The sequence below is a fragment of the Denticeps clupeoides genome, chromosome 20 (genome assembly GCF_900700375.1).
Source record: "Denticeps clupeoides chromosome 20, fDenClu1.1, whole genome shotgun sequence".
NCBI lineage: Eukaryota > Metazoa > Chordata > Actinopteri > Clupeiformes > Denticipitidae > Denticeps > Denticeps clupeoides.
Genome location: NC_041726.1, coordinates 7,585,392 through 7,873,749, shown reverse-complemented (window position 1 = coordinate 7,873,749; position 288,358 = coordinate 7,585,392). Strand labels below are relative to the sequence as shown.

Here is a 288,358-nt window from a genome sequence, read left to right as displayed (position 1 = left end):
AAACCCAAAATAATGAGGCTCTTCCTCATGGTCCAGACTGGCTGGCTCAGCAGGAGACAAGAGGCCGAGGGGTATGGCGACCCCCCCCCGTAAACCACACCCTGAACACCCACCCCGCCATCCAGGGACAAGAGACTTTACCGAACATTTGATTGCAAAACGCAGGGAAGATAAAAACACCCTCAGTAATACAGCAGGGTTCAAAGGTCAACTGATGTCATCACCAGATCACTGTTCCTGTGAACAGTGATTTTTGGATTTTGGTTGCAATCGCTTCAGCTGCATGGACACAGTATCCCAGGCTGCCTTGAGAGCGTTCCGGAGACGGCAAGTCCGAGCTTTTGTGCAAGGTTTGTGCACAAACTCATATCCTTGAAATCCAAATGATTCTCTCTTCTAATATACATTTCAAATTTGATTGATTTTATTATCATTCCAGCTAAAAAGAACACAGAGGCTCTTCAATGGCTCCGCGACACCATACACACTGCAACCATTAGCAGTGCCACAATAAAGGACACACATACACACAAAAGGCGCTCCTCTCGAGTACCACAACAGAGCAAGAAGTCACGATCTGGGATGACAGGGCGGGATGTGACTTGTTGGAACTGATCTTGCGGCGCAAATGAGAAGCTAGATGCCTCGGCCGGACCAGTCAAAGTTCGACTTGAAGGGCCCGGGTTCAGAATCTACCGCGTTCCCACAGCATTCACTCACATGTCAGCTACACAGGAAATGCCTCGGGTTCGCCTGAGCTGAGGCAGGAGCTCCGGTGGCGGTGTTTCATTTCACAGGATTGCACACAAGCCTCTGCACGTCACCGCGATTAGCTTATTATTCTTAAAAAAAAAAAAAAAAAAGACAAGCATATACGGCTAGGAGAAGAAAAAAAATCTGTGAAACATAAATGTCATTATGGAATATTTATTGATTATTTGCAGTTTGTGACATATCTGCATCAATAACATGGTATTCATTTGCATTTACATTTACATTTGCAGCATTTATCAGACGCCCTTATCCAGAGCGACTTACAATCAGTAGTTACAGGGACAGTCTCCCTGGAGCAACTTAGGGTTAAGTGTCTTGCTCAGGGACACAATGGAGGTAAGTGGGATTTGAACCTGGGTCTCCTGGTTCATAGGCGAGTGTGTTACCCACTAGGCTTTCACCATGAAAGCCAAAAATGGGTCATAAAACAAATAACAAGTAAATTTTTCAATTGTTTATTATAAAATGTACGAAATGTCTGACCTACTTCGGAGATGCAAACTGCTCTATTGTCAACCAATCAGAACAGTCCTAATTTGCATATCAGAGTCCCTCAATCCCCTCAATCTAATCTTTACTTATCAAGAAATCTCTCCATAAATCAACCCCTAATTGTGTCAATAAATAATTGAATACGAAATCTAAAATGAAATAAATGAATAATTACACACAAACATTTGTGATATAATTTTAAAAAGCCTGGACTAATCTGCAGCATTTTAATGAATAAGAATGGTTTTATTTAACAAGCATCACACTGATCCATGGAAATAAATGAAATCATTGGTAGCTTAGAGTGAAACGTCAACTCAACCCAACCCGCCTCATCGTGTATAATAGTTAACTGGGGATCTGGGTCGTGTCCCCCACCCCCCACCCCCCACCCCACCTCGCACTGAGTCTTAACTTTAAGCCCGGGATCACACACTTCGCAGTTGGAGATTACAGCCGGAGGTTTTAACTGAGGTCCAGGCATTAGCAGGAATTCCCATGCAAGCGCTGCCTGACAAAGCTCCACTGTTCACACACCACGCCCGATTCTGAGGGAACCAAATCCCTCCGACAACAGCGGGATCTTCCCCTTTCAGGAGCTCTGGGTCCCTCCCAGGAACACCTGGACGCCTCCACTTAGGATGCTGAGTTTATGTGTGGGTTTGGGTGACATCACTGAGGGACGGCCAGCAGCCTTGGCCTCCCGGGTTCGAACTGGCGGTGAATGGGTGAAAGTTTCCGCGCGTGATCTGCACGTCTGTCGAACGGGCGCCGTTAAGTCTGTGGTTTAGAGGGGAATACCTGTGATTAGGGTCTCCGCCAAATGGGTGTCAGGACGGATATAAGGGAAATTAGGTTTAGAAAGCTTTTTCGGCACATGGAGTCCAAAGATGTGATGACAGAAAACAAAAGCAGCGTGGAGCCATGTAGAGTAGGACGACGTGAAAAAAAACCGACAAAATACAAAAATAAACACCAGAGGAACTGTAGTCAATGTACAGTCACATTCAGAATCCACACTACAACACTCTGGCGCTGTGTGGAGCTTAAGCCTTTTAGGGAAAATTCAAGTCATTTCAAGACCTATGACAGGATTTGCATTCAATTGGACAAAAGGGGAACTCTGGAACATTCTCCCATTAACTGCATAAGCTGCCATCGGGTTCGAGTTTGGAGTAGTCCGCTCTTTCGGATGGCTATAGACTGGCAGATTTATCCAGAAGACTGACCAATCAGCACTTTATTAGCATTAGCAACAACGTACCAGATCCTTGATGCCAATTGCAATTTTTGAGGGGGAAAAGGTCTGTAATTTTAATACATATATTTAATACCTTACAGGCTACAAATAATATGTGAGAAAAAGAGGTAAATGCATTGGAAAGAAATGCAGAAAAAATGATGCACGAGCAAAACGTCCGTCAGTGTACAGTAGCGTTTCGTGTCTGGATTTGAAAATTGTCTGAGATCTGAGATCAGATTCCAGTTGATTCTGACGGTGCCTGCCATGTTTAGCTCTAGATTGTTCAGCTGTTGTTCAACCACCTCAAGGAATGTTTTCTCATTTCAGTTCCGCTGTTAAGATGCCTGTCCCGTTGTTCATTTCACTAGCCACTGTCCCTCTCTGTCCTAATACCCAGCATGTTTTCGCTCTTGGGGACAGCCGCACACAGGCAGCCCTTGTGGACCGAGCAACTGTCCCTGCCACAGGACCCCGTGACCCTGGTGACATGGGAAAGTGCACTGCTCAGCTGTTGGCCGCCATCCACGGACTGGCATCACCCTTTGGCGACCTCTTTGGTCATCATGGTTGCCTTACAGTAGCCTTACAGTAACGTGCAGCCATTGCAGGCAAAGTCGCGACCTTTGGGTGGCTTTTGAAAAGATCATTTCCCAGGTGCTAATGTGTTGTGACAGGGAACCAGGCTGATTCGGGATGTTCTGATCCAGCTTTCTCATTTGTGATACCGATATATTGCCTGAGCCTACTGTTGGGAAGAGACTGAGATTAATGTGTTACGTTTAAGGAAACATTTAACTGAAATATTTAAATATTACTTAAATATACTTAAAATTTAAATTAATTGAGGTTTTCTTCACTTATAAAGATTGCATAAATATACTGTATGCTGCTTGGAACTGCTTGGGTTTCGTAGATCGGCACACTGTGATTTTTTCCAATACTCGGATCGGATTGGTGCATCACTAGGCCCGATCCTGTAATTAACGAATTAAGAACTGATTAACCTCTGAAACAGAAGGCCATCAACAGTTTTTTCAAAGTAAAATAGTTCTGATCATACTCTCTGTTTGTTTTTCCCGTTCATTTTTAAGCATAGACCTAGAGTAATGGGTGGTCTGCCTAATCATCTCAACCCCTTAAAACGTCTGGGATCAGCACCATAGACAGCACCTATCACGCAGTCATTTATTTATGCAGTAACTATGCTGTAAAGAAAACCAGACATTTCCAGGCAGAATGGGCAAATATTTGTCAATATATGTAAACCGGACAACTTTAAACTGGACAACTGCATCACAGAATACAATGAATGACAGACAAGAGAGCAAGTGTTCGTCCTATTCATTGATCAGGATGTTTGTACAGAGCCTAATATGAAGTGTGCCAGCAAAACGAAGACCTGTAGGAAGAGGAAGAGCAGGGCTAAGAACAGGCACGCTACAAATATCCGAGAGGTACAGAGAGACAGGAGGACGGGAGCAGGAAACAGCTGCAGGTGGCCGGTCAGGGTGATTCAGCACAGGTCAGTCTGAGGGTCCAGAGGAAGACCAAGGGTCAGGAGAGTCCGGCAGGCTTGTGTCTTTAGGTGCGTCTGTCTGGAGATCGGTCAGTCAGGGTGGAGGGGTGACACGTGGCACCATAGGAGGTGCTGTTGGGGTGAAGAAGGGGCTGTGGGAAAGAGGTATGTGGGGAAAAAAGGTCCTGATAAGCACCAAGGCAGTATGTGCATCCTTTTGAAAAAAATGAACATTTTTGAAATGCCATCAGTCTACAAACTAAATAATCCTGTCCTTTTCATGAAATTAATGCTCTTAAAAAAAAAAAAAAGGAATTTAATTGAAGATGAATTCATCTGCATGCTGTATTGACTAATGGACTTAAATATGTGGAACAAATACGTGTCATGTGTCCAAATGGATCTTGGATGTGGTTTATGGACGCCTGCTTCAGCAATTTTAAACATCCCAGTCTTCATGTCTCGCTTTTCGTTCTCATAGTAATTCACCCTGCAGGAATTCAGGGCATGCAGGAGCAACTCCTGCAGGAGCGTCAAGGGACGTGATGGAGCACAGGCCTGCGGGTTGCCATGTTGCAGTCGTGGCAGAAACATGGGGAGGTACACACGCGGCTGTTTCGTAGAACCTGTTCTCCATTTGCGCCGCTGAATTGTATGAATTGTACTGGATTGGATGGGCAGTGGTGGCCTAGCAGGAAAGGAAACGGACCTGTAATCGTACGGTTGTTGGTTTGAATTCCCTAACCGCCAAGGTGCCACTGAGGTGCCACCGAGCAAAGCACCATCCCCACACACTGCTCTCCGGGCGCGTTGCTCACCAAGGTGATGGTTAAATGCAGAAGACGTATTTCACAGTGTGCACTGGGTGCTGTGCTATTGTGTGTCACATGTGACAAAAAAGAGAAGACACATGTGGAAGGTACTTTTCAAGGCAAAAAGCCACAGACAACCGAATATTAGGCACTTTCATGAGAAATATGATAAAATCACTTTAATTAAAGTGGCTTTGATAAAATAGTTTAAAAAATTGTTTAAAATGATAAAATAGTTGCTCCCCCCTAGAGCAACTCAGGGTTAAGAGTTTTGCTCAGGGACACAATGGTAGTAAGTGGGATTTGAACCTGGGTCTTCTGGTTCATAGGCAAGTGTGTTAACCTCTAGGCATAAGTTGTTTTGCATACACAACAATACCGATCATGATCTTGACCATCCTGAGGAGGGTATGTGGACATTTTTTTGTTGGCATGGGGCACAGAGTGTATATATAAGGTGTGCCCGGGGGATAGTACAGATTGCATGTGTGTGTGCTATTACTAGAACGAATATACATATAGACGCCATAGACATGACAAAAAACCCAGCCGGACATGTTCGGGGAAAAGAGGAAATCTGGTCACCCTGACTCTACACAACTAACTTTTCAACTCATAGTGAACATATGCAAATCATTAAACACTAAATATTGCAAACAACTGTTTACGTACCCACCGATTTGGAAACAATACTCTAATTTAACAAACAGATTAACAGTTCTGGTTGGGGTGGCCAGTCAGTGTGGCCAATCAGATTTGTGTGTGGTAGTAGCCTAGTGGGTAACACACTTGCCTATGAACCAGAAGACCCAGGTTCAAACCTCACTTACTACCATTGTGTCCCAGAGTAAGACACTTAACCCTAAGTTGCTGCAGGGAGGGGACTGTCCCTGTAACTGTGATTGTAATTCGCTCTGGATAAGGGCATCTGATAAATGCTGTAAATGTAAATTTCACCCCCGGCCACCCCTGTGGACACGCCACTGAACATCTTACATGAGAAGATCCAATATCTTTGCACACACACACAGAATTATAAAGTGGAGGAATGAAGATGTAAATAAACTTGAAATTGAAGTTTCTTTGTATAAACGTGTACACAATAAAGTGAAAGTGAAGTGATTGTCATTGTGATACACAGCAGCACAGCACACAGTGACACAGTGAAATGTGGTCTCTGCTTTTAACATCACCCTGAGTGAGCAGTGGGCAGCCATGGCAGGGAGCAGTGTGTGGGGACGGTGCTTTGATCAGTGGCACCTCAGTGGCACCTTGGTGGTTTGGTATTTAAACTACTGGTAATGTAAAGTATAAAAAAAGACACAGAATGCTCCCTTATAATACATTCCAACAATAGTTCACTCCCCTTTGTTAAATCCCCCATTTCAGCTCTTGTAAAATATGGTACCCATATTAATATTAACCCATAAACTGTGAATTTTATCACTTATTAATTGTTATTAATAATAAATGAAATTATTAGAGGTGGCTTGTTATGATAAATTGTGGAACCGGCTTGTGCTGGACCTTGCATTCTTGCAATCGTAGGATTTGTAGGTAAATCTGACAAACAGCCCCCCTCTTTCCCTCCTCCCCCATCTCTGGCACGGTCAGAGATTGAGTGAGACACACAGATGCACAGGCAGAGAATGAGGGTGTCGGGTCGGGGGGGTTATTGTAGACTAATTGGAGAGAACCAAGCGCCTACCTTTCATCAGACATGTGTTGGAGGAGCCGATTTCGGGAGGGGGGACAGGCCTCGGCACCCGGTTCCCTCATGTCAGCAGCTGACTGCGGTTAATATTTCATTACAAACAACCCTCAGAACCAGTTGGGAGGTGGAAGTAGGCCATGGGGTTCGAAGGAGGGGGCAGTAATTACCCCAATTACGCTGCTGTCAGTATGGGGGTCAGACACGCACAGCGCTTTAAAGGGCCGGCCCGCTTGTGCACCTTTCCAGCCCCCCCCACACACCAGCGTGAGAGCCTGTCAAATCCCGCTTTAAACGTTTCAGAGGTCACGCCGCAGTCCGGCCTGCGCCGACCCCCGCTGACATCATCGCTGCCACAGATGATTCCATTTACGGGGTCTCCCCCAAGCCCGTCTACCTGGAATAATCGCAAGCGTTCTGGTGGAGAAGGGTCCTGGGGCGCCTGACGCTAACACGCCTCTAATGAGGGAGACGAGGAAATGGACTCGCCTAAGTGGGGCCAGCCTGGACTCTAATAGCTGTATGATAAAAAGCGTGCTCAGGATATAGATAAAACCATTGTGTGTGTGTGTGTGTGTGTGTGTGTCAGTGTCTAATTGCTGAGAACCGTGTGTGTGTGTATGCGTGTGTGCATGCAGGCCTGTTAGCACTGGGCAGAGGAGGGCAGAGTATAATGGGGTCAGCGAGTCATGTGGCATGTGTGTGTTTGTCTTTTGCTGTGTGTGTGTGTGGGTGTGTGTGCGTACAGCTGGGCAGTAGTCGCATGTCTGTTAACCTTCAAACTGCACATATTGAAATTGCAAATAAAAACGCAAATGCCAACGACACAAAAACTCCCAGTTAATGCATGAGAGGGCATTTTCGGCCTGTTTGAACTAGGCCTTTTTCATAACATTTACAGCAGGTCGCATGACATGCAACAAAGAGCCTCACAACACTTCAAAAAATCACGATAACTTTGTAAACCTCTACACTTCCTGTGTCCAACTTGTCCAACTGAGGATGGAAGATGGCGATTAATGAAGAAACTTTTACAAAAGTTTTTTTTTTTTTATTGATACTCTAATAATTAGAGAAATTGGGTTTGTGATTTTTCACGATTGCAACCTTGGATTGAATTAAATAACGGCATCACAAGACCTGGTTTCATTCCAGTGACATAAAAAAATTAATTAAAAGGGCGAATTAGAGAGCGACTCAGAAAGAGCGAAGGAGAGAGGGAGGGGGCAAGATGGAGGGCCGCTGCACCCGCTTGTGCTGCTGTCTGCAGCCGGTGGGCCGTCCGACTGTGTCGCGGACTAATGGAACTGGCAGGGCGGAATCAGTTACTGGCCAGTGCCGATTTTCCCACAGACCTGGGCTTGGGAAAGCCGGCAGGCCAAGACAGCTGGCACTGGGCACTACTGGGAAAGCAGCCTGTGGCCTTAAAAAAGAGACCTTTTCACGGATAAACTTGTGACAGGCCATAAATTATGTTGTCTCTTTCTCTTTTTAATCCTGTAACCCCTCTCTCTTCCTCAGAAAACATATCCCACCCAACCTAACAGCGCATTATGTGAGATGGTTAGAGAGTGAAGGTTTTATTCATTTTAACCAACAGGTCCAGAGATCAGATATTTTTGGGGGTGCTAAATAACATGTGGGGCGCTGGGAGAGTTTACTGATGCCACGTTCACAGGTTTACATAAGAATCGGAATGATCGGGATAATATCAGAAGCAAAGTGGAGAAAAGGGAGGAGCTGTAATGAGTTGACAGGACACGATTCAAATACAAAATTCTAATTTTATTTGTCACATACACTGTCATGCACAGTATAATATGCAGTGAAATGCTTTCGCGACTGCTATAGACCCCAGTATTGCAAATATTGCAAGTATACGATTTGTATAAGATTCATAAGATTCGTATAAGATTTGTAAGATTCATATAAGATTTGTCTTAGTTTCCCCCAGATAATCCTGTGGGGCAGTTTTCTGTGAAACTGAGAAAGCGGAGGTGACCTGTGGGTGTTTCATACAGCTTTTTGCCGCGCCACCTTGCTGCTCTGAGGGTCACGACAGACACTTTATGTTAACGCCCCCTGGTTGCCAGGTTTGGTGGCAGGCGTTACGTGTCACCGCAACCCGGCAGACAGGCAGCCAAGAGCTTTGGTGGCTCTGCAGCGTGCTAATAGAACAGGGTGAAAATGTGTGTGGAGGGAGAGAATGCGAACGAATATGTGTGAGAGAAACGAGGAACGACCAGTAGAACATGAAAATAAGCATACTCATAATTGGTCCCCTTGATCAAGGTACCATCCCCACACACTGCTCCCCGGGCACCTGTCATGGTTGCCCACTGCTCACCAAGGGTGATGGTTAAAAGCAGAGGATACATTTTCGTTGTGTCACCATGTTCTGTGCTTCACAATGACAATCAATTCACTCTCAAATAACACAACAGGTGTTGTCATGACACACGGTTAAGAAAGACAAAAAGAAGGAAGTGTGGGTTTTTTTTATTGTTCCACAATGGCATGCACACACACACCAAATACAATGCATAATGCGAACAACACTACTCTGGGATGTGCATCTCAACCTAAAATTCTATGAATAAATGAATTAAATGATATGATACTACATATGTGTTTGTGAAATCTTACGATGGACCGTGAATACACATGTGTACGTTGTATATTAAATCCTATAAATGTTTCTGATACAAGGGTGCATCACATCTTGTTTTGTGTGGGTCTGTGTATCTGTAGACCCTTGTCCACTTCCAAAAGCTGCTACAAAGGGTACATAACTTTTGTTTGTACGTTGCCTATATGGGGAAGGTGTGGCACCAGGATGCATCATGGGTAGAATGTAGTGGCAGTGGGAAATGGTATTTCCTGAAGGCAGCGTCCTGTTTCTGCAGGAAACGCGGCAGAAACGCTTCGAGAATGGAGCACAGTAAGAAGTTGGATCTCAGTCCAGTTGTGTGTCTGTGGGACGTGTTGGAAATAACAGGGCCTGCTGCTGACTGCTTTCGTCACTGTGATACACATTAAGCACAGCACATGGTGACACAATGAAATGTGTCCTCTGCTTTTAACCATCACCCTTGGTGAGCAGTGGGCAGCCATGACAGGCGCCCGGGGAGCAGTGTGTGGGGACGGTGCCTTGATCAAGGGGACCTCAGTGGCACCTTGGCGGTTTGGGGTTTGAACCTGCAACCTTCCGGTTATGAGTCTAGAAATGGGCTGTGAGCTCATGCACGGCGCAGAACGTGTTAGAACATGCCGGAAAGCACCTCTGGGACGATATATGCATATATTAGGCCAGTTATTTTTAACAGCGCTGAAACAGATACAGTCTGTTGTGGTTATTGTGTACGAACATTTATTACACTGTTTATTTAACAACTAATGGATTGTGTGTTTATTGTAACGAATTTCTTTTGAGTGTTCCGTTCACACACACATGCACACACACTTTAAATTAGCACTCAGAGTGCAGGGTAGCGCAGGGCTATGGTGTGAACGGTCACGACAAGCCACAAACCCTCTCAGCAGCGTCGACACACACAAAGTGGGTTAAGGGTCCCCGACGAAACGGGATGAGTAAACGGCGAGCGCGTGAACGCAGGGAGGCAAACAGGGGTCGTGTTTGTTTTGCCCGACTGGGTAAGAGGCGAGGACCTCGTGTTTATTTTCGAACGGAGGGGTTGTGACCTGGTGTGTGTGTGACTGTTTACAGTGAGGGAGTGTGGTATATGTGTGTGTGTGTGTGTGTGTGTGTGTGAGTGTTTTTTTGTGTGTGGTGTGGGGGGGATAAAAGACCCCACAACCTTCTCTTCTGTTCTTCTGTTGGCAGAATTAGAAAATCTTATTCAATTCCTCAAGGAGAATGTAACAAATGTGAAGACAGATAAAAGAGGCAAGTAGGTAAATCTCTGGTGTATCTGAAAAAAAAACAACAACACTATGTGTATAAATTGTATTATTATTATGAATAAAAGTAGCCTGTACAAGGCATTGACCTCCATTAATTACTCACGAGTCAACATATGGGTTTGGTAGCGGGTGCCACCGAGGTCCCCTTGATCAATGTTATTGCCATACAGTCATAGTTAATAAAAGTTGGATTTCACTGGAACAAATAGTCAGTTATTTCCCTGTATGTCATTGTGGTAGTAGCCTAGTAGGGTAACACACTCGCCTATGAACCAGAAGACCTGGGTTCAAGTCCCGCTTAATACCATTGTGTCCCTGAGCAAGACACTTAACCCTGAGTGTCTCCAGGGGGGGACTGTCCCTGTAACTACTGATTGTAAGTCGCTCTGGATAAGGGCGTCTGGTAAATGCTGTAAATGTAAATTGTGTATTTATTATTGTTTTCCCTCCTTTTTATTTTTTTTTTCTGATTTGGCCCGTGCATAGCTGTCACAAGTCTCAGTTAGAGCCAGTTCTTTTACCCAGGGTGCAACAGTGTGTTACATAACGATCCTCACATCGCTGAAACAGGGAGCACCACAGACAAACCAACGAACAAATCCCCCCAGATAATGGCCGGAGCAACGAGCCACCCCCTCCTGGGAGCTTAACTAGCATTCTTCAAGGCCTCCTGTTATTTCACTCAGTCAACCAGGCTTTTGTTTAACTCTTGCACACACACACACACACACACACACACACACACACACACACAAAAACAGGGTCTCCCACAGTCGTTCACATCTGTTTTTATTTCTTTTCCGTCTGCCAGCAGCCCCCACCTCCTCAACACACAACCACACACACCTCCGTCCTCCCCCTTTTCCTCCAGAGGTCTCAGGAGGCAAAATGTCATGAAACCCGACCACCCCACCCACAATGACCCCCCCTCTGCAGCTGCTGAATGGCAGGTATGGAGTGTCCGGTGTCAGGTGATTGTGTGTGTGCGCGTGTGTATGGGCATGTGAGTGTCGACTCCCAGAGTTGACACAGTAAACCAATCTAGTGGGGCTGCTGAGGGGCTGCGCGCGCGCACACACACACACACACACACGCACATACTAATACACTGAGACTGATGCACACAAATACACTCTCACATCGACACAAACTGAGTTCCTCAAACAAACATGCTTATATTTCCACTAACACACACGTATTCACATATGTATAAATACACACACACTTACACACACATGCGCGCGACTGAGTGAGCGGATGAGAGAGGGGGTTTGCCGGTGGGAGGGAGAACGTCGCCGGGGCGATGCTCACACGGAGATTGGGTTACAGCCGAATTAGATCAGAGCTGTGGGAACCAGCACCTCTTCAGCCACACACACACACTCACACACACACACACACACACACACACGTGTGCTTGGGGCAGCGCACACACACAGCTGTACACATAAACAGACTGACATCTCGTCACACACACGTACACATGTGTTACAAAATGCAGACACACACATGCACGGCTGTACACATAAAGGCATTGACCGGTTGTCCCCCCCCCACACACACACACAGACACAGACACACAGAGATATGCACAAATGTTATACACACAGCTGTACATATAAACATGATGCAAATATGCTCATGCAATCACACACTATTTAAGACATGTCCAGTAACCAACACACAACTCGCACATGGCCATATGCCCCCCTCCTGTCAAAGCCATAAACAGGCTGCCATAAATATATTAATGGGCACATGCGGTCAGGCACACTCTCTCACCTATGATGGTGAGATTCTGGGAGGGGCTGTGTGTGTGTGTGTGTGTGTGTGTGTGTGTGTGTTATGGCCGGTTGTCGGGCAACAAGTCGTCGCGTCCCTGATTTTCGCCACTGTCGTGAGGGGGGGTGGGAGGGCGATGAATGGAGGCCATCCCGACAACTTAATTTCCTTCCTGTTCACATGCAAATGGGGGCCGGCGTGCGTGCCAGAGCCGGGCCGGCGGAGGCCCGGAGCCGAGGGACCGCCAGGCCCGTGCGTCGCCACGCCAGTGTGGGAGCGGACCCCCCCTTTGTCTCTTGTGGGGCACCCCTGCCGGACATGACCCAACAGAAATCTCCCTTTCAGAAACGCCTGTTCCCAGTGCTGGGCTTTCTGCCGAAAGTGGCAACTCTGGACAAAGTGCCTCAGGCCGCGTTTCTGCTCACCTTATCAACAAACGGAGCCCCGGTGGCTCCAGGGCCCGTAGAAGTACTGTACCGTAGGCCACAGGACTGAAAAACACTTTACATGAAGGACAGAGCGTCAGACGCCCGGCCAAATTTCGTCTTCGATAAGAATGGAGGTGTTAGCCTGAAGTGAATCACCTTTGCATCTCCCCAGCCTAGATAACAGCGATGCGATGTAAAATCGCTCACTGTCCTTGTGAGTCACCATTGATACGTTCCTTTGACCTCAGAAGTCAGAGCTGGGAAAGTGTTCAGATGTGGACTTCAGGTGTGGAGAATAAATCCTAAACACCCATTTCCTAATTCTAGCAAATTTGCCGACATTTCCATCACCCGTGATGATGTGCTGAGCAGCCATCTTGGATCTTGAGGTTAGTGCAGACTTGGAAATTCCAAATCCCCAGTTCAGGTAGAACCCTCGTTTAGACGTGTCTAGAATAAGCGTTTTCGGTGGTCATTCGCTTATTTGTTCCACCGGTCTGCTGTCCAGGAAGAAGACCCTGTGCACTTCCTTCTGGACTCCTCACATCGTCCCAGTAACGTCTTAAATAAAGGTTTACAAGCGCCAGTCATGCAAAGAGTTCAGAGGTCATCGTGACTTGGGCCTCAATAGTGTCACTTTTATACCAGTTCATTAAACCCCAAGCACCTTGCACTCTGCCTCCTTCTAGGACGAGACGAACAAATCCACTCTGCACCGTGACCCAACGACGACCCCGGGTCGCTCCTACGAAACTATAGTCACGAAAGGAAACTCAATGCAGGCAGATCAATGGACTGAGCGCCCACAGCCAATCACAGGGTCTTGCGCTTGACCACCGCAGGTGTGACCACATTATTGCCTGCCTCGCTTTCACACGATGGGGTGGAATGCTGCAGGAGAGAAGTGGGAAAAACAAACCCGGCGCGGTGACGTTCAAAGGATCCGGTTCCAGTCGGTGCCGGGCCGGGTCAGGCCAGTGGGCCGGGCCCTGGGAACATGCAGCGAGTGGGTGCTGTGTCAATAAGGAACACTGGTCGGGCACAATGGGGCCGGCCTCGCACTACAGCACTGACAGACACCCACACAAAGGACGCTGAATGGAGCCCCTCTCCATTCTCACATGGAGAATGGACCAGTGTGTGGCTGCCCAAGGGCATGTTTAAACAGCACACACTCTGCACATGCACACACACACACAATATGTAAACAAACACGATGGCACACATTGAACAACACGAACACAGAGTATTAAGACACTTCAGAATTTCCAAACAGAAATGGAATATATATATATATATATATATATATTTATCTCAGCCTTATCGATCAGCTGCACTCCATTCTGAGGCTGAAGCACTGACTACAAATCATATGATCTGCTGCCACCCAGTGGCAGGAAATAGTACAACATCGTTTTGTACATGGTCATGTGGGTATGTTAGCTACATAATTATATAATTAACTCTCCTAAACACATAATTATTCTTACAATTATTATTATTATTGATAATAATAATAATAGCAATAATTTCCTGCTTGTCCATGGACCAAAAAGCCATAAAAGTCATGAATAAACCAGTCTTAAATGGATAAAACTTGAATAACTGCTACAGTCTGACCACTAGATGACAGCACTGGAGGCTTACTCACTATAAATGACTAAATATTAATTGTAGGTAAAAAAAAAAAAAAAGTGTATGTGTGTTTTTATTAAAAGCACATAGCACAAAACAAATGCAGAGACGTTTGAGCAATATCAAAGTTTTATTTTAAAATTTATAGTAGAAGGAACAGTAGCACAATTGAAACAGAAGAAAAGGAAATCAACTGTATCTTTAAAATCTTGAAAAAACATAAAAAGAGTAACCTGACTTGTTTTGTGTTTGGAGTGGGCCGGTGGCCCAGTTTGCATCACTGTTGAGAATTGAAAAATACATCTTTGAACAGCTTAAAAAAATACAGCTGGAAAAAAACCCTTCATCTGTAGTGTTTTTTTTTTTTTTTTTTTTTTTTTGCCTGTTTTCAGCATAGAACATACAAAGTAAGTCATTTTGAAAAGCATCAGGTATACAAAAGGAACGGGATGGTACTTTGGACGAGCACAGGTGTGTGGTCAGACATGAAGGGCGATTGTGTGGCGACCCAAAGTCCAGGGTGGGTTAACTGTAGCTGTGTTCCATAACATAAAATCCACTAGTCAATATTTAATTATAATATAGATATATAAACGTCTTTATCTATATTTATATATAGATATATTCTTTTTTAAATGTATATATCCCTCCCCGATGTAATCTGAACGTAAATAAAATGTGATATCCTCTACACAACTTTTAAAATACAGTTTCTTAGCATAAAGGGAAAGTAGTTTTTTTTTTTCAGTTTCATTATAGCACTTCAATAGGTCCACTGCATATGAATAGAAACTGCTGTTCCTAGATTTCAACCCACAAACAATATTTCTTACAAAATATGTGCTTAATGAAAATGGAAGGGGGGAAAAAAAAACAAACAAAAAAAAAACATAAAAAGGACAGATAAAACATATATGTATCTATGGTAAAGTGATTTTTAGAATAAAAACATTTACATCCAACAATTACATACACAATCTACACTAAATATTTTACCTGGCTTTCTCATACATTATTATTTTTGACAATAATTAAAGACAACAGATTTTGGTAGGACACATACAAATTAACAGTGTCGATTGCATTTTGGAGCCAATATATAATATTAAATAAAGAAATGTCTCATAACATAAAAAGGTTCCGCATGGAATAAAAACACAACAGTTTTCATACATTTCCATCCAGACCAGCTTTGGGGAAATAAGAAGAACAAGAAAAAGAAAAAAAATGCAAAGAAGTAAGTGCGTGTCTGACTTCATACAACTTCTACTTCACATTAAGCAAAAGTGTTTCCTACCTGGCAGACGAAAAAAAAAGGACAAAAACAATTCAATCTAATTAAATAAACTGATTGCAAAACACATTTAATGATAATAAAAATAATAACAATAAATGGAACAAAATGGAATTTGGGAGTCTTTGAAAATAACTTCATACATCCTGATTGACTCGATGAGAGGAAAAAAAAAATCTTACACATGACGTTCAAGTGATTATCCATATGCTCAGTACCTAATCAACCATCTTCGGAGGGTCCAAAAGTTTAGGTCACTACATCATTTAACATGAACTGCCAGTAGTCAAAAGTGTGTGTGTGTGTGTGTGTGAGTGTGCATTAAATAAAACATATATCAATGGCAAAGCATACCTGATAGGCTCCTTAGCATAACAGTGTTATATAAAGAGCAGATTAGATTAACTGAGTCCAAAGAGGCTTTTTGATTAGAAATATATCATATACAGCTCATAGGTCCAGTATTTTCAGACAAAGCGTTACAGCACCAAACGTTTCCGTCATTTGGCAAAATTCAAGCTTTTAAGTGAATGTCAAAATGCTCTATAAAGTGTTACTGTGATGCTGTGATTCATACAAAGCTAGCAATAATATTCCCATTTATAGTTATATATATATTTATATATTCATATATATATATATTTCATTTTTAAATACACTTTTTTCTGCTATTTTTCTCTTGCTCAGCATTTTCAGTAGTTTGTGTCCTGCTAAATCTTGGTGTGCATTCTGCTTGGCACAACAGCACAGCCTATATAACTTAATCATAAATACAACTGTGCGAAATTTGTCACAAAACAGATTTTTGGTTCCAAGATTTATACAGGGATAAAAAAAAAAAAAAAAAAAAAAAGAATGAAAAATAAATCGTTGGATTTTTTTTTTTTTATAACAGCTAAATGAATCCAGATAGACATAAAATAAAAAGAAAAAACTTCCCGTCTCGATAAAGATCTCTTTAGAAATATTAATCTTAGCAACGCAGAATAGGACAGGAAGTGGTCAGAAATAAACGGAACGTCTGAAAGCAGACACATAAAACGAGAACAAATTATATATATATATCATTGAATAAGACAATAACAAATTTTCTTCATAAATTAAATAATTAACATTTCTTTTAAGATGATTGGCCTAATGTAACTTAAAATGCTGTACACAAATAAACCGCTTAAAAAAAAAAAAATTACATCACTAACAGCCTTATTAGATTTAATCAATCTTCCTGATGAGGCCCAGAACTGGTCGAATATCTTTTTTTTAAATTTTTTCTCAGTCCCTCTCTATCAAAGCTTTTTTCCTCAGGAATATTCGTGAGGTTTGATAGCACTTTGGAGGTGTTGATTGTTTCCCAGCTATTTTTTGTATGTATGTGTATGTATATGTGTGTTTATATATATTTATATATATATCTATCTTTTTTTTTTTTTTTTATTAGTCCTCACCCGTGTCACCCTCAAAGTTGTGTTGGTCATCGTTTGGTTCTTCCACGTCACCCTCGTCCACCATGTCCTCCTCGTTCTCGAAGTCGTCGTCGCGAGCGAACTCCAGGTCCTGCATGCCCTCCAGGCCCTCCTGCGGGGCCTGGTGGGAGTCGGCGCAGTCTACACAGACACCGTAGCGCCGGGAGCCATGCCGGATCCCTACGCTGGCAGCCAGCATGAAGATCTTCTTACAGACCATGCACTTGTATTTCTTATCCTTCTTGTGCACCTGCAGTGGGTGAAGAAACTCACATTAGCAAGGGCGAGTCAGGAGATGATTATAATTATGTGGTGTGGACACTGTTGCCAAATTAGGCCATTTCGAACTTTATTTGGGGTGGGAACTTTGGCGAACAACAAATATTGAGAAACCCATTTATCAGTAAGTAGTGGGAGCGGGTAAATACTGTTTTGGAGAATTTTGGAAGATCCTGGGTTGAAAAAGAAAAAAAATACATGCATTTGGCAACACCGAGTGCATGTGGGTGGCCTGCCTGACTCATGCTAAAGCAACAGTTCAAACCGAAAAAAGTTTTTTTTTTTTTTTTTTTTTTTTGTAAAAGGGGTGGTAGTAGCCTGGGGGGTAACATACTCGCCTATGAACCAGAAGACCCGGGTTCAAGTCCCGCTTACTACCATTGTGTCCCTGAGCAAGACACTTAACCCTAAGTTGCTCCAGGGGGGGACTGTCCCTGTAACTACTGATTGTAAGTCGCTCTGGATAAGGGCGTCTGGTAAATGCTGTAAATGTAAATGTAAAAGGGGACTTCTCGTGTTGGTGGGTGTGGGTGTTTCTGTGTATCTGTTTGTTGTCCCCGCCCTCACCAGGGAATGTCTCTTGACGTGCTCCCGGCGGGTGAACAGCTTCCCGCAGATGTCGCAGCTGAAGGAGCGCACGCCCGAGTGGATGATCAGGTGCCGCTTTAGCGTTCGCCGGTGCTTGGCAATGTAGTTACAGTGAGGACACTTGAGCTTATTCAGGGCAGTGTCAGACGACTCGCCTAAAAAAAAAATAATAATAAATATATATTTTATTGCAATACTTCTACATTTAATAAATAAACAAACAAACAAACAAAACTGTACAGAATCTTGTGCTGATGACCAAATAGTGTAACGATGATGAGGTTGATATGGAATTTGTGTAAAAGCTAAATAAAAATTGTGTTTAGGCTACATATGAGCGTTCATAAAAAAAGACAAAAAAAAAGACAAAATAAAATATAACCAACAAGACCTAATTACAAGATGATAAATATTTGCAAAAAAAAAAAAAAAAAAAAAAAAAACTCTTGGTTTTTCAATTTAACAATCCCAGGCATTCAGACAGAACAATACATCTACACACAACCAGGTCCAGTTATAAATCCAGCAAATTGTGCATACAAATGTAATGCGGTCTGTGCTAACAGCCTGTGGAGACCACAAGGGGGCGATATGACATGTACAGGAGATCCACCTGGTCAAACCCACAATGCCTGCAACCACTAAATCCTGCTGTCTTTATAAGGCTGTTAAGAAGAACCCGGGGCTAATTAAGGTGGGGGTGGGGGTTGGGGGTTCTGACACGTGCTGTAAAGCCTTTTGTACCAGGTTACCTTGATCACGTGACACAACTTGTTGCTGTGTTTACAGTCAGGCAACTCCTTTCACTGGATACTGAATGATGAAAAATTACACATGACTTGACTGTGTACACACAAACATAAGATTTTGGGCAATTCTTTGGAAAATTCTGTAATATTTGCTCTTTTATTCGTCCTAATATTTAAGACGAGTACTCAGACAATGTGGAACAGCTTTTAGACCAGTGACATTGTTGTCCCGTGCATCACACCTTCTTTGTCATTTTAGTTGCATTTATTGTTATTGCATATAACATTGTTTTATTGAAGGGTTGCACAAATTTGACACCCTTTACACATTTAAATATTTGGTGCAGTAGTTTTGTCTGAATGCTTATAGAGTTTACAGAATCTTACCGTGGAAGTTCTTTTTAACAAGTGAAACTAGTTTTCTGTGTCCTGTGCATCACATGGCAAGTTTTCAAACTGCTTGTATGGCTTTTGTCAATTTTATATTGAAGTACCCAGTAGTAAAAGCACGACTGCATGCATGTCACACTTCTTCATAGTTCTGACTACTAGTTATGGGCATAATGTAACTTGTGCTATCAAAATGCGAGAATCGTCCTCTTGCACTGATCGCATACACACCCAGATTTTACTGCATTTTATGGTCACAGGGAACGAAAAGGGAAAAAAAAAAAAAAAAAAGTTCCCCTTTTCTGAATGCCCCCATAACGAGAGACTAAAGCGGTTAAAGAAGTGAATCAGTTTCCATAGTGACGATGAGCCTGAGGCCATAACAATATTACCATAATTGAGTTGTCCAAATGAGAAGACATGCTTTAAAATGTACCAAAAAAATGCAAAAATACCCCTGAACCCTGCTTTACAGTTACCTTTATTAACAGATTTATATGCAAGTGTTTATAGAAATTGGATTAATTGAATTAATCAGAAGCCTCTCCTCTCACGGTGGGTTGGAGTGAAGTATGGTAGAGCGAAGACACCGTTTGAGTGCAGATGGCTCAACCAAAAGCGTAGTCAGGGAGGTGCTGACGAGAGACAGGTCCCCAATGGATGTAAAGCCATGTCAAAATGAGCGAGAGAAATAAATTGCACAAAAATGTACAAAAAGTGTCATTTTCCCACCAAGACCAGAGCCTGTGCGTGTCCTAGATCGCAAAGCTCACCGCTTTCACAAGACTCGCTTGGGCAGGCGGGATCGGATCGGGTTGGCCAGTGTTGTATGGGAAGACAGTTAAGATGACGACTGGCCTGGAGGCCCTAAACGACCATTAAAAAAAACGGAAAAAATAACTCCCAGCTAACTCCGTACAGCCCTCGCAACCTATTACCCTCCTTTACGCTGTGTGTATGGTGTGTGTGTGAACATGGGTGTAAAGCCAAACAGAGTATCATCTTACACTCGGCGGGTTAAATTAGGCGGTGGCCGCAGTCGTTAGATCCCATTGTATGCATCAGCCGCGGCTCCATTCTCTCTCTGGGTCAATATTTGGAATGGTGGGGACAGTCCCAGTGCTTAAGGGGGGGGATTAGGGTCCAACTGCCTCCGGACTGAGGGGCAGAGGGAGACTCGGGGTGTGTGTGTGTGTGTGACAAACTGTGAGAAGCAGTAGTCAGCCAGCCTCTTAAAGCAAACAGCTCAACAGTCTTGTTGGGGGGGGGGGGGGGGGGGGGGAACCATAAATTCAACCGCTCTGCATGGGTGTGCCGGCAGACTAAAGTCCCATGGCGAACACCTCCACTAGGAGAGGCGAATCACATTTCATTACGGCAACCGAATTTTGCATGTCTGTGTATCGAGCGACGGTCACCAAGCACTTTAAGTATTAAAAAGTTACCATTTAATTCGTTATGGATTAGGAAAAGAGGCCACATACCGCCACAAATACATATTTAAAAAAAGTTAACGACGCAAGCTGCCTTAATGCCTTACTTAAAGGAAAACTGTACCATCTCAATTATTCTCGAATAAAACCCTTTAGCTGAAGTGCTGCGCTGCTTTGCTGCAAGACTTTCGTTTGGTTTCCCAAACTTGCTTCTGGTGCGATGGATTCGCATCACGATTGCCCCTATAGTCTGTAAAGCAGGACACCTACAACGAGAATGACAGCCGTTGGTCGCCTGGAAAATAAAAGCGGCTTCGTTCCTCTGAATTAGCGGCCAAGTGAGAGGTGCAAAAGCAGTAGGAGAGGGAAGGAGGAGGAAAAAAAGAAAGAAGAAAAGAGAGAACAACAATGGCGCCCGCACACATGATATCATCCCCGCCTGCCCCGCTGTGGTTAATGGCGGAAGAGGTTCGGCCTTGACAGCTTCCAGCGCCGGAGATTACGCAGGTTTCTGCGCTACGAGGACCGCCGGCTTAATAAGGACACAGCCACGGATACTCTGCCTTCAATTAAAAAGATAGATGCGCGCCCCCCCCCCCGCCAGCCCCCGCGAGCCGTGGAAAATATCCAGAGCCAGCGCTCTGGCCTTCTGCCCCGACGCCCGTACCTCCTACCGTTACAATACGCCAAGCCCATAACAGGGTGGTGCAAAATAACCAATTTCATTTCGTTTTAAAAATGTTTTGATTTTGCAACGATTGGGAAATTTCACGCTCAAGGTTCCATTGCGCTACGTGACTGGTAGTCAAAATCCGGAATAATACGGAATAAAAGTAGAGAGTTCAGGGCAGATGCACGGGCGTAGCCCTCAAGTCTTTGACTCCAGTTTAGCCCAAGTGTGTACCGATCGTGAAATAATTATTCCACTAACGTTGAAACTCGTGATAATTTGAACTGGTTTAGCAGCTTGACTGCTCAAATAACTACTTTTACTTCCAACTGCTCGCGTTAGGGGTCGCCACAGCGGAACAGCGGCCCCTGGTTCTCCCCCAATCGTCTCCATTACTGTACAGCATTAGTTGCCTGGTGCCCAAACGATCCTAGTCCATCAAAACACAAGAAGTCAACGGGTGGAGAGTGACGCTCGCCGATTGTCCAATACGACATGGGGTGGCGGGGCCTATTTAAGATGGCGTCCATCTGAAGGCCACGTATTGTGCTGGTGACGGTCGTTAATGACATCACCAACGATAGCGGCTCTTACACCGAGATGTGTTATGAGTGAGCGACGAGTCAAGGACATCTGGGCGTCGTTCTTCATTCTGCACCAGAGCTTGAAATTGCAATTGTCTGTCAGTGTAAAGAATATTTTTTCCTTCTGTTTCCTCGAAGAAAAGCCCATATGGTTCGGGGGGGGGGGGACACAGGTCAAAAAAGCAGAAACGGTCACCTACCGGTGTTCTCAGAGAGGAAGGAGTAGTCCTCTCTGGTGTAGGAAGCAGATGGCTGGATGAACATGCCCTCGTCGAAGCCCTCCTCCGGCTCGGGCGGGATGTTGTAAACGAAGCGCCGCGTGGTCTGGCGTTTCCGCCGGCCGCTCCCTGGCTCGGGCCTGGCCTCCATCTTGGACGTGGCCCCGGCGCCGAGGCTCGGCTCGTTCCAGACGAACACCTGCCCTGGTCCCTGGGGCTCCGTCTCCGTGGATTCGGAGGAGTTGTCTCCGCCCATCAGGCAACTGTCCACGTCGCTGGGCTCCTCCTTCACCTGCTCCTGGGCTTTGATGGAGAGTTTGGACAGGATGCTGGTGGCCCAGAAGTTGCTGGGCTTCTTGTCGGAGCCATGGCAGTCCTTGGCCACCGTCCGCCTCTTGTTGTAGTCCACCACGACCGAATCGGGCGCCTCCTGCTTGATGCTGATGTTCAGGGCGTCTTTAATGAACGCCCGGCACGACTGGACCACCTCGGTCATCTGGAGGTAGCTGGCCACCGACATGACTTCAATGGCGTTTTGGCTGGTGAGCAGGAGGTTGCCGGAGTAGAGGAAGTCGAGGATGACCGAGAAGCCCTGCACGGCGGCCACGTCCAGGTGCGTGGTGGTGCTTTGGTCGCAGCTCTCGCTCTTGGTCAAACAGTAGAGAGTCTTAAAGTATCGGCTGCCGGCCACCAGGATGTTCTTGTGCGCGCGGAAAACCTGGCCGCTCACCACGATGTTCACGTCGCAGAGGATGCCGCCCTTCCTCTGCCTGTTGAGCTCCTGCAGCAGCTGGTAGCAGTACGAATTCTCATTTGGCTTGCTCCTGTAGTCCTCCACGTCCGCCTTGTCCCCGTCCTCTGGACGCTCCGTCTCCTGACACAGCGGACGAGAGAACAGGCAGACAGTTAGGCCCTCCACCGCGAACAGGACGCGCGGGACGGGAGCTAATGACCCGGCAGGCGCCGGGACGGAACAGGTCGAGCAGGTTCCCCGACTGTCTCGCTGCGGGTAAAACCCCACTCCTCAAACACGGGCGGCGTTATCACGCGACAGAAGCCCGCGCACGCTCACCAGCCCTCTCTTTATTCAATGGTGCGTTGTCAAAAACTGATTGTCAAACGTGACACACAGCAGCACAGCACACGATGCACACAGTGAAATTTGTCCTCTGCATTTAACCCATCACCCTGAGTGAGCAGTGGGCAGCCATGACAGGCGCCCGGGGAGCAGTGTTTGGGGACGTTGCTTTGCTCAGTGGCACCTCGGTGGATCGGAATTCGAACCGGCAACCTTCTGATTACGGGGCCGCTTCCTTAACCGCTAGGCCACCACTGCCCCACAATTGCTATTGTACTAAAAAAAAAAAAAAAAAAAAAAAAAAAAAACATTCCGTCCCTCAAACACGTCGCTCTCGCATACAATATGGCGCGATGAAAAATGGATGTGCCCGCCGTATGGCGTGCATCGCATCTGCGGGACATTATGTATTCAGCCCTGATGTTCGGTATTTACAGAGCCACAAAGGAGACAGGTAGCCGGGCGGCGAACGGGCGTCCAGCGAGCCACGTCTGGCTCCGGTTTCCGGGCTGGGCGGGCTGGGAACTGGGATCGGCCTCTCTCCTTTTCGCCTCGTCCCCTCTCCAGATGTGCCACGTGTTCAAGTCGGAGCGCAGATGCACAGATCCTGAGTCCCCCCTGCGCGCGGCCCGTCCAGAACTGAGCGTCCGCTCCCGACGTGGCCCGAACAAACCTAGCCCCCCCCGTGCCAGAAAGGCATTCCGTGCAAAGAGCGGAATCGGAATCATTATCAAGCTTCTTTTATGAAGTAGAAGGCAAAAAACGCGATTCGCCCTTCCGCCTTTTAAATGATGCAATCATCTCTCCTTCAGTCCTAAACATTTTCTGTACTGTGATGTCATGGTCACCGTGGACGTTTCACTGCATCGTGGTGATTCTGCGTGACTCCCACGATGCACCTGGGCGCGCCCGACGCTTTCATTTCAGAGTGGAACTGCAGCGCGGCGCCGCACCACTTCTGCTAAAAAAAACCCAACATGGGGAACAGTGACGCTCCGGAGTCCACAAACCCATGAAGTGGAAGGGAGGGACCCTGACAATGCCCACACCCCCAGCGGCCCCCGAGCCAAACAGGAACAGTAGTTTTGTTTTCCTTGTACACACCACTCCCCGTCCCATCCCACCCCTGGGGCCACCGCGGTCCCCTCACCCAGCCCGTCTCGCAGAGTCGCCGAACAATGCGGCAGTGTGCCCGGCCGAAGGTGTAGGAGGGGGACACCGGGCCGGGGGTCTCCGAACAATGAGGGGACCTCTCGCATCGGGAAATTCCACAGGCGCTCCCCTCCGCCGCGGCACCCCTCAATACACGTCCCTTTCAGCGCCGACAGACAGGCGGGAGACAAGCGGCGCGCTCAGCCCGGCCGGGAGCGGGCCACTTTATCAGGGAGCCACTGTGTTCAGGAACCAGCGCCGCCCGCGTTATCCCCCCCTCTTAGGGTAATCGAGTTAGGCCAGCCACGCAGCTGCGGCGGTCAGCCGGCCCGCCTTCCTCTTTCGGAAAAACGTTGGACCCAAGCGCCTCGACATGATACTTCACCTGTCCCATGCAAATTTTAACCACGCCGCTCTTTTGTTAGAACTGCGATTAGGCCGCGATGCTACGAGACCCTTCCAATTGCATCTTGGGGTGCACCGTTGCAACGTTTTTTTCCATTTTATATACATTAGTCGATATAGATCGTACGACGATGAGAGGAAATGTAATTAAGATGCCAAAGATGATTACAAAATTACACATCAAGCCCGGTGTCTCTGGAGAGAGTCGAAAGCGTGCCTGCGCAAATTTTACCTCTATTGATCTCCAATTCCCGCGGGGTTTCCAGGAAAGGGTTTGGGGTCACTGGGTCACAGGATAAATGCGTTTATACCGGCTATTGTCCTATGCACACGACCTCATGGCGGGGGACATGGGACAGTCGCTCCTGAGCGAGGGGCGCGGCCAACTCCGGCCCTAAACATCCAAGTGACATCCAAGCATGCGCGGATTTCGGGGAGTCATCTAACACAATGGTTCTAATTTAGGAGCCCTGAAGGGTACACTGACATGTGCCAGAGGTCACCGTTTTATTTTCTTCTTCTTTTTTTTTTTACAGCCAGGACCCATTCTGTGGTGACGGGGGGGTGGGGTTCGGCCCCCCTCCCCGCCCAAAGGCTATTAGGTCAAGCTCTTACCATTGTGTGACCTCCAGCAATCAGGTTAGTTGCCAGGACAACAAGCATGGGCTGATAATTACAGCGCAATACATGCATGTGCTGCAAAGACAATGGAGGCCATTGATAAGCCAATTCAATCAGCCGCATTTTAAAACACAATGGCACCTAAAGATGAGATGAGGGATGAGAATATAGCGACGTGCACGTACCCCCAAAATGGAACAGTGTTTAAAAGATGACATTTCATTCGCGAAGAAATTGTGACACCGCAGTTGTGCCCGTCGAGGGTCAGCAAACCAACTGTTTTGACAGCTATGCTCTCTGACATACAGCTATTTCTACGATATCGCGATATGTATCGACATCGGTGGCATCGGCCACCCCCTTTAACACCGCACGCACCTGAAAGCCCACCAACACCTCGGCGTGCGGCGCCCCTCGCCGCGTTCGGAGGCGGACGTTCGAGCCGCCGGCTAGCCAGCTAGCGCGCTAGCGGGACTCAAGTTGTCGCCACAAACGGTGGTCGTTTAAAGGGGACGCGAGTTAAGGACGCGACCAAAGTTGCGTACCTGTCTGGCCGGGTCGTTCCTCCCGTGCTCCGAGGACAGGTGGTGCCGGAGCAGCAGGGCCCGCTTGTAATTCCGGCTGCCTTTGACCAGCTCGTCGCCGGGGTCGCCGGCGATGTTGTGGCACCAGGAGCAGGACATGAGTCCCGTCTCCTGGCAGAACTTCAGCCACGGGAACTCCTGCAGCCAGGAGGCTTGGAACAGCGAGTGTTTCTGCAGCAGCGTCTGCGGCCGCATCTCCACCCAGGGCTTCCTGGCGCCGGTCCCCGCCGAGCGCAGCCCGCTCCCCGCGTCCCCGGATCCCGCCTCCGCGCTGCGCGCTAAGCCGACGGTCGGTCCGTTCCGGACCGTGAAACCTTCGCAGGAAGCGTCGTCTTGAGCCGCCTCGTCTCTCGTCCAGCCGACGCGGTCCGACTCCGCGTCCCCGGCAGCCCAGCCACCCCCTTCCGGGTCCTCTTCTTCCTCCGCCTCTGGTTCTGTGCTGTCGCTGACGGACCCCCCACCCTCCACCTTCCCGAGCGACGGTCCCTTCGCCCCCAGATCCCGGTCCTCTTCTTGATCCGGCCTATTACCGTTCAAATGTCGGTCCTGCCAAGCCGGGGCCTCCCAGCTGTTACTGTTGCCGCCTCCGACACCACTGGAAGCGGCTACGGCTAATCCACCTCCCCGGAAAGCCAGCGACCTGCGGTTCCTCTCCCCGGACATTTTCTTCGTAAACGAGCGACCGCACTTTCTCAATAAAATCCACCGATCAAATGTTCTTCCTGTCAATCTTCTTGGCGAATGTGCAAAAAAAAGCGACGTATTTCGAAATAAAAAAAAGAGAGACTCGCCGTGAGGTTTTTTTTCCGCCTCGGCCTCCTGGCGAGAGTATGTAGGTTATGCGGAAATAAATAAGGGCTTTAAACGCATAATGAATTTCAGGGTTCTCTCTGCGTCCGCGCAGGCCCCGCAGAGGTCGAATGGCAGCGACTTCCCCCACAATGCATCTCGGCCAGAGTAAAGGGGGGAGGGGGGGGTCGCGGGGGCTCGGTTAAAGGAAGATTTTTTTTGGGGGGGGGGTTCCGCCGACAGCCAGGAGTCTTTTTTTTTTTTTTTTTTTTTTTTTAATTCTGGCGACCCGGGGCTGCACCCTTTCTGTCCTGAAAGCTGCTCGTCTCCCTGCTTCTTTTTAACCCGTTTGGGCGCGGCGTCGCGCACAAAGCGAACGCACGAACACACGAATAAACCAACAAATTGCGAGCGGCGACGTGAAACAGGTGAAGTGCGTCACTCGGAACGGCGCGCTTCGCTCAACGCAAAACCGAACAACGCTACGAACGAATAAAACGAACTAAATAAATGAGTTAATAAACGCGAATATATTTAAGCCGAACAAGTGCAATACTTCGCGCAAGCGAACGTAAAAGTAATAAAACGTCGACTTTGATCGTCAGTAATTGTAGATTTGTGTATTTTTAAATACCAGGCGCTGCGTGACGCGCGGACCCTAAAATTAATTCGCTGTTTTAGACAGAAAGCGCGCTCGTATATACGTGAAGTGGGGATTAGCATGAAATGGTCACATCCCCAAACATTCTCGTGTGCTGGAATTTGCCCAATAGGTGGCGCTTCGTCTTTTCAACTCTTATTATCTCTTATTTATAAACGGAATGAATGAGTGTCATGAATGCAATGAGTCTTTATGTAAGGATATTATACCCTGTCTGTACCAATGTGGTCTATCTATCTATTGCCATCTAATACAAGCAACGATAGTGTTATGTTTGAGTAAGGGTTCCACACGTATGATTGCATCAAATTGATGCATTAAAACGTTATGGGTGTGCGTGCTATGTGGTCATATCGTTAATTCCTAAAAACGTGTAGTGACATGCACCTCGATCACCCAAATTACATTAGTATACAATACTATCAGAACAAGATAAGAAATAATCCAAAATGAAGATGCAAAAAAAACGTACTTACTAATAAAAAGAATTTTAAATGTGCCAGTGCTACGTGCACTTCAGACTAACTTTTTTCAAGTTTGTATATATTTATATTAAAATTATACATGCATTTTATACATACATTACCTAAGTAAAAAACGTAAATTTTTTACTTTTTTTTATTTGTTAAAATTTTATATGTATATCTTAAATTGCCTCGTTTCTAAAAAATCGAGGAAGCAACGCCATAGCCCGTCAACAGAACCACGTGTTTCCCTCTGTTTACATTTTTACGTGCTCTACGCGCTGACGTCACGCGGGGACCCCACCCCGCTCCGAGCTGCCGGGCGGCGCGTGGAGGCTGGAGAGCGCGAGAGGCGAGCGGGGGGGGCAGCAGAAGCGGCGCGACGCGGAGCGGGAGATTAAAAAAAAAAAAAAAATAATAATAGTAATAAATACAAGGAGTAAAAACACACAAAACAAAGTTGCTCGGACGGGCTGCGAGTCGCGGACAGGAGGATGGAGCACGGCGAACAAGGTAGCGTCTCTGGCTGTCCTGGGGGTGGGCGTCGCGGCGTTTGTGACTGGAAACTTGGCGGTCTGGTCAGCGTAGTTAGCGTCGAGCTAATTAGCCGGAGCTGTCAAACTCGGCGATTAGCTTCCCTTTCCGCAAAATTCCGTCTAGCCTGGAATCCTGCCTGTAAGTTTTTCGGGCAAGGCTTTGCTTTCAGACGCTAATTTTCTTCTGCTTCCAGCACCGTGTTGGCGATCTGCTCGTCTGTCACAAGCACAGAACCGTAAAGTTTCAGGGGAATAAAGTGGGAAATAATTTGGGGAAGTGCACAAAGTAGGCAATGGCCCTAACACTAAAAAGCCCGCACGCTATTTTGGCCCTGATTGGTCTTTCTCAGACATGGATCCACGTTTGTGTGACTCCATATGTGCCTTGATGTTGTTTTCCTGCGTGCAGAGTTACAGTAAATTTGTCCTGGACTTCCTGGACCACCACGCACGCCTCTCGTTATTTTGTTTAATTGGACTAGTTCCGCCCAGCACCAGGGTTTGTGCTTTTTGGCCGTGCCGGGCCGTGCAGGCTTCTTCGGACTTCCTGCCTCGCGCCTCTTGCACGGCCCCTGCAGACGCCTGTCGTGTCGCCGCACGAATCCGCCCCACGAAGAATGCTGCTGACATCACGTCTCCTCCATCCCAGCCCGGGCCCTGTACCTGCCCGTCCCTCCAGGCTGCAATAGAGCTGTGGCTGGCATGCTCGCGTTTGCTTGCCCTGTAGGTAATTCCAGGCCCGCCTTTTATCTTTCGTCCGCCCTTTTTATCAGGGGTTTCAGGCCCTGATACTGGAGCGTGCTGTGCAGCGTTAGGTGCGGCTTTCAACTCCGAAAAGACCAGACGTACGCTTTGTTGTGCAAGGTATTTGGTTTTATGCCGTGTTTCTTTTGGCAGCCCCCTGCTGCTCTGGTTTTTATAAACTACGTCTAACATAAAAAAAAACGGTATTCAGGTGAACATAAATGTGTTTTTTTTTTCTTTTCCCCTCAAGCGCTGTCATGGCAACAATAAAAAAATAAAAAGAAAACCCTGATCAGAGCGGCAGTCAGTCCACAGAAACCAACAGATTCCAGACCGGGAGAATTATGTGTTTGTAATAGAAGGGGGCCGTCTTGGGATTCAGTGTGTGCAGTTCCCTAAACTTTCACCCCCTTTTTATTGAGCTGCCTGTCTCTACTCGCTTAGGTTGAGAAATCTCCTCCGGGTTTGATGATGCCGCTGGTGCAGCGCTTTGTACTCTCTTTGATGCAGTGCACGGAGTACGGACAGGAAAGCCAACAAAAGGCATCTGATCAGAAGTGTGGAAGAACGCGGCGGGAATATCATACAATTTGCTGATCACACACACACACACCCGGCCATCATACACCCAACACATGATATTAGAAACCCCAATTTACGGGGGGGGTCACCTTCCTTAAATGCTCCATGGTTCAGTTGTGACACCCGTGTGCCCATTATAGGCGCAGGGGACACAAGTTCTAGGTACTAGATGTTAAATACCTAAATTATTGGTAGTTTTAAATCAAGTGTAAGACCGTTGGCCGTTTGACAGATGCTGCGTATTGGAACCATGTGCATTGGAGACGGGTGGATGATGGGCTTTGAGGCTCATTCAGAGTTTGAACTGGTTGCCATGGCGGCAGAGGAGGCTGTAGGGATGTCCCCAACAACTATATTTTAAACCATTAGTCTAACAATTATTTACATTCCAATACATGTTTATTGCTTAAACTCAAAATGACTAAATACAATTCAAATAAGAGTCAAATAAATGCAAAATAGTCATAATGTAGCATTCAATAAAAAATAAAAGGTCACCCAGAATACCTTCTTAGAGCAAATGAACAAATACAATAACCGAAGTAAACGTGGAGGCTTAAATAGAGTTTTATTGTTTTTATTAATGTAAACAGCAGCTATAGAAGCCAGGAGGCACATAATACAGTGACAAAAAAAAACTTATATTGCGATTTTACCACGGCTGGACAGCATCATGAAAAGAAGACAGGAAGATATTTTTTGCCGATACTTTTAGGAAGGTGATTTATATATAGTCACATATTGCACAGAGAACCAACGGCAGCCTGACGCATCAGCTGTGATTTTGGAGCTACACCACGCGCACTAAGGCGTCCTCTTATATCCTTCTCCAACTTCGAGTATAAAGTACAAATTACAGAATAACTTCTTTCTATGTTTAAGTTCTCCCACATCTTTGATGAACGATTGCTTTTCTTGCACTGTTATCTGTTATCCCAGAGACACTCGCCGGTGGTGCCATCTTTGTTTTGGATCCAACGTAATATTTCAACACGTCAACACGTGGGGACGGCTCTACTTCTATAGCTGTGATGTAGCTATGAGCCCCTGTGGTGAAAGGGATTGTTTCGTCATTTTTTTTATACGGTGACACAACGGAATGTGTCTTCTGCATTTATCACCCTTAGTGATCAAGGGGACCTCAGTGGCACCTTGTCAGTTCGAGAGTTGAACCCACAACCCTTCGGATACGAGTCCGCTACCTTACCAACCACGTGCCAGTTCAGGTGGACGGTCAGTCCACAGTGCTCGCGTTCCCTCAGTCTGGTTCAGATAGCTCTGTGTTGGTCGTGGGGAGGAATGGTGAGACCTTTCGGCGGCGTTTCGCCACCACTTCTGCCCTGGCACAATTTCATTTCCCAGCGCACGCTGCTGTCCTGCTAACCCCTAATACACACAATGTGCTAAACCTGTTGGGCTGCGATATTGATTGTTTAATAGCCATATATAAAACTTGTGATGCAGACAGCATCATTTATTAGGGAAAACAAGGGGCATGAATTTCATGGTGTTATTTGAGCCACCAGCCACCAAGTGTGATGAAAGCTAATTGAGTGAAATAACTTATATCTATTGTAGTCTCAGACTCTCTCCCATGATTACCATTATATTGCATTTAATAGCGTAAATTAATGTTATTAAATGGTTAAATAAGTGTTCACCTACCAGCCAAGCTAGACAGTTTTGTAGACCATGGCTCAACCGTGCCTTTTTGAAATGGTGGCTCTGTGAAATCGCCAGGTGGGCGCTTGCGAACCCACCTGTGTGTCCACAACGCCAAGGTGGTTAAAAAAAAAAAAAATAGATCATTTGAAAAGGGCCTCAAAGGAGCGACATAAATTAATACCGAGCTTTGTGACCCTATTGAACTAAGGGCAGCTCCTGGCCGGAGGTCGCACCGCCGCATCCCATGATTCTTGTTTTCGGGCCCCACCATGTGACGCGATGCGCTGGGAATCATCTTCTAATTGAGTGGCCGCTGTGGTCTATTAACCACTTTGAGGCTTCGTTCTGTGGGGGGTGTTGTTTGTGTCCGTCGGCTCACCAGGTTTAAATGGGATTCATACAGGCTGTTTCACAGGGGAAAAAACGGCAGCAGTTACCAATGGCGCTACTGGGCTCATAACGGAAGAGATGTGTAACGGCGACATAGGCCAAAGGTCCGGTGTTGGGTTATTGGACTGTGCAATTATTTCTGATGCCAATAAGATGAACTATAATGATGTTTTTATGAACAAAGTTTAAAGGGGGAGGAGTCTGTGGGCATGATTGACAGCTCTCACGCACCCTGCTTCCTCATTCTGGACTATTCAAACCACCCATCTGTCAGTATGTCACATGTCCAGGTTTAGTGCAGCGTCCATCTCTTCGTCCTTTCTCCTCCGTTTCTCTACGTTCTCTGCACTCCTAATACCCCTTGTACACAAACGTGACCACGCCCGCCACCAACATGCAGGTTATCAAGCACTCTTATTCTGACTGTGTGTTCTGACTGCCGATCTGGTGAATGTGACCTTGGTGAACATTTTTCATGCACTGTTTTATGTAGCACCCTGAAAAGATGAAGTCCAGTCAGATATGTTGTGTGACAAGTGTAGCTCTCACGATTTATAAACCCCTTCCTCGCAGTAGTAAACTTCTCTTATCTGGGTGTAGATTGTAAGGGCGCTGAAATGGAGAAGTGGTCATCTTCCTTCTTTGCAGCTTGTTCCTGTTTTTTTACAGCGGATTCTTCTGCACGTTGGGGTCAATCATTTGCTAGATGTTTTCTCATGACAAGACTGGGCAGGAGGGGACGAAGTCGGCCAGAGGCACTGTCCCTTCACTGGCCCTTCTTGCTCCTGCGTTACAGCTTTTTGCTGAATCCAGTGCTGGAGCATGATAATATTTTCAGTTGACAGGAATTAGTTTGACCTCTTTTTATTATTATTGTGGTCAATAAGACCCTTGAATAATACCCCATGGGTATGTTTTTTTAGAGCATCTGATTAGGGAATTATAGCTTTCATTATTACAGTGTTTGGTCTCTCTGAGAGTGGGGCGTACAGTTGATTTATTTCTTTAGATTTTTTTTTTACGTTTATCGACTAATCAAACGTCCATTAATCATAATGGAGTTTTGCAAGCAGTTTTATTTTTTTCCACTCATTTTGAACAAAAAAATGTTAATTATGACACAAATATGCAGGTCCTAGACAAATTAATTAATCAGTTGACTCTCATATTTTAATTTTCAAAATCCAATTGGGGTCTAAAGGCCCCCAAGAGCCTGTGAGGGTTAATTTGGTAAACGGCCGTATTTCCACTCGTGCCTTGTAAGGACTGAGCTTGCACCTTTTTGCCGCGCCGCGTGGGACGTTTTCAGGAAGGCGTGCGTGTAAACCGGGCAGCTGCGGCGGCGCAACGCGGCGTAAACACCATGTGAGGAAAGGGTTTGGCTGTCGACCAACAAGGACCTGAGTGCAGGGCAAATATCCGGGTGCTGGAAAATCGCGTCGGCCACACTGTCGCCAAGGTTCTTCCGTCCTTGAGACTCGCTCTGCGTGTGTGTGAGTCACATAAAACCATTTAGATTGCGCCAGTGGAGGAAAGTGCTACACTCTTTACTTGGTTTTTTTTTTTTATTATTATTCATTTTTTCATTATTTATAGGCAGTTCATGTGTCTTCGTGAATTCTGTGCTCCTTCGCATGTTGGTTAACAGAATAGTAGCAACGCAACTATACTATATTCACAATCAGGGGACGTCTCCTCAGTTGTTTATTCGTTACTCGCTTTTCAGCAATTAAATGGATTTATTTGGGGATGTTGGGATCATTGTATGTGATTATTTTGAAGTAAAAAAAAAAAAAAAAATATGCGTTAAAAACACTAACAATCGATAATATAGGTCATTATTATTATATCCCTAGTATTTTTTCATCCTCCATGCATGTGATGTTTAATACAGCGTGTAAGATTGTGTAAAACGCAGTGAAGACTCATGTAAAAAGAGTGTGATTTGACAGATTCCCCAATCCCTCGTCTGGAACAAGCCCATCTCTGTTGGCATGGAAATAGCACGGGCGACCCCCACCGCGTGGCTCGGGGCCGGGCGGTGACAGTGCGAGATGGATTATTGCTCTAATCTGGGCCACTGCAGATTATGTGCCCCTCTCCCGCTGGGTCACGTGACCGTCAGATAAATGGATCCTCCTTTTACCTCGGACTGGAAGACGGTTGGAGGGGGCAGGGCCGCTCGCATGACGTCATGATCTGGTTGCATCTGCTGGTGGGAGCCTGGATCCGTGTGTGGCCGGGACGTTCCACGACGACCTTTGACTCTACAGAGACGGGGAAACGGGACAGGTAACACATTAACGCTGCTTCAGACTGTGCCGACACCTCGGGCCCTGTGTCATGTGACCTCGCACAAAACCCCGGGGACTGGCGGCCCGGGCCGTTCCTGCAGCGTTGGCAATACACACACCCAAAAAAAAAACCACCCACACACACTTGCAGAGCAGGAGCGTTGGAGAAAAGGACAATCGGAGCTCTGAGTCTGGCGCCGAGGCACTCGCCCAATCACATGCAAGCAATAATCACTCAGGAGGACCGCGGAGCCCCGGCGACATGGACCCTGCGGACGAGTACAAGTCCCCGTTCAACTTCGAGGAGGGGGTCAACGCCAGCTATCTGTACCTGTCCCCCAGTGAGGTCGTGACTCCGCCCAGCTCACCTCTAGTGGCCGTGAGAGGTAACGATCCGTGTGTGTGTGTGCGAGAGCGAGAAAGCGAAAGGAAGAAAGACAAGTTCGAGAGCGTCGTTGTGTTTTTTTTTTTTTTTTATGCTAGTGCTGCTCGTGTCACTTCCTGACCTGTTGGAAACGCTCCTGTCAGCAGCAGGTGCTGGACAGGCGGCAGCGGCGGCGGTGCTCGTCTCTCATTAATGTCAAACACCACAAGTTTTCATTTCTAATTTCGCCGTGTGACAGCAACCCAAAAAGCTTTTGGTACCAAATTCTTATTTAGTTGCTGCGATTTATTACTATTATTATATATATATATTTTTTTTTTCATTCTTTTGTTTGTTTCATGTAATGTGATTATTCAGTCAAGCTTGGGTCACACAGCCGCATTAAGGCCTGAAATATGTAAGATTCAATAGGCTTCTGACAGCCGTCGAAAATCTAATTTGCCTGGCGAATGAACGGAGTTTATGAAGAGTTCAGCGTGGGAGGGTTTTTACTAACGTCATCAAATATTTAAGGATTTGTCTTTGTCTCTGGCGGGTTCATTTGTTGAGATTTGTGCATCACGGTGTTTTATGTGGGCTGTTATGTTCCATTAGTTCCATGGTTTGCTTGTACCAGTGTTAAAAGGGCTCAGCTGCTCCCTTCCTTTTTGGTAATGGACTGCAATAGCCAATAATATCATTTTGGGGACTAATCAAGAAATCAGCTTTTCTGGATCATAGGGTGTAAGATAGTCTTGATAAACATTGACTGACACACTTGCCATTGGTGTATAAATATTAGCAGTGCTCTTTTCATTCAGACAGACTTGTGTTTTGTGTAGTCTTGACCCCAAAATCAAATAGGATGTATATGTTTGATCACCTTATAACTTATTCACAGTGAGGCACTGCATATGACACTGAATAAATATTACGCTTTGCAACGGAGAGTTAGGGGTTAATCTATTCACACCTACTATTTGCACTGGTTGCACTTGAAAATTTGGTGCACCCAACGTTTGTTGGGTTTGCATTGTTGAGTCACATGCAGCATGTTAGGACTGGTCAGCTAAACTAATGAAACTGATGAATAATGTCTGGTGGGTTGAAGCATTGACGTTGGAGGTACGCTTTCCTCCTCCTGCATTCTGCAGAGCACAGCGAGAACCTCTAGACATTTACATTTATGGCATTTATCAGACGCCCTTATCCAGAGCGACTTACAATCAGTAGTTACAGGGACAGTCTCCCCCTGGAGACACTCAGGGTTAAGTGTCTTCCTCAGGGACACGATGGTAGTAAGTGGGGTTTGAACCTGGGTCTTCTGGTTCATAGGCGAGTGTGTTACCCACTAGGCTACTACCACCCGCTAGATCCAGTGTTGTTTAAAAAAGCCGAAAAACCTGCAAAACGGACAGAATTAAACCACCTCGCCTGCTGCACCATACGTAAAATGAAGAACTTGATAATAATTCTTGACAAAACGTTCATCCTGAAATATCTGATTCAAAGCTGCCCAACCTGGCCGCACCGTGTGGGTCACAGAACATGAGGGAAGAAGTACACAATGCAAGCAAGAATTGTCCTTCAGTCGACTTCACCCGTCTTCACACTTTAAGTTTTTGGTTTCTGGTCTCCAATCGTCTTCTAACATTAAGCTGTTGCTTGAAGAGTAGTTCTCTTTTAACCTCAGGATTTCAAAATGTTAAGATGACTTAATTCCATCTTGGGCAACATGGGGTGTGGAGGTGGAAACACCAGTTCTGTGAGTGTGGAGGAATAATAAAATAAAAAAAAAAATCATAAAAAGTTCATAATCTGCTCGTGATTAGATCTTCAGCCTGGCATTTATTCACCCTATGAAATGTGAATTTGTTCCGCCCCTAAATTGTATTACAGTGCACAATAGAAATAAACACAACGTTTAAAAGGCAACCATGCATTAGTAGATGTTCTGTTGAATTAGTTTATGTAACTAATAAAAAGGAAAACATGTTTTTCTGTTCTTATTCTACATTTGAGGTCTTTTTTTTTTTTTTTCAATATGCTGATGGAGACTAATTTGTTCTTGAATGTTTGTGTATGTTTGAGAACTGCTGATACAGAAGATGCTGGTGCCTTCAGGAATCTAATTGGGTTTGACCCTGTACTCCTCTCTGACTAACATAAATTCAAAGCCGGAGATAAACCCCGGTGAGAGGTGAAGGCCAGACTCCCAGGGAGGAGATGAGTGTGGAATGCTGGGGGAGTTCAGGGTGTGGGGGTTCTGTTGACGTGTGGAGACAAGCCTTGCACTCCTCGTCTGTCCCTTCAGCCCATTCGGTATCACCTCATACATAACGGGGCTGCTAGATTTAGCAGCTCCGTGGGGCTCAGCGCAAAGTAATAGGCGTGGTTTTCTAAATACACTTGCCGTTAACTGCGTACGTACAGCAGCGGTCCGTATCCTGCGTTCTTTGCACTGGTTTTTGTGCGCATGCTCAAAAATGAACCATCTGGATACGGATGCAATATTGGGACTCATGTTGCAAGATCTGCACTCAACAGATGACTATTTTAAGATGCAGGTATCCCTTAATTTATTTGGTTTGCAGCCTCGACACTGACCCCTGGTGGTAAGGAGTACATACTACCATTAACAGCACACAGTACGGACATAGGTATATCAGCACAAACTTTAACCACACAACTATGGACAGATATGCGCACATAGCTCACAGCCAGTATATATCGTCTTAAGACGATAATGTCATGTTGTAGATCTCTGCACACTCAGAGACTGATAAAATCAGCTTTTCCTCCATTTCTGTTTCGATTCTATTGGTCTCACGACACTGTAACGCTGTACACAGATCAGGCAGCCACAGTCGCTACCAGCACTACATTTTAACGAATAGAATAGCAGAATAGTCCATGTCCTCAGAAGTCCATGTCTTCATCGCGATGCATCGATTCTAAAATTAATTTCAACACCCCTGCTGTGTACTGTGTACCCCTACTGTGCTGCTGCACTGGGCACTTCACCTGGTCATAATGTAACACAATGATAGGTGTATAGTGTATTTGCCCTGTGTATGAAAGGCCCGATATGAATAAACATGCCCCGCCTAACTATATACTTGCAATATATGACATCTAGCTAAACAAGTGCAAAATCAGATAATGCAAAATGTAAAAATAACATATTTTCCACGATGAAAGATACATTTTTTTATTTTTCGTGAACAAATTGTGAATGTGAGCCATGGTGGCAGCTCCTCACTGTCCTGGGATCGTCTCACGGTCTCCCTGCTGTCAGACCTGATGGTGACTTTGTCTTGTAACACTATTATTCCTGTATGCCGCTTGTGGCAGCCGTAAGTGTTCTCTCAAGCGGTAGCAGTCGTCAGGGATGAAACGTCAACATCAAAGAGGTGTGTGTGTGTGTGTGAGTGTGTGTGTGTAAGAGTCCCTGGGCTTGTGTCTATCATCCAAGGCCATCTTTTAAATCTGTTACTGTTTTATTCATGCCTTTATGCCCTGTAGGCATTGTTAGTTGTCTCTCTTTTTGTTTTTTGGAATGTTTTCTTTTTCATCTTCATCATTGTAATCATCCATCAGAAAAACGTATTCGGTTGCAACGATTCGATCAAGTACTCGTTTAAACTCGCCGTGACCTTTTTTTTTTTGTCACATTCGCCCCCCCCCCTCCAAAATCGGTTTTGGGGTGCAGGGAGTTCCCATCAATCACACACTTTGAAACAGGACTCATTCCTGCAGTGCAGTGCACTGAATCATGGGAAATGTGGGTGGTAAACTTGCTGTGAACAAACGAGTCCATTAACCATTAACCCTGTGAGGCACTGAACCTGTAATCAGTGAATGATCACGGGAACGAAGTAATGAAATGATCCACGGAGGACAAGTATTTTCAAATATCCAGCTATAAAGACACTTATAGCTTGTTGAACGGTTGGTTTGAGATTTAAAAGGTGCGTACATGTGTTTCTTAGGAGCGCAGAGGCCAGACTCCCTCCCGGAGGTGGGAGAAGATGCTGTTACGACGGTCGACACAACTACCAGCTTGGGTCTCACTGAGGAGGAACAAGAGGAGCTCCAGAATGAACTGGCAAAGGTGAAATGCGTTTTTTTTTTCTTTCCTACTTTGTCTGTAGTCATTTGATTTTCTTTAATCAATTTCAGAACATTGTTCAATGTCCATGGACCCACATTGGCTGAAAAGTATGGATGTTCTTGTTACCTGCTTTCTAGCTGCTGTTCGGAGGCCACTGGTCACTGCGCACGAGTTTGTCCATTTTTGGACTTTTTGCTTAACCAAACTACTGCTAAATGTGTAGGAAGGAAGAGGAAGTCGCCGCTGCTTTTAGAGATGACCAACTCTAAATGTGTGGACATTAAAGTTAAAGGTGCAATGTTAACTCCTTAAAATAGAGGGCAGTATTTCACCTGAAAATTGTCCACCACTCTTTTAAAAAAATATGTAACAAACAATTGATAATTATTTTCTGTTCAAATTATTGATGCCTTGGCGAATGAGCCTGTATTTTTCCTACAAAGTTTCGGAATACGAAATAGACATATAAAGTCGTGGAAAAGTCATTGACATCTGTTTGACAGATGAATGTGTAACATGAAGTACGTTTACAACTACAATGTCTAAAACTAGTTCTTCCATATTCCAGCGCCTCCGCAGCCGCATGTCTCCTCGTAAAAGTCATGTAAATTACAGCTGATGGAGGCCATTTTACTCGGGCTCGGGCTGCGTGAACTTGGAAGAAGAAACACCGTTTCTTTAAGTTAAGCTTTTCAGGGTTTAGTTACAATTTAGTAAAATAAACTTTTTGCAATAATTCTTTTTTTTTTTTTTTTTCAAAAACAAAATTTGCTTTAGAGTCATTGAATTGTCATTTTTATAATGCTTTTGCAAAAATGTTAACCCTGGATTATGTTTTTTTACCATACATTGAACTTTTCAGGTTATGTTGGTGCAGTGTAGTTCAGTATCGTTGGTATCTATTGAAGTAGCTGCCAGGTAGCTGTATGCTCCTGTTGATAAAACTTGCGTATGTGTACATGTAGGTGGAGGAGGAGATTCAGACGCTGTCCCAGGTCCTGGCAGCAAAGGAAAAGCAGGTGGCGGAGCTGAAGCGGAAACTGGGCATCACCCCGCTCAACGAGCTGCGGCAGAACCTGAGCAAAGGCTGGCAGGAAGTCACCACCTCCACCGCGTAGGTGACCTCCACACTCCGCTGTCCGCCTGCGCCCCCTCAACACTCCCTCCCTTTCCCGCTGCGCCCGCTAGAAGAACTCCATCTGCCGTTCCGCTCGCCCCTCCCTCCCCGGTGCATGCGGCCTGACTCGGTCCGAGTCCAGAAACACGGCAGGATAGTGGCCTATGAACCGGATGATCAAGTTCCAGGTTCAGATTTCACTTACCACCATTGTATCCCTGAGCAAGACACTTAACCCTGAGTGTCTCCGGGGGGGGGCTGTCCCTGTAACTACTGTCTTATATTATTATTATTATTATATTTCTTTATAATTAATTATAGGTATAGGATTTACAATAATAGACAGAAACAAGGAAGCTCTTTTGCATTCATGCTACTTGAGTCATGAGTGGAGATTTTTCTGCTTTATTGCAGCTATAGGAGGACATCGGAGACCCTCTCACAGGCTGGACAGAAGGCGTCGGCCGCATTCTCCAGCGTGGGCTCTGCTATCACCAGGAAACTGGATGACGTCAGGTGAGGGACTGTAGTGAATGCCGCTTGCCTCGAGAACACAGACACGACGATGTTTCCCGTATGACGTCAAACGTGCAAAATCTCTCTAAAGCACAAATATACTGTCACCGTGACACACACAGCAAAGAGCAACCTCATCAGCTTTTTCCTTGTTCCTTGACTCAAAACATGGGCTCTCGCAGACTGCAGTCTTTGTCCAGCTCCTTTAGGTAAGCCCCACCCGGCCCCGCCCGTAGCCGTTTGAAGTGGACGTGGTGCTGCATAGATTATTAGATTATTAGTCAGGAGCGTGAAGTGTGTTGTTTTACTCTGCATGAGTTGCCGTTTTGCCTGAGCGCGATCACACCATTGAGCCTGTGGAAGGCATTGATCCCTCCCTGTTTGCTTTGTTTTTTGCTAATCATGTTCATCAGCGTCTTAATGACCTGCTTTTTGCATGTTCCAGCATGGCTCGTTTGTTAATGAGTGACGCACCCTCGTACCTCCTAATGTAGAGCCAGCGGCCTGCTAAGACGGAGATTCGCTGACTACAGAGAAAAGAGAGCGTCTTCCAGGGCTGGCTGTGTCTTCATTTGTTAAGATGTGGTAGAAATAACACAGCGGCTCATACGCGAATAAGCACTTAATATGATACAAATAAAAAAGATGCAAGGTTATTATATACAGGGTGGGCCATTTATATGGATACACCTTAATAAAATGGGAATGGACCTTGAACACATTTTATAAGTGGTCAGAATAATGTTACGTTAAAACCAAGCAAACCAAGTGAAATTACCAATAAATTTGATGTCACATGACCCTCTTCCTATTGAAAAAACAAAAGTTGGATCCAAGATGACCGACTTCAAAATGGCCACTATGGTCACCACCCATCTTGAAAAATTTGCCCCCTCACATATACTAATGTGCCACAAACACATTAGTATGGTTAATATCACCAACCATTCCCATTGTATTAAGGTTTATCCATATAAATGGCCCACCCTGTAGTTTATATTCACTTTCTTTGGCTCATGCGCCTCTTCCAGTCCTGGCGAATGGCTTTTATTAAAAACACTACTCGTGCATTTCTAAATGCATTATGGATTAGCGGATTACCTGGAGCAGTTAGATTTAATCAACCTCTGTGTGTTGAGGATATTCTGTTGATGTATAGGATTGTGTGCGTGCGTGCGTGTGATTTTTAACCCCTTTCTCCTCTCGTTTACTGCTTACGGATAGCATACGCTCTCTCCAGCATTCCGCTAGCATGCCTGTCATGAGGTAAGGTTCTAGAATCCCGGTTCCTCTCGATCCCAGATGGCCGGGCCCACCGCGCTCGCTACTGTTATGCTATTTATGTCTCACACTTAGGCACCCCCCCCAACATGAACTGTGAACACGCCCTTAGTGGAGGGTTAGAAATCTGAATAATCCATTGCCGGAGCGTGACATGGAAAATAATAGCGTACATATAATAGTGATAATAATTGGTAACCTCGATAGTTGATGCCTATCAATAGCGTGTCTAAGGAAGAGCTTCTGTTCTGTTCTGCTACCATCATCTTGGGTGGAACTAGATATCAGCGTTTTTCTCCGATCCTCGTGTTTTTCCTTTTTGCCGAGGATGTTTGTAAGGCTGGAGGATGGTGAAACGTGAAACTGGCCCAAGCCGAAAAGAAACCCCGTGGCGTTTTGAAAGTAGGCATGCCTTGTGGTTTTAACAACAATGACGTCTCACATGTCACCCACCCTGTCTACAGGAACACCCCAACCTTCAAGTCATTTGAGGAGAAAGTGGAAACTTTGAAGGTAATGTATGCATTAATGAAGTTTATGAAAGGATTATTACGTAGACACAGTTAATAAAGGTAGGAAACGTAACTATCAGCTCAGTTATTCAGTTGTTATTGCATTGTGAAATAATGAACTTAAACCATAAACCATGTTATTTCAAATGTAATTAAACTACTGTCCTGTCTGTTTTTTTTTTGTTTTTTTTTCGCTAAACTTAACTAAACTTAAATGATAAAGTGCCAGTGACATTTAATTAATCATCAGCTTCATCATTCATCAGACCAAGATGACCCCTACATCATCGACAGGCAACATCAATGAGGTCATTAACTCCACGGCCAACTCTGAGGCAGTGGAGAGCCAATCAGAGGGCACGGAAATGAAGAGGGAGGAGCCGCACTGAAGACGCACTCCTGTGACGTCTTTACCTTGCCCTCCGACTCTACACCAAAAATCTGCAGAACACTATGCCAAAACCAAAATTACAGCCAAACAAATCCACCCTTCATTCATATAAAACACCCATGCCTTTAGTAGCAGAGCTCAGAACACACGCTCTGCCCTTTTCCTGAACAATTGCAGCCCATGGTTTTGTTTTGACTTCACATTTTGCACAAATCTTAGATGTTGAATGGTAGTCCTAACACTGGAGTACCTGTCTGTCTGTCTGCTATGACTATATAGTCTAGGACGGGGTCCTACAGATCTCTGCTCACTGGTGTGTGTGTGTTTGTTGGTCAGCCAGTATTTACAGGGTTTCTGCAGATCCTTAAATTGGATTTAGGCCTTAAATATCATTAAAAATTACTAGTAATCCTAAAATCCAGAGTTCAAAGGTCTTAAAAATACTGCAGACCCAATAAATCAAGTGAAACAAGCCTTCAATCTGTCAGTAATTCGCAGTCACCGCTCGCTTCCGGGTTTACTAAGTGCATCGCGCGCATGGGGATGACGTAGCCTTTTTTAAACCCACACTTGCACGTGTGTCCGTCTCAAGGCAGCAGGTGAGCTATCTTGTTATACACAGCATCTCACCTGAGTTAAAAAAAAATGTCTGTCTGAGAAGCTAAAGAAAGCTTATTTGTTTTCTCTTTTGTATTTACATTCTATCATTTAATTAATAGAAAATTGTTTGGAATAACTTTAGTGTTTTAGTGTCCTTTAGTCAATGGCTACTAATCTATTACTAGTTTACTTTGGAGTACTGTAATTGCCACCTACTGCCCCTTCTTGGTATGGCTGTAGTATCTTAGTCTCGGTATGCTGTACCAGTAATAGGTGGGCAGACAGAGATGAATTACTGAACATGCCTAACAGACCTAGGATCTCAAGAGCTCTGGTGGTCTGCACACAGATGTTACTGAAAATATAGGCTTATACTTACTGGGTTTGTTCATCTCGTGTCTGAATGTTTATTTTTATTTCCAATAAAATCCTCCAGAATTTATCATTATAAAAAAAAAAATAAAAAAAAAAAATAGGATACCCACGATGCTGCCCTGGGCAGTAGCCCATGTCACCCCTATTAAAAAGTGCCCGAAATGACTCACAAATAACAAATGAAGTTGATGACCCAGATGCAAGGTCTTAGATTTTATGGAGGTGTCCTTAAAAAGTTTTAAATTTGGCTTCCTTTAACCTGCAGAAACCCGGCATATAGGCATTTTGCATGAATCAGATCTGAATGGGTATGTGTGATGGCACAAAATTAACTATCCTTGTGACTAAGGTATGCTTTGCCCCTTTGCACAGTCAAATCGCTTTAACATGTAAAGAACAAAATACTTGTATACAATATAGATGTCCGTTATTGGTGGTTTTCTGTGTTCTTTGTTTCCTGTAGGTTTCATTCGATTCTGAGAGAGATGACAGTTTGTTCATTTAAAGAACGGTCCCTCAGCACATTAAAAGAATGCAAAAGAACGGAGTGCACTTGTGGAACGTGTGGAACAGTCAGGCCTGTGTTCACATGGTCAAGCGTTTGATGGGAAATGGCTTTAGAGACCCGTGTCCAGCCCCGAGCCAATTTAACCCCGGAGGAGCCTGTAATTGGAACGGTGGTGTTTGCTATTTAAATGTTGGGGTGGCATGGCGGTCGCCACAAAGACAAGCCTTTGTTCCGATGCTTGTTTTCTCACCTGTAGTCATTCTAAGGTTAAAAAGCTGCAGAGATGCATGCCTATGTATTCCTGAGCTTAGGCCATGACTGTAAAGAATATAAAAAAAAATTAAAAAAAATTAGATGCATCATGGAAATAATTGAAGAAAGGCAGGAGCTGACATTTTGGTCTTCAGGTGATTGTGTTGGTGTGGGGTAGCAGCTTTTTCATGGACGGGGGATGTTTAGAGGCATATAGCACCCAGGAGGGTTTCTGGAGATGGACACGCGTGTTTTACGCAGAACAGGATGTAATATAAATATAAATTCATTGCAAGAAATTTGTATTTTTTGTGATTTTACAGGAATTTTCATACAGGGCGTCTTTTTGATGCATAATTATAAACACAGTAATCGCTAGATTGTGCATTGATCATTTTTAGGCAGTTTTTTTTTTCTCCTGGCTTTTGCTTAATGGCTAGTTCACACAGTTCATTTGATCAGCTGCAACATTCCAGATAAATAGGAGTAAAATGATCCTTGGGTATTTGGTTTTCACACTTCCTGTTTGTCCCTGTGATCATGTGTTACCTGCCAGAATCATGTTCACGCTGCTGTTTCTTTTTTTTTTTAATAAATAATACTCGAACCTGTTAGTTAAATAGCATTTAGCTTTGCCAAAGACTAAAATATTCCTTAAAGCCTCTGTTTGGAAAATGTAAAATTTGTTTGTCCTACTTTTTCCCCACCTCATGAAATCTAACACTATGCATTATCGTCTTGTTGCTACTTTTGTGGATGATTTCCCTGTCATGTTGATTAAATGTATCCGCAGTCTTATCAAAGGCATGTTTTACCAGCTAAGACCACTATAACAATGTAATGAGTTCAACTATCAGTGTTCTTTTTTTGTGTGTGTGTGTGTTTGCATTGTTCCTGCTGGCTGTGAGATATCAACACAACATTATTCACTTCATATAGTCTTCTCCTCCTCTGCTGCAGAGAACTTAGCCATGGAGTACAGCAGGGAGCATCCTGCAGCCCTCTGTCATAAGAGTGGCTCCTCTGCCAGTAGAGTCCGGGTACCGTGCTAGTTGCTAGTTTTCTGCCTTAATGTAAAGGTGCCAAGGAAATTACACACTATAAAATACAATAACTTTCCTACATTTCAGATGTTGGTGTTGCATTTGACTTTTGCAATTATTTTCACAAAATGGTACAACACACACATATCCAAAATGTATATGTAAATGTGTGTGTGAGTTCTGTGATGCCATGATAATATAACGGAGATTATCTCCATTATACTATCATGGCATCACAGAACTCCCAGAATCTGACTTTTTATTTGAACACAAGGCAAATTGCCCCCGCAGAAAACATTATCCAGCATCCAATACTGGGCCAGATGTTTTTAAAAGATAGTTTAAAAAGTTGAATTATATACATTCATATTTTATACATGTGCATTTTTTTCATATTTACATTTCATCTACAGTAATAAATAGTAATGGAGCATGAATGTTTACCATACAAATGGGTGTTTCCATGAAGAACAGCTATAAAAAAAAAAAAGAATAAAAATACCTAGATCACAAAATATATACACAAAATACACTCTAGAGAAATTTCATAAAATTGCATAATAAATTAAAGGAATTATAAAGTGATTTAAACCTGTTAAAATCAAAGAATAATCTCACCAATATGACTGTTGTTCAGACAGCAAAAACCTCCTCTGAGTGCGAATGTGTGCAATCAATGAAACACCAAAAGACACTGCATAGTAAACAGCTGCCAAAAGTCTTTTATTATTTCATTTTTTCATTTTTTTTTTCCTTTTTTCAGTGACCTTCCACTGGGATTTCTAACACAGGCGCCTTAAGAGGTTTTACATCAAAAGGAAACGACAAGAGCTGCACCAACAAGCACCATGACATTGTCACCGTAGCACAATTACAATGGCAGTTCATATATATTTACACACAGTTCAGAGTAAAAACGAGTACAGCCAGCGAGTGAAAAGTTAACAGTCACCAAAGTGCTGACCCTCTCAATAAGAGGTCAACGTTTTTTTTTTTCTCTTCTTAGCTTCATATAAGAAAAAAGAAAGTCAGGTGCAATAAGATCAACATTGTTAGACATTACTCGTAAATCTGACGTATTGCAATAATCGTTAAAAGTACCCAGATATTTGATAGAGCATCTCTGACACTGTCAACTGTCATCAGTCACCGCGTTCTCCGTTCTCTTTCAAACGTGTGTGAGGAAGAGAGGGACGTTAACGTACGTGAAATGATAAGCTTGAAAATTGCATAATTTCACTTCCGAGTGATAAAAATGTGGTTCTCATGAGACACCAATGTGAATCCTGTGTGGTGTGGTGCGACAAAGACTCGCCTCCCTTTACGAGGCCGTAAACAAAACTGCCCTCGGCGTGCTGAAACCATTTTACTCTCTTTTCGCTTTTACCGCCCCCATTTGACAAGTATTCGATCACCAACCCCGGAGAACCAGATGGGGCTCAACAATCTTCTGACTGGATCTAAACTGTTCCATTAAGCGTCTGGAGGAAATGGGGAAACCCCCCTCCCCAAATCCTGCTGGAGCTTAAAATTTCCCACCAGTCACTCTATGGTGGTTCCAAAGGGACTGGCGGGCACACTTGCAACAAGAACCTTCGCCTCATCCACCTTGGTTTCCAATTCCACTGACCCATTGGCCATCTTTGTTGGCTAAATATTTTTTTTATATATCAAGCTTGGGATTGCGTAGACAACAAAAGCAGAGGGCGGCAACTGGTAGATCTCAGATCTTTGGCATCTCTAGTCTCAGTGTTGCAGACATAAAACAACGTCCACGTTTCACGACCCAGAACACCTGAAGAAGGTGTTCGGCCAACGATGGCCCTGACAAAGGCCTGCTGGGGACCGCTTTGGAGCACAGATCACATGAAATGCAAACTACATGGTCGCCTCTGAGGGTGCAACATATGAGCGAAAGAGCATCTCTTGCAGCTTTTGTTGGCAAGACTAAAAATTACGAAAACGAAAAATTACATTTTGTGGAGTTGACCATGTTTGAGAAGCCACCCTTCTTCTCCTACTCCTCACTTTCCCCAATATAGATATATTGGAGGTGCATCACGCCAGTCCACAGATAACAACACCAGCCAAGACTCAGGAGTTTCACCACGTAGACTATTTCTGATTGCTTTGTATAAAACATGATCTTCCACCCATCTCACAGCTCACGGGACAAGTTTTAGACTAATGCCTGAGTCTTGACTACTGTAGATGGCCTCACACACCTCCTCACAGCTTTATCTTCTATGGCTTTAAATTCTATCTTCTCCCTGCCCTTAGAACCCCCATCAGTCCGTGCCCAACCCCCACCCCCCAACTCCCTGCAGTCGGTGGCTTGTAGTGATGAGACATCCTGAGTTTTCCCGTCTAGAGCTAATGGCCCCAGAGCGACCCCATCCGTCAGCCTCTCCCACTGGGTTGTGCGATAGATTATTATTATTTTATTTTATTTATTTTTTTTGCTTTTTTTTCTGCTCATAACCAGGAATGTGAGGTGGGTCAGTGTCTTGCACAAAGAGGACACGAAGGGAATGCAAAGAACGAAATGATAAAAACACTGAGAACGCACAGCATGGGCTTACTATGGACCAAGGGCAGGCAGTCGCCAAAGACTATTTGTACCACAGCTCAGGGAGAAACTCGTATTTCTCTTTATGTTCGGGTTAACCTAACTAACCCCAACAAACGGTGCTGTAAGGTAGTTATAAGCCTGGAAGCAGAAAAGCACAGATGGTTTTGTTGGAGGACTGAGATTGTCGTTTCTCCCCCCGTTTTCTCCCTTGCCATGGCAACCTGCCTGCCATTTGGTCATTTCATTTGGACACCACGTCACCATAAAGACATATATATATATATAAAGTCAATTTTTCATTATTTCATCCTTTAGCATGCACATGCAGGAATAAAAAATACAGTTAGATCAGAGTATAAGTGAAAAAAGCATGTAAAAATCCAGTGTGACAGTCTTGAGTTCTTGAGGTTAACATGGTCATCAAATAACAAGAGCAGTGAGATAATCCATTACAGAGAACAGCCCACACTGCAGTCATGGCTGAGCAGATTTTAGACAAAATCTTTTTTTTTTTTTTTCCCCCAAATGTAAACTTTCCATAAAATATTAACAAAAAGGAACACTTCCATAAGGTGGTACAAAAAAAGCCCCCCATCGGTGAGATGACTGAACTTGCACCTAAGTTTAAAGACTCAAACTATAGAGTGCCAGAGCCAGTTTTTGAAAGAGGCCGTGTGGACACTACGGAAAGCCATTTGGTGTAAAACCATCTCATCTTTTTTTTTTTTTTTCCCTCACACGATTATATTTCCAAAAATGATACAACTTTATGTGGTTATGGTGGTTAATAATTACATTTATACCTTGCGTTATACCACCAGACATGCTATATAATTTATAATGTGAGATAAGTTGATGCAACCATGCACCTGAAAGTTAAATTTGCCTGCTTAATCTGAAGGACATTTTTGTGGATGGCTTTCCATAGCTTGACACCAAAAAATACACTTATTTTGAATAACATAAAAATGCCTCATTCTTGAAGATGTCCCATCCACAGGTTTTGATGCAGACATGCTTGGGAATTAGTTAGTTCAAGGTTTTGAATGCAGCTGCTTCTGTAATGTGGGCATCTGTTATAAAGTCTCTGATCAGAATGGATGATCTCACTGGTGGAACAATTTTTTTTTATGTTTATATTTATTTTCTTTTTATTCTTATAAAAAAAAGTGTTTCCTGGCTCTCCAGTTCTAAGTGACGCCACCACTTCAACATTAATCATGTTGCTCAAGCTCAAATCTTAATCCCTAACAGACAAAAACAATATTGAAAAAGTTAGAAAAGAAAAAGACTACAGCTCTGTTGGAAATATTGAGTAGAAACGGGTAAAAGACACTTTTGATATTTAAATTTAGTCACATGACCCATCAATTTTGTACAAAACATTAATAATAACAACATCACTTGCTTCAGCCCGATAAAAGCAGGGGCACATGTAAATAAAGGGGAGACACATACAGGGGGGGAAATTGTAATTAAAACAAGGAGAACTCAGACATGCCGACACCAGAGACATTCCTTCGCGTCCTGCGCACCTCTGCGCACAGCATCAAACATCCTCAAGGCACAGTCAGACTCCTGTTCACCCCCATACAGTACATTCCTGGAAGCAGTCAGAGGGGCACCCCTCCTCTCGAAAGGACAACAGCACCGAACAATTCAGTCACGGAGTGGGAGGGACCAGGTGGCCACGCCCCAGCCCCCACTAAAAACCCAGCGTGCCTGTTGTCCGATTGCATTGCAAGAACTATAATCAGACCTCACAGTCGGCCCATGGGAAAGGCACACCTACGACTGTTGTGATTATAAATGCTCTCTCCTTTAAAAAAAAACGTTGCAGCTCAAGTTTGTTTCTGGTGACGTAAAAAATTTTGAAGGGAGAACAATAAACCTTTTCTTCATCAGTCTTTCATATCAGAATATTACGAGACCTATAAGACCATCCGCAGTGCTTCTATGAGCAGAACACCCCAGCGTCCTCTCTGGCCCATCTGCAATCAACAGACACAACAGTCCCGCAGTGCTCTGGCTTTGCAAGCCAATAACAAAACCACTCAAATTAATATGCAACGTAGATGGTGGTAGCCAACAAACTGTCCCGGATCAACACCAATCCAGGGGGACATAAATTAATATGCGGAATAGTAAATCCTTTTAGCAGCAAGATCTCACCTAATCATACGACACGTTCAGGGAAGTCCTACCTAGAATAAATCAGGGCTACTCAGGTGATAGGTAAACCACACACTTTTACAGGTAAACCTTTCCATCGGTCAGAACCAGTACAACTGCATTTTAGGGAGACAAGAATTTTGTGAGCACTACCAGCAATACACTCAAAACATAAAATCAACAGTATTATGAACAGTATGGCAATGTTAGCAAGAACATATGGAAGCTCCACACCACTGTTTGATCGAAGTAAGAATACCACGCCAAACTCCAGTAGCCTACTGAAGGACTGTTCAAAAAGCTTACATCAGGAAGATAACATGACTGCTATCAGGCCACTGAGATGGCGAGTGAATCCGTACACGTGTTGGTTTTAGGAAGCACACTGCAAAATGTCTTAATATGTGATAAAACAAGCCTGTCCCTACGATAATACAGATGGACCATTGTCATTTGTTACAGTTGTTAATAGTTGCTATACTGGTAATAGGTAACGTCTATATTCTATATACTGAGTATATAATGAGTATAGTGTAGGTTATGACAGCAGGGATAACGTTTTTGGCTGTAACAGAAATCACATTTACAGAACATTACACAGCAGTGAGTATATTTTTAGATTTATTACAGGCAGAGGCCATTTAACATTTACCACCACTTCCAGGAAACACCGGGGCCATGGACCGGGGGTAGGGCCTTCATTAAATCGTGTGTGTGTGTGTGTGTGTGTGTGTGTATATATATATATATAAGAATTATGTGTGTGTGTGTGTGTGTGTGTGTGTGTGTGTGTGTGTGTGTGTATATATATATATATATATATATATATATATATATATATATATATATATATATAAGAAGGGACATGTTTTGTTGATTTGTACTAGTTAATTGTGTGGTCAATGGCACACAGTGCTCAATTTTATAAGATCTGGAAGCAATAAAATATCATAAAACTGAGAATGAAATTCTGACATATGCGGAAGAACCATATCATAAACAGAGCACAAGGGATAAGTGTTGAAAAATATATTGTATATATGGTCCTAAGCCCAGCTTCTTCTTTATACTGTAGCAGATGCAGTATCTAAAAACCTGAATTACTAAAGCATGTCATTGATGCAAACCCTTCACATGCCTGCACTCCGAAGTCAAATGAACATGTTAATTGTCCTGGCAAAAATGGCTCAACAACCAACCAATTTTGTCTGATGGACATGGGAATGCTCAACATCTTTTTGGCTGATTGGAATTAAAAAAAAAAAAAAAAAACATTTTTCTCAAATTTAACAGTTCATTTGAGAAGTTCAACACTTTAGTGTTTTTGTCAAATAGTTTTTTTTCCTTCCAGAAACATCTAGAATATTTTTGATTGAATATCAAATTTTTTTTTTCTGGAATGTTCTTCACAAATTGAGAATAATATATGAATGTCATCTTTCAAGAAGAAAGGGAACACAAAACTCAAGATATATATTAATATCATTTTAATATAAAACAAATGATGGATCAGCTCCTTGGCAATGAAGCTGATAAATAAGGAAATTTCCAAAAGCTAAGAAACAATGTCTATTAGGGGAATCAAAACGATCAAGATGTATTTGATTGCCAGTTCATGAGATCTTTGAGCCAATTAAACCTGTTTTGCATTCAATGTGTTGATGAGCGCACCGTTTTCTCTAATTAAATTCAATGCATCCACCCCCCTGGGATTCTCAACTTTTTTTTTTTTGCATGTGATATATTAACGTGCGCATCTGCTCGACGCTTTAATAAGTCAGGTTTAAAAGGATCTCGTTTTCTTTGTTTGAACTGTGCTTTGGCACGCCGATGCAAAGCCAGCATGCTACCGTCTCCGGAGGCTTCGGGCGTTCATTCCTCCAAACCAATTTCTCCTCCAGCTGCAGAACAAAGCCCTGCAGCCTTGCAGCAAAAGCCATAGATTCCAAACAGCAGAACATGAAAACAAATTAATAAGAACATAAAAAGGCAGAAAAACCATCAAATGAAAGTCTTGTTTAGAGTATGTACATAAATGTGAATTCTGACGTGGTCTATATTTTATAATAAATTCGCATAATACAATGGCAGTTTTCTCCCCCTTGATCACTTTAGCAAAATTGTGTATTTGGTGGAAACATAACTGTAAAAAGAATAACTTAAAAGCATAATAACTTTTATTATAATAAATCTAAAAACCTGCCTCCTAAACTATATGAAGCAACTGTAATACTCTGCAGTGCTGTGGTGTTGAGAAGTTTGCAGCTTACTTTTGTTGAAATACATTTAGCTTAACAGTAGATGGGAGATAAATATCTATTATACATCCATTGGAACCAATCAGAAGTGTTCAGGAAATATCTACCCAGTGTCTACATGTACATATGGCAGGTTGTTGTTGGTCAGTATACTCAGGACACTTCCACATCAGAGCAAACAGGAATGCTGGATAGCTTATAGGTTAGCTTCTATGTAGTTAAACTGACACTTGTCTTAGGAACAGATTGATGGTCCGGGCCTACCAAGAGATGGAGGCCTGGACCAGACCTTTACCAAATCCCAGGTCACTGGGTGCAGCTGACGAAGTCCCATGGAGTTCATTGTCATTGCTTTGAGTCGTGGTCACGACGTTAGATGGACCACAGAGGAGCAGAAGAATGGACCAAAGTGCTTCCAAACCTCAGTGACGCACGCTGACCAAGTTAGTCCAAGTTGGAAGCGGTAAGTGCTTTTACATTTACTATTTCCTTTGAAACGTGAGAGAAGTCTGGAACATGGCGAGAAGGTAGTTTCCCCTCTCCATCACTCTCAAAGCTTTCAGACACATCATGAACAAAAACCAACTGAAGCATGTGTCTGTTTTGGTGTTCGGTTGATGCCTTTAGGGTTGCAGAAGAGCTTGATTCTCTGGCAAGCATGCTGTAAACACGCTGATAATTGCTTTGTGGATAAAGGCTGGTTTGGAGATTTACAGCCTGCCATTAGCTTTGATACAGGTTCTGGAATTTTTTTGTCTGTCATTGTCTTTTACAAGTAATCTTTATCCAATGAATTGCTTCATTGAAGATAAACAGAGAAAAAAAAAAAATCCAACGTATGAACCCTTTTTGGTTGCAAGAAGAAAATCTGTGACAAAAACCACTGACACAACTGCTGCAGTTAAGTGTAGTTGCTGGTTTCACTTTCTTTGATCACATCCCTGAAAGAAATTAGCTATTAGTAAAACACAGATATAAAACTGTGGTACAAAAACGTTCTCCCATGTTTCGTCAAATAGCCGATGACAGTGATTCGGCAGAAAGGGGGCAGTTGTGGCTTCCACTGTCCATTTTGTTCCCTTGTATCATAATTGTTTTGTTTGAGTATTGAGTATTTTTTGCATTGAGTATTGTCCACTAGGGGGAGCCCTTCTCCCCTCTCTCGCCCTGCAAATGGCCTCTCTGGCGGTACATTCTCATTTTGGAGCGATAGAGAGGGACAGGGTCACCAAGATTTCACACGGTTTCGACCTTCAACCCGGGATAAAGGACAAGTGGAGGAAAAATAAAAAGTTAATGGAAAGTGTGGACCTCTTCTCTGTTCCTTAAAGCAATAAACTGAAAAAAAAAAAAAAAAAAAACCTAAGGACGGCCCCTCTTTGAATCAGATCTATAACCACAGCAGGAAAAAAATATAAAACATAACAGATAGTTGCACTGTAAAGCTATGTGTTGGTCCACCCTCCACAGTCTTGAAAAAGCAGCAGTGCACGCTGGGAGGGGATAAATTGGGACGTCCTCACTCCTGGTCCAGGCAATCGACAGAGGGACATGGTGGCATGGATGGAGTGGGTGAAAGTTAGATCAGCTGAAGTGGAGACAAGGAGGTGAGAGGGTTGGGGTGTCCTTCTGAATGCGACAGATACCACCCACCATGCTTCCATGGCAGCAGCCTCAATCCTCCTCAGTCCACAAACCTCTGGCAGGCTTTCTTCCAGCGGCAGGCCGTGCACCACATGTCCCGGTTCTCCATGCCGTAGACCTTCCGACACTTCTTCCCTTCACCGCGAGACTTCCTGCTGTTCACACGAACAGAAATAAACCAGTATCATAGCAAATCTGTGATTAGCGGCTAACTGCGGCTAACTTGACTAAAACTCTCACACAAGGAATATCTAAGAAAATTAGGCATTTACTTTATATTGATATAAATATGCCATTTAAATATGAATATAATATTAGATGTTTAAATGTGATTAGCAAGTCAAAGCAAGTTATAACAAGTACATCTCAAAACAACTTTAACAAAGCTATCTGATAAAGTTTTAAGTCATTTGTTAGGATTTTATAACAAGGAGCTCAAAAAAGCAGCTTTGTATTTTAATAATTCATTTTAAATAGACAGCTACACCGATAGCTAACCTGTGACTAACATGTCTAACAAGGTATGACAGCTAAAGCAACTTTAACATAGCAATCTAACAGGAAACTTGAAACTTTCATGACCATTTACGATTCTCACTGAAGGCATCAAAACTATGAATGAACACATGTGGAGTTATGTACTTAACAAAAAGTGGAGACCTGACCTCCACAGTCACCGGACCTGAACCCAATCCAGATGGTTTGGGGTGAGCTGGACCAACAAGTGCTAAACACCTCTGGGAACTCCTTCAAGACTGTTGGAAAACCACCTTTTTTTGTTAAGTTTTCCTACTTTTGTTAAGTTTTCATTTTTTTGAATGAGAAGGTGCATCCAAACTTTTGGCCTGTACTGTATGACTAGCCAGGCCAAAACACAAGATATTGGAACGATATCTTAGTCCCACTCAAGGATGCGGCCGCTGGCACCCATCCTTAGACATTCCTTCACACACTTACACCTATAGTCAATTTTGCGAGTCGCCAGGCACCACGCTGTTATTTTACAAATGAGAAGAATGCTGAAGAAGTACCTGAGCGAGCTGCTCGCTCTGGGAGGGGAGGAGAGGACTGCAATGGTCTGGGACCGCTGCTCCCCGAAGCCTTGCGTCCGGGTATGGGTTGGAGAAGCCTGGAACCACAGCCGTAAACTCACATTGTAAGCGTTATACAGTCGGGCAGACATTAGAAACCAAAATTCAGCACGGCAACATACACTTCTTTTGGTGATACAGTAACTTTGATATCGTGTACCAGCAAATTGATGATGTATCAAACTTAAGTTGGACACTAACCTTACTTTCTTCTGTTTTGTTTGAAAAAAATGCATGTTTTTCTCATGAACAAATTGTAAATTGAAAGGAGGGCGGCATTTATGCGTTTCACATCCCTAATACACAAATGCACATGTTTTTTTTTTTTGGCACTCAATGATCTTGCTTTGGTAAAGTGTCACATGTTCATGTTCACGTGTACTGCTCATGCGAGTCCTTTTAGAAGGGGGGGTCTCTGAACTATCTGCCGACGTGACAGTGCGTGCATCCCCTGCACTGCGTGGGTGTTTGAGGCACGTGCTACTCACAGAGGTGGCAGTGAAAGTGACGGGTGGGGACTGCCAGGAGATGCTGAAGTTGCTGCTGCTGGTGGCGGTGGTGGTGGGCGTGAAGCTGCTGGAGCTGGCGGTGCAGGTGGAGGTGGAGGGGATGGAGACTGGGGCAGTGGCCTGTGGGGCAACAGCAGGCACCGCTGATATAGACGGGGTGAACACTGGGTCTCTGTTTTTACCTACTGTGCATGGTGTATACCTGTTTTTGCCGTTTTATAATTGTCGTTTGGTAGAACATCTTGCATGTGCTCTGCTAAAATAAGCTACCTAGGTTGTATATGGTGTTTGAATATTTGTGTCATCTATATGTATTAATATTTACTGAAACTGACAGCTTTTACTCACTTTTTACTCATTGTTTGAGGGACTATGCACGTATCCCAGAAATGTTAATAGGATAAATGCAACGAAATGGGTCCAGTTGCTGCCATGAGATTTGGTAAACACACACCAGACCATCTCAAAGGTTCCCAACCTCAAGCCCTGAGCCAAAGTGACAACTGTTTACATCACGACAGCACGTCACCTGGTAGGCGTGGTCTGTGTGCACGAGGTAGAGCGCACTGGGGGCGGAGCGGCTGAGCGGCGTGCTGCCACTCTCGCCCTTGTTGGCTGCGTTGTTGGTCCCGTCGGCGCGCCTCTGCTCGGGGACCGGTGGGGACGACAGCACCGATGGCGACGGCGACGACAGGCTGCTCAGTCCGTCCGCCACCGAGTCCGTGTTGAGCTTGATCTCGGTGTAGTAGAAGTCCTCCTCGCCATCGCTGCACTCCGAGTCACAGTTGCGCCTGCATGAGCAGAATTGTTGGACGATGGACATGTACAATTAGACAATTAGATCAGAATTTCTTTCAAGATGATCGCTATTGCGCCGATGTGTGAAATGAGATGCTAATCAGATATCCTCGTCGACACATGTCGAAAACAAGCTAATCCATCCGCGTATAATTGCGTGTTGAAGGTGCCGCTGCTCACTTGCTTATACCCTGTCTCGTGTGTTTATTCCCTCAAAGCGTAACCATGGCGATAATCCTCATGAAATGATGTCAGGTTATGGGAAAAAAGGCAGAGCTTTTCCTTATCTTCCACTACAGGGCATCCAGAGTTCAGCTCCTGGACTCCTGCGTGTTTGTGTACGCGAACGCAGACGTGTTTTATGTGTGTGTGTGTGTGTGTGTGTTGGTGCGTTGCTGAGTGGGTGTGCAACCCCAGTTGTCTGTGTATCCGGTACCTCGGGTGGATGGTGCTTGTGTATCTTTTGAGGGCACCCATAGTGCGCGTGTTAACTGAAGCAGCAGCTGTGTGTGTGTGTGTGTGTTTCATTTTACATTTACATTTGCAGCATTTATCAGACGCCCTTATCCAGAGCGACTTACAATCAGTAGTTACAGGGACAGTCCCCCCCTGGAGACACTCAGGGTTAAGTGTCTTGCTCAGGGACACAATGGAAGTAAGTGGGGTTTGAACCTGGGTCTTCTGGTTCACAGGCGAGTGTGTTACCCGCTAGGCTACTACCACCCATTTCTATTTCTATTGGCCAATGTGGATAATGCACAAGTGTGTGTCTGTGTTCGAGAGCGTGCTTTCATTACCCGAGGTGGACGGTGCGTATGTGCCTCTGGATTCCAGCCGCCGTGCTCAGCACTTTGCCGCAGTTCTTCCACAGACACTTGAACATCACCTTCATGGAGTTCTGCCAGACACACATGGGCCCAATCAGGTTGCTGCACCGGCATCATTAGGAGACCTTCACAGCGGTGCTAACGCGCGCTCGTCTCGACAAGACACCACAAAGACGGGGCGAGGCAGAGACGGATGAGAGGGCCGTTTCATCTCACCCCGCGCCAGCCAGCCGAAGCCCCCCCGCGACGCTGCGCTCGTCCCGAGGAGCGAGAGGCGTAATTGGAGGACAGCGAGAGTGACACGCGCGTGCGATACGTCCATGCTAATTGCAGCGCTCCCCAACTAGGGTGGATGCTTCCGATGCCATAATTGCACTCGACGATAAACATGTCCTGATGCCAGAATCCCGAGCCATATGCTATTACGATGGCCGTCATGCGTTCATCTGTTTACCGTTGTCAAGGCGGCCATTGTGCAAAGCCCCCCCCCCATTCGTCCCCCTGCCGCATGACAAAGACATGAATTTCCCATTGCCCAGGACTCGCAGTTAACTAATAGGATTGTGCCAAAGGGTGACGCACGTTCACAAAAACCAAACTCAATTGGTTGAGATGATGAGATGAAGCCTTGCAGTCCTTGTCGAGTTTGGGGACATGCCATCACAAGGACAACACTGAAAATGCCCGAACGTCGATGGTCACCAAAAAAAAAAAAATTTGATTAGAGCTTTTCATTTTTCCATTGTCAACGGAGCCAAGAATGATGCACCAGTCCCCCCCTCCCTCCTTTCTTTCTTCCTCATTTCCACTTTCTCGATTGTGATGTGGAACCTGTAGCATGCCAGGGAGACATTATTGATCTGCATCAACGGCCGGCTGAATTTTAATGTTTGTCTGGGACGTTATTAAAATCATTAATTCCACTGCCAGGTAGATGTATGTGTGTCTCCAGAGTAATTAGCAGGATAAACGACTGGATCGGGGTGGGAGAGGTGGAGAGCTGGTGTTACAGGCGGTAAGATGACAAAACACGACGCTGATCCCAGTCCACGCCACAGATAAGATGGAGGGACAGCAGCGGAGCATATTTATTCGCGATAACAAGACCAGAGTGACACGATGTGGGATCATCGGGGAGATGAATTAGCAGGAGGTTGGGGAGATGGCGGGCACCAGTGACCGATACCGTAGAGGCGTGGGAGACAAGGACCTTCATGCCTTCGTCTCCCACCCGCCTCCCTGATGGGGCAGGAACGAAGGACATCTTACGAATGACCTTCACACGCAGGACGTTTGAAATTGAACACTTTTTGCTGGTTTCAGTACCAGCCCTTCGGGTCCGTACTGCAACTACTACATTATTAGAATAATTAGTCCACTGTTGTGAATTCTGTTTTTATTTATTTTTAAAAAAATTTATAATAAAAAAAAAAAAAAAACTCACTTTCCGCTTTCTGGGGATTGGCTCATCAAAGAGCAGACTGCTGCCGTCCTGCTCGTCGATGGCATCGTCTGGTGGCCCGTTGAGGCTCGGCATGCGGAAGGGCTTGAAGCTGTCGGCGGACAGCGGCGGGGAAGGGGTGGAGGGGTTGGACTGGTCACTCGGAGCGCTCCAGCTCCAGTAGCCGCTGCTGCTGTAGCTGGACGGCGTGAAGCCGCCATCTTTCCACGAGCCGTTCAGGCCATCTGGAGAGAGGGTCAGAGAGAGAGAGAGAGAGAGAGAGAGAGAGAGAGCGCGAGCGAGTGAGGTCACACTGGGGACGCCGGATCGCCAAAAGATTTACAGACGCTGCGGCCTGCATCCGATTTAAGAGGATATTTGCACAGTTTTATAGGCACATTAACTCAGCTCATCAGTAGGAGGTGGGGGAAGAGCTACTTAAAATGTAGAACATCGTCAGAACATCGTTTTGAATTAAAACAGGACACAACTCGGTCATTTAAAAAAAAAAAAAAAAAAAGTAGATATTTTTATATATAATGGTAGATATTTTTATTGTATAACAAAAAGCTGAACCTGAGACCCTAATGAATCACAGAATTCACTTTTCAACTTGGCTTTAATAAAAGGTACATTACCATAAGGGCCAGTGAAAATAAGTGTGTGTTTGTCACTGAAAGATCATAAACGCAGTACGAGTTCAATTTAAACTCGATATTAAGCACAGTTAATAACATTTCCCGAAACGAAGATAAAGATGAGTTAGGCAGCCGTGCATCACGACAAACAGGCTACTAGCCAAAGTCAGTCCAACTTGTTTCATATGAATAATCAGATAAATTAACAGGTAAAACCTTAGCATAATGAGAATCCTCATTAGTATAATTTGTTCTTATGCTTGAAACCCAGTTCTTTCTCACTTGGATAAACATTGTGGGTGTGCAGTTTTTTTTTTTTTTTCATATAGTCTCCAATTTTATAGACACTGTATTTTGCAGTTATGGCATAAAATACAGGCCATTTTTACAAGTTCGTTTTTCTTGGTAATTTCAGTTATATTGTCATTTTGTGATACCTTGATGGGGTCAAATTCTGTTGTGATGTCTAATTTGAACTCGATCGTGTGAAAGATATGTGAGAACAAAGAATGGCAGCTTTTTATTTTTGTTGTCAAAAAGTAATGATAATGTTTCAGGTATTGTATGACCTTGCAGTTTTAGCGGATCTATTCCGATCCGTTCTGGAATAGAATTAATACGAATGCCGCCTTGAATCCAAATCCAGTTCAGCATTTTATTCTGCATATTTACATTAGTAATATTCAATGCTGCGCATAATGCAGAAAGATCGATACGTTTTCACAGGTACTCACCGCTAACTCTGACCGGTGGGCTCCGCACCAGTGGGCTGGTGGACAGGCTGGTCAGCACCATGGCCGCGGTCACTTTGTCCATGTCGACCTCCTCTTCCGATTTCCTGGGGAAAAACACATTGCCGGGCGATACGTTATGCGGCTTTCCCGAAACGGCGAGGGGGTACATGGTGCAACCCTCGCCCTCCGCGGGGAGTTGAAACGTCAGAGTGATTGGCAGCGGCTGCGCATCTGCCCTGACAGAACAGATGACACTCGTTAGAGCACAGCCGCAGAAGATAGTGACACATCACTATTCATCTCCCATAACTGGCGTTAAGGGACAGGGGGACTTCCAAAAAAACGACCAGCTGATAAATAACAGCACATCTGTGTGCATGTGTGCATTTATTACCATACTGTTTTCCATCATGACCTACAACAGCATACTGTCTAGTTTTTATACTTTCATATCCAGAAATGCAAGTCCTGCTCTTATCTATCTATAATAAATCACCTCAACCAATCAACACACTGTCCCCAGCTTCACCAGGGCCACCCCTTGCGCTACTGAAAACCATTTAAAATGTATGCTCTTGCACAGGAGGGCGAATAAAAAAAAAAGGGGGAAAGGCCGAGAAATTCCTCACCACCTGATAGGAAACTGTCTAATTTACGGGGCACCCGGGATGAAAATGATGTCATTGTAGCCCCCCTGAATAAATCACTACGTGGAACACCCCCCCACATCCCCACCCCCTTGCATTTCCCAGGAATCTCCTTTTTTGCGAAGATGGTCTTCCTGAGCACCTTTATTACAGCAAGGCGCTGGGTAACAGAGTGCAGAGGTACGGGGGCACCCAGGAGACGTCCTGAGACCGAGTCTAATTAGGTGCGCTAATATCTCAACATGGGTGAAATATTATAAATTTTGCCAAAAAGACATTAGAGCTTGTATAATTAGCACCTGATATATGGCCACGGTCAAGAAAGAAGGGGGAAAAAAAAACCCACATTTGTCATTAGTGACCTTATCGAGCTGGAGTCGACTGTGGATTTTGAGGCCTTAATTAAAAAGAAAAAAAAATGACTCTGAGTGAGACATTAGATTGAGCAGGATGCACTTGACAGGAAGCTAAGTACCGTCTTTAATGGATGGCTGGGCTAATTTCTGGAAAGTGCATCTGTAATGCATGGGTGTGTGTCAACAACACTTCTTGCCTTCTTCTGTAATGGCCCTCTCTACCTAGAGAGCAGGGACCAGGGCTGGGCAATATATCATAAAAGTATTGATATAATGGCATGAATACAGACACAATTTAAATTAGAGTAATTAAATGAAATTCAATACATTTAAATCATTCTTTTTCAGGATAAATTCACAATTTACCTCATTTGAGCTCATTATAACAACACTATATTTATATATTGTGAGATATATTTGCATAGTACAGATCATTAACAACCAGATCTATTTGTCTTTTGTTTCTAAAAGTTTTGGATTAATTAATCTATAAACAAAAAAAGAAAACACTGATTGCAAAAACAAGTGCATCAATATATATGGCACATGTAGTAAAGAACACATTCACACAAGTCATTTGCATGTTTTCCCTGGGTAGTTTTTGCCTAATTAGAAATAATTTACATTTTATGAAGGAATATTCAATCATAACCAGAAAAATGCATTTTCAGCTCAACCGTGTTGCCATTAATTTTACTAAAAAAATTCACTGCACTGTTGCGCTGTTTCCGGGCATTTCCTGTGTTTCATGTGTTGCGCCTCCGCACCTCCTAGATGTTGCATGTCAGTTTTTTTTTTTGTTTTTTCCCGGTGGGATTTTTCTCGCCCGAAAATCCCAGCGGGAGCACGCCTGTAGGACTTATTCTGTTATACACCCTAGGAGTAGGGGCCTTGTATGTTTTAGAGCGACGGGTGTCCTAATTACTGAAGTCTTTACTTTAGCGCTGGCCTGGGTCCTTGTCGCGCTTGTTTTCCACAATATCGGTAGCACTGGAAGTAATCGTCACTATACTAAATGGTTGTCACTTTTCTTTAAACTTGTGTTTCTATTTGTTTGCATTACATTTACATGTACGCCCTTATCCAGAGCAACTTACAATCAGTAGTTACAGGGACAGTCCCCCCCTGGAGCAACTCAGGGTTAAGTGTCCTGCTCAGGGACACAATGGTAGTAAGTGGGATTTGAACCCGGGTCTTCTGGTTCATAGGCGAGTGTGTTACCCACTAGGCTACTACCAGACCAGCCCCTGCCCTGCCCCACCACTCATGCCTTCTGCTTTTGGGTTCTTCAAAATCTATCATCTATTCTTCAAAGTCTATTCATCTGCAGTGACCTAATTACATCAGTCATAAAATTATGGATTATGAAATGATACCATTGGTATACACATTACAGGATGTTACATCATCTTGCTGAAGTCTTATTACCTGAATTACCTTGATTTCTACAAAGGATTCAATACAATCAAAACTTTGAAAGTAACTTGAGGCCTGGTCTCAATAACCAGAAGGTTATTAAAAATTTTTTCACAAGCAAGCAAACATGAGAAATGGATGACTGCATCGTCAGTGTTACAAGTCACCGGGTAGATGACAATAAAAGGACTGCCGCCAATGAAAGTGATACAAAGACCACACCAGAAAAGACATTCTTCGCCTCTATCTTTCATCTGCCATCTTCTCGTTTCAGTCAGCATGGACAAGAAACGCGTTTTCCATTTTCAAAATCCTACCATGGGGGTAGAAATTAACGACCCAATGGGGTGGAGGGGCTAAAAATAACCCTGGGTATAAATTACTCACCCCAAGGGTATACGGACACCCTGTAATCAGGTCCACGGCCTCCAACATTAGCAGCGGGGCTTAAACCCAGCGCCATTATTCTGTTTTACTGTTCTTTGCCCCCTTTGTTTTTCCTCAAGTATGGGGGTGAAGTGGGAGGCCGTCTGCTGACATCTGTTGCACTTTGTGCAGGCAGATGTGCCAACTTTCCGAGGCTGCCCGAACTTGGAAAGACAAGCGGGCCGCCGGGCGACGGGGAGAAAGGCAATCCCGCCGCCCGGGCCGCTTCACCTCCACCGACATCTGCGCCTTTGTCTTTAATGAGGCCGTCGAGGAGCCCGCACACAGTTCTGGGCGAAGAGCGGGGTGTTTCCAGTTTCAGGCACGGCACTTGCCGGGGGCAATTAAGAATAACAAATGGTTGGGGTTGCAGCTGCTACAGTGCCGGACATTGTGGTCAATAAGGATGCCTCGTGAACCAATGTGATCAGCCCTCCGATCAGAAAATTGGAAAACAAAGTGCCATTTCACATAGTGCACTGGGAAATCTCAATATTGTGATACGAATGTTCATATCGTAGCTAATGCTGGCTATTAGCTACGATAAGCTACTCAGGGTGATGGGATAAATGCAGAGGACAAATTTCACTGTGTGCACCGTGTGCAGTGCTGCTGTGTATCACATGTGACAATCACTTCACTTCTTCTATCGTTAGCATTACCGTCATTTATATATGCCGTTCAATGTGACAAATATATGTATTGGAAAAATGTTGATATATAGACGTGGAATAGAACCTTCATACACGGCTAATGGTCTGGACATTGATTGAACTCTGGATATTTACAGAAGGTCCGATGGCCTTTAATCTTAATTTACAGTGTGCAGTGTCTCAGTTTACGGCCCTGTACAGCAGGGTCCAGCAGAAAAGTCCTCTCTGTGAATCTTTCTGTGTCACCAAAAAGTAAATCAGTCAAAAATAACGAAGCCTTTAAAAGGAGAGCAGGGGAAATCCCCGAACCTGAGCCGTACCGCCAGCCCCTCCCACTCTTTCCTTCCTTTCGCTTTTTTTCCCCCCCTCCGTTCTGAGCAAAGTGTGCTGCTACAGAGTGAAAGAGGAGCGAAAGAAAACAGAAAGAAAAACGGCCTTTGATGTCGACTCAGGCTCTGGTCGCCGCTCGTTTATTACAGTCAGTGGTCTATGACATTCATTTCCTCCTGAATAATAGACAATAAATCAGACGCCTCCCCCCTGCCCGAGAGTTCTAGCCCGCTCGACGCCTTTATCAGCGCTGATGATGCTCCTCCGTCCACATTCCGGAGATCTGCACACGACGCGGGGCTCGGGCCCCCGGCCACCTTCAGAGGTACAAAACTCATGACCATCTCCATTTACTTCAACAAAGAAGCACCCAGGTTAAAATGTCCTTTGCCAATTTTCCTTTGCGAATAAACAGCGGCATCACCAGAACATTCACTAATTTCACGCATTTATTGCAATAAAGCAGATATAAGCAAGGAAGGACTGGTGGCTAGTTATTAGTATCTTGGTTTTCTCTGACATTCAGCAATAATGAAAAAACGAGATTCCAAAAACGTTGACACACCCCACTTCCACCCTACAACGTGGATTCCATGTCTTGATTGGGCTTGTTTTGGGGTTCCAGCAGAACACTCCAGAATTCTGAATCCGAGTTGAACGTCGCACATGTGTCGAGTTAACAGTGTCTTATTGAACGATATTGCAGCGAGCACAGGAACACGGCAGATTTCCAAAGGTGGGGGTCACAACAACGCTTCTCAGACAGGCCGTGGAAGCACATGGCTGAAATGCCTCCGTGTCACAACTCGGCAACTCCACTGAACCCAGCCGTCTGTTCCGCAGGGATCTTTTCGCCCACAGGAGCCCTTCGGGTGTCCAGTGATGGGAACATATGTATTCTCCATGAAATCGGATACTTTTACCATATGTGCTGTAAGGCTGCGAAAGACGGCACATGTCCGCCGACAGTTACAGTGGGTTCGGATGACCATTTCGTCTTGAGCTGAAGAAACCCGAGTACAACAATGGCACCACATTTTTGTGTTTATGGCAAAATACTACACAAGAGCTGAAAGCACCACTGTTTCCTGGCTCTCCAAAATCAAGGCAGGTATTGCACAATCCTGTAGATGGAATCTGTGAATCTAGAACCTGTGTCATTTGCAAGGAACAAGGAACAACCACGCTATGTTTTGAATATACCTCCCAGTATATTGTACCTCTTTTTTATATATATTATAATATACCTCCCAGTAAGACCCCCCATCACACTTCCAGTGTGTTCTGAGTCAGATTAGCCTGCAGATTTCACAGCCAAATTTAATTGAATTGGCAGAAGTAAAATATGAGAATGTGTAACATAAACACCGTATTTAGTAAAACCTTTATAACTCAATGTTTTAAAACATTAATAAGGCCTGTCGATCAATCATTTTTAATTAATTGCACATTTTGCATAGAATTAAACAATTAAAATTGTAAACATGTCATAAATATGCATATTTATGAAAATGGGAAGATGTGACAACGGCTTTAGACAATATGGAGATGTGTGGCAGTTTTACTGTCTTTTTGAGGTGGGCAGACTTGGCAAGTGTTGTTGAAAGGACAGAGAGAAGTATGGAAAAATCTCCCCTTCCAGCACTGTAGGTAGAAATGACCACAGCCCATCATCTGTATATCCCCGAGTCTAAGGGCAATACATTTCAGGGAAAAACAAGCAACTGAACCGCTCAAAAGTGGAAATGGTTCAACTTGGCCTCCGACATAATGAAATCAATCACTGTCGTTTCAGGGAACGGGGCTTTGCTTGCTTTCAGGAACTGTTTTCTGAGCCTGTAAAAGCACTGGTTCTTGATTCAAATCGAAAAAAAAAAAAAAAAAAAAAAAAAACCTCAAGCCCTGTTAATCCAGAAGAACCTCGGGCAACCGTCTTGTTAAAATACAAATGGATCCTTTCAGTACCTATTAACTCCGCATTATTCCTGACCTCCAAAGGCACATGCTCTCCAGCCCCGAGTTGTTGACATGGAGACCGGGACCACATGCCCGTTCTTTGTTCTTGGTGCCACGCTCTCCACCCGGTGCCCACCCCACCCCGCTCCACTTCCTCAGGCCTCCATTTCGCAGTCCGGGGAGGCTTCCTTTACCCGTGCGCGGTGCAATCTGCGCCGCCTGAGCACGCCGCAACGTGCCGGAGGACCCAGGGGTTACTGGCGGGCAGGCCGGATGCTGGAGGCAGCCCCAGCCTGGCAGGCAGCCATGAACACACACACACACAGAGAGGATCCCCTAGTCGGGATAAACCGAGGCTGGAGTGCCTGGCAGGCGTCCAGCTGCATGGGCCGACTGGAACAATCGTTCTGCTTTCTTACGCGATACCCTAGTTTACCTTCTAATCTGCCGACAGACAAAACCCCACGATGAGCGGTGATGACAACTCTCCACTCGCCCGCTATTTATAGCCTCTTCCTGCCCCGAAACCGGTCTCATATCACGGCGAGAACTGCCACGTTCTCAGGCTTTCGTTGTCGTTGAGGCCGTCGGACTCGGGGTTGAAGGGACTGCCGCTCCCCAGAAAAAGGATGCGGCGAGGGGGGAGGGTGGGTTGGGTTGGTGGTGACACCGCATAAAGAGTGTGTAAAAACGTAACATTTTTTTTTTTAAATCGAGGCATCTCACTGTAATACTGGGCTGAGACTTTTTTTTTTTTTTTAAAGGGGAAACAGCAAAAACCTGGACCACAGGCAATAGGGAGTAAATTCGGAAATAACCTTTGGTCAAACCGTAAAGACAGCCAATATGTTAAAATATAATAATTTTTGATATGAACACTGACATCATTATTACGATTACCATGATGCAGCCTGAATTCTAATTCTAATTCAATAGTTTCCCGGTGGTGATTTTTAATAATTACCCGGGTCACTTGCTCCATAATTATTACCATAGTCTTGTCATGCATATTCAGAGAATTAAAACCACCAGCCACGTCTCGCTGTTTCCTGCAAATGGATTTCATAAATAAGTGGATATCGGCGCAAACATTACCATGGAAATCCCTAATTCCATGTACGTGTTCCACACGAGATGTATGCTTTCCATATAAACAGCAGTCAGATGCAAATCTGGACAACAGACAAGATGGTTTTCAAGTCCTTCCTGTCAATCCCAATCATAAGGGTTATTAAAGTATCATTTATTTTACTGACCAGCCCATATGAGAACAGGGATCTGTGTGTGTTACAATATGCATATGTACGTTACTGTTTTTGTATAATAAATAAAGACCTCAAATAACCAAGGAAAATATGATTCGGAGCACAACTGCTGCAATGCAACAGGTAAACATTTGCAAATAGAATGTTGTTTGCAGAACAACCAGTGGCATTCAGCATGGACGACATCGAGCCTGAATATAACTGATCTATTTAAAACAACCGAGCAGTATTTCCTTGAAGTAACTGAGCAAAACGGGAAGACTGAATTATGGTGGCAATACCGATGTGGTCAGTGTGATTAAACGGTCTTCTGTTCTCATTTGTTGATACCCCTCAGGATTGAAGGCGGTGGAAACCCTCGCGGGTCACGCCCGTCTTCAACGCCGAGGCCAGAACGGGGAGGAAAACAATCCTCGCCAGCTGCAGCGCATGCTGCTAAAGGGTGGCGGAATGAAGGCGGGTCGCCTGGGGCCCCGCCCCCCCCCCCACCACCACTGCCCAGCAAAACAACCAAAAAAAAAAAAAAAAAAAATGGCAGGTGAGGAGCCCGCCAAGCACCTGAAGAGCATAAACAAGCTGCGCTCCGGGGACGTTTCCAGGATCGGAGGGGGTGGGGCCGTAAAAAGGGGAGGGTCTGGCAGCGGGTAGCGAGGCTGGTGACGGCTTTCCACTGAATTGATGTTTCTGCACGGCCTAATGAGCGGTGGGAATACGCTGCACGTTCCCGCTGTAAGCAATTCGTTTGGTCGCCCTGGTTTTTTTTTTTTTTTTTTTCGAGGACGGGGGAGTGTATGTGTGTCGTGTGCCTTACCGTGCGCGTCTGCGCCGACGGGAACAAAGGCAGCGGCTGAGCAAGTCATTACGACCATGCCAACCAGAGTTACACACACACCCACACACACACACACACACACACACAGTAGCCAGATCTGGTTGGTCGTTTGAGCCACCTTTCTTTGTGACCCCTCAATGGGTCAGAATATCAGACAATGGTTATGTGTGTGTGTGTGTGTGTGTGAGAGTCCTCCCCCAGAGACCCATTGCTGTAAGAATGGGCGACCACTATCCCCATTACATTACTCGAAGGGGTCCACGCATGGGGGCTGGTAGCGACTTACAGGCCCCCATAAAACACCCAGAGCCCCTCCCACCGTAATCCCCGAGACGGAGCCGGTGTAGGTTCGGGGGGTCTGGACGGGGGATTATGGCTGCCGTTTCCGAGCATCATCGCTGTGTCCCCCCCGGGGGCGAGACAAGGCGCTCGCCTGTTTAACGCTTCCCCGTCCACTGCAGGTGAATGTGTATTAACAGCCCCTTGCCCACGACCGAGAGCCCCTGGGGGGTAGAAAAGAGGGTAGAAACCCCTTTAGGAGAGTAGGGCGGGGCAACAGTCACCGTCGGCCACTGATTGATGCTGGCTCTACCTTCTACCTGAGCGTCACTTGACCGACCACCATTTGTCACTCTACAGATTTTCCTCACAAGGACTTCTCAACGATTACTTGAGCAGATTTACATCTTCGGGTAGCGGCAGCTCGTTTTTCCCCAGACCGCCGCGGCGCCATCGGCTGGAAGTGAGAAAACGAGCCTCTCAGGCTGCAGCTTGTGTGCGCGGCATCAAAACAACGTGTAAACACAGAGCAGGTGGCCGTCCCAAGCGGCCCAAACCGGGCTTTATAATGGAGGCCGGGGCCGGGCCGGGCCGGGGTTTGGGCGGGGCGCGGCCAAAATGCCTGTAAACAGGGGCGGGAGAGAGACGAAGACGCGGGAGCCGGGGGCGACGGCGGTGGCGGCAGAGCAACGCCTCTCGCCGAGCAGAAAAACATGTGAGAGCGGAGACAAAAGAAGAGAGGGAGGGAGGGAGGGAGGGAAAGAGGGAGTAAGAGAGAGATAGCATGTCACAGAGGGAGGGACAAAGCCCGGGGAAAAAAAAAAAAAAAAAGACAGCGAGAGGCATGGGGAGAACAGGGAGCATGTGACGGTGGCAAAGAAGCAGAAAGGCTAGTTGGCAGTTTCGAACAACACAAAGAACGAAAGTTAAACGAATGTAGAGCCAGGAGGGGGAAACGGCACACAGCTAGAGGCGGAGCCCAGCGTTTACCAGCACGACAGCTTGTTTACTATGGACGTCATAAACGAGCAATTATCGGCATTTCAATTATACACCAAATATGTGTGCAATAATAAATGCAGTCTAGAATAATAAGCATTAGAGAGTATATATTTGCATTTGAAGTAAGATGGAATAAGCACTTTTTTTTTTTAGTGAAGTGATTGTGAAACACTGCAGCTCAGCACACAGTGACACAACGTAATGTGTCCTCTGCTTTTAACCATCACCCTTGGTGAACAGTGGGCATCCATGACAGGCGCCCGGGGAGCAGTATGTGGGGACGGTGCTTTGCTCAGTGGCACCTTGGCGGATCGGGATTCGAATCGGCTACCTACTGATAACGGGGCCACTTCCTTTAGATGGACTCAAACATACCCGCACCGCACATTAACAGTAGTGAAAGCTGGGGGCAAAACATACTAATTATTAGATTTATGTCCCTTCTTGTGGATTGTGTGGACAGCGCGGTCAAAGTTTTACATCTGAACATACCGCCATAGCGTTTTTTTTGCAGGCAAAGTGTGGCATAATGAGTTATTTTTAATCGGTCCTGCTAGCAATGGTACATGGCGAACCCAGCTGGTTTTCAGCGTTTCCTAGCTCTGACAGTCAACTGGAATTCATGGAGCTCCATCTAGTTGCGCTTCCTTACGTGGAACTGAACAGAACGCTCTAGGCCAGGCATCACCAAATGGCAGGCCTCGGACCTCGGCCCGGATCCGGACCAGTCTGGTGAATTCACAAGATTAAGTCATTTTCATGGAGCATTAGTTTGGATGGTCTCACTTGTTCATTTATTTTATTCTGCTTTCTTTAATCTGAAATAAAGGCCTTAAATTTGTTTGCTAGACGGTAAAACGCAAATGGACTTCGGCTCTGACCTTCTAATTTAATAACTTGACCTCTGTGACTTTTAATTGAACACCCTTCCTCTAGACCTTTGCAACTTTGATAATTTTGGGTCCTTCTCGAATTATTGATGCAAAAAAAAGACACTGTTCCCAAGCCTAATCTTTACCAAACAGGATCTCCCCAAAAAAAGTCATTGGTGGAAATGCAATGCTAGCAGTCGGAGTCACCCCAGTGGAATACAGGACAGTGTGGGACAACCAGCTTCACCCTATTTAAACCATACAGGCTGCGTAGATTCTATAGGTGAATGCGTGTGTGAAGACGAGCCCAGATTCAAAGATGTCAGCCCACGAGAGTGAGAACGAAAGCGAGAGAATATATAGCCGAGGTGACAGTGACTGGCAGGCACAGCTGTCTGCAAAGTGGGTTGTGCGTGTGTGTGTGTGTGTGTGTGTGTGTGTGTGTGTGAGGGGAGGCAATGGAGGGAAATACAAGAAGATGCAAAAGATGAGGCACTACAATCCACATCCCGTGGCAGTGTGAGGTGAGGTAATGCCTATAAAAAATCTTTTAAAAAAAATCAAACCTTCCTCCCTTTCTCTCTCTCTCTCTCTCTCTCTCTCTGCTCCAGTTACACACATGCAGCCCCCCCCTCCAAAATCCAAAAGTCTGGCGGAGCTCTTCGCTTCCCACCTCCTTTCCAATGAGAGCAAAGTTCAGCGTGTAACTGAATCACTTTATTTCTCTCTCCCTCCCTCCTTCACACACACACACACACACACACACACACACACACACACACACACACACACTCGCTGGCTCCACAGCGGAGTGTCATGTGACCCCCTCCCCATTGTTTACTCCAGCAGTGCTGCCGCAGATCTGGCGTCCGGGACGCCGGGGGTCCGAAAAACACGCGGTGGCCTGGACGGGGTGAAGGTGCCAGCTGTCACGGACGGGTAGAAACACAACGACGCGACGCGACCTCTAACCCCGTCCACATCATGGAGCTCTTTCTTACTCTCTCTCCATCTTTCGGCTTAAATGCGCTTCCACTTAAAACATCTCGGACCACCACCGTCAGCAGACAATTTCTGGGATAATGAGTCTGTAAATTAAAAATACTGCAGGGCTAAATTTTTCCCCATTAACGTACTTTTAATCGCTTCCTTTATTCACAAAACTTTGGCTCAGTTCTTTTCTGCAGCTTCACCCATTTGCCCATCCTTTGCTGCTCAACTGTACTTAATACACCGAGAATATCACCGTCCTCAGTAAATCCTGGAATGTCACTGCCCATCTGAACAACATTCCATAGCATAACCGTGATGCCACATCACACACGGACGGGTTCTAATCGCTCCCCAGCCGCAGCTCGTTCAGTGTGGGTGATCGGAACCCTTCACTCGCCCTCGTCCTGCCTTGTGGAAGTTTCAGTTCTGTTTTTGTGCCTCAGGCCATCGCGCCGGTGTTTCTGTGAGTTGAAATCTTGCACATGTTGAGCGCTCGTGCCTCCATTTCACCACGCGGTATGACTATAATGGCAACAGTGACGCGATGGGTCTATGGATCCAGACATGTCAAGAAATACAATATTAAAACACCTCTAGATCACAGGACCAGAGACACGACTTCAAACCCAAACTTCCACAACGGTCCGCTTTATTCACACATACTTTACTTTACTTTATTTTGCAGACGCTTTTATCCAAAGCGACTTACAAGACGAAGACACCAGCAATTCTCGTTCGATTTCTATAGAATATTGAGTTTACAAACTAAGAGCCCTGATAAGGCTCAACTTGTCAGCGAGGAGCATGCTCAAAGATTGTTATGTGCTAGACGAAGAAAAATTCACATGCAACAGAAAACATGACTGCAGAGCATTCATTTAAAATACTAATTCTTCAGTATGGTTGTTGGATCTTCATGTGACATCTTGTCACATGTGCATCATTGCAACATAAGATACTGAATCCCAAAAACAAGCCTCCCACCTTCACACAATGCATGTCACACACATGTCAGACACGCGTGACTGAAAATGATGCATGAACATGCCGAAAATCTGAACTACAATGGTCGGTGAAAGCTATTCTCTCAGGAAATATGCACTCTTTCCAAATCCCGCCCTGTTTACATAAGTTCTTGTGAATATAGACGTACAGCTGGGATGAGAGGGATGGGCGCAGTTTCCCTTCAATCCCATTCCCAAAAGCGGTGAGGTAGCCTACGGTTCGGAGAAGAAAAAAAAAAAAAACAGAACAACGTTTTTTTACCTAAATTGACTGAACTATAGGCAGCCAATGGGGTCAGTTGAGTCACGTGACTTGAAGCTAAGCGGGAGGTCCTCAGATCAAACGTCTGCAGCCCACTCTCTGGACCCGTCCCAAACTCCAAACCCCATTCAGGCCACTAGGCTGCGCTATAAAATTGATGGGTGTTAGCCAAATCGAATCGGGACAATTATTACACTCAGGCGGTGAACTTAATTAGTACATCTCCATATTAATTACTAATCCCTGTCAGCACTCAGAGAGATCAATAATTTATGTAGCCAGCTACAGCCATGGAGCTGACTGGCATAATTAGAAATGATGAAAAAGGTCCGGGATTCCTTTTCTAATAGGACTCACTTGGCCACAAATTCCGTGGCTTCTGATGCCACTGCCATTCACCAGGAGCCCTCCTGCTCAAAATCCTGATTGAAATCGAAGGTGGGAAAAGGTACGGCTGAAGAAAAAAAAAAAAACATTTTTAAATCCCGACGGGCAACATGGTGCGGGAGGGGTCACCCGTGTACCATTCCTCGTTAATAGGCCTGTTGTGACAACGAGAGCCGAAGTCGATCCCGATCATTTGTCAATACAATCCATTTCCCCGGCAGCACGGCCCATTAGAAGTGCCGCACTCCTGAATGCCTGGCTTCCGGATCGCAGTTCTGCGTTGACTGCACAATTAACGGCGTTCTAAAAACGCGGCTAAAAACACGAACAAGTGCACGCGTGGTGCTAATTGAGAAAGCTCTTCGCGTTCTCACATACCGTAACGTTGGCACGCCGCTCATTGATTTAACCGCTGATTTGTGGCTTTGTGACTGTCAACCTGACACCCCGACCACGTGTTTCAGGCCCCCGGACAGTAATAAGAACACGCTAAACGTCACGGCGACGGCACAACAGCTTTATTTATTATATTAATAAATGCAAATAGATTTTTGTTGATGGCTTCTGAATGAACACACACAGCAATAAGTCACATCTACCGTCTCAGGAAGCACCATAACCCGCTCTAATGCACGAAATATATTATTCCGACGGCGATCGTCTATTATCTTTAAGTAACTGCGCTGCGCAAGAGACGTGACGCTTGATTCGGTCACACTGATGTGTTTACGGCCCTCATTATCCTGGCAGCTTCTAACCCACAGACCACCATTCGTGTGTTCAAATGACGCGCTAAGCCCCCACGCAAGCCACCGAGGTGACATGTAAATATGTTACGTGGCACGACACGATCCGGCTCTGGCCACTCCCCTTTCAGCAAGGGTCTTCTGTTTCGCCAAGAGTTTTGTGGGGACTTCATTTTTACAAAAGACAACGGCTGACATCCATTGCAGAATTGCACACGTTTCCGACACGCCGGAAATTTCTGCCGGAAATCCGTATTACTGCGCCATGATTAAAGAGAGAAATGATTCGGGGGAGATCTCTGGTGACCCCAGGTTTCAGTCCAGAGATAAGAAGGAGAACGCAGCATTGCTGACTGCTGTTTCATCAACCCTTTTATTCTGTAGGCCCACTTTTGGAGGTTACAGACAGTTTGTGTCGGCATGTGTCACATGTGATACACAGCAGCACAGCACACAGTGCACACAGTGAAATTTGTCCTCTGCATTTAACCCATCACCCTGAGTGAGCAGTGGGCAGCCATGACCGGCGCCTGGGGAGCAGTGTGGGGGGACGGTGCTTTGCTCAGTGGCACCTCAGTGGTACCTTGGCGGATCGGGATTCGAACCGGCAACCTTCTGATTACGGGGCCGCTTCCTTAACCGCTAGGCCACCACTGCCCCTGGCATCACCAGTGGTTGCTTGCTGACCCCAGGATGGCTGCGGTCTTGATTTGTTTGGGTGGTGGACCACTCTCCACACCACTATCCATCTACCAACACCTCAGCGTTGAGAATGATCCCAAACCCTGGTCACATCTGGCCAGCACTGTGGTACAGATGGACGTGCCTGCCGCTAAACACCTTTAAACGGGTTTAACAAGACGGATGGAACATGAATGATTAATCAAAGGTAAACGGTGTAAAATACAGCCATCTTGTTTGGCCTGCCACAGCCTTACCAAACAAGTCTCAACAAAAAGGGGATTCATTCACTGCTTTTTAACTTCATGTAACTCGCAGGGCCAATCAGATAAACTTTTCAAGATATTTCAATAATCGTGACTCAAGGAACCTTGCCAAATAGTTTGACAAAATGCTTTCCGTCTAATCAGACAACGGCTTCCGGACCATTGGGGTGTCAAGAAGTTAGCAGTTGGAGTCGGCTGAATACAGTCCAGAGCAGCGACTTCGGAGAGTGTGGAGAACAGTGAGCAGTGCTTTTCAAATGGTAATCACATGGTCTCCAGTGTCACAGCCGGCCTAACATTCCCTCCCTGGAACAAATTGTTTTCTTTGGCAGATACTGAGTGGCTCTGTTAAGAAACTGTAATGTCCAGACTCCCTTCACATGGTCCCCATAGTACCCCAAACCCCAAATTCACAGACTACATCGCTACTTATCTGCAAACCACATTAAAGAGAGAAGGGTGCGAAAAATACCAGAAAAAAAAAAGAGGTATTTTATATAAAGTACAGTAGTACATAATCAAATAAAGCTATGGAATTTTACCTGGGTGTCTTGGCAAAGGTACAGGAGCAACAACTTTATTATGATATTTTTTTTATATTATTTGCATATATGAGGAAAGTTGTGCACCATCAGCATTGTTCTTATAGGTACCTCTGTAGAACCGATGCGAATACAATAAGAGGAAAATCACTTTACACCCCGTGGGCCAGATCATTATTAATGCAATTTTTCTCCTCTGATCCACTCTTTACCTTGACTTTGCAGCTGTAAGTCCTTTACAGAAAGAAGATCACAAATACACAGAATTCAATGCACACTGGGAAAGTGTATTAGGCATTTGGTACTTTAAAAGGTCCCCTGTTATGAATTATTATTTTTTTGCTTTTATACAGGTCTTATACAGTAGTCTCCTAATACTGTATCTGAAATCACTTTCCAAAATTCAGCCCTTTTGCAGAATTACACCCACTTTTAACCGGTCCCATAATGAGATTAACATTCCAGTGTCTGTAGCTTTAAATGTTAATGAGGAGGAGAGAGGCGGGACAAGGAGGAGAGTGACCCTATGGAAGTTGAGAGGGCATTCACAGAAATGAATTGTGAGGCAGAATGACCAAAGCACTCTTTCCACCTATCGCCATTTCTAGCCACAGCAGGACCATATACCGGCCAGGGGAACTCGTATTAATGTTAAATAATCTCACAAAGTGACATTTTCATAATTGGGGACTTTTTGAAAGGCCCTGCACTTTGTTAATGTTGTTGGTAAATGCATTAGAAATATTATTACATTATTGCATTAGAAACATTATTGCAGATTCAGACATTTTTGTTTGTTAATCCAAGCTACAGACAGGCTGCAGTTTCATTAAACAGAAAAGCCTCTGATTGGATGTCATTTCAGACATGAGTGTTTTTAAAAGGAAATCGGCTGGCTGCTATTTTGAAGAAGTGAAACCTTGCTGTTCAAACTACGTTTTTTCAAAAACTTTTTAATACATTTACTGTCAAATGGTGAAATAGTTCTATATACCGAGGTGACATGTAAATATGTTACGTGGCACGACACGATCCGGCTCTGGCCAATCCCCTTTCAGCAAGGGTCTTCTGTTTTGCCAAGAGTTTTGTGGGGACTTAATTTTTACAAAACACAACGGCTGAATTGCACACGTTTCCGACACGCCAGAAATTTCTGCCGGAAATACGTATTACTGCGCCATGATTAAAGAGAGAAATGATTCGGGGGAGATCTCTGGTGACCCCAGGTTTCAGTCCAGAGATAAGAAGGAGAACGGTGAAATAGTTCTATATAAAGTTCTATCTAAAGTAACAAGGATCCTAGAGAAGTCATATCAGCAATCTCCACAGTACACAGTGAAACAACACATTTGTGCAACGCCAGACAATGCAAGACTGCCTGAAGTACCTACAGGACAACAGAAAAAAAAATTTGTTAAGATTATAAAGACCCAAGAGTTCAAGCAACTTGAAAATGAAGTTAAAATGACTGGTGCCTCTTGCCTCACTTTCCCTGTTCACAATTAGCATCCTGAAGGCCAAATTTCCATCCAAAACTCAGCTCTGTGTCTCTGGTTACAATTGGTAATTTCCTGTTGTATGGGTGGGGGGGGCCTTCATAGACCCTCGGATCCATTTTGAGAAAGAATACGGAATCTGACTGGAATCTGTGGGACGCACCTGAGGGGGAGAAACACAGAACCCAGTTGCATTCTGGGCTGGGAAGGCCATTAACCCTCTTCATACTTCATACCCGGCACACAGACTTATAAAACCGTCTCTCTGGGCGACGCCCTGGTCAGTCGTCATAAAGCACATATTGACTTTCCTTCGCGACAGGTCCAACCGAATGCTCGCGGTGGTAAACAAATAACGACGTCACAAGGCCCTTCAGACCAATAAGGGGAAAGAGTAAATGAAAATGTGCATGTGCGAGACCCCCCCCACGTCTGCCTGAAAGGTTTATGCCCCACACACTTCTCTATTTTACGGTAATTGAACACATCCCGAGTGGCTACCCGGCGAGGCTCGAGCTCTGTCGTATCTAGGTTACAGTCGACTGGTATGCCGCGGCGGCGACGGGGGTGAATTGTATATTTAATCACGCTCTGAGCGGCGAGCGAAACCCGCCGCCACGTCGCTGGGGATTTAGACATCCAGAAATGCTCGGGACGCCTCAGGATCGGGGAAGGCCCTGAAATTGTCGGGGGTTTTCTCGAAACCGGAGCTGCTGGGCCGCATCGGACACGTGATCTGTGGCCGTTGATTCAATTAATTATGCGTACCCGGTTACCCGACCAGGCGTTAGAGGACAGGTGGAGGGAAAATGGTGCAATGCTGCTGCAAGCGCCATCGCGTTTTGAGCTTCTGTTCGACCCCGTAGACTCTTCCATTCTTTCGTTAGTGGTCTGTTTCTGACCACAGGGCAGCGGCTCATACCAACACAACCAAGCCACATCAGTCCTGGTCAGAAATGGTCCGAGTAGCCTAGAGGGTAACACACTCGCCTATGAACCAGAAGACCCAGGTTCAAATCCCACTTACTTCCATTGTGTCCCTGAGCAAGACACTTAACCCTAAGTTGCTCCAGGGGGGGACTGTCCCTGTAACTACTGATTGTAAGTCGCTCTGGATAAGGGCGTCTCATAAATGCCGTAAATGTAAATGCAAACTAACCACTGATGAATGGGCTTGTGGGGTCAATGAGAATGCAATAATATTGATCATTATTCAGATTCTACTGGGGAGTGTGCGTTTTAAAACAGAATCTACTACAGACATTTCCTCACCACGACGTGCATTAAGAACGTCTGCAATTTAGCACTAATTGGAATCTCAGACCTGGGTGCACGCTCGGTATGCCTACAACACATCTCTCCCCCCAAAATATATCTGCTTCCAATTACAGCAGAAGAATTTGTTGGAGAAACAAACGTCATGCTCCAGCCACTAAGATTGCATCTGGTTGGGTCTGAACACAACGCCATTCCGAGCTGAAAGGAGATCAGGAATGAAAATTATTATTATTTTTTTTTTTTTAAATCACAACCTCTAAATCTCACAAAGCCCTTCCAATCTGGATCAAGAGTGTGAACCATGGCTTCTCCTCCATTAGCCGATTATCCACCACACAGTGAGATGTTTCCGTTACACAAGACAAATTATAATATTTGGAGGATATAGAGAATTATGAGATAAATCCTCAGAGTAGAAGTAACAAGTTCTATTTATACAAGCCCAACAGAGTTAATCAATGTCATCAGCTAATACTCATATTAAATCCAAACTCTGCACCCAATGAAGGGACCCAATTAACACGACATAGAATCATAAATATCCATAAAAAAACGACTTTTCTTTAGCTTGGAAATGGAAAAGCAAGGATGGAACAGTCAAAGGGCGATCAATAATTCATCTACAATAAATATTAAATCAATAAAGGGCCCGAGTGTAGTGATAAACTGCTTTTCTTAACAGCATTTCAAACTAATGAATTTATTTAACTGGATTATAAAATATTCTGCAGATTTCTTTTTCTTTTAATCTTTACTTGTCAGCACATCTAACATCGGCGGCTAATTTGCAGCCATCATGCAAAGTTAAAACCATGTTAGGCTTGAAACCTAGCCAAAAAGAGAGAAAGAAAAGGTGAGAGGGAGACATACATATACATGTCTCTCATATATGTATATATATATATACAGAACAGGCCAAAAGTTTGGACGCACCTTCTCATTCAATGTGTTTTCTTTATTTTCATGACCATTTACGTTGGTAGATTCTCACTGAAGGTATCAAAACTATGAATGAACACATGTGGAGTTATGTACTTAACAAAAAAAGGTGAAATAACTGAAAACACGTTTTATATTCTATATATATTCTAGTTTCTTCCAAATAGCCGCCCTTTGCTCTGATTACTGCTTTGCACACTCTTGGCATTCTCTCGATGAGCTTCAAGAGGTCATCACCTGAAATGCTTCTCCAACAGTCTTGAAGGAGTTCCCAGAGGTGTTTAGCACTTGTTGGGGTCCAGCTCACCCCAAACCATCTGGATTGGGTTCAGGTCCGGTGACTGTGGAGACCAGGTCTCCACTTTTTGTTAAGTACATAACTCCACATGTGTTCATTCATAGTTTTGATGCCTTCAGTGAGAATCTACCAACGTAAATGGTCATGAAAATAAAGAAAACACATTGGATGAGAAGGTGTGTCCAAACTTTTGGCCTGTACTGAACGTATATGAATGTATGTGTGTATATAAATAAAAGAGGATATCTGAACACTAGAAAAGCTGAACATATAGCTGTAAACAGGTAATTATCCTCTGAACAAATGAAGCTTTTACAAGATGCAAAGTAAGAGACAGTCCCCCTGGAGACACCTCAGGTGACTTGCTCAGGGACACAATGGTATTAAGTGGGGTTTGAACCTGGGACTTCAAGGCCTTCTAGATCATAAGTGAGAGTGTTACTCACTAGGTTAGACCTTGAAACTCCAAACTATTAGACCATGGAACCTGCACCTAAGCACTAAGCTAAGACCAGTCCAGGCGGCACGTCTTACCTGGCGTGGGGTACATCGATGCTGGACGACACCACCTTGCGCTTCTGCTCCAGCAGGGAGACCGAGCGGGTGTGGTCCTTCTCGTGCTCCTGGACCCGGGCCGTCCTCCTGTGTTCCGTCCCCCGCACGTCCTCCAGCCCCTCCGGGCTCATGGGCGTGGTCTCGCCCTTGTTGGCGCCCCCATTCTGCCCCTGTGCCGGACCGTCGCGACCATTAAACGAACCCTGCAGCAGAAGTCAAAACAAAACAAACAAACCAAAAAAAAGTGAGTGTGCGGTCCGACAGCGCAGGATTGTTTATTTCCCATAATGCCTCGTAAACACTGTATCCTTTATGTAACGCCCAGGCCCAAGGCCTTGTTGGCGTTCTCCGACTGCGGTAGGCTGGAAATGCTGGCAAAGGCAGCAAGGCACGCCGAGATTTATGGCACAGGTCTGGCTGCTTAATGTGAGGGTAAATACTCAACGCACACACACACACACACACACAATCACGCTGCAATATAAACAGGTTCAACACGCATATGTTTTTACACAGCCAGCCCGGGAAATAGAAATGTAGGTCATTTTTTTTTTCTACCCGGCCGATCTTTGCACTAGTTTTCTGGTTTGGGGAGGCGCGGCATCCCCGCGATGCTGCCAAAAGAACAACGCCTCCCTCGGCTGAGAACCCCCCCCCCCCGGCCCTCCTTCCCCGTCATGCGCGGCGGCGAGGAGGCGGGGACAAGCGGCCGGAACCCTCGCCTTTGTGCCTGTGGCGAAGGGCCTCGCCGCAGAGAGGGGGCACGCTCGGGGCAGGGAAGCGCACGCCGCCGCGACCGTCACCTCGCAGTAACGCGATTAGCTCGACTGGAAGGGGAGTAAAAGGGGGAAAACGCAGCAGCTCACGTCACTCCCCCCCCCCACCAGTCTATAAACTGGCAATGCGGCCTAGTACCGCCAAGCAGACCGGCCCGAAACTGCAACGGGACACATTTTGTTTTTATTCATATATTTCCCATTTGCATATAAAACAGTGCCAATGACGGTAGTTGCTATTATATTGATAAAATGCTATATTGTCATGGTGATACCGTCATTGGCAATGCACGGCGAAAACAAACGTGCTTCTTACATGGTCTCACAAAATGAAGGGAATTGGAAATGTTGACCGCGACGTTCATCGCTAATTTATCCTAATTAACATTAAACCCCTCGGTTTGTGGCACTGCCAATGAAAAGCCGTCAGCAGTCGAGGTTCCGGCACGGATAGAGAATACCGGTGTGGATCCTCCACGAGGGGAAAAAGGAGGAAGAAAGAGGAGTCAACAAGTGGCATCCGCCCCCCTCCCCCCCACACCGGATTCTCGGCCCCGCAGAAGGGCCCGCCGTGTCTCTCTGCAGGCCGACAGCTGCCGGGAGAAAACTTGCCCCCTCACCCCACCCCCGCCCGTCTCGACCCACGCTGTCCAGTATTCCGACTCCTCGGAAAGATGAGAGACGATGGACGGTTCTGCGTCCAGTGGGCAGGCTTCCGAGGCCTGGAACGTGGCTCCACATAGCTGGGATGCCCAGACCGTTACATCCTGGTGTGACCGGTCCTGAAATGTCTGACCACAAAACACACACACACACACACACACAGCAGAAGACGCTGCATGGCACATATTACAGGTGCATTAACCTACATATTATTCACTGGGTTACAAAGACCCGGATGCTCCCCACTCGCCAAAAACCGACCAACGTTTTATCAACAAGAAACAAAACGCAGATTTTTTTTTTATCTTTTTTTTTTTTTTGATGCAGCAAAATATAACTAATCGAATAATCGAATGTGGCGGCGTGCAAGTGAAAGCGACAATTGTGTAATCGCGCGCGTGTCTGCAAGGGGGGGGCAGCCCTGTTTACAACGGTATCAAATGCAATAAATAAAATGCGATCGGATAAATAAATACACGACGACGACAGCCGCCGCAGCGCCTGTTCGTTTTTGTCGCGGCCACCCACCCGCGGCGCGACAGGCGACGTTGTCGTGGTGCATCCGCACGACGCACCGGGCTGCGTGTTTGGTCGAGAACGGAAAGGACACGCCGGTGCAGCACAACAAAAACAAGCCCCAACACACACACACACACACACACACACACACACCTTGAGGCTCGGCTTGAGCGCAGCCTTCGCCGCCATCTGCGCGGTCCCCACCGCGATCTCGTCCTCGGAATACTCCTGCAGGCTCCCGTCCTGCATCAGCAGCGTGTAGATGCTCCTCCTCGGCCCGGAGGACGCGTCCTTGCTCTCCGGCTGGACGGACTGGACCACCCCCGCCAGCGGAGCCGCGTCCCCCGACGCGCCGGGCGCGTACACCCGGCACCCGACGACCGAGCGCTTCACCAGCCGCCTGGTGTGCATGGCTGCCGGCGGGCGGGCGGGCGGGATGGACGCCGGACTGCGTTACGATCAGCGATTAAAGCACCAACTGCGACGTCGGGTTTCTAGAAAACGCGCGTCCGACGCAGCGGACTGAACGGGCGCCGCGAGAGCGCGGAGCGAGCACGAGACGGGGGTAGCATGTTATTTAAAAAAAAAAATGCAATTAAAAAAGTAATAATAATCCTAACAGCGTCCGCAGACGTTCCCGCGACGCGCCGGTCCACCTCCTCATCCGACCGGCACCCGATCTCTCTTCCTTCGACCTGTTTGTTTTCCTGGCCGTTCCCCTTAAGCCCAACGGCGGGTTGGAAAACGCGGACTGGATCGCGCCGCTCGGGCCGACTCGGGCGGTGTCGGCTTTATTTCGTCGGACGGGCGGTTTTAACCTCCAGCCGGAGCCGCGCGGCCGCGGAGCCGGGCGGAGGGCGGCGGTCCCGCGGCGGACGTTGCGATGCGCTCGCCGATTGGGACGGAGGGGACCGGGCCGGGCGGCGGACGGGAGCCGCGCCTGGCGCCGGGTGAGTCCGGATCCGCGATCCGCCGGCGGCCGCACCGGCGGAATGCGGCCCGTAAACATGTGCGGCGCGCGCGGCCGACGCGGCGCTCCCATTGGCGGAGAGCGCACACGCCTCCGCGCGCCGACGCGCCCCGCTGCGTGGACGTCAGTTTCGCGGTTGCCAGATTCGCGGGGTAAAACGCAGCAGTGGCCAGTCTGCAGTTGACTGCTTATAAAAATACACCGCTGTTCATGAAAAGGGTTTGAATCGAAAAATAAAGAGTTTGAAATAATGATGTAGCCGTAAACTACATACTCCACTAGTGGGAATTTGGCCTGTTTAATCAGTGCAACTCTTTTCAACCCACATGAACACCAGACTAATAGTTGCTGATAAAGTTCATCACTACGTGTATTCAGATATTCTATCATTAGCAGACATTTCCAGCCACTGGAGACATTTTAAACATGTACAATGACTGGACTAGAGTTTTCACCAATTTCACGTGTTTTTAATGCACCAAACATATGTTTCCTACATTTCCAAATGACCATAAACGCTTGAAATGTTGTGAAGGACATCGGCTGACCTGCTGATCATGTGCAAAAAAAAAACGTCCTAAAAGTAAATGTATTATTTACCAACTGTGCCATGGCAACTCATCGGCCATTAGTGAAAGTGAATTGATTGTCATTGTGAAACACTGCAGTGCAGCACACGGTGACACAACGAAACGTGCCCTCTGCCTTTAACCATCACCCTTGGTGAGCAGTAGCAGCGTCCGGGGGAGCAGTGTGCGGGGACGGTGCTTTGCTCAGTGGCACTAATTGGGTTTCGATCTGGCAACCTTCTTATTAGATTAGATTAGATTAGATTCAACTTTATTGTCATTACACATGTACAAGTACAGGGCAACGAAATGTAGTTTAGGTCTAACCAGAAGTGCAATAAGCAGCAAGTGCAGGATACAGTTCAAATAAGTTAAGTTATATATATATACATAAAGTGATATGTGCTATACATAAGGTGATATGTGCAGTACAAAGTGATATGTGCAGTACAAAGTGATATGTGCAGTGCAGTGATTATCAAGAGTGAATGGGGGGGGCAGAGGAGTTCAGCAAGGAAACAGCTCTGGGAAAAAAGCTGTTCCTAAGTCTGCTGGTTCTTGTCCGTGGTAGCCTGAACCGTCTGCCTGATGGCAGGAGAGAGAACAGTTCGTGGGCCGGGTGGGAGGAGTCCTTAAGAATACTGTGAGCTCGACGCAGACAGTGCTTCCTCTGGATTTCCTCAATGGATGGAAGTGGAGTCCCTGTGATGCGCTGGGCAGTTTTCACCACCCGCTGCATCGCCTTACGCTCAGCAACAGTGCAGCTTCCATACCACACTGTGAGACAGCTGGTAAGGATGCTCTCTATTGTAGAGCGGTAAAAGTTCAACAGGATGGTAGTGGGTAGCTGGTTCTTTTTTAATGTTCTCAAGAAGAAGAGGCGCTGGTGAGCCTTCTTGACCAGGCTGGAGGTGTTAATGCTCCAGGACAGGTCCTCTGAGATGTGGGTCCCCAGGAACTTGAAGGATGTAACAGGCTGCACAGTCATCCCATTGATGTGGATGGGATCATGCGAGCCTCTTCTCTCCCTCCTGAAGTCCACAATGAGCTCCTTGGTCTTGGTGGTGTTTAAAAAGATTACAGGCCCCCACTGCCGTTTATGTCTCATTGTTGAGTAAACCTATCATCAGTTCGGTGTAAAAAGGTGTATTTCAGACATGTTAAACATATGTGCTAACATAAATATGGTGTTGGATTGCGTCGAGTTCTTTTTTTTTTTTCTTAACCGAGATCTCTGGTTTGCGTGAATTCCAGACGCGACCTGGCAACACGGCGTGTCAGTTTCCCTCCAAAGCCGCTGTAATGGAGGAGAGGCGGCCGCATTCAAAACAATGACGCAAGGCGGGAGAGGAGAGAGGCCGATGGGCGGGGACGGATGGAAGGATGGAGGGAAAAGGGGGGAAAAAAACACCAGGCCACTCGCCCCTTTTTTGCGCATTATTTACAACTGCAAGCATTTTGGTGCTTATTTGTGTTCGTTAAACGTTTCTCATATATATATATATATAAAGAGCACAAAGTGATCTGATTTAGATTCGATTTTAAAATGTACAGTCTATATATATGTGTGTGTGTGTGTGTGTGTGTGTGTGTGTGTGTGTGTGTGTGTGTGTGTGTGGAAAAGTTTCAGGCATCAAAACAAACCAGTAAAAATAAAACAACTTTGTAAATATAGGTAAATATATGTTTACCTAATGCATAATTTCCTTATTTTCCATGATGTGCATAGAAAAAGAGACTCTGTTTTCTTCTATTGTTCTCTATCTGCAGATCATTCACTTTAATTTTTTTTACATTTACGTTTTACAACTTTAGAAAGTCCCTATCACTGGGGCACAGGAAACGAAGCGGTCCTGTAATCAGAAAGTTGCCGGTTCGAATCCCACTGAGTCACTGAGCAAAGCATTGTCCCCGCCCACTGCTCCCTCAGGCAATGGGTTAAATGCAGAGACCACATTTCAACGATTTTACAGTGAAGATGGAAAAACCTGTCATTAATTTAGCTACTGACTAAAACTTTTGCATAGTGCTGTATGTCTCCTCATCTCTCTGTTTGGAGCCTTGTCCATTCTCAAATTACAGGTCCCGTGCCCTAGAGCAACAAAAAGGCTAAGTGTGTCGCTCACATTGCTCTTTGTTTTTCCTTAATCAAAAAGGGCTCAGCAGGAACTCTCCTTACCTCAATGCATATTGTTTTATATTCCAGAAGCCAAATGCAGATGCTTTTGAGTGGGGTAGGTATACCTAATAAAGTGGCCAAGTGACAAATCCCATTCACAACTATGATGCAAATAACAGACACAACATACACATTCTACATAGAGGCTATATTTAATAATTTCCATGGGTATTTACATGCAAACATACACAAAGCAACAGACTCCAACAATGGTGATAAGCACTTCCAAAGAACAAAGGGCTTACACACACACACACACACACACACACACACACACACACACACACACACACACACACACACACACACACCACACACACACACACACACCTGGAGCGGTACCGTTGGCACTAATGCTTGTCGACAACAGACCATTAAAGGCATTTTATGGCATCTGCATGAACATCACTGATCAATGATGACAACCAGATACTGCTACCCTACATCAGTGAACAGGGTTGGGGTCGAGTAATGTTAATAACAGGGAAGGGTTGGGGGATTCCACCTAACAAAAATGTCCTAAAATCATGATTTTAAAAAAAATTCCTGTGTATTTTATCCTCAAAGCAAAAGCCATTGCTACTGAACATTTAACATAAAGCCACTAAACCAGTAATCGTTTCAAATATCAAAAACAGCATAAGAATCTTCACATCAATACTGATATAACATGAAACAAAGAAAACATAAATTCAGTTTTAACTTCATTTTTCTTCAACGCAAAGAGAGCAAGTACCAGCACAACGTACCACCAACTCCAAACTGTTCCAAAAAATACAGCATGAGAGTTACGACTATGGAATAATCTGATTGGTCACAAAGCAGTATGCAAGTCAGACATCTTCATCAAGTGAATTCCCTTTGACAAAACCAGGAATAAGCCCCCGCTTTGGCTGTCATGCACAGTGCCGTATAAAACACGCTATTCCCATTCTAACCCAGGCAGAGTGCGGATTGTGACCCACTTCGTAACAAATACATTTTTTTTAAATAAAACCACCGGGGCTACTTGCTGATTCAAAAAAATCTGTTAATTATATACAAGCCTCAATTGGCTAGTCGTCAATACTGTACATGCTGCATACGCCTGTGCTACCATTTATTTCATAAATGCAAAAAAAAAAAGCACTTGATACATGAAATTAAGTACATTGTCTGAAGTACCGTAATTTTTCTTAATATTGTGCTTCAGGTTTTTAATGTCACAGAGTACTCTTGGTAGTGGGGAAAAACATCATAAGCAAATGCTACAAATGCACAATTCTGGCAACTCCACATACAGCATAAAATGTGAACGTTTAATAGTTAAATAGGTTTTAATCCTGAAAGGAAAATGGTTTTACCACGGCAGTACACGTACCATATCACACATAACATCTTTAAAAAAAACACCAGTAAATTAACCTCACAAGAGCTGTCGTTCAAAAATGCTTTTTCTCGCCTTTAAATAAATACGAATCTATTCTGCACACATTTTTTAATCCGTGTCCCAAACGTATGAAATGTACTGAAATATTGTCAAACTTTTAAAAATGTCATTTTTTTTCTAGGGGACAGATCCTGCTTTATTTGGCTGGTGTAACTGAAGTTGTTGTTTTTTTTTGGAATGGAACGGCAACCCTTCGCTCTGTGGGGTCCGCACACACCCCGGCCAAACTTCGACTGAAAACTCTTCACTCAAAGGCACTCCGCGACACCACTGTAACAGATACTTAAGACATCAACTCGCTAGGAGTTCACCGAGGTGACGGGTGGGACTGATGGAGTGATATGAAAAAGAATGAGAGAGAGAGAGAGATTGTTGATGGGGATTCAAGGCAGTGGATGAGCCAGTAGGTGGCGTCAGAGGCGGGACATCTCTCCATTGAGGCCCAGCTCCCCGACGCTCTCGTAGTCGGGCTCCGCCTGGCCTCCCGGCGAATGCCCCTCATCGCCGCTCTTTGGGATTTTTATGGTCTCGTACCCGGGGTCCACGTTCTCCACCTCCTGGGGCTGGACTGGCGTGGGTGGTGTGGAGTAGAGGTCCTTGACTGTGGCGTAGAGGCTGTTGGAGGTGGAGTCGGCCTCCACCACCTTGATCTCCCCGATGCTGCTGTAGTCGTTCTCCTTCTCCTCCACCACGGCCTTCATCACGGTGGAGTACATGCTCTTCAGCTGGAGAACAAAACAGGTTCTTCACATCCTCACTCCACCTCTCAAACCTGATTGGTCCAGCTCGGTGGTAAATCCACACACCTGTGACACACACTTGCGCCAAGAGGCTCTTTTATCTTGTGTTTGCTGAGATGTTGCTAGGCGGCCTGTTAATGTGCAGCCTGCACTGGTTTTTATTACTAAATATTATTACTGGATTTGCAAAAAAAAAAACAACAAACCACCAAAAGGTGCAATTTTAGCAGAAATATGACAGATATCGTGTAGACAGAACTGGGGTTAAAATGTGGTTAAAATTAGTATTTATCTGTGATATGATATTCAGAGCCCAAAATGAAATGCACCACAACAGTAGTGGCCTGGTCCTATCGCTCTGAACTCTTGGCCCAGAAAGGGCACAAACCTTGTTTCGAGCTATAAGCCACGAGCTAATCGTTACGCAAGTCATCATCGTCATCAAAAGACCGCCCACCTCATTGTCTGACTCCACGCCGTTCTCTGGCTGAGGGACCGGCGTCACCGGCGAGTGTGTCTGCGGTTAGAAAAGAAAACGTACAGTGAGTGAGACGACACATGCAACACGTGCTAATGAGGCAACGCATTCATTACAAATTCATCGCTAAAAAAAAACAAAAAACTGCAGCCTTCCATACTGCTCCACCTATAGAAGAAGCAATCAATTCGGCAAGCCATTAAGTAACAAAGTAATTCCCCCGGATCAATAGCGAACACCTTGAGAACCGAGTGGAGGGCGTCGATGCCCCATGGTGCCCCATGCTGAAACACACACATAGTTCCCGCTGCGGAGTAGTACGTCATATGGCACGCGCCAGCGCTACCGTCCAGCCGGTGTGGCTTGATTGCGGGGCGCGTTGATATATGGGGGGGGGGCCGAGCTCGTTTCCAATCCCCCTGTGAGGGCGCCACTGCTGTTTCGATGATTAGCTAAAACGCATACCTGCACTCCACGCCGAGCAGACGTGCGCTGATGTCGCTTTAATTAACAAAGCGGTCCGTTTAACGGCCTTCAAAAGCCCCCACGAGGGTTTTTTTTTTTTTTTGGAATTCATTACACGGGAGACGCCCTTTGCTGTCCGGACGGATTTATTCATTAGAGTGCTGGATGAAGCGGTACGTTCGCCGGGCCTTGAGAGGAACGGAGGGGGAAAAGCAGGGCCCGACTGACAGGCGGGGCATTAAACATGACCAGGGGGATCGGACCACCAAGTACACAGTGCACACCTCCAAGGTAGCGAGTTCGAGTCCCAGGTCAGACCTTTGCATGCTCTCCCCTTGTTGGGGTGAGATTCGTCCGGGTTCCCTCTCACCGTCCAAAGGCGCGCATGCTGGATTGGCAAAATCTGATCCCATTACGACTCGGTTCGTACCTGTCCGAAAACATAATAACCCGACTATTTCTAAAATTATTTCTAAATGACCGAACTCTAACTGTTGATAGGCTCTTCAGCCTGTGATTTCAGCACTCTTATGACTTAAATGAACTGTATGCATAAACAGAAGTGCTACGTCCCGTGATCATTTACATTTACAGCATTTATCAGACGCTCTTATCCAGAGCAACTTACAATCAGTAGTTACAGGGACAGTCCCCCCCTGGAGACACTCAGGGTTAGGTGTCTTGCTCAGGGACACAATGGTAGTAAGTGGGATTCGAACCTGGGTCTTCTGGTTCATAGGCGAGTGTGTTACCCACTAGGCTACTGTCCCCACGTGGGATCCCCATCATCCCCATCATGGGATGTGTGGACTGTGTGTTCTGTCTTGTTTGTGTTTTTCCTTTTTGTAGGAGGAGCCTGTAATTACGGAACTCCTCCCCGACCTGACGTTGATTTGCGCTCCCGTCGGAGTGAGGCCGTTAAAGATGGCGGGGAGAGGAGGAGGTAAAAGGAAGGAAAGGGAGAGTGGGAAAATACGGCAGACAGATGTCCTGTTCCCATTAGTCCACCCGGTGCTTTTCCGTGGCCTGACTGTGTTTCAAGGCGTGATTTGTACTGTTCCGTTTTATTAAAAATCACATCATTCAAACGTTTGTGCCGTTTCCCTCCCTCTTTCGCATTGTTCACGTTCCTGACCTAGACCAGGACGTAACAAGAACAAGCTGAATGGCGTCCAGCAACAAGAGGAGGAGGAGGTGGATTTTGCACCGGTGAGTACTGGATAGTCAGTAGATCGGCATGATTGTAATGATCGTCAATAGTCGTACTTTGCATACCGGTGCATTTTCATCTGCCTAGAGAGTTACAACGTTATCCGATTGTTGACTCGTGAGTCCGTTGCGTCAGTTGCGTGTGGAAAGGTGAGAGAAGTTCAGAGCAACGTTGGCAGATCGAGCGGCTTGAGGTCAAGTCCTGCACCTGCGTTACCTCAGACGATTTGTAACAGAGCCCACGGACGCATGAAATCCCAAGTTTCTCCCATTCCACCAGAGGACACAATTAAAGTATCAAGACTAAAAAGTTCCATAGAAATGCGCACAGGCGAGCGAAACAGAAACTGACCAGAGTCGCTAACCCTGCAGGGAGCAGCATTGTTCAGACAGTGAAGGAAAAGTCCCCCCCGCTGCTCCCACCGCGCATTCAAAGAACATCCCCGAAGCACTTATCTAAAACGTGCTCCTTCACCGCGACACCTGGGCTGTTAGCTACGAGGAGCCATGATGGAACGCTGACTGCGGTGTTGTGTGTGTGTGTGTGTGTGTGTGTGTGTGTGTGTTAATGCAGCACGTGTCACATTGCCACCTGACGGACACCCTCATGCTGACACTGACTGATGTCCCCCTCGCGCGGGCCACACCTGTCCCATTCATCACGGACGGCGCCTGTCATTCTGACCGCGGCCGGTTGCAGCCCGGGGCCCCGCCCCTCAGACCCACATACATTACCCATCGCATTACCGGCCTAGCGTGTCTACCGAAGAACGAAGTCAGCAGCTCCACCCCACCCCCACAATCAGGGCGCAAGGTGTTCCTGAAATACACCCGAGGGGGGACATAATCAAAAAAAAACAGAGCCTGTCAAGGGGAGGAGGGGTGCTGAGGAGGACAGGACTGGTGGAGGTGGAGAAGTTACGTACTGAAGCCACTCCTCCTCATTTACATTTACATTTACAGCATTTATCAGACGCCCTTATCCAGAGCGACTTACAAGCGAGTTACAGGGACAGTCCCCCCCCCGGAGACACTTAAGTGTCTTGCTCAGGGACACAATGGTAGTAATTGGGATTTGAACCTGGGTCTTCTGGTTCACAGGCGAGTCTGTTACCCACTAGGCTACTCAATTCCTCCAGCTGCGCCATTCCGACTTCAGTCACAAACCGAGACGGCCGTTATCACCATGGCAATGCTGCATCACTGCCTACTTCTAGAATATATACCAGGTCACTTTGAAGACCTCACCTCTCCATTCTGCATCGCCGTTCCATTAGAAACCTGCTGGTTCTCATTCTCATCCAGAACCTTATCAGGGATGGGAGGCGGCTTCTCCTCGTCCGGCTCCTCGATGTGGAATGGCGTTGTGACCAAGGTGGCCGACCTCCTGGCCTCCATGTCGGCACTGTAGCGGCTCTTCTTGTTAAGGTCGACCGAGGCGTACTCCGCACCCATCTCCAGTGCGGCCCGGCCAGGTCTGGGGGGGCTTGGCGTGAGGCGGCCATTGAGGAGCGCCGCAGGCTGGGTCACAGGGGCCACCGCCTCTTCAGGGCTCAAGGTACCATTGGGGCGGCAGAGGTCTTTCAGCTCCTTCACGGTCTCGTAGAGCGAGTCCTCCACACTGACGTCGCGCGAGGCGCTCTCCTTCAGCACCTCGTAGGTGCCGTCTCCAGCGGTGGGCTGGACGCCGCCTGGCGCCGCCACGTCTAGGCCGTTGCTGGGTGGGATGCTGGGAAGTTCTCGGTCCTGGTGGCATTTGGACGACCTCAGTTCTGATTGGCTGGAGAGCATCTCCTCAGACAGGTGGGGGCTGGTGTCCATGGTATCGGTCAGCACTGTCAGCGACAGCGGGGACGTTAAACTCTGTAAAATTGGCGACGGGGGCGCATGTGCTGCCGCGGTACCTGTGCCGCTGGTCAGGGGCCCGTTGTGGGAACTGCTGGCCATCAGGTCCGTGCCGTGGCTGTCTGCAGACTGGCTGCACGTCTCCTTCTCCGACACCTGCCCAAAGAAGTCCAGAAAAATACAACAAGAACGTCACTCTGCAGCGGAGGCAAACAAAGGGAAGACCCTCGCGCCGTTTCGTCTGAAACTGTGACTCTGTGGCGCCACCTTGTGGGCTCCCTGCAGTTTCGTGACGATGGAGTCCTCAGACCTCCGGTTATGGGACGAAAGCACTTAGCTTGTTGCGGCAAAGCCAAAGACCCCGTTTAGCCTGTCAGATTGTGACAGACAACATTATTTAAAGTGACTCCGGCCACAATATTTTCCCAGACCGGGCAGGCATTTCGGGGCAAAAGCGGCACTCTGGATACAGATCATCAAATATCCAAAGTGGCTTTTGGGTATTGCGATCCGACGTCTCTGGCATCATCTCTAGCACTCCTTTATGCAAGAACGACACAACATTTACCTTCAAGTGCTGTGAATCGTAAAATGTTGTTTTTCCACTAGTGATATTGGCATGAACTGTGATGCTTCTTCTAATCATGCCCCGCTGATACGATGGTATCAAGGTTTCTGCGCGAGAACATATTTTTTAAAAAGGAATTTTCTTTACTGTACAGCACAAATGTTAAAACAGTTAAATGGCAACTTTTTACAGTAGTTTGTATATTGCACATTGTAACAAAATCCTGTGAATCCTGATTAAAAAGGAAAAAATTCACAATGAAATTAGTCTTTGGTTTCCAAAGCGCTGTATGATCCATGTCCGACATTATATTTGAATAGATATGTGATCACATTTTACACATTTGTCTACACAGATTTGCTAAATGAGATTAGTATTTTGTAAGAATATACGTTACTTTGTTGAACAACCCATGGGGCTGTTCAGCAGTGCTTGTACCATTTATCTAGTCACGTTTAACTAGATAAATAAAGGTCGTCAAGCAGCCCGCGCTGACCTTCCGGCCCGTTCTTAAACACCGCTGAACTCTTGAACTCCCGACCTCTCGGCGTAACAGATTCACGCGGCGCGTTGCCAGATTGGAAGAGAGCGGCCAGCCATGCGTGAATCCTGACATTAGCCCGTGGCCAAAACGGAGATGCTAATTCTTGAGCAAAAAAACAGAAACCCGGTGTTCTCCACACCATCAAAGGTGGCCTGAAAGCCCCGGCCGCGCCCCTAAAGCTCTGAGGCGGTGAGGAGCTGCGCTGGAGAAAGTGGCGTTACCCCATTCATCAGGTTCTCGTTGTCTCCCGGGGGACCGTTCGCTTTCTTCTGCCTGTGGAGGAAATGAAGGTGTCGGTGGAAGACTTCAGACTCAACACTTTCACAGTAATAAATATGCACACAAAGAAATGCATGATTACAGCAAACAAAAAAAATGCACCAAATGTAGAAAACATTAAGCTCAGCGCAGCGCAATGTTTTCCTTCCTCCAACGCGCCTGAGTCAGAGGGCGAGGGATTCATGTCCCCTGAGGACAACTGGGACATTTACCCACTGAACTGGACTGTAAACTCCTAAACCTGCTTGTATAATACAGTCCTAATGAGGAATAATTCCTCAGTGCTGATTAGTATGCATGCATTATATCTAAACCGCTACACTATTAACTACCGGCATGTGCATACCATGACTGTGTTCCCACTTGCAATTATAACAATTGAACAAAAATGCAAACTATATCTAATCACTATCACCATCATATTTTAATGTTTAAATAGCGTGTACTTTATATTAAGCCACGCCCCCTTTTTTTTTAGACCGTTGTCACAGGTTAGATAAAGTAGAAATGAAATAAAACTCACCCCTGGCAGCTGACACAGAAGATCAGGATGAGGGAGAGCAGTAGGAAGGCGGAGACAGCAGTCAGCGTCCCCACCAGGGCCAGCTGACCATTCACCAGCACCATGACCCCCGACCCCGCGACCTCCGCCCCCAACACGGCACTCAACGCAGGAGCCATGGCATCACACTGCCACGCTCATGGGACTACAGGCGGCTACGTGCACACAGAGAAATGACAGAGACAGAGCTCAGGGTTTTCTGTGAAGATGAAGTCGAGTCATGGCAACTGGACTTTCTTTCTACGTTAAAGAAAGAATGTCCAGTTGCCATGACTCAACTTTCAGACAGAGCTCAGGGTTGGAATCAGAATACAGCAAAACACTAATGCTTAGTGTTAATTTTTGCCATCAATCTGTTTTTGTAATTGCATTGCAACCAAGGCCCAAAAAACTCTCTCTTCACTCAATCATTGGAGCACGGTTCGAATTCCCAAACGGCGCAGAGAGATGCCTCTCAGTGAGTTTATTACGCGCGCCGGCCACCAGGGGGCGCCACAGGTCCCCACTGCAGTCCGCTCTCTCGAACTTGGCTGCTTGGGATTTCTGCAGCGTCCCACACACCCAGGCTCAGTTTGCCTGAAGCGCGTCCAAAAGCTCAGGCCCAACTCGGTGGGAGCGCTGCTCTGTATTATTTTAAGGCCGGGTGGGGACCGCCACACAGATGACAATCGGAGATGGCTGGCATCCCAGGGACTCGAGCTGTCTGTGTCTGCGCCATAGCAGATGGGAGGGGGAGAATAGACAGGTAGAAAGAAAGGTAGACATGCTTTGGTTATGTGTGTGTGTTCATGAAGTGCATGAAGATGCCCTAAGACCCTAAAAAAAGCCTTTTGTGGCCTTCAAGAACGATGCAAATGTGGCTCCAGGATGTGGGCGAACGGGCCACTTCGCTGGGCTGGCTTCGTGTGGCGAGAGCAAAGTCAACCGCACTCACTTCACATTTAAATAAATGTTGACATTTTTTGAATGTTGATTTAAAAAAAAAAAAGAAAATAATATATATTATTTGGGCCTGTCAGCATGACAGACCATTTACTATTGTGCTGGGACCAGCAAAAAAGGACATGTCTTACGTTCAAGGCTGCCACGCAAAAACCGTGAAACGTAGAGAAACAACTCCACACAATATGACATATTGTTTATTTTGGTAGGTCGTACGGCCCGCCCACAAATCAGGTTCAAAGTGTAAAAAGTACCGTTTACTATCGTGCTGGGAACACGTTTTTGGCTCCCAGTGACCAGCCGTAAAAGCTAGAGACATGGGACACACAATCTGACATATTGGATGTGTTGCTACCACCAACAGTGGTCAGGAAAACATGGGAAATAGGGAAGAAGGCCAAAAAGGCCATGTCTCGCATTTGTGGCTGCCACGCTAAGGCCGTGAGACGCACAAAAAAAACGCACAAAATGACGTATTGATTGCTTGTTTGGGGACTACAGGAGGGCCACAAATTGTGATCAAAACATTAAAAGTGTGAAAAAATTTGGTTTCTTAAGATTTGCGATGAAACGCTTCACAGCCCACACACAAGTCTCATATCAGGTCGTGCGGCTTTTCCTTCCGCACGGTTTGACGTATGGCTCGGCTCGGTCGGATTTACGGTCGGCGTGCAATTCCCCAAAAAGCGTTTTCGGAACGCGTTTATTATCCTAGTCCAAAATTGGACTTTTTTGGACTTTGTGTCCAGATGGTTTGACATAGAAAAACGTTTTTAATGGTGTCTCGTAGATCTCATCAAGACTGATGTTTTGACGTATGGTTTATCTATGTCTGATTTACGGATCATTGACAAATTTGAAAAAACAAAAAAGTGTCAATGGGTGAAAATTTTTTTTTTTTTTTTTTATTTATTATTATTTCAGACTTTTTCGGCACTTAATGCGGGTCGTACCGAAGCACGCACACCGGCGTGCTATATATCAAAAATTAGTACTATATTGTGTGAGGTGTGCTATTACTTTTATAAGCGATCGGACTGGGCGTGGCCGAGCTATTAACGCTCAAACAGGGTCATTTTCGCATTAGAATGCATTGAATGCTAATTTTAGCATTGGTAGCATTGGTAAAATGGGGCCCCTTATAAGTGGTACTGCTACTGTGTCATTGCCAGCAAAGGGGGTCCTACAAGGGGTACTGATACAGCAGCAGCGACAGCACTGTGATTCAATGGCAGATTAAACCAGCAGCTTCATTAGGATGACAATCAAACACATTATTAAGACCGCCCGGTCCTTTGGCTGCTTTATTGGGGACACCCTGTCCTTCGGGCACTTCATTAGAGACGCCCTGTCCTTCAGGCACTTCATTAGGGACGCCCTGTCCAACAACCACTTTATTAGGGACGCCCGGTCCATCAGTCACTTTAATAGGGACACCCTGTCCTACAGCCCCTTTATTAGGGACGCCCGGTCCATCAGTCACTTTAGTAGGGACGCCCTGTCCTACAGCCACTTTATTAGGGACACCCTGTCCTACAGCCCCTTTATTAGGGACGCCCTGTCCAACAACCACTTTATTAGGGACGCCCGGTCCATCAGTCACTTTAGTAGGGACGCCCTGTCCTACAGCCACTTTATTAGGGACGCCCTGTCCAACAACCACTTCATTAGGGACGCCCTGTCCAACAACCACTTCATTAGGGACGCCCGGTCCTTCGGCCACTTAATTAGGGATGCCCTGTCCTTTGGCCATTTCATAAGGGACGCCCTGTCCTACAGCAACTTTATTAGGGACGCCCTGTCCTACGGCCATTAACATGCTACGCCTTGAGCTAACATGCTAATTTTTTCAACATGCTCCAAACATCACCAAATTTAACGTGACGCATCTTGGACACACCCTGTTAGCGTTTTGATGTTAGCATGCTAGCATTAGCATGCTAACATGCTAATTTTTTTAACATGCTCCAAACGTGACCAAATTTACAGTGACGCATCTTGGCCACACCCTGTTAGCGTTTTTGATGTTAGCATGCTAGCATTAGCATGTTAACATGCTAATTTTAAAACATGCTCCAAACAACACCACATTTAATGTGAAGCACCTTGGCCACGCCCTGTTAGCACTTTTGATGTTAGCAGGCTAGCATTAACATGCTAACATGCTATTTTTTAACATGTTCTATACGTCAACAGATTTCACGTCACTGCCTGCTCTATCGGATACTTTAATAACACCGCCTGATTTCACAGCTGAGACCAGCTCAGCAGGTTATGCCCGCGCTCCTATGAAAAACACCCGGACAGGCCCATCAAAATTTCCCCTGGAATTTTGGCTTCTAGTTTAATTATTGTTATTATTAATTAATATATAATGTCAACTATATTTAAAATTAAATTAAATGTTCACATATGTATTTTAATGGGGAAATTAAACAGCAACAAAAATGTTAGTATTAATATAATTATTATTACCTTGACTGTCAGATGCTTTCTGTTGTCCTCACCCGCAGGAGACCTGTAAAAGACGATAATACATGACCATTACCACCTGGACTCCGCCCAAAACGCCAAACGAGTGGCTATGCCTGCACACGCCTGCCACATGCAATGATCTCATCCAGCGGTGTATGTCAGCAGCGATACAATCCCTTCCTGTAACACCAGACGGGAACAATCTGCCGCTTCCTACAGTTAGTGGGCGTGGCCAGGGCATGACTGTGCGGGAGGTTCCGGCGTGGCGCTCGGCCCTGAAAAAAAAAAGTCAGTCGCCGCAGGCTGATGCACCTAACAAATCCACTTTTTCCGCACCACTGTTTCCTACCGCGACTACACACCAGCACTGGGTTGCATTGCTATGGCAACCATAGCTTGGAGTAAAATCCCATGCAGCAAAGGTCATGCGGTGCATGAGACAGGTAGTGATACGCGCCATAAACAGGTAATGGAGCAGACATTCCTGAGGGGAAACCAACAAAAAAAATTGATAATAATTCTATTTTTCCAAGCGATAGACCAACAAATATCCTGGAGAAATCCGGAATAGGAAAATATTCAGAGTGCCAGACCTCCACCACCTATCGCCTTGCAGGGACCACGTCATCCCTGTGTGTGGTGCCTACGGATTCGCGCCGGGAGAATATGTGTGTGTGTATGTGTGCGTGTGTGAGCGTGTGTGTGTGTATGTGTGTGTGTGTGTGTGTGTGTGTGTGTGTGTGCGTGAGCGTGTGTGTGTTCGTGCCTGCGTGTGTGTGTGTTCGTGTGTGTGTGCATGTTCATGTGTGTGTGTGTCTGTGTGTGTGTGCGTTGGTATGTGCGTGTGTGTGTCTGTGTGCGTGTGTCTGTGTGCGTTTGTGTGTATGTGTTTGTGCGTGTGCGCGTGCATGTGTGTGTGTGTGTGTGTGTGTGCGTTGGTATGTGCGTGTGTGTGTCCGTGTGCGTGTGTGTGTCTGTGTGCGTTTGTGTGTATGTGTTTGTGCGTGTGCGCGTGCATGTGTGTGTGTGTGTGTGTGTGTGTGTGTGTGTGTGCGGGGCCCCGCGAGGACTTTTTTGGACGCCGCTCCTGAGAAAGCTTCCTGTGGAAGATTCTCAGGGAGATGAGGGAGGCATTTCCAGAATAAATAATCTGATGCCGTGTGGAGGAGCCGCACAGTTGGGAATTTGTTCAGCAGCTTCTGTTATTGACGCATCATTACAAGATGATGAAAAATACGGCAAAAACGTGCAAAGACGTTGCGGAATAAAAAACAAAAACAGCGGTGCAGTAGCTTCATGTGTAATACACTCATCTATGAACCAGAAAACCACAAAGTCCCAGGTTCAAACCCCACTTATTACCTTACTGTCCCTGAGCAAGACACTTAACCCTGAGTGTCTCCAGGGGGGGACTGTCCCTGTCACTGATTGTAAGGCGCTCTGGATAAGGGCGTCTGGTAAATGGCGCGGAACTGTTAGCCTGGCGGTTAAGAAGGCCTCCCGAAGGCTAAGGCACCTCTCCCCGCCCCTCGTCTGGCCAGACAGAAGGCTGTCATCTGTTGTTAGCCTGCGCGCCGACCAGTCGAGAGTCTCAGATGCCCCACTGGCCAATCAGGAGCCGGCATTCTGTGCCAAGGCCTCAAGTTGTCATGGCGCAAGCGCCTCAAACGGGCAGACTGCGGTTCCCTGTTTCATGCCACACACACACAGCCTCTCGAGACATCCGCGCAACTAACGAAGTGCAACTAGTGTCATGTAAGAATTGTCACAAGAGATCGGACTCCTGGCTTGGCGGGTGTCACCACGTCACCCTTGCCGGCCAGTCAGGGTCAGCCAGACAGGCCGTCTCGGCCAGCAGTAGCCTAGCAGCTATTAACATGGTCAGCGTTGATCAAATGCGTTGCCATGGCAACCGGGACAATCAGCTCGCTCTCGTTTCTTTATCCTTTTCTCTCTCTCTCTCTCTCTCTCTCTGACCCACCAGGCTCGAACCCTCAACCCTCCCCGCCCGGCCCGGCAGCTCATATTTAGAGCGGAGAATTGAGGAAGCGGCGGCTTGCCGAGGGCTTCCGCCGCGCCGGCCAGGGCCAACAGTGGCTGTTTGTCCTTCGAGACGCTTCTCCAAGCTGAAATACAGACACCCTTGTGACCACGTCCCCCGCTCTCCAGCTGCTGACCCCTCCCACAGCGTCCTCCGCCGAGAGTTAGCGCGACCCTCACACGAAAAGGCACCATTTCCTCCCCGCCCTGTGACCCCGCAAAAATGACACACAAACACACCACAAACGTGTTTCTTACACTCGACCGCGGAGCCGGAACGTCGAACCAAATGGGATCAACGCAAAAAAACCAGGAAAGGAAGCTCAGCGGCTACTAATCTTCCGACCACACAGCCGCTAAAACCGCCGAGGGTCAGTTGGCCGTCGGTCAGTAGGGTGAAGCCTAGTCGTGGACTTTAAAAAGGCGAAACGTGTCCTCTGCTTTTAACCATCACCCGTGGTGAGCAGAGGGCAGCCATGACAGGCGCCCGGGGACCAGTGTGTGGGGACGGCGCTTCTCGTCCTACTCGTTCTTATCCTTTCTTCTTCTTTCCACGTCCCCTGTCTGATCCAGATGTGAGTTCAGTTCAACCTGGTCAGATGGAACCCGTGGAACCGTACAAACTGCAAACAGCAGGAAACGGTTCCAAAACAGAATGTAACAGAGGTGGAGACCGTCCCACTAAGTCCCACCGTGAAAGAAAGGAATTCTTTCCTCAGACGTTTTCCTCGTCTGCTGAGGAACCAACCGCACAGACGCTACCGGTCAAATGTCCGGATTGGTGGAAAACCGGCCACGCGGACTAATGATGGCGGCCGAGAGAAGCCAAGCGCGTCGAACGCTGCAAGGTTCAGTTCTATAAAGAGCCTGAAAGACAGAAGCACTGATAAAGCAGGTGGAAGAGTGTGTGAGTGTGTGTGTGTGTGTGTGTGTGTGTGTGTGTGTGAGAGAGACAGAGAGAGAGAGATCCAAAGACAACTCTTCAATGCGAGCAAGAGATTAGCAAACGATACCGCGGCACCGAGCGGCTCTCTGATGAGCAGAGTATGAGGACGGATAATTGGATTAACATACAGAGACACACACACACACACACATACATACACACATACATACACACACGAATATCCCAAAGGAATATAACACAGCTTTGGAAAACACTTGATCATCTTTCATATAGCATCATGTATCTGATCCTGAATGCAGCAAGGAATTAAGCATGCACACACACACACACACAAACACACACACACACACACACCATTAATACACCACAGAGCCCAGGAGTCCTGCAGGCGGAGGAGAGACGATGGACAGATGAATTGGGGAAAGCGACACCTCTTTACAAGGCACACCCGCCCGCTGGGGATGTTGGGGCTGAACTCATCCCGATGTGGTTGAGACCAGGCTGGGGGGGGCGGGGTCTTTTTTGAACGCGGGTTGATATCGGGTCGGGTGTGTGCGGGACCTTCAGCACATGCCTCCACAGCGGGTCCGACGGGAGACGGGACGGACCGCGAGGGGCAGGGGACGAGGCGGAAGAAGGGAGCTGGGGGCTGGGGGGGGGGTGGTCACTGACCTTTCCTATGTCGGAGAGTCCATGGCGCTTTTGTTTCGACCCCGCCCATCACACGGGGGCCCTGCTGCATTATGCCGCTTCAGACAATGGCGAGCGCATAAACATATGATAAAATATGGACCAAACGGAATAACGGTTACGCGGCCACATCAGGATGCAGTGGAGCAGACAATTTTGTCAATTCATATTCAATCAGAAGGGCCTCTGGTCATGTGACTTTCACTATTTACATTTTAAAATGAAATCAAAATCGAGAATAACTTGCAAACGACAGGAAGAACAGAAACGAGCCGCTTACCCAGAGACCAGCGAGCGTGCCGCTAAGGCGGGGCGGAATAATTTAGCCGGTGGGGGTGGTGGACGGGTCATGCTCCCCGCAGGCTCAGCCATTTACGGACGGACGGACGGTATGGATTTTTGTCCCTCCTGGACCGAACTGTGGGGCGGGGGAGGGGGGAGAGGGGCTGGGTCAAATGTCAACTCTAGGGACCTTGATTATACAGTTACGTCATTGAGCCCTTACAAACTCAAACACGGGACCTGGCAACATGTCAAATCACAAGAGGCTATCGCTGTAGCGACAGGCGTTCTCGTGCATTAAACATGTTTTTTTACTCGCAGTTTTCATACGAAGGTCGATTCACAAGGCAGCATTACAATAAAAATCTAGTTTGTTATGTTTAGAATAGAGAGCAACACACTACCAGTCAAAAGAGTGATAAAGTGAAGTGATTGTCATTGTGAAACACTGCAGCACAGCACACGGTGCACACAGTGAAATGTGTCCTCTGCATTTAACCATCACCCTTGGTGAGCAGTGGGCAGCCATGACAGGCGCCCGGGGAGCAGTGTGTGGGGACGGTGCTTTGCTCAGTGGCACCTCAGTGGCACCTTGATGTATTGGGATTCGAACCGGCAACCGCTAAGCCACCACTGCCCCGCTAGGCCACCACTGACCAGAAAGGCGACCACTGCCCCTGGACGCCCCTACTCTGTGGCGGTTATGGAGACTAAGATGGAGCCGTTTTGGTATTCGGTGCAGCAGGAGACAGTGATGAATTAGACTAGATGCCTACTATGATTGGCGATACAGAATCATAATTCTGATTTGATGTTTCAAGGACAATATCAATACAGGGAAATAAAAACCTGCGGCATTTATTACCGCATTCAAAATGGAGGGTGTTTTCCGTCCCACTTTTTCCGATGAAAACTGTCGGTGTCACTGATGAGCGGCAACTTCATTGAAAGTGTGAACCCATTGAAGCAGCAGCAGCATTATAAAGCAGTAGTGATGAGATGGTGTTATATACGGTTATATACGGTGATATATACACACACACACACACACACACACACACACACAACCAGCCCCCTCCCCGGTTTATATCTTCTGCTGGAGCCGCTGAGAACTGCGCAGGGGTGAAAAATGAAACCCACGTAACCAACAAATCAATAACCCGTATGTCCCTCTTACTGCACGGTGAACGAGGCTTCTCTCAAGGACACCAACACCTCCGTCCACCACTCCACCCCAACAGGCCATCGCTCCGACCGCAGCGCTTTCAGAGCTCCGCCAGCCCCCCGAAAGCTTCCTGAGTGAAATATGACGGGCCGCAGCGCTCATAATTCCTTTCTGAACGGCCCGCAACCTCCGTCAGGAGCTGCAGTCACAGCGTTCTGCGGATTATCTTGCAACGTTTTCCGCTTAGAACTGTACGTGGTGCACCTTTCAAAGGAAAGGAGTCTGTCAGCTAGAAGTAAAGCTGAGCCGGTAAGAGAGAGGGAGGAGGACACACCAAAAAAAAAAAAAAGGTGAGGACTCGCTACTGCAAACAAAACGTACCTTCGGGTTGTAATAAAGTAACTGGAAGGGGGGACTGATGGAAAAAGCTGCACGATGGGAGTTTAGATCCTCGTCTACTGGGAACAGGAATTTAAGACGCGGTCAAATCCTCCCGCAAAGTGAAAACATATGACCTTACACGTTCTCCCACACACACACACACACACACACTGCATGCCTGTGAATGTGACAGGATTATTGATCAGACACTACACACACACACACACACACAAGCCTCAGCTGCCCGCCTGCATATCATCCCTGGAGGATGACAGATGGCCATCCAGCGGCCATCTTCGCTGTCAGCATTGCTCCTGATGAAGGCTGAGAGGGGCAGAGAGGGTCTCTGGAGGGGACCCTGTCCAGGGTCAGAGTAGCAGCTGGAGGGGGGAGCAAGGCGAGGCTTTAAACCGCCCGGATGGTGAGGAAGTTCTCATCGGGCCATATCGGCAACATTCCTTCAGCACCTAAGAATAAACTGGGGGGCAGCGGTCCTCGCAGGGAATATACCGAGGGGATCCCAGAGGCATCATGGGAATGCGGCACGCGGGCCATCGGAAGAATTTGTTCCCCCCACCGGGGGAATGACCCCAAAAACCAAACTCTTCCCCTCACACCGACACGGAAGGCAGACATTAAAACGCAGACTGGGAAAGGGCTGAACTAAGACCCCAAGAGAGCCTGTTGGGTAGGAAAAAAAAAACGCAACTGTTCTAGTTTGGCACGAGTTTGTTCTACTGAGCTGACCAGTTGCTCCGGACAGACCACAGTAGTATTGTGAAGGAACAGTTGTGGGAATAAGCGCAGAACTCTGTTTAATTTATTATAATATATCTTAATAACAACACATATATCAAGTAGGGATGTGCGATATGGTATAATATAGTTGCGATATAAATTATATATATAAAAAATATAACATTGTGATACAAATGGACCTAATCACAATGACAAAAACACTCACATTCACTGTTTGAGGTGGACACACACATATATATATATATATATATATATATATATATATATATATATATATATATATATATATATATATATATATATATATATATAAAAATAAAAAAAAAGAGTAACATCGACAACCAAAATGATAGCACTGAATAATTTTGGCTATTTTTGTTCATAGTAAAAGTACAAATCTGGCCTAGAAAGTGCTTTTGAAGCCAGTGCTTGTTTTGCTCTCTGACACCTGGGGGGCTGTGGGACCCCCAGACAGTAACAGCCCTCCGCAGCGTTTAAAGCGAGTTTTTTTTGCCTCCATTGTTTCGGCTCCGAGACGAAGCCATTGAAATCGTCCGGCTCCTCGCCAGCCGGAGCTTCCTCTGTGCTCAAGTGGACTTTGTTCCGAGCCAAAGCCCCACTGGGCTTTGTGTTCACTTGTCTAGCCCGGAGAGAAAGACCGTACTCTGTTTGTTCCTTGCAGAACATCTTCGGTGTTTTTTCTCCCCAGGTTACGCTATCATAACTTTTATTCCTTGCTGTTGCTCTGAAAAGTTGTTCACAGTCCTACAAAATAAAATATCTGAAATAATGAAGTTCCTTCACTTGAGGTCCACATGTGCCGCATGAAACAGATGTAGAAGGTCACCAGGAGTCACCGGCAGTGCAGAATATGGAAAGCAGCTTTGATGTTGCTCTCTCTGAGCTGAGGACGTGTGGCGAGAGAGTAAAATGAGCCTCCCTCCTGTGATGCTTATTAAAAGCCCTCGAAAAAGCGGGAGAGGGCCGAGAAAGTGCAGGCCCTGCAGTTTCAAGCCAACAGTACAGAGCCTGATTCTGTACAATTTTTCCCAGGAGAGGTGCACTGTGTGACGACGCTAAAAAATCATTATTGCAAATTAAAAAAAAAAAAACTCTGGCATCTTTCTCCACCTGCGGCACAGCAATGCAGGGAATATTCTTACTATATAGCCCGCTTTTTCAGATCCTTTTTCCGCTCCTCTAGTTCACGTGCATTGCACACATTTGCATGAGACAATCCGAAAAATGTGTAGAAGATCTTGGGATTATCGCCTAAATAGCCCACAAGGGGCAGTGGTGGCCTAGCGGTTAGGGAAGCGGCCCTGTAATCAGAAGGTTGCCGGTTCGAATCCTGATTCGCCAAGGTGCCACTGAGCAAACCACCATCCCCACACACTGCTCCCCGGGCGCCTGTAATGGCTGCCCACTGCTCACCAAGGGTGATGGTTAAAAGCAGAGGACACATTTTGTTGTGCGCACTGTGTGCTGTGCATCACAATGACAATCAGTTCACTTTTTTTTTTTGAGAGAGAAATCCTATGCATTCATTTTTCATGATAACATTACTCTGCGGATGTTTGTCAACGTTAATGATCGCTAATGCATCATAATGATATTTGCTAATGCACGCAGTCCCACCAGAACAGGAAAATGAAACCGCAAACGTCATTTGATGTCTGGAAACGAAAGCTCAGAAACATTTCAGATTAATATCGCAACAGGCCAACAGGCCAACAGGCCAACGACAGACAAACTGCATCTAAGACTCATAATGGATTAAAAAAAAAAAAAAAAAAACTGGCCGGTGACAATTGAGAAAAACATTTCTGAAACGTGCTACCATCCCTGATCATGCCAGGAATGTAATAACTGTAATAACATTGCTGTAATGCTGTAATAACATTAATGAAAAGGAAGAGCAGACACTAACCTAAGGACAGATCCCACAGATGTGTCCAATAATCAGTACTCATGGACTCGGACCATGAAATCACTTACCAGGGCGGGCTGATCTCCCGGCAGGGGTTGGCTATAGGGTGATGAGCGCTAAGCTGGGACCACCCAGGCTATGATGTGGCCAAAGGGGTTTCTACTACAATCCACTACTAAAAACCAGAACAATCGATGCTTAGCGGTGCCTGTTCGGCCAAGCAAGTCAAGAGGTTTTTTGCAATAGTAAATGGCTTGATTCCGTTTCTATTTCATGTAATGCAAGGTTGTGGCAGGATTGTTTTTTTTTAGGGAAAGTTCTGTGCATCACAGAAAAACAATGCTTGATTTGGTTCGAGAAAAGGACATCTAATCCTCGGCTGCTCCCTAGATTCAGCTCTCTTATTGTTGGCTCCACTCAAAAGAAAGGAAGACGGCTTTACAGACCCTCCTAAAAAACACAATCTCCCATAAACCTCGGTATCGAGATGGCTACAGCTGCAAAGGATATCCAAACCAAGCAGCATTTAGAACAATCTCAGTAACAGCAAATAACGCAACCGTACCCAAAGGTTCCTCAAAAAATGAACATCTTTAACGCTGACTGCGGCGATAGTAGACTGCTTCCCAGTTCCACCGACCACAGCTTCTGGTCCGCCATCACCCACAGAGCACCGTGTGACTGGATTAGACTCCATTCTTCACTCTCCAAAAAAAATAAAAAATAACGCCAAACACCGGACATCAATTGAGTCGTCTACCACCAGGGAAGGCTATTAGCCGGAACTGTCAGCGTCCGGCACCCAACCCGACCAGACAAATCAATCAGAGAAGCCAGGAGGGCAGGAACTATCAGTCATCCGCCCCGAGCAACCGATCAACTCAAAAAAAATTGCAATTTGCTCTTTGGTGCCTCGGTGGTGTAGTGATTACCCCTACGGTCCTGCACCAAGAAGACCGGAACTCCAGTCTTATATGCTCTTCTCCACAACCCAAAGCTCCGGTCTGGTACATTTGTGAGCCCAGATTTGTACTTTGCCAAGGGTGGTAGTAGCCTAGTCGGTAACACACTCGCCTGTGAACCAGAAGACCCAGGTTCAAACCCCACTTACTACCATTGTGTCCCTGAGCAAGACACTTAACCCTAAGTTGCTCCAGGGGGGGACTGTCCCTGTCACTACTGATTATAAGTCGCTTTGGATAAGGGCGTCTGGTAAATGCTGTAAATGTAAATGTACTGGACTTTCATGACCCTGGTCTACACCGCTGCACCAAAAAAAGAAAGCTCTGTGGTCTTCAGGCACATCAGTCTGCAAAGCCATGTTCCTCCCAACAGTTGCTTCCACTTTGTGACACATAATGGCTCCCGCTAAATCGGCCCCATCGCCACAGCGGGGCTCCGGGGCTGCAGATGCTCTCCAAAACTTTCGGGAGTCAATTATTTCCGCTTGGCGACACCGCAGCGGCTGTAACAGCTGGGGCGGAATGTAGACGCGGTGGGGGGATGTGGGACTTTTCCCTTTCAACTCCTCTGCTAATGAGGGCGGCCCACAGAAGGAGTAGCACCCACAGACCTGTTACTGGTGCGCCGCCACAGGGCAGGGAGTCACTCCAGACCAGTTCAGAGCCTTGGAACACAGGAGCCGGGCCGTGGACGCTCACCCAAGGGGCCGTCCCCGTGATGCATGAACTCAGCATCTGGGACAGGCAGGAATGCGAGAAACCCAACTCCCCCTGGCTAAGGTTGGCTGTGGCTTCAAAGTCCTGGATTTCCCTCCGTTTTTAACACTTAAATTGGACGCAAGCTTGGAACGTCGTTTATGGAACAGCAGAAAAGATTCCCCGTTCCTCTACTGGAAGGATGGACAAATATCCTCCCATATTTGGAATGTCGATAATGACACGACATCCAAACTATTGATGGGTTAGGCACAGATATGGTGATCGTCCTCTACCATCGTCCGTATCACTTTCATCTGCTCTGCACCTCCAATCGTGGAGTCAGGTTCTTCCCGTTTCTGACGGAATTCTCAAGAATCCTCTGGTCGAAAAGAACGTCTGAGATTTTCCGACCGTTTCCTGTGGCAGAGACCCCCTTTCCAGCTCTGCCGGCCGTGTGTTTACTCACCCCGAGACGTCCTCCTTAATCTCCTGCCCGCCGGCTCCTCCTTTAACAAGCTCTGCTGCGCATTTCTCCTGCTCCTTCTGGCGAAATGTTTTCATGCCTGAGTCACTGCCCCGCTCCCGATGTGCGTTCAGTTGCTGATCGGCCGGGTGGTCCGAGGCGCTCTGCAGCGGGGCGAACAGCCCATCCTCCTTCCAACCCCCACCGCACAGCACTCCGCTCGGCACCCATTCATTCCTCATCCATTCCGTCTCGTTATCTTTTCCAGTTATCTCCAGTTCTGAAATCTCCTCTCCTCCATCTTTCCCACTCCCGTTGTGAAGAATCTGCCCCTTCTTCGGGGTGACCGTGCCCCAACATTTTTAAAAATAAGAGAAAACCATGTTTCAGAGGTAATTAAAAAAGTCCTATATTTCATTGGGGGTCCAGAGCTCCTCTCTTTCCTGTGCTAGAGCTTTAGAATCACAACTGGTGTGACAAAATGATGAAATTATTCAGTCACTTATAAATACAAAGGAGGGAAAGAAAGAACGAAACATTTTCAAGACCTGTGAGTCGGAGGCCGAGTGATAAATGACTTGGACGGCCGGGGCTCATTTAGATGGGAGAGAGAGAGAGAGAGAGAGAGCAAGACGGCATTCTTCACTTGCATAATCACATTGGCGTGTATTAAAATAATCCCATCTACCCTCTCCTGTACCTCCGGCGTGACTACTTTTCACTTCACTGCGCGATAAGAAAGCCAGATTAGGACCAGAACTGCACGGCTCAAATGGGGATCTTTAAGAAGACGGTTCCTGAATCGCTGGTCCAACAACAAAGTCGTTCCTTAAACCAATTACAATAAGAAGATAGTTTTGTAGTCAAGTTCCTGGGTACCAAACACTCAAACTTAATACCTAAAAGAAAAAAAAATAATCCCAACATGACTATCTCAGGCAGCTCCTGGCTGAGAGCTGTAAAAAGCATAATATGTACTTTGATATGTATTCCCTGACCCTTCTTGGCCTTGTTTCATTGGTCGTGGTGCGAAATGATGTACAGTACAGGCCAAAAGTTTGGATACACCTTCTCCTTCAATGTTTTCTTTATTTTCATGACCATTTACATAGATGTTATTTACATAGATTCTCCCTGAAGGCATCAAAACTATGAATGAACACATGGAGACCTGGCCTCCACAGTCACCGGACCTGAACCCAGTCCAGATGGTTTGGGGTGAGCTGGACCAACAAGTGCTAAGCACCTCTGGGAACTCCTTCAAGACTGTTGGAGAACCATTTCAGGTGACGACCTCTTGAAGCTCATCGAGAGAATGCCAAGAGTGTGCAAAGCAGTAAGAATATAAAACAGGTTTTCAGTTATTTCACCTTTTTTTGTTAAGTACGTAACTCCTCATGTGTTCATTCATAGTTTTGATACCTTCAGTGAGAATCTACCAACGTAAATGGTCATGAAAATAAAGAAAACACCAGCCAGTTCTCTTATTGTATTTGGGTTTCTTTCATCTTAGATTTTCTCACCGAGGTTTTGTAAGTCAGACATGGCAACCTACAATACATGTTGTATTATGTTATGTTGTCTTGAAATATATACAAAGACCCAAAATCATGACCCGAAGGGCCATTTTCATTAAGTTTGAGGCCCTTGAAGAGACATTCCAGAGAAAATTAGCCTGACAATAAACACTCATTTATTCCAGTTAGTGCCTAATAATGAAAAAAAAGTCCTTTTGTTCAGCTCTTCATTCATTGAGGGGGTCTCCAAGCCCCCGATTACAGCTTTGGCATTTTGAGCATGGCCTCCACAAGGCCATGGCAGATTCCCGGTTGAAAAAGAGCGGCTGAGTGAACGGGTGACTAATGTCTCTAACGTCAGGCAACAAACCCGGAGCGAAAGCACCGGGCTGAGAAGCAACAAATGAGAAAACAATGCGGCCCAAACGGCCCCCTAATCGCATCAATTTAGCTCCGGTCACGGTCCACGCCGCCGCAGCACCGACAGGGCAGCCAATGAGACGAGGCGCTCCCGCCGGCTGGGGTTTCAGGCCCATTGCAGCGCGCGCGGGGGGCTGATGGGTATCTTTCGCGGTGGCGCTTCATCATCGGGGGCCACGAGTCTCTGCCCTCCGCCGCAGCCTCTTCACGTTCTTCTCCCCGTGTTCAGAAGTTCCCTGTTCTCCCCGCCACCTTCCCTTTCCTCTTCTGCCGCCGCCGCCGCCGCCTTCAAGGGTATTGTTATCACGTGCCCCACCGCCGAGGCGGAACGCTGACCTCGATCTCCTAAGTATTTCCTTTTTTTTTATTAATATGCCTCTGCCTGATAGCACCCCACCCCATTTCCTGGTAAAATGGCTGCGGGAAAGGGAAGTGGGAGGGCCCACTTAATCGTGAAAAGTGGGATTTGCGTAGAATACAGAGGGCAATTACAATTTTTTTTTTTTAAAAGACCACCAGTCACGGTGGTCCAGCCGAGTGACCGGATCCAAGTTAAAGATAAAGACCCCACCAATCGATGGAGGCCCTGCGCGCGCGTCACTCCGCTTATCGTCGGACGCGGGCGTGTTTGGCAGAATTAGAAACATCGCATCTTGGCCGCGGGGAAACGGGGAAATAAAAGCATGTATTTTGCGTCTCTGGTGCGCTGACGTGGTTCTGCCGTCGGCCGGGGCAGCACATGACGGCTGACCCTTCACCCTGCTGCCGCTAGAACCTCCCACTGGGGAAGATGCACACACTCCAATGCTGAAAACACGTCTTTCAAATGAACAATGTTTCAGAATTTTACTTGTTGTTTTAATGACATGCCTTATGGGCGTAAGTGACATTTTGGGCAAAATTGAGATATGCATATCAAATGAAAGCTTTGTCCACCGGTAAAATTAACACTGGTCACACAGAAGCAGATGGTACGGTCACCCGTGTATTTAAAGAAACATTATTTACCAAAACTATGAATGAACACATGTGGAGTTATGTACTTAACAAAAAGTGGAGATCTGGCCTCCACAGTCACCGGACCTGAACCCAGTCGAGATGGTTTGGGGTGAGCTGGACCCCAACAAGTGCTAAACACCTCTGGGAACTCCTTCAAGACTGTTGGAGAACCATTTCAGGTGACGACCTCTTGAAGCTCATCGAGAGAATGCCAAGAGTGTACAAAGCAGTAATCAGAGTAAAGCAACTAGAATATAAAACATGTTTTCACTTATTTCACCTTTTTTTGTTAAGTACATAACTCCACATGTGTTCATTCATAGTTGTGATGCCTTCAGTGAGAATCTACCAACGTGAATGGTCATGAAAATAAAGAAAACATTGAATGAGAATGTGTGTTCAAACTTTTGGCCTGTACTGTAGCCAAAGAGACAGAATTATCCACCTCAGATACACACACACACACACACACACACACACACACACAGAATTGCACTGCAGTGTTCTGTTCCAGCGGTGTGTGACATTAGCTCTCAGTGTGTGTCACCCAGCAACCCCTCCCAGAGCGCCCCGCTGCGTCACCGCTGCAGGGGCGCAGTGCTCAACACCATCAGCAGCGGCAGCCGCATCGCTGCAAAACAGCAGAACAAAATCCTTCACGCAGAATGAAGCAGGAACCTCAGAACCTGTTCTCGGTACGGCCGACCGATATATCGAAATCCGACCGAAATCGCGGCTTTAATAAATGCACCGGCGCAACCGCGCTTCACCGGTTACCGTCAGCATTGCTGGGCGGGCCGGAGACGGTCGGTGAGCGAGCGACTGGGGCGCTGGGGGGGCGGGCAGAAGAGCGGCAGCTGCAGCGAGGGCGCGGTGGGAGAACGGGGCCGGGCGAACGCAGCCGAATGGGCGGAGCGTGGCCAGACGACTGTGTCTGTGTTCAGACAGTACAACCAAGTTCGCCGCGAGATTCACCTCCCCAAAGCGCCGTTCAACGCGCCCAACACGTGGTTTTCTGATGCTGTGGTGTTGCAGTTCTACCGACACTCAGACGCCGATCATATCTGCTTCATCCGTTCCCGCTTCGTGTTTCGGAGTACGTGGCCGCCTCGACGCGTCGGTCAAAGTTCAACAAACGCACTCATCCTCATGAGATCGCGGTAAAAACCCGAACAACACAGACTCTCTGCAACGCTCTCCTCCAACAAGCACGTGACTGAGACCCACCTAGTCCAACTGTGACCTGTGCTGGGCTCGGCGCCGCACCCGGCGGAACCCTAACCGTCACGCTCCTGAGCCACGCCTCCCCCGTATCCAATCGCGTTGCGCTGATGTCCCTGTACGATAGACCAATCAGATGAATGTGGAAGTGAAGCGAGCGTCATTGTGAAATACAACGAAACGTGTCCTCTGCTTTTAACCATCACCCTCGGTGAGCAGTGGGCGGCCATGACAGGCGCCCGGGGAGCGGCGTGTGGGGACGGCGCTTTGCTCAGTGGCACCTTGGCGGATCGGGATTCGAACCGGCAACCCGCTTCTTTAACCGCTAGGCCACCGCTGCCCTAAAGCCAAAGCTTACAGCACGTGGTATTCCCAGGCGGTCTCCCATCCCCGTGCTGACCAGGCCCGGCCCTGCTCAGCTTCCGAGATCAGCCATTTTTCGGCCGGCGTGTGTCCCATGTCAAAGCCACGCCCACTTAAACACAAGCAAGGCCGTAACTAGCATACTCGCGGCTCACATTTCAATGTACGGTTACGCTATGGTTCTTAATACACGAAATGTGGAGAATAATTGTAAGTTAATTTGCCATTTTTTTTTGCTTAAAATCATTCAGCCCTACTTCAAAGCATGTATTCCCGCCGGGGCCACCGCCGTCCCCCCACAGAGGGACCCCTCTTTAGCAATCCCACAATCCCCTCTACGGACCGTCGACTGCAAAGAGGCAATTTCCATTGGGGGGGCGGAGGGGGGGTGAAACGGAGTCAACAAAACAGCAATCAGGAGCTGGGACCGAACCTCCCCGTCATCCCGGGGAAATTGCTATGGGGACTGTCCTGATAACAGAGCGCGGCACGCAAGGTGGGACGAGACGGCTTCGCCACGTCCCGACAAACACGTCTAGAGAACGTTTAATAAAAAAGAAAGAAAGAGATAAAAAGCACGAGTGCCATTAGCCGCCGGATCCGGTCTCAGCGTCTTCTCAAGGGGATTCGCCCGACTGCGCGCCGGCTGCAGCTTTAAATAACGGCTCACGGTCGCCGTCTCCGGTGCCAGCGTGTCCCGCCCTTTAATCAAAAAAGCACGCAGACAACCCCGCCGGTTTCACACAAACGCCAACTACAGGCGCCTTGATATCACTACGCAATATGGGCTCGAGGGACGTATTTAAGATGCCGCATGAATTTTAAATTCTCCCATTCACACACACACATATATATTAATATGTGTGTGTGTGTGTGTGTGTGTGTAATATTTAGAAAGTCAATGAAACCAGGGTGACTGATGGTGAAAATGGTCATAAATTGCAACATCTCACATGTTGGCCTTTCTACAAGCGCCACCGTCTTTCCCCGCTTCTGTTTTCGCCGCGTCGGTTCCGCGTTTCTCGCTCTCATGCTGCCGTTTACGGGGGACAGAGCCGCGGTCCCCAGGACGGCCAGTTCATTGTCCTCCGGTCAACTGTTTATCGCGCTCGCCAGCTAAGAATTAATCACGAATCGGAGAAAAAAACTAAAAAGGTGGCATCTGTTGGCCAAGCGCGTGAAAACCCGCCCGAGGAACTTAGTTCCGGCTGCTGGAAGTGAAACTTTCTTTAATGGTCCCGGCCCGAGGCATTTCCATCTCCGGGGGTGTGTAAACTGCCAGGTGCTGCATGTGTTCAGGAACAGTAGATTTACTTCGCCGGTACTTCTGCACGCGGAGGTTTCTAATAAACTTTATTAACATTGACCGTCCGTGTGACTAGCCAGCAATTAATACAGAAAAACAAAATGTCAAAGTGCAATGCGATTCATCTCGGTTTCATCGTAGTCACAATATTACAATAAGAGACTTTCGGAAACAAACGGTTGTAGGAGCGCAATTCTGTTATATGAAGCGTGCATGTACGTGGCTTTCAAAAAAAAATTATAATAATAAACCAGGCGTACATTGACGTCAGTGGTTGGTCCCAGTGTTGCGCTTTCAACCCTGGAATTAGTCCTCCGGGACAGGCGTCCCCAAAACTACAATCATTTGTAGGCCGCCCGGGACGGTCGTGCTGCTGAAGCGGAATAATAAGCTCCGTGAACGCTCGCCGTGCATCGCAACGTTGAAAACATTCTCTGCACTTGCTCTCGCCCCACCGCGCGGCAACGGGCCGAGAGCGTTTTAATACGCTCGGCGACGCGCCGCGACGCGCATCTGGTCTTTTAACCCCTTCCGCCAGGCGAGCGGCGGAACAAAAAACAACAAAAGAGGGAAAGGGCTGCGTGAAGGCGCACAGATTGAGGACGATAATGTGGCGTTGGAAAGTGTCGGGCCTATTGTGTCCTAAAGCCCCTTTTTTCGGATTAAGCGTCACCCCCCCCCCAGGGCGCCCAATCCCAGTAACAGCAAATATCCGCACAGACGTGCAAATAATCCAACGCCGCTCATCTCGGCCGAAGGGTAAACTCGAACAAAGATGCTGAATCTCTGGCTCATATTATACACACACACACACACACACACACACACAGGCGCATTTCCCTTTAAGAATAAGTTGAAGGGCATCGCTGCTCCAGTCATGGTTTAAATAAGGCCCCGTTTCACGCCACGCTTTTTGGTACCAGACTCGGGATTTTTCCACTGCAGAGTCGTCACCTTCAGCAAAGCAGCGCAGGACCTATCTGGGTCCAAACATTCCTCTCCGGCCAATGTGAGGTCCACGGCTTTAAAAAAAACGGTGGATGGAGGGGTTTTAAAAAAAAACATAATGACAGGTGATGTCACAGCATGAGAAACTTCCAGAGGGTGACGATGCGTTGTGAATGAAGTCCCAAACGTCCCTTCTTCATTTTGCCGTAAGCGATGAGCCATCGCTTGTTTCCAGGTGTTGTAGACGACCTGGACATGTGACTCATGACCTTTTTGTCTCAACAGGTTTTTAATATCCCACCATTGCTGAAAATCCGCAGATGCATCATTCAAATTGCACCTCAGACGTCCAAAATGTACTGCAAGAATGACAGTGTCGCTATTTGCCGTTTTTCCGCAGAGAATTAATCCCATTGTCAGGGGGAAGGAGGTCTGTAAACCCTGGAGACCCTCAAATGAAGCTCAGGCTGGCATAGCAGATGATGATGATGGGAATGATGAAGATAATGATGATGGGCACGTCTCTGGCCCCTGGGGTCCCTGCGGCGGCTCTGCCACTAAAAAGCGTCGCATTCGAGGACAAGGTGCCAGGGCGCTGACCCCAATCCCACAGCGGTGTTTACATGAACCAGTGGGTTTAAGCCAATCCCACGAGATCCCAGTTAAACCAGTAACTACAAGACGAATGCAACTTTGATTTTCTAGATTTAAAAAAAGAGAACAGAACATAAGGTCCCTGTCGCTGAAATAAAAGCAGGCTCTTGACGCCTTTTTTTTACCCAGCGCCACTAGGAACTGTTGCGGGTTTTGAAGTCCCCCCGGCAGGCGCGTTTCCCCCGGTTTTAAAATTATTAACGCGATGCGGAACAAAACCGGCCAAGTTGGGTTTTTTTTTTTAATGTCTTTTAACGCGCCTCTGTCATTCTGCGCCAAAAGAAAAAAAAAACGAGACGCGAACAGACCCCACTCACCAGAAACGACCGTCCACGGAACGCGGGGTAGGCGAGGGGAATCGCGGCCAGACCGGGACCGGCTCGGGTCCGCTTGGTCCGGTTCCGGGGGCTCAGACCGCGCACATCAGCCCGACATGCCAGCAGACGGCCGGTTCGCCGCCGAGCGCAGCCCGCAAGCTCCACGCCTCCGCGGACATCGGGGCGGAGCGACGGGCAGCGGCGAGCGCCGCGCCGCTTTGCATCATGGGAGTCGTAGTCTTGCCGCGGGGTCCGAAGGTGCCGTTGCTTGGAGACGGCGCCTTACGACGCGATGTTAGACGATGCGGTACGATAATCGGCAGCATACAAAATTTAAAAAAAATTATATTGTCGTTATTATTTTGAAAAACCTGTAGAATAAATCGATTTTTTTGCAAAAATATTGATATTAGTGAAGGTACAAAAAACAAGGCATCCAATCCAACTTTATATAGCACATTTTAACAACTAAAACGGTTTCCAAAGTGCTGCACAAAAAGACAAAAAATCTGAATAAGATGCATAAAACGAGATTTAAAATTAACTAAAATTACGTCCTAAAACCATAAAAGTAATAAAAACAATATTTAAGAATATTTACACAGAGGTCCACACTACTCACGACACGTTAAAAGCCAGAGAGTAATAGTAGGTCTTAAGATGAGACTTGTCCCCCCTGGATTTAAGTGACCACGAGTTGGAGCTGGTAAAACTTTACATTTTTTTTACCCTCATTAAGACATAGAAAGTTGTGGGCAAACCAAGCCTTGATGTCACTGAGACATTCCACGAGGGGGGGCTGGAGTGGCAGGTAAATCTGACAGTCACCTGCATAAAGATGAAATTATATGCCGTGCTTCTTAAATATAAGGCTAAGAGGGAAGATGTACAGTGCAAAAAGAACAGGTGCAACAATTGAACCCTGGGGTACTCCACAGTAGAGAGGAAGGTATAAAAATGACTGTGCTTCTTAAAAAGACTATTTTAGTCGAAGCTTGGAGATAGGTTTATAGTTTGATGCCTCTGTATAGTTCCATGCCTGCTTTTATTCAATAAAGGTTCAATTACAGCAGAGGTACCACACAAGGCTGCTGTTTATAGTTTCCTGAACAGTAGTCTATGGTTGTCCACGCCTCCTTAAGTGGAGGGGGCAGGGGCAGTTGGACAGAATGAAAGTTTTAAGTTTACTGACCAGTTCAGAAAGACCTTCAAAAGATACTGACTCAAAGTTGCAAACAGTAAAAGAGCAGGTGGTATCAGGGAAGGGACTGGACAAAGGAATAACAATGTTAAACCTAATCTTGGCAACTTTTTCCATAAAAAAATGAAAGAAAACAATCACAGGTCCCAGAGGACACTTTTACCTCATATCGGACTGGATTAAGTACAGAGCCTATAAACACAGGGATTAAGCACATTTTTAGACACCACGTCAGAGAGATATTTTGGTTTTTTTAAGGCTCTTCTGATATGCATGCATGATGTTGACAATGCTTTATTTAAAAAAAAAAAAAAAAACAGATTAATTGTTTGTGCTGGTTTGATCTTGCTGAAATCATCGATTAAGTATTGAATTAAGATTAATAGTTTTTTTGCAGAAGTAACGGCTTACTCTGGGTGTAACAATAAGCACTAGCTTTGGTGCACGGCTTTTTTGGCCCATTTTTTGGCTCCAGGTGGGTTGTATGAAGCTTTTGGCCATTTTTGGCTCTGAGATCACAACTCTGACTTTTTTTTTAGCCTGTTTTGATGTGGCTGTGCCCCTGTCCTTTGCAATATTCCTCTGCATTTGAATGTTACAAGTGCACCTTCACTTTCATAAAATATAGACAGATAGATTACAGAAAAAATACAAGTGCACATAAAGTGCAGTTGCCATGTGTGTGACAGTTCAGCTGTTTATAAGGGTGACAGTTAAGGGAAAGAAACTGCTCAGTTTGTCTGCAGACTTCTAGATCTTCTACCAAAGGGCAGCTGGTCAAAAAGTCTGTGTCCAGGGTTTGAGGGATCTGTGATGATTTTCCCTCCTGGATAGGTGACAGGTGGACACAGATGATGTTTTGCAGTCTGTTCTTGTACTATTTGGTGGCTGCTCTGTACCAGATTGTGATGGAGGAGCACAGACTGGACGTCAGTTGTCCTCTACTGGGTCTTCTTGAGGATGGAGGAGATGTGGTAGCCTAGCAGGTAAAGAAGCAGAAGGTTGTTGGTTCGAATCCTGAACCACTGAGGTGCCACTGAGCTAAGCACTGTCCCCACACACTGCTCCCCGGGCGCCTGTCATGGCTGCCCACTTCTCACTCAGGGTGATGGTTAAAAGCAGAGGACACATTTCGTTGTGTCACCGTGTGCTGTGCTGTGTTTTACAATCACTTCACTTTCACTTTTGTCATTTCAGGTCCTGGGAGATTGTGGTAATTTGAAGGTCTCAGCAGAAGACATATGGTGAGGGGGATCGGTGTTGAGGTCTTTTGCATGCAACGCAATCAGAATCCGCACATAGACATTTTTATTGATGGGTTTTGTGTTGACTGTGTGGTCTGGTTTGTCTGCCTGGACTTCACTTAGCAGGTAACCTCTCAGGTAAAAGTGTCGCTTTTGCCACACCGTCACTATTTGCAAAGCAGGGTACAATGACTGTCCTTCCAGACAATGTCCTGACCATCAAAATGCAATTAAACAAAAGGCCGGACCCGCTGCCCCCCCGCCACCCTTCATAACCTTGAGAGAAATGATGATTCAGCAGCCGAAAATAGAATCAGAACCGAGTGCTGAGAACAGAGGGGGCACTTCATTTCTATTCTTAGTGGCCGGGCTCCTTCCCTTCGGACCCGGTGCATTGTTCTGATCCCAACCATCGTTTGAAAAAAAAAAAAAAAAAGAGGAAGTGTTCTTATGAGAGGAAGCCCGCCTCCACCTAAAATAGTCAGACCGCCATCCTCAGATAAAAAAGCGCCAGGCCCATCAGCGGTGCGGCAGTAAAAGTCCGACTTGGTCGGTTTGCATGTGACTAGTGGTTTTCACACCCGCGGTGGCAGAAGCGACGTTAGATAGCTTCTTATGGAGAAGATGAGCTCCTCCCCTCACACCCACAGCCTGTGAACCAGAAGACCCAGGTTCAAACCCCACTTACTACCATTGTGTCCCTGAGCAAGACACTTAACCCTAAGTTGCTCCAGGGGGACTGTCCCTGTAACTACAGATTGTAAGTCGCTCTAGATAAGGGCGTCTGATAAATGCTGTAAATGTAAATTGCTGTGCTGCACAGCAAGTGTTGGACACTCTCGCCCTTCATTAGCGCTCAGTTTATGGAAATTGATGTTTCTGGCCACTCTTTACATCACTGGTGACATCACTGTCAACCCTTGAAAATGGTCCCCCATCATCATCATCACCGTCACGTCTGGTCAGCAGAGACTGGGCTGGATGACCAGATACCACTGGACCTGATGATCTGGCTGGTGGTAGTAGCCTAGTGGGTAACACACTCGAACCAGAAGACCCGGGTTCGATTCCCACTTACTACCATTGTGTCCCTGAGTAAGACACTTAACCCTAAATTGCTCCAGGGAGACTGTCCCTGTAACTTCCGATTGTAAGTCGCTCTGGATAAGGGCGTCTGATAAATGCTGTAAATGTAAATGTAAATGTAAATGTAAAATCTAAGAAGGGCAGGTGGTCTAGTGGGTAAGGAAGCATACTCATAATCAGGAGGTTGCTGGTTCGATTCCCTTGATCAAGGCACCGTCCCAACACACTGCTCCCCGGGCGCCTGTCATGGCTGCCCACTGCTCACCAAGGGTGATGGTTTCAAAGTGTCACCGGGTGCTGCGCCGCAGTGTTTCACAATGACAATCGTTTTCACTTGATGTCCTAGTGAGTTACTTCTAATGCGGTGGCGGCTGAACGCTGAACGGTGTCGCCACCTAGTGGCCAAAAAGTGTAACCACGTCGTACACTAACGTTTAAATGTACATTTTACCGTAAAGAGAACGCCCCTTGAGTGCACGTTTAAATGTCAAGAAATACTAGTATATTGTTAGTTCTGAAATTTTACAAATATGCAAGGGCTAAGGAGGGCAGGGGCAGCGGGACTCGTAATCAGAAGGCTTTATATGACTTGCACGAAGTCCAAGCGAGGCCAGAAGACGGATTAGTAGTTTACCTTTGATGCGGTGTTCCGAGATAAAGTTTGCGTTCTGTTGGCTGATCTACGTTCCCACACCTGACATGTGCGACAAACTAGCTGCAGATTTACTGGCGATGTGAAAAATACATATGCACACAAAAAAGTACCGAGAATGTCAGCAGAAATACGTGCATAGTTGATAATGCAGCTGTTTCAACGTGGAGACGGACCGCCGTTTTATGTTAACAATTTAAACTCAAGAGAACCGAGAAGTCCCGTCTGGACGCACCACGTCAGTTCCACCTCAGGCCAGTTGGCGGCGGTGGCGGCGCAGGGACGCCGGACTCCGTCCAGGCGAGGAAGAAGAAGGCCGGGTCAAAGGTCATCTCTCAAGCCGTCATGGCCGCCGCCGGGGCATCGGTCGTGTTGAAAGCTGTGAGGAGGATCTCCGTTCGCTTTTGCCCGTTCGAGTCCAACGTGAGGGCCACCAGGTAGGTCGTCGTCTTGTAGAAATTGTCGCCGTTTAATGATCGTTACCTCTCGGTAGAACGAATCGTGTTGGACGCTCGGTTCCCGGAACCGGATCTGCAGACTGTCGGTTCTAGATTTGTATAAAAAAATTAAAGATAACCAGGAACAGCGAGCGCGATCAAAAGAGAAACCGGGAGCAAATACTCAAATATAAACCTTCAAATCTACAAACCTCATATACATTACAGGACACACATTCTCATTCAATGTGTTTTCTTTATTTTCATGACCATTTACATTAGTAGATTCATACTGAAGGCATGAATGAACACATGTGGAGTTATGTACTTAACAAAAAGTCACCGGACCTGAACCCAATCCAGATGGTTTGGGGTGAGCTGGACCGCAGAGTGAAGGCAAAGGGGCCAACAAGTGCTAAACACCTCTGGGAACTCCTTCAAGACTGTTGGAGAACCATTTCAGGTGACGACCTCTTGAAGCTCATCGAGAGAATGCCAAGAGTGTGCAAAGCAGTAATCAGAGAAAAGGGTGGCTATTTTGAAGAAACTAGAATATAAAACATGTTTTAAGTTATTTCACCTTTTTTTGTTAAGTACATAACTCCACATGTGTTCATTCATCTACCAACGTAAATGGTCATGAAAATAAAGAAAACACATTGAATGAGAAGGTGTGTCCAAACTTTTGGCCTGTACTGAATATAACATCGGGCCACAAACTCGATCCTCTCGGCCCAGAACTTGCAGAATCTTGCTTTCTGCAGCTGTTCTGTTGAAATGGTTTTAAATATGTACATGCGGAGCAGTGGTGGCCTTGCGGTTAAGGAGACGGACCCATAATTCGGGGGGGTGCTGGATCGAACCACCAAGGTGCAACTGAGTTCACCTTAGCCGCTAGGCCACTGCAGTCCGAATGTATGTTTAATCTTTTAATTCATTCTATTTATTACTAAAATAGCCACTTTTAATCCTTTTTTTTTTTTTAGTGATCTGTGCACCTTGCTTATCTTGCCTCGGTATATACAGGGAGGTAAATGTGTTTTTTTTTTTTTTTTTTTTTTTTTTTTTTTTTGTGAAGGGAGTTCCTGGTCCTGGTCGGCTCTGAGAAGGCGAGATCCACTAACATGAACTGTGAGGTGACAGTCGAGGCAAGGCACGACCGGTCCCCGCCGCTGGTCCAGGTCACCTTCGGTAAGTGTCGGGCCAGTACGTCTGTGGTGGGCGGCACACTGACGTTCAGTCTCTTGTTTATTTCTTTCTCCCCGCAGCTGATGGAGAGAATCTGGTGATGAAGGGAGCAAATCTGAGCAGCCAGGAGATGCTATCGGCCCTGAAGAGCCGCTGCACGGCCAGAGACCCACAAGCCAAGGCTGGAGGCCGAAAGTAGCCTGCAGCTCTTCACCTTCTCTGTGTGTGTGTGTGTATTTATATTTTTCGTGTAATAAAAACTGTCCTCCATCACTCATGAGTCGAAACCTGATCTGTAACTACTGTTCGCTTTTATATATATATATATATATAGAGAGAGAGAGAGAGAGAGAGAGAATTTAGTGTAGACACCTCCTTCAAAGCAATATACAGCTTTTGAGCTGTTTAGCTGAAACAGCCCAATATTTCATCCCGTTCTTCCTGGTAGCGACCAAAAACAGCGTCCTCTGAGCTGGGAGTGGGTATTGTTCATCACCGTGGGGGTGACTAGGGGGGTAGGCTGCTTCCGCTTTGCTCTGTGTAAAGTTGTAGAAAGTTTTTTTCTCCTGTGAAAGCGTTAAAGAGGGGATGATGCTGCGAACACCGCCTCCTCCCGACCTCTGCCTCAGTAAACGGGCGGCCGCCGCCGCGTCCTGTGACGCCTGACCTTTCCCCCCCATTCGACGCCCCGCCCCGCCTCGTGACGTGGCCGGCGCCGGTTGGTTAATTGGGCGCCGCGCGCGCCGCCGCGGCCGCGCTTAAGAGCGGCTCCGCCGGCTGCATCGGGCAGAGCAGCAGCGGCGGCGGCGAGCAGGATCGCGGGTATTCGGCGCGGATTTGCGGGGTGGAAGTCGAGCGCACGGCACGCAGTCAGTCAGTCGGTCACCATGGTGGAGCAGTTCGTCGGGACGTGGAAGATGGTCTCCAGCGACAACTTTGACGAGTACATGAAGGCTCTGGGTAGGGTTTCTCCTGCTCCTCGTCGCTCAGACGCTCCTTTTTTTTTTTTTTTTTTGAAAGTGTTGGTGGTTCGTCATTTAAAATGTTGTCTGCAGGCGTGGGCTTCGCCACCCGTCAGGTGGGGAACCGGACCAAGCCCAGCCTCATCGTCAGCATCGACGACCAGGGGCTGGTTTCCATGAAGTCCCAGAGCACCTTCAAAACCACCGAGATCAAGTTCAAGCTGAACGAGCAGTTCGAGGAGACCACTGCGGACGACAGGAAGACCTCGGTGTGGGACGCTCATGTGCTCTGCGCTTTTATTCGTTTATTTTGTCTTCTATTCATATATTCTTCGTTTCTCTTTAGACCGTGGTATCCCTGGATAACGGGAAACTTGTGCAGAAACAGAAGTGGGACGGGAAGGAGACCACAATAGAGCGGGAGATGGCTGATGGGAAGTTAGTAGCGGTAAGGAGCCTCCTTATGCATCATTACACATTAAATATAACTTTCTGTAAAAGTAATATTACTTCCCCCCCCCTCCACTCTTCTCTGCAGAAATGCAAGATGGGAGACGTGGTGGCCGTGAGGACGTACGTCAAGGAGTGACGAAGCGGCGTGTAGCCGGAATCTGTAGACGCCAGGCTCAGTTCAATGAGCCCGAAGGCCCCAACGTGACCAGTGTGTCCTGCTCAAATTCTTTGTAACCCCCCCCACCCCACAAAAAAGGCAACCAGCGCACTGTACTCCATTAATATATGTGGAAATATTAACCTGTGGTGCTTTTTCCAATAAACTCTGACCTGCCTTTTATTTTTTTTGACTCCTCTTGTCTTTGTTTTGCCTGAATGAGGGTAGAATTTCTGCCGTTTGGTCTCCTTGGTGTTTTAATAGTTAAAGTTTAAATGTCAGTGGAGGTGGGAAGCGGGTACTTTACTCTGGTCGGTCTCCTGCAGATAAGACCGTGAGGTCCCCACCGGCACCAACTGTCAGGCAGGATGTGTAATCTTTTTCCTCTTTCCATGCTGGAACATTTCCTTTTTGGTCCAGATTTTTTCAGCGCACGCATTGAAACGAGAACATTGGTCCCCAGAGCATCACTCCCTTTGGCCTGAGCCCAACATTCCCAGGGCGGGAAAAGGGAGTGGGCCACTGATTGGGTTTGATGACATTAACAGCTGAAGCAGGTGGAACAGTCCGGTGTTCCCAGAATTCCCGTAGAGAAAAGGTTCACCCATGGGGTGTCTGATTCTTTACATCCCTACTGGTATCTGCAGATTTTGTGACCTGGTTTCGGTGGCTTGTCACGGTTCACAAGGGCAAAATTCACAGTGATGTAAGACCCCAACATCTGGGCAAACTACGGCCCTGGTTTTCTGAGTGAGAGGGGAAAGAGGGTGGGCGCTGTGTCTAACCTACGACCCGAGACGTGATTCACTATTTATAACCTCGTCTCCAGAAATACGACATGGAGATGAAGCAGGGCACAAGTTGACATTCCTTGTTTTGCAAAAAAAAACTTTTTTTTTTTTTTTTTGCGACACAGTTTTCTTCCAAAAAGGGGTGTTGGGTCCACTTCGCTATAACTTTGGACAGAAAAAAAGCCCATTTTGCATGCAGGGCTTCTGAATCTTTTAATTGTGTTGTTTTGAATTCGTCTTTAACTTTCGAGTTTTCCACGCAACACCCGTGACCCTTGACTGGATCAATACGGTGTGAAAAACGCTGCGCTCTGGCTATCTCACAATACTCAGGGGCTCCCGCGACTCAGCCCCTGTCTCCAGTGAGCGCGTGAAATCACATCCTCCGAGCAGCATCTGGAAAGTTCCATTCCAGGGGTCTGGACACACCCTTCCATAGCTGTTCCACACACACACACACACACACACACTGTGGAACCGCTGTGCCTGTTGTTGTGCTACTGGGGCCAAGGTTAGTGTTACACATGCGGCCATTCGCGGTATAACTCAGGAAGGCCCCAGGGGGTCTGTTTACCTCCTCAACGGCGTACCTACGGTGAAAAACACACGATAAAATCATCGCTCAGCTGGGCGGGCATCCTTCGGCTGCGCCCTAATTCCCGAGGAATGCGATGCAAGCCCCGCCTCCGCCGAGCTGAAACGCAGATATATGGCCAAGGGTTAACGAAAGACAAAGGCCGAAGGCGTTCCTTCGCTCGGCCCGTAACGTTCTCTCCTCCGCAGGAACGGGGCCATTGCTAGGAATGCTGGGCCCCCTGGAAGAATATTTGTGTGGCCCCTGTAGACCACATCCTATCAAAAGCCTATTTTCGGTGTGCCTGGGGTTCGGAAGCATTGTTACAGCCTGCTCAGGACTCGCCCTGTCATAAGATTAATTAAATTTTCCTGCGTTTCAATGAAACGTTGATATTTGCAAGTCAGCTGCAGGAATGACCTCAGCGACGCTGAAAGAGGCCGTGGATTCGCTCCTGCCCCAGTGCCTGCTGGGAGTCGGGGGGTTACTGGGCCTCGGCGGATCCCCTCGTTGAACTCCAGCTCTGTGTCCATCAGTGGGCGGCTTCTGAACGTCCAAAGGGAAGCTATGCAGCCCTTGGGCAACAGTTTATTTCTCGAAACAGCCGAATGCGACGTCGGGAGCGGCTTCTTTTCCACTCCTCCATGCTCTTCCAGTCCGGGACTCGTGAGCGGAGATAACCGCCGGTGGGGGGGGGGGGGGGGGGGGTGGGGTGGGGGGGGGGGGTTCTCTCAGCGTGGCGCTGTGAACGCGCTGCTCTTTAGCCCGCGCTGGGTCGGCCACAGAGGCCAGGTGGGACCGGCCGCAGATGTACTGGGGCCTACAAAAACAGCCTTTGTTGCGCCTGCTGGCTGCCGCGGAACGCCGCGCGCTGTTTGCCAGAGCAGCGCCGGTGCACGGTGATGCATGTGGAGCGTTCACACACTCTTCAAAGGGCGAGGAGGAGCGCTGTGGACGAACTGCAAACATGCAGTGGGGTTCTCATTTCCTCCTTTCAAACGATATGGCCCGTATTGTCCCAGCGTTAAAAAAGACTGTTTATTAATGGCCGTCTGCAGGGAGCGTCTGCTTATTGCTCATCTGAAAGTTCAAAAGTGAGCACAGCGCAGCACACAACGAAATGTGTCCTCTGCTTTTAACCATCACCCTTGGTGAGCAGTGGGCAGCCATGACAGGTGCCCGGGGAGCAGTGTGTGGGGACGGTGCTTCCCCACATGTTGGAGAGGAGGATCTAACAACCCACCCAGCCCTCTTAGTTAGTGTATAATTATTTCTGACACCTAGAACATGAACTTTAATCATTTTTTATGAAGTTCAAAAAGGGGGAGTCATGATTGACAGCTATCACATTCCCTAAATCTGGACAATTTAAGCAGTGTCCATCTCCTCCTTTTCACCTCCATTTCCTTCCGGATTTGTGAATGGGCATCACAAACATGACCACGCCCACTAACACCAACAACACGCACATTATCAGCACTATAATTCAAATATTAGTGAACATGCAACAACATTTGTTTAGTCATGGGAAAATGTAGCCTTGACCCAGAATTATAACCCTTATTTTAAAAAAAAGGTCTTTAATGTCTTTATTGTGTGTTCTGCACGTTTAAATATCGCACTAGAGAGCGACCAGCAAAGAGCATTTATAAAATGTATAAGCACTCAGTGTTCTGTAGAATCCTGAAGTCACAAAATAGTGGGACATTAGGGGGGTTGGACAAATAGGAACGATGAAATTTTTTTTTTGTATTTATAATTATTTTTTTGCATTACTTATAATTTTTACATTCTTTTACTTAAAAATAAAATCTCCGTTTTATAGTGACCACAGTCTCCTGCAGATATACAAGGGACAGTTTTGTCTTCCGTTTTGCATGTGTGCCGATATAGCGGGAATCTGCGGAATCTTGTCCATCGTTGTTATGGAGGGCGCGGGGATGCGATGGCACCGTGTTTGGATTCCACTAAAAAACTGTCCGACCTTCAGTAAAGCAGGTGCCGACTTTGCCGCCATAACAGCGCGACCAGTCTGACCCGAGGATGTGTCCATCGTCCTAGAACATCAGAGATAAACAACCGAGCGTTTTTTTTTTTTTTCTTGAGGAAAGGCCAGGTTATTTGATCCAAAATGATTAATTAAAGATTCTTCCCGGTTTTTAACAACAATGGCTACATGATTGCCACTGGACACTCACACGCACTTCCACACACTGTGGGGGAAAGATAACAGCGGCCTATCGTGGCCTGAAGGAAAAAGGAAGCCGTCCGTCATCCGAGACAGACCGCTTTTGGCGAGTAAATGGCACTTTTTAACCAGTTAACCTTTCACCGGCCCGTGATTCACGCCAGAGCTGGACGAATCGCGGTTCTGCGAGATCTGGAGAGACGCATCAGGCCCTTGGGTCAGCGTGTCAAGGTTGGCCTGTGTATTACTCAACTATTGATGTGTCTACATCACACACACACACACACACACACACACACACACACACACGTGCGCGCATTCTGAGAGTCTGGTGCTACTACAGCTGCAGACAAAGCAGCGCAGCCGCCCTGAGGTCAAGCGTCTCAGCGACCCCCACGCCTTTTCTCATGGGTTTTGTTTAATCCAGAAACAGCAGAAAAGGGGAAGCAGCTCATGTGACTTTTTTTTTTTTTTTTTACCAGCGTTGCTGACGGACGGTGTCTAGCCCCCTTTTCCTTCCACCAAATGCAGACATAATTCACTTAATTAGGTCTTAGTGTCAAACCCAGTGTGGTGGTCCACAAATCCCCGGGAAAAGGGGGATTTGTTTTTCCTTGCTCAACACCGGTTGGGCCTGAGGGGAAGGGGGTGGAGGGAAGGGGGGGGGGTCCTTTAGATCTGCATGCTTTCTTCAGATCTACACATGTACTTATGAAGAGCAGCCATTGTTACTGGGCCACGCCCTTTTTTTATTTAAAAGCTGCCGTGTTGTGTCTATATGCTGTGATGTCTATTATGGGACCGTTTGAAGAAAGGTCAAGGCTTTGTACCTTCCCCACATGGGACTGTGCATGTTATTAGTAATAATAAACATGTTAATAATAATAATATGGTGCAGCGGCATCACAATGCATCTCCTCCAGCCGTCTGTTGCCGAGGAGCCTTTCTTTCTCATATCATCCGCCCACGTACGGATTCAAAGTTAACGCTGCTGCACTCTTCATTGTTTAAGTCACCATCTGATTAAATTCTGAACGCAGCCTCCTCTTTCATTATGCTTTTAAAAAATGTAAGAAATGAATGAAGTAAAACTTTTTCTAAAAGCTCAAGACAAATCTTTTGAAATGGGTTTCTTTTGCTTTTCATAATTTGCTTGTTAATATTCTCTTTTGGGGGGGCTGGAAAGAATTGTTCATCTGTTTCATCTGCATATACAGTTGACAAAAGTAATTCACAGGATCGTCCAACATCTGAAAGCCATCACCATTTAACTAGGACCTGTGAGGTTTTTGCGTAACGCACCAGTAGCACAACTCGTACATTGTACTATTGTAGACTAAGACCCACATTAAGGATGAAACGACCGCTGTGAAAGAGACAATATATGTATTGCATAGTTCACAATAGAAACATGTTGTCTGATTGAACAAATCACACAAATTCTGTTACTGGCAATTCTATGCCGTTGCCTATTATATAATTCCTCGTCTGACTTATGCCTATGGTCTAATAAGCTTTCCCCCCCTGTACATGAATACACACAGTGGTTTTTAAGCCATTAAAAAGCTTTATTAATGGATTTATAGCTAAAAGGAAAAAAAAAACTTTGAAAACATTCCAGCTGGCTTAAGTCACTGAGCATTGTGGAACGAGTGATTAAGCGGTCGAAGGAGGAGGTCAACAGCTTGTAAATGCATTGGCTAAGAAAACATCCCTGCGTTTCCACACTACCACCCCACCACACCCGCTTCCAGCCACGATATCGCTGGTTTGAAAAAAAAAAAAAAAATCTGGTCTGTCCACATGATTCATACTTTAATGCCTAAATACTTGGGCTGTCTAATTTAACGAATTTGAGTAAACACCATTACGGCCGGGAAACCTGCTGATACCAGCGGTCACCAGCACTGCACACAGATAAGCTGGTCCTTATCCTTAATATGGATTTATGATGCAATTTTCGTGTTTGTTAGCGCGCCGATGATGTGTGTCAAAGGCTAGGCCAGGAACGGCGGCCTCCTGCGGTCTCCCTGCATTTTCTGGGGGCTTTACTGGCCCCACCGCATTCATTCGATTTGAAGCAGGCAGGGAGAAAGGATGCAAGACGTTGTGAAAGTGAACATGTTGAGTCCTTTTACCACGACCGCCCAGCGAGGCTCCTGATTTCTCGTGGCATGCACTGTCGCAAGAAACAAAACACATGCAAGAGTTCTGCCTGTTGCATGGTCCTATGGGCCTTATTCCAATGAACTAAAAGAGCAAAAGGGGACCTGCTGGAAGTGTTTGGTCCTCTGGTTTGTTGATGCTGTTCCAGCAAATACATAGTTTCAAACGACTATTAGCTTTAAAAAGTGTTATTTAAACAAGATATTTTGGTTTATTTCTTCTTTTTTTTATCATGAACACGCATATTATTATGTTTTCTTGCGTTCTAGCGAATGGGACATTTGTGCACATGTGTTAAAAGGCTCTGGGAGCCACTCCACGCAGGGCAAAAGGAAAGGAAACGGCAACGCAGAGAGCTTAATGACCTTAATGAAGGGTTCAGAATGCACAGGGCTCTAATTTAACTAAGCCAATGTGTCACCTTGGCATCTTGGCTCCTCCGCACCACACCTGTGTTCCATCTACAAATGGAAATACAAAAGACACAAGCAGATGTATGCCTGATCGTCCACACACACAGACACACACACACCTAGGCTATAATCCTCCCATGCTTGCAGGTTCCATAGGGGTCAGCATTTGCCGTGCGCAGCTTTTATTTCCGCCCGATTATTTTTGGGCCAGTCACCCCGTGGCCTGTCAGTGACAATCATGCTCACGGTAGCCCATTCTCTTCCGCCTGGGGGGCTCCATTCAGAGGGCAGCAGCGTCATTAGGCCGGCCAGACCTTACTCACAGGCCCAGGGCAGCCCAGTCAGCAAATACACCCCCCGCAGAGAAAAAGGGGAGCCTGGGAAATAAATACATCCCAGGGGTGTTTGGTGGGACGTCTGTGATCCCTGATCTGTGGCGGATCAGCGGAACAAGGTGTCCCTTCAGTGGAGTCTTATTGCTGGACCAGACATGAAGTTTGTGGTACAGAAATGAATGTGGTCCTCTGCGCTTGTCTGGGATCCCACCCCAGGACTCCAGTTCACAGTTCATAGCCACACAGGTCAGCTTAGGTGGTGTTAAACTGACCCCGGATCGAGTGACGACACATGTAAATGCATTAAAATAAGATGCTTTCCATAAGCTTTCTACACAACCAAAAAGGTAACAAAAAAGGTCTTTGGTGATATTATAAGCAGGGCAGTCAAAATTAAGGCATTAAGGCATCGCTGTGATTAATTTTACATTTTTAACGTATTAAAATAAATGAATGCAGCTGCAGTTTGTTTACTAATTAATCGTGTTTAATCACAAAAAATAATCCCCATAATTGAATTATTGTAAAAAAATCCGGTAAATAAAAACACTTTTTCCTGATCACATGATTACGTTGATTTAATCTACAAGTGATAATAACCCTTATGAGGTGAGATGGCTTGGTGTGAGTTTGGTTGTCTTGGTGATGCTTGATATCTAGAGATAGGTTGTCATGTAGCAACCAGGCATCACTTTAATAAACAAAGTCATTTATTCAAGGAAGTCACAATCATCCACAATGACAAAAGGAATACTTTGGGAGCTGGGTTGAAGTCCAGGCCTACTTCTTTTTCCGGGGCTCCAGTTTTCTCCCAAGGTCCAAATTAGGTGATGCTAGACCAACTCTTATGTGGTTGACCCCATGATGGACAGGGGGTCATCCCAGCGTTCTGCTATTCTGATAAGGAAATACTGAACAGAGAAGGAAACATTAAGATGGAGTGTGCATTTAGACAGAAACAGACATTTACATTACATTAAGCGATTTACATTGATTATTTACTCCTGGAACATCTTGCTTGCTCAAGTTGGCTACTACCATCTTTATTAAAAATCTAAAATATATATGAACTATGAATTTGTATGTATTTATGACTAAACAAAAGGTTTTAAAAAAACCCCACATTGAACAGTTCTGAATTTTCTAAGCAACCTTTGGCCAGCACTGCCCCCTTGTGGTGCATATTGGTGCTTATTACGTTAAGGAAGCGGCCCCGTAGTCAGAAGGTTGCTGGTTCGAATCCCGAGCCGCCAAGGGGCCACTGAGGTGCCACTGAGCAAAGCACCGTCCCCACTCACTGCTCCCCGGGCGCCTGTCATGGCTGCCCACTGCTCACTCAGGGTGATGGGTTAAATGCAGAGGACAAATTTCACTGTGTGCACCGTGTGCTGTGCTGCTGTGTATCACATGTGACAATCACTTCACTTTTTTTTTTTTTTTTTTTACACCAATAGAAAATTGCAGAAAACATTATTTTATTAAATAATAAGAGGCCTTAAATATACGTTTATTATATGTATATACATCACTTTGCAACTTCTATTCTGCATTAGCTTCAGTTTAATATAAAAAGAAATGCAGAGTAAACAAGATTACATAATTTACGTCAATATAATATGCATCATAGTATTTAATCACATTTTTTGTGGCTTAAAGAACTTTTGTCCTGTGGGTTTACTATCATTTTCATGAAACATTATTTCAGGATCATTATTTTAGAAATCATAGAATTGGTAATCATGCGGCAATGACTAAATAGAGGAACTCGTGTCTGGAGAAAAAGAGTGAACACCAAAAGTTTTAATATCAAGAAGAAAAATGAAGGCTATTATCCACATCAGTGGAGACTTTACTGTGCAATTTCCAAAGAGCCCATATTTCAATCTCTGGGCCCAAAACAACTGGCACAATTTAATTTTTACTGTACAGTACTGTGTATTTGGCATTTAGAAGACTCACATTTTTTATATATATATATATATATATATATATATATATATATATATATATATATATATATATATATATATATATATATATATATATATATATATATATATCCAGTAATTTCCACAACAGTGTATTTTGACCAATACATAGAGAATTCAAAAAATATTTTAACAACACACACACGTGTGTGTGTGTGTGTCTGTGTGTGTGTTCCACAACAGTGTATTTTGACCAATACATAGAGAATTCAAAAAATATTTTAACAACACACACACACGTGTGTGTGTGTGTGTCTGTGTGTGTGTTCCACAACAGTGTATTTTGACCAATACATACAGAATTCAAAAAATATTTTAACAACACACACACGTGTGTGTGTGTGTCTGTGTGTGTGTCTATATATATATATATATAAGAAGACAAAGCAACTGGAACAATATATACACAGACACACACACACACATTATAAATATAATTAAACATATGGTACTTGATTATAATAAAAGTTAACAGGACCAGAAATTAACAGATATTTTTAATTAGAGATTTTCCTGGATTTCGTGCAGGTTTCTTTAACTGCTTGGCTGGATTGTACCATTATTTAAGAATATGGGGTGCTTAAATAACTGTATAGGATGATCCGAGTTTTTGGTAACCCGTACGGTTATAGTAAAACGGCATTAACGAATGTCATGTAGAACATTCCGTGTCTGCGGCTGTAACACCTACAAAGATGACTTGCTTCGTTGCTGCGCCTCTTACTCCTGGACGGTGGACCGGTGAGTTGGTACGGTCCAGACACACGCAGAATGGCTGATCCTTAACCAGGGATTATCTAGTGAGGAGAAGACGGGTAACAAGATCTAACCCTCTTTAGCCGGATTGGCATCTGGAGCGATCATGGCGGCGGCTGACGACGAGCGAGACGTGAGCACCACGCAGTACTGCGCGAAGCTGCAGGAGTGGATGTGGAGCTACTACTGGGGCTGCGCGCCCCCGGTCCCCGCGGTCTATTACAGCCTGCCGGACGCCTTCCCGTGGCGCCCGGCCCAGCCCTCTCCCGCGGAGACCCCGCACTGGTACAGCCAGGTGGCCTTCCGTGCGCCGAGCGCGGCCGGCCCAGAACCGGCACCCGCAGGACCGGGACCGCGGCGGGTCGACGGGAACGCGCCCCAGCCAGGTAGGTCCGGCTCGACCAATCAGCACACAGCAAGGTACCAGGCGCGACCCCTGAAATGTTTCTACTCCGTACAGTAGAGGGCGGTATTTCGCAAGCACTCGAGGGCGTGTCTCGGGTCGAGGCCTGGAATTGTTTTCGATTCTCGACATGAAAATTTGACTCTGTGAGTTTTGTAAGTTCCCCTGGCCTGCCTACGGTCCTACTGTGGCTAGAAATGGCGGCATGTATAAAGAGCGCTTTGGTCATTCTGTTTCACCGTTCAGAGAGAGCGGCAGCGCAGATGGTTGGATCTGGAATTTGTCCCCTTGTGTCGTCATAAGGGGAAAGGTTACCTCCCGTTTCTTGTGCTTTTTCTATCCAGAGAATTTCCCGCCGCTCCCCAAAAACATTATCTCCACTGACCGGCATAGCTGGAAAACAAGCGAAGCATTGCAGTTGCGTTTTTTTTTTAGTTCCGTCACGCGAGAAGAACCGGTGGGTTAATTTTATTGTTTTCTGGAAAAACGCCCACACGGCATCCTGTCTGCCTAACGTTGTTGTTGGTGAATGGTGTTGATGACGTAATTTCCACGTATGCCCGCTCATCTTCTATAGGCCGCTCTTGTCCTCATCCCGCCTCTCTCCTCCTCATTAGCATTTAAAGCTACAGACACCGATACGGCGTGTCCTGGAGAAATATCATAGTGGGACCGGATCAAAGTGGCTGTAATTTCGGAAAGAGACTTCAGATAAAATATTAGGGGACCACCAAGATCGATAATAAATATAAAAAACCAAATCCTAATAGGGGATCTTTAACACGATAAACATTGACATCAACACAATGCTGGATTATTTACAGGGTTTTGTCTTCTCTCCCATCAGGCCGTGAGTACACCATCCCTTCCCCTTTACACCGCCTCCTGGCGGAGACCGTGGACTTCTTCATTCTGTTCTGCGTGAAGGCCACGGTGGTGCTATGGGTCATGCACCTGAGCGGAATGAAGTGAGTACGGTGTGTTGATCCTCCGCCACAGACAAAAACAAGCTGCGTGCCATTACTTTCATTCTCTTGCCCTCCTCTGAAGGGACATCTCCAAGTTTGTCATGAACTTTGTTGTGGAGGAGATAGACGACAACACGTCTCTGGAAGACCTGCAGAAGATGATGGCGGTTGCCCTGGTGTACCGAATGCTGGTTTGCTTTTATGAGGTGAGTCTCTCAAGCACAATCGATTTACAGCCTGTCATACGTTGACACACAGAATATTTTAATTTTGTAGCATTGTTTAAGCGTCCTCTCCACCTCAGATCATCTGCATCTGGGGGGCGGGCGGAGCCACGCCTGGGAAGTTCCTGCTCGGCCTGCGCGTGGTCTCCTGCGACACCTCTGTCCTGGTGCGGCCCAATCGGGTTCTGGTCGTCCCGGCGACCAACGTGAGCCTGTCTGCGTGAGTTCCGCGAGATTTTAACACGAGGAATGCAAATCCAAAACTGCAGATTTTTTACAAACTTTTTTTAATTAACAGGTGGTTATTTACATTTACAGCATTTATCAAGTGAAGTGATTGTCACATGTGATACACAGCAGCACAGCACACGGTGCACACAGTGAAATTTGTCCTCTGCATTTAACCCATCACCCTGAGTGAGCAGTGGGCAGCCATGACCAGCGCCCGGGGAGCAGTGTGTGGGGACGGTGCTTTGCTCAGTGGCACCTCAGTGGCACCTTGGCGGATATGGATTCGAACCGGCAACCTTCTGATTACGAGGCCGCTTCACATTTACATTTACGGCATTTGGCAGACGCCCTTATCCAGAGCGACTTACAACGTGGTCGCGTTACAACGTGGTACAACGTGCTTCCTTAACCGCTAGGCCACCACTGCCACCACATCAGACACCCTTGTCCAGAGCAACTTACAATCAGTAGCTACAGGGACCGTCCCCCCCTGGAGCAACTTAGGGTTAAGTGTCTTGCTCAGGGACACAATGGTAGTAAGTGGGATTTGAACCTGGGTCTTCTGGTATTTAATACAAGGCGACCCATAGCTTGATCTTTACATGCAATTATCATATTAGCTCCAAGTTGTCCTTCATGCTGTTTTATTTTGAGCTGTATTGACACCTTCTGCTGCAGAAGCTCATTTTATTTCACTGTTGATCGCTTTATGCAGTTTTCTGATGTTAAGGAGTGAATTTTTCTGTTTGCTTTAAATAGGCCAAGTGAAACTCGCTGTAGACAGAACGTTGGTTTAATTAGCAGATTATCACATTTCTGAATAAAAAATGAGGTTATTTCTGATGGCAACGGTAGAAACCGTAACGCTGCTCTCCACAACAAACCACTACTTTGGCCTGTAATGTGCAATACAAGCTGAAAGCGAGCATTTTCTGAAATCTTGACACATTTGCAATCGTTGTCACATTTTATACACAAATTATCAATTAAATTATTTAACATTCATTTTGAGGGCAATTTACAAATGCTTTTCTTTTCTACATGTTCTAGTATGGAGTTGGTGTGCTGTCTGGGTTATTATTATTATTATTATTATTATTATAATAATTATTATTATTAATATTATATAGATTTTTTAATCATGTGTGTGATCTTAACATTCCCTTCTCTTCTCACAGCTCCACCGTGCGAGCCCTGAACAAGAACTTCTCCATAGCCTTCCTCTTTCCTGTCTTCATCACCCTGCTGTTCTTCCAGCACAACCGCGCCGTTTATGACATCGTGGCCGGAACCATTGTGGTCCAGCGCAGGGGACCCAGATAATGGGACACATTCAGCAGGAGACACAGGGTCTTAAACCAGGCATGAGAACCAATTTTTAGAAAGTTTTGCTTCCAGTTGTCCCTGGGCCAAGTGCAGATGGACCTTTTCTCGCCCTTTTACCAAAGTCATAGCTTTGGTGCACACGGTAAACACCTGGATTTGAGCTTGGCCTGTTCTGGCGTCCGCACACTCTGCCCGTATTTGTTTGGGTTTGTTCCCACGGTTCGAAGACGAGCCGGATGCAGGGTCAACCCGATGAATAGAAACAGGTCCAGCACTCCAGCGTTGGCCCGGGTTTTATACTGCACCTGTGGGTCTGGATGTCCAGATGATGACACGTCTGACCTACATTTTCTCCACGGTGGTGCGTCCCAGGGTCCGCACAACCTCTCTGGGCCTTTCGTCTTGAGTTTTGGTGACATGATGCGTGTAGAGAAAGAGACTCTGAGCTGCAGACTCTGTGACTCTGACTCCGTTCTCCATCTGTAGACTTTTGCTTGCAGGAGATCATTCTCCGACACCCCGTTCTTCTCAACATCAACAATAACAACAACATTTATTTCTTATATATCCCAAAATCACATACAATATGTCACAATGGGCTACTTTCATATCAACATATCAACATCGACATTATTAACACTTTTTAATCAGTTTTACACTTTTAGACAGTCCCTGCCTAGTTCTTTATGGGAAGATTAAATAATTTGTTTCACTACTGACTAAAACTTTTGCACAGTGCTGGATATAATGTGAATTTTATATCTGTATATAAAATACTTAAGTAAAATAATGACCAAAATGTTCTTTCATCCTCACTGTGCATTGTAAATATTCTGTATTCAAGAGTAATTATATATAGACTAATAGTTTCTACAGAATTACTGAATGTTATGTCACCATTTGTTTTGTTGGTGGTGTGTACAGTATTAAGACACTTTTATAATACAAGTATAATTATACAATAATTATATATAACATGGACTATAACAGGATTATTATTAATGCTGTCCTACATTCTTCAGCAAAATGCTATTACACACAGAATATGTTTCCTTTAATTGCAGTTGAATCGTATATTGTATGCCATTCAATTGCATTTTTGTTTTTTGTGTATGATGACTGCGTTACTCCACTAGGGAGCGCCCACTGCCAGCCAACGCCATTAAAGGTCGCTGTGACATCACGTGGGAAGAGAGGCAGCCTTTATTAACAGGGATGAAAGGCTTGATTAAAGGTGCTGGTCGTCTCCCTGCGCGCCTCCACCCATTACTCCATCAGAGCCTCAGACAGACAAGAAAGCAGGCGGCGGGGGTCCTCGTCATGAGATCTGTTTTTAATATCACCGCATGGCTCGCAATGCTTCCCCCACCCTGAGGTCCAAGTGGGAGAAAAGAAACAACAGGAAAACACACATACACACTCAGATACAAATCCCATGTGTTACCATTGGGCCCCTGAAAGCCTGCGGGCCCGGGCCTCTGCACCAGTTGCACCTAGGACAGGTGATCAGTCTTTTTTCTAAAAATTCTGTTGCCGTCATGATTGAACGTTGACATCAGAAAACGTGTAAAATGTGAAATGGAATGCAGTGACACGCATGTTCCCATAAATCCTGGTGAAACTTGTCTAAACCACACACCTTGACCTGATGTTGCACTCTGGGTGCAACCAAAAGGGGAGGAGCTTCCTGTTCACATTTCCCTCCAGATGCCAGGCTGGTTTGTCAGAATATCCTAACCTGTGGGTTTTTGTGTCTTCTGTGGGTTTAATTTTTTTTTCTTTTGTAGTCCTTACCAGTTTCACTAAACACAAATTCAATTGGGGTGTCCCCACTTTCATCAGTGGAGCTTTATCTTGGCTGATCGCCCTCCATTGAAAGACTTGAAGGATTCATGTTAATCACAGGTGAAGTGGAACCATAATTGCCACATCTCGCAACTGTCCGTTGTGGAAAGTGCAGCGAGGAAAGGGAAGACTTGTGAAATTTCAGTGTAATTGCACTCTTTCTGCACCCATAAAAATATATATACACACACCATTTTTATGGCAATTAATTTTATGGCAGGTCTAGGTGCACAATTGGGGCCACAAGGGGTGTCGAGAGGCAATATTTGATACTACACAAAAAAAACAAATGCAATCAAATCAAGACTGTAATTACCACCACTACCTCATCCCCCTACTATTTATTATATGGAAAATAATATATATATATATATTTTTAATAGATTTCTAAAATAAATAATAATACAATTCTGGCATTTAAAGGGTTAAAATCCTGAAAATGATAGAATTTTTGATCATTTTGTAAAAGTGATTTATGGAAACAGTATATGAAACAGTATTTCAATACACAGCATACTGTGTATACCGTTGCACTGACAATAAATCTCTCTTGAATCTTGATTTTTAATAAAGGCATGTAGTAATGTTTCATTTGAGTGCCTGTTGTGCCTGTTCTCATGCCATATAGAAATAGCAGAAATCGTGGCGAACAGCAAACACAGCAGAAGTGGAAAGTGAATGATTCTGTTCTCCCGTGCTCTCATTTTTCTGGAGTGGAAACTGTAACATGACCCAGTTTTTTGCCCCGAGCGTTCAGAGCAACCATCTCTCATCTTAGCAAAATATTTGCTTTCTGTCTGCACACTCCTGTGTCTGTCCGTGTTGGGTCAACTGCTGTTAAACTGTCCTTTTCCTGGTACTTTCTTTTTTCTGTACTCCATTATCAGGATTACAACAGCGCCTCGTGTTTTTTTTCCCACTCGTTTTATCTTCTGCTACTTGGAGTATGAGCACTTTAGATGCATGTCAGGGTAGCTGAGGTCTGTGGAATGAATAAACCAGAATACATGTTCTTAATGGTCTTGTATTAATTTATATTCCTTGGAGGCCAAAAGGAGACATCCTGAATGGAGACTTCATAACGTTAATACCGGAATTGTTTTTGTAGGGTTGTTGTAAATATGAGCCAATTTGGGAAGATTTTGGACATAAAACAATAATCCATGACACAATAAAAGGTTTAGAATTCTATTGACTCTGGAGAATCACCTGCAACCTTCATATCCAGACAGAGAGCAGGTCCTCTTCCACGGATGGCCGCCATGTTGCGCCGCCATCTTTCTACACAAGGCCAAAAGGAGGACAGAAGTGCATTTTGGGGTTTCGAGTTGGACTGTTGCATCGAATCAATATACGTTCTAATACATTAGAACTGGTTCTTGCTAGATGTTACAAAGCATACAAATGGTGGTAGTAGCCTAGCGGGTAACACACTCGCCTGTGAACCAGAAGACCCAGGTTCAAATCCCACTTACTACCATTGTGTCCCTGAGCAAGACACTTAACCCTAAGTTGCTCCAGGTGGGGACTGTCCCTGTAATGTAAATGTAATAATGTAAATGTAAAAATGTATGAAGGCGGCACCCGAAGAGCAAAGGCGTTGTGGCGACGTGACGCTGTCTCCCAGTTTGGGGGCTCCTTCAATGCATCCTTCTTTGTAGTAATGTAGTCCACAAATTGATTATCTTTATAGGATTGCGGGATGAATAAACAAGAACGCATGCTCTTAACACATGCTCACTGGGGCAGTGGTGGCCTAGCGGTTAAGGAAGTGGCCCCGTAATCAGGAGGTTGCCGGTTCGAATCACGATCCGCCACGGTGCCACTGAGGTGCCACTGAGCAAAGCACCGTCCCCACACACTGCTCCCCGGGTGCTTGTCATGGCTGCCCACTGTTCACTCAGGGTGATGGGTTAAATGCAGACGACAAATTTCACTCATTGCACCGTGTGCTAGTGCTGCTGTGTGTCACATGTGACAATCACTTCACTTTAAAGTAAAGTAACTTTTTAAAGTCAAGTTTAAAGTAATGACCACTGTGTTCTGTGTCTCAGCGAACCAGGTTTCAGAAGCAGAAACTAGCCGGTGCAACTGAGAATGGGACTTCTGGAGAGAAAACAGATCCCGTCTGTTCTTGCCGGGTTTTAAATTCTCACTGCCTCGTTGTTGCGGGCTGGCAGCATCAGGTGAGGTGTGATTTGGCGGGACGGGGTCTCATTAGTCGCGCTCGCGCCGAGAGGAGGTGCCAAGGATGCCTGTGACAACCGCAAACCCACGGTAGCAGGAAACGCTCTTCCTCCTGGAAACCTTCTGTCTGGCTTGACACCGACGCTTTGTGAAGGCGAAGGAGAGCCGGGCCTCAGGATAACGCACGTCCATAAACGCACATTTCTTGCCAATTTTATTACAAACACGTCACGTGTGGGAGGCGATCAGTGTCACTGCTGGTGCACCATCCGAACACCTCCATGCAGCATCTGTGCTGTGGTCCGATTTTACTCTAATTAGCAGCCTGGGGTGCACCTTCAGACAATTGTTGAGATCCAGTTCATTAGATCTTTAGTGGCTCAGCTGTTGAAACATCTAGTGGGAGTTCTTTCCACCACCTGGTCTCCAAGACAGAGAAGAGTCTAGCTGAATGCTTTCCTGGTACTTAAGATGGTGGTACCAGTCGAGCAGTGCTGGAGGATTGGGGAAATCGACCGAGGGGCGATGAGGGTTCTGAGGTAGGAGGCTGCTGACCCTTCCTTGGCTTTGTAGGCCAGCATCAGTGTTTTGAATCTGACGCGGGGGCAGCAACAGGAAGCCAGTGGAGGGAACGCAGCAGTGGAGGGGTGTGGGAGAATTTGGGAAAGGCTGAAGGCAAGTCCTGCTGCAGCTGAAGAGTTCAAGTAACGATAAGAGGGAGACCAGCCAGGAGTGAGTTCAGTTTGTGGTCCAGAGATTGAACAAGTATCTGAGCAGCCTGTGTTGATAAAAATGGACGAATCCCTTTAATTTTGCAGAGAATGAATTGACCCTAGCAAGAGAAATTGAAAATATGAGACTAGTTACCCCATGGACTAGCATAGTTATCCCATGGTTGTGTGCAGTGACAGAAGAGGAGATTGGAAAATTGTCCGGGGAGACCTTTCTTTTTGTGGTGCGACATTGCATGATCTCATCATCTGACCAACAGCTGATCATGTTGAGGAAGGTTGGTGTTGCAATCCTGTTAATAATGAGCATGGAATGGCCATTGTGGATCATTTCTAATGAAGTGCCTCCTTCTTTTAATGTCGTATTCCCCAGACAAATGAAGATGAGTCCAAAGCCCGAACTTGGCCAGCGCAGACCTTTTCTTTATATGTTACAAAATTAAAACGTTTGATCCTATGTGGCCTGTTGTTTTCTACTGACGTGGTTCCATTGCCATTAGGATCCTGAGGGTTTGTGGTTGCTTTCATTTCTCAGCAGGAAAGGTAGGTGCAATGCAGATCATGCACAAACCTCAGATGATCTCAGATTTTTTTCAGAAGGAAGCTCCTGTAGAAAAAAAATCCTTAAATAGCCCCCATTAATCCTCATGCATTAGTTATCTGCAGACCCTCGCCGCCTTTATCTTTCCGAGAGGCGGAGCTCGTCCACCCATCGTGGCCAGTCCAGGAAAAAGGGCCTCGAGTTCCGAACACACGTTTCATCTGGCCAAGATGTGAACCCGGTGACCCTCGGAATGTGACTTGAAAACTGCACACAGAGACAGACACACGTACAGAGCGTGCACACGCATCTCACACGGCCGTCAGCAGCGATGCGCCCAGCATTCGACTCGCCTCTCTCCCTCCCTGGAATACCAATGAGGGCCGAGGATGTAAATCCTGCAACCGCTTCTTCACACGCCTCCTCTTCCATTCGGACAGATGCTCAGACGGCTGGAGAGGGGGGGGCGTGGTTTCAATTTTCTCTCCGGGGGGAAAGCAAGTGTTTAGAAGTAATTGTGGGGTTGGGGTTTTGGGGGGGTATAAAGCTGTGCAGTGATTGGGTATTCTCTCTGATCTTTTTGCAGGACTTCTGCAGGGCATGGAACGACGCTCAGCGGAGCAACATTAAGATTCTGCAAGGCTGACTAAAGTGCCGGGTTATGCAACACTGCTAAAGTTGCATCTGACTGCATGCATTCAACCGAACTAGAACATCTCTGCATCAGAATGAGCAAATTGCTCACGTGTTATACACAATTTACATTAATTTTACATTCACACATAGAACGATGAAGAATTGTTGAGCATTTTCAACAAATTATGTCAAAATCAAAACCATAGGTTTAACATACATAGCACATGTCCCATGAATTAAAAGGAAGGCATGAATTTCCCTCCTGTGAATTTCCATGAATAACTCTAACCAGTTGTGAAGGGCAGGTGTATTAAAGGGTATGTTTATTTTGGGACATGATCTGTGTTGATTTACACTACCAGTCAAAAGTTTGGATACACCTACTAATTTATGGGTCTTTGTCACAATCCTGACATTTCCAGGGTCTCTGGTCCCATTCTCCAGACTGGCGTGTTGTGTTCGCTTTCTTGTATATCTAATTACCTGATTTGTGATTGTTAGTATAAACGTATCCTAGCCGCGTGTCCCGTGTGACAGCTTTCACTTAACTAAATTCACATTTGTGAGTCTGAGCATTTGCGTCCATCCTTCCAGGTCTCGTTCCTGACAGTCTTGCATTTTTACATAATAGGACTCTGCAATTACACACGTGGGGTTATGTAATAAAGAAAAAGTTGAAGATTTGCTGTGATGACAGCATTTCACATGTTTGTCTTTTCTCCACCACCTTAAGTTGGACAACAGGGACGGTTTCCAACAGTCCCTAAGGTTTATGCTGAACACTTTCTTATCAGTCGCTCATATTAATGAGCATCTCATCAAGTGGCTTTTGGTGAGGTGACTGAAAAAACAGATTCATCAAACATTCTTCACTTTTTCCCGATACAACAAATACTAAATCTATTTCTTGTATTGGATTCTAAAAAATGGTTCCGTCGTTGTCTCCATAAAAGCCAAACTTTTGACTGGTAGTGTACGCATTTCTTTCCAGATAGTCCATCGTACGGTATCTTCATACCAGGGGTGATGAAAAAATTTTAAATGTAAAAGCCAACCCATATTTTGTCCACCAAAGCTCTGTGCATGTATGTGATATTGTGCATTTCCACGGTGATTCTCAAATGTCTTGCCATTTGTTCTTTTTAAAAAAAGCATTTCAAATCTACCTTGTTGTAGTAGTTTAATCGTTTTTTTTTTTGTTTTGTTTTTGTGCATCCTCACAAGAGTTATAAAACCCACTTGTGATTTCGCTGTCGTCACTGAGCCTTGTGTGAAAGTAGGTCACACACACACACACACACGCACGCACGCACACGCACACACAGAGGGGCTGGGAGAGTCAGACTCAGCACATGCATTTTATCTCTGTCTGGTGTTTATTTCTGTTAGGCGTGCGCAGGTTGGGCCTTCACACATTCTTCATACTGTACATAGTGTTCGTGCTGCTTCTTCTTTTTTCTATTTTTTCAACGTCGCGCCATCTGTTTGCTGTGGTGCGCTTGTCTTGCAAATATTCCTTGCACTGTTCTTGAACAGGGATCTAGATTTTCGAGCGTTGCCTCTCTTGACCTTCATGGCTGCTCTGCATGCTATGGTCATCAACATAAACAGCTTCATGGGACGATCATTAACACAAGGAAAAGCAGCATCATAGGAATGCAGGACTGTTGGAAAATCATCCCCCATCGTTATTTCATATTTCATATTTTTATACCAAAAAAAGACAAAGAAAGAAAGATCTGTGTGAACATGATAAAATAAAACTTCAGTTCATTTTGCAATTAAATTTACGTACACTAGACTGTCCAATGTCCAATATCACGTTTTTAATTGTACCATCTACCATGTGGATGTATGGGTGGTAGTATCCTAGTGGGTAACACACTCGCCTGTGAACCAGAAGGCCCAGGTTCAAATCCCACTTACTACCATTGTGTCCATGAGCAAGACACTTAACCCTGAGTGTCTCCGGGTGGGGGGGACTGTCCCTGTAACAACTGATTGTGAGTCGCTATGGGTAAGGGCATCCGATAAATGCTGTAAATGTAAATGTTTTTAGAATTTTACCTTTGATGTCTCAAAAAGCTCAAGCTCTACATTTTTACTCGGTGGGCTCTGGACTTAGAAGACCAATTTCATGACAGTGACAGACTAACAGATTAAAAACCCACTCAACTGTTGGACACCATTTTTGTTGTGCACCGTTAAAAATACTACAGCCTACCAGCAGGGGGAGACATTAAGCATTTAGCAAAAAAGAAAAAATCCAACACGGCCTTTTCAGAGAGGCTGTACCAGACGAGAGTAGGTGAAATGCCTACTTTTACGTGTAAAACGCCACCCTTGCGTGTGTTAACATGTATGAAGCCTCCCATCCCTTCTCTCTATATCTGTCTCTACTTCATCTGAGTGGCAGTAACGGTGTTTGCTGGGGAAGAGATGTAAAGTGATGTGATACACAGCAGCACAGCACACAGTACACAAAGTGAAATTTGTCCTCTGCATTTAACCCATCACCCTGAGTGAGCAGTGGGCAGCCATGACAGGCGCCCGGGCAGCAGTGTGTGGGGACGGTGCTTTGCTCAGTGGCACCTTAGTGGAACCTTCTGATTACGGGGCCGCTTCCTTAACTGCTAGGCCACCACTGCCCCAAACAGAGCATGTCAGAAGTGGGATTTGTACGATTTGGTCCAGACGGCTCGGGTCTCTGTGTTTGAAAATGGCGTCTCGGTGGTCGAAGTCAGGCCGACTGTGGAGAGGGTGCCGGGTGTGTGCGAGTGCCGTGTCCTTCAGCCGTTTGAACAAGGCGGAGAATTCGGCCTCTACCCCGAGGATGTCAACCCTGCCTCGGCCCCGCCCTCTGGCTACAGCTGAGAGGGTTGTCTGTCTGCATGTCTGCTGCTGACAGCGTTCCACACTCTCAGCTCAGAGACAGATTGTGTGTGTGTGTGTGTGTGTGTGTGTGTGTTTGTTACTCTGAGACTGGAGCGTGGGTGAGAATAAAAAAAAGAAACATATGAAGGTGTGTGTGTGTGTAGAAACCGAACAGACTGTTAAAAGTTAACAAGTAGAATTCCCAGCAGACAAGACACCGCTGATTTACTATCCCTCCACCCCTCTCTCCCTTCAACTTACTCGCCCTCTTTCTCCTTCTCCTCGGAGCCCGCAGCTCATTGGCTGCCCCCTGTCCCTCGTGTCACGGGCCTCCCCGCCAATCAGAGCGCTTTTGGGCCACAAGCATCTGAAGTAGTAATAATGTGGAATGTGCAGCCATGGCATTCGCTGTCAGCCGCGGTGTGTAGTACTACCAAACTGTGGCTGCCGTTGAGACGCATGCATGCGTGTGTGTGTGTATGTGTGTGCGTGCATGGAGAGAAAGGAGGATTGCTAAACACTTGATGACAGCGTTGCTCCATATGCCCTCTAGCCTCAGCTGTTCTTCTACATGACCCCCTGCGTGGCAGGGCCGCGGCGCACCCTTCGCTGACCAGCAGTGTCACTGGTCATTATCCAACAGGTTTTGTTTACCTCCGTGTGTGTGTGTGTGTGTGTGTGTTCGTGTACCAGGGTTCAAGGCGAGTCTGTTCTTTCCCTCCGACTCTCCTCAGTCATGCTGTATCACGTTGTGGGCACCTGTCGGTCTAGACAGACTCTCACCTCGTCCAGAGAGTGGGCTGGGACGGTGTGTGTGTGTACCGGGGCAGCGGGGGGTATCAGTATCGTCTTATGGGGACCAGCTCAGCTACTGATAATCCTGTTTATGCAGCCATTAGAGCCCCCACCCGCCTCGCCCTGCTGGCTGGCCTCTCCTTCACTCCACGCTAAAGTACATATCATGGGCAGGCGCCCAAGCCCTCCTGGCTCCTCCGCCCGTTCTCCCTTTACACAAACACGTCTCTGTGGGAAAAAGGAAGACTGTTTATTTATTTTTCGCACAGAGATCTGCTTTAACGAATAGCGGGTCACGGTATCCTGTCCCACTGCCAAATCCTAATATCCTAACGTCCAAACATACTGAGATCTATACCATCTAGGTCTAGTTGGGGTATTTTTGTGCTGTTCCACTTTCATTTCAAGGCATATACTATCAAGATCTAGTCAGGGTATTTCTATTCTATTTCTGTTCTGTTCTATTACATGCTCAAAAATCACTATAAATGGCAGAGCAGAGAGATTCCTAATTATGATGTGACGGTATTTCTGTTATACTTCTATTCTGCTCCACTTTCAAATGATATTTGTGCATTTATGTGATGTTTTTATGTTCTAAATTAAAATTCCTTTTTATTTTTATGCATTGTATTCTGATCTATTTTATTATCCTTTATTCTTTCTTAAAAAAATTCTATATACTAATGGTTTCATGATGGTCCAAGGGGGGAAAGGCACATGTTTGACCTTTGGGGCCGTGGCGCGCTTGTTCTCCAGGCCACAATGCCAGTCTAGTTCTCTCCATCCTCCCCTCATGTTGTCACCATGCAGGCAGCCCAGTTCCCCCAAATCCTTCAGGCTTCTATCCCAGAAGCGGGGTGCGGGCAGCCAGTGCCGTCCCAACATTCAGATGCAGCACCTGGTCAGCACGGCTGGAGGTATGTACTGTATGCCAGGAGTGCCGTCGGCTCATATACCGAAATAATCACCTCCCGTCCAAGCAGCGAGTGAGGGTCCCTGGCCAGGTTGAATGTCACAGCCACCACGACACCACAGACCTGTCTGTCACTCGCCGTTTTCGTAAACTGTGGTGTGTCCAGAACAACAGACTTCATAAGATATACATTTTATACAGAAACACCAAGGTTGCGCTTATTGTACAGGTTCTTACATTTGAATTCATGTGAAAATTTGCTAATTTCTAGAATGAAGAAACTACTATAACTACTGATTGTAAGTCACTCTGGTTTAGGACGTCTGGTAAATGCTGTAAATGTAAATTCCCAAGTGTGTGTTGGATAAAAGCATCTGCTCAATGAAAGTATTGAAATGTAACACACATGCAAAGGATCCACATGATAACCGCAGGTTCAACTGAACAGAGTAGATATGCTGCATTCACCAGGCGGTTTCTGCTGGCCATGCAACAGCCAACAATCCTGCAACAGATGACAACGCTCGACGTGCAGCGCAACGCAGCCGCAGATGGCACAGAGCACATGGTGCCCGGCCTGAGTGGCAGCGCGCGTTTAAGCATGGCAGCGCCCCGCCAGGCATGATAAAAATAGCACCGTGGAGACAGGCAGAGGGGACGAGCGAATGACGCGGCCATCAGCAGTCGGGCCAGTCAAGTGTATTTATTCATTTTATTTCGCTGCATGTTTATTACATGGCTTGTTAACTTTATCCATTACTTTGTGTTATAAAATATGTTCTCTTCACCAATTGCATTTTTCTTCTGGTCCAAATTTCTGTTCAGTTGACAGTTTCCATTTTAAACTGATTTGTATTTTACCCTTCCTCCATTCTATTCTGTTCCTCACATTGTTTTTCCTCCGTAAAACGTTACGTTTATTTACTATTTCTATTTTGTTTTACTCAAATTTTATTTTTTCTGTTTATCTATTTATTTATCAATTCTGGTCTACATTCTGTTCTCTCTATTTCTCTCTATTTGTGTTGACAAATCTGTTATACAGTTCTGTTCCATTTTTAAATTAGGTTCAATTACTGTTCTGTTTGTCTATTATGTTCAATATTCGTTTTCTACTTCGCTTTACTACGGAACAGTGGCGGTATGTGTGTGTGGATAAAATCTTCACCGAGAGCATGAGAGATCGGAGGAGGAGGTGTATAGAGGTTTTTGTCACAGGCGAGTAAACACCAGAGATTGTGTGTGTGTGTGTGTGTGTGTGTGTGTGTAGCCTTTAAGCCTCTGTATTAAAGTGACAGTAACACGAGATGCCTTAATGAGTGTATGTTTCACTGGGACATCATCCTCCCGTAGTGTGCACTACCGTTCCCGTGGGAGGACGGGGAATGGCCTACAAGATATGAACTGTGGGTGTGTGTGAGTGAGTGTGTGTCTACTAAGGTAAAGTTTAACAGAATAGGTGCTGAGTCAGTGGGTGTGTGTTCTGTGTGTGGGTGCACAGCAGCGCACAATGGTGTCAGCGTCTCCAGAACCTGCTGAAGTCGGGAGGAGGATCCTTTCCACCTCCCTGTCTCTCCTGCACTTCTCAATGTCACACAAACCGTCACACTGAGAATGAGTGTTGCAGCCGAGCTGGGAGGGGTTTAGGAATGTCGGTGTGTGTGTGTGTGAGTGTGTGTGTGTGTGTGAGACCTCTCAGGTTTGGTAGGTAATCAGCAGAGACTACTTCTCTGCTTAGACTGCTTCTAACACTGACTAATGAGTGTGTGTAAGTTATTTGTGTGTAGCTTCTCTCTCTCTCTGTGTGTGTGTGTGTGTGAGAGAGAGAGAGAGAGAGAGAGAGAGAGAGAGAGAGAGAGAGAGAGAGTGAGTGTGTTAGTCAGCACTGGCAGGGCATGAGGATTTCGGGACAGGCTTGATTTATTTCGCTGGATTATGGGAGACCAGGGATACAACTGGCAGCCTGCCACAGGGAGAGCCCTTGACCTAGAAAATAACACACACACACACACACACACACACACACACACTTACACACTCATCCACTCTCTTTCTACCCACCCCACTCACACTCACACAGAAAAGAAAAGAAAAAAAAGAAAACGAGTGTATAAAGCCCCCCCGGTGCAGTGACAGCTCCAGAATGGCACTCGAGCCTGACTGACTGAAGCCTGGTGCACCAAGGGACAGCAGAACAATCTGTTTACGGCGCCGCCTCCTAACAATGGCTTTCATCGACTGCCCCATGTGAATCCAACGTGTTTCGTTTTTTCCCTTCTTCCTACCTTGAGAAAGCCAATAGCACATTTTCGATCCAGCGACCTCCCACCCCTTCAGCATTTCACATTAGTCCCAGTCTGTGGAACTTGACCAAAGCAGGACGTGACTGTTGGCGACTCTTTACTTTTAATCCTGCAGGGCACTATTTTCACACTTGCACTGATTGCAGAATCTAGGTGCTAAGCATGGCGCTCGGTGGCTGGTGTGAGGCTCTGGATTTACATAATTAAACAGACAAAAAATAAAGTATTTATCTGTACCTCGAAGGAGAGAAACCCTTTTTGTTAGTGTGTAATTAATTCTGTCACCCAGAATACAATCCTTAGCGGTGTTTTTCTAAATGGGAGGAGCCTGATGACATTTACATTTAAATTCCAGTGCAAGTTACAAGGACAGTCCTTTGGAGACACTCAGGGTTAAGGGTGACACAACGGTAGTAATTTGGGACTTTGTGGTCTTCTGGTTGTTATGCATGTATCTAAGTCACTAGGCTACTACCATTTTATCAACTGATGTATGTAAATCCTGAGGACGCCTTTCACCTTATACCATTGCTTAGAGCTAGTTTAAAATGATGAAATATAAGAATCACTGTAAAAGAAACTTAGGCACTCAATCTATAACTCTTTTTAAGTGTCCTTATTTTATAATGGTGGATTTTCCAGTTGATACAAGTTAACATGTATAACAAGCGACAGACCCCAATTGGCTCTGAACACAAGCAAATGTTCCCAAATTTCCATCGCTCTATTTTCAGGTTTCACGGTGGGAAAGGAAGTTCATTGGACTCTGACTGCAGAATGTGTTGTTTTCTTGGTTCTAAAGACCTCAGTCTCCTTCGACACTGTGATGGTGTACCATTGGCTGGATTCTCTTCTCTTTGGTCTGCATGACTTATTTTATCCACAGAGGGCCAGTATATACACAGTATGGACTAATCAATTAGTATGGGGTCTCAAGAGACTTGAATCCATGAAAATCCCAAAATGAACAATGGACCTCCCTGTTCTGTACCATCGGTTCACCATCAAGAGGTCTAAGCTATCAAACTAGTCTAACCAGGAACATTCTCAAAATGTCAAAATGGTGGGGAATTAGGGTGGTAGTGGCCTAGTGGGTAACACACTCGCCTATGAACCAGAAGACCCGGGTTCGAATCCCGCTTACTACCATTGTGTCCCTGAGCAAGACACTTAACCCTAAAAATTGCTCCAGGGAGACTGTCCCTGTAACTACTGATTGTAAGTCGCTCTGGATAAGGGCGTCTGATAAATGCCATAAATGTAAATGTAAATGTAATTGCAAAATGTTTTTAGCAATTTTTGCTCAGGTGAACAGCCATCCATGTTGGTAATAAACTTGCAGCAAAATGTTACAGGTTCAAATTACACAAACTACCATTTCGACATGCAGTAGTTACTAGATATATAAAATACATTTCAGCAAGAAATCTAATTAGACTTCACTCTCTTTCCAATCAGCAATTGGAATGTCTATCTGAATGATATTTGAACAGTCTTGGATTATTTAAGAAGTAATCTTGGGCTAAAGCTCTGTTAATGTCAGAGAAGAGGAATCTACATCGCCTATTCACTTGAGCGCATTCGTCAGGAGGCTACGCTTGTAATCTGTGTGGGATTTCACATAATCTGGTGGTGGGGGGGGCTCACTTTCATTCCAATTCCAGCAGCCGAATGTGATCCTAACTGCTGGACTCCCGGACCACTGATGTTCAACATATTCCTGAGTGTTATTTTCCTTTGTAACCCCAGTTTTAGAAAGCAGACCGGCATTTTATTTCTTTAGACATTTATATTTACGGCATTTATCAGATGCCCTTATCCAGAGCGATTTACAATCAGTAGTGACAGGGACAGTCCCCCTGGAGGTGCTCAGAGTTAGGTGTCTTGCTCAGGGACACAATAGTTGTAGTGGGGTTTGAACCTGGGTCTTCTGGTTGAAATATGTTTATACCACTGCATGGTTAGGAAATCTTGGCCATCAATGATACAGTGGACATCAAAATCGGACAAAAACAGTGACTAAAGGTCCATTGCATTTTTTTCCCCAAGATGTCAAGCGTTCTCTGCAGGCACCAAGCGTGCAGCTCTTCAGTGGGTTGTAATGAAAGACAAGGAGGGGATGGATATGAAGAACCAAATTCCTCAAAGGTTTGGATGAGTGTCCTCCTGCAGGCGTGGTAGTCTCTAAAGAACCCAGGAATTTGATATTCCGCTTGGACGTTTTTTGCTCCTCCCGGGGATCAGATAGGTTTGAGCATTTATCATTAATCAGTCTGATGCTTGCGGCTGAATGAAAAGGCCGACCCCCGCTATCGCAGTGCCGAAACAGCGATGAACCTTCTGACACGAACAGGTGTCTCTGCTGCATAATGCATCGGCTATGAATAACTTCACGGCTACCCGCAGATCGTGGGTGGACAAAGTCCCCTCACCTCACCGCCTCTGCAGGAAGAGGGAAGGCCGGGGAGGCGTCGGCTCCACGATGGTCCTCATGACGGCGAGCAGGAGGCGGAGGCGGTGATTAATGGCCGAGCGGCGGTGTACATGTGCACCGGACAGGTACAGAGTGAGACAGCTGTCACATTCGCTCATCTGCTGTCATGTCACCTCTCTCCTTTCAACTGGTATCACCTCCTCCTCTGCCCTCACCAGATCCCTTTCCATCCTATCATCTTCCTTGTCTTGCCCCTTTCTTGGTTGCTCCTGTTTCTTCTCCACTGCTTGTGTTTCTGCATTCTTCTACTCCCGTGTCTAGTTTCATCTGCTCACATCTACATCTTTTATTTTGGTGTTGCCGTCCCGACTCATTTTATGTCCTCTCATCCCTGTTCCTCCTTTCATCTTCTCTCTTCTCTCCCCTTGTCTTGCTCCTTCTCCCTCCTGTCTGGTGCTCTAATCTCGTCTCCTCTGCTTGACTCCCTTTTCACATCAATCGACCTGTATCTCATTTTATCTCCTCACTTCTCCTCTCATCTCCCTTCCATTTCTCTCTAATTATCTATTTTGGTCTCCTTTCATTTTATTTGCTCTCATCTATCATTCCCTCTTACCCTCCTCACCCCTCTTTCTATCCCTCTGTCTCACCTTCTCCGTCTGACGGTCCTCCACACAGTTGAACATGTTCATCTGTACGGCTTCCTGCATCCATTATTTAGACGACCCCTCTGTGACCTTCTTTGAGAGCAACACGTGGCGGAGTGTACCAACGTCCCTCAACCTGGTAGATAAAGGCCTGAGGGAGGTGGCGTCCTTGGGCCGAAACCCCTGCGCTTGTCAATATTTAACCATCCCCACATATGCCAGGACCTGCATGCGGGAAAGACCATTATGCCCCGAGGGGGGGGAGTGATCATTTTACAGGCCACTTGGCTAAAGCGACACGCATTTTATGGTAGCTGCGATGATCTGACGCATCAAGGCCTCTCAGGTCCATCAGCGTTGCACCCAGGCTGATTCACGGAACGTTGATTCAGCCAAGTCCACGTTTGAAGCTCGGATCCAGACACATTTGCACATCATTAACTTGCTCCATTAGCTACAGGTGTGGTGTGAATATCAATAGACTTTCTGCGCATCCTCCGCAGCCCGTCACATTTCTTCTGATGAGCGTAAGTCACTTTTCATCTCCAGGATTATGCATTATTCAGATGTTGTCGCGCCCCTGCTCTCTCTCTCTCACGCTCCTTTTCCCTCCTCCCTCGCCACGTCTCTGTCGGAGGGCGAAGATTTCTTGCTGACTGTGTGTGTACTGACGGCTTACCCAGCCACTAATTAGGGCTAAACTTTCTAAAGATCACATTCAGTGCATCAAGATTAGTGCTAATCTGTCTGTGCTGAACAAGTTGATTAAATTGGGTGCTCTTAATACAGAGATTAGGAAGCCTCCGTGTCTAATCTGAGAACTTCATTTCCCCGCACTACAGAGCTAGGTGATGAGGCGGGGAAAACTCGTGCAAGTGTGAGATTTCGGCCCTGTAGTATTCCGCAGAAGGGCGTCTAGCAAGCCGGATTTGTAAAAAAGCCTTTCGGCCCCTTTGCACAAGGATGGTGTGCTTGCAGTTTTTTTTCTTTTTTTACTCCAAAGGCTTTCGAGCATCATAGTCGTTGTTTTCGCAAATTAATTCGAGTGAAGCTACACCTCACTGCTCTTGTGGTACATCAGACGATTAGTGAAGTGGAAAATCCCAGAATGCCCTTGTGCAGCTCACAGGACGACACGAAAGAACATAAACAGAAAATCCTGTTTGCATCAAATGACGCTCGTGCAGAGTTGTGTAACTGCGCCAGCCATGTCTACCGCTGTACATCTGCGCCGCATTCTTTGCGCTGAGCTGCTACTCCCCTTCCCTCGTTTGACGGCTCGTGGTAAGTCGATGCATTCGCCCAAATCACACAATTCTACTGTGACTTGTGCACAGGTGGGGTTTCCACAGCTGCAGCGCCACATTCTACCACTGGAGTGTGCTACACGTAAATTCCTCACGTCATCTCAAAGGCCTCCTCCGTGTGAGCGCTGGATTTACGGTATTTCTTTTTCGGATCCATGGACCCACACCCGTGCCAGGAATCATCGAACCTGACACGAAAATGCATAGTGGGGTGCTGGCCCACGAACTACATCTTGAACTGATCCTCGGAAACTCGCGTGGAAGGGCAGAAGTGTACAACAGGCAGGCAACTAGGTGTGGCTCGGTCTCCGAACAAGTCCAAACAAATTAGGCCGATGCCATTAGCATTTTAATAAAAATCTGAACACATTTTTTAAAATGTCTAGTTGGCTTTGTGCTTTTGAATCCACTTTAACTTTTGACATGTAATGAATGGGAATTGTGCATTTAGGAATTCTCCCAACCTAAGCTCAAACCCCCAACCTAAGCTCATTTCAGGTCTTTGTCCAGGTACAGGTGTGTGGTGACTCTTGGACACTGTCCATATTGAGGCCACTGAATGGGTCCCCATTGCTTTCAGGGAGGCACTATTACAGTATAATTACAGCATTGCAGCCTTACTGTAAGCATTGCAACATTGAGAGACTAAAAAAAGTTATATTGCTGCGTGGACTTTACTCCTCCAGTCCGTGACTTCAGGTCCGCGGGGCCTATGTGCTCTATTTGCCATTTTCCCATCATTACTGTGCTGGCAGTGTGGCCAAGGCAGCGTCTGAGGTCCAGCTGTGACTTCACAGGTCAGGAATGGGGATGCATGCTTGGGTGGAGTGCGGGCGCCGATGAATGCAATCGCTATAGCAACACGCACGTACACACATTTGGAAATCCCCATCTTTCATGGCAATAAAAAGTTTGACCTTTTTTTTTGCTTTTTCTCTCGCTCTCACTCAACAGAGGATATTTTGGCCAGAATGAAAACGAACCTGGAATTAGTCACTAGGCTCTGAATCAATGGTAAATGCAGCCTGCGCCCACATCACAGCGAGGTTCATCGCCACAGATGTGGTGACTTGTAAGCAAACATGACTAAGCACCTTGCTTATCTCCCACTACAAATGTCCCCCCGGGCAATTCGATGTCTAAACCGAACGGGAAAACCAGATTAGCAGTTATGCATCATGTGCCAGGCTTGATATATTTCATATGTAGAGAGAGACAACGATGAAATATTGGAAGTGCAATTGATTGTCATGCATGTCTCTTTTTTTGCACATTTTGCACAGTGACGTGCATCTTCCTGCTCCGCTGTGCAAACGGGGTCAAACGTGGAAAACGTGACTTTGCTCCCTTGGCGGAGAAGTTTAATTAATTGTTGGTCCATTTGCACATTCATAAATCAAAACTGCACAATATCGACCCTTTCTCCTCTTGCAGAGCACCAGCACAATTTCTTGTGCTCCGATAGTAAATGTACTTCTGCTTTATACAATTTGGTGTCTTTGCACATTCACACGGCGATTCGAATTTGTGTCCAATCTAAGTGGAAATGTCCGCAATTAGGCTGAATGCGCGCTCGCATGATTTATTCATCGGGCCGGTAATTAAAACGCAATGAAGGCGTCACTGCGTGTGTGTATTACAGCTCTGTTTGGTCTGCTTCCATTTTTTTTATTTATTTTTTTTTTTGCACGGAGCGCAAACCTTTAGCTTCAGCGGGGCCGGCCAACTGCTCCATATTTGGATTACACGTTCTCACACACACACACACACACACACACACACACACACACACACACACGCACGCAGGCCGACGGGAGGAGGGGGGCAGAGCGACTGAGCCATTAGCTCCGCTGCAGCAGACACCGTCGCACCAGTGGAGGGGAGACCGGAGCGGGGAGCCCCGGCGGCGGCACGGAGAGGCGCGGACTCCGCGGCGCGTCGCAACCCGACAGTAAGTGCGCGTTTCCCGCACGCCTGTCCGCCGACCGAGAAGCAAAGAGGGAAAAACACATGCAAGGAATACCAAAAAAAGAAAACGCGCGAATAAAAACGCCTCGTACGCGGACGCTTGGCGTTACTTTAGCGAGGAAAAAAGGCGGCGACTCCCGGGTCCCGTGGCCGAGCGGGGAGCGCTCCTGCCGGGCGAGAGCCCTACTTAAACTGCGCCACCGCCGCACGTCCTCCTAAGTTTTCCTCCCCGCCGTAACACCGGAGCGCGGACTCGGTCACTTTCAAACAATAAATGTGCTTCAGATACAAAAATAAAATTAATAATAATAAAAAAAAGAAACCTAAATAACAGTAACGATTCGCGTTTCATCTAACCAAGTTCGGAGCGTCGATCTCGGACAGGCTTCCGTCTTTCTTTTTTCTTTTTTTTTTTTTGCCAAAGCGAGCCGGGAACTCGCGACTCTGCCGGTTTATAGTAGTCGACCTTTACAAAAAGAAAAAAAAAGAAAAAGTCGAAAAGAAAGAATCCGTGTAGTACGAGCGCAACCTCATTGACTGCCGCTGCGCGTAAAGGACATCGCCTGTGCGCAGCCGCCGATCGCCCCGCCGGCCCGTGACGTCACGCAGCCCGGCTCTGCCCCGTTATGTAACGCGCCGCCGGGATCCCTGCGACGGTCGGGTCTCGTCCCAAGCTCAGCACGACCTGCACACTGTGGCGATTTTTTTTATTTTTATTTTTTCGTTGTCGTCGGTGAACGTTGCAGAACGTGCCACGCATCCCGCCGCCACGTCCCTTCTCCAAGTTAACGAGCCAGCAGCTGCTGTTACGGAGACGCGATGGAATTTAATCCGCAGATATATGCACGTTGCGTCGCCTGAAGCGGCATCCTCAGAAAAGGACACATCTGGCGCATCTGTATTTACCCTCGCGCTGGCCTGCGCAAAAAAAACAGCGTCGCTACGTGCAAAAAATATTTGCACTTTCCCGTTTACAGTACAGGCCAAACGTTTGATTGTAAGTCGCTCTGGATAAGGGCGTCTGATAAATGCTGTAAATGTAAATGTAAATGTTTGGACACACCTTCTCATTCAATGCGTTTTCTTTATTTTTATTACCATTTACGTTGGTAGATTCTCCCTGAAGGCATCACAACTATGAATGAACACATGTGGAGTTTGTACTTAACAAAAAGTGGAGACCTGACCTCCACAGTCACCGGACCTGAACCCAATGCAGATGGTTTGGGGTGAGCTGGACCAACAAGTGCTAAACACCTCTGGGAACTCCTTCAAGACTGTTGGAAAACCATTTCAGGCGACGACCTCTTGAAGCTCATCGAGAGAATGCCAAGAGTGTGCAAAGCAGTAATCAGAGCAAAGAAACTAGAATATAAAACATGTTTTCAGTTATTTCACCTTTTTTTGTTAAGTACATAACTCCACATTCATAGTTTTGATGCCTTCAGTGAGAATCTACCAACGTAAATGGTCATGAAAATAAAGAAAACACGTTGAATGACAAGTTGTGTCCAAACTTTTGGCCTGTGGTGCGTTGAGTTGGTTTTACTTTTTTCTTCCTCTCTTGTTGCGACCGGGCCACGGGCGTGGACGCTGTGACTTTGGGTGTTTTCTGCCCGAGCCGGCTGCTGCAAGTGCAACACCCCGCGGGGCTTAGCAGCCTTGTGTCGAGCGGCGTACTACACGCCCGCTACAGTCGTGTTTGGCAAGCGGGCTTCGGGCCACGTTTACAGGCTAACGAGGCGGGATTAAGGCCGTCCGCCTAATCGCGGCCTCCACCGAGCACCCGGGGATGTTTCGGCCTGGCCTGACCTGTCCTGTCGCCGTGGCGCCCCCCCCCTCAGGGCTTTCTTTTTCACCGGCGCATTCTTTTAAGGCCGTGCGCTCGCCGAGGCTTTGTGACTGACAGGTGCAGCCTGGCTTAACCTTTCATGCCCGACTGGGAGTCGAGAGACACACCCCTTACACCCCTGTGGACAAAAGCGAGAGTGTGCTTTTAAAACGGCGCGGTGCGCTGGCCGACGCAGTCCAGCCGCGGCGAAATTTGTTTGAGGATGGGCGGGTCGCAACGCAACGCGAGGGAGAGCAGGCTGCAATCCAGAGGCCGATCCAGACAGGCTTCGCCTGTAACACTCCTTCAGAGCTATGCATTCATGGGAATGACACCCAGCGCGGCCTGGTCCGGCCTCACCGTACACACCGCTCAATCACGCAACCTCGTCCCTCTTACCTCCCTGAAAAACGTGGCGGTCGAGTGAACCGTCCGAGTAGACGCTCCGCAGGATGCCTGCCCGGTGTCGGAGGAAAAGGAAGGGAGGACCGTCGACACTCGCTGCGGCTCTACTCTGCTCCTCTTTTGTGAGCCTGTGCTGGAGAGCTTTCCCTTTCTTTTCTTTTTTTTTTTTTTTTCGGCTCTTTGTTGTTTCGCTCCAACACAGAGCTGAGAAACATCCCTCTCTGGTGTGAGAGAGGATGCCGGCATCCAGAAGACGCCTTTATGTGGGGGACCCTGAATAGAAGGCCATCATACTTGTACTACATTGTACTACATTGCATGCTAATAACATCTATTATGTGTTTTAGTTCACGATTGTCTCAAAAGTGGAAGAACAAAAACCTCCCGAAGCATAAACGCATCGGTGCAAATATGTAGTTCGTAGTACAAGTTCCTGTGGAACGGATCATTTGGCAGGAAGTTAAGATCCCATACGCTGGTGTTGGCAGTGCGGCCCGAGGTCGTCAGAATCGATCGATGGCCAAAAAGCTGAATGGCAGAGCGAGCGAATATTGCTGATGACATTCGTCAGAGCAGGCCAATCGATGGCCTCTATGTGGCTCTCCTGCTGTGGAAATCCCGTTTGTGCCTCCTAAGGGACCTTTATGAAGGTTGGGATCAGGCAGTTCTACACGGAACATTATATATGCATTTACATTTACAGCATTTATCAGACGCCCTTATCCAGAGCGACTTACAATCAGTAGTTACAGGGACAGTCCCCCCCTGGAGACACTCAGGGTTAAGTGTCTTGCTCAGGGACACGATGGTAGTAAGTGGGGTTTGAACCTGGGTCTTCTGGTTCATAGGCGAGTGTGTTACCCACTAGGCTACTACCACCCTGCAGTCATTTATACAGGTGGGCCATTGGGACCGAGTTCTTTAAATTCGTTCCCCTGGGGTCACGAAGGGTTAAACGTAGTGCCGGTTCCGTGTTTTAGTTGCAACCTTTGCACCGGGCCGGCGGATTTCAGTAATTAGGTCAGCCGGCCTGAGCTATGGTGACAAACAAACCTGGTGTGTTGGAATAAAATCCCGGCAAGGACATTTCCATTTCTGAACTCCCCACTTCCCCCTTGCAGAGAACCAGGGGTTCTGGTGAAGTGAACGAGGGGAGGGTTGGAGCGAAGTGAGAAGTCAGCGTTTTTTTTCACGTTTTTGACACAGCCCTCGTAAAACTTGGTGGGGCGAACCACTAGGGGGGGGGGTTCTCCAGACAAGACTCAAGGCAACACAGGACACTGCTAGCAATGAGGAACTCGGCACAGAGACTGACAGCAAGGCCCTCTATCTTTAGCCGGTTTGCCATCACCGCATCGTTTCGCCGGTCAGCGCTTACGACTCGGGCGCTATTAAAATGCGACGGGCGACGAGGATGTTTCTGCTTGCAAATGTTCCCGCGTGGGTGTTCCTGCTTCAGAACTTAGCTCGAATGAAAGGGCTCTTTTATTTGGCGAAAAAGTGGGAGTCTAACATCCGCTACGCCTGATGTGCGCTTTATTTCGGTGTGGCGCAGCGATGATGTGCTGCACTTAAAAAGGGTCTTAGCGCACTCTGGTCACTGTGCTTTAAACGAAACGAACAAGTGGCCCGGAGATAATTAGGTGCCTTGAGGAAATGCGGAGCTGGAGTTCCGGGGCTCGGCTTTGTAGAAGGTCTGTGGTGGACCGGGCCTGTTGGGTACGTGCAGGCCGTTTCGGGAATGAGCATCAGGCCAGACGCCAATTAAGGGACTCACAGTGAGGATTCTTGACCCAATCGGCCCATGTTACTGCCGACGTCAGTCTTTTCACCCGAAAGCCATCGTACCAGCAGGGCGTGGCGTGTGGGAATGGGAGCAACAGCATGAGTTCAACCCATCTCCCGTGAACCTTGCACTATTACCGGTAATTCAGAGGGAATTGAAGGCATTGAACTGTTGGACTGAAGTACTGGATGAGGCTGAAGTCCAGTTCCATTGTCATGACCTGAACTGGCCCTGGCACTCCGGGCCAGGTTTTCCTAGTGCTCCATTTCATGTGTACCCTAATTTGCCATGATTGTGCTCCCCTGTTTCTATTAAAGTACATTTACATTTACAGCATTTATCAGACGCCCTTATCCAGAGCGACTTACAATCAGTAGTTACAGGGACAGTCCCCCCCTGGAGACACTCAGGGTTAAGTGTCTTGCTCAGGGACACAATGGTAGTAAGTGGGATTTGAACCTGGGTCTTCTGGTTCATAGGCGAGTGTGTTACCCACTAGGCTACTACCACCCTACAGGTGACTATTCATTCAGGGTACCCATGTTCGACTATCGTCATGCCCTTGTTACGTGTTTCTTGTCCATGTGATGTTTCTGTCATTAAACCCTTGCCGTTTCCAAGGAGTTGTGTGTGTGCGGCCTTCCCGAGTCGTCCAGGTACAAATCCCGGGAAGAAATCCATTCTCTACACGCAGCCACCAGTCCTGCAGGACAGGACAGGCTTTAATAGGTTTTGATTGCAAAAAGGGATACGTGATAAATCCTGAAGAGGAACAAAACGTTCCCTCCCATGGCGCGTTAAATGCAGCGCCTTCAAACGGTGGACGAGCAGCCACAACGCGCACAGGGGCAGGAAGGTGACGCTCGTAGGGGTGATACGGAGCGTCGCGCCAAGTGGCGCACCGTCAGAAGCGAATGGGGATATGTATCAAGGAAGGAATTCAATAACAGGAAAACGGCACTGATACAAACAGTCTGAGCACCGAAACCCACCCTCGCCGCTGTTATCGTTGGCATGCCAAATGTGGCCACCGGGACACGCTTCTGTTGTGCCTGGGTTGGCTCAGATGACGGCTGTGTCCAGGGGAGTGTCCAGGGGAGAGCCAGATGGGACTTTACTCCAGTCTGTATTTCCTGGAGGCGAGGCGGACGGGGGGGTTCGAGGCTCTCCTGGCTCATCCTGAGCTGGGTGCAGACTGGCACTCAGAGTCCACGGCGGCGAAATTCGTCTCGGCGCCCGGCGACAGTTCGGTTTCGTTGAACTACTCGCGGAGAGCATCTTCGGGGACCGTGCCAGGCGCACATTCCTCGATTTCACATTTTTTTTCTTTCCATCGCACCCCCCTCACGGAAGTATCTTTCTCTGCCAAAGGTTGTTTGACGTTCGGTGACATGGAACCTTCAAATGCCGGTAATCCTTTGATCACAATTCTTCACGGCCGTTACCCTGTACCCATCATTACCATACACAGCTAGATTTTATTTTTAATCCCCCTTCTGCCTGCGTTTATTGAAACATTTATTAACCTGCTGGGCTTTAAATGAAGTCCGAAATCAAACGAGCAGTGGCAGAGTTTACGGGCAGAAGAGAAGCGGCGCGGCAGGCCGGGGCCTGATGAGGAGTGACGGATATAAACGAGGCTTATCCAGGGGCGGCGGTGCCGCAGCTTCCCGAGCGGGGCACCTGACGGCGGGAGAGCCTCGGCACTCTGGCACAGCACCTTATGGAGCATTCAAAGACGGGTTCTGTTTTTTATGATGCATCATTTTCCACGCGCAGGTGAGCCGCCCTTGATGGCCTCCTATAGGGGCTGCTACACAGCATAGGTGGCGAGGCACCAGCCTACGTTTCCCAGTACATCTGTTCTCGCTGTGTTTTCATCTAAAAATAGAGGGCCTGTGGGTGTGATAGAGCAGTCTGGCGAAGGTCAGGTCCAGGGGTCATTTCCATTAGCTGACAGCTCTGTTGAACAGGCAAACGTGTCAAAGGAAGGGTGCCACGGCAGAAAGGACACACAGTGTGGGGTCAGTCGAGCGATCACCCCTATATACATGTCCTCTCGAACCAACGCAGGAAATGAATGCCTTGGCATTTTGAGCGTGACACGCGTCCTCTGTGGTGTCAGCCTGGAATGATACATTAAAACGTGGCTAACTTGTGTGTATGCGTGTTTGGCCATCCGGTCTAAATTCCTGAGGCAGGAACATCATGGAACATCCATACTGAATGTAGTAAAATGAAATCAATCAGCCCTGCGCCGTCACGGTGCATCAGTCGGCTTAAATGCATGGCCAGCCAAGTTGAATGGGCAAGAGTTCTACCATTTTTAATACCATGGGGAGAAAATGTGTGTGTGTGTGTGTGTGTATATATATATATATATATATATATATATACACACACACACACACACACACACATATGTGTGTATATGAGAACAATGATATAATAAGGACTAAAACAGACATTTAGTTAAACTGAATATTTTTGTAGGGCACTATTATTTCCACGATGCAGAAGAATCACGGAATCCAGCAAATAAAACGAATGTAAATGCGCGGTCATCGATGGCAAAGAGGCTGTCTGTGCCGAATCCGGACCACAAAAATGGCAGAATTCAACTCAAATTGCTAAGGTTAAAGCGGAACAATTCCCAAACTATTTTTTATGAATCAGATGAACAACTCCCTTGTAAGAACATATGCGACGACCACTTACAGTCAATAACTCTTATCACAGAGACAAAACAGAGAAAAGAAGCAAACTAGCCATGCGAACAAGTCAGCTGATTTAAAACGTGGTTTTATTATCGTGGTTCCAATTCATTATGCAAGTGGGCACAACTTTTTCATATTCCATGTCTCCACAATTTTTATTTATTTGCTACGTTTTTTTTTTATGTCGAGGCGAATGCGTTATATTGTGACATAGTTCTTTGCATGAAATGCACATATCATTTCCATGTAAATAGTTTAAAAAAGCAAAGAGTAAATGCCCATGTACTTTGTTGAACAGTGATTAAATGTGACTTGTCATATTACAGGTTATTTTTTCCCCACCCACATCGTAATCACATAGTTTTTAGGTGAATAAATAAGTTTATAATGGAAAACATGGAATTAAGAAGAATTAAAATGGGAAAAAAAACGGAATTTAGGAAAAACTAAAATGGATTTCATATGACCCTGTTTTTGCCACGTTCTGCTGCAAATTGTGTTTAATACACATCAATATCTGTGTGTCTTTTTATTACCACAGAGCTGAGCAAATTGTGTTTAATACAAATCAATATCTGAGTGTCTTTTTATTACCACAGAGCTGTAATTTGGTTCCAAAAAGAACATTTCTGGTACTCGCTTGCGTTGCATGCGTGTTATTGTGTGTAGCATGCAGACAGGGTTTTGTGGTGTTTGGGTTATGAACGATATGCGAGAGCTCAGAGGGACCATCCCTGTTGCCGAAAGCCTGGGCGTGTGTTTGTTGCCTGGCGGTTTACCAAGCGGCAGAGGTTAACGCTCAGCAGCCCCGTTCCAAGCTGACATGGTCTGAAAGTTGAACGTCCTCGGCGTTCGGCTGGTCTGTGCGTTCATCTCCCCTCGGGGGGTTAGGGATGGACAGCCACGGTTAATAGCAGAACCCTGTGGGTTCTATCTTAAAGCGAAAGGACTGATATGGCAGAACGTGGTCTGAAAGTTCTTATTTCCGTGGTTCCAGAAATGCAAAACCAACAATGCAGTGGACCAAGCTGGTTATAGATACAGGCTGGTTAAAGGCCACAGTGTTGAAACAGAAAGACATCAGCCTTAAAATGTGTTTTTTTGCAGAGTTGTGTGTGAAGTTTATTAAGAAGCAAGAAAGAAACGCTCGGTTTTGTGGAACCGACCCTTCGCAGGAACAAGAACACAAGGGTTACCAAACGGTCTCCTTGGCAAAACCTGGGTGGGGGCAGGGAGTTTGCACGAAGTTGCTTGCTTTGCAAGTTTCATTGAACTTTTGCAGAGTGTGCTCAGGGTTTAGCGCTGTTTGCCAAGTGCAGCACATGATTGGGCCATCAATAGTAACGTTGCTCAATCTCGGCCGTTCGATCTCGGGATTTGCGTGTTGTCGTTCGAGGTCTGGATTTCATAATTCTCTGTAAAAGCGTTAATCGTTACTCCAGATCTTCGATTTGCTGCCCTGGCAGAATGAGCGGAGCCAGGCCTTGTGAAATCCTTCTTTTTTTTTTTTTTTTTTTTTCTCGCATGTTCTTTTTCTTCTTTTCCGTGTCCTGTGCAGAGGTTAAGGCTCGTGTCCAAGAGACACTGGAGTTGATTGTTCCCCCTGCCTCTCTCCTCAAAATTGTTCAGGCCTCGGGGACCGGTGCCAAGCGGCTGTGGAATTGACTAATGCCACATGCTTTCCAAGAGATGCCACAACACGATAGCCCGCCATGGCACCTACCCATATTTATGGCCCGGAGCCTTTTATTTGCTGCACTCACTGTTCAGCGGCACAGTAATCCCATTAGCTGATCCACCGAAGGGCAGAACGAATGGGGAGTCGCTCCCGCTTTGATAAAGGAAAACAAAGGCCTCATTAGTCAGGTACCGTCATAATTGTTAGTGTGTGTTTACCTATGGACTGGTGTTCTAATAGAGGGCACGACCGTAGCCACGCCCACTCCGCTTCAGCGGCACTCGCTCGGTTCCATGTCAAGTCACCCTTGCACAGTACATTATGTATTTTGTTTTTTGAGAGGTGTTTAATGACCACGCCCGTAGTGAAGGTATGGTCTGAACACGTGGCATGCATGATGGGTAGTACTAGGGAGCTGGTCGAGATAAAAATGCGATTTTTTTTTTTTGTTCAACGGAAAGTAAAGCAACGGCCAAGAGGGCTTGAGTGACATTTGAGTGAAGTTTTTTTGTTGTTGTTGTTTATTTCATAATTTAAAATTAATGTTTGTCATAAAAAGCAATTTTAGTTCCAGTTTCGATTAACGGAAAAAAAAAAAACATTTTCAACTTAGTCAACTCATTCTGCAGATAAATTATTAGAAAACAGTTTTGTTTACTGAAAATTGTGAATTAAATTTGAGTGCACCATGCATAAATGTAAGTAACTTGCATTGTGGAAGTGGGTGTACTCCTGTGTGCCTTTTAATGCAAAATGTTGGAGCCCCATTAGAAATCGCTGAGACAAAAAATTCAGTGCATACGGACAGAACCACGCTGTGTCTGTCCGTATGCACGGGAGTGTGTTTCCTTTCACATAGACTAAGCGCAGCCAACACGCAGCACCAGAAAATAGTGGGGTGTAACAGATGAAACTCCAGCTGTTGTCACGGTAACAGTGATACTGCCCTGCCACAGGGGCCTTTTTGGTTGGGTGGTGAGGGGGCAACATTGCACCAGTCTGTTGCACTGTGGCAGACATTCGGACGTTGAGAACACAGATTAGAAAACACAGTTACAACATATTTGTCGTCACATTCAACAGAATTGATTAAAGAAAAGAACACAGTGGCTTTTGCCAACACTGCTTACATGGCGCAATATTGTTGTAATATTAATATTAACATGTCCTGTAATAGCAATGGAGCATGTTGCTTCATATTTCGAGGATGTGATGAATATTCAGTGGTAAGAAAATGAAATCAATCATGTTGTTTTATTGATCTCTGTGCCCCACCGTGCTTCCCTTTGAACCTTCCTTCTTCCTGTCCTACTATCAGGGCTGGGTATTATATCTCATACATGCAATCAATATGCAATATGCATAAAATGATTCAGAAAAATGAATTTTCCAGCACATTAAATATTGCCATGGAAGCCTGTACTGTGCGCGTCTCCTGCCATGTTTTATATGACGCTGCAGCAGGGACCCGGAGGAACGTTTTAGGCCGTGACAGCTTCTGGACGCCGTCCAACAGGCCTCACATCTCAGCAGATATCATTAGCCTTGATGTGCATTAAGTAACAGGCGTGTAGAGTGCAGAGGAATGCAAACACCCCTCTGTGCTCGTGTGTGTGTGTGCGCGTGTGTGTGTGCGCGTGCGTGTGTGTGCTTGCGTGCCCTCAATCTGTCGCCTCAACCTTTGTTACATAACCAGGGCAGAGAAGAGAAACCAGCAGCGTGTGTGAGGCAATTTATACACACACACACACACCCACACACCCGGGATGACGCTTGCTGAGGCTCTTCATGCATAGTGCATGTGTGGAAGTCTTTTGACATTCCTTCGTTTTCGCATTTTAAGTAAAAAATTAAGTAAAAATTAAGTAAACACGGCCTGTGCAAACACGTTCCTTCTCTCTCTTAGCGCCATGTGTCTCTGTCTCCGATACAGATCACAAGGTGAGTCACATGAGGGAGGCGGTCACCAGTCACTTGTCCCTTCCTGTAAACCGGTGCCCGGCTCGTAATCAGAGCGTTCATTCCGGTGACCTCTGACAACTCGATTTTACAATTCCTAGGAAATCGTAGTCTACAGTGTTTTGTATCTTCTATGCTGCTGGGAGCTCCCCTGAATCTGCAGTAAGGAGCAGATGCCTTGAATATCCCACTATTCTCTTTCCATGATTTTGGAATTGTTTTTATTATGTTTCTGCCAAAACAAAATGTCTTCGATGGCGACAGGGAATTAGCTTATGTCTTAATAGAAGATCAAGCCTACCATAACAGAATTTATCACAATATCCACTATAGACTTTATTTCTAAATACGATCAAGTTTAAGATCAAGGATATTGGTTATGGAACACATGTTCATGAGGTTTGGGGTAAGATATTGCAAATAACTGCTAAATTTGTATCTAGACTGTCCCGTGTCATATAACCAGGGATAACTTTTGTCATTAAAATCAACACATTAGACTGAGACTGTAATCAGGGTATATTTAAATGCAGTCTGCGGTGTGGGAATAGTAATTTGTATAATTTTATATAATAATTACTCACTGTCCACACACACCATCCACTCACACAGTGTTTACTAGGGACAATTTAGAGGCTCCAGTTCAACATATATGTGTTTGGTTGGTGAGAGGAGGGCATTTAAATTCCACGTACACATAGCTGGAGCCAGGATCTGAAGTCACAAACTCGTGACTTGGTAACTGCCATGCCACCGGGCCCATATGCTGTGGCTGTTGGCACACTACCAGCAAAAGTTGGGAAAAGTTCAGTGGTCTTGTGTTTTTTGAATTATAGAACAAAACTGAAGACACAGAACTATGAAATAACACACGTGAGGTTATGTAATAAACCAAAAAAAGTCTTTATGAATCAGTAGTGCCATATGTTTTTTCCATTATTAACATATTTATTCACATAAAAACTGTGTGATTAGGGAGTGGGTGGGGAAAAAAGAACAAATGCAATATGACAAATCACATTTAATCGCTTCAACAAAGTGCTTGGGCATTTACTGTTTGCTTTTGTAAACCATTAATCAGAGCACGTAAATAATATGTGCGTTTCGCAATATTACATTTGACAACTAAAGTGCTTCACATTTGAATAATAAAATAATATAGAATAAATAAACATTTTGAAGACAACTTTTTTTTTTACATTAAGAACTGGAACCAAGTTAATAAAAGCACGTTGTGAATCAGCTGAATCAGCCGTCCGCTTTTTCCGTGTTTTCCGCTGAAACCATTGGACCCTGAATCAGGGAGCTGTGAGGGCAGCATTTCGCACTCTTGTCTTCTCTCCGCCACCTTAAGTTGGTCAACAGGGACGGCTTCCAACAGTCCCGGAGGTTTATCATGCTGAACACTTTCTTGTCAATCACTCACGTTAACAAGCATCTCATCAAGCGGCTTTTGACGACGACAATAATGAGCAAAGCATCCATGAAGGTAAAAAGAGGCGACTCTGAAAAACCAGGTTCATCAAACATACTTCACAAAAATCTAAATACGTTTCTGGGAAAGGACTCTTCTCCATCTTAGTCCCCATAGCCGCCAGCTTTCTGTAGATGGGCGAGTCAGGCTTGTGCCCTCCCACGCCGCCCAGCCCCCTGTTATCGTCCCGCTGTCCGAGTGACGGAGCGGGATGTGCAGGGGTCAGTGTGCTTCGCGATGGCGACGTCTTCGCTCTCCCTGGCTGCCTGGCCAATTCGTAGCTGGCCGAAGCTTCCGCTTCGCGGCGGTGGAAATCCACCAGTGGTCAGCTTCCCCCGATCCCTGCCGATGGGAAAAGCAGCGGCCCTGTCGCGTGCGGAATAACTGAGACGAGTCCTAAACTCCGCTGAACGGCCCGCCAGCGGGACAACGGGACACTCGCTTCATCTGACGTGACAGATGCTGGGAGCGGCCCGACAGCATTACCTGCTCTCTCACACACAAACACAAACACACACACGAAGACACCGGGTTCAAAAGGTGCGTGTCTGTTTTATTCATGAAGTGCATGCCCGGGCGGCGTGCCGTGGAGAGAAAATGAAATAGAAATCTCTCGGGAGTGTGTTCAGATTTGTGAAGGCCATGCATATGGAAGTGTGTGTGTGTGTGTGCGTGTGTGTACGTGTGTGTGTGAAGGGAAGTGTTTGAGAAAGCCAGCAAGCGTGTGTTTCCTATGAAACAGGAAAACGTGACATGAGAGACCAGACAGATGTACTGATATATGGTGAAGATGATTCTTGGATAATTGATGGGAGTGAGAGAGTGTGTGTCTGTGTGTGATCCGCAGGGATCTTTGCTGTTGTTTTGTGTGTGTGTATGTGTGTGATCTCAGCAGGCGTCTCTCCTCTCGTAGCTCCTCGTCATGTGTTCTGTCGGTTACCTGATCAAAGCCGCGCCGCGCCTCCCCTCCTCATCATCACCCTCCGCTCTGACGGCTCCCGACCACGCAGAGGATGCTGGGTAATTCCCCCAGGTGAGACGTTGCGGTGTGCTGTGCCACTGCGCTCATTTGGCCTGGATTAGGCCCCACCCCGCCTCCTCACGCCAACGCGCCATGCCGCCGCTCAGGGCCTTCCTGTTGCCGCAGCTATCCCTCTAACACTTCCCAACCGTACCCCCCGTCTCACATGGGCCACCTGTCGTCCCCCAAGGTGCAACACTCTTACTGTTAACCCCGCCTAGGCGATTCACATATTTGGGGCCTCTCCTGACACACCTGCTTATGAACCAGAAGACCACAATGTCACAGGTTCAAACCCCACTTACTACCATTGTGTCCCTGAGCAAGACATTTAACCCTAAGTTGCTCCAGGGGGGGACTGTCCCTGTAACAACTGATTGTAAATCGCTCTGGATAAGGGCATCTGATAAATGCCAGAAATGTAAATGTAAACCTTCAAAAAAGCCTGGTCCCTAAATCTTGATTCCCTAAACCCATACTGGTGTGATGTGCTTCTCACCATGAAGGTGTTCATAAATCCATTTTGTTTATTAGCGTTGACATAGATGTGAGGTTTATTTCTGTTCTACACACTGTAATGCATTCTAGATGCAGTGGTATTTCACGGTGCTATACAAATATTAAAAAAAAGAAGTATTACACATATTTAAAATGACATACGTTATACTAGACATGGGAAGCCTCAAACTCATTCTTGCTCAGACTATTCCTACACCATGTAGGTGTTACGGAGCACATTTGTCCCAGAGTGCACTTCTTCGGACTGGTCTATTTTTTGTCTCGTCTTCACAGTGCAAAGAGCAGGCAATGAGTCGACCCGTGCAACCTGTTGGTTGAGGGATCATGGGATTTGGTCACTGTGATGTAACGGCTCTTTGGGGTGTGATGTCTGAAAGGGGCGGGTCTCACAGCTGTGGGCGGGGCTGCTTCTGTTGAGCGTTACGGCTACAGAACTATCAGAACTGTTACTCTATTAGATTGTTTTTTAATAGTAATATAGAGTATCTGAAGCATGGAGGGTGCAATCTGTATCAAATATTTAACTTTTGGACACTGAAAAACATACGATTGTTTCTTCCATGATGAATTTGTTTCTCTTTGATCCAGCCGGTGCTATAATTAATGTTATTATTATATTGTTCAACATCACCACCAGAAACTGTTTAATAATGTGACTATGATATTATTAGATAATGTCTGTGCCAGACAATCAGAATGCCATTTCAGAACTGGCCTGTGATGCAAATGTAAAGTTGAAGAATGTTTATTGACAGACCATATAAAAGGTTTGACGGACCCACAATTCACGATTTCAAAGTTGCGTACGTTGAGCTCTGACTCTCTTTCCCAGAGTTGTATCTGGAATAGTTTTTAAAAAAGTAACATCAAGCTTGAGTCTTAAAACTGAATTGCACATGGTTTCAAAATACGCCACAATAGGATTTTATGCATGAAGCAGCACACAATAAGTGAAATTACAAATGCGTGTACCGACAAAGAGCCCGAGGGAGGTAAATGCGGAAGAGGAGTGTTGGGCGGAGCAGGGGGATAAAGGTGAGAGATCTGCAGGCCCTTCCCACACTAACGTAAACACAGCTGCTCGGAGGATCGAATTCGGCTCGAGACTGACACACACACACACACACACACACACACACACACACACATGCTGTGTGTGGTTCTCCCGATTTTCCTGGAGGAATCTCGCTCTGTTTACCCAGACCGGAGCGGGCCGACTTTATTTTAGGGTTTTGCTCTCATACTTCAGATAAGTGCGGTATGTTACTATTGTTCATCGAACCGCTGGCCTATTTAGGACAAGAGGAGTTGGCCGGGCGCATTCATAACTCTCCGCTCTCTGTATAAATACACTCCTGCATTAATAACTCTGGCCTTTGTTTGTTTGAAGTGTGTGTGTGTGTGTGTGTGTGTGTGTGTGTGTGTGTTTTTTTGCGTAGCTCATTGAGGCATTTCTGCGGTGGCTTGAATCACTGTAAGACCTTTAATCAGAACTGGGCTCTGGGACGACTGAGTCAAGCGAGACGGAGGGAAGAACAGACCCCCTTGTCCAGAGTGGTCAGTCCAACCCGAGCACTGCGAGACCGCGCCGACACCGGAGGCTGGTGTTTGAATCATTGCCGTTGCTGTGGTTACGGTATTTGAAAAGCAGTCCGTTCTCACGTCGCCCATCGCGTCAAGCCAGACGGCGGAGGGATTGACAGATGGGGTGAACGTGTGTGGAGACGGCCATTACAGCCAATCAGACAGGGGCAGCTTTGGTGGTCCCTTACACCCCTGTCATCACGTTACTCAGCCACAGGCGGAAAACAGACAGGATTCTCTCTTGGTCGGCTGATAATGTGTGTGTGTGTGAATGTGTGCATAATAAATATGTGTGTCAGCAGTGTGAAATTACATATGTGTGTGTGTGTGAGAATGTGTATATGAGTGAATGCGTGTGTGTGTATTTGGCTTGTCATCATATTCCAAGAATGTGTGTGAGCATGTGGGTGGATGTCATGTGTGAACTCTAGAGTGCGAACACATGCGACCGAATTATATTAAAAAAATCTATGTATTCTAAACCAATCAGAGATCGTGAAGGGTGGGGCCTGCCTCTGATTCTCCATGGTCCAGATGTTCTTGTTCTGACCCGAGCCCGACCAGTACAGCTTTTTAAAAGCCCGAACCCGACATTACTGTGGTGGCAGATGTCGGCCAACATGACTTTACCAACATTTTTTTAAAGTAATTTTTCATGGTTATTTTCCATTTTTCTCCACATCTCAGACTACCGTCCATTTCACCGCCTCAGCTTACATTTTAGCGCTAATTAAAATGCGTTACATGACCCCACATTACCGCCCGAGCCCGATGATAATGATAGAAATGAAATGCTGAAAAAAAAAACACTAGAAACATACATATAACACATACATAATTTCATGTAGCCATAAATTTACTGGCCCAGCGTCCCTGCTCCCTGCTGCCTTTCAGCAACAGGCTGAGATGATAATCAAGGTCAAGTCTTTAAAACAGATTTTCTTTTTATTTCATTTATCCGGATTTTATTTCAGCTCAGTAAAGCACTTAAAGCACCAACACATTTTCAGTAAATTTCCTTTCTTGCAGAATTGTGCTTCAAATAAAGAGATTTATGTTAACCGGACTGATATTTACTCGGTTACAATGTTGCCTGTATGCACAGCGATTTAAAAAGGAGAAAAAGTGAACCTGTGAAACTGCGTTATTAAATGCGATGCTGTTGGAAATTTGGTGCCCCAGCTCAATCAGTGCAAAAGATTAGAACCCTGATGGGTATTTGATTCTGTGTGTAAATGACTGAGGTTGTGTTGAAAATGAGCATACCTGAGAACGTTGGTTTAATTTAGAAGCACGTGAGTGTGTGTGTGTGTGTGTGTGTGTGTGTGTGTGTGTACTATACGTTTTCTACTACCCTCATTACTAACGCCAGTCCGATGGAGACGTAGTGCTGGAACTTGCAGCAACTCTGCTGAGTCAGGGGAAAATCCAGCCGTCCATGTGTGTGTGTGTGTGTGTGTGTGTGTGTGTAAATGTGCGGGTTAAAAAGGAAGGGTGTGTTCATGAGTATGTTAGCCAGAGCTTGAGAGACAAATGGAAAACAGTGTCTGACATGCTTTTTTTTATTATTATTCCATCCTTATTGCAGTGATTTTCAGTGCGCCGACACCGTTACTGCGAATTAATAGAAAGTTCATTTCTGCAAGTGCCTTTCCTGAAAGGGCGGAGTGGGTCAGGTGACCTGCTGGTCCCCTTTATGGGAGACGGGGCATCCCGGCGTAATTGCTTGCCCTCCAGTTGCTGTTTGTTTGCTTCTGGGCTTCGCCAGCAAGGAGCAAGTACAAACAAATGAGGCCGTGCTTCCAGAACTGCAACACCACCTCGGGGCGAGCGGCATGCCGTCGAAAAGAAGTGAAACAGTGTCCCCTTAAAAAAAAAAAAAAAAAGAGTTTGCGACTGAAAGAGGGGTTGCCATGCCAACGAGCATCTAGCATCTATAAATAGTGGACAGTGTTAGTGTTTGTTTTGTGAATGTGGTCTCTCTCTCTCTCTCGCTGCCTCTCTTCTGATTAACGCGCCAATCCTTCTCGTCTTCGGCCGCATCACGTCCACGTAAGGCCGGAGGGAGACGTTCGGCCGGGGTGGGCGCCTAGAACATACCCCTCCATGCCACTTTAAATCCAAAAAAAAGAGCCGTCGTTGCGTCTTTCTATTAAGAAAGTGAAAGCGATTGTTTTTTTTTTGTTTTTTTTGTGAAACACTGCAGCACAGCACACGGTGACACAACGAAACGTGTCCTCTGCTTTTTAACCCTTGGCGAGCAGTGGGCAGCCATGACAGGCGTCAGGGGAGCAGTGTGTAGGGACGGCACCTTCATCAAGGGTTATGGGTTCGCTTCCTTACCCACTAAGCCAGTATTTTGAACTTCAAGGGAAAATAATGAGTTGCTGCCATTTTCAGTGTTTTATTTAAGGACACATTGTCAGTGAATGACATAATGGAACACAAACAAGGTTTATGCTATATTAGTGAACAGTAGGTACAAACGTACAGGGGTTTATTGCATATTTGGACACTCCAACTGAAATGCGTTGCGTGCGGAAGTGTGAAGGACGGGTATTCAACAGGTATTCATACCTATGAAAACACAACTGAAGGTTTTATAGGGCTGTGTAATGTTTTGCCACACCCAATGCCCAGCCATTCCATAGGATACAGTCACCTCGTTCAATTCCCCTGGCCGCACCACGGACATTTTCCAGCCGACGTAATCGTGAGGAATGTGCTGTACTTACAGTGGAGCTGAGTTCCTCCGTCCTGTCATCCGCAGGGAATGGTGAGAGCACTTGGGGACAGGCAGACGTGGACAGACAGAGTGGGCGGTGCCCTCAGACAGCTGCTGGAGAGATTTGGACAGCGGACCGGTCACTGCGCTACCAACAGGAGCTTCTTTGCAAACTGAACCCCCACTCCCTCCTGCCTCTTCAGGTAAGGCTGTGGAACCAGCTGATGATGGTCGGTTATAGCTGCACAGTGTAGGAGCGTTCATTTCATCAAGCTAAATATCCTGATTATTACGAAACTGGCTCTGGGGATACCACAATATATCTCATAATGGATACGTCCATGGAAAAAAATGCGTCATCATTATGATCATTATGCAAATCTCACCAAACAAGGAGAGATCTGTGAACCACTGCTGTGAAATTAGTCCACCTACTATTTTCAACCCTACACAAGACTATATAAAAAAAAATTTAAGCTTGACCAGGGCTTTGAGTTTTTGTTTTCATAAATATGGACTTAGTGACCCCTATTGCTGTTACAAATGTTAAGGTGGAACTTTATGAACAGTGTATTCATTAATGTTAAATGCACATTCAAATTTTCATCATTTCTTGGACAATCAGCACCACTTTAATAATATTAAAGGTTCGTATAAAACGTTATGATCTAAACAACACAGGATTGCTTATGTTGAGGATGCTGATGATAATGATGATCATGAATTCCAGACTAGGTTGTACAGGTTCAGGTTCATGTTTGGGTAAATATGTGATCTGGAGAAGGATTAACTAGTCTAATGAGGCTGTGATTAATGCTCAATGAGTTGAAGCTGATACCGGACAGTTGGCCCGTTGTCGTGAGTTTCCACTACCGTACCGGAGTACTTGTGCGTGAAGACGTCCAGAGGTCAGGCCGGTCTCGTGTCTGGGCGAAAACGATCCGGCACTTCCGTTTTTTTCCCTCCGTCTATCTGCTGCTGACTCACTGAAGTCCGAGCCGCCGTGTCTTTTGTCTGTCCTCCTTTTCGTCTCCTTTTGAATCCGTTCCCTTCACGCTCCCCTGTCACAGTGCTGCCGCACTGACTCCCTCCCTCCTTCTCTGTCTTGCCTCTGGTTCTGTGCCTCTTATCTCCCGTTGGCCAGATGTTGGGCTGTTCGGCGCTCCACAGCGTGTGTGATTCATTAACTCCTCCTCTGGGAGTCCGAGTGGAAATCCTGCAGCTTACTGGAGAACAAACAACCCTGGAAAGGCGGGGGGAAAAGAGTCATCCCTCTTTCATTTCGGCTCCTCGCTCTATTACAATTCTACGCTCCGCGCGGTAAGACAGTGGAACTAATTCCGCCGCGGTCTGCGTCCCCGCCTCGCACTGATGTTCTGCCTCTGCAGGAGTAGAAGGATCATCTGGCCTCAACACGGTCTGCTGACAGGGTTCCATCAGGAGGGCGAGGTGTGAAGGTAGGGGAACGAGTGTCGAGTTGGGCTTCGGTATACAGCATCCGAACCCCCCCGCCCCTCGGGTCTTGGGGACTCCATGCGATCCATCTCGCCTTTCATTCAGTTATCCTGCAAGGAAACACTCTACCCGTGTCCAATGGAGGAGCATCTAGCCACAGTGACAGCCAGACACAGTCAGGAATGAGTATGGCGTGTAATGTAATTCTCTGATACGTTGGGAATGGAAGGGCACCTGTAGCCCACAATGCATCACGCTGACTGGCACATTCACCAAACCGCTCACGCTCAGCATACACAGCCCTCTTCGTCCAAGCTGGGACACAACGTTCACTCTCAAGGTGGCTCCGGTGGGGGGGGGGGGCCTGGCACAGAGTATAGACGGGGTGACCGGGTTTTGCGAAGATTGCACGTATGCACGTTGGTTGGATTGGGGGGGTGGCCAGACCTCTGTCTGGGAGCGGTATTTTCGGAGAGGCCAGAGGGCACTTTAACAACGTTGTTGGCAGCCAGAGCCTTTTTTGTCCCTTTCAGGTGTGAACGTACATCGTGAACATGCCCCAGATGGGGTTCCTTGCCTTTTGTTCAGATGGTTCACCCTCTTTCCAGGTGGTATCGATCAGTCACTCGGTCAGTCAGGCTCTTTTGCCCGTTTTTTCCTGCGCTATAATAGACGTAGCACTTTTCTGGTGTCCTTGCTAAGGAGTTACAGAAATAGACACAAGAAGTGACTGCTTGCTAGTTATCTGGATCTTGGAGAGGAGGAACTACCAAGGCCTTTATGTTGATGTGTAATTATTCTTGGGCACATTTCAAGGTGCCCTGCATTATTTGAGACAGTTTGTGGTTCTTCTCATATGTTACTGTTGTCCAACATGTTGTCTCCTCATTCCAGGTGGAGATAACCAGTCAGTCAGACAGTTTACTGACTGGTCATCAGTCTCTTCATTCCACCCTCTTTTTTTCCCCCAGCTCCTAATCCTGCCCCGTTCTCCAACCTCCCCTCCCTCTCCTCCTCATTTGTACCTCTGTTCTCTCTGCCTCAGTCTCTAATTACTAAACAATGAGTTAATTACCTGGGCAACGGCTGAATTAAAAAGGTCCTGTGGAGTGGTGGAGACCGGAAGGCTGTGCGGGTCTCAGAGAGGCTGTTTGGAGTGTCCCCACATGTGAGAACAAAGCCCGTCGTCCTTGCATCGAGTTTCTAACTCGGCCCTGGTTTCAGCCTGTGCTACACACTTAGCCGATGGCAAAGTATTGATTACTTTCGTTGTGAAGGACAAACAGACCTCATAGTGGTAACAGATGCCATAGGTGTGAGGATAGGTTTTTGTGCAAGTGTTCGACAGAAGAAAGACTGTGATCCGCAATGATAATATATCATTGCATTTTGTAAGCAGAATTATAAGTAGAAGTTCTTGAAACTTGCTTAGCCTTGCAGGTATTAGTTGCACACTCAGTCCTGCCAGAAGGGGTTCTGGATGTTTCTAGTCTGCATGGGCAGTACCCATGAAACCATGGCGCTTTCGGCAGAGTCTGTATTTTACACTACGTTCACACGCAGTTTGGCCCATATCAGAGTGTGGGTTGTAAATGTGTAAGTAAGCCTTGGGAACCGACAGAGGAACCATACCTGACACCACCTGGATGAGTTCTGTTCCATTTAAACTAGTTATGTACCGGTTTTGAAAGTGTGGGTCAATATCGTATACCGACACCAACAGTTACATTAATAACATAGCTGATCATGACTTTTTTGTTTGTTTGTTGTTAAAAGATAATTGGTTCAATTTCAGTTTAGCTTTTCACACTTCAATTCTGTATGAATTCATTCAATAATTCTAATTTAATGAATGACATTTAATATGTTGACCTTTAATAAGGTAAAGAACAAATCAAGCCTTGGAATATAGGTTCTATGAATTTTTTTAAATTAATGATTGAAAAGTGAAAAAAATCATTCAGAAACTGGTACGTTATTAAAAAACAAGACATTGAAATATCTTTGTTCCAGTTGTGGAAGGAAGCTTTAGAACGTAAAGTGTTGGAACTTGGTGAGGAGAGCATAGGGTTTCTAATGAAATATGGAAAGGCCTCTCACATATCCTTTAGGTCTGGCCATAAGATCTCCCTCAGGAAGAGCGAAAGAGAGTGAGAGCCGGCTTCCTCGGTGCGGCGTGTCCAGCGTGGCGGCATTATTGGCCTTTTAAGGTGCTCAGTAAAAGGATTAGTGTAATAGATGGCCCACTTTCTGACGGTGCGAGATGCTATTTCACACGGCCTTGTCTTGCATTAATGCCCTCTGGCCTCTCACAGGTGAACCGGTGCAGTATTCCGGTTAACGGCAATTATTACTATTAATTCGGTTTTGTTTTCTGTTGCTTCCTTGCTGGGTCCGGAACGCAGTTTACAGCCATTAGAATGCTGTTCGGCACACTCTGTTAAGAGCGAATTACAGTCAGTAGTTACAGGGACAGTCCCCCCCCTGGGGACACTCAGGGTTAAGTGTCTTGCTCAGGGACCCAATGGTAGTAAGTGGGGTTTGAACCTGCGACTTTGTGGTCTTCACAACAACTAATTACAACATGGTTATTGATTATTATATACTCCATTATTGGGATTGTTTGTACTCTGTGCGTGAAGGTCGAATCCTATGCTCCCCAAGTGACCTACGTATGTTGCTTTAGAAAATGATGAATTGATCTTCTGAAGGGGACGCTAGGCCTTGAATTGTGACCACTGTTTGTGTAAAACAACGTGACATCAATCTAACATGACAGGGACCGTGCTGCTTGGAAATGAATGTCCTGCGTGTGCTTATTAAGCCTGTCACAGAGTGATTTATGTCCAGTTTGTGTCCTATAGACAGCCGTCCCTCCCGTCTATCTCAATTCAATAGAATTATCTGCAGAGGTTCAGGCTAATGGCCCGTTCAGTCAGCCAATCGACTTGGGCCTAATGTACCATTTTCTGGCGCAACAATGAGAGGCATCGGGACAACAATGAGACACGCTGGCAACGTCTGGAAGGTCGTTTAAAGGGGAATCCATCAGCTGTCACCATCGGGTCAAAATCAATATGTTTCCGTCTCGTAATATCTGTAGATTTCGGTGGGAAGCGCAGCTCCTGGACGCTGTAGCAGGCAGGACATGTGACTCTGGTTCTTTTGCTTAGTCATTTGTGACGTCTGTTTTGTCTGCGCCTCCGACACTGCCGGCCCTTTCCACTTATGTAAGGCCAAACAGGAAGTGGAGGCTGCTGGGTTCAAGACACAGTGGGAATGTGCTCTGTCCTCGTAGCTCGGAGCTCATCGGAGATGGACACGTGTCCTCGTAGCTCGTTTTTTTCGATGCTGGTAGTGATGCATTGTGAAACCTGACATGCCTGAAGGAGAGTGCTTAGTGGAATGCAATCCTGGGCGTTACGGAACACACAGTGCTGTCGTACGTGGGAACACGCAGACACACACACACACACCTCCGCATTCATAACATTCGTAAAAATGCGGGGAAGTGCGAGGCCTTTTTTTAAGACGCTCGTGCACGTGCACACACTTACCTAGAAAGATCACACACAACACACACAATGGCTTAGGAGTGTGTGGAGCGGGGCGGGCGAGTATTTTTAGAGACAGTGTGTGTGTGTACTAGTGACAAAAACAGAAGCTGATCTGAGCGGCAGCATGACATCAGAGCGGAGGGACTCTGCAAAGCCCCTCCCACTCCACCCGCGTCGCCACACGGCGACGAAAAGCCAAATGCGAGCACGCGTCTTCAGGCCGCGAAAGGAGGGATGGAATGAATAAATAGGGGAGCCAGCTGTCATGTAAGCACTCCTCTATGTCGGGGTAAATACCCACCGCGCCCGTTCTTCCCTCGCGCCCCACCCACCTTCTTGGAAGAGGAAATTTAGGGGTGTCGAAATTAATCTCATAATCGATGCATCTATGCGGCGCAGAACATAATCGATTACATCGTAATGACGTGTCCTGGTGATTCCGCAGTCTATAAACGGTAGTGACGGGGCGGCCTGATGGGAGTAGGAGTTCGGCCTTGTCCACACGGACGTTCTAATAGCGTTTTTGATGCGTTTTACGCTCATCAGGATTTTGGCAGAAACTGACAGCGAGAAAACACAGCATGCAGCATTTATTTGACGGCATGCGAATGCGCAGCCGACCGAACGCTGGTGCTGGACGCCCGCAGGGACGCTTTTATTTGCTCCAACGAGCAGTACAACGGTCACCTGACGCCACAAACGGCAGGAAAAACGTCCGTTTCAGACGTCCATGTGAATGATGCCTTAACTCTCATCTCACTGAAAACATAATGTAGAAAAATTGATGGGATGCATTGATAATTGAATCGAATCAGTGAAGGTTCACACCTCGGCCGGCTGAAACAAGGCGGTCGGTAGCCTTGTTTATATTGCAGTCGCCGTGAGCGGGCTTCGGATGCGACATAGTCCTTCACGTAAGGCGTGCATGAGTGCAGAGTGCTGCAATTATTGACCGAATTTGGAGAAATTGAGCAGGCTGAGCGTATGCACATGCATACATACCTGTGTGTGTGTGTGTGTTTGTGTTTATGTGTAAATCCACTCTAGGTGTGTAAGCACATTGCATTCTGTTTACTCAACATTCTCGTCCTTTAAGGACTTTTTGACAGTGGCTCATGCATTTTCTACAGGCGTACAGAGAGCAACCTACACGTATTTTAAAGGTGAACTACCTAACACATTTAATACGCCTTCTAAAGACATGATTGTAGATCCATCCTTTAGAATTGCCAACTCCAGCACATCCTGCATCACATTTCCATCCAAAAGGTTCCCAGCCAGGACTCAGAAGGACACAGACAAGGCGTCTTGTCCGAGCCACAATGAGTGTTGATCCCTGTTTAAAATTCTCGAAACTGGTGTCCTCTAAACAAGGTCCACTCTGGAACATTGCTGTCAAAGTGACATGATGTCTCCATGGTGACTGCGTGGAGGTATCCGAGACTGTTGGTCATACCGAACATCTGTCTTCTTATTTCCAATTCTGGAAATTCTTATTGTAAAATATCAGCGTATTCACAGCTGATTCACTTTTTCCACATTTTTTTTTTATTTTGCGACCTAATTCCAAAATGGATTAAATGCATTTTCTCCTCAGAATTCTGCACACAGCACCCCATAATGACAATGGCTAATTGAAAACCACATGTGTTTTATTCATGAATGGATTCGAGTCCATTTTCTGCTTGGCAGCCCTAAATGTGAGCAAATTGGGTGTGGCGAGGGCAGGTTGCAGGCGTTCAGAATGCCCACTGCTCACTAGGAGTGATGGTTAAAAGCAGAGGTTTGTGTCACCGTGAGCAGTGCTGTTTATCACTTCACTTTCACTTTTTTTCACTTCGCTTCCGATGTAGTGGCAACACCTGTCCATCCATCCATACATCCTTCCCAACAAATGCTGTTCTGTCTCGTGAACCTCCTCCTATGTTGATTTTATGTAGGTTTTATGTTCAATAAGCCTCGCGCTTACTTGTTTTGCAGCCGCTGCCTCATACATTAATGCACCCTGTCATTGGTTCATTTATTTACGGGAGCTCTCCCTCCCCCATCTCAGTTCACTGAGTGGTCTTTCACCCTCATTTGACCTGATTATGATCGTTTTGGAGGATGTCTTATCGGGAGTCTTGGGAACGCTGGCGCAGTCTTCTCCTGTGCTGTGAGCAAGTCCCGTAGGCCGTTATCAGATGGAGGCTTTTGGCAGAGGGCTCCTACACGGTGGAACGTGCTGCTTTTGGGGGCCGAGGCGGAGCTAATATCGGCAGATCTGCGGCCAGGTTGGCTCTCATGACCAGCGGAGCTCGGCTGCATGTGGTGACCATTAGGGAGGGAGGGACCTGTTTTAAGTAACGCTGCAGCCTGGACTCACAAACTCTAATGGTTTTACACACTCAACACCCCCCTTCTCTAAATATATGCTAACTTCTCCCTCCAACCCCGAGACGTCCAAAATACTCAATACGTTGCTAGACAGTTTCCTGCGGTATGATTGGTTTGTGTATTGGTTGTGAAGTACAACATCAAAAATTTACAGTAAACTATTGTGAGACAGTACATAAAAATGACTGGAATGTGGAAAAAAAATTCTCTAGGCCTTATATATTTTATTGGTGAAACAAATAAATGTGTCCTCTGCATTTTACCCATTGGTGAGCAGTGGGCAGCCATGAAAGGCGACCGGGGAGCACAGTGTCGGGGCGGCACCTTGATCAGGGGGACCTCAGTGGTGGATAGCCCCTTCCTTGCCCACTAGGCCACCACCGCCCCAAAAATATTATGGCAGTGCATGGGAATTAAGAAGAAAAGGCTTATCTTACTCTTCATTCTCTGACATGGTTACATAGGTCTGTGTTTTTAAGTGAAAATAAATACATTATTACTGGCTGCTGTATATCTGGCTTCTAGTTTTCATAGATGTGGTGATTTGATATGAATGTAGATACTTGGCATCTTGGTGCATATTTTTCAAATTCTCTTGAGACCTTGGGCAGGTGTACCCACCATAGCTTGTGGTGTTAGTGTGTTTTCTGGAGGACGTTGGCTATGCATGACACAGGTAAGCAAACATCTGGTAGTACCTGCAGTAGTTGTCAGTAGGTGTCCGCCTGTCCCTGTGCAAAGGCGTCTGTTTGGTAGATGTACGGCTCTATATTTAACATCCACCGAATAAGGTGCGGCCGCCCGGCGCTACTCTACAGATGGCGGCCCACGCCTACACCATTATACAATGTGCATTGTGTAACAGGGAGAGCCGCCTACCAACACCCCTCCCTCCCTTCGTCTCCCTCTCGATACTCAGATGCACTCGGAGGTTCTCTACTTGCGTCGGCTCCAACCGACAGGACAGTGTAGGCAGTGGATTTCCCGGCCTCCCACTCCACAGCTGCCAGTCTGAGGGTGACCTGGCGAAATATCGTATCTAACAAGTGGCCGTGATTCAAAAATATACCACGGAAATACCCACTTGAACATTGATATTACCACTGGTTTGAATATCATGCATTGCAATGCATTCTATGGTCATTTAAATAAGCTAGTAAATGTACAGCTGGCCAAAATGTGTGTATTCGTTTCTGTAACAGGTGAGTTGCGTATGTAGTGACATTGTGGGAATATGTGGATCTGATTCATGTTATTGTGCCATTGACTTGCCATTTGTACCCTGAAAAATTATACTTTTGAACCTTTGAAATCAGTGATTTTTTGTAGCTCTCACTTTGTTCCTTGGTCCTTCGGGTTCTTCAGACGTGCTGTGTGTATTTAATGGCCGCCCTTTGCCAAATGCACATCACGCGGGGAGAGATCTATGGACACTTTTCAGAGTTTTCGGAGGGTATGTGGGGACAGCTGGGCTCACCGGGGCTCCATTGCCTGCTTCGCTCCGAGATCAATAACACCTCGCCTCTCTGATTTACCTGCTCAATAACAGCTACCCGACACTGTCTCACTCTCCTGGCGCAGCCGGCTGGAACGTCGAATCGACTCGCAGGAGTGTTTGCCTCGCCTGCTGAGGGAGGGAGCATTCAGTTAACAAAGGCCGCACGGATGAGGAAAAACCTGCCGATGGACTTCATGATGGAAAAGAACAGCCTCCCAGGGTGGAGTTAGTGGAGCCCAGAGGGCTGTTGTCGCCTTTTCTTACGTAAGATGCGCCGCGGTACGGAAGGCTGTTTTAGTGCATGCGGGCCAAAGACGAGACCTCTGACCTTTGCGCCATTGCAGTGGGGCTGTTTAAACAGTCTGATCAACACCAACATCTCTTCCTGCTGCTGCTGGAACTGATTAAAGATATTTAGACTCCTGTGAGGAGTCCCAGGAGCGATAATATCTCATGATATGACGCACCACTTTAAATATCACTATGCCTGATTGCATTGTTTATGGTCACAAAGTCAGCGGCTCCCTGAATGACGTTGCTTAGGAACAACAGGATCAGAGATCATCACGGAAGATGATGATCGTTTTTTTTTTTTAAATAAACGCCATAAATAAACATTACGGGGTAGATTATGGCATAACTGCAATAACAAATTTGGCCTTTGGCCTCTTGCCTCTGACCAGTGCCAGTACAGTACAGGGCTGCACAGTTAATCTCTTTTAATTGCAAGATATATAAAAAACGACAGCTAATGTAAGCATTTGAGTGATATTTTGGTCTAAAAAAAGTTTTACAAAGTTGGGTTGTTTAATCAATAAATATTGAAATGTTGAAAAGTTCGATGAAGTTTGATTTTTACATAGTTTATTTGTTCTGCCTGTCACTAGCTCAGTCACAGCGATCATATTCAAAATATATGTATATTTTATAAGTATTTGTAATATTGTTACTTTAAAACCAAGCCAAGATTAAATCATTATTAAAAAAATAATGCTCATTCCGATGTAATTGACAAATTCTGAATAAATTACTTTTTAACCTACTGTAACAGAATACATTACTGAATACGTTTATTAAGCCATCACTACTTTAGCCCAAACCTGTCTATGAACACATTTCAAATAACACTTCATAGCATAGATTAGGTTGCATACATTTTTGTAAATAGTGAACTTGTTAATTATCGGTATTCCGACCAACTGTGTTTTAGTGAAAATCACGCCGCTCGCCCCACCTCACTTTCCTAGATGTAATTTATTGGCACGACCAAAAATGACACAAGTGTGCTGCCAAAGCAAAAAATTGTAATATAATATAATGAAACAGCCTTCAGCTCCACAGTGATGTCACCCCGTAGAGCTGGCATAGCTGCACATTGCAAGTGGGCAGGGTGGAAGCAGCAGGGCGGTACAGCTGGCATGGCGGCCAGCTGCAGGCTGGGGGGGTGAGGACGTGTGCCAGCCCCAGTGCAGCCACGCCCATGTGTGATAAAGGGGCTCAGGAAGGCATCCTGCTCCACTGACTTCCCCTTCCAGTGTTTTCCTCCTCGTGTGTTTGTCGTCATCCCTCATGTTTATTCGGTTTGATTCGGTTTAGTCCTCCCTGCTCGCCCCTCGCCTCTTTCTCAGTCAATCAGCATGAACAGGGTCATGTTGTAGCTTCCTGTCTGTGTGCCATGTCAACCACAGATTTTTCATCTTTCTGGACTTCCGGGTCAAATATTTTTAATATTAAAATGACCACTCCACGTGTAGTGTTTTTTAAGGATTGGAGAGAGGTCTCCATGTTGCTCCATGTTGTTTTTGGAGGTCATCTGGTTCGCCTCACCTCCAAGACACCCAATCCCCCTCTGCCATTGCCTGGTCTAAATTATACAGTGTGGCTGTTTGACACCTTTATTGGCTCCTTGAATTTTCTGCTACACTGAACAATAAATGCGCAGTGGAGGCCTGGATGTCTGAGTGTGTGTGTGTGTGTGTGTGTGTGTGTTTGTGGTGTTCATTAACATGAACAGCCTTGGTAACGACATGATAAGCGCACGTGCAGCACCCAAATTGTCTTACTTACTGCACCTCCTAACCTCCTCCGGCTCCAAATTGGTCGATCCATGTGATTGGTGCGATCCGTCTGCCGCTGTTACTCATCACTGTATGCCTGAACTCCCATAAGCCCCTGGCTCTTTTCTCAGGTACCATATGAAAGTGCTCTATGGCATATTTGTGTCTAACTACCAGCTCACGATATTTTCCGAGTATAACTGGTTTACTGGCTTTTTTGTAACGGATCGGCATTAAAGATCAGCTGTGCTTATTTTGGATGAAGCATAAAATTTCAATTATGGCCATTTTGAACAATAATCACGTATTTGTCATTAAGAATGTAAAACACCATTTTCATAACTGAGGTCTAAACCACAAGATGTCTGACTTTTCTTTACAACTTCACGTCAGGACGTATCTTTGTTTAAATGTTACAGGTAGCACCAGGTCACCATGTACCTGCATGTAGCTGAAATGACAACAAAGCACTTGAACTTGAACTTGAACTTGAACTTGAACTTGAACTCATGTCTGACTATTTATAATGAATGGCCACAGCAGGAAAAGTGAAAGCATCTTAATCAGAAGGTTGCTGAAATAGAAATATAGTTTGTAAATATGGTGTGCAGAACAGAGGGAACTGGCATGACCAGTGTTGAGTCCCCTGGTCCATCCGTGGACCGCAGGAAGCGGCTATGAACACATAGTGATTTGGGATGAATGCAATGCAGCGGAGGGATGTCACCAGACCTGGGCCGTTCTTCTCATGGTGGCCTAGCGGTTAAGGAAGTGGCCCCGTAATCAGAAGGTTGCTGGTTCGAATCCCGATCTGCCAAGGTACCACTGAGGTGCCACTGAGCAAAGCACCGTCCCCACACACTGCTCCCCGGGCGCCTGTCATGGCTGCCCACTGCTCACTCAGGGTGATGGGTTAAATGCAGAGGACAAATTTCACTGTGTGCACTGTGTGCTGTGCTGCTGTGTATCACGTGTGACAATCACTTCACTTTCATAATATGGATATGTTATATATTAATATCCCAGCTGTGGCTGGGAGTTTCTGTTGTGTTGTGTTTGTTGCCAAGACACCGTGTGAAAATAGAAATATAGTTTGTAAATATGGTGTGCAGAACAGAGGGAACTGGCATGACCAGTGTTGAGTCCCCTGGTCCATCCGTGGACCACAGGAAGCAGCTATGAACACATAGTGATTTGGGATGAATGCAATGCAGCGGAGGGATGTCACCAGACCTGGGCCGTTCTTCTCATGGTGGCCTAGCAGTTAAGGAAGTGGCCCCGTAATCAGAAAGTTGCCGGTTCAAATCCCGAGCTGGGTTCCACTGAGGTGCCACTGAGCAAAACACCGTCCCCACACACTGCTCCCCGGGCGCCTGTCATGGCTGCCCACTGCTCACTCAGGGTGATGGGTTAAATGCAGAGGAAAAATGTCACTGTGTGCACCGTGTGCTGTGCTGCTGTGTATCACAAGTGACAATCACTTCACTTTCACTAATGTTCTCCTAATGTACATCTCACATTCTTCTTGATTCCTGCAGCGTTACAACCATGTGTTGGAGTTACAGGCTGGGCTGGGAGTCAAGGTTGATTGGACTGCAAGTGATATCGACCACAAGGATTGGTCGCATGTCAGGGGTAAATGTGGCTAATCACCTCCGGCTAGATAAACACACACACACACACACACACACACACACATACACACATACCTTGGCTTTTATATCTTTTAGGGAACCAGATGTCACTTTTATAAAGTACTTTTACATTTCTTTTTGTGTTCGTATCCCACTGAACACACACACAAACCCTGACGAAGACTTAACTTAAAAGTAGCCATGGCATCAACTGTATGGATTAGTTTCACTCGAGCCGAGCTAGAAACGTATGTGAGAAAGCATCTACACACACACACACACACACAACGGCAGACATGCTCAGTGAGTGTAATTAATCCCCCTGCTGTGTCAAGCAGTGACTCATCACACACACATACGGCCGGGCTCGCTCTGCTAGAGTACACACACACACACACACACACACACATAGCAGTACTGAGCCTGATAGCAGTGCACAGTGAGAAGTACACATTCCCACTTCACACACACAGACACACACACTGTGACCTCTGTGGTCACACCTTATTTCTACACACATCACACTCACACACACACACACACACACACACACACACACACAGCTGTATGATAACCAGCAACAGGAAAAGCCGCCTCTCTGTAAAACCGCATGGCATATGCAAAGGACTGCAAGTGTGTGACACTGTATGTGTGTGTGTGTGTGTGTGTGTGTGTGCGTGCGCAAGAGGGAGGCATAGAACGAGGCTCACACATGCAAATGGAACGGAGACCTCAAAGACGGAGGTTATAAATAGCTGCTCAGTATGGGTCTGCCTGAATGAACTCTGCGCGTCTCTTAAAGAGACAGCGCCGTATTCCGCCCACGCCCACGCACAGAGTCTGTCTGACGTGAACACACACACACACACACACACACTTGCAAATGTAAGATTAAAAAGTCCGTTTTTTACACTCACATAATTCACATCAGCAAGTAACCACGAACGATTAGATCTGAATGAGATCGGATGCTGCTGAGCGCAATATTGTGATAGTGGTAGTTCGTGGCCCCCAGTGGGGCAGTACTCTGTCCGCATCAGTAACCGATGAGCCGAATGGCTTCGTGTCAGTTTGTAAACCTCCCTGGGACACTAGTGGATCTGGCCACATGACTGTGAGAGAGACGGGGTGGGGGTGTGAGGTTAATAAGGCACAAAGTGACATTAAGGCACCCAGGGAATCCATTAAATAACACCGGCGCTGGTCTTGTTTTAATGTGAGCGTCTGGAACCTGCCTGTGAATCATTTTGCTGTTGGCGGCGGAGGGAATTATTATTACCATTTTTCTAATCTGTGCAATGAAAAGGTCTTTGCATGCATACAACCTGGAGCTCTTGTTCGTAATGATTCGATTTGCTCCACTTCTGCGATGTCGCTGTTTTTCTGTCATTTGCCTGTCAATTTCAACAGACAGTCGGTGCAGCACTCTGTACACCCTTGTCAGCAAGACCATTTCATTACTCCTCTCGTGAGGCCAGAACACAACTTCACGTTGCCAGGCAACCGCGCGGTCGGAGTAAACACGACGGACCATGTGACGGGGTAACCAGGTGACGCCGGTGTACTTTTTTGTTTCCTGGGAGAAGGGCTAAGGGTCTCATGCACGGCAGCATGACCATCAGGTCAGCATGTGGTTAGTCCGGGGTGGAGAAATGGCCTCGTGATTGGCCGTTTGCAGCTGAGGTCAGTGTGTGTGTGAGCATGTCTGCGTTGATGCATGTCTTCCCATAGCTCTGTATGAAATTGCATGTGTGTGTGTGTGTGTGCATGCGTGGGTGTTTAGTTGTGAGTAAGTGATAGTGATAGTAGTAGTAGCAGGAGGGGAAGTTGTGAAAGCCCGTTTTTGCTCTTGACATGTATGTGTGCGTGTGCTCGTTTGAGTATTATCTGCTCCTTTAAGGAAGCCCCAACCTCCTCCACAGCCTCCATTTCCTCACTTCGTACTCGCTGATCCTAGATCAGCCCCGTGTCTGTCTCCATGACATGGGAGCTTGGCTGCCCCCCGTTTCTTGTTCGGCGGGGAAACAGCGGCATCTGGCGGCGGCCGGCGGCACCTGCGACTTCACGGAGAGCTTTGCCAGCTTTCCTTAAACTCGCACCTACTGTGCAGGTATTAAACAGTGATAATTATATTAAAAAAAATATTTATATTAAGAAATGCAGAGTGACAGCACTGAATATTCATGGATTCTCATCTTCCGGGCTGTTTCATCAATTATAAATGGAGGGGTTTACTTTATAAACCACAAAGCTGGAGTTGCGTTGTGTTTTCCTGCTTGTCTCTCGGAGGGGAGTGGGGGGATTGTCAGTCCCTTGTGCACTTGAGGAAACTCTCAGGAGGCCTGGGGACTCTTTGAAGACTCGACAAGGGGGGGGGTTATAGAAAAGAACCCCGTTGTTTTTTTATATCTCCATTTGCAGCATTGCACATGTATTTTATTCATTTTTTTTTTTGTTTGTGACAACTGTGCTTGGGTAATTTCGGCTTTACGTGCAGATGCCTAGAGGTCATCAGGGTCACTGTTGTTAAGATTTGAAAATAGAGAACTGCTGCGTTTGTTGAAGAGGCCATTAATTCAGGCCATTTATATTTCATTATAAAAATGAAACCACTCGTTCACTCCTGACTGACGTCCGCGTAACCAAGTAACAATGAATGAACACGTACCCCTTTCACCAGGCTTTATATGGTCGCAACCAGCACTGTCTGGAACACTCGAAATTAAAATGGAGCAGTAAGTGTGCAGTTCAAGGCTAATAAGAGACACCCTGTTATCGCGATGAGTTCACGGGCCTCTTGACATTTTCAGCACAAAGTGTCACTTGGCCCACAATGTCACACCCAGTTTACACAATGGAAGTACAGAGTGACGCTGTTCACCTTCACGTCGGCGACTTTTACAGGCCTAATGGCAGCGTAGCCTTGTTACCGAGATTGTGAAGTGACCTGGTTGTGGGCCATCCATTTGGAGTTTAAGGGGACCACGCCCACAGTTTACTCCTTTTTTCATTACTTTTTTCTTCAGCGGCTGAGGCTTTACTGCTCTGTGTGAAAGAAAGAAGGAAAATAGGGAGGGTTGAGAGGTTATCTCGCCTCTGTGGGGAAACCGGAGAGCGGCACCTGCCTCTCACCACCAGCGCTATCCTTTTACGGCCCTTTGTCCCGTCTGACAGGCCAGCATAGAGTGGAGAAATGAAGCAAGGGCGCGGATGTGGACTACAGTGAGGACTCGGATAGCTCTCCATCTGCGGCTGCACACACGCATCGAAGGAAGGTGGCTGAGGTGGGCTCGGAGGGAATAAAGACAGCCGCAGTACCTTGGGTTTAGGGTTATGTGTTTGTGTGTGTGTATGTCTGTGTTACCCTGCTGTGCCGTTGCCTGTGCTTGGTTGGTGTTCAGTGCTGGATGCTTTTTGCTGCTTTTGAACAGCTTTGGCTAGTTGTCTGGTACTATGTTCAGTATTGGGTTCTGAGCCTGATTTGGTGTTTATTATTGAACTGGCTGCGTTTGGTGTTGATTATTGGGTGTTTGGCATCATTGAAAAGTGAAGTCTTATCTTCAGTGTTCGATGTTCGGTCTCTGGATGACCTCTGCTTTATTTGATGTTCAGTGTTACTGAACAGTTCAACATATGGGTGACTGATACTGGGTTGGGTGTTCATTGTAATTGAACAGCTCAGTCTCTGATTGCTGTCTGCAGTGTGTTTGGTGTGAGTGAACAGTTCAATCTCTGGATGGATGTAGACACTGTATTTGGTGTTAAGTGTTGGGTGAACAGCTCAGTCTCCAGATAGATGTAGACCCTGTTTTTGGTGTTGAGTTTGGGGTGAAGCTTGGTGTTGAGCTTGGTTTCTGGGTGGTTTTTGGTGTTGAGTGTTATTGAACAGCCCAGTCTCTGATTATGGAAACTGTTTGGTGTTGAGAGTTGGATGAACACCTCTGTCTCAGTATAGATGTAGACACAGTTGTTGGTGTTGAGTGTTGGATGAACAGCTCAGTTGCTGGATAGATGTAGACATGGTTTTTGGTGTTGAGTGTTGGATGAACACCTTAGTCTCTGGATATGGACACTGTTTTTGATGTTGATTGTTAAATGTTCAGCTTAGTTGAGCAGCTTGGTGTCTCCATAAATGTAGACACAGTTGTTGGTATTGAGTGTTGGATGTACAGCTCAGTCTATGGATAGATGTAGAAACAGTTTTTTGGTGTTGAGTGTTGGATGAACAGCTCAGTCTCTCTATAGATGTAGACACAGTTTTTGGTGTTGAGTGTTGGATGAACAGCTCAGTCTCTCTATAGATGTAGAAACAGTTTTTTGGTGTTGAGTGTTGGATGAACAGCTCCGTCTCTCTATAGATGTAGACACAGTTTTTGGTGTTGAGTGTTGGATGAACAGCTCAGTCTCTCTATAGATGTAGAAACAGTTTTTTTGGTGTTGAGTGTTGGATGAACAGCTCAGTCTCTCTATATATGTAGACACAGTTTTTGGTGTTGAGTGTTGGATGAACAGCTCAGTCTCTCTATAGATGTAGAAACAGTTTTTTGGTGTTGAGTGTTGGATGAACAGCTCAGTCTCTCTATATATGTAGACACAGTTTTTGGTGTTGAGTGTTGGATGAACAGCTCAGTCTCTCTATAGATGTAGAAACAGTTTTTTGGTGTTTAGTGTTGGATGAACAGCTCCGTCTCTCTGTAGATGTAGAAACAGTTTTTGGTGTTGAGTGTTGGATGAACAGCTCCGTCTCTCTATAGATGTAGAAACAGTTTTTTGTTGTTGAGTGTTGGATGAACAGCTCAGTCTCTCTATATATGTAGACACAGTTTTTGGTGTTGAGTGTTGGATGAACAGCTCAGACTCTCTATAGATGTAGACACAGTTTTTGGTGTTGAGTGTTAGATGAACAGCTCAGTCTCTCCATAGATGTAGACATGGTTTTGGTGTTGAGTTTTGGGTGATCAGCCTAATTGAACAGTTGGGTCTCTGGGCAGATGCACACACTGTGTTTACTGTTGTGTGTTGCGTGTTCAGTGTTATTGAAAGGCTCAGTCTGTGGTTGGCTGATGCTCTGTGGATGATTTGTCTGGATGAAGCTGGTGTAAATAAATAATTCCATTGAATCACACTGTTTATAATGCTGCAGATACACAATGTACAGTGTTGTGTGTGTAGTGTGTGTGGAGTAAATGCGTTCTGGTGATATTGCTGGAGCGTGAATGGCTTTATTAAGTCACTTCCCATCATCTGAAAATGGCCGTGATTCACTACCACCAAGCTGTTGCTTTCAGCTCAAAAGAGAAAAAAAAATGGGAAATTATGATCCTGTGCTGTGGCGTGGAACTGCTGCTTGTGTATGTGTGCGTGTCTGTGTGTCCAGCTGTCTGAGGGTCTAAGATGAGCTCACCACATTAATCCGCGGCTGCCCCTCCTATCCATCGATCTGTGATGTAACTGCCCTGCGGTAGTAGTGATGTCAGCCCCCGCTCTTGTGTGTCTGTTGAGTGACCTTGGAAGGGTTGGGCTGTGAAGTGTGTTTGTACGTGCCTGTGTGTGGCCCTGCCCTCCGAGGGGAGTATGAGTAGACCTGCGCTCTGTAGCAAATACAGACACACACACAGGCATCCTCACACCTGGTTCTCCTTCGAGCCTCCAATGCTGTATTTGTTTGTAGCAAAAAAAAAATGTCCTGTTATCTTATCATATATGAAATCAGCTGCTGAGGTGGATAATTAATTGTCAGTAATAGGAATTGAAAATTAGTCAAAATCCAACTCTTTTGAAACCGATAGCTACTAGAAAACCGCACGTGTCCGTAGATGCACCAGTGCGTCTGGTAACGCCTTGTAAACGCGTGAACCCCCCGCAAGAGCGCCGTATTGGAAAGGATGTATGTTGATGATGCCTCAGCGCTGCTTTCCCTCTCTCTCAGCATGCCGCTGTCTATAGGTCAAGGTCATGTTCCCGTCGCGTTCACCACAGCCTCCGTCTCCAAGACAACGGTGAAACGTCACCACTGTCTCCTCACACCTGCATCAGCTCAGAGGGGACGGCGTGTTACAGGCGGCTGTCACTGGGCTCCGCTGGGATACAAGCCGAGCCCTCAGCCAGACCTGGCCATCACCAGGCAGCAGGCCAACAAGCCAAGGCCATCACGGCGAAACTGTGAAACCTTCATCCAACTAAAACCCTCTACACCGTCACTATTTGCCACCAGGTGTTCCTGGAACTTCTGTCCCGGTTTTTATCCCCTCTATTTATCTCTTTCCGCTTCCTTTTCATCCTCTTCTTGGTAGCGATGCTGTCCTGGGAGCGTGAGGAGGATCGTCTTTCCCCCCTTGTTCTATATCTCTGAACCTTATACTGTACGCTATGCAGAGGAAGGGTTGTGTAACACCAAAAACACACACATACGCTCTCATACACAGGAAGACTGGCTTTTATTTTTAAAATGATCAGACGTAAAAACCTATTACGTTTTGCTGCACCCGGTCACCTCTGAAAGGCCGAGACCGCGGGGAAAAGGAGCTGCTTTTTTAACGAACAATGCAGGGAAATTGTACAATGAGAGCCAGGTTCCATTGGACGTATGCGCTCACTCCTGCAGCACGTAGCACCACGGCGAGAAGCGCTGCTGGTTATTTCCGGTCTAAATTGCACCTAAACTCACATTCAGCCCTTAATGAAAGACGCAAAATGAGCCCTCGATCAAATGTTGTTGAGGTCGAATCATACCTTTCAAGCCACAACTGTAACCTTAAAGTGCCTATTTAAAATAGCAAATGTGATCCAATTAAAGCTGTGGCGATAAAATTAAGAAAATAACTTATTTTTTCAGATCTTTTGTTCACATTTGTTAACAATAATCAGAATAATCAGAATGTTTTAATGTCCTTGTAAGCTACAGTGTTTCTTCTCCCGTTTCTTTCGAACAATGCAGTTGTGTAATTTCTGATGGCACCACAGCCGTTAGGCCCCAAAGCCGATGTTAATGCTAACGCTAATTACTCTGTATTAGATCTCATGTGATTTATCATGCTCTCCAAGACAACCTTACTTGCTCCTGCCTGTGTCCTTGATGGTGGACGTGGACGTCGCTGCTTTATATGAAGTCTCTGCGGGATTTTTACAAGCCTGTGAATCGCACCGAAGGACGGCATTATAGGGTCGTCTCGTCAGGAATGCCGGCCTCGTAAACACCTCGGAGGTGCTGCTGGTCGCGGCTTTAAAAGGGTTTGTGTCCTGTGGAGCGTGTTTTCGTGTCACCCCCGCACATCTGTGAGAGGGGAAGTGCAGTGTGCGGAATTGTTTCTTGAAGTTCCCGAGCATTTGGCAGCAATACGCAGACGTGAGCAGGAAAGGTATTGTAGTGTGTGTGTGTGTGTGTGTGTGTGTGTGTGTGAGTGTGAGTGCATGTTTGTGTTATAGCCAAGATGTGAAGGAAGTACGGCGTAACGACCCCCCCCCCCATCTGCGAGACAGTACGTCAGGGTCCAAACACGCTGAGCCGCAGCCAACTCAAATCAACTGGCCATTATCACAGACTGTCCTTGTGCAGCCAGCGTCTGGCAGTAAACAGCAAGAGTCAGAAGCAGATAAGATAGGGTGGCACTTTTTCTTTTAATATGGAAAAGACAAATCTGGGAAGTTCACTTCACTTCCTGTCCCTTCTTTTTAAACGCTCACAGCCCACACATTTGGGTACGGTTTTATTACGTGAGTGCATCAGTGGCCGTCGTTGAATTTTGTGACCTTATTGCACTGAAGGACGTTATAGACCAACACTGCCAACACTATGCATGTATCTTAAGTTGCATTACTTACAGTTACTTACCTTAAAGAAAGAAAGTCCAGTTGCCATGACTCAACTTTCAGTGAAAAATTGACCACTCTGATGAATGGCGGTTTAGCAGTTTGGAAGGATTTCTGAATATGTTTATGTGGATGAATATTAAGGCACAGAAATGGGTGGAGAGGCATGTAGTGGACTTTCTTCATTCATTCATTCATTCATCAGAATGTTGTAAAATTCAGCAAGAGATAATATTACAAATGCAAGAGCTAGTAGCCGCCATGCCTATTGTTTATTAACAGGTTATTCATTTTAGTTATTTATGAAGTATGTAATTGCTTAGTGTAAAAAATGTAATGAGGAAGTAAAGCATGGTCGCCTGTAACTTGTCCCCTCCCCCAACTTCGGCCACACACCAAACGTTTTTGGGAAACCTTCAACATCTTACTTTAATTTTGATGTGATGTGTTTTTGAAAATATGTGTTTTTCTTTGTCCAATAAATTAAATCCTCTGTTAGTATGAGCACATACCAGTTTATATAATTTCCTATAAACACACCAATTACAGCTTTTTTTTTTTTACTTTGCAACGAAGCCCAAACCTGGTAATTAACAAATTAATTACACCGAGGAAAAATGCTTGTTTTTGTTTTTATCTGTTATTGAAATTATGGATTTTATATTAGTTTATTAAATTTGTGCCACTCTTAATCTATTTCATAACAGAGATAAGACACTTGAAATCATGAAATCATCACTGCACTCCTGAATATGTGAAGTTTTTTTTTCTTACCCAAATGAAGCATGTAATAGGTGTTATTAGTTCTGAGAAATGCAATTTCACACCATCAAAGGAAGCTGCGGGACTCTAACCAGGTCCCAGGTCACGTGATCCCTCGACACAGTCGCGAGCTCGTCGTCGTCCTGCCCGCCGCACCCACAGAGCGCTCTTTTTAACCCCCCACGCTCCGCGCCTTTTAATGGGCCGCCGGGTTCACAGTGGAGCTTTCAGCCCACGGCCTTCCAGGGAACTTCCAGCGACACCGAGCCTGTTTCCATCTGCCCTTGGCAGCTGAAGATGTGTTTACCCGACACTGGTGCTTCGTCTGGGTCGGACACGCCGAGGGACGCCGCTAGAAAGGACGAACCCACTGCGCAAGGCTATTCTTGTTTACTATGTGTCGACATGGCAACGCATTTGGGCTACGAGTGGCAGCTCTAAAGTGTGAAGCGCAAGGCGCCGTTTCAACCCACAGTAGACATTCTGCAGCCGAACTGTCCCCACACAATGGCACTGGGTGGTACAGGCGTGGAACGGTGTCCCCTTTTTATCCCCCTGCCCACGCCCACTCTGGGCACAGACCGCTTTTGATTGCATTCACGCATCCCAGAATGCCTTGTGTCTCTGGATCCACATAAACTTGTCATCGCAGCGCGTTTCACCACACGTCCCCACAGCCACCATCTGTCTCCCTCTCGCTCTTCCTCCGTCTCCCTCGTTTTTTTTTACACTTGGTGATTGATTCCTTCTCCGGGCAGCGCTGGTAATCCTCCGCCGCAGCTTTTCTCCCCGTCGTTCCTCAAAGCCCCAGGAGCATTCCGCCTCCTCTCGCTCCCTCCTCCCTGTCTTCCGCTGTCCACCAGTCCTCCCGCGGGCCTGTCAGTAGCCGGACGTCCATCCTCTCCCTTCCACAACCGCGATGAGCTACAGAATCGCGTTAACGGGCAGAATACCGTCGGTCGATGCGTCCGTCTGTCCTTTTGCCCGGATTACTGTGGATACTGTGGAGTGATGGATCGGACTGTGATCTCCTGTGCGGTGATCCGGGTTGGACACGACGGCGATTTGGATCCTAATATTGAGAGGTCGTGAAGCGAACTGCGGTGGCATATGTGCACAGATCCATGCAACCGACTGACTTTGTACAAGGTCATGGAGAGTTCATTAAGTGATTTGACCAATAGATGATCCAGAGCAGGATCTTCATTTCATCACCATGCAGTATGGTCCAAAAGCATTTTGAAGCTTAAAGATTAAAGTTTGAATTCTGGTCAAATCTGATTTACTGATCCACGTGCTTCTGTGTGTTAAGGTTGAGTCGGGGCCCGAGTCCAACCGCTGTGCTGTGACGCCGTGGAACCCCCCCGGGGCTGCTGCGCCCGCTGACGCGCTGGAGGGACGCCGGATGCGGTACGCTTAATGAGGTAGGAACCACCAGGGAGCAACGCCACGCCCCTCACACCCAGACCCATTAAACCCCTGAAGCGTTGTGCAGAACAGGAGGAGCTGGTGTCTTCTGTAAAGGTGTCCATCCCTGGATTATTGTCAGTAAGTCTAAGAGGGGCTTTCACTGAACCCTTCCATAAGAAAAAGAAAAGCGGAGCACTACGTTCTGAGCTTGTTCGCTACTATAAGGCAAAGTGTCCTTAGGACTTACATAGATAGATAGATTTACTTTACAAGAATCGCTTAGAAGATATCTGTATCTTGAAGAGGAGAAACTAACTACCCATTTTTCCTAGCATGTAATATTATTCCTGTAACCCAGAACAACGATCTTTAATGGCTTTAAAACTCTCTCTGAACTTCCTTGTTTTTACAGCTGTGCCCATAAATACATAAAAAATACATCATGAAAGTTTGTGTTTCTTTCTATTTCTAACTCCTGAGGACGTCTTTCATCTTAAACTAGCAAACAAGCCCCAAACTTAGACCCGTGTCGCCTGGGCATCAGATGCAGTATACGGAACTACGCTCTCAACAAATCTGGTGCGCGGTATTAGTAGAGGAACGAGGTAGATGGGTGGCCAACAGACGATATGGACAAGATGTAGTTAAATATGCGAGCCTACGAAAGTGGCCGAGGATTGTCACTATGCCGTGTGCCCTGGTTTTTAGAAGGTAAAGACCAGTCTGACCTCTCCTGGTCAGACCACAGAACTACAGGCAAAAATCCATCTTGCTGAAGCAGGAGGCCGCTTTCTACGTTTCCCGTCAGGCGCCTGATTGGATGAAGGCAAACTAGAGTCTGCCTGGCAACAGTGCTGCTGTTTACCAAAGCGTGTGGTGCTCTTTGAGCAGCATCTCCAGGAGAGCCGAGAAGCTTCCTTTCCTGTGAGAGCAGATCACGAGAAATTCAAACACCTTTAATGATTCGCGCACTCTGCATGCCCTACGTTTGTGGTTCATTGTGTGGAGTATAATGGGATATGTGGGATTGTTTGTGTCGGGATGCACAGTGTGTGTGTGTGTGTGTGTGTGTGTGTGTGTGTGTGTGTGTGTGCATTAGCTGTGTCTTGTTCAGCTCTGACATCTTTTTAGCCAAGTGATAACAAAAAGCGTCTCATTAATGCCTTCACTATCCTGACCTACAAACCCACATGAAGCACCATGCAGACAGACAACAAGGCAAAGGTTATGTAGAGGTTTATGTTAAGTTAGTGTTGGTTAGTTTGGAATTCTGGGAGATGTAGGTAGTCTCATGCTGTATCTAGTTTCCATTCATGTGGATGTTGAGTCAGGGGAACTAGATGTTTCATCTGTCCTCTCTTGGTAGCATTGCTACTGTCCCAGTCTAGGGCCTTTACAGGTTAGGAATATAATATATAAATGCCAGTCTACATTTGATTTGTTAAGACATCTGAAAATGAGTCACAAATGTAACATTTACAAGGTGAAGGTACTTGCATTGTCAGTCACTCAATAATCCTGGACTCTATACTCTACATATACGTAGACTCTAAGGGGCAGAGGTGGCCTAGCAGTTAAGGAAGCGACCCCGTTATCATAAGGTTGTCGGTTCGAATCCTGATCCGCCAAGGTGCCATTGAGGTGCCCCTGAGCAAAGCACCGTCCCCACACACTGCTCCCCGGGCACCTGTCATGGCTGCCCACTGCTCACTCAGGGTGATGGGCTAAATGCAGAGGACAAATTTCACTGTGTGCACTGTGTGCTGTGTATCACATGTGACAATCACTTCACTTTCTCTTTAAATAGCAGCATGGTCGTACAGTATGCAGAACAGAATGAATACATTAAAAACAGTCAATGCACATTATAAAGTGAATAGTGTGTGTGTGTTCAGTAGTTTTTTTTATGTGCATATTCTGCCATTTATCTTGCAGGCAGCAGCAGCTAATTTTGACCCTAATGAATATAGACGTGTGGAAATGAGTATATCAACACACACTCCCAGCCTGCTGCTCTGTCCAACGCCCCATACAAGTACTTGTACAACTCTGTCATCTCGCCAGTTGACAATAGCGTGTGAGTGAATCTCATCGTTGACACCAAGCGGTGGTTCCAACAAGGCATGCAAAAAAACCCCCACATAATTCCAGATGGTTCAGTGGCCTCAACCCATGGACCCCAGTGAGCCCTCTGATTGGTGCAGAGCTGTGTCTTTTGACGGTGCTGTTCTTGGCTGGACAAGGGAAGTCTTGGCTCACTGGCGCATGGGAAAAGTGTTCCTGGCAGCGGAGAGCAGCGGCGTTCCGTTTTGTCGAGCGCTCTTTGGCCAGTTAAAGCAAGGAGGCTGTCTCTGGCAGAGAGACCATTCTTCAGAATGACACAGCTCTGGCAACATTCACATACAGACTTTATGTTACTATATTTGTAGGAAAGGTACGCCATAAATATTTAAAGGTCCCCTATTATGAACATTTTCCTTCGTATGATTATTTAACATTAATACGAGTTCCCCTAGCCAGTCTATGGTCCTGCAGTGGTTTGAAATGGCGATATGTGTAAAGAGTGCTTTGGTCAGTCTGCTTTGCAGTTCAAAGAGCGGCAGCTCAGAAGGTCGAATCCGGAATTTGTCCCCTTACGTTGTCATAAGGGGAAAGGTTACCTCGCCTTTCTCCTGCTTTGTCCGCCCTGAGAATTTCCCACCCCTCCCCCAAAAAAGTAGTTCCATGGATAGTCATGGCTTGAAAATGTGCAAAGCATTGCAGTTGCTCTGTGAATAAAAATCACACCAGACTCTGAGGAACCAGTGGGTTAATTAAATTTTTTTTGGAAAAACGCAGGCACGACAAGTGCTGATGATGTCATTTCTGCAAATGCCCATGCACTGCTATAGGCCGTAATGTGGCTGTAATTCTGCACCAAAAGTGGATTTTGGAAAGGAACTTCAGATATAGTATTAAGGGACCAATAAGACCTATATAAAAACAAAAATAAACTTCATAATAGGGGACCTTTAAAGGACATGATCTATATGTAAGACGTTTTAAAGTGTATCTAATCCAAACATCAATACAAACCCCTTTCAAAATGTCCCCACAGTGTAACACAAGTGCCCACAATTTTCCCGTTTGCCAAGTGTGAGGAATATCACGTCACAACCTTTGGCTGAGGTTTTAAATCGCGGAGGCTCAAGCAACGGGTGTTGCTGGTGAAGTGTAGCATGGATACATGTTCTGTTTCCCCTCTGATGACATTCCTCCTTTATCTGCCACAGCTGTTGTTGGTCCACATAAGATTGACGCAAGCCAACTCATAGTAGTGTCCCCATAAACACTGGCAAAAGGGTCCCATACCACGCTGCCTGTCATAGCATAACCCAGTCTGGGTACACTGTAAACACTTAGGACACTTACGTGTTGTTCTATGCAAGGCACAGGGATCAAATAAAGGTCACAGAGACGTGTAACTGTGTGTATGTGCAGTCAATGTTGCTGAATGCGTGAGACCTGTTCCCATATGGTACTGGCTAACCTTGACTTGCTTTTGATTCCAGGAACTTTGCTTTCCAGTGCAGATATATAGCCAGGTCCATAAATATTGGGACCTGGATCTCATATTGAGAGTTGAAAGCAAAAGATTCCAAATGCAAACAGCACATTCTAGAAATGAAATGAACTCTTTTTTTTCTGCTCCTTGTAAACGGGATAATGAGGGAATAACACATATCTGGCCATGGAACAGCTGTGGAACAATTGTCACACTACTTTTAGTCCCTTAACTGTTCCAACACTGTTCACCTGATTTGGATATAAATATCCTCAGCACAGTTTCAAATTCATTGTAGAAAAAAGCTTAGCATTTTGTCACAATGTCACAATATTTATTGACCATAGTTCTCCCTCAAAGAATAGGTCACTTGTTCAAGTTCAAGCGAGCTGTATTGTCTTTTCAGCTACATACATTTACATTTACAGCATTTATCAGACACCCTTATCCAGAGCAACTTACAATCAGTAGTTACAGGGACAGTCCCCCCCGTGGACTCAGGGTTAAGTGTCTTGCTCAGGGACACAATGGTAGTAAGTGGGATTTGAACCTGGGTCTTCTGGTTCATCGGCGAGTGTGTTACCCCCGAGGCTACTACCACCCTACCACATGTTAAACAGTACATTGTGAAATGTAACAACGTTTCTCCAGAACCTGGTGCTAAATGGAACATTTAAACAAAGTTACATACCGACACAAAAAAGTGCATGAATGTGACACAGAGAACCTGGCTGGATAAAGTGAAAACAGGGGACACAGGCAGTGCAAGAGCAACATTTTACAAAACCAATGAAGGAAACAATGAGACAGACAGCGCTAAACTAGTGAAATGAATAATGCAGGTGCAAAGTAAAACTAGTGCAAATACTGCTGGGCAAAATGCAATAGTGCAGTAATATAACTCAATATAACAGAGGTAATGTGTGTCAGTCCAAAGGGGAAAGTCCCTGATTGTCCAGTTGTCGGATGGCCTGTGGAAAGTAGCTATTCCAGAGTCTGGCAGTGAGGGCCTGAATGCTTCGGTGCCTTTTTCCAGATGGTAAGATGGGAGTCCTTCACACTGTAGGTTGCTTTCCTGATGTGTAAAAGTCCGCTATGGAGGAAGAGAGACTCAGAAGATCTTCTCAGTTGTCCTCATTATTATGTAGGGTCTTGCAGTCCGATGCAGTTCCCAAATCAGACAGTGATGCAGCTAGAATGCTCTCAATTATAGAAGGTGGTGGTGATGGGTGGTGGGAGATGGGCTTTCCTGAGCCTGCTGAAAGCTGCTGGGCTTTCTACTTTCTGCATATGCTTAGTGAATATGGTGTTGTATGACACTGAGTAGTCATTGTTTTCACATGATTTGATTGTGGCCCTGACAGTGGTGCTTCGGAAAAACCACCACTGAATCAAACCCTTGCCCAATGGAAAGCCAAAGAAAAGTCAAAATGTTGAGTACAGGGTTGAGGCAGTGCCATGCAGTGGAAGAGGGCAAGCTGTCTTCTTGAAGAGAATATAATGGATTACACAGCAGTGTGTAAAAAAAAAAATCTCAGACTGGCCAGCTGGTTAGAGATGAGGGATGGCTTCTCGGTGTCAGCAAACGCTGCGGCACAGGGGATCTGGCACTGCTGTTTCTCTCAGTTGTACAGTACAGACCGCTAACGTCCTTCAAATCTTTTATGTAACTGCTCGTAGTTATTCATTTACACACTGGCGTGGTGCTCATCGATGGGGGTTGAAGCGGGCGGCCGTTTCCCTCAGCACGAGGTCACATATTTCAGCAGGGCTGCACCGGGCCTTTGTTGACAGGGCCATTGTGTTAAAGGCTCTCCTCTGATCTCTGCGCAGGAAAATAAACTGGCACATCCTCATTCTTGGACGACATAATCCCTCATCTTTGGTTTTTAAGCCACTTCCACGTACTAAATAGGCCCCACCGGGCAAATATGCGCGGGATTGTGCATCTTAATCTGACTGTAAACTCGCCTCTCTGCCCCGGCCCACACAGGCACCGGTCTAAGCCTGTCTCAGCAGCCGAGGAAGAGATCAACCAGGGATGCTGATGCTAATGCAGCCTGTTGGCCCCCAGACAAACTCCAGCTCTTCATGCACGTCCAAATGAATATTACAGCAACAGCAGGTCCCTGCTGATGCAAGGGGCTACCTCCAAAACACATGCCATTTTTCAGAAGCCCCAGGTGACCCTGTCTGCTCTGCATATCCAGCGATATTTGAACTGTTATTTGGCTTTAGCGGTGCGTGAGGTAGCTAGCAACCCCTCTGGCTCCTGCTGGTTCCTAGAAAAGCAATCAAGTGCCATGTGATCCCCGCAAGCACGTCAACCTTGCAGCAAGTTTAGGGAAAGCTGAAGCGTGCCACCTCTGAAGGCGTGGCAGCCTGGTCATCAGGTGCCTGGCGTCTGCCCACGGTTGGAAGATTGACACCTTCATTGTTGAGGTTATTCTATACAGCCAGGCCAGTGCGGCGTGGGCAGGTTGCATAGAATCGTCTACCAGAGGCCCTCCTGACACCCGACGCCTGTCTTGCTGGCGTGGCATCATGGGAGAGGTCAGTCACAATAGTGGCTGCCACACAGCGGCCTTTGTTTTTCCTGCACGGTTGTTCTTTTGGCACTGCGGCCCACGACTCGACACTGAGCGGATTCTGTGATTTTGCTTTCAATTCCAGCCCATTCATTGGCTGACAGGCCAGAGTGACTTTAGCCATCGAAGGTCAGGGGACACGTCCCAGTCGTGCTTTGTTGCATGTGTCAGCTGGGGGTGTTCATTGACACGGCCCTTGGATAAACCTGTACCTCCGCTCTCCAGGGATCTCGGACAGTTTTCCTGCCCTGATCCCAGGATGCGACCGCATGGAACCCGGCCCCCGGAGCGAGCCTCAGCCGGTGCCAGGTCCTCTGGTTCTCATGCTATCGCCTTACGGCCTGCTTATGGGGGATTGGCCCGGGGCGGGTTGGGGGCTCGCGCGTACTTCGCGTTGCATGTTTATTGACTCGCATGCTTTCCAAAGGTTCCATTCGCCACATCTGACTGGGCTGCCGACCCCCCTGAAGCACGGAGGCAGGAAGCCGGGATAAGATCTGCGTTTTTGTTTGTGGAGAGTTGGGATCGAAAGGGGATGCTGCCGGACTTCCTGTGCGGCCCCAATGCACTTGAGTGACCATGATAGAGATGCCATAATAAACTGGAATGGGTCAGACAGTTGAGTTTATTTGGGCCGCCATGACGAAGGACACGGCCACCCGCCTCTCAGCCACATGTCCATCCAGCAGTTTGCAATGAAGCAAACCAATTGCCCTCAAACTGGCACACCTTGTCCCCACACAAAGGCCACCCGATGAGTCATTTCAGCGCTGAATGCGCTTCAGCCGGAGTTTCCTGCAGGGAAATATACCACTCTTTGCAAACCCACTTTCCAGCACTCCACGCTTTGGTCCCCTGACGCGCGTACCTGCGAAATTTACCAGCGCCGAGAACCCTCTGGGTAGCAGGGTCTCCGGTCCCGTGGCGTCCCTGAATTTCCAGTGTTTTTCGCAGCCCCGTCAGGGGTTCTCACCATTCTCTGAGCAAAGTGCTTTTGTCTGCAGTCCCGCTGTGTCCGTCGTGGCAGTTGTCCCACGGAGTTGTTGGACGTAACGAGCGCCCGCACGTGAGAGTCCTCTCTGCGGCTCAGCGTTAAGTGGCCAGTGTGCGCTCTTTTGCTGAAGATGTGCGTCCTGCTGTTTGTCTCCCGGGGTGTCCTCATCTGAGCGTCGGCTGGTTTGTGTGGGTGTTTGGAGCTGCCTTCTTAAGGGTGCTCTAGTCTTATTGTCTGTGTCTGTGTGAGTGTACTCCCGTGGAATTATTTAGTAATGGAGGTGGCTTAACGGTGCTTTGTCCATAATCCTGCACATTGTCGCCTTAAACATGAAAACATATTGCATTGCGCTAAAGGTGAAGTTCCATTTTCAAAAGGTGCCTGAGGTGAATTTGGATCAGGGACCATGTGAAGGTCATAACCATGAAGATGATTACGGGTCACATGCAGAAACTCTTGGCTCTATACCTCAGCTGTAATTATGCATCATTTGGTACGGTGTCTAGGCAGTGAAAGTTCATTTGTCTGTAGAAAAAGAAAGGTCAGTGATTCATTATTTGATACATTGCAATAATAAAATAATCCCGGAATTAATACCATATACAGTGGCTTTTAAGAAGATTAGCCTGTTACAAATTCCAGAGCAAAGCTAAACTGATCCTAAGTGCTGCCTATCATTTAAACCCCAGTCCTCAAATCATCATTACAGGCTTAAGCCCCACCCCCTCAATTTTATCTTTCCTGGTGCGTCAATTTTACTGACCTGTGCCAGTTGTTAATGGCAACCATCGGCCACTTCATTGCCCCACACCTGGCTTTTCTCTTCCTCATGGAGACACGTATATGCTCTTTGAGCGTCCAGACTTTCTTTCCAGACCCTTACTTGTAAAATTGTGGGTGCAAAGTGTCTCGCTGCAGATGCATAGTGGACACAAGTTAACGTGTCCAGCTCATGTCTCCACGTGGACCCTGTCTGTCAGGGCAGGGTTTCCTAGCCTTGGTGTCGCTGTCTCTATAGTCTATGGAGGCACAGAGGGTATACTGTACACACACACACACACACACACACACATTCAGATATTTGTATTCTGTGCTGGCCGACCTCCGAGAACCTGCTCTCATTTATAGCTACACCCTCAGATTTGTCTCGGAGTGGGAGCGGGAGCGCAGAGATGGTAGTAGACTGTGCGGTTGCATTCCAGCCCTCTCTCTTCCTCCCATGGGCAGAGACATCAGAGAGGAGAAGGGGGGGTGGGCAGAGGAATGTACGCTACGCAAAGTCCTCCACCAAACACACGCGAAACGTAAGCAGGCCAATAAAGACCACCCGTACAACGTCTACACTGGAACACAGACAAAAAGCCTGTGCTAGGTCTGCCAATGTCAATAAATATTCATATTTATAATATTAATGTTCATTAATATCCAGCATGTTATCAAGACCCCAGAAACAGAAAAACATTTTTCCAGTATCGTCTAGCATGTAACAGAGCATTATGGCATCACAACAGTAAAATATATATTCACTTCTCAACCCTAATGCAGGATATATATAGTTCTGCTTCAATACAGCTTCGGAGAGGATGTGCAGAATTATGGTTTCCGCAAGTGAATCCATTTCATAATGTCGCGTGGTTAATGCTAATGTAGAAACTTGAACACCGATGTGACCCAGAGCTCTCGGTTACTGTAAACACAGTAACGTAGCTGTAGAATTGCATTTTGTCCTAAAGCAGCTGGTCCCCGCTCGCCGGCTCGGTGTCATTTGTTTGAAATATGGCAATTAGTCCGTTAAGGAGCCGCTGTGCCTGGTTGTGTAATGAGCACAGAGAGATCCTCCGCTGCACAAGTTCGAAACACATTCGGTGCAAGAGTGTGTTCGGCGCGCCGCAGCACAGATGAAGTCTGAAGCCTGCGTGGGTGCTCGGCTGCGCGTGTGTGTCAGACTTTGTGTGTGTATGTGCACATAAAGAACCTTTCATCTGTCTCCTTGGCGACTTGTTACGGAAGACGCTCCCCTGCTTTGCTGAATACCAAGGGGAGGACTCAGCCGACGGGCCGGACTCGAAAGCAGATTGATTTCTGAGGGGGCACGCCGTCATTTCCCCTCTCCTGCATCGCACGGGGTGCAAATCGCCCGAAAGGAGCTGCTCCTGGGACCCCAGGGGGGTCACTCAGCCACTCTTATTGGCCATGGCCATGCATGTCAACGCCACACCGTTGGTTGTCAGAGGATATTCCCCTTTTCCTGCAGCTGCCGTAGGTTTCTGAACGACTGTGGATCCAGACATCTCGCAGTTGCCCAGGGGGGCGGAGGAGGAAGACGAGAGAGATGGGGAGAGGGAAGGAGAACACATGGTGCGCTTTTCTTTTTAATCTTAATCTTTTGTTCTTTGGGTCCTCAACCTGGGGCATAAGGAAGGCCGCCGGTGGCCAGAGTGAGCGTATCCTTGTGTGTTTGGCTCTGTGTTGACCCCGATATCCCTCGGTTAAGAAAATACAATTGCTGATGACATTTTTTACCTCTCCAAGGTGTAGCACAAATATGGGAGTGGGCGGGGTCTACCAATTATAATTTGTTTGTAATTTACTTTAAAATTTTGTTTCAAATTTGGAAAAATTTCCATTTGCAGTATTTACCAGACACCCTTATCATTAGCGACTTAAAATCAGTAGTTACAGGGACAGTCCCCCCCTGGAGAAACTTGGGGTAAAGTGTCTTGCTCAGGGACACAATGGTAGTAAGTGGGGTTTGAACCCGGGTCTTCTGGTTCATGGGCGAGTGTGTTACCCACCAGGCTAATACCACAATTTGAGAATTCTGAGCTGCCTCCTCGTTATCGCTCCATCTCTTCTGTGTTCTTTTGTGTCTCTCACTTCCTTCAAGTGAACACACGCGCTCCTGAATATACGCGCGCAAAGCTAACTGAATTATCCTAAAGGCCCAGACACGTAGAGCATGGCTAATTTGTTGCCACGGCAACAGGCAACCCCCCCCCCCCACACACACATACACACACACAAACATGCAGGCAAACAAGGCTGCTCCTCTGCCCATGTCATGCAGCATCAGCCATGGCGGTTTGTGCCGGACAGCTGCGGCGGGGTGAAAAGGTCTGAGGAAAATGCCGCTATTTTCCATTCGCTTGTAATTTTATTTCTCGTTGCAAATTCTCGAATCGGCATAATAAATTGAGCGGGGGAAAAAAAAGTGAAACACGCAAACACGAATTGTTGCAGCATCTGGTTTGTCCTGAGTGACAGCATCACGCGGCAGGTCAAGTTTGTACCAGACCTGTTCAACAGTGCTCTACCAGCACAGTCGGAGAGCGTTCCGAAGAGCAATCCTGTGATCTTACCGAATACTTGGGAATGTGACACAAGGAGCCCGGGTTTTAAGGCCTGGGTGCACCCATTGCAAATTTAGCATGGGTACCTATGCATGAGTGTTTGGCCCTCCAGTTTCCTCCCACGATGTGCTAATAAAGGGATATTCACGTGACTCTGGTTTTTCCCAGGCTTTCAAAAAGTTCGGTCTTGAGTGTCCTCATCATGATCTGGTGACTGTTCCTTTGTCGAGGTCAGACGGTGGACAGTGAGGACAGTCGGAGGCTAGCAGAAACAGGAAGTCTGGCATTCGCGCTGCTAGCTGGCGGCTGCAGATTGGACTACATCTAAATTTATTTGAACAGTGTAACTGGGTCAGCTAAACGAAAGCTTTTTGTGCCACGCTGTGCAACAATTGCACGATTGTGTGGCGCGTGGCGCCCCCTAGTGGCGGTTTTGTGGGGCTGCATTAAAATGTTTTTTTTTTTTTTTTCCTTTGCGTGTTGTGTGCAGGGTGGGGAGATTAGATTCTCCTCTCCGATGCCCTCACGTGTTCGCGATTGTGTATCAGATGCCTCGGCTTCCCTTGCAGGAATGCATTGTACTGTTCGCGTGTGTGTATGTGTGTGTGTGCATGTGTGTAAATTGCTGTACAGTGTGACTGCAGCACTATATATAACAAAAACAAGATCTTGGAACATTTTCTCCCTGGAGTATTCTAGCGTGTGAGTGTGAGTGTGTGTTAAGTTCAACAAAGTGTTTTTTCTTTCTCTGTCCTACTGGCTTCTCTTTTAATCTGTCTCTCTTTTTTCCTCCCCCTCCCCTCTTGTTCACAATTCCCTCCCGTCTACCCTTCTCACTCGTCTCACCCTCCGTCTCTCCTCCGTCTTCCAGTCTGCAGACCTCCCTCTCTCGTACTCCTTCAGTCTGTCTGTCTCTCCGTTTTTTCTCACCCACCCCGTGTCTCTCTCGCTCTCTCTCTCTCTCCCCCTCTAATTTCTCACCCCCCCCTCTCCTTCTCACTCGTTCGCTCTCAATCTCTCTCATTCCTCCCTCGTGAGGGTAGTCTGGGCATGCTGCCAGCTGATGTGTGTGTGTGTGCGTCTGTGTGTGTGTGTGTGTGTGTTTTTTTTGAATGAATACCTGATGAAGTTGCCGGAGCGCAGTGAGACAAGGCGTGGGAGGAGCCGAGTGTGTGTGTGTGTGTGAGTGTGAGTGAGAGAGGGGAGTACGGACGAGCCGGTGGGGCCCTTGCATAACGCACGTTGGTGCGCCGCGCGCAGGGCTGTGGGCTCCCTCTGTGACGGTGGTCCGGGTCCAGCTACGAGGGGCTTCCTGTCCCGGGCCTTGGCTGAGTCCAGAGGGAGGGAGGGGGGTGGCGGAGAGACGCGCCAAGCACGGGCACACGCCGTTTCCAGGGTTCAAGGAGCGAGGTGACGTAGTGGCCGGGGAGGGGGGGACCCACTCTTTTTCATTTCGGGTGAGACGGAGGGGAGGCGGAGAGGTTACTGGAGGCTGGGGACATGCAGAGGCCGCGGAACAGGGTGCCGTGGACGCTCCGGTAAGCGAGAGCTTCGCATTCTACGTTTGTGTCTCTCCCCTGAGGACGCGTCTCGGTCTTTACTGTACCCGCTCTAGGTCCCCCTCCTTCCCAGAGGGAGGAAACTGCAAGTCATGGATCCGCACAGAGATGCAGGAGGCTTCTTCTCTCCTTCTTTCTTCCCCTGCTGTACTTGCTATCCTTTACGCTGTTGCTCTTCTGCCCTATGTGTGTGTGTGTGTGTGTGTGTGTGTGTGCAGGAGTGTGTGTTTGTGTGTCCTTACGCGTTTGTCTCACTGGGGAACATGGACTAGCTGTGATTGTGTGTAGGCTGTGACAGCCTCTCTACTCGCGGCATCTGCCCACCTCTTAAAGGGACAGGGGCCCCCGTTTGAAGGACGGTGACAGGCCCCATATTCATCTGCGCCGGCGCGGAAATCCACTGGTCCCAGAACAGTTGCATCGGGCCATATGCAATGCTATGGACAATTACGGTGTGTTCCTGCTGTGGGTCCAGAGTGTGAAGATGCCCTCGCCAGCTATATTTAGAAACCAGCTACTGTGTCACATTGTGAATTTGTGCCTTTTGGGAGGCTGGATTAGGGGCAATAACTTATTCAAGCTCAGAACAGGCACGCTGCAATAGTGTGGAAGTGTCGATACACACACACAAACACACACACACATACACACACACACGCGCAGTCACCTGCATTATAATTAAACAGCAGCAGTCATTCAGAGTCGTCGCGGAAGCGGCTACCGCGACGTGCGCCTGTCTGATCCAGACTGGGGAATTCGATTCGTGGTGCAGGCGGACCTGCTTTAGCTCGCCATGTTTGGGTTTCAGGCCATTCGATACGGCCCCTGCGCGGATACGACAGCTCAGTAGGGCGTGTACGCTCGGCACAGCGCAGGTGACACGACTTTCAGGCTTTGCTCTCGCCTCCCTTTCAATTTGCAGGGCACTGATACGTGCAAACCTGTGCGTGCGTGCGTGCGCGCGTGTGTGTGTGTCTGCATGCTTTTCCCTTGTGATCTTGGGTGTTTTTGTGTTGCTATGTACGTATCTTTGTGTGTGTTTGGGGAGGGAGGGCGTGTGTTGAACACGGCTCTCCTTAATGTAGGTCAGTAGATGTTGCTGTCTGCCTTTGTTTGTCTCTTCCTTTCGCGCCCCACTCTCTGCCCGTCCACCTGGACGGAGACCAACAGAGCAGAGCCCCTCGTCCCTCCAGCCGAATGTGGGTGGCTGGAGCACCGGCGAGAGGAATGGCTGCTGCACCTTTATTTATCCTTTGTTCGAGTACATTCCACTGAGCCGTTTAGACTCTTTTTTTCAGGGGAGAACGTAGCCGGATTAAGGAACAGATTTGACTAATTTACTGCTGACAGGAGTACACATAGAATTTTACACAAACTTGAGTACACATAGAAGTTTTTGGATTCACAAGAGCAATGCAATAAAAAAAAAAAATAATGTATGGACCCAGAATGGATCCCTGATGGCACTGTCCTTCCTCAGCCAGCTGTTTGCTGACCAGTGCATGAAAGGCCTGATAAGAATTTCAGTTATTGTAATAATTATTTCATTGCAAAATTTCAATAAAGTTTATTATTATTAGAGCCTTGTGTGTCAAATAGAATTTGAACTAAAAGGAATGCATGAAAAGTGTTCCTCATCAAAAGAGGAGAGTTTCTTTTTAATAAAGTGTCATTTAGCTAAAGTTCAGGTTTTCCTGAAATATCTACAAATTGCCTTAAGCAGTGCGATTCCTGAGCACGGCCTCCTCTTCCTCACCTTAATCCGGCCGGATAGAACACCAACAGAGGCCCAACTGACTTTCCGCGGGACACCAGGAACAGACTGAGCATTGTGTGTGTGTGTGCGTGTGTGTGCGCGTGTTTCCCGCATGTGCTGCAAGCGTGTGTACGCTGCGAGTATTACAGGACATTATAATTGCTTTTGACACGCAGCACAGCGTGGCGTCTCCATGAGCAATAAATGAACAGGGCGAGTGACGCCTCAACCACTCAACACACCGGCGTCCCCGAGTAAACACCGCAGACACGACCGAAACAGACGCGGGCGCAGAAAACAGTCATTAAGTGAATTGTGATCTCGCTCTTCTTGCCTCGGAAACATGTCCTTGTCTACAACGTGTGATTGTGTCTCTAAACGATTATGATAATAAGCCTGTTAGCATGCCTGGCCGCTCTTGTTTTCCGCGAAGGACAGAGGGAGGGAGGAAAGCGAGGGGGGGGAAACAAACAAAACCAAAGAAAAAAAAAAAAGACAAGAAAAAAGGGCACAGCAAGGGTGGTGTGCCATCAGCAGCTTGCGCGGAGAGGCTGCCAGTCAACAGCCGTGGCGCAACATCATTAGCCGAGCAAACACAGTCAGCCCGTGATGGAAGGTTGTCTTTCTTCTCGGCAGCTGACAGCCGATTTGTCGGCGTGCCCTCCCAGCCGCTTTGAGCGCGAATGCGCGGCGTGCGGAGAACAAAGGAACGCTCCCGCGCCGCCAGACGCGCCGTTCTTTCACCTGAATGGCGGTAAACAACTTGCACGCTAATGGGGTACCGGCGACTTCATTTGCCGAGGGTGGCCAGCTGGTCTAGCCGTGACCAGTTGGCTAAAGGCTTCTTTTTTTTGTTCCTGATACAACTTTAGTACATAATGTACAATAAGTTATTACGCACAGGCTTGTAGGAACTTATGCTTTGCACCTGAGTGCCGTCTGATATACATACAACCAGAGAATAAACTTAACCCCCTATTTGAAGTTGAGGTTTATTGTCATTTCGGCTACATACACGTTAGACAGTACATAGCGAAACGAAACTACGTTTAAACAATTAAACAGAGTTACACAAAGTGCACGTGTGACAGACAACCTGGGCCACATAGAGTTTAAACAGGGTGCACAGGTAGTGCAAGAGTAACATTTAACATGTAGACAACAATGAGACAACTAGTGAAACGAATAATATACGTACAAAGTAAAATAGTGCAAATATTGCTGTGCAAAATGGAAAAGGGGCATTAATAGATAATATTACTCAATATAACAGAGGTCGTGTGAGTATTTGAGTCCAGAGTGGAAAGTCTCTGAGTGTTCAGGTGACTGATGGCCTGTGGGATGATGTTGTTGCAGAGTCTGGCAGTGAGGGCCCGAATGCTTCGGTACCTTTTTCCAGATGGCAGGGGGGTGAAGAGTGCATGTGAGGGGTGTGTAGAGTCCTTCACAATGCTGGTGGCTTTCCTGATACAGCATAAGTTGTAAATGTCCGTTATGGAGGGAAGAAAGACTCTTCTCAGTTGTCCTCACTATCCGCTGTTGTCATGGACGAACGGGACAGAGAAGAGATGTTGTGTTGGTGGCAGAGGCAGGCGATTCTTTGCCAGTTTACTCTACGAAAGTGAATCAGCTGTTGCTGCACACCCAGCTTGCATTACCAGGTTTAAGCAGGAAATGGAGGAGAACTGCATTCTCCGGGGTGCGTGAACGATTTCACGCGACAGCTGTAGGGTCTTACGGTCTGATACGGAGAAGTTTCCAAACCAGACGGTGATGCAGCCGGTCAGAATGCTCTCAGTAGTCCCTCTACAGAAGGTGGTGAGGATGGGCTTTCCTCAGACTCCGCAGGAAGTTAAGCTGAGCTTTGGGGTTTCTTGACTCTTTAGCTGGTGTTGAGAGTCCGGCAGAGGTTCTCCTCTAGACGAACTTTGTGTCCTTGACTCCACACAAGATCCATCAACGTTCCGATCCATCAGGGTGATGAGTTTTTAGACAAACGGATTGTAGACATCTTTTACACAGCGCTGAAAAACAGAAAAGCACACAAAAAAAGCACCATTGTGGAATCAGAGAGGCCGTTGCGAGCTACTGTCGCAAGATTCCATCTTCCTAAATCATATTTATTGTAATATTCTATATTTTTTCGTATATAAAGAACAGGTTATATTTTACACAGATGTAAGCTCGTCAGGTGAGACGCAGTTAAGCTTTTTTGCATTTGTACCGACACACAGATATCAATTAACAAAATGGGTGAGGGTTAAGTGCGCTCATATCGTGTTCGACAGGCTGTAAGGAATCAGTCTCGCCGGAGAGGTGAAGCAGCTGAGTGCTCTTCGGTCCTCGCTGCTCTGTGGCTCTTTTATGGCCCTGCGACACATCTTCAATCATCAGAGGCTGTTCAGAATTCTGGGGCGTCCTTCTCTTGTAGCGTGCAGACGGCCAGCCCCAATCAGCAGAGCTCAGAACAGTTCTCAGTGAACGTTGAAATAAGACGCCTTTCAATATTTCAAATGTGCTCCTCTTTTTGTCTGCTATGGAAACAGAGAATAAGCTGTGAAAATGTACATATGTCCTTCATTTTAAGTACATATGTCCTTCTGTACGTATGTTTGCGACAAGCGAGTGACAAAGTTTGCATGTGTAATTGTCAGCTTTCAGTACAGAGTTGCCAGTATATTATTAATGAGTCTCACACTGAGTGTAGCTTCTCTCCCAGTTGGGGGAGCCACACACACACACACAGACACACTTACTCTGACACAGAGCTGCCATTTAAAAATATCCTTGCTGTAGCACTTATGCTGCTCCCTGTGGGTGTGTGGGTGTGTGTGCATGCACAGAAGTCAATGTACGGACAGGCCCGGCCCATGTGCGTTCATGTGTTTTGCAGAGAAGGTTGAGACGTGTTGTTCGAATTATGCCGCAGTCTCAGTGAATGTGTGTGTGCTTGTATGTTCCACAGGTTCCTGCTGCAGTCCAGGAGGCTTGCACTCGGAGGGAAATGATTCCGCATGAACTGCACGAATCGCGCTCCCACAGCAGGCCCCACATCCATAGCTTTCGACTGACATCCGTGTCGCCCCGGCATTGAGCACAGGAGAGAACAGCTACCAACCCCCTCCCCCTCCCCACCCCTGGCCTCCAACCCCTACCCTACCCACCCCTTCCGCCCTCCTCCAGCCCCCACACACGCTCAGCACGCTAGCAGGTGGCCACACTCTGTCAGAGGGATAAACAGAGGGTGAACAGCGGAGACAGAAACATCTAGAAACCTAAAGGGATTGTGCAAGTCATTTCGAATGAGACAGGGAAAGACGTTCAAAAACAAAAGCAAACACAACAGCAGCTAAGGCCATGAAGTCAAACCAGGAGCGAAGCAATGAGTGCCTTCCCCCGAAGAAGCGCGAGATACCAGCCAGCACCCTTCCTTCAGAAGAGAGGCCCTTGGTGGTAGCACCTGCCAGTGAGAGCCAACGCAATGAGAACTTGGCTTGGCTTGCCAGTGTGGCCAGTGGGCATGATACACGGGAGCAGCGGCCCAGCATAGATGCAGACGGGCCACTGTACAAACCCACCAATCCCGAGTACTCTTTACCCTCCTCCTCCTCATCCAGGGCATCCCTGGCAGTGACCACCCTACCTGCCCTCTACACATCACCCCTATCCCAACCAGGAGCAATCCAGTACACCCCAATCCAGCATAGCCTGCACTTTATCACTAACCCCTATACATCACCCTACCCTGGCTACATCCCCTCTCCACTGCCCCCTCCACCTTCGGGCACCACCTCCACATCAACCTCCTCCGCCCATCGCTCTCACATGGAGGCCTACGCTAACTCCCCAGCCTCAAAATTGGACCAGCACCATCACGCACCTCAACTAGCAGCACGCTCATCTGGCCTGACAGTGTCTGAAAGCATTCACCATTCAGCCCAGTATGTTCAGATCACCGGTTCAGCAGTGAACATCACTCCACGGACTGTGTCCTCACCACATGGGCACCAGCCCTTGCACCTTCATCCCTCACCAGTGCTGGTCCAATACGCAGACATGGTCCCCACACCCAAAAAGGAGGACGGGCGACCGAGGGACTTGGTGAATGGCGAGCTGGAAAAGGGCAGGAGATTTGGCTCAGACTCCAGCACAGGCAAGCTGAGTGGGGCAAAATCAGCCTCAACCCAGCAGCACCAAGTCAACCAGCAACAGACCTCACACCCTTTTGAAGGTCAGGTGCTGCATACTGAATATACACATGACTCTGGGCTTCATTCCTCATTACTTCTGGTGCCCAACAACCTTGGCTCGGGTGCTACTGCCACTGAGCCAGGTCATAGTTTGGACAAGCTCGTCCCTGCTGCACCCAGTACGGACAAGGGAGGGATTTGTGTGGGGAAGCCCATGTCCCGCACACCTTCAACATCATCGTCCTCTTTAGCCACCCTTTCCCAGCCTTTTCTCCCTCCTCCATCAGTAGTGGACAGCATGAAGGCCCCTCAAACTGTCATCCAGACTCCCAACAACACCAATGAGGCACTCCCAATCAGCCTGGCCTCTGCCAACTTCTACCCTGCCCAGCAGTCCATCATTGGCTACATAGCAGCAGGAGGAGGACAGCAGCAGCCTCTTGGTTATCACCCGGCAGCATTGCCCCAACACCTGGTAATCCCTGGAACCCAACCGGTCATCATACCAGTCACTGGTACCAGTGTCACAGGCGCAGAGGTCACACATGCTCCGGTCACCGCGACCTCCACATCACCCTTCGTAACTCCCTTCGCCCACCCGGGCACAGTGGTGGAGGCTCAGCTGCACCTGCCTTTGATCCCGGCACCCACGGGCCTTTTGGCGACGCCTCATGCTCCTCCTCCCCAGCCTCCCGCGGCCCCATCGCTGCCACCATACTTCGCCAAGGGTTCCATCATCCAGCTGGCCAATGGGGAGCTCAAGCGTGTAGAGGAGCTGAAGACCGAGGACTTCATTCAGAGCGCGGAGATCAGCAGCGACCTGAAGATTGACTCGAGCACAGTAGAGCGTATTGAAGATAGCCACACATCCAACTTTGCCATCATACAGTTCGCTGTTGGAGAGCATCGGGCACAGGTATGGGCCTCGTTTATGAATTATGGACCCTTTGACATGGTACTGGTTCACTTTCTGGTTTCCATTGGGGAAAAGTTCAGAGAAGTTCAGCTGTCCTCCTTACTCTGATTTCATCCATTACGCTGAAATTTGCTAGCTTTATGCAGTTAACCATGTTACGTGACGCTGCGTGCATTGCAAAAACATGTAGTCTTAGGTGAAATGCGTTTCATTTTTTTGTTTTCTTGGGACTCCTTTTGGATGTCTGGAAGCCACGTGTCTCCAAGTAAAAGTGTAAATACACAGAAAGTATATCGTGAAAAATGCCCAAAGCTGATCACTGTGATGAAGCTTAATTTTAGCACAATATTGTATAATCGTCCAGCGCTAGGAAATCATCATTATCACTACATTATCATTACGCCTGACTATGACGGTTAGTGTAGCTTCTTAGTTATTACAAGAGACCTCTCAGCCGTTTTTCTGTTCTTCATTCTCATAAGAGGCTGTATATGATGTATCACTTGCCAGAAATTTTGCTACTTTTAGTATCCTCCATTGTTCCCTTGTGCATGTCATGTTGATGGGACAGCAGTTTCGAGCAGATCACAAATGCCCCACTGTGGGGAATAAAGCAAGTACAATTTAGAACCGTCAGTGGTGGGATGATTTGAACGCACTCTGTGAATTTCTTAAAGCTGTAGATGTCCCTTTAAAAGCCTATACCTGCAGATAGAGTTGTCAAGTTTGGCCATATGGTACTCATTGAGCCTGCATGTTGTGCGTTGGAGGTGTGAAGAATTTCTCAGTCCAACCTGTGCTGTGCTAAAGCAGGAAATCTCAGCTGGAGAACACAGTGTTTGGTTCTGCCCAAAAACAAGTTGTGGAATAGAACCACATCTTCGGCCAATGGTCATATTAGCTTCTTGCCACCCACTCAGCCCTGGTCACTGAGTGATGGTATCCATGGCAGTTTGTGTGGGTTACACAGGCAGAGCTGAGTCATCCCTTGATTTGTCTCTTTAAAAAAAAAGAGGTTGGGTGAAAACTGACTTCATTTGTCCACCTACGCAAATCATTGTGCAGCTCAGGCTTGAGTCTGTGTTCCTTTGCAGTGGAGATGAAACATCAATACATGATCCGGAGTAGTTTTCCAATAAAGTCTGGCCTGCATTCTCATGTTTTCCACCTCTACTTTTACTCCTTCCCTTAGGTCAGTGTGGAGGTGTTGGTGGAGTATCCCTTCTTTGTGTTTGGCCAGGGCTGGTCATCTTGCTGTCCAGATCGGACCACCCAGCTGCTGGAGTTGCCCTGCACCAAACTGTCTGTGGGTGATGTCTGCATCTCCCTTACCCTTAAGAACCTGAAGAATGGTTCCCTGAAAAAGAGCCAGGGTCAGGCCCAGGAAAGTCAGAGTCCCACTGCTCCAGTTCTACCGCTCAAGCCACCCAAGGTGACATCTGCTGGGACTCGTGGAGGACGGAACGTGGGCACGGAGAATGGACTGGGTCAGCAAGGGCCTAAAGGTGGCCAGGCCAACCCTGAGAATGGAGAACTGAAGCTTGAGGAGAGGGAACCTTTCAAGGCCCAACCACCAACCGACTCTGAGTCCAGCTGTAGCCGCCCCTCAGGTGGCCGCAAGAGGAGATGGTCTGCACCTGAGGGCCGCAAGGTGGAGAAAGCAGATGAGGAGCCACCATTGACCCTGCCCAAACCTTCATTCATCCCTCAGGAGGTTAAGATTAGCATCGAAGGCAGGTCAAATATTGGCAAGTAATGAGGCCATAGGACAGTTTAAATGGTTATGAAATCTTAAAAATCTGCCCTCAAAAAAATTTGCCCTTTTTTTTTCTTTCTTATTCTTTCTTTTTTTTCTATCCGGATTACTGTACTGTAGAAAAAACAAATTTACCCAGTATTTACATGTTATCATATTACTTTAAGTCAGTGTAGTAATAACATTGTTGTACTTGCATACAATATTGCAATTGGTCCAATTTTCTGGAAGGTTCCATAAATGTTGGTAAAGCTATGTTCTGAAAATGTGTGAAGGACGCCTCAACACTGCTTGATTTCTCATTGGCTGCGGAAAATGTGTTGTTGTTAGGTTGTTTCGTAAGGTCTCCTGTCTCTGCAAAGTAGGCGGAGCCTTGCAGAGCTGCAGATGGCAAGGCGGAAGCACTCCTCCACTGGTGGAGGGGTTGAGATGATGTCAGCCATCCTGGAGTAATTTTTCAATATTTGTTAAAAAAGGTGCAATATGTAGGAATGTCTAGATGCTGTGACACAAACTGCATTAACCAATGGGAAAATTACATGTAGAATTCCAATTGTATATGTAATTTGTGGGAATTAAAAGGAAAAATCCTACATACTGTCTCTCTTAAGACATTTTTATGTCATCACATTAATCCCGCAATTTGACCCAAAGTTTATTTGACTTCTCATAATGACAACTTTGTCAATGATGTCATCAAGCAGTGATGGGTGTTCATTAGGAAAGAGGGAAATCATAATAATAATAATGGATTCTGCATTATATATTCAGTTCTCAAACATTTTTTTTTCCGTTTGTAGTTTTGTTTCATAGTTTTGACTTCTCCCTCTCACCTTTGAGTCTTTATGTCTTATATGATGGCTAGATTTTTTTTTTGTGATGTATGTGTAAAACCGTCAGGGGTCACCTCATATACATTTTTGATGGGTAATGTATGTATGTGTACCTGAAATTTGCATAAAACCAAGTTGGGTGTGAGTTCGGTAATAGGAGACGGGGATGATTACATGCAATCATCGTTATTTGGTGCAACCTTTTTTCCTATTTTAGTTTTTATTTCTTTTAATGAGAGTTGTGAGGGCGTCAGGGCAGGTGGTCATCGTGGAGCACTTAACATACCTGTCACACCTGACATCAGATAACAGTCAATGAAAATAAGGATTATGATCATTATTATTGTTATGATTCACTGGCTGACCTCTCAGCATCAATGCAGTACTGTACAGTGGGGCAGGGTTTTCAGGCATGCCATGTGGCCGTTCTGTTAAAGACCAGAGTGTGACAGGCGTGGATGGAATGTGAAAATGAAGAGAGGGTACCACTGGACGAAGGGCAGAGGGAACGAGAGTGAGCGGCGAAATTATTCCACTGGAGGACCGTCTTTGAGGAAGAGCTTTTTACTTTTGGCCTTGAGCTGGAGTCTGGTGTGTGTTTGAGGCACTGACACAACTGCCATTTTTATTTTCAAATAAGTGATAAACATTAGGAAAGTGTGAGTGGCGTAGCAGAGTAGGGGTTAGAGGAAAGACAAGAGAATTGCAGAAACCATGGCAATAGAGATGCTTTGTTTTTTTTCCAAGGTTGTTTCAGTGGTGTCGTACACACATTTGTGAAGTGTGCGTGTATGTATGAACACACGTACACACGCAAACACACATACATACTCACATACAGTACATTCAATATGTGCTTTAATGTATTTTATATGTTTGTATACTCAGCGGACAGTCTGTAGCCTGTCTGTGTGCAACACACTCAAGTTTTTTGACCAGATTTTCACTGTAGGTGCAAAGTACGTGAGAAACGGACGTGTTGATTTCAGTGCTCTGCGGTGTGTGCACGTGTGTATGTCTATGGGTGAGCTGTATGTATGTTAGTGTATGTAAGTGTGCATAATATCAGAGCGAGAGAGAGAGTGTGTTATAGCTATAGTTATATGTCCAGTGTTTCTGTTTAAAACTTCTTCTTAAGAAAATCTTGCAATTTGCACATCCGGAGAGTTAGTAACATAAGTTTTTGTTTAGTTGTTTTTTTTTTTTTTTTTTGTTCTTTTTGGTTTGTTTGTTTTCAGCCCGAATGCACACGGTGTGCTGAAAACCCTTTTTTTCCTGAAGTGTAGCAGTTACTTAACAAGTCTGCCTGGCTCCTGGTCCCAAAAACCCCGGCCCCAGTGCTCCTCCCCTAAGGTCAGGGACAAGAAGAGGTGTAGCAGGGGGGCGGGCGGGGCCAGAGTAAAGGCCCGTAGCCGGCACATTGTTAAGCTCCTCTGATTGGCCGCGTGGTTCAAGTGGGATTCTAGTCTGGCTGGTTGATGCCATGGTGGGAGGGCGGGTACAGATGGTAGTCATGGTGAAGATTTAAATGGATGTATGGGTGTATGTACGGATGGATGGATATAGCATGGATGGGTAATGGTGGTGGTGGGTGAGTGTGTGCACCCTGAATACAATTTGAAAATGCTTTATTTTTTATAATAAAAACAGGGTTTCTCAGATCAAAACCACTGCTGTGCATTTTTTTTCCTTTTCCTTTAATTTGTTTTTTTTTACATTGCATCGCTTTGTCCATCTTGAAGTGTGTGGGTCTGCGTGCATGTATGTGCATCTCCCTACATGTCAATGTATGTTTCATAACTGAAATGTGGGCTCACCCAATGGGAAAAAAAAAAAAAAAAAAAGAAAATGACTGAATACATACGTGTCAGAATGATCCCATCATGTTTTTGTACTTTCTGTACATATGAATCTCTCATTCATTGGCATCATGTGATTGGGGGGAACCTATGTCACTCCATTTTCGGTAAAGGCGAGCTCTCACAGTCTACCTCGCCTACAATACAGGTACACATGAGCATTCCGAATAGGTGTTCAGAGCAATAACATCAACTAAAGATTAAACCAAAAACAAAAAAAAAGCTTTCCTGTCAGCTTTTCCTGCTTTTTCCAACTTTGTCCAGACCTAAACCCCAGGCCCCTTTATTAGAGTCCAGTTTCCTCTAGTTTCCGTTTGCAGTTGCACAGCCGGCTCGTAGTGACTTCAGGGAGATGTTGAACATATATGCAGTGACCGTGTGTGTGTGCGTGTGTGTCATAGACCCTGCTTCATCGCTGATCCCCCCGCCACACCCTCCACTAATGACCTCGCGACCTCTGTTCAGGTACCCTAGGATAACCAGTACGCCTCTCACGGCCGTTCGGCCCAGCATTCTGTTTACCCTCTGCAACCGCTAGCTACCTTCTATAGCTCGGCCTGTAAGCGCAACTGCACATTTTTCGCTCCGCTCAGCCCTACCTCTCGCCTCTTCTGTCTCACTTTCTAGCCTCTCCCTTTCTGGTCCGACAAAAAGTTGTAACAGTATTTCAGTATGAGGGCGGGCAAGACATCTTGCACTAGGGACGTGCTTAGCTATCGGCTAGCTTCCGCCACGAAAACGCTGTGGAGACATTTGCTTTTTTATTATTTTTTTTTGAGACAGCGTGATTGTACTGTTTCGCCAGATCTGCAGAACAGCTGAAGTGAATTCTCTGAAGCATAATATGCAAAAGGCTCCTCTGCAAGGCCACGGTGGGTTAGCGTGATCGCTAACACGCTAACCAGAGCTTGCATTTACCACATCCTCGTATTGTAAAATCCAACAAGTTTCCTGACTGCAAGACAATCTCTATTCCTCGCTTTCCTCCGCAGACAAAAAGCAAGTCGAGACGTTATCAACAGGAAAATTAGCCTGCGTGTGAGGAGGCTAAAATTATCTCTAGTAATAACGCCTGCAATCCCCAGGTAACCGTTTTCTAAAGGCAGTGGTTCCCCTTTCTGAATTTCATTTCATCGTCTCTGCAATACCTTCATGTTTCTGACCTCTTCTGTCATCATTGTGCCAATTGTATGTAGCACTGTCCAAACCATGGTCCTGGAGGTTCTACCTGCCACGAGGTGTACCATTTCTGAAAATGGGACGTGGTTTAGGAAAAGGCCTGGACCTCCAGGACATCAACTTGGCCAGTCTGGTCCAAACCTTGTCACGTACACTTGTAATGAGGACAAACATTGTCTGTGTCTGTTACTGCTGTTCTTTTTTGTCCTATATGTAATGTGTGCTCCACCATGTTAACAATGAAGAAAAGTCCCATACTGGGTGGTCCGCCACGTAGATCCGACCTTTTCAAGTCGAGAAGGCTGGAGGAATGTCTGTACCGGCAGAGCATGCCAGACTGCCGGATAAAAGGCAGAATTGCCATTCTTTGCGTTTTTCCGAGGCTAGGTAGAGGAAGGTGGCTAATTAGGTAGTTTTCTTTGCAGTGGCGGCCCGTCAGCAGTACGTGGAGTAGCTTGGGGAGTTTCCTGTCTGATTCGATAGTGCCGTTTGGTTTCTCACCAATGGCCCTGTTCCAGCAGGGATTCCATTTTCTTTTTTAGGAGTTTCTTCTCCTGACTCACTGAACATTTGTTCCCCCCATATCCCTCCTGTGAACGTGTCATCGTTTTCGTAGGCCGATGTTCTGTAGTGAGAGAAACACATGATCTCCATCCTTTGCTCATTCAGTTTAAGGTAAAACAAAAATCTTTCCTAAGGCTTTCTCAGGGATGAGGTGTCTGTATGTGTGTTGTCAGTAATTAATGCAGGAGGGTCTGAGTGTGTGTGTGTGTGTGTGTGTGTGTGTGTGTGTGTAAGGCTGTCAGCAAAATGATTGTGTATTTAAACGTGTGTATATATTATGAATTCATGTTTTCATCAGCCCTGGTCCCTACCGACTTGACACTTAGTGAGGCCTTCCCACTCCATCTGTCCATATGTCTGTCTGTCTGTGTTGATGTTCCCTTCCTTCACCTCTGACCTCGCTATGGCCCTGATCCTCACACTTCAAGCGATACTGAGAAAGTCTGGTAAAGGAGACGTAACCTCATCAAGTGGGGACCACTTTTGTAACAATAAATACGCAAATAGACTACAAAATGCACATGCTAGTCATTTCTAGAATAGACTTGACGATACTGTTTCAGCACTTTCTAACCCGAGGAGGGCTCGGCTGGAGCTTCTCTACAGGCCAAGTCCTTTTGAGGCAAATCACGCATACAGCAGATGTAGATGGATGGAGAGGTGCGGAGAAAGAAATGGAAATGCAGTCGTTTTTCCTCTGTCCTTGTGTGCAATTTTTCGGGTGTCTGAAGCTCCACTTGTTCTTTGGTCCGGCGAGTGGAGAAGCGTGTGTGTCTGTGTGTGTGCATGTGGGAGTTAATAAAGAAAAGCAGAGCGATGGAGGGAGAGGAAAGTGCATGTGTTTGGACCTTTCTATTTGATTTTTTTGTTTTTATTAGTAGCAGTGTGTACTGGTCCGGGGGACATGAAAACCCGAATCAGCTGGCATCTGGTGTAGGCTCCTGCACAAAAACGAATGTGGTTGCAAACTTCAATATTACTTATTTCAGTTTTTAATTACAATCATGTCAGGTTTTTTTTTGCTCCCTGTTGTTTATTTTTTTGTTGCTGTTCAAGTGAAATTTGTTTAAATGAATCAGGACTCCTTTTGTTCAGCTTGACTGTTTGACGTCTTGTCAATGTCCAAACCGCTGGATCTTAACCTCAGGCAGTGAATAATTCAGCAGCCCGTGCAATGGTTTTATTTGACTCGTGTTGCTGGGCTGTTTTAAAATGGGTATTATTATTATTATTATTATATGTTAATATGACAATTATTATTAAATAGGCTGTATCTATGCTGGAGATTATATGCCATGTATGCTTTGTCAGGGCTGTAGGTGTCATGTTTGAGTGACATGTTCAGTAATGGTGGCCTGTTAAACCGAAGGAAGTTCGCTGGCAGCTAGGGGCCGGTTCCAACTCTCTACTGCACCCTAGTGGCTGAACTGTGCTAAAACCTGTCCACAGAAAGACTTTAAAGGACTTGGAAGAGGGGGTTAAAGAAGGACTTTTTTTTTTTTTTTCCTGCTGGTCGATGTGGATTTGTCCAGATGTCCAGCCCTCTACACTCAAAAGCAAGAGCTGGTCAACAGGGACACGTCAATCCGAAGCAACTCGTGTATAGATGCTGTTCTCACAAACCTGATGTCACCCTCGTATATAGCAATCAAAAAGAAAACGTTGTTGGGGGGGTTTCTCCTCAGTCAGTGTATGTATTCATTCATCAGTCTTTCAAATTTGTACGGCTACACTTTTTGAGGAAAAAAAAGAAAACAAAACTATATCTTGACATATCTTTAAAATTTAACGCAACCTGTAACTTTACGTATGTTTCCAACGAATGCTTAACAAGACATCTTTGTCATGCGTCATGGAAAGCCACCTCTCCACCTCCCAAAGTCAAGGCTCAAGAAGAGGAAAAGAGATTAATGTTGAATGTCTCGCGTGGCGACGGAAGAGGGTGCCGGCCAACCAGAGAGTGTATATTTTCCACGTAACGTTATTATGAATATTTTTATATTTATTGAAATTTTTGTGGGTGGCTCAGACAGGCCATTGCCAGCAGTTGCACAGCCAAGTGCTAAGATCCACGCTGGAGCGCCCCCTTGTGAATATCCAGTGAAACGGCAGCAGGTACCGCTTTGCAGATGACAACTTTCATCTGTGGGGTCGGACCTGATGATTTAGGTTCTGTTGTTTTCTTCCCCCCCTTTTTTTTCATATGGCGTTGCAGACGATGAAATAAGAGATTGTATCTGTATGACACATGAAGCCATGGTCTAAAACTGCAGCAGGGTTGAATGCAATGAGCGCAGGTCCAGAGGTGTTTGTCGTAATGAGATTAAGTCTTCCGTTGGAAGGCGAAATGAGATCAAGTTTCTCTTGCCATTGTGCAGACGTGGCCATGAACATAGACGCCCTAGACTAGACACTAGCTCTGGGTGCTGCATAATGAAATGCTTGTTAATTGGTGACTATGTTTGATTCGACATCCCAAGTGGTTTAATCCATCAGAAAAATACAAATTTATCCCTGTGCAGATGTTCTATATTCATGGTAAAGACAGAGGTCTCTGGCCAGTAGCAAGAAGTAGTGAAGCGAGAGGAAATTCAGTTTTGCACCTTACTTAGTAAGAAGAAACCCTATAGAATGCATATGGCTTAGGTAGGGACTTATATTGTGGAAAGATAAACATTTTTTTTTTTATCTTTTGTTTCCATATGCGTGCATACTCTGTAATTAATTTCTGTAAAATATTGTACTTGCACTAGCTTTTTTTCTAAAAAAGAAAACTAATATAAAAAAAAAAAAAAAACGGAAGAATTGAAATTCTATTTTCTAATTGTGGTGTGTCTATTTGTAGGATACACCCCATGTCGTTTTTTCTTGGATTTTATGGTCCCTTTCTTTGATGGTGCTTGCCGGTTTTTTCTAGTTAGAATTTATTTCATTATTATGAATAACGAAAAAAACAATATTTGATTGATTGTTTAAAAAAAAGGAAAAATAATAATAAATTGTCTGTATACCAGTACAAGTTTATTGTTTCAGTATACACATACTAATAAAATTACAGTGCCAATTGCAAGACACGGGCTTGTGATTGTAGTTTTTAATCAGTGTTTGCATGTGGGTAAACATAACAAAAGAAATTATATTTTTTCTAAATCATAGTCGCCTTGATTATACACACACACACACACACACACACATTAATGCTCAACATTCGACAGATATGCTCATTAGCCGGGGTGTGGGTGTCTGCAGAGCTGCCAGGCTCGAGGACCATTATGTATTGGTTGCCGGCTCATTTGTTCGAATCAGTGTCACGTAATCGGCGCTAATCAGGAGCCGCACTGACGACTGCGCTAGAGCCCTCGGCGGCCCTCTTCCGCCCTCTCAGCTTCTGTCTGTCGGAGCGAGCGAGAAGCACACAGGGAGCAGCGTAGTGCTTTTTTTGTTTTTTTTCTTTTTTATTCCTCCGTGTTGCATGGTGGTGTACATTTAAAAAATCCTCATCCGTGGACATGCAGAGGACAACAGAAGGTGCAGAAGAGTACAGTAGGCACAGGTTTACCGGGCGTCGCCACCCCGCCCCTTCCACCCCGAAACACCTGCCATGCATGCAGTCGGCCTGGACTCGCGGTTGCATAGTATTTTAAAAAGGACAACAGAATTCTCATCGGTTCTGCAGCGCGAATGTCCTGAGAGGTTCTTCACTCGGAAGGGAGATGCTGTGTGATGAGCGGAGGCGAATGTCCTGTGTAAACTTTGTTAGCGGGCCGCTGCCCCGACCCCCCCCCGTGGAGACATGGAGAGATGAGGGGGGGGGTTCCAGACCGCTGGGGTTCCCTGAGGCTAGGTGAACATGTGGCTGGACTGCTGGGTGACCCTGATGAAGGTGGTCCTCCGGCTCAGCTCCTTCAGCTTGGCCGCTCCCACGTAGGTGCAGGTGGAACGCAGGCCGCCCAGGATGTCCCGGATGGTGTCCTCCACGTCGCCCTTATATGGCACCTGCACCGTCCGGCCCTCTGAAGCTCTGGTTGGGACGGAAGGCGCAGAAACTTTATTTCTCTCTTCTCAATTCAACCCAGCACCCCTGCATCCTTGAACTAAAATGAAAATAAGATGCTAATTAATAGAATTTGCATTTTGCAATGCTTGAAGCAAGCCTTCGCAGCCCACCCACAGTCCGCTGGGAAAAGTGGCAAGTTGTCCCTGAGCATGGCCTAAAGTTTTATTAGAGGACATATATTCAATAACTGAGCTGTGGATAGGGGCGGGGCCGGCGGCGCTCACCTGTACTCGGCCACTCCTCCCACGTACTTCTTCATGGCCGTGTCTGAGCTCATGCCGTAGAACAGCTTGAACTTCTTGCCGTCCTTCTCGATGACGTCGCCCGCGCACTGGTCATGGCCTGCTAGCATTCCCCCGAGCATGACGAAATCCGCGCCCGCCCCTGCACACACACACACACACACACACACACACATAGGCAGTCAACAAACTTAATGCCATCCACAGCATCTACAACAGTGGTGGCCGAGCCGTTGAGGAAACTGACTCATTGTGGGTTCAAATTCCAAACCGCCAAGGTGCCACTCAGGTCCCCTTGAGCTAAGCACTGTCCCCACACATTGCTCCCCGGGCACCTTTCATGGCTGACCACTGCTCACCAAGGGTGATAGTTAAATGCAATTACACATTTCGTTGTATGTGTCACCATGCTTTCACTTTTTGGTTCATTTGGAGTCATTTTAACTTACATATTTTATTAAAACAACACAAATAAAAGTATATACAGTCAATAACCACAGTATGAAATTCAGTCTTTAAATATAATGCCTTTCCTATCAAAAGCATTAAAAGCTCTCTTCGTATCTTTAGGAAAACCACTCAAATGTTTACTGTCATTTTGCATCGTTCGAGTGGAAAAAAAAAAAAAAAACAGGGCCCAAAAATTTTACCAAAGGCTTTGGCCACATCGCCCGGGCAGCTGCAGCCTCCGTCCTGTTGGGGGACAGAGTGGAGGAGACTCAGGGTCAAGATGTGTCAAATGCTGCCCCCTTCAGGCAGCAAGCAGTAATACTGATTACTCCCAAATCCACCTACTTTTCATGCATTTAATGAATCAGTGTGTGGTGGATTTCGGTGTAAAAGAGAGATGACGAGTCTCACAGAGATGATGTGTCCTTTCAGGCCGTGCGCGGAGTCTGCACACTCGATAACGGCACTCAGCTGCGGGTACCCGACTCCGGTCTTGATTCGGGTGGTGCACACAGAGCCTGCGGATATCAGATTTACATTTACATTTTACTTTTACAGCATTTATCAGACGCCCTTATCCAGAGCGACTTACAATCAGTAGTGACAGGGCATCGTGAGACGGAACAGATGTTGGCACTCTCACCTGGCCCAATGCCCACTTTGATGATGTCAGCACCAGACAGGATGAGCTCCTCCACCATCTCCCCTGTCACCACGTTACCGGCCTGTTTCAGCCCATCAGGGGGACAGAGGCATTATGGGATTTTTGAGAAGAAAAGGCTAATTACAGATGGCCTGGGTCCCCATAAACAGTGTAAAATCCCCCCAGCCGAGTGAAGAACATGCCTCTCACCATGATGGTGTGATTGGGGTATTTGTCTCTGACGGTCTTGACAAACTCCACAAAGTGCTCCGAGTAGCCATTCGCCACATCCAGGCAGATGTACTTAATCTGTGGAATGGCCTCCAGGATGTTGCTGAGTCGCTCCAAATCGGCCTTCGCACTCCCTGAGCAGGCGGCCACATGCTGTAGGGGAGATGAAGAGCCAAGAAATGCATGCTGGGAACCGTTCATTACAGGCGCACATGTCACTGTGTTTGGCTATTCTGCAGAATAGCCAACAAGACAGAAGCTTGATCAATCTGCCATCCAGTCACTGTCATTTCACCTCTAAGCATTCTGGATTACTGGCAGCAAACGTCTTCCACTCATCCAAGGAATAGTGTTTCTGAATGGCGGTGAAGACTGTGTGCTGCAAGAGAGGAAAAGGCACATGTGGAAGGCGCTGAACCTTCACTCGCACAGGTGACGGTTTTTAAGACAAAAAGCCACAGGAGGCCGAAAGGTTTCATCAAGACCAGGGAACATTATGAACTTTATCATGCTCCAAAATATGATAAAATCAATTTAATTAAAGTGGCTTGGATAAAACAGTTTAACGTTCAGTATATACTTTACCTGACCTCAGACAAAAATCAATATAGAAGTTCATAAAGAGGAAACTCACTTTGCTGAGGACCTTTGCCATCTCAAAGGTTCCCGTTGTGTCCATGTTGGCTGCGATGATTGGGATGCCATTGTAGGTCTGTTTGGAGTTGCGGAATGTGAAGGTCCTCTTAAGGTCCACCTGTGGAGCAAAAGCAGTGTGGCGTTAGCAATGTTTGAGATGTACAATCCTTACAAAGAAACGGTGGTAGTAGCCTAGTGGGTATGGCACTCGCCTACGAACCAGAAGGCCACAAAGTCACAGGTTCAAATGCCACTTACTACCATTATGTCCCTGAGCAAGACTCCAGGGTGACTGTCCCTGAAGTACCGATTATAAGTCCCTCTGCATGTCTTTCTAAATGCTAGAAATGCAAATGAAAGAGATGCCAGATCTTATCAATGTATTATTTTCTGTATATAATAGGATGCCAGATAATGGGATGGCAGTAGATGGCAATAGAGATCTCAGTCAAAGTACACAACACAACTATTTATTCATTAACCCCCCAAAAATTTGTTAGACTAAGCAAACTTGGCAACATGGCACATATTTCCTTAGAGTGTCAATTGAGATTAAAATTTATATCCAGACCATCACACACACACAGGCCCATTCAGGTGCCAAACTCATATTCTTCTGTCACTGAGGGAGCAGTGAGAAGTGTAATTTTAGACAGGACTCCCTTCATATCTGCCGTCCCTCTCATTAGTTACTTCCATGAATGCAGATACGATCTTAACCTTCACCTTGAACGTTGAAAGTGTAACCTGTGCATGAACGTGTGTAATCTGCACTGTAATTCTTAATTCACTGGTGTTGCAACGAGTTAGGAAGAGAAAAGGCGCCGTTCACAAGCCTTTTTGTCCAATTCATGAACACCTGGTGGTTCTTTGAAACCAGAACCCGGTCATGAAACTTTTATCACAGCGATGGTGGCGCCCGCATGCGGCTTGTGAGGCTGAGAGAGAAGCAGGGAGATTAAAGGAGGCCGAATGCTAAATCATTTACACCAGAAAAAGGGAAACCTCAGCGTGGCTCCTGGGTGCAGTGCTGCTGGTAATGGCATGTATCAATTCTATTTGGTACTTTACAGAATGCTGAAATACTGCTCTGTTATGGACTGGGCAAGTTCTATTCAAAATATGAATATTTTCATTATTATTCTTCTGATTATTATTATTATATATTACTCTTAGAATTTCTCAGTATTTGGTTTCTTTTGCTCAGCTAACAATGCAATAAAATACTCATATTAATCTATATTGTCATCTACTGAAGATAGCTTGCTAACTAGCAAGCGGCTGTAATTCCGGTATGCACCTCAAGGGGCGATAGTGAGAGATTGTGTGTCACGTCTGACCTGAGTCAGTATCAAAACACATCAGTAACCTGGGGCTGTCAGAGATAAAGTGTGTTAATTGCTGTGATTCGTTTGAAATATTTATAGTAATATAAAAAATTTACATCGTTAACATCGTTGATGGATCAGGGTGAGCATCACGACAACTTGCAAAAGATAAAACCAACTTTCATAAATGGATAGCTTTAGGTAGATAGTCTGGCTTTGCCCTTGCTCTGCGTTTGAAAAGTATAAAGTTTTTAACCTTCTTCTGCAGGCACATGTGTTAATGCATTAAATAGGGTTTGCATTGCCCTTGGCCACTGTCCTCAATATTGCAGAGGTAATGCAGAACTGGAACATTCCACCCTACAGCTGCTGGGACAGGAATGCCAGAGTGCCTTCACTGGGCGAGGGGAAGGTGACGATATGCAGTCTGGCACCTGTCCCCATGGTGAGACCTGAGGTTAGCCAGCTGAGGTGGGCCTTCAGGTTTCATCCCTCGTTGCCCTCAAGGAAGTGGTCCCCCTTCTACGCCCCGCCCCCTGTGGCCGTGGCAACACCTGGGCATCGATGTGATGTCACCCTGTAGCGCAATGCAGGCAGAGGAGGTTCCCTGTCTGGTTCCACCACCAAGCTACCCTGTTAGCCACATGAGCTAATGCATCGGGTAAAGTGTGCTTTAAAAAAAGACATTCCTCATCCGAAGGGCTGTGGGGTATCGAACCAATCATTTGATTTATTCATTATTCATTTTTATCAATTGTCTGAACTGGGTAGCTTGTTTGCCTCCATTGGCAATGACAGCAGCACTGATGGCACCACGTGAGGTCACATGACGGTGACAACATGTCCCTCAACACAGTATGAACAGTCGTCACTTTTTTGGATAGGTGAAATTGAAAATGTAGAATATTTATTGACATGGCATACAGGACATAATAATATATTAGAATCTCTGATTTAGAGGTTGGTGACCAATGCTAATTTAAGAGTGCTGTGATGGGCTATTTTTAAAGACGGTTTCGGAGAACTGTCTGCACTCATGTTGCCCTGCCACACGCATGAGACCCCAAAACAAACCCCGACCCCTCCATTCGTGGGGGACACTGGACAGCATCCCACAAAGATCAGGCGCGCCAACCTGCTTAAGGGACAGATGCAAACGCTGGTTCTGAGGTTATATATATTTTAACATGACCTCTGACAAGGACACATCTTTCTTGTTACTGTACACACACACAGAAAATCAATACAGTTTGCACTGCAGCATTTTGCCCCTCCCTCCTATTAAAATGCAGCTCTGTGATGTGTAGCAGGAACATCTGCTCCAGGGCTAAATGGTTTCAGGTTCATTTTTGCTTTTTTAATAAATGATTAAGCCCCGTCCTTGCCGTGACACCCGGTGAGGACAAAGAATCCTGACCCACCTCTGACCTGCTCTTCAGGCTGCTCCTCTTTGGTCGAAACAGGACATCTTTAAAGTCCAGCTTAAGGTCGGCGTCCACTCGGGGCATGGTCAAGCGATGGAGGGCCAAGGAGACGATTCCAGTCCGGGCCGGTGTAGTCGATGCAGCAAGACCCCGGCCACCAAACCTGAACCTCCTGACGCACAGCGTATTTATAGCGTGAGGGGGGCCGTCCAGCCACAGGCCCCCATGGCTTTATTTGGTGAGGCCTGTATTCTCCAGTCCCCTCTCCTTCCCTCGTCTCTCTCTCCTTCCCCCTCCTCTCCCTCGCACTGGAGAGTGGCAGCAGCAGCGGAGGCTGCGACAGTATTTCCTGTCTGGCCAGCTGACACACTTAAACACACACACACACACACACACACACACTGCATGAGCTCTGCAGTGGGACACAGCACACCTGCTGTCAGAAAGGGGCATTGCGGACTCATGTGCATCCAGACCCAGAGAGAGGGACATGAGCTAGAGTTTCAGGTGATATATCTGGAGCTGATATGATTACTAAAAGCACAATAATCAAATGCTAGTGACAGACAGAAAAAATAAAGTCAACAGTGTGGCAAATTGTGCACGGCCACATAGTCATAGTCACATTTAATAGATTAATTGGTTCAACCTCTAAAATATTTAGTTGTTTCAACGCACCGTTCACTTCATCTCTGAATTTGGACAGAGTTCTGTTGTTGTCGCAACTTATCATAAATCGCTTCTCTTTTTAAGGTCAACTTTAAGACTAACCTAAGGGGATGACAAGATGAACCGGACCCAGGGGACCAATCACGGCTTGTGGGTTTATTTCTAATACCTGCTTTAAAAGCCAATGCGGTGCATTTTCCCACATCCATTAAAACAATTTTTAACAGTTTATGCATCCAGCATGAAGGTTTTCAACTTTCATAAAGGAGTACTCCTCAAGACTTGGTCAAAGTTTGACCAGCAGATGGCGATGCTGTACTGTAAAAAGGAGTGGGGGGAGTGGAGATAAAAAGTGGTAAAAACAACATATAAGCCAATTTAACAATATTTCACATGCTTTTGTATTTTAGGTGTGTGTGTGTTTGGGTGGGCAACACTAAACACTTTTCTTAAAAAGATCGCTATATGTAAAGATAAAATGCCATTGGACCACTTGGCACAGCAAAAATATGCAGATTTGACAAACACATAAACACACACACACAGACACACACACATAGCTGGGATTGCTGGGCATTTGAGGGATTTCCATGTTTATTCTCAGAACCTGGTCACATTAAGTGCAAACATCACAATACGCACTGTCCACACCAAAACCAACAACAATCTCCTTTAGTGCAACGTCTTCTTACTTCCAGGGAACCCAGGTCACTCAGGGCTGTCCAGACCCATGTGACGATTTATTTACCCCTGGCTGTCCTGTCAAACAAGGGCCTTGTGCAACACGTTAAATTTAGTAAAAAAGAAAATCAAGTTTAAAAAAAAAAAAAAAGTACAGAGTCACACACTCAATTTTTCAATTGTGGAACACAACCCACGTCTACCCCTATGGAAATGTGTATATTCCCATGTAAAATGCAAAAACCAATCAGCACTTAGAAGATTTGCCCTGTTTCAAATGTTTACTATGGTACTATGCGATTTTTTTTCAGTAGCAGTTCTGGTTCCTGATCAGATCCATATTTTCTGAAATTCATAATCATTTGCCTGAACATAACATTTTTCGGAATGATGCTGGATCTGCTTGTGATGTGGTACTCGTTTGACCAGGAGAGAGAGTCTCAACAGTATGCCGTCTCTGTATAAATTTTGAGAAAAGTTATGTAAGCAAAACAGTAAAATGTCCATAATATGCATATAATATCAGTAAAAAATATCTGCAGTCTGAAAATATACAACCTTTTTTGTTTGTCTATACTGTAAAATATCATTTCTTAAATTTTATCTTTTCTTTCTTTTTTTTACTTATTCGTCTGTTTCATTTCTTTTCACGTTAAGTTCTAAGTTGCTTCCAAAGACCGAGCGTTTGCTGGCTACACTCCGCCGTCACTCCGTTTGATTGTCTTGTGCATTAACAACAAGTCTGTGTGGTGTGTGTGTGTGTGTGTGTGTGTGTGTGAGTGAAGTCCTATTTACGTCAAACACCGGAACAAGTCTATTGCTTACGAAAGGCATCACATTACAGAAGGAAAAATAATAAAACACAAGCCGCTTTATGAGGAGTAGTGTCGGACTTGAAAAAAAAAAACCTTGTTGCCTTTCTTTACGGATGAAGAACAAGAATTAAGTTTGACCTTCTACAACTCATCATCTGCAGCACAAATTATGGATTCTGTAAGAATCTTTAAAAAAATACAATCAAAATATTTGAAGAACGATGAATGAAAACATACACACCTGTTAAACAATCTCTTGAGCTTATGAACTGTACCCCATTGCGTTGTGATGCTACTAGAGCGGTTTATAGTGGCCATGCAAAAGTTTGGACGCCCTTGCTTAGAAATAACAAATCAATTGCTGTGAAAAGTGAGCATAAGGTGGCTGCGTTTGTTTCTTAATCATTCTGTGCACGAATTCTGTATTTTTGTTTATTGTATAATTGCAGAGTGAAAAAAAAAGAAACCCCATCCCATGCCTACCATGAGTTTTATTAGCTTACGGAGCTATTACGGAGGGTGGTAGTAGCCTAGTGGGTAACACACTCGCCTATAAACCAGAAGACCCAGGTTCAAATCCTGCTTACTACCATTGTGTCCCTGGGGGGGCCTGTCCCTGTAAATACTGATTGTAAGTCACTCTGGATAAGGGCGTCTGATAAATGCTGTAAATGTAAATGTAAGCTATGGCTCGTTCGTAACGTTATTAAGAAACAGGAATGGTGGAGGTCACGCTGAGGTCTGGAAGACCATGGACTACTCTATGAACGAATACAACCTGGGAAAATAGGTGAAGGTGAAAAGAAAATGCATCTATTGTGGAATACCTCAAAATATGCAAGCTGAAGGTTTCGAGATGGCTCTGGTAGTCCCCCTTGCCTAGAAATCATTGAAAATCTGTGGATCTTTCTATCTCAACAGAGCAGTGAAAAATGTCCCAAGTAAGAACTGGCACTTTTAAGAATATATATTTTATACTTGTAAATTATGGAAATTAAATTTTCATGAAATGTTCAAGAAACGCCTTTTGGTGGTTTTCTGCTCACTGAGCACAGTCATTTGAAACAAGAGCGCACACACTTTTGCACGCCACTGTTCATATTTTTTTTATTTTGTTTTGCTTTCTACGATTTCCTTTTCCACCTTGCACTTCCGATGGCCTCGCTCCACGTGTCTTGGTCGCCAGTATCCCGAGGTAGGGAGCAGTAATATATTCCGAGGTTCTCAGGCAGAGGTATGAAACGAACGAAAGAAAAAAAAAAAAAAGACAAACTCATAGCACCAACAAAGTCCAAGCAAAAGTTTTTCTTTTCTTTCCTTGGTCTCACTCACAACAGCATTTTTTTTGACACATGGAATTGAAAGAGTTCCTATTGGGGATCCCGTCGGGCGGCGTGGCCATGAGGAAACCACCCGGCGAGCCCCCGGTGATCTGTGGGTCTGTCTGCGTGGAGCACAGGGAGAAACGTACAGAACGATGTCAGCGGGGGAAAAAAAAAATAAAAAATCAACACGTACGAGGTGTGGCGGGCGCAGGCATGGGGCTGGTTTGGGACACGTAGGGCCCGGTGAGCGTGCATCGATCGACGTGTCACTTTTGGCACCTGAACTATGGCAAGCAAACGGCGGCGGCTGCAGGGTGACTCCGGATGCCTTGTCCGTCTTCTGTAACACAAGGGGACCGCGCCTTCCGTGTTCATGAGCATATAAATAATGTGTGCAGGGATGCCTGTGTGTGTGTGTGTGTAGTGTCTTGCCGCCAATCACTAAATGTCTTTGACAGAACAATGCCCCGATGGAAGAACGAACACCGGTCAGGGGCTGTGCAGTGATAGCGGGTGGGCGATGGGAAGGGGGGAGATGGGTGGGCGGCCGCCGTGCAGCTTCCGTACTGAGGTCTACGCCTGACGCGCCGCTGCAATATCGTGTTGTGACGTTGCGACTGCGTGAAGCACTGCCGACAACGACTGGATATAAATCACTGAGGAGACATCTGTACAATGAAAAATAAATTTTTCTATAGTATCTGAGAAGCAAAAGGAAAAAAAAAAAAAAAAGAAACGCTATTCACATGTACCCGCATCGTAAGGAATGGTTCCATCCAGAACTACGCCAAAGCTATACTGCTATAACTATGGAATGATGTGACTCTCAGTAGTGCTAATATAGTTCATTGTGTCCAGACGCCCCTCCCCACCCCGGTCCTGCCCTGCACGGCCCGAACGGCCAGTCCAGGACCCGCGTTCAGTCCTCGAACACCTCCAGGAAGAGTGGTGGGAACAGCTCGTTGGGACACTCCACCTTCATGTGCAGGAAGCGGCTGGCGTGGCAGGCGCCGATCATGCGCAGGTCCGTCACTTTCATCAGCAGCTTGGGCCAGAAGTGCGCCACCTTGTGTTTGCGGTAGTTGATGTAATGCTCGAAGGCCAGGAGGAACTCCTCCTGGCAGCGTTCAATACGATCTACACTCGTTAGGCCTGGTCGGTCTGAAAGAAAGAGAAATTGTAAAATATAGTGGGTATTTACTAGTGCGGGTCACATTTTAATAGCATAAAAGCATAAAAGTTTCATAAACTTTTTATTACATACAAATTTTTTTCATTCGCTTTTCTTACCATTGCATGAAATCTTTGAATGTGACACAACAAATCAATAATATGCAGACACACTGAACATCTGCTTTGTAATTTCTTCTCTGCCAGCGATTAACATATAAACTGAAAATCGCTTTAATTCCCCACAGCACTTGCTGTCCAACCAGAGGGTCTTACACATATGGGTGGGAATCAATGGAGGTTGGACTTGAGGAGAGATAGTCGTTAACTATTGATTGTGATTATCACAGGCGGCGCGTAATCCCACCATAATTACGTCATTAGATGACTGTGCCTACGGCCGGCTCAGTAATCCTCGGGTAATCGCTGAATAGAAAAGACCCGCAGCAGCTGGACTGATGGCTTTTAAAGTGACTCCTAGCAGAGGTAATTGGCCTTATTACCGGTGGGCACTAATCGCTCATGGACGGTGATGGCTGCTGGGGCAACCATTATTACCAAGTAGTAAATTAAAATCTTGAAAAATCCTTCACAGAGCAATACAGCGTACTGTAGGTGGGACAACATGCTGCTAAAATAGTGGAATTTATCGTTCAATTCAAAACGGTTCACAATTGTAAAGTTCACTGTACAGTTTTCTTCTGATCTTTTTTAATAGATCATAAGAAAAAGTTACTTTAATTATCTAAACAGTGTAAAGTTCACTTTCATCGAAACTGCATGCAAAAAATGGAAAAAAAAAAAAAAAGTACCTGAGGACAGGAGGATGACGGCTTGCAGCAGCGCCACCTCTGAGTCGTCCAGGTTGAAGGAGGACAGTGAAACTCCGAGGTCGAAGATGGCGTCCGAGACCACGCCCAGGCCGCCGTTCTTCAGCTGCCCTCGCGTCACCGCCATCTCGCCGTTGAGCGTCAGCGTCTCGCTTTCGGGGTCGTAGCGCACGGCTGCCCGCAGGGACATGATCTCCATGCAGCAGCCCTTTAGCAGAATGATCTGATCTTCACAAGGCAGCTGGGGAGATGGGGGAGGTGGGTTACGAAAGCTGCTGAGCTTCATACGCTATCGGTCGTGTTTGCTTGGTTTTGCTTTGAGGCTGACCTGTATTTAGCATCTGGCACAACAAATTCTCTCATAAATGTATAGATAGAACCTGTTCTTCATATTGTAATGGGACATCTAGTTAAATTGAAGCAATCTGAGGAGAATTACGATGGTTGCATGTATTGCATGTAATCCGTGTCACTATGCTTCAGTTATTTATTAGTAAAAAAATACAATTAAGTACAATTGAGTACAATTAAGAACACTTATGTCAATTGTATACATGCTGCATTTTTGAGTTACACTCTACTTCCCTGGTCTCCTTAAGAACATTCTGGGGAACCACAATTTCGGGAAAAAAATGGTCTTATGCTCATCTACACACCTCCTCTACATGTGCTAAAGTGTAAGATTTTTCCGACATTTACCAGACGCCCTTATCCAGAGCGACTAACAATCAGTAGTTACAGGGACAGTCCCCCCCCGGAGACACTCAGGGTTAAGTGTCTTTCTCAGGGACACAATGGCAGTGAGTGGGGTTTGAACCTGGGGCTTCTGGTTCACAGGCGAGTGTGTCACCCACTAGGCCAAGATCCTACACAGGGTCCACCTAACGGAGGCCAAGATGCCCCATATAACTGAAACGGTCACCCAATCAGATCGGCGACCGCAGTGATTTTTTGTCCATTCTATTTTCTTGCACTTGCTTGGTAGGATGTTCACTGTTCTGGAAATCCTGCGGTGCGTCAGGCTCAAGAAAATTAGTTTATCCCCGAAATGGTCAGTACCGGCCTTACAGAGAAGTAGCAACCCTATCGATGCGTGAAATATGAGGGCCTCCGCTGCGTGATATTTCTATAGTAATGCTCCTTGTTTGTTGTGTTAAGAGGTGAATATTTTACATTGTTGTGAAATGTCAATGCACAAAAAAAAAAAAAAAAAAAAATTTGCCCATCTTACCTCACAGAACATAGGCAGCTTTTTGGCAAAGTCCACCACTCGGGTAATAGCGGGGGTGATAATTTTTGTAAACTGACTGAAGGCTTCTATGTCCACTTTGCTTCCGTCGGGCGCATTGACAATCGGCGCTTGACCAATGTCTTCAGGCTGCAACGACAGTGGAGGGAGGCGCTCAGAATTTTGGGCCGGGAAGCCTCAGGGGAAAACATGGACAGATACCAAGATGGTGTAAAACAACGAATCCTCTTTCTCCTCTAAAGCACGAGACAGGCCGCAGAGTAAGAGCAAGATGTGTTCGGAAAGATAAAAAAAAAAAAATAAAATAAAAATAATAATAAATGAATAAAAAGTGGAGAGGTTCCACTGTTAATCAAGATTGGAAAAAAAGCTGTAAAAGAAAATGAAGGAGATGACAGGACAGCATGTGAGCCGTGTCCGTCTGCGGGTCGCCTTTGTATTTGACTAGGGTTTTTCACTGATACTGCAATGGTTTCCATTTTTTTCATTTTAATTTGTATTCTTCCCTTTATTCTATTTATAATTGTTGAAATTAAAGAAAAAAAATCCCCTTCTGACCAGTTATGAGTTGAAAGAGGGAGGCAGAGCGAAAGGAAAGCTCAGATTTGCAGAAATACGGAGGCCTGGTGTTATGGGGGGGGTGTGGCTTTGTGGCTTTTTTGTTCATTTACTGTTCTTTTTTCTTTGCAATGCCTCGGTGTGGGTGTTATTTTCCAGTGTGTTGTTTTTCATTTCATCACAAGATACTGGTTTTGTTTGTGTGATAAGTTGAAAGAATCGCAGGGAATCTTTATAACGATGAATTCTAAGAACCAAAAAATTATATACATACAGTACAGGCCAAAAGTTTGGAAACACCTCATTCAACGTGATTTCTTAATTTTCATGACCATTTACATTGGTAGATTCTCACTATGAATGAACACATGTGGAGTTACGTACTTAACAAAAAAAGGTGAAATAACTGAAAACATGTTTTATATTCTAGTTTCTTTGCTCTGATTACTGCTTTGCACACTCTTGGCATTCTCTCGATGAGCTTCAAGAGGTCGTCACCTGAAATGTTTTTCCAACAGTCTTGAAGGAGTTCCCAGAGGTGTTTAGCACTTGTTGTCCAGCTCACCCCAAACCATCTTGATTGGGTTCAGGTCCGGTGACTGTGGAGGTCAGGTCTCCACTTTTTGTTAAGTACGTAACTCCACATGTGTTCATTCATAGTTTTGATGCCTTCAGTGAGAATCTACCAACGTAAATGGTCATGAAAATAAAGAAAACACATTGAATGAGAAGGTGTGTCCAAACATTTGGCCTGTACTGTGTGTGTGTGTGTGTGTGTGTGTGTGTGTGTGTGTGTGTGTTTATATATATATTCTAAAGGCCACTCTTATTATGCTTCAAATGAATTTTGGATGGAAACGAATTCTGGACTATTGCTCCCAGCCTGGTAGAAAAATGACTGCAAGCTAGATTACAGTAGCGTGTGAACCCAGACTGCAACACCTAGCACAAAGCTACGTTGTACACAATGACAATGCTGAAAGCAGCCACCATATTACTGTCCAAATGACACATAATGAACCAAATAAAGGGAAATAAATAAATAAACGAGAACAAAAACAAAGGCAGCAGCTGAGATTTTGAGAGAGCGTTTGGTAAAACTCAGTATTTGGCATGGTTTGGTCTGCTGGTTCTTACCTTAGCTTCCTTCACCCCCACTGCACTCTGGTCAGAAGTATAGAATAAATTACAAGTTATTTCATTAAGTAGCATTGCTTCCTCGACCTGTTGGGCAATCAACAGGGATCGTGAAGTTTCAATGAAGAACCCGAGTCAAGCGAACTAAAAAAAAACAAGTTTAAATCTAAGAACAGATGAGAGGAGTGCAGAGAAAAAGAGAGAGAAACAGGTGAGAAACATAAATGTGAGTGGCGTTTCCATGGAGCTTCAGGCTCAGGGTCCTGCGAATGTGGAATGGCTGCATATTGCTTTGCGCTTGTTATTTCTGTCATGAAGAACAGGCTACCGTGTGATGCTAAATAGAGGACTTCCTGAGTGTTTTTTTTGTTTTTTTTGCAAAAGCTGCATGGAAACCCACATTAACAAAAAAAAGACACCAGACACAGACTTCAAAAATCCAAAAGCCAATTAAACTTCACAAGAGATAAAAACAAAAGAAATTAAAAACGACATTCCGTTAAGAGATTTGAAAATAAGGGGTGGAAGACAAGGAAGAGGAAGAGGAAGAAAAAGAAAAAAAAAACGTCAGACAGGAAGGAACGGAAAAACAGAAACACGCAGGTAACATTTTTAGTGCTGTTAGTGGAGGACAGTTTTGCTGAAGAGAAAGGAGAACGAGAACAATGGAATAACGGAGGGGGGTCCCGATCTATGTTAGTGCTGCTGCCTTGTGGTACACACAGGCTCCATCGTCCAGCTAACTCTCCACACTCTACAAGGAGATAAAAAACATGGACATATTAACATCAGGGAAAACAGCGGACAGGGTAGGCTGGGTGGTACAGTTGTGGGTGTCGGAATTTTACATTTTCTTTCTTTCGGGTGGGTTGGTGGGTGGGGTGAGGTGGGGACTACAACAACCGGATAGCGAACTGGTCGGCGCTGCGGTCACTGCAGGGGGAGGGAAGGGGAGGGGGGGGGGGGGAGGGGCGTCTCACCAGGAATTTGCGTTTTTGTTTCCAGTGGTTGCCCTGAGCGTTGGTTGCCATGTGCGCCTCGGTGACCACGCGGATCAGCTCCCACTCCTCCTGCGACGGCTCCGGCCGGTCCCACGCGGTTTTATGCAGCTCCTCCCGCCGCCGCCGCTCCCGGTTATCCTCGATAAGCTTCCGCTTGGCCAGACGCTTGCTGTCATCCAGGACCACTACAGTGTGGATGGAGGAGGGAAGGAAGAGAGCGAGAACAGAAGGGGAATAACAGCATGGGATGGAGAAGGAACCAGGCATCCAAACGAGAAATGTTCCGCAAATTGGCAAATCAATAAAGATAACAAACAGTTTAAAACGGCAGTAAACATTCCATCAACAAACAATTGTTAAAACTGGTTAAAAAGTAGCTGCTGACGACCAACGCTGAATCAATTACGTAGACGCTAAACATTGATGCCGTTCGAGACTCTACAGCACACTCCTAAACCCCAGGACCCGAGCATCTACGTCATGAGGCCTATAAGCGAGGGTACTCACAGTCTGTTGCCATGCCAACGGCAATGCACTTCTTGAAGCGGCATTCCTGGCACTGATTCCTGGTCACTTTGTCGATGATGCATTTCCCCTCGTACTTACATGCGTAGGTCGGATTCAGGTTCTTCTGGATCGTTCGCCTGAAGAAGCCCTTTGGACACAAACGTGCACAGAACACAGTCCAATTGTGGATTTTGTCCATTTATATTTATAGAACAATTGAAACGGGTGCTCGGTGTGGCGCAGCCAATTTTACCTTGCAGCCTTCGCAGGTAATACAGCGATAGTGATAGCCCGTAGCTTTGTCACCACACACTACGCACAACTCGTCCTTGTCCAGGTAACTTGGTATGTACCCTAGAAGATCACAACACACACACACACATCCATGCCCAGTCAGGAAAATCATATTCAGCGCCGGCAAAAAAACTGAGGAAACTGAGATTTCCCGTAATAACAAGATAAAGGTACGGGACCGTGCCACAGGTGTCCTATTGAAGCTAATAAAAAGCTGAGGAAAAGGGTCGAAGTGGACGCAGAGGAAGAGATCAATAAATGATCAACAGGAGCCGAGGAGCGCTCACCAGCACATACAAGCCTTCTGTCCCCACGTCTGTGGCGGCTTCGCGACCTAAACAAATCAATACGTCGCACACACCAGAAACGGCGCCCGAAACACTCCCTCACTAACCCAACATTCGACTTTTATCAGCATCCATGCAAACACTCAACCAAAACAGCAAGAAATATCCCACATGACCTTCCTCTATACAAACCGATTTACCACCGCGAATGCCAAGTGACACGAACCAAAAAGCCATACTAGCATTAACGGCAGCATTCGTAGGTGCCCGGGTTCCACGGGCGGGTACCTTTCTTCTGCGGCCCCTGCATCCACTGCAGCTGCGAGAGATCGGGGCGGCCCTCTGAGAAGTAGTCAGGCTGGTGGTAGTGGCTGAGCGGGATCTCCATGCCGCAGTACTCGCTCTTGAACATGGCGCCGCCGCCGCCAGGGTAGGCGCACGCAAAGGCCTGGCCCGACGGCCAGGGCTGCTCCATGCAAGGCGGGTGGTGCAGGGGCTGGGGCTCGCAGCGTCCGAAACTGGGGCCCTCGCCGCCATACATGCAGTACTCTCCCCCGCCCTGGACCGAAAAGCCCCCGGTGGGACCGTGGGGCATTTCGTACATATCAGGCATGCAGTAGTTCATCATGTACACACACACACACACAAAAAAGGCACAAAAAAAAAAAAGAAACGACTGAAATATGCTCAAATATCAGGCTCAGCACCTATGGAGACAGTTAAGATCTTATCGGTGTATAAATCAATCGATTTAAATACAGAACCAAAAAAAAACTAAAAAAAATATCAAGTGCATAGAGTGATGACACAGTGCATGTCAGGATGGGCCTTTTATATGGCGAGGTCAGGCCATCGCTCCCTCCCGCCCCGCTGCCACGTCCCCGCCGAATCAGAAGGGAGATTTATGACGATGTGGGGTTCTAATCTGACGCTGAAAATCCTGGCGGTGCAGCAGACTGAGGCACCAAGGTCTCAGATTAAGTGTGATGTTCCCCACCAAACACCCGCAGACGCCAGAGTTCGTTTATAGCGCCGGGACTGGAAGGGTGCCCTGTGATTTGGTGCCACGCCATTTCGGCGAACAGTTAAAACGATACAAAGAACACAGGAAGTGGACGCGTGGGGATGCACCATTCTGGACACCCGGCCAACTTTGCGCTGCGATGACAGCCCATACTTCGCCAATCCCCCAAATCTGCTTGGAACTTCACAGAACCGGGGCCGCGGAGTGCCATATTGATTTCCAATAGGAGTCGTCCTGTAACCTCACGCGATGTTAAGCTTCAGGCAGCTATATTGATTGTTTTTTTGCCGGATAATCCTGAAGGTCGAAGACTGGCCGTTGTGAGGCGCCAGGTTCTCCTCGACAAGCGGCAGCATATGTCCGCCTACACATACATTTGCCGGCGCCTTAAAGGTGTTGAAGGAGCCACATGTAGGGTAAATGTTTGATATCGACGTGAGCAGTGCTGAAGTCAAAATGAGAACGAACGCCGAGGCAAAAGTTTCGTGTGCGTGATACCAAATTCTAATACCGAAATACTGAAAAGAATAAACAGCCAAGTTTGCGTGCTTTGTATTGTACACGTTCCGATTAAACTTTAATTACCTAAATGGGTCACCAAACACAACCAGAATTTTTTTTTTTTTTTTTCCCCGGGCCTAAGATGAAACCAAATGTTCAGACGGTCACAGTTAAGACGGTAACGCGATCAGCGCCCAACAGCTGCTAATAGCAAGGACTTCTGAGGCAAATCTGCTCCAAACCACAGACCTGATACCAGTTTAACTTTTCTATGAGGTGATGTCCTCACGCACGACTAATCTCTAGGTGAGGCTTACCGGATTTTACAGACTGGCAAGGTCTCAGGCGCGCAAAAAAGGCACAAATGTCAATCACACGTGCCATCTTGTTAAATGCAAAACAACTCATTGCACATTCTTTTTTTTTTTAAAGCCTTAGAAATCATTTAAAATATGGAATCCCATTAAGTTTGACATTAAAACATCTGCCGTCTGCTTTGATGGGTCCTGGTCCAATAACTGCAATTAGTTAATGAATTGGTTAATAGACTAATTGCTTGTGATTGCTTTCCTCTGATGGTTAAATGATGGATCGGAGCCGTTTTTGCCCCCCTGCACTCTACGGCCGCTCAGCCTCTTCTTATCACTATTAACTCTTCCAGGTAGCGGGCGCGCCGCCGGCCTCTACCAAGAATGAATAATTTGCGTGGTTATGTGGCACCGCGCACGACAGATGTTCTGTTATCTACCAGCACGTCCTTGACTATAAACATGCCAATTAGAGGAATTAGAAAGACTTGTCTTACCTGGCAACAGTGTTCTGTTGATAGGGATATAAAAAAAAAATATATATATATATATATATATATAAATCCCTTTTATAAAGATGGTTACTTGCAAGGTCTTCAAGAAGCTCGTCCCTCAGCAAACATATCTAATTTCTCGAAATATGAGTAGAAGCTTTTTGGTGGTAATCATAAGTCCAGTTGAATGCAATTTAATAACTATTCCCATGGCTGAAGTTAGTCCAATGCCTAGAAGTTGCCTCTCCGCCACTATAGGAGCTCTCTGCTCTGGTCCCTGGCTCTAGGTGACTGTGGACCTACAAGTAAGCTTTTGCACCCATTTATTCGCTCCCTGATCGATCACTTGAGGTCCCGGGGGTTCAAAGCTGGTCATGTACAATTTTCGGATAGCACGGCCCAAACAGCGCTTGGGGATAGGGCCTGGTTTGACATGTCATCCTGAGCCAGATGTCCCCAGGGACACGGCGTTACCTGAAAAGTTGCGCGTTAGCCGGGCCGTCTTCCCCCGGCCGGTCGGGGTGAGGCGAGGGGAAATAAACAGGACGGGCGGCCGTCCCCAGAGCACACCCGGTCCCACTCTGTCATAAACACAGGGGGATTAGCCATCGCGCCGAGGGAAATATGCCACGTACCCCGCATGGGGGCGGACGGCTAACTGCCTTGTCTCGGGTTGCGCGCGCCAGCCACGGAAAGCGCTGAGAGGCTTTGTCCAGTTTCATTAATCGACATTAGCTCATGAACAGAGGGTCAGGGGGCTTCAGATCAACAGGTCAATAGGAGCAGGGGGAGCCTAATCAATACGCTCAATAACAAGCTGAAATATGTAGGGGACAAAACTGTCGTGCTCGACGGGAGAGCCTCAGCGAGGGGTCGATGATGAAGGAGTATAATCCCGTCTGGGCGAGTGTGAGGCTGGCACGAGGATGTGTCACAGCTAATCACCGGCAACACCTGACCCCCAAAAACTGCTTCCGGAAAGCCTCGCGCCCCTTTGTCATCGCGCTGGACATCACTGGGGTAGAGTCCCTCAAAACATGCAAACCCGTAGAAGCCTAAACCCATGGGCAGACTTCCACCGTACGCCTCTTCCCGTGTGAATACATTTACCATGAACAGACATATCAGAAGTACACTAAAGTACACTAAGTGCAATAACTTTGTTTTTTGATAAGAGAACTTCTGATGAATTAAAAGAGGGGATATAAAAAAGCTATTTATTAATCATTTTCCCCCCAAGATGGTTCTAAAAAAGTTTCATCTTTTTTCATTCTTTATTGTTTTGGAAAAGGTTTCCTTCACATGGCAGAAGAAGGCAAAGTTCCGGGGGAAAATTGGATTGTATTTTTAATACCATTAAAAAAAGGTATTGCTATTCCTTGTGTAAATGGCTTCTGTAATTCTAGAGCACAAAGGTTATGTATTTGGTTTGCATACAGTGAATTAAAAAAATGAAATAGAGCCTATAGAGCGTTTCAGTGTCAAATGTCTAAATGTGCACTGTCTTTGTAACAAGTGCAATAATGTGCCATAATGAAAACCGAGAGAATTACGCATGCGGTGACTGGCAGGTTTGTGTAATACGCTCTTCAATTTCACTGAAATTCGTTTAAGCTGCAGATTACAAACGCACACCAGTAATTTTCGGCTAATGGACTCCAACCAACGGGATTTTTGACGGGATTCACAGCCATGCAAAGAGGCCAGAACCCGTGCGTCTCCTTACATGAGCCACATGTTACGCATTTCCTTTCCCGAAACAATTATTTCATCATTATTACATGGATCTTGTGGAATAAATCAGTTTGTTCCTCCTTACTTTTACTGTTCATTCTAATTTATGGTGCAAATGTATTTATTATTTTTGTATATATTTATTTTTAATATATTGTGTTTTAAAATTGACTCATTATTTAGTTTTATTAAAATATATGCTCAGTCTATGCTGGAGTACTCATGGTTACAATTCCCTGCATATATAACTGAAGAAGTGTGAGTGAGCTAATTATTAATCTAGCTAATTATCTATGTTCAGAAATTTCCACGCATTTTCAAAACTGTGTTTTTCCTTCCATCAGTCCCTAAAACCTGAATACAAATATTTGAAAATGTCAAGAATAAGTGAAGTGATTGTCACATGTGATACACAGCAGCACAGCACACGGTGCACACAGTGAAATTTGTCATGACAGGTGCCCGGGGAACAGTGTGTGGGGTCGGTGCTTTGCTCAGTGGCACCTCAGTGGCACATTGGCAGATCGGGATTCGAACCGGCAACCTTCTGATTACGGGGCCGCTTCCTTAACCGCTAGGCCACCACTGCCCCATTATCAGGGGAGAATAATTAAAAATTCAGTGAAATATAAATCATGGGAAAATAATTCAGTGATTAATGCAGGTACATATTTGATTTCTTTCCCTGATGTTGGCCAGACCAAAAAAACTACACTTCATCTTATTATGATCCATGGCGTGGGTCTAATTAAATAGAACACCCATAACAGAAGGCCACGCCTAACCAGATTTACCATGAGTCACACCCAAATGGTGCTGAATTGTTTGTTTCTTTTATGGAGGGGAGTAACTGAAATTTCTATTGTCACTCGCCAAATAATCTCCCTCCACTGCGGTTCGGCTTTAAACGGCTTGAACCACAGAGCATTATACTGCATACAATTTAGTTGGTCCCCCTTATGCCAGAAGACTCCACTGCATTAACATTACGACCACTAACAAGTACAGTGAATAACACTGCAAAAGCGGGGGTACTCAATACAAATTTCTACCAAATGAATGCTTCTGTTGGATCAGACCAGACCAGACTGCCCATGCACATGTGTACACACCCCCAAGGCATGGTGACCAAGTCGTCTAACACCATGATAAGAGATGGCTGAAATAATTCTTATTAATACGCATGTGATTTCGGACAGGATCCTCGCTGCATCGAGTTTCCTCTCGAACCAGCGAGGCTGCTGAAGTCCGAAGGCGAGCGCAAACCAAGGCCCAGTTTGCTCGGCTGTCTTTGCACAGCCAAGAGAAAGAATGGCACAATGGCACGCTCGCCGAAAACACGCCGTGGCCCCCCCCGTGAGCATTCCGCAGGCAGATGCTCTCCCCAGGGGAAGCCACTTGTCCCGGGTGCCAGAGAGCAGCAGATGGCAGGCCTGGGATCATCATGGTATCATAAGACACCCGGGCGGCCTGTTCTGACGCTGTCAATGGTCCAACGGTTGAAGCCACGGAGAACATCAGTGTTCTCACAACGACTCCTTGATGGCCTGACAACATTTTTTTTACCCAAGTAAACGAAAAACAGTTTGAACCTGACACTTAATACCATTTCAAAGGAGGAGTACCTATGCAACATCAGCTCAGGGGCCATCATTGTGTCTTCGGCTGACACTCCTTAGACCACGTTTGTGTGTACTAACCACTGCATACCAGGAACAATCCCAGAAGACTTACCACTTGTCTAGTGCTCCATTGTTCCTTCTCAAAGTTAAACACACACACACACACACACCTTCACACACCCTGGTTTTAATGTTATGGCTGAATTACTTACTGTTCAAGGACAAAGTATACTTTTTGTTTGTCTCTTTAAACCCTCGGTTGTGCGACTGTTATTTTTCAGTATTGATCGCTGTGCCCAGCGGACGACCTTTTGACCTGCAGGCGTAACGGAACAAAGGCCCCTCCCACCAACGCACAGATAACACAAAGGACCCCGGGTTCACCTCTGGACTCTGAAAGCAACAACAAATGAGTCCACAGAAGGATGTGACCCACTGTGGCCACATTTCACGAAACAAAATGAAGGAAAAATGGGGACATTTGAGGGTGGGAGCCTGGAATAGAAACAATAGTAAAACGTATAGAAACCAGCGTTTTACCCAGACAGTAACGGCAGAGTAAAGCCAGATACCCCAAATGACAGAATTTTTACAAAATTGGCACCACAAATTACCCAAACCAAAATTGCGTCCCTGTGGAGGACCCCAGGCCTGTGGTGCTGAGATCTCCAAAATCCTGACATTTCCAGTCTGGCGACGCGACGCCCACGTCTTTTCGTTTTTTTTTCCGCGGCTGCCACCGGCCCTCCCTGCCAAGCCTGACTAATGTTACCCTGGCACCTACGGCGGCCCTCGAGCCGGCAGCTATTTCCATCTGCCTGACCTCAGCCCCTTGCTCTACTCTCTGCACGACGTTTCCTACTACAGAGGCGTAAAACGGCGCGTGATTTTACCGCATTTTCACGCTCTCGGTCATTCCGTCTTCACGGATGTATTACCAAATGCTCCTCTCGTGGGCTCGAAACACCTCAATGCTTTGTTTCTATTGGTTTGGCATTCATGTGTCCACTGTAGCAGAGGTCAAAGTTCAACAATACTCCAATTTGACGTCTGCAGAGGCTTGTGCAACATCCTTGGCCGCTTTGTGTGCAGCGAGCGACGCCCTTCTGACGTGCATCCCATAAAAAACAATGGGATTCAGCGCGCAGCTCCGCGCTGGACGCGTGGGCTCTTTAGCGCACTCGGCTGGCAAACATTCGTCAGAAATCTTCGGTCCGCGGGACCACGCAGTGCAATGCTCCATTCGTTTATTTGTTTATCCGTCCACGCTGGGTCCGAGCCGAGGACATTCAGCGGGAAAAAAAACACGGTTCTCCGGTTTCACTCGCTGTCCGAAGGCATGTGAATTGAGTTCCTGCACTGCGCCCAGTGTCCCGGGATGGACTCCGGCACCATGACCCTGAGTGACAGGACTAAGTGGTTGAGGATAGTGAGTGAGTGAGTGAGTGAGTGAGTGAGTGAGTGAGTGAGTGAGTGAGTGAGTGAGTGAGAGTGAGCACATGAGTGTTTCCATACTAATAATGTGTATTTTGAGTACAATGCGTTCTTTAATATCGTTCATTTTCTGTGTGCATCTGCGTACGAGCAGCACATCTGTCTGCTGACACGCATCTGACCCTAATTGAGTAACGTTCTCCGGGACGCTGGGAAACTTTCGCGCCCAAAAAGGGGATTCTGGGGAATCTCGCCCAGTCCCCTCACCTCTAACTGGAAGAGTGGAGGCCAGCCTACGAAAGCCAGACTGCCCCAATTCCCAGACGTGCAGAGACGGGCCTGCGGTTTGACCCAACACGCCGGGCCACGTTCGAGTCGTGCTGCGGCATGCGACCTCTGACCTTCACCTCCTGCTGCCACGCAGCATTTCTCTTTTTCTTTACTCTGACTCTGATTTAAAAATGAGAGCATCTGAGAGGCTCGACGAGAGAGGCTGACAGGACAGAAAGAGACCTGAGGGCTCTATCCCGGAGATCTGGAGGTGCACCATGCACCCACAGTCTACTATCTGAATAAATACAGCCCATACACAGGCCATTCTTTTTTTTCCCTGTCAGATCATCTAAAGAGGGCACCGAGAAAGGAAGAGAGAAGCTCCTTTCGCCTGCAGCTAGATCCGTAGCGACCAGTCTACGTTGGACAAACTCAGAAAACTATTGATTTCCTACAGCCTACAACTTGCAACCTCATCTTCAGCCTTCAGTGTGTTTTACGGACCCCCAAAGACAAACTTGTGTAACTCCACCGAGTGTCCAACATGATCACGTCACTGCCCCTCATCTGCTCAGTGCACCTGCACTGCCCCCTGGAGGGCAATTCGGGAAGCACTGCTGCACTAAATGGGCGGACATGAAAACTCGCTGACCCTTCGCCATTAAGAAAGGTCAACGGGTTTCTCATCCGTGCAAAATAATAGCTCCCAGACTGCTCAGGGCCCATGTGCAGGAATCGAGTTATTGTCCGAGGATGAGGTTCTCCTCTATAATTCAGCACTAAGCAGCATGCGTTCGAAAGCAATACAACAAACAAATGAGGGGAGCCCCGCCCCCCTCTTTCTAGCTAATCGCATACCATAAAAAAAATCCCCCAAGCACGTCTACGCTTCATAAAACTTCTTATCTGATGGGAGACAAAATAACGTAATGGAAAACCTGCCGTTCCTCTACAAGATGCATGCAAAAGGGCAGGATTTAAGAGAGAGAGAAAGCCCCTGCTACCCGCTTGAAATAGCTCCTGAAGCGTGGCACCGTGAGCTCGTAAAAAAAAAGGCGGCTTTTAGCCTTTCGTCCCAGTAAAAGCCCTCTTTGCTTCGTGCCTTTTCACCCTGCTCTGCCCTATACCCCGCGGAGGGCTGAGAAAGGCCACCGGGAAGGTAAAGTAAGGGGAGGGAGTCGAAGGGGGGTCGTGCACTACAGAATACTTACATATTTCCTGGGAAAAAAATAAAGGTCCTCCTCTTCCCTGGTTTTTATATGGCGCGTTTTGAACGTGCCCAAACATGGGAAAAGCGCCCTGCCAATCTGCTGCCACTAATGAGGGAGGTGGACCTTCTCTTTCGGTTGCATCAATTTCTGCAGCCGTGCGCCTCTGGGTGTGTGTGCGACAGTGGGCGTGGTCACTCCGAACATTCACAAACCCGCCAGCACACCCAGCCCCCTTACCTGACATACTGCTGGGTATCAGGGCCTAGACGACATTCTCGTACCGTCCTCTGGCTCCTCGACGCTCGTGAGGGGGAAGCGTGAGGCGGAGGTCAGCCGGCGGTGAGGGAGGTGGGCGGCGGTGCTGCTGAAATCCAACTAGCGGACGGGAGAAAAGAGGAAGGGGAGGCTCCGGCGAAAGAGAAATCCAATCCGCCGACCTGGCCCTGTCGGATATCCGAGTCCACCCCGGCGAGGCTCACAATGGCGGCGCCTGAAAAACACACCGAGAGAAGACAGGGGGGAGTGAGTCGCGGGGCTGCTCCGAGGCTCCGCCGGCTCCTGCATAGTGAACGAGGAGATGCGCTCCAATCAAACGCATGTCCGGGAAACGACCGCTCGAAATCTGCTCGACTCCCACTGAGGTTATTTTAGATTAGAAGGATGCTTAATTACTGTGTTTTCAGAGGCATGCTGGGAACCTCCTATTTACACATGAACCGGGTCACACCAAATCGAAACAACGCTGCGTTTAGAGCGAAGACAGGCTTTCTTGTCGCACTTGTTTGTCTCTTATCTGTGCAACTGGACGACTGGCACACATTTGGCCGCTTGTGAAAGGCCCCCTTGAATTCGGCGGCTGTGTGCGACAGTTGTTGCGGAAAGGGGCATGCACTAACTGTAATAAAAGTAATGCCGCGCCGAGAGCCACGTCAGCGGCGCGGACAGGCGCCCGCTGTGGGCCTGACCTCGTGAACTGATGAAATTTAAACATTAAAAAAAAAAAAGAATCGCCACTAAATAGTAGAACTGCACGGCTGATCGGGTAACCACATCTCAATCTGAACGGAACTCCCGGCACTGCGCTTATATTGGACACAGGCCATCTTCCTGCTTCTTCACTATTAGGTTTTAAAGACCGCTGAGGGTATGACAGTCCGCATCATATTAAGACGCATGAGTGAAATGGGAGGCTCGGTTTTGAAAGGTGACTCGGGTTTAAATGGCATTGTTGTACCAAACAATACCCCTGTAATACTGTTTGTGTGTCGGTGTTATAGGATACGAGCAGCAGGAAGACAAGCTTCCTCCAACATGGACACATACACAACCTTAATGGTCATTATTAAGAACTTTCCTTCGGGATATTACATTAGCGTCTTATGCCGTGGACAGGCGCTCAGAAATGCATGCTACAAAATGTGCAATATGCACACAAACAGTAGGGGCAGCATAGGTACATTATAGGACAGCAGCAAGAACCAACCAACCAATCACGTTTCGAATAGACTAACTCACTATCCTCACTAACTGCTTACTCCTCATTAGGATGATGGGGTGTCCTGGCTTATCTTGGACACACTGCTCTAAAGCCATAAATCATTTGCACTTTTTCAGTTTGAAAAAGCCTTTTCACAGAATTTTGGACTTCAGTTGGGAAAAAAAACGAGTTGACTGCTCTAATCTCAATGCTCGCACACGTCCATGTTTTATCTGAGAATCCAACAGTCACACTTTGATAACGGAGGCCACTTCAGGTTCATATTCGAGTTCACAGTTGTTGACATACAGAACAATAAGTTGTCAAACTTCGCATCCTATCAGAACAAACATGTACTTCTTTCACCCCTTATAATCACATTACACTGACATTAAATAGTAAGGCTGACATTTAGTTTTTTTTTTTTTTTTCGTCAAGGCAGTATAAAGTGTACATTTCTACAAATTCTATTTAGACGTGCAATCGTTCAATTTTAAAACTAAGTGAACAAAAATGTAATTATGGCATTATTCAATAGACTAAATTGTCCTAAAATGCCCATTATTGCCTTATTATATTACTGTTTGTGTTTGAGTGTGTTTATGAAGTGTTAGGGTTTCCAAGCGAACCAAAGAGATTATGCAAGAATGATACGAGCCTTAAAGTGGACCTTCAACTGAAGCTGCACCACCCCTTCAAAATCACTAACTTTCCTGTTACACTATTACCTGAAAACGGATCTAGAATTTGCCCTCATTTATTCTGCTGCTTTCAATATGAGATCACACTTGTAAACGCCGCACATGCTCATTACACCTTCATTTATTAGCCCTGATGCCCGATGCATCGTTTTCCATTTTCACTTGTCCTCTGGCATACAGGAACACGGCATTCTTCACCTACGCTACGTTCCACCGCGATGCATGTTATAATGCAGCACGTAATGCAAGTATTGTTCGTTTTTGTTGGTTGACGCTTTCGGCAGTACAATCCTCGGTCAAATGTTCAAATTCCCCCACTTGCAAATGCTCTCCAACTGTCGAGTGTTAAAAATGTTTGCAGGCCCGTTACCCCTGCCACACAGAAGTGTTCCGAAAGACCACGAAGACAAGAAGAGACAACGGGTCTGTGGGACGGATGGAGGCGAACTCTGAGGAGGTTGTCGTTGGAAGCGTGCCGTTTGGTGCAGATTTCTGCCCTCTTGTTGTTGTAGGTGACATTTTTGGCCCTGTGACACTGTCTGGCACTCACGCGCATGCACTTGTGCAAATACATAAATAAAGTAATTAAAAACAACACACATTTGCATGACAGATGAAAAAGTCTTATTTACATGGAAACATGTAAGCGTGCATAGAAAAAAATACACTAGTACACGTTCATACGTGAAAGGCATGTGCAGACCACCATGCATGCATGCATGTTCTCACACCCTACACACAAACATGCAGACCCACAAATATGGATCATTCAAGCAGCCAGCGACACTCCCAAGAGGTGAAAGGAGCTGCCCTTTAAATCCATCTCTACACAGCGCCTGTCTTCTGACCCCTGACCTCCTCACACCTCACCCCTTTCTGCAGCCGAGGGCAGGCGGGGAAAAAGCTGCGGCGGGTTGAGACTCCCACACCAGCAAATGTGCAGCACATCTGAGCCCCTCAGCAGGAACACACGGCCAACAGACGAGTTCTGGGAAACGTTGCCCATTTCAGAGCCTTTTCTTTTCCTCTCCTTCTTTGCTTTTTTTTTTTAAGTTAATCAGCAAGCTGAAATCAGGCCCCGGTGGGTTCTGTTTTAAAAGGAAAAGAATTACATATAAATATATGGAAGAAACGAGGAAGAAAGAAAGAAAATAATGACCTATTAAAAAGGCCAGTGCTGGCACCCCGGCTGGAGGGAGGATCTAACGCGCCAAAGCCAGAGGTAATCGCCTCAGTATGTGTGTGGTGTGTCTGTCTCTCGGGCTGTGCCGCTTCATCGTCACATCTCAGCTACCATACTCGGCTGAGTAATTCGGACCGTGATGCAGATTGAGGGGCTACCCAGTCACAGCTCGGGCGTTGGGGTTAAACTCCATTAAATATCTGGAAAAGAGTCTGAGATCCAACTGTCACAGCGGCGTCCGGTCCTTTTCCAGAAGCTTCTAGCCATCCAGTCTGCGAAATCACCAGATGGGGAGGCAGAATTCATTTGCGAGGTGACAGCACTGCTCGCCCAACTCATAACCTGTAGTGTCACTACAGGTCACAAAACCAGGTCACTTTCAGAAGCTAAAAACACTCAAATCAGGAGCAAAATGTTTTGCATGTGGTGCATCCTCAGATAACCTTGTTATCCAATGACTGGACAGGATTTAATTTGAATTGTTCCATCAAAACCAATGGCATAATTCGAATCAAAAGCTGCATCACATTTTCCCAATCAGTAATAAAAAAAAAATGCTCATGTATTTAAGTATTTCATGTGATATTTTTAAGCGTAATATCTTTAGCTGCCTGTTACCTCGAATATATCGCAATATTTCATTAATACTTTTTCACTCTGCACTGCCTTTCTGTGTTGCAGCCAACCTCATGTGAGTTTTAGAACTTCTAAAGTTTTTCTCACACATGAAGGCAGGACCATTAGTCCGAGATTATTCAAACAGCGACGCGTCGTGTCTGCTGCAGGCCCGGACCCTGGAGAAACACAGGCCACCTACTGCAGCACACGCCCCATTCGCCAAGGCAGGAGGTAGAAATCACAAAAGCCCTTATTTTCCACTGAGCGGAATGGCTGGGTCACAATGCATCATGGGAAAATCATGGGAAAATTGAGAGTGTTCAGCGAAATTCTCCCCCTGAGAGTGTCTGATGCTTCCTCGGCCAAGGGGAAGGACGCTGGGATTGCTGAAGGGTATTTGGTATTTGCCCAACCGAGCCGAATAAATATTTGCATTTATAACACTGAAAATAAATTGAAGCATCACATGTGCAAATATTGTTCTAAATTTTTTTTTTTAAAGCTCACAACGCAGTGTTCGGTTTACGCAGTGGCTAGTAAAGCTGTTCAAAGAGGATTTTCTCTGAAGGGCCCGTTGTACGAACAGTGTGTTCTTTACACTTTGTTAATTTGGTAAAAAAAAAAAATAAATAAAATTTGATCAAAATTGAAGAATATCACGTTTTCTTGACATCAAAAACACTGCATTTTTTAAAAGCCTCTGGTCTCAAGGAATGAAATCGTGTAATATTTAATTTAAATGATCTCAGAGCAAATCCAATCCAGGACGCCCCTCCTTTGACTCTCTCTAAGAATATTCTTGCCTTTTAATTAACATTTTTTGCATCTCGGTTCAGTACGACCCGGGGTACACTGCTGACGTCTTCTTTTCATTGGAGCGTTATCCGGTTGAGCGGTTTGGTGATTTTAATTTTTTTGTTAATGTTAAATGATCGTTTGTGCTCATTAGTGTCCTAAATTAACTCGCTGATCCTAATGGGCTCTAACTCCTACTGCTGTGCGGCATTTCCCATCGTCGGCCTCTGTTTGCACCATTGGATCATATCTCCTACAGTATAATGGGCTGTATAACGATAAAACTGATATTGCAACATGAACGTTCATACCACGGTGCTAATGATATGGAATAATCAACAGTTATTGTGAGTAATAATGAGGACGTGAGTTTAGATTTTACATATTTCAAATTAAGAAGCATTCTGCTCATCAGGTCCATGCCACCTGTTTTCAACAGACTGGTGTTATATATTTTAATAAATACCCTAAAATAGGCAACAGACTACTGATGTAGGAAGCAGGATTGCGTAATTCGTCTCTGTAGAAACCACAGGTACAGTATTAAACCGTGCACAGATGAACTGTCCGACCCCGGCAGTAAATAAAAACAATATCAGTCTGCAGTATCTGCGTTCAAGGACGAGCACCCACACATCCACGGAGGGGGGGGGGAGCACGCCGTGAGTCACCGGGCTCTTTTTTAAAAGGTGCCATATCTGTACACATCAAGGCTGGTCCGGGTGTGCTGGTGCTACGGCGTCCACACCTGCACCGTCAGAACCTCCACGTTCCAAGAGAGACTCCAGAAAAGGAGAGGAAAAAAAAAACACTGAAAATATGAACGGTTTCGGCCGGGGTGAAAGAACCCACCTTTTTTCTCCTTTAGGAGTTTGAATCATATTTAAAGCTCCCTACCGTAAGCAGGAACAGGGGTGGGGGTGGGGGGCGTGGGAGTCTGGTTTTGAGTTCATCTGAGCCCTCGTGACCCTTACAATCATGACAAAGTGTTCCTCTGGAAGAGGCCGGAGCGGGGATAATGACGTACGAACACTAATGTAATCCAAGAGAAACAACTGCCAGCTTTGCTCTTCCAGCTGACATCCGCAGTGAAACCATCAGCTGCCGTCTCCCATCTTCAGAATATTCAGAACTAAGGGCTTTTGGCAATTAAGCAAAGAGGATATATGTGAAACAGTAGCCGATGACCAATATGTTCTACATTAAAAATAATAACGAATAAAACATTTATTGCATATTAAACAGAACACAGAACTGAACACTCTTGTCTTGTCTGGAACGAGATCTGTATTGATTTTTTTACAACAATACAATAAATCTGACTGAAAGAAACTGACTGAATGTAAAGGGTTCTTAACTTTGAGGACCCTATTTTGACACATCTGGTGCATAGCGGGAAGCAGAAAGCATGAATGATGGGTTCAAGACTATTTCCACAGCTCAAACAACACATTTACCTGTTCCACCTAATGTAATTGCATATATGCTGTATATGGTCTATGTGGACAAATTAAATTGTATGTAAAAAGTCAGGTCTCTTATAACTGCTGAATAAAAAGGATTCACATTCCAGCCCCAGCTTGTAGAATTCCTTTCACCACCCAATTCTCCTGCCGCATCTGCATATGTCCAACATGACCCACAGCTCGAAAGCAATACATAAATGAAGTTAACCAATTACCACTGACCGCAGATGTTTTTTTGGGGGTCGGACGTACAATGTTATATCAAGATAATGTTCCCCAACCAATGATAAAACCACAAACTTGCTGGAAAGCACAATATAATGGTATAAAAGCATGAACGTATGGCCTTGTTTGTGCGACTGTACCACAGATTAGTTGCCGAACCCTCGAATTTGGTAGTAATATTGCTAAAAACGTAACAATATTATAACATTACTATAACTAAAAACGTAACTAGAAACCTTTCTAAAACTTCAGTTTACCTTTTTTAGCTACAAGCTTTTTGGCTTGTTGTATTTAACTTGTACACATCACTTTCAAGAGCTGCAAAATATACACCCGTCCCTGGACTGTGCTGATTGGTGCAAAATACTGTTGTAGACTTGACCTCTTGAGCAAGTTCATCAAATAACAGCAGGACGTTGGTGCAGCGGCACACTGCTAACCACAGTTATTCACCACGGCCCCCACGCAATGACATCAACCCTGTCCTGCTGCCCCTGGCCTATAATTTCCACAACACTTCACTGGCACAAATCAATCTGTCATTTATGAATGCCGTTCGTCACGGGAAAAGGCGGGCATGTGCTGCAGGGGGACGTTGCCCGTGCATCTGTTCTACAGGACCACCGCCTGCAGAGACCACCATCCAGGGCTTCCGTATGACGGACGAGGTCTGCTGCATCAAATGGGCCTCGTGCATTATTCACCACACGTCACTTCACCTCAACCTCTCAACAGAGCAGTGCAGCCGGGGACACCGAGTCCAAGCAATAACCTCCCCACTCCCGTCGTACAACGCAGATCAGACATCTATCATTTACGAGGATAGCGCTGAGGGACTCGGCGTGACCGAGCAGGGCCATCGCAAGAACAAATCACTTCTCTGACCCCGCCTCTGGGAGTGCCACGGCAAGTACGCTCAGAGCGAGGCTACGGCACACACTCGCCATCGAGTCCCCCTCCGCCCAGCTAACTCTAGAGCTCTGTCCACGCTCAACCAATTAGAGCAGAAGAGATGGGCAGGATAGAGAAGAGGGAGACAGGGAGAGACAACTCATTTGCAAACCATTCAGACGAGAGCGCAAAAACTCGTGAAGTTTTGAACGACGTTGTTTTTCTTTTTTTTTTTTTAAACCCTAAGGATAAAAATAAAACACCGCAGTAAAAATTATAATGGAAATAACAGAGTCGGGGGGAGGAGAAGAAAGGAAAAGAACAAGAGTGACTCACTCAGCTCTGTGTGCGGCAGCACAGTAGAAAAGCAACGGATTTTCAACCCAGCGCTTAGCCCAAGGTGCTTCAGACGGAGAGAGCGAAAAGGCCAGCGAGAGACCTTGACTAACCCATTTGTTTCCCATGACACCCACACACAAACTGACACACACACACACACACACACACACACACACACACACACACACACACACACACACTTTGTTTGGCACTACAGTCTGGGAAACAAGGCTCTGGAGATGTGAGAAGTATTTTTCCCCACTCATACTGAAGCATCTCCACCATCCATCATGGCGTTTTATAGTCATATGAGCACAACAATGCAGTATTACTACATGCAATGGGGGGGTCCGAAGAGACTCTTTTCCATTATGCCAAACAATATTCTAAATGTAAGATGCAATTTGCACCTTTTGACAAAATGGCAATGTGGGTGACAGGGGGTTTGGGGGTGGGCAGCAGATGGTGTTTCCATTAGAAGAATGTGGCCGATGAAGGGATAGACTGGCCGACTTTGTTAGCGAGCCCCCCGGTGAACTTCTCATGTTGCAGGCCGCTCGATGGCCATGGAAACGAAGAAAGCGGGCGCACGAAAACACGGTGTCACCGCCCACCCCGGGTCGCTTGCGCGCTGCTCTTAGCGCCGTTTCTGTCAGAAAAATTCATCTGCGAGGCGATAGCATCTCTTCTCTAGTGGCCAATCTGTTCTGACACACTTCCACCAGCAAAGGCTGTCCAAAGGTGAGGGCGAGGTCAGGCTGGAGACAGGGGTTGTCAGCAAGTGACACAAACGGCATGTTCACAGCAAATAAAATCAGCCGTGAGATGCTTTCGTCACAATGATTTTTATAGAACACTCTACAGCTGGCTCAATGCACTAAAATATCTATGTTTTTACATAAATTAATACCATTGCTAATTTTAAATCTAAGGCCATCTAAAGATATAATAAACACGTGCTCACACATCTTCCTACAATGACCACAGATCAACCACTCAGATATCCAATTTTATATCTTTTTATAAAATCACCTTGCATGTTTGATCTTCTTACACATACGACACTGTCTACATATACCAGATGTCCAGAAATGTATTATCGAGGTCCAACATACCAAATTAAACTTGGACTATGTCTGAGTGAAGCTTGATATGACCTCAGTTCTAAATAACTTTGTCAATTAGCTTATTATTCGTAGTTATTATTGTTATCAGTAGAAATAGATCTCATTTGATAGCTGAGGTTGTCGCCCTCTTAATATAATACCTTTTTTATTTTGAATTACATTTTTTACAACATCGACATTCAAATAATGTGTCACCAGCCAGACTGCCAAAACGCCACATCCCATCCAGCAGTTTAACAATCTTCCGCACATCATCATATTTCTGTGTGTGTGGGAACGGACCTGCTCCTTCCACCAAATACCCCTCAGGAAACCACCCTGACAAGTCCGATGTGCGGCGGTGAAGAAAATGACGATCGTGTGGCTTACCCGACAAACCTGGCAACGCTCACATCAGCCAGGTTTAAGGAGTGACGTCTCGTCCTCCTGCAGAAAGACAGAACGGAGTTTACTTTTTAAATAACACTGCACCGAGTAACTCATCAGGATACATCAGCATCATCATAATATTTCAGGCGATGCGTTTCAACAGATACAGCACATAACAGCATTTCGAGCTTTGTATAAAAATCTGAAGGTGGCCATCCACAAGAACAATAAACAGATCAAATGTAGAACATTTATTAGAACATTGCTGAATTTTTTATGATGTGTTGGAAGCGTCTGGATCTGGATCTAAAGGCTGGGGAAAAATGCACCTACAGCGGAACGAAACCAACATTAAACAACGCGGTGGAGGGAATGCCGAATTCGGGGTTGAGGTCATTATCTCAGAAAGCGCTGATGAAAAAAAGCCAGAGAAATATCGCAATGGCGCTAATAATCCTATTAAACAAACAGTACGTGAACTCAGGCCAGAAACACGCAGAAAGCTGAAATCTGAACTGGACAGACTTAATCAGCAGAGCTGGCGTTCGCTGTTTGGGGACAGAGAGGATAATGCGGCGGAGAAAATAAGAGTGACGTACGTTAAGGCAAGCGGGGTGAGACAAAATAGCGGCTGTTTGTTGGGCCGAGACGGATTCCACCGCTCAACTCCTAATCAGACCTAACGGCCGCCCTAATGGGGCTCGTTTCGCTCCCCTCGTTCGTTCGCCTTGCGCTGGTTTGTGTTTCTGTTGACATGCATGTCTGTTGGGATGTTATTTCACCGAGTGCCTTTTTTTTTTTCCAAATGAATGCTTGAGTGGGCTGAACATGTTCTGTAATCAAGTTCATTCCGCAAATCGTTCTGCGAAAGGGGAAAAAAGCAGAAGCAAACCATACCTGTGCATTGCAGATAGAATTATTATTTCTCTGCATATTTACTTAAACAAAATTCAGTCCAATAATTGATCACATTATTTAGGTTGACTTGATAACAGCACATCACAGTGCATCACTTTTTCCACATTCTTTTTATGTTATAAGGACGTAACTGGCCAGGAATAGGTGTGCCAAGCTTGTGGAATATTGAATCATATTCAAAAAGACTTGAGGCTGTAATTGCTGCGAAAGGTGCAAAGCATTGAGCAAAGGTTATGAACACTTCCATACGTGTGGTTTCTCAATTTTGTTTAATACATTTGCCAAAACCTCAGGTGCACGTTTTGACATTGTCATTATGTGGTGTTGTGTGTAGAATTTTGAGGGGGAAATATTTTTTGTGTCCTCTGCATTTAAGTGAGCAGTGGGCGGCCATGAAAGGTGCCCAGGGAGCAGTGTGTGGGGACTGAACATGTGTGTACAAAAACAACAAAACAAAAATAGTGATTTTTACTTTAAAAAATAGTGATTTTTTACTTTGAAAGCAATTGGTAAAATGGTCACAAACAGTAAATCAGGCAATTTGTTGTGTTCACCGCTGGAATCCAGCTACACATGCAAAATTCAATTTTTGTTTTTCTTTTTTTAAAATATTTTTGTTGTGGTAAATTTAAGTTGAAATTTTGAAATCTGGGAGCACAACAGCCGCGAATCGCATCGCAATTTGAGTCCATCCCTACCTAGTTACCTACTTATGTTTTCTTAACTCTTTAAGTGAATTCTGTGAATTCTTGAAATTTGACATGGTATATAACACAGGTTAGCAGGAATGCAGTGAACTTAAAAAAAACAATGTGTAAACAAAATGCAACTTATCTGGCTGGGTAAATAACGTCTGTAGTTCCCCTGCAAACAATTTAATTACTGTATTATGAATAAAACCCAATGAACTGGCCACAGGTTTGGACATTTACAGGTTGTTCCTTTAATTTCAAAAGCACACGGAAAATGGAATTACGCTGTTGACTGGGGAACAACATATAATAATGTGATCGTGGTGCCTTTCCGCGCTGAAGATGAATAGATGCATTTTTCCTTCCAAAAACGGAACTGATCTCAGCCGCCTGACTACTTGGCTCGTCCCTCTGCCTCACGACTTTTTGTCTGTGGCAATGTACTCCAGGGTCAGAGATCATCTGGCTTTGGCTACAAGCACACAAAATGCGGCCTTTGCGTCTTTGAGCATATAAGAGCCGTATCAGTTTTCCCTCTTCCAACACTGTACACAGTTACCACGTGATTGATTTCATAGCTAAAATAATCCAAATCGCAATGTGACTCGCATTTAAATGTATTTATATAAAAGCCAGCCCTGCATAATGGGAAAAAAGAACATGTGATAAAAGTAAAGGCATGCACAGAGTATAACCAAGGCTGCTTCTACGCAACCAGGGATCTGTGCAAGAATCCCATCAGGCACCATGTGAGGAAAACGGGCAGTGAAATGGAGCCCTGATCACTGAATCTCACTTTTTAAAAGAATAATGTGAGTCAATGGAGATGATAGACTGTTCATAGTTCGGCGGGAATATGTTCTTCTCCGATTACCGATTGTGTTGTTGTCTTACCCCATAATAATTTGCTCTTGTATTACATGGCACTTTCCAGAGGAAAATAAGGGATTGGAATTACTTTGTTATTTGTATCCAATATTTGAAAAAAGGATGAATGCGTGTTAGACAAAATTGGAATTTGTCTTGGGCCACACGCAAAGTGGCCTCACAGCTCCAAGGTTGCGAGTTCAAATCCCAGGATGGGCTTCAGCAGCTCCGATCCTGAGGACAGGACTAAGTGTTTTTATTTATTCTCCTCCTCTCTCCCCATGTAATTCTGTTTTCTCTCATCTTCCTATATCCCCATATCTTCCTGACCTGTCTACCCGCTATAATGTGATGTTTGTGTATATGTACGGTCGGGTTGATGGCCAGTCTTATCGCTGGTACGTGTGACTAGTGACAAGGTGTATTGAAACAGCAATAAATGGCATTCATCATCATTAAGGTTAGTAAGTGTGGGGAATTGTGTCATATTACTCTTCCTATATTCATATTCTGCACATTCCTTTCAGCAAACATTCAATATTTCAGTGGAAACTCATGAAAAATATGATGTATTGATCTGATCAAATAAAAATGCTTCTTATTGCACAATTCCAGAATTGGCCATCTTTGGAGAACATTATCAGAATAATCTTAATCCAGTCAATTTACTTAAACAGAAAAAAGACTGTTAATTTTCCTGAGTTTCATTTTCCACACACTCTACTTTATTAACGTGGACAAGCCGAAGAATGCAGACGTTCGCTCTCAGATCTGTGTGCCGCTTTTACTGACAGAAGGCTTCCAACCCATAACACAGTAGCAGGGGTGTCCTTCCTCCGAACAAGGGAGTTTTCAGAGAAAAGGGCACATTTCTCCTTCTCGACTCACATCAGCAATCTTTCCCGCTCATGTAGATTCCTTCTCTACAATATCAGACGAATCCGCCCTTATCTGTCAACACAGGCCACCCAACTACTGGTTCAGTCCTTAGTAATCTCACGACTGGACTACTGCAACTCCCTTCTAGCTGGTCTACCACTATGTACCATCCGACCTCTACAACTCATACAAAATGCAGCAGCACGACTGATCTTAAACCTTCCCAAATTCTCCCACACCACCTCTCTGCTACGTTCCCTCCAATGGCTCCCAGTAGCTGCACGCATCAGGTTCAAAATACTGATGCTGGCCTAAAAGCCAAACATGGAGTAGCACCATCCTACCTCACAGCCCTTATTACACCTCGCACTGCACCTCGTATACTCCGAGCCTCCAGTACTGCTCGCCTGGTCCCTCCATCTCTGGAGGTAAAAGGAAGACATTCATCTAGACTCTTCTCCGTCTTGGCCCCTCGGTGGGGGCATGAACTTCCCCTCGAGGTCAGAACAGCTCAGTCACTGAGCACCTTCAAACGACAGCTTAAGACCTTCCTCTTTAGAGAATATTTAGAACTTGTGTCGAACTTGTGTACAGAATCTACAACAGAGTGAATAAAAAGATTGTATTCATAGTTGGGGGTCCTAGTGAACCGGAATTGATCTCTTCATCGATGGTAACTTGAAAGCACGTTGTAAGTCGCTCTGGATAAGGGCGTCTGCCAAATGCTGTAAATGTAAATTTAATTTCACTCTTTTATATAAAAACGTCCTCACCACTCCACTCATTTACATTTACAGCATTTATCAGACGCCCTTATCCAAGCGATCCAGAGCGACACCCTGACTACCGTGTACACCATGTGCCTAATCTTTATGGGGAAGTAGACAAATGAACATTTCTCAGACACTAATTGTCCTCTGCATCCATTACCTTATCTAATAAAAGATCCCCATTCCTGGTCAAAGACAATCAATCAATAAAAAAAGACACATGCTAACAATGATATGAAAATATGCATACCACTTAATAGGAGACATGATATAATTATCAATTATGTCAGCAGGAAACTCATTTATCTATGCGTTTGTGATAAAAAGGATTGTACTAGCAACTGTTAGTATGAACATACACAATGTCACCAGTTTCCAGTAATATAGGCTGCAACATGAAAATATGCAATTTGAGGGGAAGAAAGAGACATGGCGGAGGAAAGGTGGAGTGCATGGAGGTACGTGTGTTACGTGTGAGCCGGTCCTCACATGCACCCAAAATGTCCTCTAATTACATAAGCCCACACACACACGCACCCACCCCTCTCCCTCCGCTCTTCCCGGGTCCAGCGTGATGCGGGTCAGACCAGGACGCCGCAGTGACGCTGTGGACGATTTCGTTGTTTCATTTTTACGCTCTGAAGCCCACGGTTGTGGCAGCACAGGTGCTGTGGGGCTGGACAGGGGATGCAGAGGGGGTGGCACTTATCATAGATCGTAACGACCACCAAGTTCTGACAATGCTAGACCCCAGTGCATGATGGGAAGGCAAGGAGGACAGCTCAGTACACGCGATAGCACTTGAGGACACTGCAGCACGCAGGGGGGAAAAAAAGAGAGAAGCGATACGCAGCCGGCTGGGGAGGGGAGATCAAACGCAGGAGAGAAGAAGAGGAGAAAGAACGCATGCCTGAGTCGGTCTTGGAGTGTGTGTGTGTGTGTGTGTGTTTGTGTCACACAGACATCATCATATCAGTCTAAGATGAGCAGAGGCAGCGCTGTATTAAAAAAGACAAAAGTGCGGGACTTCCTTTTCTCAAGCTGTGTGTGCGTCCAGATATTTTTAGCTCTTCACATGATTCTTGTGTGGCCCTGCCCACGGGACTTCACACAAGAAGCACGGCTCCTCAGGGCCTGTATCTGTAACACCCATCTGCACAAGAGCCTTGTCTTTTCCTGGTGTTAAACCGATCGCTGCGAAAGATAGAACAAAAACCAAAAAAAAGATAAGTTAGCAAGTGGTCATCTGCAGTGTTTAATTTGATTGGATATTGGTTGCATGAACTGAAATAATGAAATAAACATAAACAAGGTAAGTATTTTTTGGAGTTTAGTTTTTGAATTAATGTTCATATTATAGATCTGGCACAATTCAGAAAGGCACAATATAAAAACACCAGATTCTTAAGTGAAAGTAAACAATCATCTATTGATTATCCCATGTATGAGGCATGCTTCTGTGTCCTTACGGCACTTTTCTTATAGCGATCAGGGGGTTGTCATGCCAACGAAAAACAGAACCCCTTCACGTCTGATGGCCCAGAGGTGACAAACTCATACATTCGGTCCACCAGCGGTACAAATGCACATATGACTCACGTGATGCAAACATGTGCTGTGTGTGTGCTGTGTGTGTGTTTACGCTGCATCTGTGTCCATGCAGGATACGAAAATGTCGTGAGATATGCACAAGTACGCGGTGCGTGTCATATTTGATTACACCAACCCCACTACGCACCATTAACAGTACTCGAGTCCTGCTGCTAGCCACTGGCCTCATGGGAAGAGCAGAGATTAGGCCACGCCCTGCAGTGCATACACCCCCCCCACTGTGCTGCGTGAACGATCCTTTCCCGATCGATCTCAGCAGGGTGCCTGAAGAGGCATAATTAAACCCTCACGTCCTGTTTAACCCAGGGAGTGACAGGAGGACACACTAACAGGACAACTACATGTATTTTCGCCTCATTATATTCAAGACAACCAATGAATCACACATTGAGTAAAATGTGCAGACAGGTAAACGTGGGACTCGTAAGGCGCGTAATTAAACATGATTTAATAATGTTTCCATTCCTACAGGATAAATGGACAGAAAGTCCATAAACATTACAAGTTTTCAATTCCACTAAGCCAGAAAAGCTGCCTGGCCCATTTGACCACTGGGACAAAAACACTGACAAGATGGACTGTGCTGAGCGGGAGTGAGAGAGACGGACAGGGTTTCTTGGCATTGACACAGGAAGTATGCAAATGTGACATTCCAGACACTCCCCATGCTGAACAAAAATCCAAGTGACACAAGTAAAAAAATGTGTACCATAATATGCTAAAAACCAAGCATAAATAGCATTGGACACCGTAGGGACTTTATTTCACATACACACAAGCTAAATGGGGACGTTTTCAATACGCTACACTCAGTCAGTCTTTTTTTTCTTTCAGTAAGCACAAGCTACACAGAGAACGCGATAGGCTGCCAAGCTGCATATAGGTCAGAGAAAGAAGCCCAAGGATTTTCCTCCAAACTCCTCCCTCGATTGGCTGTGTCCAAAATCGCCATGCCAAACCTGGATACCAAGTTGGCCAACTGCAAGCAAGCGAGGGAGCGTGCCAAGCTCAGCAAAGACAACAGCGTTGCAACATAAAAGATACTGCGCTACAAGGGAAGGTGAAGGCGCTGATGTCACGTTGTCTTCAACCACAGGCTGAATTCTTCGGATAGCAGAGCCATGGACAGTTGGCATGGCAATGTGCCTCTCTCTGCCGTCTCCACCCCTGAGCTGAGCCTCTAGGACTTTCAGATCTTCACCCGGCGCAGGGCCTGCGTTACGACCCAGATGTTATCAAATAGCTCAGTTTGGAGGACAGAAGACTCAATGCAAGTGTAGAAGAAGTGTGCCAGGAAACTCCTTTTTTAATGAATGAAAGTTGGTCAAAAACGTATTCACGAATGAAGTGCACTTAAAGCAAACAAACTGATTTCATTCTGAGAGGACAAGAACGATCTCTTGGGGGTAGGACATTAAGAATTCTGCAGCAGTGCTGGATGGCATGGCTTAAAATTGTCACTGTGATAGTCACACATTTCTTAATAATCAATTAAAAGAATACGAAATTCTGGACAAATGTCATGTCAAGACTGGGCTACTACAGTTAATAGGCCTGGTGGAGACATGTGATTCACTGATGATCCCATGAAAGTCTCACATTCATTATTTTTGAGGAATCACTGTATTGCCATAAGTTGATTTTTAAAAGAACAAGTGTGATTTATATAATTTTGGTCTCAGGTCATGTCAGGTCGGGTCAAGCTTACGCGGTAAATTAACATTTGGTCTATAGTAACTATCCTTCCCGTATGATTCCCGCTGCTTGTAAATGCGTTTCGGTGATTGGTAAAAGCGTTTCGTATGTTGTAAATTTGTTTTAAAGAACTGTCGATTTGATATGCAATTCTCGTTCAGGTGATGTGATTTAGATCTTGAGGAGATGAAATTGTGACTAGCCTCTAGTGATCATGTTTTAATCCCGCTCATTGACACGCACATTTCCCTTCCCTCTTCGTCTGGCACTTGTAGTACCTGCAAATAAGCCGTGGTTTTAAAAAGCTGTATTTGTCGGGTGGGGTCGGATTCTGTAGGGCTCGGGATGGGTCCAGCCTAACAATTTATTTTATATTTATATTTATATTATATTTATATATTTACATTATTTATCAGACGCCCTTATCCAGAGCGACTTACAATCAGTAGTTACAGGGACAGTCCCCCTGGAGCAACTTAGGGTTAAGTGTCTTGCTCAGGGACACAATGGTAGTAAGTGGGATTTGAACCTGGGTCTTCTGGTTCATAGGCAAGTGTGTTACCCACTAGGCTACTACCACAATGGGCCTTCACCTGACAACTCCATCTAGTTGTGCGTATTACATATTCCCAAATACTTTTAATTAAAGATCTAATTCAGGGTAAATATTTATATCTGAAAAATGTATGGCCAATTTTAACTGCATTAGAGTAACTGCAAAGAGATGCATTGTTCTGTTCAGCTTGCTACAAATATGGGCTGCACTTTCACACCCTCCTAATCTAAAATCTCGCACATGAATCTTATTAGCAGCTCCCAGCATGGGGGTTACTTTTGCAAAAGCACATTCCTCTCCAAATTTTGTCATAATAACCGATTCCTCGCTTCTGTCAAGTTTCTCCCGGCCCTCGGCAAGTCATTTTTAACGATGCTCAGGACAAACGGCACGTATGTGATGTGGTGCTGGTAAATGGGCACAAATAAAAGCTGCTGGGGCATGCACAGTGCAGAAAGTTTTCCCGGATTGCAGTCGGGAGGAGCTTGGAACTTTACTGACAACAATCTGTATGGAAAACCGGCGGCAGAGCGCGATTGTGTGAAATATGCGTAAAAGGCCTAAACTTTAAGTATGAGACCGCTGAGGTATGGGGTTTGGAAGCAGGTCCCCATCGCTGGACTCATAAACACTGAGCATCCGTGATGCTTTCAAAGGTCCTGGAATAAATCCATGGAAGGACGTGTGTGTGTGTGTGTGTGTTCTAGTTCTCACAGAGAAAATCCATGTTTGCCTAACAGAGATCTGAAAAGAAAGACGCTGATTGTGAAAGCCGGGAAAATGCCGGAATGATCTCGTGGCCACAGAGAGGAAAAAGAGGAGCGGGAGGATGACATAACGAGAGCGAAAGAGGCCATCTGAGCGGGGCCGGAGGAAGAGGCAGGAAGGCCGGCGAGAAACAAATAACCCCGGCTAATTGGGTTAGAGTCGACCTCACCAGCAAACAAACAAAGGGACGGCGGAGCGGCCCCGGGGCCGCCACGGCCGGCGGAAAACAAACAGGTACGCGCAAACAAAGCCGAGTTCTCCTTCGGCGCGGCCAGGAATAACTTGCCCTTGCACCAGCCCGACACTGCGGGGGGAGGCGGCCGCGGCGGCAGACCACATGAACAAGAACGTATCCCACCCTCAGATGGGCGATAGGCACTGCGGTTTTGTAACGCGAGCGCCCACTCGGTCGGACGCCGCCATTGCGGCGAGACACGGAGTGACCTACACTCACACTCTGACCGCACACTCCCGACGCTGGCCAGCTGTGGGTGGTCTGGACGCATCTGTCACATGGGCGGACAACCCACCAGCTCAGACGCGCACATCAGCATGCAGTGGACGACTGCCAAACTGTTTACAATGATACACGGTTAGATTTGCGAAATGGCCATATTTGATGCAACTGATTCAATGAAGCAGAAATAAACGGGTTTTATATTCAGTATTTAAAAAAAGATAAACTAGCTGCAAGTCTGCTCTGGTAGTGGGCATGGTCCCTGTGAAAAAGAGACAACACGAAGGGATGCGGGTGTGTGGGAGCTGTCAATCATATCCACAGGCTCCTCCCTCTTTAAACTTTTTTATAAAATCCTCATTAAAGTGCAGGATGGGCGGTCAGTTCCTCCTCTTTAACTTGTTTCAGTCTCTTTCAATCAATTTCTGCATGTATGAAAACATACCATGTGACCAGTTTTGAACATGCAAGTAAAGAAAGATCTATTATGATCTTTTTAAAGATCTACAGAGTGGGCCATTTATATGGATACACCTTAATAAAATGGGAATGGTTGGTGACATTGAACACATTTAATAAGTGGTCAGAAACGTGTAAATAACTCATGAAAGAATAAAGTTGATGTGTCACATGACCCTCTTCCTATTGAAAAACAAACGTTGGATCCAAGATGACCGACTTCAAAATGGCCACTATGGTCACCACCCATCTTGAAAAGTTTGCCCCCTCACATATACTAATGTGCCACAAACAGGATGTTAATTTCACCAACCATTCCCATTTTATTAAGGGGTATCCATATAAATGGCCCACCCTGTATTATTACATATTAAACATTCTAAATTGTTTCTAAACCACTCTTGAAACCAATCTGCATCACCAAATATTCTCCTTATTCTCCTTCTCCTTTTTCACCAAAATAAGGAGAAGCTGTATTTCGTAACATCACATTATCACACTTTGTAACACTCCCACACCACACTGGCAGAACACAGACCAGTAGGTTCCGCTCAAACTTGTGGGGTTCAAGTGAACTAAAGTAACAAGGGGAGGGCAAAGAAAATGTGAATACTGATGCTATCAAGTTTTGCATAATTAATAGATCTGATTAGAATCCGATTGTATCAGATTACGGAAAGTGACCCCTTCTGTGTGAACTGTGCATCTCTCTGTAACGTATGGGAACATCTGAGATTAGATATTATGTGTCTTTCTGGACACACACGTTTAGTCTAGCTATAAGCACAATGTGCACAAATCTAATTGTGTGTTTTCTTTGTTTGTTACATATTAAATATAATGACATGTTTTGCTGGACAATTTACTACCAGCAGCATTGAAATAACCATGTGTCATGTGCTTGTATGATAAATGTGCATTAAATTAATCACACATGCAAAACAGAAGCTATTGTGCTCATAATAGCAGACCTTTCAACACAGAGACTGAGCATTGAAGCATTTAAGAGCTCAATGTTTAATAAAGACCCTCTTAGCAACTTACACAAGTATATAAAATAGGTCAGCCTTAATGTGACAGTAGTCAATAAAGTTGACATGTTAATAATGCATGCTGGACTTTAATGGCTCTATATTTGCTTCGGTCAAGTTAAACTTGAACCACTTGAACTAAGAACCACAGCAAAAATGTGTTCACATCAATCGTCAATCAAGTATGGAATTAACCTTATTAAACCCGTTGATATGTTAATTTTAACTGACCCAATATAACAGCGCGATCTTAAACGTTTTCTTTTGATTTTTGGTCTGAAGAGCCTGACCCTGTTTGCCCCGTGTCCGGAGCGCACGTATAAAATGTTACATTTGTTATGCAACCCAGCCGCCCCGAGCGCCTCTCTGCCCTACCGTGACCCGGGCGGCTGTGCTACAGCCATTAATCCCAGCAGCATGGTGCCCCGACCAGAGTTCGGGAAGAAAGCGCTGCCCTCAGCGAGTGGAGGTACAAAAAAAAGAAAACCAGCTGCATTAAAAGCGGAGTGCGGCTGCAGAGGTGCAAAAGCAGCAGCCACAGCTCCCAGACGGCTTTATTCCGATACTTCTCAGACAGAGAGGGAAAGGACACAAGAAGGTTTCGAAATCTATAAAAACTACTCCACCGTGGATCTAGTGTTTCTATCTGGGTTAAGGGCCGTTTTTCCACAGTTCTGATTGGTTGGGAGGAATCCTGGGTGATGGGATCTCATCATCTGTTCAAAAATCCTTTATCACTGACACATGTTGTTTATGGTCACAAGGTAACATGGCCAGTTGCTGCTGAATGACTAAAGAAGAGCTGGATCAGAGATGAACAATTTCATTAAAATCTAAATCATCTAAATGTGGAATAATAACAACAACAAACAAAAAAGAAAAACAATGCAACATTCAAAGAAATGTGTTGGATTTAAGCACTGTGCATGGGTGGTAGTGGCCTTGTGTGTAAGACACATTAACCATCTGAAGTCTCTTTCCGAAATTGAGCCATGGTGCAATATTACAGGCGCTTTTAGCCACAATTCCCTAGGATATTTTTCCAGAAAAAATGAAACTAACCTATTGTTTCTTCAGAGCCTCATTTAAGAGTTTTTTAAAGTAGGGGTGGGAAATGCTCTGGGTGGACAAAGCATGACAAACAGGAGGGAACCTTTCCCCATATGACAACATAAGGGGACAAATTCCAGAGCCGACCATCTGAGTTGCAGCGAACCCTGAGTGTCTCCATGGGGACTGTCCATGTCACTACTGATTATAAGGTGCTCTGGATAAGAGCATCTAATAAATGGCAGAAATGTTATTGAAATTTTTTTATTTCATTACTCTTACTTGACACTCATTACATCAACATTTTGGGGGTGGGCATGTCTGTTGTGCAGGGAGCACGCGCACGTAAACAAATTGTTGTTTCAACCCGTCATAAACCCGACTGGTTTGCAGGTGATTACTCCCTCACTTGAAAAGTTCTGAAGAACGTTCTAAGGAAGCGTACGCATGTACTTACACGTATACGTAGGGGCAGTGGTAGCCTAGCGGTTAAGGAAGCGGCCCAGTAATCAGAAGGTTGCCGGTTCGAATCCCGATCCGCCAAGGTACCACTGAGCAAAGCACCGTCCCCACACACTGCTCCCCGGGCACCTGTCATGGCTGCCCACTGCTAACCAAGGGTGATGGTTAAAAGCAGAGGACACATTTCGTTGCATCACCATGTGTTGTGCTGTAGTGTTTCACAATGACAATCACTTCACTTCACTGGCCGCTCAGAAGAGTGTATTGAAATAGAAAACAGAAATGCCACTTGACACCGTGTCACAGTATTTTTTAGGTCCTAGTTCAGGGTGCTGGGCCTTTATGATACTGCCCAGTGTAAGCTTTGACTAGAGAGTCCTGTTGTCACATCGTTCTCAAGCTTTTCACCCGTAAATGTAAGTTTGTCTGAGTTCAGGCAGTTCAAGAATTCTGGCGTTTCATCTAGCTGCATAAAAATAATAAGAGCCAGGGCATATTTCAAGCAAATGTGGCAAGAAACATCCAACCAAAATAGACAGCGGCGAAGTGATGTTGCAGCCCAGCAGACTACAGCATGTTATTAGGGCTTCCTCTCTCGCTTCCTCCGTTTCTCTCAGTCCCTCTGCCCCTTTTACTTAAAAAGAAAACAAGCTTACGTGTGTAAACACACACACACACACAACGCACAATTTAGAGCACGACGCTTTCACCCCGAGAGACCAGCGTTTGCAGAAAGACAGCCACCCCTTTCCTCGCCGCTCTGTTTCACCCCCTCCCTGCCTCCATCCCTCGCTCCCCTCTCTCTTCTGTCTCTCCTTCTGTGCTTGAAGGCCATCCAACTTCCTAGCAACACACATTTTTTTGGCCTGAGCCAAGATCTACCCCCCCTTCTTATTCCATGTACTGTATCCACGTTCTGCAGTTCTCGCTCTCTCACACTCACTCTCACACTCACTCTCACACACACACACACACACACACACTTTGCTTTTGTTTTTCCAGTCAACCCCTCAGCAATTTCCAAAAGAAAAAAAAAAAGAAAAGAAGGGGGCCTTTGTGAGGGCGATTAATGAAATTGAAATCCATAACTGTTTTTGACAACTTGGTTTAATAGCATTGGACCGAGTTGGAGTCTGGAGAAGGAGAATCCACCAGCCAGCCGGACTACAGACAAAAAAAAAAAATAAAAAATCATTACCTCGAAACAGATGCTGCATTATATAGATATGCGGACAGACAGCAGGCAGGAGACAGGGCTGAGACCAGGACGAGCATGTCCATTCTGCTTCATGGCTGTTATTTATGCTTTGGCAAACGTGGCTCTGCATTTCTGCGACTTGAATCACGAGCTGGGTAATCATTCCAATCCTCTCCTGAATACTTAGCCTGACTGTGATCCAATGAACCTGGCAACAAACCCCATCGGACGCCAAGACGTAAAGAACTTCGCTTTTGGCAACACCCGTGCTTTTACTGCCATGAAATGTTATTGCAGATCTCTGCCATAACCTTCTTCATCCGTCGACTTACCTGCCATCCCACCCTAATATAGTCAAGATAAATGAAGGCTGAAACCTGGCGGCTCATGTGTGTGGTTCACCAATTATGAGGAAAAAATGCACTTTGTGTCAGTTCTGCTGAAAACTTCAAAAAAGGGTAGGAGGTGTGATGCAGGGTTTCGTCTTACTTTGCAGATGAGTCACACCACAGGAAGAAAGGTGCCGCTGAACTATGAGCCACTAAAATGGTGCCAGTTTTGCTGCTGGCTGCTTGGTTAGAGACCACCATATTGTTGGTCCACCGTGTAGTGTTAATATCACCTATAGCTTTATAGAGTCACCTATGTTGAATGACATATGTTTGGGACACACCAATTGGCTGTATTTTGGCCAGAACTACCCTTGTTGAGTCCTATACATTCCTATAGAATGCACCATAGGTTGCACCAATTTTCAGACATATATGGATATCGAGTCATATGCGCCTTGTTGACTCCTCAGCCAATTAGCAAACTGGAAAGTTCACCAATGGCACTGGCCAATGTTTATTTGTCGTTTCGCTGGTGAGGAATCAGAGAGCAAAGGCACAACTGACATGGGCTGTTTCTCAATAAGAAGCACACCGACTAGACTTGCATCCTTGGGAATTCAGGCTTGGCAAGGTTGGCTAAGAAGTCTAGACTCCCATGGACCGGAGGACACATGAAACAGATGCTGCATTATATAGATACACAGATAGACAGCAGACCGAAGACTGGGGGCAGTGGTGACCTAGCGGTTAAGGAAGTGGCTCCGTAATCAGAAGGTTGTCCAGAAGGTTCGAATCCCTATCCACCAAGGTGCCACTGAGGTGCCACTGAGCAAAGCACCGTCCCCACACACTGCTCCCCAGGCACCTGTCATGGCTGCCCACCGCCTACTAAGGGTTTACGGTTAAAAGCAGAGGACACATTTCGTTGTGTCACCGTGAGCTGTGCTGCATTGTATCACAATGACAATTCACATGACGCTCAATCTGCTTTCAAGGCAGCAGTGTTCTTGCTGATGTCACATCTCAGCTGGTCTCAAGATTCTTCACTTTTTTCCCATTACCTGAACTGCAACCAGGTAAGTTGAAGTCGAAAGGTCGCGATGAAGTGACGTGATGAAGATGAGAACTATAACTAAATAGGTCATGTAATATTGACGATAAGACTAAATGTGGTTTACAAAATAAAATTTATACTAAAATGTCTCTTAATTTCCGTTGAAATATTGCAGTTTTTTATTTTAGGTCATATCACCCAGCTCACTGGATGGCGGCTGGCTGGATGTTTTTGTGCAGTGGTGCCATTGAGGATTACTGGTGTGAGTCTATATAGGTCAGCAGTGGAAATTTAGCATGACGTGAAAAGAAAGAGACGCTATAAAGTATAAATAGAAGGCAGAAGCAGTTAAAAAGTGACCAAGGAGTGTGTGTACAAGTGTTTCTAATAAAGTGGCCAGTGAGGGAATTTTATAGCGGTCATTATATTTTAAACCAAACACTAACCCACATTAAAGCGGTTCAGAAACCATGGAAACCACTCGGCTGAGTTAGGCGCTCCCATTAGATTACAATTCTAATTCCCTAAGTCGACAAGCCGGACGTGGCACAGGTGGTATGGCTGGAAGGTGCTGGCTACCACTCCCTCTGAGCCCAGCCACACCAGCTCCCCGGCCCCCCCAGTGCCATTAAATGGCTGGAATTAATTTAGTTGATTAACAACAGCACATCACATCCGAAAAAAAATGTGGGCGCTAAGCTACCTTAGCCATCGGTATTCGCAAGGCGGAGCTGAATGGACCCCTTTCGGCTGGATGACTGGATCTTTCGAGGTGCCACTCCCAACGTTTGTTCTACTGAGTGAACTCCAGCGGCTTTACATGAAACGACTCATCACAATACACGGTTTTATGACTATTTTAACACAAATCAGGACAGCGATTGGACTTTTCTCTGGACCAAGGCAATACCAACCCTCCTCTGACCCCTCTGCACCCTCACTCTACCCTACTCTCTGACTCACTCCTTCCCAAGGTTTCTCCCATTCTTTTTCTCCAATAGTTTTTTATGTGCACAAAGGGTCAAAATGGGGGGGTGTCAACTGTATGGCCTGTCAAAGCCCATTCATACAAACTGTATCGGAATTTGAAAGTGAAAGTGAAGTGATTGTCACACGTGATACACAGCAACACAGTGCACACAGTGAAATTTTGTCCTCTGCATTAAACCCATCACCCTGAGTGAACAGTGGGCAGCCATGACAGGCGCCCGGGGAGCAGTGTGTGGGGACGGTGCTTTGCTCAGTGGCACCTCAGTGGTACCTTGGCGGATCGGGATTCGAACCAGCAACCTTCTGATTACGGGGCTGCTTCCTTAACCGCTAGGCCACCACTGCCCCGGGCTATTGGGCTAAATAAAAAAAATTATATAAATGTTGCTGTTGTTCTTGCCGTTGGCCCAACTGCACACCGACACAGGATCCAGTTACCTCCTTAAGTACAGTAAGCAACAATCACAACAGGAGATATCAGTCAGTGACTGAACAGACACTGCATGGCTTCTCACGACCCCAGGCAACATGCTTTCCACCCCCCCTCTCTGTAAAAACCTTCTAAGTGCTGTCGGCGCTGGGCTTACGAGGATTTCCTGCGGTTCTCTGGCTTGGTCGTGGTTCAGCTAAATAAACGAGAGTTCACATTAAAACGGCGGAAGAGGCAACTGCACTAAACCTGCCCGAAGTCCATTGACTGTATCGAGGAGATTCATCTACACAGTTGTAAACCGTCTGACACGTATTACCAGTCATTCGCGCTCATTTGCATAACACACAATGATAAAAAAAACACATGGAAATGCACATTTAAGGCAACAGTGCACAGTCTAAGTGTACTGGATTTACCTTTAAACAATATCTTTGGTAACATTGACAAAATTGGTGACTGTCTATTTTAGGGGTGTTAGAATATATCAATACAGCTATACATTGTGATCATTTAAGTGGTGATGTTGTGTTGATAATTTATGTATGCAAATTTAGTCCAAAATTCAGCTGTGAGTTATGTTGTTTTGGCAGAATTATTAATGGAATGCTCAGCTCTGTTTTTACAGTTTCAGTGAAGTGTAGAATATGTACAGTATCACAATATCATGAAATAATCATGAAATAGTAGGGTGGTAGTAGCCTAGTGGGTAACACACTCACCTATGAACCAGAAGACCCAGTTTCAAATCCCACTTACTACCATTGTGTCCCTGAGCAAGACACTTAACCCTAAGTTGCTCCAGGGGGGACTGTCCCTGTAACTACTGATTTTTACTTTTTTCTGCCAGCCTTTAGAGGGACTATGACTGTTGGCAGCGTCAGAAATATTTAACTAGTAATTGATTTCCGGTTACTCCACTTGACAAGAGGCCTCGCACGGCCTCGCACATTTAAGCGATGACGCAGACCGACCAGACCAAAGCCGTGTTTCATTTTGAAAACGCAATAGCGCTGAAGGGCACTCTTTTAAAGTTTTGGTCAGTCAGGAGCCCTGCGTGCAGGCAGCCAATCGGCAGCTTAATAGCGCCTTTCCTAACATCGGCCAGCCACAAAGAGTCCCTTCACTCGGCCCTTGCGGAGAGTTCGGCTGGCCTTGCGGACGGCCAGTTAATAGGCCATATTGTCTGCGCCTGCTGACGACCCGTGAACACTGTCCTCTGGTGCTCCACTGCACACGCCACACAGGGCAGCAGCTGAGCAGTGAGTGTCTGCATGTGGCTGGGCTGGCTATATTTGGCTAAACCTACGTGGAAAAAAAAAAGACCAGCCGAAACCTCAAGCGCAGATGGGGGAGAAGAATGAAGGCTTTGTGTCTAGGGGAAGAGAGAGAGGGCGCTTTGTCTCCACGCCATGTACCTTAAAATCGTCATTAGACTCAAGACTAGAGATTCTCCACAAGCAGTCCGAGACTCTCACCAGTCACTTTAGGGTGATTCTCTATGTGATGCACGGTACATTCTGATACTTTATAGCCATAGCTAGTGGTCAGAACTATGACCAACTGTGACATTACTTCTGGGTACATCAGTATAAAGTTATGAAAAAAGCCATACAAGGACACAGGAAACCAGTCACACTTGCTAAAACAGACGTTCACAATAAAAATTCTGTGAGCTCTATAAGCTTTCAGACAAAAATATTGCACCAAATATTTCAATGTATAATGGGTCTCAAAACTGCAACACTTCAAATAAAACAATGTTTATGCAAAACCAACATATGTAACTAAAATTACCAAGGACGTGACGCACAGGACAACAATGTCACTGGTCTAAAAGCTACCCAAGTGCTGGAGTAGGAGTTGAAAACTAGGAGTTGAAATGTGGTCCATTGTATGAATATTATTAATAATTAAGCATGATTCACTATTCAATATAACATATATAAACTGAACTTTGAATGTCTTGATAATTATTTGCTTATATAAAATTTACACCGCAAGACGTAACCCTGTCTGAAATGTCTGCAAAACCTTCGGGTTTTTTTAAACACTGAAATTAAATGATGTTCCACATTATCTGAGTACTCATCTTAAATATTAAGACAAGTAAAAGTGCAAATATTACAGAATATGTTTTTGCATTTTGGTTTAATTTTACAGAAAGACACCCTTTACTTAAAGCAGACATGTTAAAAGTCCATCTTCCATTTTATCTGAGACTCTTTCATCCATTCTTCAATGGTCAGTCTTTGCAAACAAGCATCATGCTTGAGTTTAACTTCAGAGAACGACTACTTGTATCAGTGAGCAAGTTCCTTTTGTTAAAGGATGCATTATACCACGTTTTCAAATAATTTTGCCTCAGATTTGGTTCGGATCTTTAGCCAAATTAGTGTCAGTTTGGGAGTCCTTCAGAGAAACTGTCGTCCAGCAAAGGACAAATCACTGGGGTTTTATACCGTAATCCTGCCTATCCCTGGGCCCATTCCCAAATTTCCCACCTACTCAGCAAGCTGCCCTCTCGAGATCATGGAATACACTTGTGGCAATCGGGAAAATTCCGCGGCGGATTTCGCCGGCCGCAGTTTCAGCTGTGAACTGGCAGGCCTCGCACAGCGCTAACGGGGTAAGCCGAGGAGGAATTCCCAAGTGTCCCTCTGGATTCAAATTAATAAGCTGACACAAGGCGAGCGGGGAAACAAAGAGCCAGTACGAGAACAGTACGTGCATGGTTCGAACTGCTTAAACCACCTGCTTTGGGTGCGCTGGCCACGACAGAGCAGAGTTTTAACAGTTTGTCACTCTAACTCGCTCTGGAGGGAGGCTACGTTTCACGTACAGACAGCAAACTGTACAAAGAGTTGCAATTTGACAGCAACGGTACTGAATCCCAAAGGCAGGTTTGGCTGGAAGCTCACTAACGTACAAATTTAACCAGTTTGTGAGTCGCACGACACCAGTAACCCCAGCACTGGTCTAGTGCCCCTGCTGGCTGTCTATTTTACACGTGGTCATTTTTTCTCTGCAACTAGCGTGACGAATGAATGTCATCTGATATTTCACTTCCACAAAGGTTTTGGGTTCCCCAAAAAAGGTAGTGCCGACGAGTAGTCTTCGAATTCGCCTGGAACGTTAGGAACCAAAAACAGGTTCAAATTACGCAGGCTGACCACTTGGGCTTCGGTGATGTGGGCTTTGAAACACTGGGACAGAGCCGACGACCTCTGCGGAACGTCGGGCATCTGGAGCCGGGTTCTGCTGCCACATGAATGAATGTTCCCATTTTGCAAGCTGGCTTGGGACCTGTTGCACTACTTGTGTTTGTTTTTGCAGAACTCTGAATAAGCAGAGACAGATGGCTGCTGCATTGTTGGAGCTCACAGAGGCATCCGGAAGGCACATTTATAAAGAGCGTGATGCAATCGTATTTTATGGTTTGGCTCGGGGGTTGGGTCTCAGAGGGTCTGAGCAGATTCTTCCTCCCTCTCTGTTGGCGGTTTCCTTCTCTGCGAGGAGGAGAGAGTGGGTCCCGTGCACACTCTCCGGTCCCGACGTCCAGCACTGCCTTGGCAGCTCCGCCCCCCTTGTTTCTGGATTCCTGCTGTGACCTGAAGGCAGCAGTGTGAAAGAAAACGATGCGGAGTGCGCGAGAGTGGACAGGGTGGCTTGGAGCTTTGGCTACATCACCACTACAGTGATTACATAAGCACTCCGCTGTCCTTGTATCAGCTCGCAGCCAGGAAGTGTGTGTGAGCGTTTTACTGTCAACCTGCCACCACAACCACATCCCTTCTCACCAGAAGTCCTCGGCCTATACCAGCCTCGGCTCTCATTAACCCAGACGGGGCCGCTGCAATGTCTTCATCCGTTGCTGATTGGGGTAGCAGCTCTACCCGTTCAAAGTGGAGCCAATAAGGGGGAGGAAAAATGGTGTCAAACAGAACCGCCGAGAAAGTCAGTCATGTTGCCTATAAGGACCCTCATACATAAAGATGAAGGTGTCACCCAGCCTGCAGGTTCGGGCCCAGATTTTGACTGCCGGGATTCAGGCTCATCGTAATTGTTTAAGTGCATCAAACCAGAAATATTTCAATTTAAACCATGTTATTTACAACATTTGATTCTACCGAACAAGTAAAATCTGAAGGTTCAACCTACTAAAACTACTATTACTATTACTAGAGTGAATTAAAAGTTAATTATGTACTGTGGCTAAAGTCTCATAACATATTGCTATATCGCCCTTATTGCCAAATTGCCCATATTGACATAATATATTGGCTATTTGTAACAGAAGCACAATGGCTGAAGGTCGCAGGTTCGAATCAGATGCAGGGCAGCGCTGGGCTGAAGAGTCTGTGCTCACTCGAGTGCCGACTGCTCATCTGTGACGCCTGCAGTGCAACCCCGCCTAACCCCTGGAACTGAGGGACGCGCTAGCAGAGGGAGAGGAGCGAGGAAGATGAAGACTTTTACGGCTCCCTTCTCCGCCGATGAATAATTCACCCGCTCCAACATGAATTCCTTTCTCCGCGGTGAATTACAAGGACCGGGCCGCTACTCTGTTGTTACACCTGCTACGCACAAAGCTGCATTTGCAACTTTCTTGTGCGGTGTCAAGTGCTGATTTCAGGATTACTTGATCCTGGAGGATATTCTATTTGTTTCAAGGGCAACAAAGATGGAACCATTTTCATACTGGGCTATGAAATGAATATATAAAATGATATTTAAATGCGTCATTAATATGTGCATGTTTCTCTGTAAATGCATTGGTTTGAACAGAATAAGACAAAATTATATGACAGTGAATTCTGATAACCCTTCCCAAAAATTGGTCTATTAGTTTATATGTATTTATTCAGGAAAAAAGTCATAAACATTGTAAAAACAGTCCCGCAGAAAGTAAAAAGGAATAAAAAGGCACCGTTTATTACCCAAATATTTCAATAATATTATATTGATTCTGCCAAGCGATGTAACAATGAGCTAAGGCTTCTTAGCAATTTATATAAAGTAAAATAAATATAATGGTTGTGGAGTATTTCCACAATGGCCTTTCAGGTTTAAATTTCAATTTGACATTTTCTCTTGATGACTTGAAGAATGATCCTCATTAAAGGCCGTCTGTCTCGCCGCCTGTCTGTCTGTAATTCACATTCTCTTACATAATTTACTCAGAGATAAATTGCATAATGTATCTGTGCTTTTGACAATTTCACTATCACACTCTGCATTTCAATCGGCCTCTTTCATCACAGCCCTCCACCCCAAATGCAAATGAACTGCGCCAGCGCCAGAGGCCCAAAAATGAGGAAGGAAAAACAGAACTCTTCTCTAATTTTATCTCCCTTTCTTGTCCACCACTTCCCTTCAACTTTGTTCTGTTTTCACCAAAAAAAAGGTGTGGTCTACAAGGCAGACTGTGTCCATCCTTAAATGGAAATATGAGGTGATAAACTGGCCTAGATTGCAAGGACAAAGTTTGGGACAAAAATTACCAATTATCGATATATTTATCATCAGATATAAGTACGTTTGTAGAAATAAGTTGATGATCCCTAAGTAAATTACAAAGCCCTATTGGTATTTAGTGTCGTATAAGGAATCACCACTAGATGGCACTGATTGTAAACATTCAAATAAGTTGTCAATCATTAATATTTACATTTACAGCATTTATCAGACGCTCTTATCCAGAGCGACTTACAATCAGTAGTTACAGGGACAGTCCCCCCCCCTGGAGACACCCAGGGTTAAGTGTCTTGATCAGGGACACAATAGTAGTAAGCGGGACTTGAACCTGGGTCTTCTGCTTCATAAGCGAGTGTGTTACCCACTAGGCTACTACAACCCTTCAGGTATACGAATCTTACAGATTTTATATTGCTCTCTTTTTGTCTTCAGAAGACAGAAGCACAGCTTACAAATCTAGTTAAAATGTCTGCAAAATCCAAAAAACCAGCTCCTCAAAAATATAATGTAACGATAAAATGACGTGCCAATAAATTATAATACATATAATACATCGATTTCTAATGACATTTTATTACAATTTTCCAACAATAACAGTCTGGGCTAACAAGATCCATTTTTTAAAAATGGGGAAAAAATGTAAAAAGGCAAAAATTCTGCCTTCTTACACCCGCAGCTCACTTTCAGACAGGCTGCAGTCCATTTCTACAACACATTAATAGTGAAACTGATTTTTAAAAAACATCAAATATTCTCCCTGTTGATGATACTGGCCTCCTTTGTGCCACAGAAAGAAAAAAAACACCACACACGCTGGTTTCCTCATCTAATCTGGCACAGTTTCTCCATTAGATCAGAGGAACATCACTTTATTGCCGAGGTTCCCTTGAAAATTAGCCTCTTATCCTCAAAGCCAGTTTGGAGAGGAAACAGACAGGGCCGCAGCTCACCGGGCGAACAAGCGCTTTCGACTCTGCCCACTCGTTCAACCGAAAGACGCTCAGAAGACCAAAAGCAGCACTGGTCCCCTGACACCAAAATTTCACTTTGTCAGAGCATTTAACATTAATAAAAAATTGTTCCTGTCACGGGTGGGCTGGACATGGCGGTGAAGGAGGACGCATTCGCACGATCACAGGACAGGGGTTTAATACAAACTACACACGAGACAAGGGAACATCTACACGCACAATGACCCGACGGCGAACAGACACGAACAGGATAGTTTTATACAATTATATAAATAGACAGCAGGTGAACACGATCAGGGAACATTACACGAGACGAACATGAAACTCCGGTCCGGATCCCGGATCCGGAGTCAACCCCTGCCGGTCCGGATCATGACAGTTCCACTTGCCTGTCTATAGTCCTGCAGTGGCTATGAATGGAAAAAAGGAGAAAAGAGTGTATAAACCGGCCTGGGCGTAGTGCCTAGTGGCAGTAGCCTAGTGGGTTCAAACCCCACTTACTACCATCGTGCCCCTGAGCAAGACACTTAACCCTGAGTGTCTCATGGGGGGGGACTGTCCCTGTAACTACTAATTGTAAGTCGCTCTGGATAAGGGTGTCTGGTAAATGCTGTAAATGTACTTGCAGCACAAGCCATTAGTTTTGGACGAGTGCACGGAGCACAAGTCCTTAAATATCATCAAATACGACTAGTAATCCTCAAATCTACAGTTTGAATTTCTTAAAAATGCTGCAGACCCAACGAATAAAATAAAACAAGCCTGCAATCTGCCATTAATCCGGCGGTCACCGGTCCACATGTCCGCTGTGTGGAAATGACCGGGTGCGGTCCACAGCCTGTTTGGTGCCCTCTGCAAAATATACACCACGATTTCAAAAATCACAAAATCGTGGAAGGGACTGCATGATAAGATATGACCAAGCACAGTGTTAACATTTTCTTTACAATATTTGAATGTAAACTCAGTTTACATCATATTTGTGTGTGTGTTTGTGTGTGTGTGTGTGTGACAGAAAGTCCACTTTCAGTCAAATTGTCGGTTATGCTATATGTGGAGGTATCTGTAAAAAGTTTATTATACAACTTCCTGCTGCAGTGCCTTTGTTAAGGACGCATGTGACCCTGAATTATATACTGTCTACCGTCTATATGGTTAAATTTATATCACAGTATGAATTTTATGCCATATTGCACAGCCCTACTTTGGCCATTCTGCTTCGCTGTTCAGAGAGCCCACCCATCTTCTATAGGCCGCTCTCCTCCTCGTCCCGCCTCTCTCCTCCTCATTAGCATTTAAAGCTGCAGACACCAAAACGGCGCGTCCTGGGGAAATCTCCCTGTGGGGCTGGATCAAAGTGGCTGCAACTCTGCACCAAGGCTGAATTTCACGAAAGTGACATCAGATACAGTTTTAGGGGACCGCCAAGACACTATGAAAGAAACTCATGTCAGGGGACCTTTAAACCACGAACAGTCCAATACCTGTACGTAAGAGCATTTCATCTGATTAGTCTCTGAAAATGTTCTACTCGGGAGACCCTGTTTACACGTCAAAACCAGGCCCGAGACAATGAGGAACTAGAGCAGGAGGTGGAAGTTCAGACCTCCCCGGTCTCAGAGGGACGAGATGTCTCCAGGGAACACTTGTACTTTCTGCTCAGCCAAAACATCCAGCCGCTCGTTCTGGGGCACAACCGGTTCGGGAAAGCCGGGGTCGCAGACAGGAAGTGCGAGGTGTTGAGCGGCGCCGTTTCGAGCACATACCGTACCCTCGGCCTCTACGGAGCTCCGCCGAGTCATCATTTTGTCCCGCCCCGTCCCCCCCTCCGCCACGAGCAGCTGCTTGGTCCTTAGCATGCAAAATGCTTCGCTTCCTCCGCGGAGCCGGGAGCCAAAGCAATGACAGCATCGGGATTAGGGGCCCGAGCGGCGGCGGGAATGGATACGGGGGTTGACGTCCTGGTGTGGGCTGCGACGCTTCCACGTGAAATGTGATTCTCCGAGGGCCCGCGAGCGAGCCGCAGACGCGCTTGCCCCCGGCGCGGGCCCCGCCCGCTCCGCGCCGGCCATTGTCGGCCCCTGCGCAGCTACGGCTGTCAGTATTTTCGGAGTGACTGAGCGCATTGTTCGCCGCAGTTGTCCTGGACAGCTGCGGGTCAGCGGCGTCCAGCCGGGAAGGCCCCTTGTCACCCGGCCAATGGCCGTACGGGATTTTTGGCTCCGAGGCTTTTGACTGTGTTGGGGCGCGATAGCTTGCAAAGCCGCTGAGAGGACGCCTTTTCCGAACTTCCTACATGCAAAGTTGCTTTCAAAAAGCTCTCAAAGTGAGTCAAACCCCAAACCAAATCGCGACTAGCGCCAACGCAACTGCCATTCAACGGTTCAGAGCCGTACGAAGAGGAGCGGGCCGATCTGACAAATAGATAAACTGCAAAAGACGGGAAAATGTTTGCACTGCTCATCCAAAAAAACGTGCAACTGGGTGATTTTGTGGGAGCTGAAAGGACGATGGCGATCGTCAAGAGTAACGGTAAAAGGACACCTTTAGCAGCGAAGTTATCTTCATTAATGATTAAAACTAAACATTTTAAATTCTTTTTTTTTTTCTAAAAAGAACAGTTTACAGGGTTTGATATCTTATGGAAATAGGAATCTGTACGTTAAATACGGCCTGAAATTCGAACGGACTGTGCGACGCCCCTTTAATGAAGAATCATGGGAGATGTGAGGGTAGGGGAGCGTTGCCAGTCCATTCGTCTTCGTTAAGGATCACGTATTTGGCTTCTGTGGAGACAGCCGAACTGGTTCTTCTTCTGGCTACGCTTTTCAGGACGTTGATTCGTTCGGATGACGCCTGAAAGTAGAGTGCGTGCGGAGGGCGACGTGCAGATTCCTCACACAGCGCGGCGGTGTGGGCGAAATATTCGCTGCGCCTTTTTGGTTTGGACTTGGATGAAAGGCAAAGATTCACAACACACACACACACACACACACTTGGTGTGGTTTATATATACCAGTCGCTGCAACATCACCCCCCACTGGACTTTAGGTGCTGACAGAAGCCGCGCAGAAAGGCGTTAACAAAGCCGAACTCCGGAATCACCCAGCGTTTTGCCTTCGTCCCAGGAAAGGGCCCGGCCCTGCGCATCAAACGCGGCGACCTGCAGCAACACGTCCGCCCAGTGTTTGTATTTTGCACGCTTCGCGCAGTACATCCACCTCTCGGGAGGCCGCCGCAAGTTGCCCGCGAGGCGCGAGGTGATCTCATCCCGAAATAGCAGCCGTATAAAAAAAAAAAAAAAAAAAAAAAAATGTGCTGAGCAAGGGGAAAACGAAGGAGAGCGCGTACATCTGATCGTTTCCTGAAGACGGCCCGAGATCAAAGGCAACAACAACAGGAGGGCACAGAGAAAGGGAAGACAATGGAGGACAAGCTGCGACCACGACCACGCCCGGACGTTTCCACAGAGATCGGGCTGCTGCTCGCGTTTGCATGATGACACGCGTACGGAGATAAATTATTGCTAAATGGATCTCTGGTCACTTATTTGACGTTTCCTCGCATTTTACGATGTCTTGTTCCCAGCCATATGCCACCAAGCCGCAACGTTGGACACTGTTGCTGTATAAAGAGTTTTCTGATATACAGTACAGGCCAAAGGTTCGGACACACCTTCTGTTTTCTTTATTTTCATGACCATTTACGTTGGTAGATTCTCACTGAAGGCATCAAAACTATGAATGAACACGTGTGGAGTTATGTACTTAACAAAAAGTGGAGACCTGGCCTCCACAGTCACCGGACCTGAACCCAGTCGAGATGGTTTGGGGTGAGCTGGACCGCAGAGTGAAGGGGCCAGTTAAACAAATTCACATTCATAAGTACGTCTCCAAATGACTTTATTTAAATCAAAACAACACAACCAGCACAACCAGGATTTTTTTTACATTATAGAACAAAACTGAAGACACAAGACTATGAAATAACACACGTGAGGTTATGTAATAAATAAAAAGATTTGCGTCTCTCCAAACCAGGGAGCTTTTGCTGTGATGCAGCATTTCACACTCTTGGTTTCTCTCCACAGCGTTAAGTTGGACAACAGGAACGGTTGATCTTCAACCTTCCCAAGTTCTCCCACACCGCCCCTCTGCTACGTTCCCTCCACTGGCTCCCAGTAGCTGCACGCATCAGGTTCAAAATACTGATGCTGGCCTACAAAGCCAAACATGGAGTAGCACCATCCTACCTCACAGGCCTAATTACACCTCGCACTGCACCTCATATACTCCGAGCCTCCAGTACTGCTCGCCTGGTCCCTCCATCTCTGAAGGTAAAAGGCAGACATTCATCTAGACTCTTCTCCGTCTTGGCCCCTCGATGGTGGAATGAACAGCTCAGTCACTGAGCACCTTCAAACGACAGCTCAAGACCTTCCTCTTTAGAGAATATTTAGATTAACTTGTAACCTTCTTATTGTCTGACTTCTGTATAGAAACTACAACAGAGTGAATAAAAAGATTGTATTCATAGTTGGGGTCCTAGTGAACCAGAACAGATCTCTTCATTGATGGTAACATGAAAGCATGTTATAAGTCGCTCTGGATAAGGGCGTCTGCCAAATGCCTTAAATCTAAATGTAAATGTCCTGAAGGTTTATTATGCTGAACACTTTTTTTTATCATTCACTCATGTTAATGAGCATCTCATCAAGCGGCTTTGATGATAACAATAGTGAACAAAGCAGCCATGAAGGTAAAAAGAGGAAAAAGCAGGTTCATCAAACATACTTCACGTTCCCCTAATACAACAAATATTAAATATGATTCTTGCATTGGATTCTTCAAAAAGGCTCCATCTTAGCCTTTTTTTTTTGTCTGGTAGCGTAAGTAGAAAATGAAACACTTTATTCCATACTTCTGACCACTATAGTAATTGAATAATTTAGAAAAATGACTGTAGGCAAAAATACCCCAAAGCCAATCATCACAATATGAATCTTCCAATCACCATATTGTTGAACTGATGCACGTCTGTCATGAAGAGAATGTACTTAAGGCTGAAATTAATACGAAATTAGCTGATAAGTGACGTGTGGTGAGGAGTCCACTTCACCTTTGCAGCTGCACGTTGAACATGAACCCATCGAGGGCCCCGTGAACGCGGTACAGTTTCGCTCGCAATTCCCCCGCCGGCCAAACAGCGGCCAGGCAGGAAAGACGCCGAGCGATCCCGCTAACAGACAGGGACGCCAATCTCTCCCCCCGCACTGTCGGGGGGACCCCGCCAGCGGCGGTGGGTCAAAAGGTGCGTGATGGACGAGCGACGGCCTCAAAAGGGAGAATGGAGAGCGATCCGTATCGCCGATGGAGGACGAAGGCGGGCGTGGCATCTCCATCATGCAACGTCAGGGCAATTCCCGACCTCGGCTCACGCTTCGTCTGAAAACCGTTCTGCCGGAAAAAAAACATTTTTGTGACGCTCCGCATCGCATTTCATGGCGTCCGAGATGAAAAACGACACGCTGGTTCCAAAGGGAAGAAAAAAAAAAAGGTGCTTTTTCACCCAGAATGCCCTTTAAAGGCAGAGCGCGTCCACCTCTGGCCGATGCCGCGGCTTTTCATTCGCTGTGAAAGTACGTTTATTTTCATCCGCATTGTTTTGCGGTCCGCTCGCTCACCGGAGGCCAGTGGGGAGAGACGGCCGCCGAGAACGGACCTCGGCCTGACGGGCAGGGCCAGCGGCCTCCAGAAATCCCGTAAAGGCTCCCGAAATAACACGAACACACACATTTGTTTGCTGCGTTTCATTCTGCATTTGAAACTCACCGCGCATCGGAGGAAACGCGCGCACGTCGTGCGGTATTAATCATCTGTGAAGGAGGAGAAATAATCCGGGGATTTAAGCGAAGGTGGCGCGGTAACGACAAACCGAAACCCCACAAAACGCTCAAAATCGGTTCTGCTTCTTTCTTTTCCAAAAGAAAATTCCAGATGTTCATAAAGTAAGGGTCACCCCACCGCTTGCCCCGCCCGCGATGGGAGAGGCGAAAACGACGAGTCCCACGATGGCCGTGGCACAGTAAAACGTGAGTAGTGGTAGTAGCCTAGTGGGTAACACACTCGCCTATGAACCAGAAGACCCAGGTTCAAACCCCACTTACTACCATTGTGTCCCAGAGCAAGACACTTAACCCTAAGTTGCTCCAGGGGGACTGTCCCTGTAACTACTGATTGTAAGTCGCTCTGGATAAGGGCGTCTGATAAATGCCGTAAATGTAAATGTAAACTAACCAGCTCACAGCAGGTTCGATTGGTTCATTTATATGAAAAATTACGTGGGACAGATTACTCCCGTTTTTTCAGACGCCGTTCTCTTGTTTCCCGCGCGCCGTGTTCCCCAGTTCGGTTCTACGGATAATTAGATCTCGCCACGTTCTTCCGTCGGAGTGTTTTTGTGCAAGTGTTTATGGGCAAGAGGTTTGACTTAATCGCCATACGACGTTTTCTTTTCATCTGAAGCACGATTCTGAATGTTTTTTGGATCAGACTGGTGAAGAGGCGTTCGGCCGCTATTCCGGAAATAGAACTGGCTCGAATGTTTGCGATTCGACAGAAAGCATTTTGACCTCCATTTTTTTTTTTTTTTTTTTTTTGCCGGCTGGCCCACTTATTTTATTACATCACCAGCTGCCGCTCGCTCAGATGGTTAAATGTGCATGGGCACAACCTGGAGAGGAGAGGAGAGGAAAAAAAAAAAAACTCACATCCCAGCGGGTCGCTGGGCTTCGCCGGAATTCATTAGAAGACACTGGACCCTTTCATGATGGAAGGGCAGTTCAGATTCCAGAACAGATTCCCATTAGTGATTGGGAACCACTGATGCCTCCCTTTTCTATCCCCCATTTTTTGGACCCTTTCGTTTGCCGATTGAAAAGCATTATTGCTATGACGCATGTGACGCCATGTTTGGAACCTTTGGATACCTCTGCTGGCCCATAACTCTGCGGAACGTCCATCAGCTCCCCTGTCCATGACGCCTACAAGCTCCACCCAGATTCTAAAGCGGCTTTCAGCGCTGAGCGGGCCCTGTGTTTTTGGCCAAAGCTATCGGATCGTGTCTTGTACTTTGGCCGCTTCGTTGCCCTGAAACAGGTCGCGTCCTTCCAAGTGTTTCACATTCACACCGTCCACGCACGGCGGTTAAACCTGCCCCGACCAATCCGGACACGGGACTCGAGCTCAGCCTCTTCACTCAACTGCATTAAAATAATAATTCATTATGACATGTAGTACCACCGTAACAATATACTTTATATTACATGATACATGAAGACGTTTGCTTTATGCCAACATAACGTCTGCAATGCATACTATCTGTGAAATAATGTAAGTAACGCAGGTGAAATGTTGTAATTGTGAATACTCATCAGCTTGGTTGTGGCTGTAATACCTGTCACTCGGGGGACCGGGATTCGATTCCCCGACCGGGTGGCAAGATATCACACTCGCCTCTGGACCAGAAGACCATTAAGTCCCAGGTTCAAACCCCCACTTACTACCATTGTGTCCCTGAGCAAGACACTTAACCCTGAGTGTCTCCAGGGGGGGACTGTCCCTGTAACTACTGATTACAAGGCACTCTGGACAAAGCCGTCTGACAAATGCACTAAATGTAAATGTGATTATGTCTCAATCGTGCTATAATCGATGTTTTAATCAATTTTTTGCATTAGCATCTGAGAGCGTAACAATGTGAAGTGTGTAAAATGCTTAAAAATCGATGGCATGTGATCAGGACATAGAAGGCATCAAATCAAATCGAATCACTTTTAGGGTCAATGAGAAGTAAATCATAACCAGAAAGGCATTTTAAAAAGCGACCGGTCATATTTCGCCGCCTTCCAGGTCTCATTAATACGGATTAGGAATAAACGGCTCAGCAGCGGTACCGCAAAAAGTCTGGCAGTTCACGTGACACGGTAATACACGTTTTATTAGAGGTTAATTACGCACAGAACGGTGGTGGCGGGTCCCTGTCCCCGCGCCCAGCCCCGAATGAATGGATGTCGGATTCAAGACGCGAAACGAAAGCAAAAAAGACGCCGAACTTGGTGACATTCCGCCGCGCAGGAACATGTGTCGCGCCACCATAGCGGCGACACAGCAAGCGACAAAAACCGCACACGCTAAATAAATAAATAAATAAACCCCCGACCAGACCCGGCGACCGTCGCCGCCGAGCCTGTCACTTCCCTTCCCGCGGCGGTCCGAGGCGCGTCGCACGTCACCGGCCGGGCAACTTTACGGGTGTCCAGGGAACGAGGGTGTCGCGCGCACGCCGCGACGGGTTGTCACTTACGGTGTCGGGGGGTGGGGGGTGGGGGGGTCAGCCGCTGGCGGCGCCGACTGTCACTTGACCCGAGGTCCCCTCGGCGGAGGGCAGAATTCTGACACAGGGAGGCTGTAGCGAAATTCCGACATCTACGGCGGCCCGCCGGGGACACGCCCCCCTTCGCGTTTTTTAAATTGCGCCTCGTCGGTACCGCACGCCGCCGCCCCCCTCGCGACGTTATTATTAGTGTCGCGAGTGTCGTTCGACCGTCTGCGCGCGTTTGGTCTTTAAGCCGATAAACTCGCGTCCGCGCACGCATCGATAATTCGACGTGCACCGCACGTCGCATGAATACAGGAAAACTGACTTGGGCGCGCGTTTCTGTCAATAAAAGCTCTCGGCACGTCGAAAACCGGGTTAAAAGTCAACTTCGTCCACGGGCCTTTTTTTATTAAATTAGCAAGCAAAAGCAAAACTTACGCATGCAATGCATTTAATATGAGAACGCAAATATGAAAACACACAAACACAGAGAGAGAGAGAGAGAGAGAGAGAGAGAGAGGCTGCAAATCTGCCTCCAATCGTATCCGCTCCCACAATCGAGAGGACATTAAATATAGCGCAGGGTAAACAGGAGCGGATCGGGCTTTTTTACGCGCTTTACACGCAACTCGGCGTCAATCTGACAACGTTTAAGAGAATAATCTTTTTAAAAAATAAAATAAAAAAAACAAGATTTTTTTAAAAAAAAGTTAGACGTGGAAGACTCACCTCGCCAACACGAGCAGATTTCCCTCCCCGGTAAAATAGCAATCCTTCCTCCGAAAGGGGAGATTTTCTTTCCTCCTTAAATGAACATAGTCGCTGTCGCTATAATGACACTTATTCGGTGGTCCGGCGGGCGCTGGCGCGCTGCGCCTGTCGGATCGCGGAGCGTGGCCTGGAATGACCCTGCCGAGCGAGAAAAGTCCACAGGGGAGGCGGACGAACTTCGGCGCGCAGCGCGGAGTCCCGGCGCGGAGCGAGTGAGGCAGCAGCGCCGCCGCCGCCGGCCGCCAGGGGGAGCCGGAGAGCCGCGCTCCCCTGAAGGCGGCAGCTGGGAGTTTTTCAACGGCGTTTAAAAAAAAGTCACGTTTATCACCAGTCCGCCAACAAAAACGACAACAACAAATGACATTAATAAGTCACAATTATATTATAACAGGCCTATTACACGTGCATCACGTGTAATAGTGGTGTCAAGCGTGGACGTGGCACCACGCAAACTCGCCATAGTGTACCACGCGTGCATGCGTTGCCTGCATTGAACGTGTGACGTGGGGCCTTTCCAAA

General features: G+C 46.2%; 10 protein-coding genes and 1 long non-coding RNA gene across 25 annotated transcripts; 5 read left to right on the top strand and 6 right to left on the bottom strand.

Moving 5' to 3' along the window:
* Positions 1–16,958: 16,958 nt before the first annotated feature.
* On the bottom strand, positions 16,959–26,755 carry zbtb10 (zinc finger and BTB domain containing 10). The gene is made up of 4 exons (XM_028964111.1): positions 25,787–26,755; positions 21,968–22,859; positions 17,921–18,096; positions 16,959–17,324 (listed from the first exon to the last, which is right to left on the bottom strand). The coding sequence occupies exons 1-4, from the start codon at positions 26,486–26,488 to the stop codon at positions 17,046–17,048; spliced, it is 2,049 nt and encodes a 682-aa protein (XP_028819944.1). The 5' UTR covers positions 26,489–26,755; the 3' UTR covers positions 16,959–17,045.
* Positions 26,756–28,036: 1,281 nt separating this feature from the next.
* tpd52 (tumor protein D52) lies at positions 28,037–44,833 on the top strand. Of its 4 annotated transcripts, none has more exons than XM_028963183.1 (8): positions 28,037–28,252; positions 38,307–38,428; positions 39,394–39,542; positions 39,960–40,061; positions 40,244–40,270; positions 41,286–41,327; positions 41,807–41,855; positions 42,121–44,833. In XM_028963183.1, the coding sequence occupies exons 1-8, from the start codon at positions 28,234–28,236 to the stop codon at positions 42,241–42,243; spliced, it is 633 nt and encodes a 210-aa protein (XP_028819016.1). In that variant the 5' UTR covers positions 28,037–28,233; the 3' UTR covers positions 42,244–44,833. The 4 variants fall into 4 exon arrangements, with proteins under 4 accessions (XP_028819016.1, XP_028819012.1, XP_028819013.1 ...); XM_028963179.1 differs by lacking the exon at positions 28,037–28,252 and adding an exon at positions 33,527–34,336; XM_028963180.1 differs by lacking the exons at positions 28,037–28,252; positions 40,244–40,270 and adding an exon at positions 33,528–34,336.
* An 889-nt stretch (positions 44,834–45,722) lies between these two features.
* znf704 (zinc finger protein 704) lies at positions 45,723–82,109 on the bottom strand. 2 transcript variants are annotated; one of them, XM_028963177.1, is made up of 9 exons: positions 81,300–82,109; positions 79,168–79,391; positions 59,708–59,811; positions 58,339–58,580; positions 56,865–56,965; positions 55,799–56,060; positions 55,249–55,389; positions 54,701–54,798; positions 45,723–53,824 (listed from the first exon to the last, which is right to left on the bottom strand). In XM_028963177.1, the coding sequence occupies exons 1-9, from the start codon at positions 81,555–81,557 to the stop codon at positions 53,710–53,712; spliced, it is 1,545 nt and encodes a 514-aa protein (XP_028819010.1). In that variant the 5' UTR covers positions 81,558–82,109; the 3' UTR covers positions 45,723–53,709. The 2 variants fall into 2 exon arrangements, with proteins under 2 accessions (XP_028819010.1, XP_028819011.1); XM_028963178.1 differs by having other exon boundaries at positions 45,723–53,821.
* Positions 82,110–84,993: 2,884 nt separating this feature from the next.
* Positions 84,994–114,606, bottom strand: pag1 (phosphoprotein membrane anchor with glycosphingolipid microdomains 1). 2 transcript variants are annotated; one of them, XM_028964610.1, is made up of 8 exons: positions 114,424–114,606; positions 96,401–96,443; positions 92,945–93,138; positions 92,364–92,415; positions 91,090–91,186; positions 90,434–91,020; positions 87,491–87,550; positions 84,994–87,018 (listed from the first exon to the last, which is right to left on the bottom strand). In XM_028964610.1, the coding sequence occupies exons 3-8, from the start codon at positions 93,100–93,102 to the stop codon at positions 86,707–86,709; spliced, it is 1,266 nt and encodes a 421-aa protein (XP_028820443.1). In that variant the 5' UTR covers positions 93,103–93,138; positions 96,401–96,443; positions 114,424–114,606; the 3' UTR covers positions 84,994–86,706. The 2 variants fall into 2 exon arrangements, with proteins under 2 accessions (XP_028820443.1, XP_028820445.1); XM_028964612.1 differs by lacking the exon at positions 114,424–114,606 and adding an exon at positions 106,682–106,859.
* Positions 114,607–118,926: 4,320 nt separating this feature from the next.
* On the top strand, positions 118,927–120,504 carry mrpl53 (mitochondrial ribosomal protein L53). Its single transcript, XM_028963361.1, has 3 exons — positions 118,927–119,043; positions 120,122–120,234; positions 120,312–120,504. Exons 1-3 carry the CDS (start codon positions 118,952–118,954, stop codon positions 120,428–120,430), a joined length of 324 nt encoding a protein of 107 aa, XP_028819194.1. The 5' UTR covers positions 118,927–118,951; the 3' UTR covers positions 120,431–120,504.
* Positions 120,505–120,999: 495 nt separating this feature from the next.
* Positions 121,000–121,986, top strand: fabp4a (fatty acid binding protein 4a). Its single transcript, XM_028963362.1, has 4 exons — positions 121,000–121,191; positions 121,287–121,462; positions 121,540–121,641; positions 121,732–121,986. The coding sequence occupies exons 1-4, from the start codon at positions 121,119–121,121 to the stop codon at positions 121,780–121,782; spliced, it is 402 nt and encodes a 133-aa protein (XP_028819195.1). The 5' UTR covers positions 121,000–121,118; the 3' UTR covers positions 121,783–121,986.
* Positions 121,987–128,962: 6,976 nt separating this feature from the next.
* Positions 128,963–131,415, bottom strand: LOC114770283 (uncharacterized). Its single transcript, XR_003743333.1, has 2 exons — positions 130,950–131,415; positions 128,963–129,181 (listed from the first exon to the last, which is right to left on the bottom strand). It is a non-coding gene; the product is annotated as an uncharacterized LOC114770283 (long non-coding RNA).
* On the top strand, positions 130,911–136,607 carry fam8a1a (family with sequence similarity 8 member A1a). 6 transcript variants are annotated; one of them, XM_028964054.1, is made up of 5 exons: positions 130,911–131,400; positions 132,265–132,385; positions 132,468–132,591; positions 132,673–132,815; positions 134,019–136,607. In XM_028964054.1, exons 1-5 carry the CDS (start codon positions 131,121–131,123, stop codon positions 134,161–134,163), a joined length of 813 nt encoding a protein of 270 aa, XP_028819887.1. In that variant the 5' UTR covers positions 130,911–131,120; the 3' UTR covers positions 134,164–136,607. The 6 variants fall into 6 exon arrangements, with proteins under 6 accessions (XP_028819887.1, XP_028819892.1, XP_028819891.1 ...); XM_028964059.1 differs by having other exon boundaries at positions 132,662–132,815; positions 134,019–134,177; XM_028964058.1 differs by having other exon boundaries at positions 130,912–131,400; positions 132,690–132,815.
* A 16,596-nt stretch (positions 136,608–153,203) lies between these two features.
* Positions 153,204–221,769, top strand: atxn1a (ataxin 1a). 4 transcript variants are annotated; one of them, XM_028963553.1, is made up of 5 exons: positions 153,204–153,333; positions 171,095–171,252; positions 193,510–193,621; positions 210,364–212,504; positions 213,697–221,769. In XM_028963553.1, exons 4-5 carry the CDS (start codon positions 210,756–210,758, stop codon positions 214,258–214,260), a joined length of 2,313 nt encoding a protein of 770 aa, XP_028819386.1. In that variant the 5' UTR covers positions 153,204–153,333; positions 171,095–171,252; positions 193,510–193,621; positions 210,364–210,755; the 3' UTR covers positions 214,261–221,769. The 4 variants fall into 4 exon arrangements, with proteins under 4 accessions (XP_028819386.1, XP_028819388.1, XP_028819387.1 ...); XM_028963555.1 differs by lacking the exons at positions 153,204–153,333; positions 171,095–171,252 and adding an exon at positions 172,487–172,506; XM_028963554.1 differs by lacking the exons at positions 153,204–153,333; positions 171,095–171,252 and adding an exon at positions 185,288–185,309.
* On the bottom strand, positions 221,695–228,024 carry gmpr (guanosine monophosphate reductase). Its single transcript, XM_028963559.1, has 9 exons — positions 227,704–228,024; positions 224,953–225,072; positions 224,614–224,697; positions 224,298–224,471; positions 224,088–224,169; positions 223,856–223,962; positions 223,645–223,687; positions 222,977–223,136; positions 221,695–222,716 (listed from the first exon to the last, which is right to left on the bottom strand). Exons 1-9 carry the CDS (start codon positions 227,788–227,790, stop codon positions 222,536–222,538), a joined length of 1,038 nt encoding a protein of 345 aa, XP_028819392.1. The 5' UTR covers positions 227,791–228,024; the 3' UTR covers positions 221,695–222,535.
* A 912-nt stretch (positions 228,025–228,936) lies between these two features.
* On the bottom strand, positions 228,937–288,048 carry thrb (thyroid hormone receptor beta). Of its 2 annotated transcripts, XM_028963558.1 has the most exons (10): positions 287,798–288,048; positions 256,022–256,078; positions 247,068–247,320; positions 237,902–238,002; positions 237,649–237,796; positions 237,121–237,326; positions 236,141–236,227; positions 234,428–234,574; positions 233,179–233,437; positions 228,937–232,357 (listed from the first exon to the last, which is right to left on the bottom strand). In XM_028963558.1, exons 3-10 carry the CDS (start codon positions 247,072–247,074, stop codon positions 232,116–232,118), a joined length of 1,197 nt encoding a protein of 398 aa, XP_028819391.1. In that variant the 5' UTR covers positions 247,075–247,320; positions 256,022–256,078; positions 287,798–288,048; the 3' UTR covers positions 228,937–232,115. The 2 variants fall into 2 exon arrangements, with proteins under 2 accessions (XP_028819391.1, XP_028819390.1); XM_028963557.1 differs by lacking the exons at positions 247,068–247,320; positions 256,022–256,078; positions 287,798–288,048 and adding an exon at positions 238,518–238,991.
* Between the last annotated feature and the right edge of the window lie 310 nt (positions 288,049–288,358).

Excerpts from the sequence above, each read along its gene's own strand:
- zbtb10 (XM_028964111.1), bottom strand. The coding sequence starts at position 26,488 with ATGTCCGGGGAGAGGAACCGCAGGTCGCTGGCTTTCCGGGGAGGTGGA. Across the intron at positions 18,097-21,967 it reads CTTCCTCTCTGAGAACACCG|GCGAGTCGTCTGACACTGCC; the intron begins GTAGGTGACCGT and ends TTTTTTTTTTAG. Across the intron at positions 17,325-17,920 it reads ACGTCAAGAGACATTCCCTG|GTGCACAAGAAGGATAAGAA; the intron begins GTGAGGGCGGGG and ends CACCCACTGCAG.
- tpd52 (XM_028963179.1), top strand. The coding sequence starts at position 34,213 with ATGGACCCTGCGGACGAGTACAAGTCCCCGTTCAACTTCGAGGAGGGG. Across the intron at positions 41,328-41,806 it reads GCTAGCATGCCTGTCATGAG|GAACACCCCAACCTTCAAGT; the intron begins GTAAGGTTCTAG and ends CCCTGTCTACAG. Across the intron at positions 41,856-42,120 it reads AGAAAGTGGAAACTTTGAAG|ACCAAGATGACCCCTACATC; the intron begins GTAATGTATGCA and ends ATCATTCATCAG.
- znf704 (XM_028963177.1), bottom strand. The coding sequence starts at position 81,557 with ATGCACACCAGGCGGCTGGTGAAGCGCTCGGTCGTCGGGTGCCGGGTG. Across the intron at positions 56,061-56,864 it reads ATACGCACCGTCCACCTCGG|GCGCAACTGTGACTCGGAGT; the intron begins GTAATGAAAGCA and ends CTGCTCATGCAG. Across the intron at positions 53,825-54,700 it reads AGAGCGAGCAGCTCGCTCAG|CAGGAAGTCTCGCGGTGAAG; the intron begins GTACTTCTTCAG and ends TCGTGTGAACAG.
- pag1 (XM_028964610.1), bottom strand. The coding sequence starts at position 93,102 with ATGGCTCCTGCGTTGAGTGCCGTGTTGGGGGCGGAGGTCGCGGGGTCG. Across the intron at positions 87,551-90,433 it reads CGGCGATGCAGAATGGAGAG|ACACACTCGCCGGTGACGCC; the intron begins GTGAGGTCTTCA and ends TTCTAACCGCAG. Across the intron at positions 87,019-87,490 it reads GCGTGGAGTCAGACAATGAG|CTGAAGAGCATGTACTCCAC; the intron begins GTGGGCGGTCTT and ends TTTGTTCTCCAG.
- mrpl53 (XM_028963361.1), top strand. The coding sequence starts at position 118,952 with ATGGCCGCCGCCGGGGCATCGGTCGTGTTGAAAGCTGTGAGGAGGATC. Across the intron at positions 119,044-120,121 it reads TCCAACGTGAGGGCCACCAG|GGAGTTCCTGGTCCTGGTCG; the intron begins GTAGGTCGTCGT and ends TTTTTTGTGAAG. Across the intron at positions 120,235-120,311 it reads GCTGGTCCAGGTCACCTTCG|CTGATGGAGAGAATCTGGTG; the intron begins GTAAGTGTCGGG and ends TTCTCCCCGCAG.
- fabp4a (XM_028963362.1), top strand. The coding sequence starts at position 121,119 with ATGGTGGAGCAGTTCGTCGGGACGTGGAAGATGGTCTCCAGCGACAAC. Across the intron at positions 121,192-121,286 it reads CGAGTACATGAAGGCTCTGG|GCGTGGGCTTCGCCACCCGT; the intron begins GTAGGGTTTCTC and ends TGTTGTCTGCAG. Across the intron at positions 121,642-121,731 it reads CTGATGGGAAGTTAGTAGCG|AAATGCAAGATGGGAGACGT; the intron begins GTAAGGAGCCTC and ends TCTTCTCTGCAG.
- fam8a1a (XM_028964054.1), top strand. The coding sequence starts at position 131,121 with ATGGCGGCGGCTGACGACGAGCGAGACGTGAGCACCACGCAGTACTGC. Across the intron at positions 132,592-132,672 it reads TGCTGGTTTGCTTTTATGAG|CGTCCTCTCCACCTCAGATC; the intron begins GTGAGTCTCTCA and ends GCATTGTTTAAG. Across the intron at positions 132,816-134,018 it reads TGGTCGTCCCGGCGACCAAC|CTCCACCGTGCGAGCCCTGA; the intron begins GTGAGCCTGTCT and ends CTCTTCTCACAG.
- atxn1a (XM_028963553.1), top strand. The coding sequence starts at position 210,756 with ATGAAGTCAAACCAGGAGCGAAGCAATGAGTGCCTTCCCCCGAAGAAG. Across the intron at positions 212,505-213,696 it reads TTGGAGAGCATCGGGCACAG|GTCAGTGTGGAGGTGTTGGT; the intron begins GTATGGGCCTCG and ends TCCTTCCCTTAG.
- gmpr (XM_028963559.1), bottom strand. The coding sequence starts at position 227,790 with ATGCCCCGAGTGGACGCCGACCTTAAGCTGGACTTTAAAGATGTCCTG. Across the intron at positions 223,137-223,644 it reads CGATGTGGCCAAAGCCTTTG|GGGCGGGCGCGGATTTCGTC; the intron begins GTAAAATTTTTG and ends GTGTGTGTGCAG. Across the intron at positions 222,717-222,976 it reads GGAGGAGTGGCCGAGTACAG|AGCTTCAGAGGGCCGGACGG; the intron begins GTGAGCGCCGCC and ends CGTCCCAACCAG.
- thrb (XM_028963557.1), bottom strand. The coding sequence starts at position 238,857 with ATGATGAACTACTGCATGCCTGATATGTACGAAATGCCCCACGGTCCC. Across the intron at positions 236,228-237,120 it reads AACAAAAACGCAAATTCCTG|GTCGAGGAAGCAATGCTACT; the intron begins GTGAGACGCCCC and ends ATTGCCCAACAG. Across the intron at positions 233,438-234,427 it reads AGCTGCCTATGTTCTGTGAG|CTGCCTTGTGAAGATCAGAT; the intron begins GTAAGATGGGCA and ends CCATCTCCCCAG.